The sequence below is a fragment of the Myodes glareolus genome, chromosome 4 (assembly GCF_982192425.1).
Source record: "Myodes glareolus chromosome 4, mMyoGla1.1, whole genome shotgun sequence".
Lineage (NCBI taxonomy): Eukaryota > Metazoa > Chordata > Mammalia > Rodentia > Cricetidae > Myodes > Myodes glareolus.
The window spans coordinates 69,220,724-69,509,081 of NC_142029.1; the positions used below are offsets into that span (position 1 = coordinate 69,220,724).

Here is a 288,358-nt window from a genome sequence, read left to right on the forward strand (position 1 = left end):
AGTGCAGTTTGTGAGTGATGGCTGCAGCATGTTTGTGAAGGCCACAGGATCTGTCCTCAGTTCTTGCCTTCTACCGTGAGGGTCCACAGGTTGGCAGCAAACCCCCTTGATCTATCTGCTGAGCCTTCTCGTTGGCCCAAGCATACAGTTTTTGAAGGAATGCTACATAGGCAGTATTGTGGTCTCCTGGATTGCACCAGTAGGAAAGTTATATGTAACTTGTTCTATTACCAGACTCGATATTGCCAATAACTGCACAACCTATTTCACAAGCATCTTTTTCTTTGTCTCAGTAATTGATCTGTGCTGGGATGCTTGGAGACTGTATGAACAGCTGTCCCCCTGAATTTAGTCTCCCCGTGACATAAACAATCACTGATGAACTTATCTCAAGTACATGTTGCTGTGATGGTTACAAATTACATTTGGAAATAAGACTATTTCACGGCTGTGGGTTGTTTTTACTCTTCTGGGGTTTTTTGAGGGGACCCACCACCCAGCTCCCAAATAAATCACACAACAGAGGCTTATTCTTAGTTATGAATGTCCAGCCTTATCTTGGCTTATTTCTAGCCAGTTTTTCTTAACTTAAATTATCACAACTACCTTTGGCTCCGGGCTTCTTACTTCTGTGAATCTTACTTTCATTCTTACTCCAGGACTGGCTGGAGGTGGGGGCTGACCCCTGTTGTCCTCCTCCCCTTGTTCTCTTGCTTCTTCTCTTCTTCTTTCTCCTTCTATTTATCCTCTCTGTCTACCAGCCCTGCCTATCCTTGTTCCTGCCTTGCTATTAGCTGTTCAACTCTTTATTAGACCATCAGGTGCTTTAGACAGGCAAAGAATCACAACTTCACAGAGCTAAACAAATGCAACGTAAACAAAAGTCACAGACCTTAAAATAATCTTTCCCAACATGTCATACTGTTGACAAACAATGACTGTAAAGCCTCTGTGATTAGAAATTCCATTTATTTTGGGCCACTGTAATGGTATTATGTGCACTGTGGAACAGCCTTGTTATTAGTACAACTCTGGCTTAGAAATACCTCAATAAACAGACGGGTTTTAAATTTAGATGGAAGAGTGGATAAAAGCATATGCTGTGCAAGCTTGAGGATTTGACTTCAAATCTCCAGTGTCCTTGCGAAAGACTCGACATGGCTGTGCTTTCCCATAGCCCCAGCATTGGGGGCAGACTGGAGGACCCCAAGAGCAGCTCACTAACTGGTTCAGTAGCCTAGTCAAAAGGGCGAGCTTCAGATTCAGTGGCAGATTCTATTACAAAGCAATAAAAGCAGTAAGGCGGAGAGCCACAGAAAGACAGCTGAGGTCGTGCTCTGTCCTGAGTATGCCCAGATGTACAATACACCCTTACACCCTTACATGTGCAACACACACACACACACACACACACACACACACACACAAACAAGTAGGCAGGCAGGGATAAGTTTAAGAGAATCTATTCTTATCAGAGGTTATTAAAAAGAAAAAGACAAGACTGCATTTGTCTTTAGGACATTTTTGGTATAATTTTCAGCACCCCTTTCCTCCTGATGCACCCACATCTTTCCCCTCTCAGACTGATTCTAAAACCTTCAGCAGCCAGCTCCTCCCTTTAGCAAAGCCCTCTGCTGCAATCATTTTAAGTACGGAGGAATTGACATTTAGACATAAATATCTACTAAGACTTAATGACTCCAAAGCCTTGTTTTATTTAGTAACCTGGGTGTGAGAAACAGAAGCTCATGTGTTTTCAGGTCCACCCAGAATTAGGCTCTAATAAAAATGGGCATAGTGAAAGAATTTCCTGTGTAGGCCTTGGGCGCTTACTGAGCTAGGGAAGAGGGCTAGCAGGTAAGATGGCCGCCACTTCCTGTGTCCTTTTCCAGACTCAGACACAGAGTGTAAGGAGGTGAAAAGACATGTAGTCTTGCTTGAGCCACACATTCACCAGTGGAAAAACCCCAATGCATAGCGGATGTTTGTTCGTTTGTTTGTTTGTTTTGTTTCATTTTCAAAACAGGGTTTCTCTGTGTAGCCCTGGCTGTCCTGGAACTCACTCTGTAGACCAGGCTGGCCTTGAACTCGCAGAGACCACCTGCTTCTGCCTCCCAAGGACTGGGACTAAGGGCGTGTGCCACCACCGCCCAGCTCTGACTTGTGCTTTTTATTCTGTGTTCACCACTTGACTCCCACCACAAAAAATGAGCATTTGCCTCCTGGCAAACCTGCCACCCCATGCATACACATTCCCACCTCGTTTCTCTTTGGTCAGTTGTTCAACAGAATGCAGACAGCAGCACAAGGCTCACACTGTAAAGACTCTAATCATTGTTCACATAGCTCCACGTCCATCCTTACCTTGTACAATGCTTTACCTGTTCTCGGGGATGCTCTTCTCTCTTCCTCTGTGTGCCTCCCGACTTCCTTTCACTAATTCATCCCCGAACCAGAGCAAATCAATGCCCCGCCCCCACCCCACGTGTATCTGTCTTTGTGTGTCTGTGAGTGTGTGTGTCTGTGTGAGTGTGTCTGTGTGAGTGTTTGAGTGTGTGTATGTGTGTCTGTCTGTGTGAGTGTGAGTGTGTCTGTGAGTCTGTGTGAGTGTCTGTGACTGTATGTGTCTGTCTGTTTGAGTGTCTGTGAGTGTGTCTGTGAGTCTCTGTGTGTCTGTCTGTGTGAGTGTCTGTGAGTCTGTGTGTGTCTGTCTGTGTGAGTGTCTGTGAGTGTGTGTGTGTCTGTGTGAGTGTCTGTGAGTCTGTGTGTGTCTGTCTGTGTGAGTGTCTGTGAGTGTGTCTGTGAGTCTGTGTGTATCTGTCTGTGTGAGTGTCTGTGAGTCTGTGTGTGTCTGTCTGTGTGAGTGTCTGTGAGTGTGTGTGTCTGTGTGAGTGTGTCTGTGAGTGTGTGAGTTTGTCTGTCTGTCTGTCTGTGTGTACTGTTGTACTTGTTCATGTGCTGCTATGGAGGCTAGAGGAGGCTGTTCAGTGTTTTTCTGTTGCTCTCCACCTTATTTCTTAAACAAGGTCACTCCCTGAACCTAAAGTTGCTCTTTTTGGTTAGACTGACTGGCCAGCAACCTCCAAAGACCCCCTTATCTTTACCTCCCAATGCTGGAGTTGGGACAATGACAGCCATGTTTGGATTTGATGTGGGTACTGAAGATTTGAACGCAGATCTCCTTGCTTTCAGAGCAAGCATTCTCACTGCACTGAGCCATCTACCAGCCCCTAAATCTCTCTTCATAATACATGCTGACAATAGAAACACCAACCTATGTAAACCAACCTACATTCCTGGAACGGCCATCTTTGCCCCTAAGCTTGCTGGGAATTTGCTTCACGTACTTTTGCTTTTGTACCGCAGTTTGTTGAGACCGTTTCCTATTTGTGGACACTTGGATTCTTTTCAGTCCTTTGTTACTAAAGGAACACTGCAATGAACAACCTGACAGTGAGCGCCTCTGTGAACACCGACTATCTTTGGAAGAACAGGTCCTACAGACTCCATTGCCGGATGCACACTCTAAGTCCCACGGTGCTCTGAAGCACACGGGGACAGCAGGGACCTGAGCTCCTGCACAGACCCAGTGCCCTGGGAACTGGTCCAACCCAGTCTTCTCTTAAGCCAATGCTTGGAACATCACGATGCTTTTCATTCACGATGCAGACAACATACCAGGTCATTAGAGCAGAGTGCTGGACTGGTTCCAAGAGTGTGATCCAAGCAATCAGAAGCAAAGCAGCTGATGAGCCAGGGTCTGCTCTGCAGGGCTTTCGTGTCCTTTGTGGTAGAAGCCTGGCACTGAGCAGAAGCCTCTCCTTTCCTTTGCTCCGAAGCTGGGTGTGAATAGAACAGTCGCATGTCAGCTGTGCGTCCTCTGCCCATCGCAAACACCAGTGAGCATTCCAAGAACTCTAACAAAACCATCATCGCCCACCTCTCAGGTAGGGTGACAGCACCCTGGGGACTGCAGGGGCCATGCAGGAAGGACTGACATTCTCGCTTCCTCCCTTGGCCAGTAGTCCAAACGTTTCATGGCAATTGATCAGAGTTCACAGTCGTCCCTGCCTGGACCCAAGCCCCGCAGTGTCCACATGACAACTATGTCTAATCCTCAACGCACCTGCCATTTGAGAAAGAAAGCACAAGAAGTTAAATTGTTTATATCTATGCTTCAAATAGTTGAGGCAGGAAAGAAACTTAAAACCAAAAAGGCATGGAGTCAAGGCTTTCTGGTCCCTTTTTTCTTTTCTTTGGGCATTGTATTTATTTCACCCTTAGAGCCCTCAGAAGGCAAGTAAACTGAAAACACAATCAAGCAGAAACAAAGCCACAAAGACCAAAGAGTGAGCCCTGTACCTAACACTTCCATCTCAATGCTTTGAATACTTCTGCTTGGCTCTACTTAATTCCATAAAGAGAGCTACAACCCTTGGGCATTTTTAAAAAAAAATCACTGAGGTAACTGTAATAGAAAACAGAGAACAGGGCCTGAAACGATGGCTTCATGGCTTTGAGAGGATTCTGGCTTAGATTCCCAACAACAACACGGTGGCTTAAAATCTTCTGTAATTCCAGTTCCAGGGGACCCTACACCCACTTCCTACCTCCACAGGCACTACCTGCATATGTGCACATACCTACATGCAGGCAAAACAATCAAACACATAAAAGCAAATAGATAGATATAAAAGTTTTATTTATATAACTATAAATAGATAAATATAAATACCAGGAACAGTGGGTGTCATTTGTCAAACGTTGCTGTGGATGCATTTGCTTTGTGTAAATTATTCTGTAAACGGAGGCTGCAGCTTCATTTCCAGGCCACCCAGAACCAAATAATCACACAGAAACGATATTGATTACAACACTATTTGACCAACGGCTTAAGCATACTCCTAGCTAATTCTTACATCTTAAATTAAGCAATTTCTACTAATCTGTGTATCGCCATGAGGCTGTGGCCTACTCGTAAGGTTTTGGCATCTTTCTCTTTTGGCCTCTGCCTGACTCCACCTTCTTTCCTTCCTTCTCTATCTCTACTTGGATTTCCCATCTTGCTATATTCTGCCCTGCCAAAGGCCAAAAGAGCTTCTTTGGTAATAAAATATATTCATAGCATACAGATGGGAACTATTCCATTAAGATATTCACAACTCTTTGTGGCAGGTGCTTTCTTTGAATGGAATTTTAAATGGCTCCCCTGTGTTGCCCCTATTTTATAGGTGAGAAGCAGAAGTTAAAAGAGGTTGAAAACAATATGTATGATCACAAGCTAGTACATTACAGGATTTGAGTACAGCATCCTGACCCCTGAGCCCAAGTGACTGGCCACAACATCTGCCTTCATTTGTTTATATCACCATCCACGTTTTACCGGACGCATGCGTGTACTCACAGTTATACTGAAGCATGCAAAGCATCTCTACGCTGCTCCTCCTACTCCCACTTACCCTATAAATACGTCTTCATGCTTCTCCCCAGGCACCTAGTGATCATTTTCATTTTAATAGCTCCCCTGAATCCTCATAGCATCATCTACAATTTCCTTCCATTGGCGTTTTGTGCCCTCACTATTTCCGGTTAGTATGAATAACACTAAAGTGAACTAAAAGCCTTCAGCTTTGCCTTTTAAAGCTACGCATTTCCTTGGGATAAATTCCTGGGAGTGGGATTTGCCAAATCTTTTATTGCTTTTCAGAATATTGTACTAATGTATATAGTACTACCAGAAGCTAATTTGTAGGCTAATTTCATTGATTACTCATTGGAATTTGCCTAGTGGAGCCCTTTCAAACAGAAATGCAGATTAAACCGAGCACCATTATGGTTATGATTACGGTGAAATGCGAGTCCTTGCCAGCATCACGTTGTCACAGAGCGCTACCCCCCCCTCCCTCCTTTGTCCCCTTGCCACCTGCTTCAGGGCCTCATCCGAAATCATGGGCTGATTCTGATTGCAGGACACATCATGTAGATACAAACTTGGAAAGGTTCATTCTTCAGATTACTAATACAAAAATTACCTTTTCTACTGCTGTTTCAATTTCTACATCCTCACTTCAATTAACAAATTCTCATGGAATTTTGGCTCCTACTCCCAACACTTCCACATCATTGGGCTCCACTTCAACAGTCCTCCTTCCAACATGATGCCCACTCCCACTTTCTTTCGTTCTCTTTCTTTCTTTCTTTTCTTTTTTTCTTTCTGTTTTTGATAGCATTCTTAATCAGGCTTTTAATCAAACAAGCTGTCCCTAATTATTTGACCCTTATGACATAAAACAGATTTTCATGATTTGTGTGACTGGTTCTCTCACCCCACCCCACCCAGACTTCTTTTTTGCTAGTTGGTTTCTTTTGAGTTACTGATTTCTTGGGAGCTGCAGATTTTCCTGCAAAAGACTTCTTCACGTTCTTCACACCCACAGTCTTCTTTCCTTGCTTATGTTCTTGGCCTGTGCCCCCTCCCTCCGCTCTAAACTGCATTCCCTGCCTTCTTTCTCTGCGTACCCTTCCGTACATCCCTTCACTTACCCCTCTGCACCACCATCTCTGCACCCCTTCTCGGCATTCCTCTCTGTACTACCTTTCTCTGCACCCCATTCTTTGCACCCCTTTGCATCCCCTTCTTTTTAGCCTCTTCTCTGCAGCCCCCATCTGATTTGGTTTTTGTTGCTGTCCCTACTTTCTTTACTCAGTCTTTGTTCTTTATGGCTCGGTGAAGACTGTGTTCTATTGCAGGGTCCTTGTGTGTGGGTTCGGCATTAACACGATTCTCAGGTTCTGAGTAGATTCTTACTCAGGAGTCTGATAAACCTTTGTGTGTGGTGCTTGTAGGGTGTTTTGGCTCTCTGGGGTTTTCAGGATTCTCCCAGGTGGTCTAGTGGTTAGGATTCAGTGCTCTCACTTTCTTTTTTTCTTTAATTGAAACTTTTTTCTTTCCATATATTTCAATTATGTTTTCCCCTCAGCCATCTCCTCCAAGATCCTTCCCACCTCCCTAACCACCCAACTTTATGTTCTGTTTCTCTGTCTTTCAAATATATATTTTAAAAAAACTTTAAGCCAAGAAAATAAAGAAACAAAAACAAAAATCAAAACAAGGACAAGGCAAAACAAAAAAGGCAAAAATAAAGCAAAATGAAACAAAAGTCCACCATGGTGGTGGTGGTGCTCGCCTTACTCCCAGCACCCGGGAGGCAGAGGCAGGCGGATCTCTGTGAGTTCAAGACCAGCCTGGTCTACAGAGTGAGTTCCAGGACAGGCTCCAAAGCTACACAGAAACCCTGTTTTGAAAATTAAAAAAAAATAGTCCATGAAAATATCATTGATTTTATTTTGTGTTGGCCAAGTTCTAAGCACAGGGCCTGCCCTGAGGTGTGGTTAATATACCCAGTGAGACTTCACTGGCGAAAGCTGATTTCCTCTTTGCCAGCAGGTATCAGTTACAGATTGTTTCTTTGTTAGAAATGAGCCCCTATGCCCATTTCCCATTCCGAGTGCTGCGACCCCGTCCGACTTGGAACCTGGTTCTGTGCATCCTGTCACCATCACTGTGAGCTCACATGTGCATCAGTCCCATCGCTGTCTGGAAGACCCCATTTCCTTGGAGTCATCCGCCACCACTGGCTCCCACAATCTTTTCCCCTCCTTTTCCACACAGGTTCCTGAGCTTTGAGCGATTGAGTCTGGGAAAGAAATCCCATTTAGGGCCAAGTGCACCAAAGTCTCTCACGCCCTGCTTGTTGTTAGGTTGCCCACACCCACTTTGAATGCCAGTACACTGGTTCTGACCCTTGTCATCGCTTGCCAATATGCTAGTTTTGCCAGAGGGCTCCTGTTGTGCCTTGAATATAAAATGTTCCCACAGGGTCATGTGTTTGAACTCTTGGTACTCAGACGGTGGCGCTGTTTCAGAAGGTCACAGAACCTTTAGGGGGTAGAGCTTCACTGGAGAAAGTGTGTCACTGTGGATGGGTCTTCTCATTTTACCTCTGCTCTGTGACCACCTGGCTCATGCTCCTGCCAGGATGCCTTCCCAGCCTTGATTCACTGTATCCCCTCCAACTGCAAGCCCTTCCTTTCTTATGATGCTCCTTGTTTGTCATAGCAACAAGGGAAGTCACTGACACAATTCCCTTCCTACGGTGCTGCCTCCTACACACAGCTCCCGGATTAGATGTCCTAACACACAGCCTCACATCATGTCATTCAGCGGCCTCCAAATGGACACCAGTTTTCAGTAACCTAAGGAATGGCACCCAGACACTGGGATGTGGCACACTCCAAACTGCAGGCCACCCCCACACCTTGCTACCCATTGGCCCTTCCTTCCTATCCTGGTCCCCTGGATACGTCATCTCTCCTTGCAATGTCTTCTCAGGTCAAACCCTGTATCTCTGCTGGATGGGTTCTTACAAGAAGCAGCTTGGGCACAAGCTTTGTTCATTTGTACCCGCTGCTTTGAATCACTGTTTGGCTCAGAAAACGGTGAAACATCTCTTACACATCTTCAGAACCACCAGCGAGTGTATGACACAGCCTTGTAGCCACTTTCCTGCCTCCGAGCTTGCCAACTCTCTCACACAACTGCTAGCGTGAGCTGTGTGTGCTGCAGATGCGTCTGATCCCAGGCAGCATCCCGTGGGCTCTGGAGGGTGTCATCCCAGGTGCTGTAGGCGCCCGTCTCTCTCTCCTCATGAAGTTCACCCCCTCAATGCTCTACCTCAGTGAACCCGCACATTCTGCCCTCTGCCCTGGCTCTATACACCCTCCTATAGGCTCCTAAATACAAATGTTCTCAGGCACACGTGCTGACGTGTCTGGGGTGTCACTCGATTGTTATCCATTCTCTCAAGCAGCCTCCTGAGACCTTCACAGATGGCACTGAGCACCAAGGATTGCAGGGTGAGAGGTTTTAGGCTTCGGCTCACAGTGTTAGACTCATGTGTCGCTACTAGAAACAGCCTGCTCTGGGGCAGGACCCTGCTGGGTCAGCTTGACTTGCCAAAGGCCTGGTTTCATCTTTGTCTTTGGTGGTTACTTCTGGATGGATGTAAACAAGAGCTTTTCCTGCCTCAACAGGACAGGCCAAACCTTCAGTCCCCAGTCTGACAGGAGAGAGGCAATCTAGACCAGGTGGTTCTAACCGGAAATGTTAGCCAACTCCTGCCCTTCCCACCCCGAGAGCCATTAAGAGAAAGGGCTGGAACATTCTTTGGGGACCTCTTGGATATGGGTAGAAAATCAAGAAGTCTGGAGCTTTTCTTCAGGTTACTGTTTCCAGATTGAGGAGAAAAACGAGAGCAAGAGGTGGGTGTATAGGAAGCTACCACCCCTTGCAGTTACTGGACCAGCAGAACAGCTCACCATAAAGACTCTTAACCACCAAGCCCAATGACCTGAGTTCAATTCTCAGGACCCACACAGTGCAAGGTAAGACCCCACTCCCGTAATTTATTGTCTGGCTTCTACATGTATCCTATGACACATGCACACACGTACACATACAGGCTCATGTAAGAAATAGATGTAATATTCTTAAAACTTGCTGTGATCAACTGCTTGCCTACCTTCAAAGGGCAAACCCTCCCTAATAGTTAACGCGTGGTATTACCTGGTCCTTCGCTTAAAAAAAAATCAGAAGCAAAAGAGAAAACAGGGCCCTGAGCAGTAAGAGGCTGGGGTTGGGGACTGCAGAGCCACGGTTTCCTAATACTCCAGTGTGTGCACACAGTAGGTGCATCCTTCAGCAAAGGCACCCGAAAGCTGGTGCAGGGAGTGTGGGAGACACTGGAATGGCCTGCTGCTGCTGCTGAGCGAAGATCGCTGTTGCAGCAACAGAGACGGGAATAACAAGCACCAGGAAGGGGACGATATGGAAGTCGGGGCACTCCTACTCGGACTTAGGGGTAAAGTTTGATTGACATGCTTTTCTCTAAGTCCTCAGATTTATAAGACTTCACTACTGATACTGATGCAACTTTTGAAATATCAGGAAAGGAATGTGTATAGCATTTCTCTTGCTTTATAGCAGGAGTAACTGCTCTTGGGTTATATAAACCCAAATTTATTTGTATTTCCTGCATATTAAAAAGTCTTCTATCGCCAGTTGATAAACTAAAATAAAACTACCCAGAGGGAAGTGATGTGCCTGCATATGATTAGATAGAGTCACCTAGAAGCCAAACCTCCGGGCATGTCTGTACGGGAGTTTCAGTACTGGGTTAATTGATGTAGGAAGAAGGCATTAAGTGTTGGCAGCACCCTCTGCATGTCAGGACTCCAGGCTTCAGAAAAAGGAGAGTGAACTGAGCCCCAGCGTTCAGCATGCTCTGCTTCCCGAACTTCAGATACAAAGGGCTCAGTTGCCTCAGGCTCCTAGCCCTGTGGCTTCCTCAACGTGATGGACTGCACCCTCCATCTGAGAGCCCAAAGAGACCCCCTCATCCTCAAATTGCTTTGTCAGGTGTTTTATGACCACAGTGAGCAAACATTAGTGTACTGCTCTAGTCTGCCGAGACAACACGTAGAGGTTCGAGCTTCAGTCTTGCAGACTCCAAACATAAGAGCCATCAGTTCCATCCCAGCGCCACCCTTCTCCTCCAAGGTCCAGGTCACACTGGAAGCTCTAATTCTAGGCTTCCGAGTTTTCTAGCCTCTCTCCATTTCTTCCCCTTGAAATAGCAGTTCTTCCCTCTGCACTTTCCCAGTCTCCAGGTCCCTGCAATCCATGGCCCTAGGCAATTATCTCTGCTGAAATCACTGCTATGTGGTTTGGGGAGGAGGCTCAGTGAGTAAGAGCACTTGTTCTGCAAGCATGAGGACCTACGTTCAAATGCCCAGCACCAACATAGAAGACTAGGCATGGCTACACATGCCTGTAGACTTAGCATTAGTGGGGCAGAGATAGATAGATCCTAGGAGCTGGCTGGCTAGGCAAAATAGTGAGCTTCTGACTTAGTGAAAGACGGTGACTCAAGTCAACAAGGCCAAGAGCTATGGAGGAAGACCCCTTGTGTCCTGCTCTAGCCCAAATGCACATGCATGGGCCTACATACTCAGACATTCATGTGCAGGCACCATTCATACATGCCACAACCACAAATACATATAAATGGGCGCCATGTCTAGTTTCCTGACTTGAACCAGCCTAGGTCTGACTACACTCTGAGTATGTCTTTCAGTAATCCTTATCATGGAGACTTGATCTCTGGGTAATGTTATTAAGGGGTGGTGGGTTTTTAAAAAGTGGGGATTGGTAGACTAGATCGGTGGACATAGCTCTCCAGGGATTAATGTATTCTTGCAGGACCCTGTGATTTCCCATGAACAATATTACAAAAGAGCAAGACTGAACCCTTTCTATTTTCATGCTCTGTCTCACCAAGGGACATCTATTTAAATGCCCCTTCCCTTCTAACTTTTTTGCCATGTTGTGACTGAGCCGGTGGTTGAGGGGCAAAGGGGAGGCTTTCCAGATGTGAGCGCCAGTGGGGTTGGGGGGTCCAGATGTGAGCGCCATGATATCTGTACACCAGCTGCCAGAATCCGGAGCCAACCAAACTTCTTTTACTTTTTTCATACATTACACAGCCTCAGGTTTTATAGCAACACAAAATGGAACCTGGGAGCTTCCACTAAGGTCTGACTCCATTCCTATTCACGAGTCATCTCTTGTCCTACTGCACTCTAATAATGATCACTTACTGAGTATCTGTGCATATCTCCCACCCCGTGACTAGCTTCGAATGCAGACTAAAAGTCTTATTCGACAAGCTGGCCACGGCCAGACCATGTGTGACCATTCAGAAGCCCTGCGGCACCAGCCCAGGTGATGCAGAGACCACATTGCAGTCTCTGCAGGAAGCTTCCCAGAATGCTCACTGGCCGGCGGTTTCCATAGCTTTCACCACAGTTTCCTATTCAGAACCAATCAGCAAAATCCAAACATATTCCCCAAATCAGACATATAAGATGCCTTGACCCTGGCCCTCCTCCGGCTCCCCAGGGCCAGCAACATCCAAAAAGAGTAGCTCCTAAAGGCTTCTCCCGTTTTCACTCCTGATCATTGGGAGACCAAATCGTTTTTCCTACTCTGCAAGAGACAGATCCAGGACTGAAATCCAGATCTATCGTGCCCTGGCTCCAGCCGTCCCTCCGTCACGGCCATCTCACTTGGTGTTTATTGTACCAGTATTCTGTCTCCCTACTTAGACATTTTTTTCTTTCTCTGAGTGAGTATGGATAACCCACTTAGTATTCTCGGCACTCAGGCAGACATGCTGCAGATGCTCGACATGGTTCGGGAACAGCGCCCGCGGAACTCTTTCTGAACAACATCCGCCAGGCATGTGGTCGAGAAACACCTGGAGAGAGAAAATATGATCCATTGACTGTTCTGGGGAACGAATGGCCTTTGTCATCCTTCTTCTAGGCTGTGAGGTCAGCTGAGGACAGCGTCCTGGGAAGTTACGGAACAAGGGTGGCTTGCGTGCATTCTGGGGTTTCCAGGGATCAGAGAAGCTGGAGATCAAAAAGAATCAGGAGGCACGGCATTTGGGGCTATACTAAAATGATCCAAGACCCCAAATTCACCATCTCTGGTACTTAAAATTTTGCAGTAATTTGAAGTCTCATTCTCATCCTCTTACACAAGTAATTTCAGTGTCTTTTAAAACGAAAAGAAAGAAAAAAGGGAGAGAGAAAGAAAGAAACAAACAAACAAACAAACAAACAAAGAGAAAACCACACCAGTTTGAAAAGCTGAGGAAGGTGGAATCCCAGAGCCCCGCCCCTTAGAAATATGAAGAAGTCGCAGGCACCTGAATGACCACTAGATGGCACTAGTACGGAGCTGATTCAGCGGTCAGATCGCCACATTCATCCTTCTAAAAATCCATCTCTTTTATCAACCGAGGCCAGCAATACTGAGGCACACTGGAAACTCGAGCTTGTATTCGGCTGCACTTATAATCCCATGGCGAGCCTTTTATGTGATTGCCGCGTTTATCATTAATAGCGCATTTGCTCTGCATCGGGGGCCTGAATTAGCAGAGGTTTAATAACGGAAAGCAGCCTAATGTTTACACTAAGCTAAGCAAGGTCACCCGGGTATTCAGAGAAATGACCTGACCAGTCTCCCAGCAGGATTAATGTAAATGAAGCTTTTCGTAGATTAGCTTTGTTCGGCTGCCCTGCGCTTTCAAAATCACAGGTTTCAGAGGGTCACAGTTTAATTACATAATCACACAAAATAATATTTAATAAAGCACAGAGCAAACAAACACACTGGCAACATTTTTGTGGCTATTACCAGCGACTGGAGGCAGCTTGGTTTAATTCTTCAATCTTTCAGAGCCCAGGTTAGAGAAGGATCCGGAGCACAGTCCACAGGATAGTTAAGGGTTAAATAGCACGTGGCATCCAAGTGCTGAACACAGTTCATAGGAAGTGTGCAATAAAAACAAACAAATAAATAAATAAATAAATAAATCCTTCCCTGCTCACCAGTAACATACTTTCGAATCAATAATTAAAATGGGCATCTACACTGCTCCCGCACTGACTGCATTCCCAGGTTTTATTCCTTTGAAATCATTTCCCATCCACCACTCCTTTTCACCTTGTGGGTGTTAGAAGAGAGGGAGAGAGAGAGAGAGAGAGAGAGAGAGAGAGAGAGAGAGAGAGAGAGAGAGAGATGCTGTTGTGTGGGGTGGGGGAGGGGATGTTTAAACAGCAGATTAAGGAGACAGGCAGGCCTCCACATCCTGAGCCGGCCTTGCTCACGTGACTCATTTTCAGGAGCCTCACATTCCTCAAGGCAAACTCTCTGCTAGGGTAGAGAAGGTCACCGTACTTCCTGCTGAGGCTTCATTACCTCCACCCTGGGGAAATACGATCCTGAATTAGGTCTGGTTTCAAGTGGGTAAAAATGGAAGGATGGGTGTGGTTTTGAAGTCCAGGAAACCTCTCTCTAGATATCTCAGAGGTCAGACTATCTCTTGAGTTCTTGCTTTAATCCATAAGAAGAAATCCAGGTGAGAACCGGTTTCTCTAGAATGGAGTTCAGCATAAGGAAAAGCACTTGCCTGGACTCTGCAGACTCAGAAGCTACGTGGCTGGGCTGTTGTTGTACAATGATTTACCTGGCCTTTGTTCCAGGTTTCTGGAAGGAAGTACGCAAAATCCTTGTAATTTCCCAAGTGCTAGGAGCCCTGACATCACCTGAGTTTATGGTAAAGAGCTGGTTCTGGATAGCAGGTAGTTCTCAGGTAAGCCTATCATGAGACTGAGTCCAGAGAGGACAGGGAGTCAGAGGCTATATTGCCAATTATACCTGCATAATGAAAGCTCAGTAAAAGGCCTGGATGCTGGAGTTCCTTGAGGTTATTGATTGGCAAACACATCCATGCAAAGAGGACTGAGCTTATTGGTTGGCAAACACATCCACGCAAAGAGGACTAAGCTTATTGGTTGGCAAACACATCCTTGCAAAGAGGACTGACAAATCATGAGAAAGCACCTTTCTGGATGCTTCTGGACTCTGCGCTTTGTCTCTTCCTTTGGTTGATCCTGATTTGTATCCTTTAGAATAAAATCCTAAGTACAGAACTTCCTTGAGTTCTGCGAGTTATTCTGACAATTTAATCAAAATTGAGAAGGATCTTGGAGATCCACTCCACTCAGATTTGTGGTCATTTTGTCAGAGAACGAGTAGATTCCATTTGCATCTACTAAGTGGAGTAACTTCAAGGAACAATATCTTTAAGTTTGAGTTCTGTCCTAACCCCAGGTAGTGAATGCCTGAATGGATTGCAATGGAATAGCTATATAGAACTTCCTGGCCTCTGGCAAGCCACTCACCTCCTGAGATTTATCCACGCATCTATACAATGAAGCTGACCATATGATTACTAAGGTCACTAACAATGAGCTAGAACCAGCGAAAGTGTTAGGAACACTCTCCGGTGCAATAGAGAATGCTCTCTGTGCTTTCCCATCTGTCTGGGGATCTTAGGGAGTCCAGCCTTCCCCAGCCTCAGTCTCCTTCCACTGACATGTGTCCTTTTGTCCTTATACCTCATAGGAGTTTAATGAGGACTAGCTGAGGCCATCAACGTGAAAATATTAGGAGAAACCTATCAGAGCTGGAGAGATGGCTCAAGGATTAAGAGTGCCTGTTGTTCTTCCAAAGGACCTGGCTTCAATTCCCAGCACTGACTAGGAAGCTCACAAGTGTCTATAACTCCAGTTCTAGGGGATCTAATGCCCTCCTCTGGCCTCCACAGACTAGGCACACACATGAGACACAGATATATATGCAGACAAAATACTTACACGCATAAAATGAGAATAAATCTTTTTTAAGATGAGAAGAGAAAAGAAAAAACATTATATTGTTTACCTTTTGTTTTAATTTTTAAATACAGCACATAAAGATAGCCAAATTTGCTTTTACTAAGCATAGAGAGAGTTTAGTATAGTCAGACCTGGGTTTGGAGAGATTACTCAATGGTTAAAAGTTCTGGTTGCTCTTCCAGAGGACCTAAATTTAAATCCCAGTACTCATACCCATATGGCAGCTTACACTCATACGTAATTCCAGTTCCAGGGTATCCCAGGCCCTCTTCTGACCTCCCCAGGCATCAGGCATGGACATTTATACATACACACGTGCAGGCAAAACACACAAATTAAAAATGCAAATATTTAAATATTCTAAGTAAAAAATATTCTAAGTTAAAAAAAAAAAGTTTAAAGTCAGACTTAAAAGATCACAGAGTTATCAAAGAAATTTTTCCAGCCAAAGCCAGCAGGCCTGAGTCTGTGGGTAACTTCCAGCTAGATACACATTTGTTCCAGGAGCTGGGGAGGGGAGGGAGTGGGTTGAAATGCTGGCTTGTGGTGAAGGACATTTTCAGTGACCTTAGACATTCAGGAAAGCAAATACTACCAATATTCCTGTCTCCTTGCCAAACATAGTTTCATAAAGCGCAAATCTTGCTGGGTTCTCACCAGACTCTCCCATTTTATAATAGTAAAAGGAGCCTGTTTCATTCAGAAGTCTAACATTTTGTCCTATGTCATGCTAGGATCCTCTGTGTATTGGTTATGTCTTAAAGGCTTGGTCTCCAACTTGGTGCTATTGGGAGGTAACGGGCCTTTAAGAGGTGAGGCCTACTTGTGGTGGCACAAGTCTTTAATCCCATCACTGTGAAGGCAGAGACAAGTGGTTCTCTGTGAGTTTGAGGCCAGCCTGCTCTACAATTGAGAGTTCCAGGACAGCCAAGGCTGTGTAATGAGATCTTGTCAGAATAAAAATAAAACAAACGCAAGAGAGGCGAGGCCTAGTGTCTTTGAGTGAATGAGGTATGCTTTGAAGGATATTGTGGGACCCCAGTTACTTCTCTCTCTCTCTCCTTTCCTGCAACTGTCTAACAAAGAGTTTCACTCCCGTGCACACACCCTCTGTGTTGAGCTGCCTCACCCTGTGCACACACCCTCTATGATGCACAGGTCTAAAGGCCATGTACTCAACTGACTGGGGACTGGAACTCCTAAATCTAGAGGCAAAAGAAACCTTTTGTCTTTATAGATCATGTCAGGTGTTTGTTTTGGTAGCAGAAGGGTTACTGGTGTATATCCTGCTGTCTCTAAATCCCTTGGGAAAAAGGTCTCAACTCCTAGGCCTTTGTCCTGAGACATCAAAGAACAGATGCGGATGAGCTGAGGGAAGGGTATGAGTGTTGGGCCTGGAAGATAGTGGGAGAGATGAGGACACTGCATCAACCTGCTTTTGTTGCCATGGTGACTGCTTGAGATTCATGCTCACCTGTTTGAAATTTCCCGACACTTGGTATGGGAAAGCAATTAATTTAATGGTTGATTCTTACATCTTTGCAATTGCAATGATCATCTGAGCAAGCAACTTGAAGGGAAGTCAAAATGGGATCTCTATGGTGCTTCAGTCTAAGGCGTAGCCTGTACATATGTATATTCTCAGTCATTAATCCAAGTGAGAGCCTGGCAGTAGATAGGATGAACCGTGAAAGAGAAAAGAACACAACCAATATCACAGACAAAGAGAAGCCGGCACAGGTCATTAGACCAAGTCTCTGCTTGACCCTGACCATGGGAACATGCTTTTGTGCCTTTAATTGTTCCACAAACCTGTCTTGAGAACTTCGTAGTTTTTTTTCCCCCTTAATGAGCCACTAGTTTCACAAAACCGAATGAAATAACATCTACTCTCAAAATATTGTTTGGAAAAGAACATAGGAAAAGTGAATGTGGACCTAGGGGAGAGGCAGGAGCTATCATCAGGGAAATGCTGCTGGGGAAACAGGAGGTGGCAGAGGGAGGATATTGGTCCCAGGCCAGCCTGGCTGACATAATAAGACTGTCTCTAAAGCCAAGAGCTGGGGATACAGCTCTGTGGTGGAATATTTCCTAGAATGCCCACGGTCCTGAGTCCAGGCCCCCAGCACTGGAAGGGGGGGGCAGCAGGAGTGAAGGGGCATTCCCATATTTGGGACCAGTACCATTTCTTTGTACTTTTCCTATCTGGTTATTAATTCCATTTTCATAACAACTAAGTAAAATAGTTATCACATCTCTCTTTTACAGGGAAAATTACAAGCAGATAGAGGATATTAAATGGTAGGATAAACCGAGGGCTGTTTCCAAACGGTCATGTTCCCTTCACCATATTCTGCCTTCAACATGTGGAAATGTCCCCGTTCAAGTTAATCCTGATCATGAAGAAAGCCGTGCTGACACCCCAGATTGCCTTCACACACACATACACACACACACAATGCAGATGTGTCGATCAGAAAAAGATCAAAACCATTCTCCAAGTAAGTGGAGTTTTGTTGTTTGTTTTCTTTGTCTCAGGGTGAAAATAGGGATATACCCGAGATATATGTGATTTTAAAAAAAAAGCAAGGTGGTTGAAGAATAAGCCAGCCTTGGTCTGATGGGTGAAGTCTCCATCCAGAAATTAAAACAATTTATCATTTGTCCTGTTGTTGAGGGAACTCTTTCCCAAGGAAGATATAAACAAACATCAAACCCTTTCTTAAAGAGAACTATCTTAGTTAGGGTTTCTACTGCTGTGAAGAGACACCATGACCATGGCAACTCTAATAAAGGAAAAATATTCAACTGGGGCCTGCTTACAGTTTGGAGGCTTGGTCCATTGTCTCTGGAGCAGGAAACAAGGCAGCAGGTAGACAGAGTGCTGGAGAAGGAGCTGAGAGTTCTTGCATCTTGACCAGAAGGCAACAGAAAGTGGTCCGAGTGTCACACTGAGTGAAGGCTGAACAAAGAAGACCTCAAAGCCCACCCCCACAGTGACACTCGTTTTTCAACAAGGCCATACCTACCCCAACAAAGCCACACTTCCTAGTAGCGTCCCTCCCTAGGAGCTTATTGGAGCCAATTACATTCAATCTACTGTAGGAACCAATGACAAACTGAAATATAACTCCACCCAAGTTAGGTAACCAATGAGCTTATTGCGTCTACTTATAGAACAAATGAGGGTGGGTGAGGAGTTACATACGGGTGTGGGGGGGTGACCCCCCCAAAGAAGCTGCACACTGAAAAGTCTCACCTCAGCTACATAGATGGCACCTGATAGACAGACAGACAGACAGACAGACAGATTAAAAAAAGGAAAGGACATGGTTGCTCCTTGGTATGGTGGAGCAGACAGTTTATTGTAGACATGTGGGAGACCAGAGTCAGAGACAGGGACATCTGGGAAAGACCAGCGTGGACATGGCCAGGCTGAGCTGGGTTCTGTGAGAGAGGGGAGAGAGAGGGAGAGAGGAGAGAGGGGAACCAGGTGCAGCAGCCAGGAGGTCAAAGGTACAAAAAGGGGTGTATAACCAAAATGTCTGGGTTATATATGGAAGAACTTTTCAGGGAAAAGCATCACGGCCCCTGGGCTGAAGACTTCAGAGTAGGGGTGGGGGTATGCCAACCATACCCTGTAACAGGTGGGGATTGAAAGATGCCGGGAGATCCTGGTAGCCAGATCTGCTTTGATATGCTAACTAGGCACATCAGCCATTTGTCTAGGTTTGAAACCTCACAGTACCTTGTTTCTGCTTATCATCCACAGTACTTTACATTCCATCACGTCCCAAGACCACGTGCAATCACAGCAGAATTACATGTGCGTGTCCAGGAGATGATGGAGGGAGCAGCAGGATCTCTCAATAACTCTCCCCGCCCTCTCCTTCTGTAAGGGAAAGCCAACAGTCCATTGGCTTGATCCCTGGGGCCTCTTACAAGTAGCCACAGCTGCTCTGATGAAGATGCTAGCTGTTATGTTCAGAGGATAGCTTCGTATAAACACCTACGTTTGTGAAATCCGAGCTCCTTGCGTTAACTTAAATACTATAGATGTCTCTTGGAAGTCCTTTAAGTCAGGAAAGAGATTGCAATAGGATGAGAAAAAGGGAGGAGGAAGAAGAAAGGGAGGGAGGAGAGACAGAGACAGATCGAGGAGAGGGGGAGGGGAAGGAAAAGGAAGGGAAGGGGGAGAGAGAGGGGAGAAAGTGGAAAGGGAGAAGAGAAAAGGGGAGAAGAGAGGAGGGAGAGAAAGGAAAGAAGAGGAGAGGGGAGGAGGGGAGGGGAGAGGAGAGGAGAGGAGAGGAGAGGAGAGGAGAGGAGAGGAGAGGAGAGGAGAGGAGAGGAGAGGAGAGGAGAGAGGAAGAGGAGATAGGAGGGGAGGGGAGGAGACAAGCCATTTGGGCTGATGTAACAAAACACCAGGTACTGGGCAGCATCGAAACAACAGGGAATTAGTGGTTCTGGCATCCTGCAAAGCTGAATCTTAGAGACCTGACTAAGGAATGAACAACAGACACACATACAGAAGAACTAGAACCCCGTGGGTTGTGCTCACTCTGATAGAGGGTACCTAATACCAACAACCCAGAAACTCAGCAGAAGAAGAAGGGGTCAGCTGGTCTTTGTGGGAGGTCTATGTACAGGGCAGCCACAAGATTCCAGCATCCTAGAGCAGGAAGCTGGGACTGTTTCTGCACACACTGTCAACATCAGAGCACGAACCAAAGGAAGTCTTTGCCAGTTCCCTGAGCCTGACCGGGGGAAGACTTGGTCAATCCTCATGGTTCTGGAACATTGGGTCCTTGACCTTGCCAGGCCCATGTCAACAATACATGTTTATTCATGATTTCATCCACTCCCCACCATTTGTGACTCCCCGCAAAGACTGGATCAAAGTGCTGAAGGTCAGATTCCTCAGCAAGATTCTTTCCTGGAGTACAGACAGCTGTCTTCCTGTGTCCTCACATGGTGGCCTCTCTCCTTCTTTGTATAGGGATACTCTGTCATGGAGCCCCCCCCCCCACGACTTCATTCAAGCTAAGCCACTGTTTCAAAGACTCCAAGGAATAGTCCCTTAGGGGTGTTTTCAACCTGTGAATTCTGAGTGGCGCAGTTATCCAATCCAAAACTAAAAGAGAGGGAAGGAAGGAGAGGAAGCAGAAGGAATTATATTAACCCCTACAGTAAGGAACGTCCCTTAAGCTGTGCCACCCACTTTTCTGTTGTGATTTGTGACACGCCACGTGTCAGGTCACTCTTCAGATTACGTGCTTGGGGTCGATGAGCCAACTCCCTCTCCCATGTCACAGAACAAACTATGTCTGCCTTGATTTTTGCTTCAGAAAAAGTACACGTGGGATTGGAGAGATGACTCGGTGGCAAAAGCACTTGCCACGCAAACATGAGGACCTGAGTGCAAATCCCCAGAACCCTATATAAAATTCTCACCTGTAGCCCGGCACTGTAGGGGCAGCCAGAGACAAGAGGGGGAGGTAGAGCCTGCTGGCTGCCAGTCCTGCTCCAGGGTCAGTAAGAAACTGTGCTGGAAGAGAAAGGTGAAGAGTGGAAGAGAATACATAATGTCCTCTTCTGGCTTCTACGCAGACATACACAAACACACATACACAGCACACACAAACATACACATACCATACACATACATACATATACATACAACACAGACATGCATACACACAGCAGGTACACACATAACAAACACACATACACACACAATACACATACACAAAAAACACATATGCATACACATGCATACATATACACATACATGTACACGCACACATGCAAACACACATACATGTACACGCACATGTAAACACATACATGCACACACACAACACATACACATAACACACACATACATACACACACGGATATGAGCATCTACATGCATGCGTGCATACATCACATGTCATACTCATATACACATGGACATACTCTGCCACACACCTACATACAAAATTTAATACAAAATGTAAAAGGAAGCAAGCATGTTATACAGCCCCACTCTGATTTCTTAAGTATTCTCTGAAATCCATGCTGCTCACACAACTGAGTTTTTATGGTACAGGGAGGATTACAGAAAAATTAGTCTTGTTCTCCCATTGGAGGAAAAAGCAAAAATGGGCCATCTGCCCACCCCTGTGAAGGTCCCCTATGCACAGACCAGAGCTCCAGGCTAAAGAACTGGCCAAGACTCTGCCCTCAGGGCCCTCCAAGGCCCACAAGAGAGTTAGACCCTCACAGTACAGTTTGCAAGCAAGTGAAAGAGGGGTCCTCCACTGAGACCTGAGACAGGATGCAGGGGAGGCAGCAGGCCTGGGGAGGCAGACATGCAGGTTGAGCATGGAGATGCTGCACTGTGGTGGTCTTCAGATGAAACAGAGACATCAACAGACCTGGGGCTCCACAGACAAGCTTGACTGAAGACGAGTGCTTTGCCTATGGAACAAGGACCAATATCAGGGCTGGAGAGATGGCTCAGTGATTAAGAGCACTGCCTGCTCTTCCAAAGGTCCTAGGTTCAATTCCCAGCAACCATATGGTGGCTTACAACCATCTGTAACAAGACCTGGTGCCTTCTTCTAGCCTGCATGCATGCTTACAGGCAGAACACTGTACACTTAATGAAAGAAAGAAAGAGAGAGGAAGGAAGGAAGGAAGGAAGGAAGGAAGGAAGGAAGGAAGGAAGGAAGGAAGGAAGGAAGGAAGGAAAAGTCAGCTGGGCCATGGCCTACCTTCGTGTGTGTGTGTGCATGTGCGTGTGCGTGTGTGTGCGTGCGTGCGTGCGTGCGTGCGTGTGCGCGTGCGTGTGTGTGTGGCTGGATGCATGACTATGGATCCTATGAGCTAAAACTACAAGGTTCCTGTTGTTCCTGTTGTGGAATATTATTTTAAGGTGTGTTACATTTGCTTATGCTGTGGAACATTTGTTTTAATGATGCAAAGATGTGTTGCATTCTTTTATGTTACATTTGTTTAGCTCTGTGAATCTGTGATACTTTGCCCATCTAAAACACCTGATTGGCCAACAGATAGGAAGAAGGAAGGATAGGCAGGGCTGGCAGGCAGTAAGAATAAAGAGGAGGAGAAATCTGGAAGGAAAGGAGGAGGAGCAAGAGAACAAAGAGAGGAGGATGCTAGGGGAGAACCACCCAGCCAGCCATGGAGTAAGAGTGAAAATAAGAAGAGAAGGGGAAAGCCCAGAGGCCAGAGGCAGATGGGATAATTTGAGGTATGGAAAGCTGGCTAGAAACAAGCCAAGCCAAGGCTGGGCATTTATAAGAAAGAATAAGCCTGCTTGTGTGATTTATTTGGGAGCTGGGAGGTGGGCCCCCAAAGAGTAAAGCAACAACAGCATTTTTGGTGTTTCAACGTGGGGCTACGTGAGTAAGAAAATTCAACAACAGGCTCCGAGATCCTAAGTGCCCATGCATCAGATCCCAGGCAGTCCTCCCAGGCTGGAAATTCCTGCTGAGGTCCTGTCAAGTTCACTTCTCAGGAGCGAATGCACTGATCCCCGGGGAAGATGACCCTACCAGAGTGGAAAGCGATCTTTCTCTGCCAGTTCAGATTCCCTAGTCCCACTGATGCAGCTTGAACTCGGGTTCACTTCCTGGTATCATATTGCCAACGGCTTACACTGGTTCTACTGCCCATGTCTATGGCCGTCATAACAAAGAATCACAAACTGGTTGTCATCATTCTTCATGGTTCTAGAAGCCAACAGTCCAAAAATCCTGGAAGGGGCACACTGGGTGACAGAAAATTCTGCCTTATGTCTCTCTCGCTCTGGGTGGTGGCCAGCAATGTTTGGCAGTCCATAGATAGTCCTGTCATCTCATAGTGCTCTCTCCATGTGTCTGTGTCCGAGTTATCTGTCTGCCAGTCATTGAATCAGCCTCCGTGGTGATAGGAACAGGTGATGAACCCTTTAGGAAATGGGACCTCGTGGGGAAAACCGTGACTCTGAAGGGGCTGTTGGGATGCCAGCGTTTTCCTGTCCGTCCCTCTCTGCTACCTCCTCTGCCACATGTTCCACCATGATATACTTGCTACATTACTGTCACCACAGAATAACAGGGCCACCGAAGTGACAGGGCCAGAGGCCATGGGCTGCCAATCAGTCTTTCCTTTTCCTAAAACACCTCGGCCTTCCCACCCCCACCCCACACCGCTGGAAAGCTGATGCAGTTTCCTTCCCCATGGTACCTACATTGCCACAAAATCTTTGCTGCATTCCTGCAAGCCCAGCACTTAAGGAGTTGAGATGGCAGGATCACTGAGTTCAAGGCCAGCCTGGACTACAGAGCGAGACTGTCTCAAACAAGAATAAATAAATAAAATCTTCATTCCTGACTGTACTGACCGCTCTGCTCCCTTGTAATCCATTTGACTGACAGCAGCCAGAGTGACCTTGGAGTTAAGTGAGATCTTGTCAGAAGAGAAGAGTCCCTCTACTCTCGGCTAGGACAAGAACTAAAGCTGGGGGTGTAGCTCAGGGACGGAATGCTTCCCTGCTTCAGTTCCCGACCCCATAAAAGAGGGGAAAGGAGAAAGGGAAGGGGAAGGAACTGGATTTACCGTGGTCCCGACCACTCTAAGCCTACCCTTCTGTTGTTCCTCTTGCGGTCTTGCTGTGACCTCTGCAGTCCCCATGCAGCTCCAGGACACGGGCACTCACTAACCCTGCTGCCCAGAGGCTCTCCCCTGGCCTGAGAAGCTGCTGGCTCCTTCTTATTATTTAGCTCCTACAGGAAAGACCAGCTATTCAGAACAGCCTTTCCCTGCAGCGTCAACGGACGCTACCAACCTCCCTGTCACCTTGCTGTCTTGTTTCAAAGCTCACAGGAAAATCTGAAACTAATTATGTGCTCTTTTTCCTTCCCTCTTCACTTAAGCCCCTTCCGTCTACGTATAGGCCTTGAACTCTGCAGAGCCGAGAACGGCAACTTCACGGACACACGCTAAGTGACGAATGATAGCTCCTCGGAAGAATGAAAGTGTGATAGGATGTTGAATGGATTAAAAACAATACTTTAAGTTCAGCGGCAGGTTCAGGGTTAATAATTCTAGTATGAACAAGCTTCACTGATCATCAAGTAAAATACGACCTTAAAATGCTGAGCCGTAGACTCCCAGCCAAGAGCCAAGAAAGCCTACTGAGCCCAGGCAATAACAGACACTGGGGTTTTTCTTTTTCTTGTTTTTTTCTCCCAGGGAAAATGAAGAAGCTTGTTAAACGCATAAAGGAAAGGGCATTAGAGCCTGCAGATGTGATGGAGAGGTAAAGAGGCAAAAAGAAAGTGGCGAGCAGGAGAGCAGTGGGTCGGGCATCTAAATGAGCTCTGAAGGAGAGAGGTCCTGTTACCAAGGACCAAGTTCAGGGACCGCGTCAGCAGTGTTCAGGTCTGACAGTTCCCCCCCCTCACCCCCTCCTCATTTCCTCCTCCTCCTCCTTTTGAGTCAGGGTCTCACTATGTAGCCCTGGCTGGGCTGGAACTCACTATATAGACCAGGTTGGCCTTGAACTCAGAGATCCGCCTGCCTCTGCCTCAGGAGTGCCAGGATTCAAGATGTGCACCATGCCGGGCGGTTATGGTGCACCCCTTTAATCACAGCACTCAGGAGACAGAGCAAGGCGGATCTCTGTGAGTTCGGGCCAGCCTGGTCTAGGAAGTGAATTCCAGGACAGCCTGGGCTACACAGAGAAACCCTGTCTCAAAAAAAAAAAAAAGTGTGCCATCACATCCTGTTCGGTCTGTGTTCTTGTCTTGAGACATGTTGTTGTGGGGTTTTTACCATAGAAGACTGCCTGGATATGGGTTTAACCCAAAAGGCTGAAGGGATGGCTCAGTGGTTAAGAGAATTGGCTACTCTTCCAGAGGTCCTGAGTTCAATTCCCAGCAACCACATGATGACTCACAGTCGTCTATTATTGGATCTAATGCCCTCTTCTGGCATGCAGGCATACATACAGACAGAAAACTCATAAGAAAGAAAGAAAGAAAGAAAGAGAGAGAGAGAGAGAGAGAGGGAGGGAGGGAGGGAGGGAGGGAGGGAGGGAGAGAGAGAGAAAGGAAGGAAGGAAGAAGAATAAATCTGAGAGAGAGAGTCTTTATTACCTTGCCAGTGACTACCCTGGGTGTTCAGAATCCCAGGATATCCCTGAGTCTTTCTCAGGATAAGCTTTTAAGTATAAACACCACGATCCAGGTTGACATACTTCAGTTAACAGCTAGCCAGAAGCAGGACTACAGAAGCCAAAAAGCAAGGTTAGTACATTTAGAGACTTCCCCAGAACTATGGACTTTGGAGGATTAGGTCTTTGTTCTATTTTTGGCAGGTAGTGCTGTCTACAAACTGAATTTTACAGCCATGGCATTTCCATCATGGAGTCAATTGTGCTAAAGTTTGGGGGCCTACTAAGGTCTGGGGCCCTGTTACAGTGTGAGCAGAATTAAAGGAAAAAAAAAAACAGGAAAGGAAAAAGCACCAAAATAGAAATGGTTTATAAACATGACATATAAATAGCAAATGATTTACTTGGTAAATGACAGGTTGCAGATGTCGTTTGTACGTTTTTCTAAAATTAACATATCACCTGCGTAATTCCAAACAGTTAAAAACAAAGCTCAGAGGTGGGACTTGCCCTGTGTCTCAGCAGCACCCTTCTGTAGGTCAAATACTCTCCACCCCTGGCGCACTCAGCTACAGTGAGTGATGAATGTAAAATGCTTGCGTCACACATATTAGCACGGGGTTGATGAAGAGAGTCTCTTGCTGAGAGAGGGCCAGGAAAGGAGGAAAACAGAGAAGCAAGCTGTAGCCACTTTGTCAACAACCCCAAGGACTCCTGTGCTCAGCCCTTGGTAGGCATCTTGGCTCCCATCCGGAGCCAGGGAGACCAGTTGTCCACAAGGGGGCGGTATCTAGCCAATCCCTGCCCCCGGAACTGAAGGAAATTGAGTGGCAGAGGTTGGGATTCAAGGTCAGCCTGGTCTACAGGAGACCCTGACGCTTTGCAAATAACCAGCCAAACAGAATTACACAGAGGGTGGTAAGATTTCTCTTAAGCAGAAAATCCTCAGACTCACAGGCCATCCTACCAGCTCAGCCCTTCCAGGTCACCCCTAAAGACAGAAAAGCCCTGCCTTCCAGGGAAGGACACTAAGCTGTTATTTCTGAGACTGAGAGTCAGGACGTCTTCAAATTCTCAGGAAGGTGTCCCTACCTACTCCTAAATCCCCGCTCCCAAATCATCAGTTTGACCAGAAAAAGGATGCAAATGGTATGGCCAGACCCCCCCGAGGCTTCTGAAATAAAAGACTGTCACTGCAGCGCAGTAAAACCTGCACACCTATGCACACCTTTTCCCTGGCTGTGGCCAACGCCTACACACATATGTGCACTGCACTGACGTGTGTAGAATTGGGGTTCTGACTCGAAAGCTTTGGAAATTACCAGCAGGGGGCGGGTGTGAGTTCAGATCTCTCATCCTTCCTCCAGAGTGTCTGCAGTGGTAGGGCTGGCAGCCAGCCTGAGACTTGGCACTCCAGTGTTCTGGGAGGGGCTGCTGCTGTTTGCGGAGTGTGGGCTATGCTGTGTCTATTCCCTACTTTATCCTTCGCTTTGGCATGTTCAGAAATAAGCCTCCCCTGAGGCTGAAGAAGAAACTCAAGTGAACAGAGTCCATCCTAAGGATAATTCCTGATAGCCACACTTAACCCTCAGAACTCCTGGGAAGTGGGCAGCCTAATTTCCATTTTCAAATAGGAAAGCAAAGATGGCATGAGACTCTCTGAGCTAGTGACTCTTGGAGCCTGGGTTTGATCTGGTCACAAAGTCCCTGCTGGACATTCTAGTTCCTGGGAAAAGAAGCTGATTGACTGAAATAAGGAGGGAGAATGTGCGAACGTCAGTGACTTTTCAAGGAAAGCAAAAAGGCCAGGCCAGCACTGTGGGAAAGCTCGGCAATGGAAATCGGGACCAGAGGCACCCAGGAGGCTGCCCTGGCGGAATGAAGAATGCATAGCTCCTGAAGAGACCTCCACGTCAAGCGGAGCCCGGCAGGCATTGGAGATGGAGTCGCTGCCAGACTCCTGACCTGCCTCACGGACCAGAGCACCCTGCATTCTTTAGACCAGACCGTCCTTTCTATTTTTGCATCCTGAAGAGTATTAATGGCAAAGGCTGTTGGGTTTGGTTTTTATTTGGTTTTGTTTTTAAACTTTTAACAGATTGGAATTCCCCCCAAGTTATCTCTCCTTTAAATGATGAATTCAAAGAGTGGAAAAACAGATGTTTAAGTGCTGAGAAACTGATTAACACACTTCACGGTACTTAGATTTCTGCTTCTAAATGGAAGGGTTACCTTTTTATTAGTCCAACAGTGGACATTTGGGTTCTGAGTTTGGTGTGTGTGTGTGTGCAGGAGAGGGTTCAGTAAATAGAAGGGCATTACCAGGAAATCTATCTTTTGTGTAAAACAATCTGGAATTCAAAATAGATGTGTATCGGTCACGTCTTGGGTAAAAAGCAGACTTTCCTTATTAGCAAGGGTCAACAAGAAAATAATCCAATTCTGATGTATTGCATTACACAGGAGTTAACTCATTCGACAGACCTTTCTCTGTACAACTCAGGCATTACCTTCAAGAGACATGGAATTTAAGATGGACCTGGTGGCACACCTGTGATCCCATCACTTGGGAGGTGGAGACATAAGGATGGTAAGTCAGAGGCTCACCTGGGCTACATAGCAAAACCCTGTTGAAGGAGAAAGGAAGGAAGGGACAAAGTTCTCCTGAAAAGCATGACAGATACACTAGTAACTGTAGCAGCAATGAGCCAGCTGAGGCTAGTTAGGTGCACTAAGAGCTACCTCCTGCTTCCTAGCCCATCTCGCAAGTCTCTCCCAATCTTTATCCTGTTTTGCGACCCCAGTCTGTCATTTAGCTCCTCCAATTCTGCTAGTAAATCTGTTGCTCACCAACGCCAACTTGTCCAACACACGGCTCCCAAGCTCACCTTCCTAACACAAAGGCACACTGGATATTCAAGTTCCAAGTCTTTCCATGGGTTTTAGTTACCCAAAAAGTTGGTGCTGTATCAATGTCCTCCACAATTCAGCTAGAAACCACTCCATCAATATGATTACCATGACTCCGCAGTCCAGCTTCCATCCAACTGACATATGATTGCTTCAAGCATCCTGCACACTTTCCTACATACACTCTGGTACCCTGACTCTGTCCCTCCAGCAGGGTTTGGGCTAGGATAACCCTGAGACAGTATAGAATTTATTTTGTCTACCCCACTGCGATCCCTTAAGACTAGAAACTGTGTGCTAGTTGCCTGCTTGTGGTCAGTGGTCAGCAGTAGTTGGGTACATAGCAAATCCTCAGTGAGTCCAGTTCACTCTGGCTGGGTTTTCATTCACCGTACCAAGCTTATTGACAACAATCCATAGTTAAGTCCATCCACGTCGACTCAAGTGTGCCGAAGCGAATTGGTGCCTTTAAGAGCGACTTAAAGTGTGTTTAAGAGTTGAGGGAATCCGTTAGTTCCCTGATAGAATATTTTCCTGGTCTTTCAAAAATGAATGTGCTACAGAAGAATATCCCAACAGGAGAAGCATCCTCACACTTTCTTTCTAATTATTTCTCAGGTTCAAAAGCCTTGCATTCTCCAAAGGACCTAGCTGGGAAACACAGCAGCTGCGTGGCAGTAGGATGATTTGAAACAGCTTTAACCTCCTGGTGTGCAAGCTTTCCTTCTGACAGTGCCGCTAATTAACAGTCCTAGACACAGACTTCAGGGTGTGTCTACTGTGAAGTTTATTCCTCTTCTTTTGCCTCTTGATCTGTCATGCCTCTTGAACATATGTATGTATACGTATATATGTGTTTGTTTATATGTGTGTGTGTTGATAAGTTGAAAGATAAAGTCTCACACACTCTGCTCTGATTTTATAAACATTTTTAATACTGTTTAGTATTGCTTATAGATGAAAATAGCAGAATATTTTTAATTTGTAAGATATATTTCTCATTCCCTCCTCTTACCAAACCAGCTTATTATCCTTTCCAATCTGTTCAGAAAAAAGAAATATTTAATTACTTTAATCACCAGTCCCTCTCACCAACCATCCTGTAACAGCTGTATATAAGAAAATATGTTATTGTGTCTTTTTAATCTTTTGCAAAGACAATGAAAATTATCATTCTCCTAGTATGTAATTAGGTGCGCTAATTAGCCGCACAAACGTGTCCATCAGCACATCCACCTGTGAATGGTTTCTAACTTTGGCATCCTAGGGTTCTGGACACAGAGCAGTTGAGAGGCTCGGGGTCAGCGAACTGCTAAGAACTGCTGGCCCTGAGCCGCATGGTGAAGGTAGTCCTCGTGGATCGTCCATCGGCTTTAGAGTTTAGATTCACTTCAGTGTTTTATCATTTCAGGGTTTCCTGGTTTTGGAAGTCTTACTTACACATACACACACACACACACACACACACACACACACACACGTAAATAAAACGTGAGTACTTCTCAAATCATTGGAGGCAAAGTCTCAGGGGGTATAATTAGTGGAGCCTGGACGTTGCGCAACCCTCCACCCTCTCCTGCCACTCCTCCCGGAGCCTCGGCCCGCGCTCTTAGAGACTCTGGAGGAAAGCTGCAGCCTCATTAGTGCTAAAGCTGCCTTCTGTGCTGAAGCTCAGAGCTGAAAATCCAGCCCCTCGGACCGACGAGCCTTCCATCGGGCAAATGAACAGGACTACCCCTCCCACCGCATCGCCGCTCCAAGTCCGGTCAGTCATCCTCGCTCCTGCCTGCATCTTCATTTTCATTGTTTTTGACAGTTCCCGTGAAGCAAACAATTAGTCATCATCTACTGGGTGCCAGGCTCCACGTCAGGCACCCGCTGTTCATGCGCGCTTCAGGGCAATGCCACAGGTCCACCTCCGATAAGGAAAGGAGGTCCAGAAACCCGAGAGATCCTTGCGTCAGATTCTCGGCGGCGACGCTAACCTTTTGTCATCCCGCTTCACCTCGTCCCCCTGCTCACCACATGTCTTCTCTGCTCACTCTGCTCCGGTTTACCTCTAGCTCAAGACCCAGGACAGCTCTCATTCTGCTTGAAAACCTTAGGAGACAGCTCCTTGCTCAGAATTTGTAGCACTTAGTGACATTTATGTCCCATACCTCGTGCCTTGAATTATTTAAACATCGTGTGTGTATATGTGCAGGATTTCTTCAATAGATGGAAGTCCCTTGGAGACAGAACCGCGAGCTGCCTCTGCTGTGACTCAGTTCGCCACGCAGAGCCAATGCTAATGATTACCTGTGAAGGGACACAGTTCTCCCAGGCATGTCTAATGGCATCCTTGCTGCAGTCTGTCTCCTGCGGCTGAACTAAATTCCGATAAACATCTCACTAGCTCAAAGACTGCCGACGGATGCTGCACTCTGAATGGCGTCTTTCGCGGCAGATAAAGGGCTGTGGTAATGAGCTGGGTGCTGCTAGGATTTCGGAGGAGACAAGAGAAATTTAAGATAGGATCATTGTCCTCAAGAAGCTAAATGTCTGTTCTGGAAGCGTGACTAATGCATACAGAAATTTGAATAGAATTGCAACAGCAGCGTAGTCAGTGCTAAATTACATTCTTCTGACCGTGTGACGCTGATGTAGTTAAGAGTGTTGAAAATTAGTATGGCTGCAGGAGCTTTGTAGTGGCGCCATTACAGACAATGCCATGAGATGACACGTGGAAATCCAGTCCACTCCTGTAAGCACCCTGGATTAAACCCACTGGGCTACCACAAAAGGAAGAGAGAGGAGAGGGGGAAAGGAGGAAGTGAGTTGAGAAGAGGTTCAGCACAAGAATGGTCAACTGGGACCTGTGGTGATTTGAATGAGAAATGTCCGCCACTGGCTCTGGTATTGGAATATTTGGCTCCTACTTTGCGACCCTGTTGGTGGAGATTTAGGAGGCAGGGCCTGGCTGGAGGAAGTCCATCACGGGGTGAGCTTTCAGAGTTTAAAAGTTTTTCCCTACTTCCAGCTCCTGATTGCTCTGAAACATGTGATCTCTCAGCTTTGTTTTCTCACCACCATGCCTCCCGCACCGTGATGGACTTTTATCCCTCTCGAACGGTAAGCCAGGACAGACCCATCTTTAAGTGTTCTGGATCATGGAGTCTTATCACGGCAACGGAAAAGTAACTGATGCAGGTGAAAAGGACCGAAATGCTCTGTACACACGTCCGGAAATGGCGGACTGAAACCCGTTACTGCATACTGTCTATACTGGTGAGGAGGTGCGAATCTGCCTTCAACATGGGCTGCCTTTGCCTGGGTTTCCTCTTGTGACACAGCATCCACCACACATGGAAAAATCTCTGGTGTTCCAGGCGGTTTGGGCTCTAACTTGAGAACTCCAAGGAGACCAATTTCTAGGCCAGGCAGGAGGCCTCTATGCTGGCGAGTTTTATGCCACCTTGACACAAGGCAGAGCCATTTAAGAGGGAATGTCAGTTGATAAAATGCTCCTACTACATTGGCCTATGGGCAAGCCTGTGGGGGTGTTTCTGTTTCTTACTGATGATAGATGTGGCATGGTCCGGCAATGTCACTCCTGAGCCGGTGGTCCTGGTTTCTATAAGAAAGCAGACTGAGCAAGCCACAAGGAGCAAGCCAGTAAGCAGCTCTCCTCCATGGCCTCTGCACCAGTTCCTGCCTCCAGGTTCCTGTCCCGAGTTCCTATCCTGACTTTCCTGGATGATGGACTAAAAGATGTAAAATTAGGCAGGTGTGGCGGCACACATCTCTAATCCCAGCCCTCGGGAGGCAAAGGCGGGCAGATCTCTGTGAGTTTGAGGCCAGCCTGGTCTACACAGCGAGTTCTAGGACAGCCAGGACCTGGACCCTGGCTCAACATCACCCCCCCACCCAAACAAAGCCCCGTCTTCGAATTGCTTTTGGTCAAGGTGGTGACCACAGCAATAGGAACCCCAGTGAAGACAGACTCTAACCTGGCAGCTTGGTGCGGGAAGAACCGGTGACGTCACCCTGTTGCCACACTACATCCGTGCTGAGGCCCACTGTGTGAAAGGCGCCCTGACAGTCTGCAGGATGTTCAAAGCAATAGACACAGTCACAGTGTGCGGGGAGTCAGAGCTGAGTCAGGGCGTTGTTCATGAGGCGGCTCCTAATGTTCTCCTGATTAGAAAACCCACAAGAAGCACCCCACCGCAGGAGCAGATGTTTCGTGCCACCATTTAAAAGTCGGTCTGAAGTCATACAAGCATCTTATTTTCACAGTTCCAAAAATGTTACATGACACCAAATTCGTCTCTTGAACTCGCTAAGAACTCCCTCCCACACAGCTCACTCACAATATTGCTGATGCACAAGCATTCAACAGCCCCGTCTCTCTGCTGAGTTACCACAAGGTCAAGGCTGCATGGGGGGGCAGGGTGGAGGGTGGGAGGGTTCTCAGTCCCGGAAATCTCTGAGACATCGCTTCACTTCAGGAACAGCCAAATCCAGCTCTTACAGCATGGCCAGTCCCATGCCTTAGCACTCCCCTGCTTAGCACCCCCCTGCTTCATCAGCCCAAGCCCGCTGGTTCCAGAAGGCTCAAGGCAGCAAAGGGAGAATCAGTATTTTGTGACTCCTGCCATCTGAGTACTAATCGGACCAGACCACACTTAGCTTTTGAGATTGGGGGAGATCGGCACATTCAGGGCAGTGGGCTGACGATCCACTTGGCGCCTTCTGAACTCACCCACAGACCCACACGGTTCATGGGCACATATTTGAAATGCGTATCCTTTGGGATCTTCGGGAAATCGTTTAAGTTCTCCAGGCTTTGGGCTTAAAATGAAAAGACCCTTGTTCTTTTCTGCTTTACAGGAGAACTGAGTAGGTTCAACCACCAATGATACAATCCACAGATTTATAAAAAATAAATAAATAGATAGATAAATAAAGTGAACATCGCTTAAAGGGGAAAAAAGAGGAAGGACAAATCAAGGCTGTAATTACTTTGAGTTGTAAATTCGAGCTCCGTTCTGATTCATCTGGTTTCCCAGGGGAACCGTGTCCGGCCATGCGGCTAAGGAGTGCTTCAGAGAGCAAAAGGTGAAGGCGTACATTCTCAGTCACTTTACCAGGCTGTCACCTAGACTCGGGTGTTATAGTTCCTGCAGGGGGTGTGCTAGTGTGGAAAACAGCGAGTCTTAAGAGTCCAGGCGAGCTTTTCAATTTGTTTGGCTTTGGTCATTCACATCACACACAGATGCTGGATATGTATGACAAATTCTTTATGAGTTTCCACAAACACAATTCTTTTCTCAGAACAAGAAATGCGAAGATATTTTTCACCAGCGGGCAGCAAATAATGTTCCAGAATACACTGATGGAGACACTAGCTGCAAGACTAGGGGACTCAATCGCAATGGAAGCCCTGACTCTGCAGTTCCACGTATGTCCACAAGGTGGTGGTCAAATTCGCTTGGCACCCTGCCAGGGCCCCTCTACAGGCAGAAGGCAAAGTTGAAGTCTTTATTCCCAGTATACTCAAAAACCTCCTTGGCTTTAGCAGATACATAAAGAGAAAAAACGAGTGACAATTTCTAGATATATCGTGCCTTGTAAAATTCACAATACCTTATCATAAATTACCGTGTTTGATCCGCAAAACCCTGTAATGTGCTTACAAAGGGATTATTAAACAAATGTGGTACTGTACACCTGCAATCTCAAAGTTAGAAGGCAGAAGAACCCATGCAGCTGGAAGCCAGCTTAGGCTACAACCTGGACTTTGTTTCCAAAAAAAAAAAGGGGGGGGAAGAGGGCATGATCAAAATTCAAAATTTTTCACTGAGGAAATTGAGGAAGTCCATCTCTTCCCCAAGACAAAAATGCTGAGGGATCTGAACTGGATCCATTTTTTTTTTCTAACTCCAGATTTGAAACAACCACGTACAACTGCTTCCCAGAGCACACCTGGAACATTCCAGAATGTCGCCTGAGGGTGATGTTTCCTTGTTCCCAGCTGCTTGTATTATGTGAGACACTCTTATTCCCAACCCTGCCTTCGGAAATAACAGAACGTGGCCCTCCCTGTCTTCCCAGAGGCCAGTTACAGCTGAGGTAGCAGGGCCCTTTTCTTTGGCAATAATATAAAGCCTTAATCCTTCTTAGTCTCCTTTGTGTCTTCAAGCCTAATAAGCATACGGTAAATAATATGTTTAATGTTACAAATCCAGCTAGAATCATCAGCAGGGCAGGATGACTGGGTGGGGAGTGAGCTGTGTGGAGCCCCCAGCCCTAGGTATGGGCAAGCTCACCTCTAGTCCTCAGCTTTGTTCACGCATCTTTAAAAAAAAAAAATGTCGATTAGTACTGGAACAGGTCTTTAATCCCAGGCAGAGGCAGGTACATCTCTGTGAGTTTGAGGCCTGCAGAGTGACCAGGATAACCAGGGGTACACAGAAAAACCTTGTCTCTAGACAGATAGATGATAGATAGATAGATAGATGATAGATAGATAGATAGATGATAGACAGACAGAGATAGGTGTAGATTTTATTTTATTTTATGGGTGTGGGTGTTTTGCCCGCATGTATGTATATGCACCATATGCCTGCCTAGTGCCCATGCCAGTCTGAACAGGGCATCAGATTCTCTGCAACTGGGCCTACAAATGCTTGTGAGTTGCTGTGTATGTGTTGGACACCAAGGCGGAGTCCTCTGGAAGAGCAGCAAAAGCTCTTAAGCACTGAGCCATCTCTCCAGTCTCCAGGGCCATCTTTTTATGTCACCACATGGGCCCAGAAGCAGATGGATGCACATGTACCAAAACCTGGAGGGTGGCTAACAGTCTCGTCATTTCCTCAGGAGACACTAACAGAATCCAAGGAGATTAAGTCATTGGTCCAAGGCCTCAGAACTAGTGAATGAAAAGCCCCCTTCACAGAATGCCAGGAAGGTAGCCAGCCTCTGAGGCTACCTTCGAAAGGCAGCCATGGGGGCACACCTCTCACCTGTAGAGATGCGTTAGGCAAAGGGCAAACATTGATGGGCCTCAGAAATTTAAGTTAAGACAACCCCAAGATAACCATCAGAAGCAAAAAGGGAAAAAAGAAAACAGGCTGGCAACCTGGCTCAGTTGGTAAAGTGCCCGCTACACGGGCATGAGGACCTGAACTCAGTTCCTAGAACTTAACTTACAAAGCTGGGCATAGTGGGTGACATGATCCTGTCTTCTCAGTGCTGGGGAGAAGTCACCCAGCACTGGTGCCAGTGGGAGCCCTGGCCTCTTTGTGAACGTGCACTCACACACACATACACACCACCACCACCACCACCAACACCACCACCACCACCAACAACAACAAAAGCCCTGACGTTAAAAGTAAAAACCCACTGAAATGCTCTCCGCTTGGAGGGCTGACCCAAGCCCTTGGGAGTCAGGCTTCTATAGATGACAGACATTCACACTTTGTCACCGTTTCCCATGAGAAACAGAGACACAAACCAATGCAGTTTTTAAAGTATAATAAGGAGATTTTACTAAAACCTTGAAAGGCGGTGAAAAAGCAGAACAAAGACAAGTCTTCCTGATCCTGGAAGAGTTGATCAGAAGCCCAACCCCCTCCCAGAACCAGTGGTCTCCCTCCCGCTTCCCCATAATTAAATCATCTTCCTCCTGTGCTGTTGTCAGAGCGGCAGCCCGGGTCACGTGACTGTCACTTTACAATCTGCTTATGGTGCTGTGTGTGCTTCTCACTCCAAGGCGTGGTGACAGCTCATTTAGAATCAATCAAACATTTATTAGTAGAGGGGGAGCCAGGGGCACAGTCTCAAGCGCTGTTCTCTAGTTCAGAGCCACAAGAAAGGGCAGCAGCAGTGGAAATACCTAGCGGAGGGGGTGGGGAGGCAGGTGGGGGAGGGGAAATCTCCGTTCTAACGAAGCCCTGTGGACCAGGGTCAGGGCCTGCCTGAACCTGTTTCCTACCTGCTGTGGATTTCAGGTCCGTCTGACAACCTCGATTCCGGGTGGGGGAAGGGGAGGGGCGGGGAGGGGGCTTAGAGACAATTAAAGTGAACGATTTTGTCCCAGGAAGAATTGGAGAGCTGAGCAGATGAAATGTAAAGACAAACCGTAGCCAGCCAGATAGACTTAGAGTGGGTGGCTTAAACGACAGGACTTTATTTCTCGGGGTAGGACGGGGTGTAGGAAGAAGCTCAGTGCCAACACATGGCAGGTCCAGGGTCTGGTGAGGTCACTCTCCTGAGCTGCAGAGGACGATCTTCGCTGGACATCTTCATCAGGCAGAGAAGGGGAGGCACACCCACAGTCTCACCAGCTGCTCACCTAAGGCCCCACCTCCAAGTGACAGTACCTTGGGAGTGAGAGTTTCAACACAGGGACTTGGACGGGACCCAAACACACAGACCACCAGATTTAGAATGAAATGCGTTTGAAAGTCACGGTGGAAGTCCAGCTACTGAAGAAATGTAACCTAAGTTATTGAACTTACTTCCAAGCAGAAGCGCTTTAAAGCCCAGAGGATATGAGCTACGTGTGTAAAATACAGAGAGGCAGAGAGCTGGAGGGAGGTTCTCCCGGGACCTTTTTTTTTAAAAAAAAATTAGATGTGGAACTGGAAAATGTTTCCCATAACATCTAGCCCTGGCACGCACGTTGGTACACGGTGTGGTATGTGGACCGGAACATGCGTGTCGGTGCATGTAAAAGCTAGAGGTTGACGCCGGATGTTTTCCTCAATTGTCCTCTGTCTTAGTTTTTGAGATAAGATCCCCCACTGAACCTCAAGATCACCAGTTCAGCTAGGCTGGGTGACCCAGCTTCAGGGATTCACCCAACGTAGATTTCATGTAGAAACTGGGGTGACAGCTAAGACTTTGAGGCTCGCAGAGAAGACATATAACTGGGTAAACTGTCCCCTCACCTCTCTGCTCTTCTGTCATGTGTGACCTCATCTTCATGGCATAGGAGGTCTCGCGACAAGTCCAACAACACCCTTATGATACCTGAAGTGAACCAAGCCCCGGGACACACTTGAGAATGAATGACAGGTAAATTGTTCCATAGACACAATACTATCATGAGAACACTTGGGTCAAAAGTAATACTCAATTTCTTCCTTCAATGCCCTAGTTTCTTTCACTGCAGTGTGGTAAATATTGTTCCTGGCAAAGACATCTGGAAAAAAAAAAAAAAAAGCTGGGCTGTCCAGATGGATCTGACATTGGTGACTCCTCAGAAGTGAAGACTCCAAGACTGGCGAACAGCTCTCTCACAGCCAAATGGAGCCAGTGGAATCTCAGCCAATGCCTTTCCCATCTGAATTCCTCACAGCTGAAATGACGAAGTCCACTAGTCTTGGGCCAGCATTCCAGGCCACCTGAAGTGGCTGAACTGGGCCAGGTCAGATGCCTTGGTGCTGCTTAGGGAACAAAGAGCAGAAGCATCATAATGAGGGCCTTGCTTCCCTTGCCTCCCAACAACTCCTCTTATCACTGCCTCTTTCTTTAGTCCCCTTCCTCCTCGTCTTCTGTGCCTTGTAATCAGTATTTGACATCAGTGTTATTTGATGCTAAAGAACTCGCTGTCTCTTTGTTAATATAAAGGTTGTCTTGAGTGGCCAGATAACTCAGTGGGTAGAGTCACTGCCTGGAGTCGGCTGTGAGCAAAGCCCTGGGTCCCAGCTCCAGCGCCACATATGCCAGGCATGTGGCACATGCTTTTAACCCCAGTCCTTAAAAGCCAGAGACAGGGGCATCAGAAGTTCAAGGTTATGCTGGAGCAATGGCTCAATGGTTAAGAATATTGGCTGTTTTTCCAGAGGACAAGTGTTCCATTCCCAGCTCCCACATGGTGGCTCACAACTGTCTGAGACTCTTAATTCAGGAATCTGATGTCCTCTTCTGGCATTTGTGAACACCAGGCATGCACATGGTGCACAGACATACACGTAGGCAAAACACCCAAAAGAAATTAAAACGTTAAAAAGGAATTCCAGGCTAGGGGGATGGCTCTGTGGCTAAGAGCACTTGTTGCTCTTACAGAAGATCCAGGTTCACTTCTGATCACCCACATGGTGGACAAGCATTGGTAATTCCAACTCCAGAGGATCCGATGCCTTCTTCTGATTTCTGTGAGCACAAACTACGCATGTGACGCACATACATACATGTAAGCAGAACAACCATACACATTCAGTAAAACAAATCTTCAAAATTTTAAATAAGAAGACATCTAAGGCTGTTTTAAGCTATCTAGCAAACTCGTGGCCAGCTGGAGCCACATGAGACTCTTTCTAAATATATCCTCGTTACTCCAGCTCCTCAAAGGCTACGGCTGTAGGTCCACACCTAGGATTCCATATGACTAATCCAGCTAAACGTCATTGCAGTGAGAACCTTGATCTCTCTCTCTCTCTCTCTCTCTCTCTCTCTCTCAAAAACAAACAAAAACAAGAAAATAAAAAACAACAAAAACAGCTAACACAGTTCTTGCCGTACCCCAGCTTTACCCAGTACGACTCCATTGCTATCTTGCAAGACCTTTTCCGTAGACTTGGTGTTTCTGAGCACTTCAGTTGCGTGTACCCAGGTTTCTGTTCAGAATGCTGTCAATAAAACCTGCCTCAAAATCCTCCTCTAGAGTGTGCACCCATCATTTTACTGAGTTGCAGTCATGTGACACACCCCCCCAATTTAAATCTGTCACTTCTGCTCAGAGCCTCCTATGGCCTCCCTGCTTCTACAGGATGAAGTTCAAGCTCCCTGCCTGCCATTGGAGACCGTATAAAACCTGTCCCAACTTACCCATCCAAGTGCATCTGCTTCAAATAAGCCACCCTCCTTCTGCCACTCCACCTCCCCCACCCCTTTCTCCTTCCGTGTTTCTCTTGCCCTTCCCCTCACTCCATCTGTACTTAACAAACCTGAGGCTCTTCCTCCTGTCCTGGACACCATCCTAAAACCACTGTGTCCTGAGCCCCGGCCTTTGGCTCAGAACTCCTCTAGCAAATCTTCTCAGTCTATCCTAACTCCTCGTAGTGATCCTATCTTATAGACAAATGCAGGCTGTCCCAGAACACCCAGCTGGGGAAAGATGAAGCTGGGAACACAGCAGGTGTGGGAGTTCCTAGTTTCTCTCCATCACACCAGGTGATCACTCCCAGCATCTGTGTGTACAGAGCAGGCCCTAGACGGGATGCTGGCAGTGTGGGAGACGAACAAGTCACCTGGGCTTAAGGAAGAACACCGAGAACAGGCGTGGGATGCCTTCTTGACAGTGCATTTTGTGTCCTTCTTTTCCTTGATGTGTCCAGACTGGGGCCTCTGAATTCTGGGTAAGCAGAAGCGTTGACTTACAATAAGCAAATTCGGATCCGGCACGTGTCAGTTACCACTGAGCTCTGGGTAGGACGCGTCCCTGTTCTCATCCATTTTTAATGTCACAGCCAATCTAGCAGAGAAGATCCCCTCCAGATAAAGTCATCGGAACAAGGGCTTTGTCATTTCAGCACTGTTCCACTGAGAAGAACACGCAGAGTCACCCTTGCTCGTCCCTCATCCTGAACTTCCTAGGGGGATGGGACTTGGAACAAAGGACCAAGGATTGCTTCCCTTCAACTTTACTTTCAACCCCAGGGTTGTCCCACCAAGTGGAATGTAAGAAGCCTTTGACGCTTTTCCTGGGGCCTGACCCCCAATAATCCCGAGGTCGCCAGTTCTACTGATGACCCCTTAGTTACATGACCTGAGCCGCTTGCCAATCTCCACACACTCCCAACACAGCAGTGAAGGGAGGTGATCACTCCGATCACAGCTTGATTCGTGAGGCCTGACGTACTGATGAAATCACTTTGGAAGTTCCTGGTCTGTTAAGCATAAAATGCCATGTTATCAGGCAGAGTCACAAATGCCCCATTTGTGTTTAGGAAGCAAAATGCAGGTTGCCAGGCTTTTGAAAGAGAGAAAATACCCAGCCTTTGCAGTGCTACAAGGTTGTCTGCTGGGGCAGACAGAAAAATCGACTGTCCTGGGCAAGGTTTAAAACACTTACAAAAACTGGGGAAATACTCCATTTTTTGAACCATTTTTTTTGACACACGGCCATGAAATACATATATATATACTTTATTCTGACTTCTATCATGGAATGGCTAGAGAAGTTCTAATCCCCAGGCCCCAGCATGGTTGTTACTAAATTCGAGGGTTACCAATTCTTTTTTCCTTTATTACCTAGCACATCAGGCCTGTGTGCCATGTCAGTCACAGAAATGATGAATTTTTCAGGAAAGAACATCCACAAAGCAACAAAATGTGAAGAACCGGGAGACTCAACACATAAGCTCCTACCTCTTCAAGGACGGGCGTTAGGATGGTTGTGAGATAAAGAAATAGTGTAGTCTGAGACAGGGAGAAAGAAGGGTGGAGATAAGGGACCGTGACTGGCAGTTCTGCACAGGGTAATGGGACTTTGTGGTTCTTTATAGTACATATTGTACGTGTCCATACTACTACATGTACTACGGTACAATGCCTGTAGTGTACCACCTGCACTATGGGAAGGTTCGGGAGCTGGACAAGGGGCTGGAGATTGAAACACATACACACACAGAGTCAGAGACATGGGTCATCCTTGAATTGCCCAAGAATGCCCACTTTATTGTGTTCCAGGGCAGCTTATATAGTGCCTTCCCTGACCAATGGCCACGCCCTAGCTCTTGGGATTTTTAGCTGCCAACCCACCGGAAACCACTCCCCTGTCTCCTGCTCAGAGCAGCTCCAAGCACAGGAAAACAAGTTGTTTTGCTTGGAGCAGCTGCAAACATAGAAGACAAGTTGTTTACAGGAAATTCAGGGTCTGGGGGTCCTCAGTCCCCAACAACATATATTCAAAAAAAAAATGGTAGAGAAGAGTTTTGGCTCTCTGAGGTCAAGGATCACTCACCAGAAACTTGCACAGAACCAAAAATGTCATCATTAGCATGACCCCAGGGTGGAGTTTGGGTTCTTTGAGGTCAAAGATACTTGCACAGAATCAAGAAAAAGATTGGGGCTTTCAGTCAGTCTGAGCTCCCTCCAAACTCCTGAAAAACAACTTAAGTAACGTTCGCAGCCCAGGGTGACCCTTTGTCAGCCGTGTTTCACGTAGCATGAGTGGCAAGTGTACCACTCAAGTCTGAGGCCTCTGCAGTTGTACTGAAACCCAAACAACTAAAAACGAGGGGAGCTGGGGGCTTCGTTCAGGTTGCCGTTCACTTGATTTCCTTTATGCAGAACTGTTATACGAGAACAAATGTTTTTGTGGGCAAAAAAAAAAAAAAAGCCAATAAGACATATTTCTCTCTGAAATAAATAAATCAGACAATGATAAAGAAAGGACATGGTTAGAGGCAGGTTAGAGGTCAGGAGGAGAAGGGGAGAAGATGCTCCACAGCGGTGCTTCTCTGTAAGGTCATCCATCCCAGGAACCAGGATGCCAGCAGCCCATAAATAGAGCCAGCCCTGTGCGCTTTCCAGGGGCACACAGCCTGATGAGAGAGGACAAGTAGAAATCAATAGGGACGCGCAGGTGCCATTAAAAATAAGCTAGTTACGGCTTATAAAGTTTATTAACACATATTGATCTCTGAGTGCCTTCCCAGAGAAAGTGCTTTTTGTATTTAAAGACGATGTGGCCGAAATTTGTCAGGAAATGAGGATGAACCACAGCATATCATTGAACACTTCCTGGACCAAAGACTGGGGCTCCTCTGGCGGACGGGCTGTTTACAGCGCATGCGCGCACAGGGTGGGGATGGGGGTCCTCACCACCGCCCCGGGGCCACCGCTAGTCAAGGAGGAGCCTTCTGCTGAGGCAGCACCTCGTGTCACATCATGTCACTGTGGGTGGAAGAATTTAGAGGCAATACGAGTGACCCAGCTGCCATCTATCAAGAGAGAGAGAGAGAGAATTTATTTGATGTAAAACTGTTAGTGAAAACTCCAGACATCCCTACTGGGTACAGGTGGTGTAGGCCACATGATGTTCCAAGCTAATTACTCAGAAAGGTCTCAGGCTGAAGAGATGATGCAGATATTAAAGGGCACCGGCTGTTCTTCCTGAGGACCCGGGTTCAATTCCCAACACCCACATAGCAGCTCACAACCTTCTATAATTCCAGTTCTAAGAAGAGGTCTGAGACCCAGTTCTGGTATCTGAAAGCGAGAGCACCAGGCATGCATGTGGTGCCCAGACATACACATAGACCAAACACCCATACACATAAAATAATAAACTTGTATATATGTGTGTGTGTGTATGCCTCTCTCACAAAGGTTCTCTAAGGAAATGGAAGCTTGGAAGATGCTGCTTTTCAGGGTCTGGCCAGCACAGCCGTCCTGAGGCTCCACCCCACTTTTCAAACAAACATCTCCTTTTACTTCCTTTCCTCAACTTCCTGGCAGCCTTTTTCTACTTCCTGCCATCTTCCTCTGTCTCTTCTCTGCATTCTTTAGAAATGCGTTTCTCTCCTTTCTCGGTCTTACCACCATTTCCATTCTTTTACCACACGATGGAATAAGAATCTCCTTTGCAGCAGGAGCCAGTGCTTGGATGAAAACTATACCCCTTCAGGAAACAGCGAGATTTAGTAATCTCTAGTTGCTTCTGGCCCATCTGTTTATGCCCAGATCTAATCATAAGGTCAGTATCAAAGCAACTGTGGGTGAGGACAGAAATTAAAGTGCTCTCTCTCTCTCTCTCTCTCTCTCTCTCTCTCTCTCTCTCTCTCTCTCCCTCTGCGTGTGTGTACATTCTCTCTGATTTTAAAGCCCACTGCTCACTTAGCCCACAGAGAGTGGCGCTATAACAAAAAGCCAGATATCGTCATTGCAACAGAAGGTCATCCAACTCCATAAGAAAAAATACGTAAGAAAAGAAATCACCCATTCTCCGATCGTCAGAGTCACAAGCTATGAATTCTCTCAGGGGGTTCGTTAGCCTCCAGACACAGAACCAACCTGTTAGGTTTGGAGCCTCCCACAGCTGAATAAAGATCCACATGCTTCTTGTCCACCCCATCTAATAATATGCTTGGAAATGTCTGTTGGTCTAGGCTCAGGATGCTCAGTATATCTATAGAGTATTATTTTATGTAAATGCCAACTGGGAACGTGTGACTAGCAACCTGCAAGATTACTTAACTCCGCTTTGATCCTCTGTAGGGAAAAGGGCATCTGTCGGCTCCTCCATCACAGTCAGCCAGGTAAAAGGGCAAACCAGCAGAACCATCCAGGAGGTTCTCTCCCTGTGTATAGATTGAAGTCAGTGTAGGTAGAATGGGACAGGTCCCACCCAGAGTCCTGGGGTTTTCTTCATTGCTCTTCCTAAGAATCCATTAGTCGGGTAATAACATTATCCCATTTTACAGAGTGGAAGACTGGGATTGTGTGGCATGTCCAAATTACACAAAACAAGTGGTATGTTGAGATTCCAGTACAAGCAGTCTGCCACCACCTGCCTCATCTGACCAGAACACAGAGTATCTCCTTTGGATCTTCCCACCCCATCTTTTCACCAACCCAGAAGCAAAGTTGTGTCTTCCTGAAACTCCCCTGCCAACCACATGGTATTCTAGGCTCCTCTCCTCCTCCCAGAACACCCCAAACTGACACTGTAGGACACACAAGATCCCCACTGACTACAGGCTCCTGTAACTCACTCCAACCTTCACAGTTCTGGTCTTTGGCTCAAGGTCCTTTCTCAGTAGTTGTTCACGGGCTGAGTAATGCTCTTTCAAATACAGTTACCACCAAGAGTCCTGGAGAGCTAAGGTGCATCCTGTGTGATACTCGCTTACATAGTCGCAATCAGCGTACCAACTCCAGTTCCCTTTGGGTCGCTGTCCGCTCAGGCTACTATAGCACAGAGCTAGAAACTGGGAAGCTTCTTACCAACAAAAAATCCTGCTCCTGCTCCGCAACTGAAGCCTGAGATCAGTGGGAAAGACTTAGGCCTCTGCAGGTCACAGGCTGTCACGCGAGTCCCCTGTGGTAGGAAGAGTCTGCCTAGGCCTGCTCTTAGACACACAGACACTAACTGAGATCACCTCTCTACCATCCCATTTCCTAATAGTCTTGAAGGCTAGGATTTTTTTTCTACATGCCCCAGGTCAAGGATGACCTTGAACTTCTGATATCTAGGCCTTTATCCCTCTAGGGTTGAGATTACAGAGAGGAACCACCACACCTGCTTTCAGCATCCTGAGGACTGAACCTGAGGGTTTGTTCTTGCTAGGCAAGTGCTCTTTCAACTGAACTGTATCTCCAGCTTGAAAAATTTCGTCAGGAATTTGGGTGCCACAAACACCCAACCAATACACTCCTCTCAAGCCCGATCACAATTACCCTTCCAAATTTCACTCATTCAGCTTATTTTTTTAGTGTGGGTTTAATTTCTTCTCCTTAGAGACAGTGCACTCGTTTCTTTGTTATTCATGTTTGTTTGTTAGAGACCAAAAAATTCTAAGAAAGGACTGAATCATAAACTTGGCAGAGGCCCTTGATCCTAATATATGTTTGACAAATGAGTAGATTGAGTGATCTTTTGACCTCACACTGCACACAATTCTGCTGTTTGTATAAGAGATGAGCATTCATTCATTCATTCATTCACCCAGTGACTAAATTGCTATTGGATCAGAAGTCATTTGTTACCAACTGGGAACATGAAAAGGAAACACATTGACTTAACCTTCAGAAAGCAAACGTCTAGGACTGGGGATTTTAGCGGTGGCAGAGTGCTCTCCTGGAATGCTTGATGCCTAAGTGTCATCCATGTACTCAGAAGCTTATGTCTGTAACACAAAGAAAGACACACGCAGCTGGGCGGCGGTGGCACAACCTTTAAACCCAGCACTAGGGAGGCAGAGGCAGGCGGATCTCTGTGAGTTCGAGGCCAGGCTGGTTTACAAGAGCTGGTTCCAGGACAGATTCCAAAGCTAGAGAAACCCTGTGTCAGGGGGGAAAAAAAAACCAAGAAGAAGAAAGACATACTCAGCTGAGAATGAGTGTCCTTTGACCGTTCCCATCTGGTCGGATAGGGAAGATTTCACAAAGAGAAGGACATTGAACAAGGCCATAAGGATCCGGAATCTTTAGAAACTTGGCAAAGCAGAAAACAGAAGGACATTCCAGATGGAGCAAAGAACCTAAGCAAAAGCGGAAAGTAGGAAAGCCTGGGGCGTGTACTTGGAACAGAACAGAGTTCATTTTGCTGGGACACAAAGTCGGGGTTGAAGAAGGTGGAGAGGGGAGGGATATCTCTGCAATCTGGAAGATGAAGCAATCCCAAAGTGGCCCAGGACAAAGACATCAAGCTGGTGAAAGAATTCCCCTTATTTACATACTCTGCAATTGTCCTCTGAGCCAACCAAAGATGATTCCCAGGTCTTTGGCCCTGGGCACGCACGATCTGCTGTGTATTTTCTACCTGTGGGTTACCTCCTAACAGATGCTTTTAAAGTAAAACTATAGAAAACATTTCACGACTGGTACTGTCACCTGTGTTATACTGAGAGATGGCTTTTGCATTCTTGCAGCCTGATGTATGCAAGGATTTCCTAATTAATGCCGTGTGAGGAGTTCCCGCAGCATCCTGAGAGAAGACTGTTCCCATACTCGCCTAACCACTGCTAAGTCTTTCTCAACACTGACTCTCATGACAAAGTAGGAACAAACCCCAGGTAAGCCAGCATCACACTGCAGAACCAGCGCCTCTAGGAACTCGGCCTCCTATATTGCAATTGTAGACAATATTCCAGATAAAAAAAGAGAAAGGAAGTATTTGAACAGGGCAGCCTTGCTATCACCACTGAAACCACCGTTCCTGTGCTGGTACTATGCTGGTCACTAGATGACAGAAGCAGCCTGTGTGGGCTTGGTTGAGTTTTCTTGCCTCTCTAAACCTCAGGGTTTTCTTCTGTAAATAGTCATGGTGTTAGTGGGTGTGTCTGGACCAGAGGACGATGCTGTCACTCACCTTTCAAGAATATTATAAGGTTCTATAAGACTTACGTATAAGTAGTTTATGTGGTTTTCAATGAATGATAACAACTTACGAAATTTTCATCGTGTGTATCTTAGGATATATCTTAGTATAAGTATATGTTTACACATGTGGACATCTATGCACAGCAATATAGATTAAAAGTGTGTGCAGTCTTGGTTTTGGTATTTTTTAAACCATGTCCTAAGGAACAATTCCTAAGGAGACCAGTGCCATAGGACAAACGAGGTATTCACCGAAGGCCGTATGCAAACTGACGGCTTGGATTAGAACAAGTCCTTTCTTTCCTTTATCCCTGACTCTTTCCAACATAGCACAATATTCAAGTTCTCTTTAGAACCATGTGTGCAGACTGAAACTGAAAATAGGATTCTATGGCAGAGAATGTAGAGAACAGAGTAATTAACTCTCCTTTGGGAAACTTTTTTGTTAACTAAGTCTGTCTAGGGCTTCTAGCCCTTCCTCAAGTAGCCCACTTCATCATCTACCAGGTGTATTTCGTTCCTCTTTTTGGGACATCTTTGAGTATTTAGTAAGTTCCTTCACAGAATGGGTTCCTCATTTGAGTCCACTCTTCTAAGGAAAGTGACTGAGGCTTCCTCAAGGCCAAGGTGCAGATATTTTAATCCTTTGTCTCCCCATCACCCAGGACCTTGTGGGCAACTGTGACATATTGACAGTGCGCGGTGGCAGGCTTCTAGGGGTCAAGGCCACTTGTCCAGTCACATTGGGATTGGCCGGGGTCAGAGCTGAGGAGGAGGGATGGAGGACAGGGGATGGGATGGGATGCTTAGTAGCCCAGGAGTAAATAGGTCATACCATATGCAGTCTCCAAGAACAGCCAGGGGCCTCTAAGAAGCTGAAACTGTGACTACAGGGTCCTTGTCCTTAGGCCAGCAACTCTGTTGAGCTGACAGCTGCTCCAGCTGGCTTTCTTCCTCCTTTCTTCCCATGCTAAGATTTGGGTCAAGATGAGTAAAAACAGGAAGGCATGACTCGGATATCTCAGAGCCCAGACACAAATGAATCCAGGGGACGAAAAAGAAAGGACAAAATGGGGAAACCAAGTCAGAAATTCTCAGAAGATTGGATCACGTTTTCCCCGTTGGTAAGAGTGGTCCACCCAGGCAAACACCTGCCCAGTGGTGAAAACAGGGGCCTACCTAGGATGATCTTTTCTGACAACACTGGTCTCAAGAAGCTGTAAGCAGCCAGGCTGAAGTGAAAATGCATTAGAGACTCACTCTAACTATCAGACTGGGGAAACAGTGGGCCCAAGGGAATAGGAGATCCCCAAGGAATCTAGTGGTGGGTGAAAGGAGAGGCACCAGCCATGGGGGATTTCCAGGAAATCTCTTGCCTCCTGGAAAGAGATTTCACACAGTTGTCACAACTAATCAGACCACCTCACAGAATGAGACTGAAGACCAGACAGCGATGGACCAGTGGTGGTCGTGACCACACCTTGACAGGGACCACTTAGATGTATCCTTCGCCTCTATTTAAACTGAGTTCCCGTCAGGACTCAGGCATTCACTGGGTCTTTTTGCTTCTCTTCCCTTCCCAGTGTGGTCACATTAAGTACATTGCCTGTCTCTCTCTGCTTTTCTCTTTTAATTTGAATTGTTAAAATTGTCTTATTGACGTTGGGTGGCTGCACCTGACTTGGGAACCCAGGCTGTGACTTCCAACTTTGATAACAAAACCATGAGGATGAATTAGAAATCTTTCGTCTAGAGTCTAACAAAATACTAGTCGAAGAAAATCAGGTCATAGACTTAAGAGATTTGTGCCTGAGCTTTTGAACTTGGCCTTAATTTTCTTTTCTCTTAGCTAGACTTTTAATAAAGACTTAAGGTCAGAGAAGATGACAGAGACCTTTCCACTCAACTTGACCCCTGATAACACCGCTTGAGCCCCATTTCTTAAGTAGCATTGTGTCAGGCTGGTTGGTAGTCAGCAAGGACACAGGCGGAGCAGAAGCACTAGAATCTCCCCCTAAATCCCCACCTTCCTGGTGAGAAAGAGGCTCAAATTAAAGTGTTATCTTGTCTGGAAAAAAAAAGTGTCAAGACTGCTGTACCCACTCCCAGCAATCCCAATGAGCCTATGTGTTCTCCTTCTGAGGTGTTAAACATCGCCAGAGAGAAGCCATTCTGCGGGCTCAGGTCAAATGCTTCTATGTCTTTTTAACACTTCTAAATTCCAGCCTAACAGGAGTGGTAGCTCAGTTGGTAGAGCGCTTAACTAACACATGCAAAGACCCGGGTTCGTTCTCCAGCACCCCATAGATGGAGACGGGAGGTCAGAGGCTTAGGGACTGTCTCAATTGCTAGCCAATTTGTGTCCAGCCCAGTTATATGAGTCTGTGAATGAATGAACGAACGAACGAATGAATGAATGATTCTCACCCAATACAGATGATGCAAAACTGAGGCCTTAATATTGACACAAGTCTTTCCTAGAACCTTAGAGTAATGGTGGAGAGGTGGGGTTCTGCCTAGCTAATAGGTTCCAAAAGGATTTTACCTAACAGTCACGGGGGTTGGTTCCTTATAACACAGAAGCAGGCAAGGAGTGGCTGGCATCCAAGGGGCTAAAGCTAACCCTAGATTAGCCTCTGGATCTGCAACATTCCAACCTCAGAGTCTCACTGCAGGTTTTTTTGTTTGTTTGTTTTGGTTTTTGTTTGCTTGGTTGGTTTTTGAGACAGGTTTCTCTGTGTCTCTGGCTGTCCAGGAACTCACTCTGTAGACCAGGTTGGCCTTGAACTAACAGAGATCCAACTGCCTCTGCCTCCTGAGTGCTGGTATTAAAGACCTGAGCCACAGCACCACACCACCCTCGCCCGGCTCTCACTACAGTTTTAATCAATCAGTCTTTGTAGACACAGTCCCTTCCAGCAATTTTAGTTCACAACAGGGACAAAAATAAACTGCCATCTATCTGTGTTCTCTCTCTGTCTCTCCCCCCTCTCTCCCTCTCTTCCCCCCCCCCGATGTAATCACCAATACATTTTAAATGTGTCTCGATTTGTGACGTTTTTCGTTCTGTAAACCCGGATCACAGTCACACAACATGGCTTCAGAATAGATTCTCTTATTCTCCTCAGGTGAGAACTGCGGTTTTCTGCATCGACACTGCAAACCATTCCTGCTAGTTAGACATGGTGGCTCAGGCCTGGAACCTCAGCCATGCAGGAGGCTGAAAGAAAAGGGTCACATATTAAAGTCCTGCCTGGGCTACAGTGAGTAAAAGATTAATCTGAGCAATTTAAATGTGTCTCTTCTTCAAAAGAGTAAAAACATTTCTTTCAAGAAAGAGGAAAGGAGGGTTCAGTGACAGCCTGCTTGCCTGCCATGCATGAGTCCCTAGGTGCAATTTCCAGCAACAGAAACAAAACAGAACAAAAATAAACAACAAGCAAAACCAACCACAAAAAGACACTTTACTGTCTAACTTTCAAGGAGCTTCACCATGCTGCTGAAGGCGTCTTCCTTCTTGCGCTGTTCAGTCTCTCCCCACATTTAGGCTGCAAACCTCATTAGTCAAGGATGACCTTCCTTGCTTGGTCACTCCTAAGAGAATTATTTTCAGATTTTGAAAGAAAGAAGAGATGACTCCCCTCTGCTTCCCTTCCAGAGTGGGTCTCAGTGGGTTGTTTGAAACCTTGGCATTAAAAGCAAACTTTTCAATAAGCCCCCATCTCCCTCAAATCAGTAATGATCTATTACACCAGGGAAAGATAAATAAAACCAGCTCCTCCGTGGTACCCAAGTTCCAACTGCCAGGGACCTGCAGACCTGTGTACGTCGCCTTCCTCATCTCTGTGCACACAATATCCAAGAGAGCATGAACAGGGGGATTCGCTTAGCCTCTGTTTCATAGGTGTGTTAGCTCGTCACGGTGGGGAGGGGATGGTGGCGTGGGAGTGGGACGGGAAGCAAGGGAAAGGGAACACTGAAGAACCACTCCAATTACGCCATTATATCATGACTCCATCAAGGGATCAGTCCGTTCATTAAGTCACAGTCCTGTGATTTCATCATCTCTGGAAACTGTCACAAAAACACCCAGAGCAGAGTTTGAATAATTCCCTTGATATCTCACAATAAGCCCCAAACCCCAAGAAGGCACAGGACGGCTACTTGTTAACCCCTAGCTATCTCACCCCAAGAAGGCACAGGATGGCCACTTGTTAGCCCCTAGCTATCTCAGGTGCGTATGTTAGAAACAGTGAATTATCTCAGTGTCCACACAGGAGCCCACGAAGTGGAAGTAGCTCAGCTAGGTAATTCTTCTTGCCAAAAGAGTATGCCAAGATTCAAACAGAGCTAGCAAGCACACCAGGGCCAACACCTTCTGTCTTTTCTCTCTGCTGAGGGAGGGGGACTGCATTGCATCCCATGGGTGGGTGCGTGACTTCACAAACTATTGTGATTGGCTAATCGTGCAAAGTGGGACGTTCAGAGAATACAAATTCTTGCCAAGCTAACTACTTAAGGCTCAGGTAGAATGTTAATAAGAGGGTTAAGAGTACTCAGCTACCGCATGCGTGGTTAGGAATGAAAATCTTCCCATGATGGAAGAACGTACTATAGAAACAGTGGCTTATTAAGAAATCTGTTCCTCAGTACATGTATACATCTAAAACCCTCCCAAGGAAATACCAACATTGACTTTTTGTTTGTTTTGTTTTCCAAGACAGGGTTTCTCTGTGTAGCTTTGGAGCCTGTCCTGGAACTCACTCTGTAGACCAGACTGGCCTCAAACTCACAGAGGTCCTTCTCCCAAATACTGGGATTAAAGGCATGTGCCACCACTGCACGGCCCTAACATTGAGTTTTTAACTCATCAAGCCGATTACAGAGTATGAATAGTCTAGAAACGTTTCAAAATAAATATAATGGCTGTTGAAATTCCTCAGCACATAAATACATTGACAAGTCAGCCATCTGCGCTTAGTTCCCAGAATCCACCCACAGTGGAAGGAGAGAACTCTCTCCCAAAAGTTGTCCTCTGACCTCCAAACATACACCATGGAATGCATGTGTCTGCCTTCGCGAGCACACACACACACACACACACACACACACACAGGACAAATTGAAAAGGAATACTTATAATGAGGGTACTCACTTTCTGAGATACTAAGTATATGTTTATATACGGAACATGGGACTATAATTTGCCATTGAAACTCAGAAGAATTCTTTTACAGTCCCATTTAGGGCCAGGTATGGTGGCATATATCTGTAATCCCAGTATTTGGGAATTGGAGGCAAGAGAATCAGAAGTTCAAGACCCCTTTTATTTTGGTTTTGGTTTACGTGTTTGTTTTGTTTTTGAAATAGAGACTCACTATGCAGACTCAGGTAGCTTGGAGTTTACTGAGATCCACCTGCCTTTGCCTCCCAGGTACTGGGATTAAAGAGCATGGGGTACCGCTAGGCCTGAGCTGTATACTTTCTTTGTTTGCTTTGACTTGGATTTTTGAGACTGTTTCTCACTGGTCTGGAACTTGCCAAGTAAGCTAGACTAGCTGGCCAGAAAGCTGGGGATCCTTTTGTCTGCCTCTCCAGCACTGAGATCACAGGCTCTCACAATACCTGATGTTTGGGGAGGGGGATCACATGCCAGGGCACAAATGTGGAGGTCAGAGGACAACCTGCAGGAATTGGTTCTCTCCTTCCACCATGTGGGTACTGAGATCAAACTCATGTTATCAGGCTTGGGGGCAGGTGCCCTTATCAGCTGAGCTCTATCACCGACTCTTTAGAAGAGTTTTAGAGAAGGGTTTGGGTATGACAGTGAGAGAACACTGCTCTTCCTCCGACTTCCTTTCCAAGTCTTGGAAAACTGTATTTTACAGATGGAAGAACCACTTCCTCTTTGTGTGTTAGAAGTTATTTAAACTCTATAAAGTTACATCACCTGGTTTGTAGATGAGAATTATAAACAACCCTTGCTCTACTTAGTTCATGAGGTTGTAATGATTACTTCATAAGAGGTGTGTCTGACAACTTTATACATTGTTCAGTCCTACACAAAACTGTGCAGCTATTTAGTATTGCAGTGTAGATTGATTTCTGAAAGTCAGACTAACTCTCTGTTCCTCTCTCCCTCCTTTCCTCTCTCTGTGTCTCTCGGCCTCTCTCTCTCTCTCTCACTCTCTCTCTCTCTCTCTCTCTCTCTCTCACAGAAGAAGTGGTTATGAGACAGGATCCTGCATAGCCCAGGCTAACCTTGAATTTGCTACACAGCCAAGGATGACCTTGAACCTCTGATCTACCTGCCTCTACTTCCCAAGTGAACCTCTCCCCCCATCACCCTCTGCGTCCACTTTCTCTGTGAGAATTGGTTTCCTTTCTCAGAGGAAACTTCCTGGGGAAATGACCTTGAGTTGCATCATGAGAAGAAGATGTCCAATGTGTTTGTCAGGAGGTAGGACATTGTCCTAGGCAGAAATGACAGTTTGGACAAAGGCCTGAAGAGAAGAAAAGGTGAGCTCATCTCAAGAGAGCAGAGAACTGCTGACTTCACAGGCTGTCGGATCTCAGAGCTGACAAGCCCTGTGAGAAGAGGCTTCAAAAGCATCAGCGTTTCACCTGCCCCATGGACCATCGCGATATCACCCGTCAGATCTCACCTGACACCCCAAACGGCTGTAGGAAGAAACTAAACCATTGCCTTTAGGACGGTTTTTAAAACTCTCGTGTTTATCTTTATAAATCCATAAAACATGCATCTTTATCACATCCAAAGTAATGATTCCTCTCTCAAATGAAAGAACAGATTCTTAGGTAAACGGAATTCCATCAGGACATTCCATATTTTTCCTGTGGTTCCCATAACCCACTGGCTTCATTAAATATACAAAAATCAAAAGCATTGCAAGTTTAGCACGTCGGTTGAATATTACTTCTGCCATCTTGATGATAAAGGCCACCACACAGAAGATCCGGCACTCCACAGATGCCCTCTTATGACTTCAAGAACACGGCTCTGGGGGACAGGGACCACAAGAGGACATTCCCTGCATAGAAATGTCATTCCTAGTCTTCCCTGCAGTTTTCTCATGTGCTTGCCCACCAAGTGCCTTCAGCCTGACCCCGGCTTGCCTCTCACAGGACTAACTGGCCTAGGGGGATTCATTTTTTTCCATAACAAATTCTTTTGCCAGTCTTGTGTTTCTGATCCATGATTGGGTGGGGAAGTGGAGCCGCTGGGGGGCGGGGCAGTGCACTGGAGGGTGGGTTCAAAACAAATAGATGGCTAGAAGGCAGGATTCAAGAGCAAAGAGCAGACTTGGGAACTTGTGACCTAAAGACTCTCCAGGCTCAGAGGTTCCAAGGCTGGGGAATAGCTCTCCCCTACTGTACTGCGCCTCTTGAGACACATGAGAGACTGTTGAAGGTAGGGTGTGCTCTACTGAGCCAGCATGACGTCCTTCCCTTCTCTACAGATCTAGGGACTGGCTCTCTGTGCACTGCCCTCGGTTAGAGTTTGTATGTGTACCTCAAAAACTTAGTGACCAAACTAGGGATGGTGGGGTGCCAGTAATCCCAGTTCTCAGGAAGCAGGTGCAGGGAGACCATATGTTCTGAACTGATTTAAACAGACTGATTTTACATAGCAATACCTGTGCACTCAGCAGCAGCTTGAAGAGCCCTGCCCTTTATGTTCAATATGGGAAGCGGGGGCGGGGTCTCCCTGGAGCCCGTCCCATCTCTGGAACTTGTCTTTTTACTGGCTAAGGGGCTACGAGAGTATGAAAAGATCATGGGGCAGGGATGGATTGATCATCTTTTGCTGTGAATGATGGGGACTGGTGAGGGGAAGCCAGGCAGATGAAGCAAACAAGAACCAGACGGATGCAGCTAATGAGTCAAAGTAGGATGGTGAGAACCTGGGGTCCTGGTACACCATACTGTCTATAGTTTGTGTACACATCCAAGATTCCAAACAGATTCTTGCCCTTTTGAGTTTATGGTTTCCATCAAAAGAGGCCTAGCTGGAGCGTAGCTCAGAAGCAGTTGGTGTAATGTAGAGACAGCGGGATTTGCTCTGGCCTAACCGGGGAAGGGTCTGTGGCCAGACTCTGTCTTCCCGTCTGAGCTAACTCGCTAGTCTGGGATCAGCTCTTTACATTGCTGTCTCTTTTCTGATTTCAGAAAAAAGAAAACTAGGATCTCATCTGCCTTATAGCAGCAACCGGAGCAATTCTAAGCAGGTGACAGTACTGTGCACCTCTGAACATCTGAGAACCTGAATGGGACAGAAAACAAAAATGCAACAGCAGAAATTCCCAGGCCCTACCTCAAATACAATGACTAGGGACCAGGGAAGGGAGAAAGTTACAAACCTGCCCTAGGGCCAGGTCAGGGAGCCCTGGGTGAGAATTCCTTTCAGGCTTAAACTCAGCAAGTTGAAAGATTACCATCTGACCTAGAAGAATGCTTTGTGTCTTTAATTCAACTTAATTTAATTTTGTTTGTTTATTTGTTTTGAGATAGTCTCTGCTGTATAACCCTTGTTGGCCTAGAGTTAGCCTCTGCCTCTGGGATGTTAGGATTCAAGGTGTGTATCACTACACCTGGCTAGAAGAATGCTTTGGCTCTAAAATTTGATGTAGCTGATTGTGGTGGTTTGAATAGGAATGGTCCCATAGACTCTTGTGTGTGAATGCTTGGCTCATAGGGATTGGCAATATTAGGAGGTGTGGCCTTGCTAGAGGAAGTGTGTCCTGGTGGAAGCCAGTTTTGAGATTTTATAAGCTCAAGTCTGGATGTAGTTTTTTCTTCTGCTACCTGTGGATCAAGATGTAGGACCCTCAGCTCCTTCTCCAGCACCATGTCTGCCTGCACACTGCCATGTCCAGGATAACGGACTAAACCTCTAAAACTGTAAGCCAGCCCCAATGAAATATTTTCCTTTATGATACTTGCTGTGGCCATGGTGTCTCTCCACAGCAACAGAGACCCTAACTAAGACACTGAGATTTCTTCCGGAATCCCACCCCCACTAGTATCTCTACCGATATCTGGTGATCCCAGGTATTAATTACTTTTCTGGTTGCTGTTAAAAAAAAAATCTGGCAAAAGGAAGGAAGACTGGAAAGGTTTCCTTTGGCTTCCCACTGCAGGGTACAGTCCTTCCATCCATCATTGCAGGGAAATCAGGGTGGCAAGAACACACATGGTCACACCACATCCGCAGTCAGGAAGCAGAGAGACAATAAATGATGTCGTTCAGTAGACTTTCTCCTTTGTATTCAGTCGAAGGCACCATCAACAAATCTCTTGAGTGAGCAATCATTAATAAATCTCTTTACATATCCTCAAAAGCATGTCCAAGCATCTCTTCCTCGCGGGCACAGTCTCTGGGCTGCGCTTTCTTAACTCTCACCCAGAACACCTGTTTCTCCCACCATCCTCTTTTCCGCTTCCACCCTCCACTTTGGCATTCTGAGAAAATCCCTGTCATTCTACACACTGAGGTGTAGCAAGCTTTCTTGTCAGACTATCTGGATCGCCAGCCCCCAAATAAAGGCACAGAGCCTCCTTATTAATCATGAAACTTTGGCCTTTGGCTTAGGCTTGTTCCACTAGCTCTTATAGCTTAAGTTTACCCCTTTCTATTAATCTACGTTCTTTTACATATTTTTTAACCTCTCGTTAATTCTGTGTATCTGACTTCCTCCATGTCTCATTGGCATCTCTCTTCTCCCCAGAGTTCTCTCCTTCCCCGGAAGTCCACCTATTTTCTGTTGCCTAGCTATTGGCTATTCAACTCTTTATTAAAAAAAATCAGAAGGCACCTTAGGTACACCTTACAGTGCACCATAAGATTATCCCACAGCACTGAGGTCCCCCCCCCAGGTCTAACAACTAACTTAGTTCCCTTTACCCACTGAGCAAAACTCACATATATTCCTCAAACTCACTCTATTGGGTTCCAATCCACCTGTTGTTTATGAGCTCCCAAACATTACCACTCAGTCTTTAAAAATCCCTTCCACTCCTATATCTCGTCAGCCTCTGTCCTTGCCATTTCTTGTCTCTGGATATCTACCACTTCTCATTCTTGTGCTAAAATTGGCCCCATCCTTTAGGGCCCCTTCTTAAGTGACCTTCTCCATGAAGAAGACTCTAGTCAGATGTGACATCACACTCCTGACCCGAGTACCTTCCTTTTTTTCTTCTTTCCTTTCTTTCTTTCTTTCCTCCCTCCCTCTCTTGATTCCTTTCAGTTCTGCTAGGTTTATTGCTGCTGTCGTTGTTGTTGAGTGCTGTGTATGTGAGTGTGCAAGTGTGTATGTGTGCTCTTCATGCAGGCAAGGCAAGCATTTCATCCTGTGAGCCACATTTACATCCTGAGTGTACTTTTCTTGGGATGTTTCTTATGTGCCCTTCCTGCTAAGGCTACTTATCGGTATCAGATTCTCTATTAGACCATGAGTGATTTGGGCTGTCTTTCTTACTCTACTTTAGATCTTCTAGCCCAACACTTTGGACCAAGAAGCTGCTTTCAAATTCAAGTGTTAGTGAACTAAATAAATGAAGCAATAGATTATATGAAGGAAAGGAAGGTGTGTATGCAGCTATTCCTTTGCTCCAATTATACTCATTATTAAATACAGAAATACCTCCACTCTCACTTTAAGTAAATTTAAGTTACCACTATCCTGGGCTCTTCGGTCCCCTCAAGCTCTGGGAGCCCCCAGCCCTCGTGTATGATCCTACCACTGCAGAAGCGATGCTGACATAGCCAAGGTCTCCAGAGTTTATTGACACCTCCACAGTAACTTTAAATATCATACATAGGTGAGAGCAGTCTCCAGCAAGGGCCAGCGCTCTGGGCCATCCTGCAGCTGGTGTGGCCATAGTATAGGCTGCAGATCCATGGACAGCACTGTGGGCCACAATGATAGATTGCCTCAAGGAGCAGAGTGACGAGCTGCAGACATTGAAGTCCCAACTCCTTCATAGGTCTATCAGAAAATCCACCTACCTTCAATGCCACCGTGGCTTCGGAGGCCAGAAAAAAAAAATAAAGGTTACTGTCTAGACTGTCTTCAAGCTTACATGCAGCGAGGAAGATCCAGATGAAGCTCCCCTTTGTGACATATTCTCCCAGGGAAGTCTGGAGGATAATGATGTCTCTGGCATTTTAAGGCTGATGAGCAGAGCAAGTTGAAGGAAATGTTGGCTTGGCGTTGATCTCTGCCCTAGTGACAGCTGTCCAGAGAAATTAGATGAAATGGCAGGGCAGATAAAAACTGAAAGACAGGAAGAAAAACAGAGAGGAAAACAAGAAGCAGAAGGAGCAGAAGAGAAATTATTCCATGCCAGTCTTGCTACAGTTGACAATTTCCTATGTAGAAGGACCTGTCTGATGTAGAACTTATGGAATTAAGAAGAGATGGGTGTGGGAGTACCCAGCCAGTATTTGATTGGATTCAAGACACACTCTATGAGTGGGACCCATATCCAGCACTCCTTGGGTAGCCAAGAACCTGAGACTAGATAGGCCAGGGATCTCTGGGAAAAGCAAATGGTTTGTCAAAGGAAGGTAGCAACAAATGACTCCTAACGACATTCTACTCTACTCATAGATCAGTGCCTTGCTCAGCCATCCTCAGAGCGTTCCATCCTGTAGCAGACGGATGTAGAGAGACCCACAGCCAGACATTGTGCAGAGAGTGAGAGACCTTGGATTACTCATCCCTAAATGTGATCAAATCCCTCCCCTCAGGGCTCAGAAACTGCAGAAAAAGGAGGTGGGAAGAGGAGATAAGGAGACCGGAGGATGTCAAGGAATCAAGGCCTTCTAGACACAACAGGGCCGACAGCACACACGTGCGAACACAGAGATGGAGGCACATACACACACGTGTGAACACAGAGACGGAGGCACATACACACAGAGACTGAGGCACATACACAGTGTCTACCCATGTCTGCACCAGATGAGGTCCTAGAGCTGAGAGGAGAAATGGGCACGCCCCCATCCCTAACACAAAGCTCTCTCCAGTGGATAACCACTTACAAGTGAAAAAAAAATTAGTTTTCTACACGGGAGTCTCACTGGGAAACAACCTACTCTTAAGGGTAGGCCCATGCCCAGCAGTCGATGTTCAAGGGAAAACGAGCTCACGGGCGTCTTCGGAGGTGCGCTGCTCACGATGTTGTGGCAGGGATTTTTTCTTTTTTAATCTCACAGGTCCCTTGTGCGTTATATTATGGCTTCCAGTTTTGTGTTTTTATGGGATTCCTGTGGGTGCAAACGTGTATGTCTCTGTGTCTACGTGTGTTTCTTAAGCCTGTTCTTGGGCTCTGTTTGTCATTTTGTCCTGTTCCGATTGGTTTTATTTTATTTTATTTTATTTCTTTCTATTATTATCCCTTAGATGTTTATTTGTTTTCTAAGAATAGACAGAAAGGGGATGGATCCAGATGGGAGGGGAGGTGGGGAGGAACTGTGAGAAGTTGGGGGAGGGGAAAGCCTTACTAAGAATATATTGTATGGAAAAAAATCTATTTTCAATAAAATAAAAATTAACATGTTTAGAGAAACATGCCAGACAATAAAAGGTGATTTTAAAAAGTACAATAAAAATTATCAAAAAAAAGAGAGAAAAGAAAATAAGAAAAGAAATGGGTAGCCGGGTGATGGTGGTGCACATCTTTAATCCCAGCACTCAGAAGCAAGTTCAAGGCCAGTCTTCAGAGAGAATTCCAGGACAGCCAGGGAGGGCTACACAGAAAGACCCTGTCTCAGAAAGAGAGAGAGAGAGAGAGAGAGAGAGAGAGAGAGAGAGAAGAAGAAGAAGGAGGAGGAGGAGGAGGAGGAGGAGGAAGAGGAAGAGGAGAAAAGAGAAGAAGAGAGAAGCAAGAAGCAGGAGGACAATGGAGGGGTGAAGTGGGAAGCAGTTGCTTCCAGCAGATTGTGACCTTGACACATCCAGGACACTGGAAACCTGCAGAGGTAGAAGAACCTTTGTTCCAGGAAATGGCTGACTGGGAGCTGGAAGGTGGGTGCATGGTTTGCCCCACTGCCCCCAACCCTGGTGGATGTGCAAGAAGGCTTTGACTTTCCTTTCTCTCTTTTTTATGTCCTAGGAAAATTTTTTCAAGAGAATATTCTTTAGGTCATTTTAATCTTAGACCTTAATAAACTATCCATAAATTCCAAGTATAAGTCAGTTGTAGGTGATACATACCTCTAAACCTAGTGCTTGGGAGGTGGAAGAATCAGGAGTTCAAGGCCAGCCTTAGCAACCTACAATGTTTGAGACGAGTTCTGGCTACGAGACCCTGTTACAAAAACAATTCACCACATAATAAATAATAATAATAAGTGAATACAACTCAAATATAGGAGGTCTGGGGAGACAGCTCAGTGGGCGAGACCTAGGCATAGCTGCATGTATCTGGAACAGCTCGGGAGGGTGAAGAAAGGTAGATTCTAGAAGTGTGGTGACTAACAAGGCTAGCCAAAACAGTGAACTTCAGGTTCGTAAGAGACCCTGTCTCAAGGGAATGAGTAAGAGAATGTTAACGGAAGACACCAAACAAGACATCATACCCACACCACACCACACACAAACACACATACACAGGCCATACCACAGCATTCACACAACACAACACACACGCACCACACCACATCACACACGCACATACCCCATATGTACACCGCACCACAACATTTACACAACACGCCACACACGTACCACACCATATACATACCACATCACACATGCACATACCGCACATATACACCACACCACACACATACATACTCATGTATAACACACTGCAAACTCTTCACATACACACACACACACACACACACACACACACACACCACATACGTTAAATATGAAGTTTAAAAAAGAGCTAGAATTATAGGCATTGCTCTGGCACACTTTCGGTAGAGAAACTGCAGTGACAGAGGACGTGGTGGCAAACGCTCTCACGTGAAGCCTCCTGGAGGGAGGAGAGACACTGTTAGCAGAAACAATCACGGCCAGCATTTGGTGCTATGCTTTTATTCTAATAGACTTTAATTTCATAAGAACTCTTGGAAACAAATGGTATGACCTCATTTTACAGTCCAGGGGCCAGACAGACAGCGAGGTGTCCAGGTTCCTACAACAAGAACACAGGCCACCTTAGTTCACACAGCTTCTCAATGACTTCATGCCGCCTTGGCGTCAAATAGCAATGCAGCCCTTGGTGGTAAGAGAAGGAGGAAAGGCAAGAAGTCAGGCATGGGAGGGGGTCCAGTGGACAGGAAGAGAGAGGAAGGTGAAAGGAAAAAAGAAGAAGGGATGGCAGAGGCTAAACAAGGGCCTAGAGACGGAAGGAAGGAGAAGAGGAAGGGGAGGAGTAACAAGGAAAGAGGGATGGATAAGAAGAGGAGGAAAGAACTGAGAAGGAGAAAGGAGACAGAACAAAGGGAGGGAGGAAACAAAAGAGAGAGGAAAGGAAGGAAGCCCTCCTATGCAGTGAGCAGGAAAAGTCCGAGGTCTACAGAAGCCACCCAAGGCTCCATTCTACATCACAGTTAATAGACTGAGATAGCCTCCCGCTGACTATGAGCTCATTACGCAGGAATCTAAGGCTGAAGAATGGTAAGTGACAGGCCAGCCTGAGCTAAGCAACAAGACTTGCCACAAACAAGCAATAAAACACGCCCTTTAAGTCGGGCGGTGGTGGCATACATCTTTAATCCCAGCTCTTGGGAGGCCGAGGGCCGAGGCGGGGGGGGGGGGGGGGGGGGGGGGCTCTCTGAGCTTGAGGTCAGCCTGGTCTACAGATCAAGTTCCAGACCAGCCAGGACTGTTACACAGAGAAACTCTGTCTCAAAAAAACAAAAACAAAACAAAAGAATAACAACAAAGAATGCCCCTTAACTGAAAAATATTGCAGCCTTTATTATTTTAATCTTGAATTTTTTTCCAAGAGTAATTTCTTGGCAATCATTGCACGGAATCAGGACTTCTGCAAAAAGGGAAAACTTATCTATCAACTGTTCCCCGATATACTTGTTAATTAACGGAACCCTCACTTCAATTTCACAGGAACGTCTTCATGGTGAAACTGATTAGGTCTTCTGCAAGTCTTGGTCGCTCACCCAAGGGGATAAACAGTACTGGTTGCCAGGGTTTCACTGGGTCAGCAGAGCCCAGCCGATGACTGCACGAGGAGACTTAGGTTACCATGGCAATGCTGTCAGCCACCCACTCCCCAAGCCATCTCCGCACATCTGCACAATGAAAGCAAGCACTTGTGCCCACCGGAGGAGCTAATGGCATCTCTCCGAGGCCCCTTTGGAGACTCCCTCCGGACGAGTGAGCTGACAAAGCCACTGAGAAACAGAGCAGCAGATGGGAGGGTGGGTGACACCAGGCACAGGAAACCAGCAGCCAGAAAAACTCCAGAGCCATAGCGTGATTCCCAGAGTACAACACAGCCAACCTGAGCAGACCCAAGGCCAGGCTGCAGTCAAAGGCTACACTGAACAGCCCTCCTTTGCTTTTGGGGTTGCTATGACAGTCAGGAATTTGCAAACCAAAGCAGACCTGGAAAAGAATTCCGTCCTTGGCCCCAAAAGTTTGTATTTCCAAACTGTTTGCTGAGGGTTCCTGCTGTCCCTTTTGATACCTACCAGATGGAGGGCTGGCTAAATCTCTGGAAACCTCCCAGCAGGAAGGTTACTTCAATCTGGAATAACTGAGACTTGGTAAGATGGGACTTAGGTGTGATAGGAGGGGCTGCTTGGCAAGAGTCTGTCGGAAACTATTACAGTAAGTCCCAGAGGGAACCTCATCATCTTCTCAAAGAATCTTCTGTACCCGTCTAGTGGACTCTGGTTTGCTAAGCACGTCCATATGAATTGTCTAATTGGATTTTTGCATCTACTGGGCGAAGCTATCTAAGCAGATATTATAATTCTCCGCCAATTGACAAGGAAAATTAAATCCAGTAGGAACAAGATTGAGCCGCTAATAAGCAGTAGAAATTAGGCTTGAATCTGGCTTTTCTGACTGGGTGTCTCTCTCTTTCAGTTCTGCCATAACATGGGATGGGGATGAGCTCAATCTGGAGAGTGCCTGCTACCACACATGAAGCCCTGGGATCCACCTCAGCATCAAACAAACTGGGCATGATGGTAGAGGGCTGTAACCTCAAGGCTGGGGAGGTAGGAGGCAAGAGCATATAGGGTTAGAAGATCAATGCCATCCTTGACCACATAGAAAGTTTGAGGCCAGCCTGACCTTAATGATGTCATATCTGATCTGGATGGGTTAGAATTAGGGCTCTGTTTTTTGTTTGTTATTTTTTTTTAAACGAATGCAATGTGGAGATATTTGAGGGGTGTGATTGTTACTGTCGCCATAATTCTAAAATTGAATCTGGTGTAACTCAAACTGGCTACAAAGTCACTGTGTAGTTAAGGATGACCTTTTGAGTACCAGGTACTCCCCCGTCCACCTCTCACATGCTGTGGTCATGGTTATGTCTTCCCATGCCAGGCTGAGATTCTGTCTTCTTATTGTGGTACAATACACAAAACTGTCAGCAGAGACTTTTCCTTTTTGTGGCACACAGACACGTCACCACTGTTACACCCCAACCTAAACAAGCTTGTAATTCAATGACAGTAAGCACATTCATATTGGCATGCAATGGTCACGATCACCCTTTGCCAGAACTTTCCTTTTTTTCAAACTGGAGCTCTGTACCTCCTAAACACTATATCCGTTACTTTCTCATTACTGTGAACAAAATCCCGACAAGAAGCAGATTAAGGGAGAAAGGGTTTATTTTGGTTCGTGGCTTAAGAAGGGAAACAGCCCATCGTGGTGAGAAAAGAACAGAGGCAGAGTTGGAAGGCAACAGGTCTCGCTGTCACAATCAGGAAGCAGAGACGGCAACCGGTACTCGGCTCCGTTGATCCATCGGGTGGTGCTGCCCACACTCACAGGGGGGTCTTTTCTTCTCAGCTGAACCTTTCTGCAAATGCCCTCACAGACACAGCCAGAGGTGTGCTTTAAATCCCACGAAGTTGACAATCAAGGGTACCCATCGAAGACAAGAACCCCCGAAGTCCTGCAGCTCAGCCTCCCAAAGTCACCATTCTGCTTTCCGCCTCTATGAATAATACAACTATGCCACGTACTTCTTAAATATGGAATCGTACAGCACTTGTACTTTGGGGAATGGCTTATGTCCTCTGGCATAATGACTTCAAGGTTCATCTATGTTGTCGCCTGCCTCAGACCTGTCTTCCTTTGTGATGCAGTATAACGTTCCTCTGTATGCACCTGAGGTGTTAGGAAGATGTTATGTGTGGGGCTCAGTGTTACTAGAGCGTTTCCCTTCACACAAGCTGCCTTGGGTTCAACCCCAACACTGCAGCGATAACTAGTAATAGAACATTTAAAATACACACAGTCCATTGTAGAGATAAACACATTATTAATCCATTCGTCAGCTGATAGACACTTGAATTACTTCTGCTTTGGGGCTATTGTAAGTAGTGCTGTTTTGAACATGGATATGGAAATATGTCTTTGAGATCCTGCTTTCAATTATTGGAGGAACAAATTCAGAAACTCATTTTCAATTTTTAAAGGAAATCCAGCATTTTCTTCCATAATGACCATACCATTTTGCATTCTCACCAATACTACACAAGGGTCTCAATTATGCCAATGCCTGTTATTCTCTCTCTCTCTCTCTCTCTCTCTCTCTCTCTCTCTCTGTGTGTGTGTGTGTGTGTGTGTGTGTGTGTGTGTGTGGTCTTTATAGGAATGCAGATAAATGAATTTTTAAATACATAGTTATTCAGGTTGGCTTATTCATAGGGTCTAGAAAAATGGATTTTTTGTTTTGTTTTGTCATTTTGAGACAGGGTTTCTCTGTGTAGCCCTGGCTGTCCTGAAACTCACTTTGTAGACCAGAATGGCCTCAAACTCTCAGAGACCCACCTGCCTTGGCCTCCCAAGTGCTGGGAATAAAGGCATGCACCACCACCGCCGGCTTAGAAAATGGTCTTAATGAAGCCTCTTGACCAGCAGGGCTGGGTTCATCCAGAAATCTCTCAAGGAACCTCTGGTTACCAGGGGAAGCAGCGCAGTAGCAGATAAGATGACATCTCTGCGTACCTTCTGGGAACCACACATGTGTGCACAGGTAGGCCATGAGTCTGTGTGGGTAAAGATGAACTTAGAGAGTCATGGGTGGGATGAGCTTCCCAGAGGAAGGGGAAGGTGCTCTTCCCAAACAATCGTAGAGCTGTAGAATGAACAAAGTATGTGGGGCGTCCTTCTTCCTTAGTTTCAGAGGGACAATCTAGATTAGATCTTTATTTGATTTGATTTGTTTGTTTGTTTGTTTGTTTGTTTGTTTTTTCGAGACAGGGTTTCTCTGTAGCTTTGGAGCCTGTCCTGGAACTAGCTCTTGTAGACCAGGCTGGCCTCCAACTCACAGAGATTCGCCTGCCTCTTCCTCCCGAGTGTTGGGATTAAAGGCGTGGGCCGCCACCACCCGGCCAGATTAGATCTTTAAAATACATCAGAAGAAAGGGCTTTAGGAGCCTAAGATGTAACTACATCTGATTATCTACAGAGCTGTAATTGCACTACCTGACCGGAACATTTAAACTCCCATAATGGGGGCTGGAGAGATTGTTTAGAAGACCATGGCTGCTCTTCCAGAGGCCCTGAGTTCAGTTCCCAGCAACCACATGGTGGCTCACAGTCATCCATAAAGAGATCTGGTGCCCTCCTCTGGCCAGGCAAACACGCAGCCAGGACACTGTATATATAATAAATACAAAAATCTTTTTTTTTTAATTTTTTTCAAGAGAAGGTTTCGCTGTAGCTTTAGAGCCTGTCCTGGAACTAGCTCTTGTAGACCAGGCTGGCCTCGAACTCACAGAGAGTCACCTGCTTCTGCCTCCTGAGTGTTGGGATTAAAGGTGTGTGCCACCACCATCCAGCTAAATAAATAAATCTTAAAATAAATAAATAAATTCCCGTAATGTGGTTTGGAATAGTGGGGAGGCTCTGGCTATTAAGATGAGACTGGGCTCTTTCTGTCTCCGTCCTCCACAGGAGAGGAGGCGCCACCGTGTCTGCGCATCTGCCATGGATGGTCGTTCGGAACTGCTCCAGTTTCCTGATCAAGAGGAATAAGCAGACGTACAGCACCAAACCCAATACTCTGAAGGCCCGCAACTCCTTCTGCTACAACGGGCTGATTCACTGCAAGACAGTGGGAGTGGAGCCCGCGGCCTACGGCAAAGGGGTCGTGGTGGTCATGAAATGCAGATCCCGTCAGCGCAAACTAGCTACTTCTTACATAAGAATGCACGGGCCATCCTGAGCAGCATCAGGCACATGATCCGAAAGAACAAGTACCGCCTGATGTGCATATGGCGGCCATCTGCAGGACCAGTGCCATCCTACGAAGCCAGAAGCCCATGGTGGTGAAGAGGAAACGGACCCGACCCACCAAGATCTCCTGAGCCCTACATCCCAGAAGCAATAAAGAGTCTACTGACTTTTTCAACCATCTCAAAAAAAAAAAAAATGACACTGGAAGCTCCCCCAATGTTGCCTAGTTCAAGTCCTGCCACAGCCAGTAAACAGTGTGTATCAATGTCTCTTTGTGCTTCCCCTGGGTAGGAAGAGAAAACGCAGGCTCAGTTTCCTCTCTTTATCTTCTGTGTCTAGCACAGGTCTACACCAAATGCTTCTTGGGAGCTGAGTGATTCTCTGCTGCAGCTGAGTAACACAGGAAAGAATGGTGGCCTCCAGTTAGGTTCTGCCAAACCCACAGTGTGGACGCCTGGTCGTATTCTTCTCACTTTCATGAAGAACCGCGGTTTACAAGGCAATAACTTCCTTGCTTTCTTCAGATAGGTAAGTGAGCCTCAGCGATTCATAGTTTGTTCAAGCTGGCTCAGTAAGGGTGATGTCTGGGAGGGCCCATTTTGGTTGGCTGACATCCACCCTCCGCCATTGGCTGTCTGTTGAACACTGTTGGTTTTGGCCACAGCTGTCATTTACCTTCCCCCACCTCCTAGGAATGGTATGGCTGGGGAAGATGCAAGGGCCTGGTTCTGAGTCACAAGTCTCTCTGCTTGCGGGGGTTGGGAAACGTTCCTCCCCATCTCCTGTCTCCTGGGCTTGGCCACTGCACACATCAGTCTTGTCGATGAGCAGCTGCAAGCAGCTGCTGACAGCTCAGAGCATCTCAGCCACAAACGGTAAGCTTCTCACAGACTGGACCCCAAGACTTGCCCGGGCTCTGTGTGTGCTGTGCCCTCCCCAGTCTCATGAGATGGTTTCAATTAAGCCTCATTCAATACCTGGAGAGAGAGAGAAAAAAAATCCCAGCTTTCCTGTCAGCCCTATCACACCTTTCTCAGCCAGCGGCCACCATCTAGTTTTCTATTCTCATTTCTGGTCCACTGAGCAGAGGAGAAGCCATTCTGTGAGCTATCTGTCCACACTCTAGGAAGAGAAAAGGACTCACAACTAGACAGCTTGGTGGCAGACTTGCCTGCGCCTCCAACTGGAGCCGAATCCTGAGCTAGAACTTCCCTTGGGTGACTCTCCAGCTACAAGATGAGCAAGCTGGATTGAAAGGCACTCCCAGGGCCATCCGGCTGAACAGCTGCATAGCCATGGAGCGACTGTGGACTCAGGCCGGAGCTCATTTTTCAGGCCCTCAGGCTGGCAGGAACCTAGCTGGGAAGATAAAGACCTTTCTGTCTTCCGGTTTGGTCATTTCTGTACTCTGCCAGGTGCCTACACAGCAGCCGAGGGAAATGATTTGTTGGATTCTTAGGGGAGAAAACTCAAATGGGTCACGGTTCGGTTACAGAATGAAGGTGGGCATGGATCTGCTCACCCTCCAGGTGGCCTTTGCCTTGGAAAAGCTGCCACTCAGAAACCACAGCAGCTCAGTTTGGGGGGGACAGTGGCAAGAGCATGCGATTAGGAGTCAGAGGAAGGTTCTTCGCAGATGTCCCCTCTGAGCTACAGCTGTCCTTCACTGTGAAATAAGTGCCTTAGGTCAGATCTCTCTGATGCTCCTGTCACCTTCGGAATCTGAGCCCTGGTGTTTGATCTTAGCGCTCCCGTGTATGTCCTGGGGGCAATTCTGAGCGTGATCAACTAGAATGAATCCTATGAACCCTCCTTTTCCTTTACTGTCGACTCCAAGATGGAGAACAATGAGAAGAAAGGAAACAATACAGGGATACTCTTTTAAAACACTTTTTATTTTATTTTATTTTATTTCTTATTTCCTATGCAATGGCGTTTTGCCTGTACGCATGTCTGTGTGAAGGCATTGGACCCTCTGGAACTGGAGTTACAGACAGTTGTGAGCTGCCATGTGGGTGCTGCGAATTGAACCTGGGTTCTCTGGAAGAGCAGCCAGTGAGTGCTCTTAACCTCTGAGTCAGCTCTCCAGGACTTAATTGCTTATTTTTAAGAGTGTGTGTCTCTCTGTAGCCAAGGTTAGCCTTGAATTCATGAGCCACCTGGGATTACATGTGCACCACCATGCCCTGTTCAGGAATATTTTTTTCTATCCCTTTTGCTGTGTATTTCTTAGGCGATCACCAGACTGTACTTGTTTGCAAAAGAAGGTGCCATCCTCTTTTCTGAGACCTGAAAGGACCCTCAGCTAGTAGGAGCTGCAGAGGGACACAGACTGTGGGTACTTCTTAAGAGGAAGAGAGAAGGGAGCTAACCAATCTGAGCACCAAAATGCTTCGCATTGGGACCCTTCCTTCTATACTCTAGCAATCTTCTCAACAGTCAAGTGAGAAAGGCAACTATGAAATCACACAGGCAGAAAGGGGTTAAGGATTGTGCTCAGGTTAGGGACAAAGTGGTTCTCAATCTTTCTAATGTGACAACCCTTTAGTATAGTTCCTCATGGTGTGGTGACCCCCTACCATAAAATTATTTTCATTGTTACTTCATAACTATAATTTTGCTACTGTTACGAGTTGTAATATAAATATCTGATATGCAGGATATCTGATATGCCACCCCAGTGAAAAGGTCATTTGACCCCAAGGGGCCGCAACCCACAGGTTGAGAACCACGGGATTAGATACCTTTCTCACCGCTGTGATGCAACACCTGCCAAAAACAGCGAAGGTTTGCTCTGGCAGAGAGATGGAGGGTAGATTCCATCATGGCGCTGAGGGGAAGCATGCTACATTGGAAGGAGCATGAGTCAGCTCATCAGAAGCAGAAAGAGAACACTGGTACTCAGCTGGCTTTCCCCTCTTTATTCAACCTGGGGCCCCAGTTTATTAGATGGTGACACCCGCGTTCAAGGTGAGTCTTCAGGTTAACCTTTTGGGAAAGACCCTCATAAACAGCCCCCTCCCCAGGCATTTCCATAGCGATTCCAACCCAGTTGTGCTGATGATGAAGACTAACAGATGCACTTTGGACTACGGGGTACATTTTCAGTTCCATGAGAGCTAAAAGGGGAAGGATGAGAACGCTGGAAAGCCCCAAGCACACTGCTCCCAGAGAAGGAGGAGGAACAAATTGCAAGGGCTCTGGCTGTGAATCAGCTCCTCGAGTCGCCCATGCCTCCCTCAAAGACCCAAGAGTAGAGGGGCAGACCTTGAATCCTCGGTGCTGCAGAGGCAGCAGTGTTAAGATCTTTTCTTCGTGAACAAACATCCTCCAAGAATGTTTCAGCCACCACTAAGTCCCTGCCTCTTCAGCTGACCCCACAGGTGGGAGGTGATGACAGAACAGGATCCAGAACACTCTTACCTCGTCCTAGGCCTGACCCTTCAGGAAGAAAACAGCCACTTTCTCTCCCAGGGTGAGGAGAACACTTCATTACTTAGCCTCAGGCACAGCCTCCATTAAAGTCACCCTGGCCAAACCTTGAAGGCCAACTGGGGCCTCTTACTGTCCAGCCATAAAAAGAAACACACTGAATAGCCAGGTTGAGAAGCATCTTTGTGAGAGAGGAAAGAATATATAAAGATAACCTTGTTTGAGTAGAAAAAGGAAATGAGACAGAAATTGGCTCTGTTTACTGCACAGAATGGAATTCTACGCACTCCACTTCAGCTTCGGTTAGAGCAAATATTTACCGAGTCCCGTATGTGTTAGACACTGCAGCAGGCGCCTTCTCCATGGCGCTGCTAGGCCGAGGCCAGGAAGGTGCAATGACTCAAGAGGCCCATCACAGCTGCCGAACCTGCGGCCTCCAACCCAGAACCCTTCCCGGCTGCCCACAGCTCCATCCCCACACTCATCCTCTGGAGTCGGAACCTCATCAGCGAGGATAAGACCCAGATGGATCTGCAGAGGCACTGAAAGATGATACATTGTTGCTGCAGCTATCACAGCTGCGGCACAAGAGTCCAGCATGTGCAACGCTCTGAGTGGCATCCTCAGTACCACGTGGTAGGGATGTGGTCCATAGTTCCCAGCGGTATGGGACGCTATCAGAGGTCTTTGTCTTTCCCCTGTGGCCCTCTGCCCCTCAGTTTGTAGACATTCCTTTTTTCAGTCAACCTAAACTGCTTGTGAGCTATGAATTTCACAAGCATCACTATGTTAGCAGTAACAGTGGAGCTTGGAAGTATTGTGCCTTCTCCAAGCTGCATGGCACGGTGAGAGTCACCAACAGTGTGTGCAACTCATGGCCTCTTTCCGGTTCTTGCAGCTTGTTGGTTTAAGCCCACACCTCTCTGTTTGTGCATGGGTTTGGTGACCCACTGGGTTTCGGGATTTCTTCCAACTGGCTTTATGGAATGGATTGACGAGGATAACCTCAAATATTTTGTATGAGGAATCTTTATCAACCCAGTAAAAATCCAGGACTCTCAAAACCCCATACAACTATTTCCTCCGCAACAAATTGAAGGAAGGCTTTGGGCAAACTTTAGCTGAGCGGTTAGCACTACGGTTGACAGGCTGACCATTAGTGGCACCCAAAGGAATAAGTTGTTTGCTGGCACCACAGTGCACAGGAGCCCTGTATATGGCACACACAGCCTTGCTCAGTCTTGTATTCCAGCCTGTACACTTTATCCTGTTGGGTGGGGTGTACAGTGCTGCTAGCAGGGGACCCACAAAAGAAAGCTGCTGGGGTCAGGCTGCCTCTTCCTGTGTGACCTTCCGGATGTGCATGTGTGCACTCAGCTCGGTTCATCTGGTGACTTCTGTGGATGGAGAGGAATTCACAGGCTTATCTCCCAGACTTTCTCCTTGACTCCACTCAGGGTCCTGCTCTGATTTCATGGACTGGTGTTTTATATCATCTCCCTTAATTCACACCACACTCTTCAGAGCAAGGACAACTGTTCTTCGGTCATCATTGAGTTTTAGTGCTTGGCCTATACTAGGTACCCAGTGGATTTGCTGAGAGTTTTTTATTTTGTTTTGTTTGTTTTGTTTTGTTTTTAGTAGGCATATGCTTTGCCATTTAGTTACACCCTCAACTCTGAATTATTAATTTAACAAAAAAAACAGGAATCTAGATGACAGATGGACTGATAATGATAATCTTCCTTCAACGTTACCATCTCTCAAAGTAATTGGGTCATTTAGTTTTAGCCTGACAAGGTGACTTGCTCAACTCCCCCGGTTTGTCAGGTCCAAACCAAAGGCAGCGAGGTCTAAGACGGTTTGGCTCTTCTGACTTTATAACTTGGCTTAATTGTTTACTACCCATGGCGTGCAGTACAATTGGTTTCCTTCCCCAACCCCGGCCTCCTCACTGTAATGTGATACCGTGGAGCACATAGATGGCTGCCATTTATCTTAGCACACAGAAAGCCAAGTGTGGTGACCGATGTCCACCATCCCAGCACATGGGAGGCAAAGAAAGGAAGATATTCATGAGTTTAAGGTCACCCCGCATTATATAACATATTATAACACATTTCAAAACAGCCAGGACTATGTAACAAGACCCTGTCTCGAAAGGAAACAAGCTCAGCATATAGAACACTGTTAGGTCTCCTTCCCTCACTTTTGGTGCCCCTTCTGCCTTCCCCACCTGCCCTCACACACAGTAACTGTTAGACACTTTGCCCTGTCTAATCTCTCTTCCCTGTGCCTTCTGTTTGTTTCCCTGTGTTTCTCTATCAAGTGTTAAAAGCAAAACATTCTAACTCACTCCTAGGTTACCTCCAAAGCATCATGCACCCACCACCCAGCCCCATGAAGGCCCCAGTACTTTTCTAGAGGAGATATAAGTGTTACTCTCTGGGACCACAGAGAACAGAATAAGAGTAAAAGATGTGTGTCTTTGTCTTGAGGTAAGGTCTCACCCTGTCGCCCAGTGTCAAACTCACAATGATTCCCGCATACAGAGATTGCAAACACCTGCCCCACAAACCGCTACAAGCGCTTTCTTCCTTCTTCATTTCCCTCACTCTTCTTTGTCTTCCTCCTTCTCCTTCTTTTTTCCTCCTCCTCCTCCTCCTTCTTGGAGGGCAGGATCTCATGTAACCCACACTGGCTTCCAACTTGTTCTGCAGTTGAGAATGACCTTGAACCTCTTGTCTCTTGCTCCTGGAGCTGGGATTGCAGGTGTATACCACCATGTTTGCTTAATGTGGAATGGTGGATTGGACCCTGGGTTTCTTGCATGAGATATATCTCCAGCTCATCAACCCTTGAGGCTGTATATTCATACTGCTATACAAAATCCAGAGACAAGCTGGACTTTGAGAGTGCGTACTTGTAATGTAAACACGCAGGAATTAGAGGTAAAGCTATCAGAAGTTTGAGGTCTTCCTAGTTATAGATCAAGGTTAAGGCCAGTCTGAACTACAGGAGACTTGGACTCAAAAGAAGCAAAACCAAGACCAACCAAATAACCAAACAGAAAACCAAAACACTGAGACACTAATGTTTACATGAAAGCCGAGAGCAGGAAGACGGTCAGTGAGAGAGATGCTAAGGTTCCCTGCTCACAGATCACCAATTTCGTGGTCATCAAGGTATTTCCTGTTAACATGGTTTTGATGAGAAGATGTTGAACAAATTCCAGTCCCTTTGCCTGACATCAGAAGCCATCACCATCTTACTTCAGTCCCATGTTCCAGGGTGTTTTGCTTCCACACTCAATTTTCATTTCACTTTTCAATCAATATCTCCTAAACATGTAGACTCCATGCCTTTGGCCCAGGGCCCTTGCAAGGTCCTCTCTCTATCTCAGTTCTGTTCATCCTTGAGACTGAGGCATTATTCTTCAACCCCGCTCCTCCACAGTGTGCTTTCCTTTCTTGGAATACCCAACATTTGCTTTTATTGTTAGAGTTAACTTGGAAACTGTACGGCATTACTTTCTTGTGTTGTTGTTGAACGACTTTACACGTTGAAGTCGTCTCTCCCACTGGACATGACGGTCCATGAAACAAACGTAAGAGTGTCACATATCTCTTTGGATTCTCCCAAAGGAACCAGGATGGGTAGCTAGTGGAAAACTCTTACAAACAGTCCCCAGAAGTTCTACTCTGGATTGAGGTCAGTCATCTCCTGAAGGGGAAGAGACCCACCCAAGGAAGATGCATCAGCTTCCTAGTGGTCATAAGATTTGGACCTGGGAAAAGTGGGTATTTAAGATCAGGCTCAGTAATATCTAACTATCTCAGCTGACTAACAACCAAAGGCCGGAAGAATCTCGATACCCTCAGCTCAGATGATGTGGATCTAAACACACATCTGCTTGCGCATGTCTGTCTTCAGGTGCACATCCCTCCATCCAGAGAAAGGTAGCAAAGGAATAAAAGTGGTGCTTTAGAAGCCTACAAAATGCACCTTTCCTAAAAAGCAATAAAGAGAAGGAACCGAGGAAAGGGCATCCAGGGACTTTACTGTTTTTACTACTTTTGGGTGTGTCTGAAATGATGTCAAGCACTTTTTAAAACTGTGAACCAGAAATAGCAGGAAAGTATCTTTCCAATAGTCTCCTTCCTGCCTCCCTCGACCTTTTTCAACATAGTCATATACAATTTATAACTGTGGCCTATACCCTATTAGTTAAGTGGTTAAAAATTTTGAAAAAAAAATGCCTGCTATGTTGCTACATAATTTTGATCCTAATACTCTGGAGGCAAATACTGGGGGTTGTCTATGAATTCGAGGCCAGCCTGGCCTACATTGTTAGTTCCAGGCCAACCAAGGCTATTATCCAGTAAGCCCCTGTCTCAGACACCTACTCCCCCCCAAAAAATTACTTCAGAATCAAAGATACCTTTTAAATATTTTATAATGTGCATGGCTCCAGTTACCATTGAAAACCGTATGAATGCCCAGGGTCTAGTCAGTCACCTGAGACTATGTTGGTGTCCAAGGGCCATGGGCCACTTGGACATATGCCTTATGTCACTGGGGCCATACTGATCTAAATGGCCTGTGCCACCACCGTGGACCATGGTATTGTCCAGGCCCTAAGCTACAATCAAGAGCAGTGTCTGAGTCCATGACCCTACAACAGCCAGTGTCTGTACCTGATGTCTGTGCTTCTGTGGATGTCGAAGCCATGTGGATATCCAGGTTCTGGGCTGCCACCCGGGGCTGTGTTAGTGTCCAAGAGCCACACAATGGGGCTATGCTGACCTGAGTGGACTGTGCGCCATCTGGGACCATGGTAACATCCAGGCCCAAACTGCTGCTCAGGGATATGTCTGGGTTCGTGGTCCTACAACAGACAGGATCTCAATTGTTGTCCATGGCTCCTGTTACCACCATGGACCATGTGAATACCTGGGATCTGGCCAACCACCTGAGACCATGTTGGTACCACCGGGGCCGTACTAATCTGGGTGGTGTGCACTGGGACCATGGTGACACCCGGGACCATCTGCTAAGGAAGGTCCGTGGTCCTCCTGCAGTGGAGGTCTGGGTTGATTTCCGTGACCCATGTTACCATGACCCATAGAAACTATGTGTGTTGAAATCTGAAGGCTGTGTTGAGCCAGCACCTTGCTTTGTTGGCCCTGGGAGAGCTGGCCGTGACCCTTACTGGTCACTGAAGCAGAAGAGTTGGCTCTGCCCCTCACAGGAGAGCTGGCCCCACAAAGGAGAGCTGGACACAAGAGAGACAGCCCCACCCCTCACCAGAGGCATGGGAGAGCTGGCCCTGATGGCATGGGAATAGAAGAGCTGGCTCCTCCCCTTGACCAAGGTAGGCAGTCCTCGCTGCCCCAGACTGATCAGATCAGCTACCACCTAGACCCAAATCCAGGGCTTTGAGTTGGCTCACTCCGATATCTACCTCTATGATTTGTCAGAATGTGTGAGGGATTGGTCCTGCCGAACCATAGTGGCAGAATCTCCGTGGCTGGGGCAACAGGTATTTGCGAGGCGTTTTGGTGAAAGTCCAGTATTGACAGTGTACCAGAAGCCAGAGCTCTTGAACAAACCAACAACTCATTGCAATGAACATTTGCTAGTAAAGCTGAATGAAGCAAATTGTCTACTGTGTGACCCACCTGCCGATCCCAAGAGAGGTGAAGAGGTGGGAAAGACGGGGGGGGGGGTGATGTTTTGTTTGGTTTGGTTTTAATTTTTAAAATTTTCTATTGTGGGTGACGCTATGGGGGGTGAAGGACTAGGAAATGAGTGGTAGTGGGGTGCATGATGTGAAATTCCGACGGAAGCAATAAAAAATTGTGTCAGAAAGGTAGTATATAGCCGGGCAGTGGTGGCATGCGCCTTTAGACCCAGAACTGGGGTGGCAGAGGCAGGCAGATCTCTGTGAGTGTGAGGCTAGCCTGGTCTACAGAGTAAGTTCCAGGATAGCCAGGGCTATTACACAGGGAAACTCTGTCTCAAAAAATAAAATAAAATAAAATAAAAAATAGAAAAAGTATATTTAAGCTATCAATTATTGGAATGGAAGAATTTTAAGATTTTCCATGTTAGAGAAAAATATTTTACTCTCCTAAAAGATGGTGTTTTACCCTCTAAAACAGAGTAAGAATGTCCACGGATGAAGCCTGAGTTGGATTGTCAGGACAGAATGTGGGGAAGGAAAGGAAATGGGTGGGTGCCAAGGAAGTGTTGGGGCTAATATTCCCGAACCCCAAGAACAACCCGGACTTTTGACAACATTTCTAAGTAGTATAAGAGTTGTGCAATCTCTCCTGGGTTCGACTTTCCTCATCTGTGAAATGGAATTGACTTTCAGTACCACTGCAAAGGGCTAAGCCAGTCCTAGGGGCTAAGGGAGCCAGAAAGGCGGGATCAGCTCCCAAGTTAACTGCTCAGCTGAATGCAGCTTTAGCTCTGGCCCCAGCTCCTGAACTAGGAGGCGGGACTAAAGGTGAGTGGCAGCACCCTCAGCCAGTTCTCCAGGGACATAAATGGGCTGGAGCTAGATAGACCTGGTCTAGGGTTTTCCACAGCACAAGGAAAAGTGTCAGGGAAGAGCTCTGAGACCTGAGCAGCAATACCTCCCCCTGCCACCCCTTTCTTCTCTGGTCGTTCCCACGGGAAATCAAGCAGCAGGGGTGACTGCAGGCTCTCCCCTGTGGGCCTGCCAGTCTCCTGCCCTCTGCCCACCTCCTAGGTAGTGTTCCTGAGACAGGAAAAGGAGATTTCTTCAAGACAGCAGTCACACTGGGAAGAGGAACAGAGACACGTTGCTCTGCCCAGTCCATCTTTCCTGTGTTCTGGAGCTGATGGTTAAGTAGAGCCCGAGGTGTTCTTAGTATGCAGTTTCCAGTAGAGGTGTGGGCCTGCCCATCACTGAGTTTCTGTCTCTGCAGTAAGGTGACACACTGCAAATTCCTTTCCATGAGAAAAGTTTTCTCCCTGGCTGTTCTAGGCACTAGGCTTTTTCTTCTCCCAACATGAGATGCCTGGGGGAATTCCAGCTTATTGGGATTCATTGTTTTAAAAGCCCGGGACAGTCAGATTGCAGGACACAGGTCTGTCATTTCTTTATCCCTGCAAGGCTGGTTACACCTAGCTTAGGCTGGCTGGGAAACTCACTAAATAGTCCAGGGTGGATGTGAACTCTTGGTTATCCTCCTGCCTCAGCCTCCCAAGTGCTGGGATATAGGTCTGCATCTTAATGCATCGCCATTTCCTTGAACCTCAGATTCCCACTTCTCTGGGACAGTAGCTGGCTCAGCCCTGTGCAGATTTAACAGCCAGTGACTGTAAATAGCAAAGACAAAGAGCAAAGGCAAAGGCAGCAAAGGGTCCACACAGGAAGGCCAGAAACCCACTATTTACATGGTGACCCCAGTAACTTCATACCTACCTAACCAGACCTAGAAGGGACCGGAGAGGAGAAATGAGAGGCTGGGGAAACCAGAAAGAAGAGGAAGGAGGAGGAGAAGCAAGAATGTGAACAAAATCCGGTGTGCTGGTGCGCTCAGAAGCAGATCTCTGTGAGATTTGTGAGTTCGAAGCCAGCCTGGTCTACATAGATAGCCATCCAAGCCAACAAAAAGCTACATAGTGAGACCCTGTTTCCCCCCTCCCCCTCCCGCAAAAAAAAAAGTGAATGTGTGTGTGTGTGTGTGTGTGTGAGAGAGAGAGAGAGAGAGAGAGAGAGAGAGAGAGAGAGAGAGAAAACATAGAGCATTGTGAGGGAGAAAAATATACAAAAGAGTAGAGGGATCAGGGAGAGAAAAGAATTGAGAAGGCCGCATTCACCGGCTTTTGGCTGAAGTACTGCAGATTCTCTCCTGTACCGCATCAATTGGCACCGAGCGCCCCCCTCGATCACCCCGGGCCGCGGCCCTCCCTCCCGGGTGGGAGGTAAAGCAGCCCCAGCAGCTAACCCCAAATGCAGAGAGGGAGGGCGGGAGCGTAAGGAAGGGAGGGCGAGGGGAGGGATGGAGGGAGGGGCTGCGGTAGGAGGCAGCCGTGTGGTTCCAGCTCAATTTTTTTTCCTCTTTCTCCAGTCGGTTTTCTTTCCAAACAGGGAAAAGTGTTCCACGAAGCGGTAGCGCCTTACCGCCTCGCCTTCTCCTTCCTGACCCAGGGCCCGGCCCCCGTCCCGGCGCAAGCTGGTGGAGCCTGGGCTAGAAGCCCTCGGTGCCCCGGGAGCGCAGCGCGCAAGGGACCCGGGCGCGGGGCCAGCGCCCGCACATGGCTGCAGCCCCCCGCGCGCACCCCGAGGCGCCGCGCCCTGCTAGCAGAAGGTCCGTCGGCTGCGCTCGGTCGCCCTGCAGCCAAGCAGCGCTGAGCCGGGAAGTGTCCGTGTCTGGGGATCGGGATGTCCCTCTTCTTCCTCTGGCTAGGTGAGTGTCTTGGGGAGGGCGGGAGTTTGGATGGCCCTGGGCAAACGCCACCCTGCGTTTGGGTGGAGACCCGCCTTCAGCACTGTGGTCCCTGCAGTCCCGGAGTGCTGCAACCACTCGGTCCCTGCCTCCGCGCCACCGAGGGGCGCATCTGGCTGCGGAGGACCGCCCAGTCGGCCATCGAAATGTCTCACACATCTGGGCCCTCCAGCCAGCTACGGGGTGGGGGCGTTTCCTGGTGGAGTTTAGCGGAGAACCGTTTGGTGTGGAGGGTACTTTTCAGCGAGCGGTTTGGCTTCAGGAGTACCAGGGGAAAGTGGAGAGCCGGGGAGGAAAGGTTCATCCAGGGTTTTCTGTGCCAGGTTTTGAGGGTGGGGGGAGCTTTTTGTTTCAAACAGGCGCCTCTGAGCGCTCAGATTAGAAACAGATGTGTTGAAGGGGAAGCGGGAGGGAGAGGGAGGAGAGAAGAAAGGAGCAAAGGGTAGAGAGGGAAACAGGGCAGGGTGCAAGAGGCACCAAGAAGCCAGGTGACCCCCCAGAAGGTACAAGCTGAATGCGACCCTGGGAAGGAGAGAAAGGAAAAGCCAGAAAAGCAGAGAAAACGGAGGACAGGAATGTGAAGAGCCTGGGCGAAGGGAATCTAGAGTCCTTGAAACCGATGCAGAAAGGAGGCGACGGAAGGAAAGACCAGACTCTGCCCCCTTCTGAACCTGACTCGGGGCAGAAAAAGCCCTTCTGGGTGGTCCTTACTTAGGCGGTGTCTACCAGGAGGGCCTCCAGAGGTGTGGGTGCCATAAGGCACAGGCTGGTATGCCTGGGCTGGACGCAGGCAGCTCTGTGGACCAGGGCACAGAAGGGATGTGTGCAAAGAGCTGGAGGGGGTCTCCGAACCTGTGAGGGACCAGGCCAGGAAGGCAGCGGGACAAGAGAACAAAGTCCAAGCATGTGTCAGGAAGCAGGGATCCTGTCCACCTGGAGTCCAAACCCAAAGTTAGCTGGAGTTCAGAAATCCAAAGAGTATGTCAGGTGTGGTGGAGGAGAGCTAACCAGTGGGTCTGAACTGACTAGCCAGGTGACCCTGGGCCAGCTTTGTTTCTTTAGTTTTCCTGTCCCCTCAAGAAAATGAGATGGTTTTCAGAGTGTCCCCAGGCTTGAGAGCCAGTATCTCTGGGAGATGGATGGAGACCAGAGTCCGGAAGAACCAGTAGAGGTGAGGGAGATCTAAAGAGCCACCTGGCATGGTGAGCAGAGCTTGCAGATAGTGTCTGAAAACTTACACACCGGTTGGCATGCCTGTGTACCGCCTGCAGGCTGGTAAGCACTACAGTATAGGAAGAGGAGAGCTAGAATCCAAGGAGGGAAGGGGAGGGGCTCTTTTCTAAGCTCTTTGAGATATTGGCCAATTGTTGCAGCACAGCTGGCATGGCGAGATGGCACCTTTGTCAGCCTTCCGGAGTCACACCTCTAAGCTACCAGAACTCAGATGTGCCACAGAATCAAACGCAGAGTTGCCTTAGTAGAGCCAACTGTCATTCGAGCTCCTTTTTATGCTGAGCACTTTAATGTGGATGATTTTGTTAATGACTCCGTTCTTCACACCAGCCCCACTGGAGACCTGTTAGGCCTACACTCATACTGCAGACGAAATCAAGGTGTCCAGAGGTCAGGGAACGCCATCAGAACCACAGGCTCATAATGAGCAGAAATGGGAGTTGAAGGTAGACTGTATGTGGTGTGCCATGCACCGTGGCGAGTGACTTGGTTCGAGTGGTTGGGGTCAGCTGGTAGGCCTGGATGTGGCCATCGATGGTGCTCATTTAATTTATGAGGAAGGGGGGGTCAGTGGAGGGCCCCGACTGAGACAGCGATCAGAGGCTATGACCTAGTCACGGTTTCTTTATTTATTTTTAAGTTTTACTTGAGATGTGCTTATTTTATGTGTATGAGTTTTTGCCTGCATGTGTATTCTGTGCACCATGTATGTGCCTGTTGCCCCATGGAAGTCAGAAGAGGGCATTGGATCCCCTGGAGCTGGAGTTATGCAGTTGTAAGCTGCCACATGGGTGCTGGGAACTGAGCCCAGTACTCTGCAAGTGCAGCCACTTCTCTCTCTCTCTCTCTCTCTCTCTCTCTCTCTCTCTCTCTCTCTCTGTTGGTGGTGTTGTTTGTTTTTCAAGACAGGGTTTCTTTGTCACTTTGGCGCCTGTTCTGTAACTCACTCTGTAGACCAGGCTGGCCTTGAACTCACAGAGATCTACCTGTCTCTGCCTCCGAAGTGGTGGCATAAAAGGCGTGTGTCACCACCGCCCAGCGTGTAGTCATTTCTTTAGAGGGAAAAACAGGATGCTGAGTTGATTCCCAGCTTGATTTCTTTCTGAGTCCATCTCACAGCCGGCTGTGATAAAGACAAAGGGTGGCTGACTTGAAGTTCTCATGAATCTTCATCTATACCCGATCTTTGCCTTATCTGGCCATTAGCAGATTAAGACTCGCCATGTCCTGAATCTAAGTTGCTTAAACTATTCAAATCAGAGACAGGCATCAAAAGGGAGGGATTTTTAAGGGAACCTCCTCTTCAAATGGCATCCGGCCTTGGGTCAGTAGCACACCAGGAAAGCAGGTGTGCTGGTTGGATCCACTCCTCTTTGTAAACCGATTTTGAGCCTTGGTATGTTGAGGACTTCTCACAAAAGCCAAAATTAAAATTCAGACTTGCCTGGTGGGGGGAGGACGACTCCCCTCTTATTCTACTGGTCCTTTAAAGGGGGAGTTTTTTATGCTGCTCCTCTCATGGGCGGTTGACTTAAAGCCTCTTTTTGTTGAAAATGCACAAACCAGCTGGAGAGCTGGGAGGTACGGGAGAGGTTAATACTCTGAGCAAGGGTAGATCAGTTGGCATCGTGCTTGTTTCGAACCTGCTAGTGAGTGTGGCCAAGTACCCCAACTCTTCAACGTGAATCTAGCCCCTCTGTAGCATCCTGAGCCATCTCTTGCTATTCAGATCTGGTTTATTTCCCCCTGCCCCCTGACTTTCTTGTAATAGTGGCCATGGTTGTGTCCCACATGATCCACACCTTCCATTCTAGACTCTGCTGTCTTGTTGGATAACCGATAGGAAGCCAAGAGCCTAGACTGGAAAGTGGTGAGCTCTCTGGGTTCTGGTTCCATTTCTCTTATGTGTAAAAAGGGGCAGGGGTGGAAGATCTTTAATTCAAAATTTTTTAAAATATTTATTTATTTGTTTATTTATTTATTTATTATGTATACAATATTCTGTCTGTGTGTATGTCTGCAGGCCAGAAGAGGGCACCAGACCCCATTACAGATGGTTGTGAACCACCATGTGGTTGCTGGGAATTGAACTCAGGACCTTTGGAAGAGCAGGCAATGCTCTTAACCTCTGAGCCATCTCTCCAGCCCCTAATTCAAAAATTTTTTCTATGATTCTGTGACCTTTTGTTCCCCCCAAGTCTGTAGTAGTTCTCACTTCTTTTTCTTTCTTTCTTTCCTTCTTTCTTTCTTTTCTTTTTTTTTTGCCATTTTAAAAACTTAACTTTTGGACTGGAGATATGGATGGCTCAACAGTTGAGAGCATTGACTGCTCTTCAGAGGAACTAGGTTCAATTCCCAGCACCAACATGGCAACTTATAACTGCATGTAACTCCAGTTTCAAGGACTCTGACACCTTCGCACAGTCATACATGCAGGCAAAACATGAATGGACATGAAATAAAAATAAATAATTAAAAAAAAGCCTTAACTTTCAGGTTAGCATGTAAAAGAGTCATTGAAGTTGTTGGTTGTTCTCTGTCTCTCTCTCTCTCTCTCTCTCTCTCTCTCTCTCTCACTGTGTGTGTGTCTCTGTGTGTGTGTGTGTCTGTGTGTGTCTGTGTGTGTTGCTGGGAATCAAACCTAGTGTATTCAAGGTGATCTCCCTTCCTATTGAGCCAAATCTCCAGCCCAGTGCCCATTGCTTTTAATACTGAGTATAAACACCTCGTTCAAAGAGGACAGGGGAGGAGCTTGGTTCCCAGCAATGAACCTGAGGAAGGTTTGCATGCATAGTTCATGGGTGGGTGGTGCAATGACCTAACTGAGTGGGACCACACGTCTTTCATCTTCCCACATTATTGATGATGGTCACAATAGCATTATGATCCCAAAAGACTCATGTCTCATCCTATGCACAGCTGTGTAACACATGCATCAAAGCACCTAATGATGGTGAACTATTGGACAGATGTCTTGAAACATACACACAGAGACTGTCACAGCTGGGGGAAAAAAACTAGGCTACTATCAGAATCCATATCTCCAAAAAATTTGAACTCAGATCTCTCAGAGAATCTAATGAAAATTACTTCTTAGAGCGGGAGTTCTCAAACTGTGAGTCGTGAGCCCTTTGGGGGGGGTCACATATCAGATATCCTCCACATCAGATGTTTACATTATGAGTCCTAAAAGTAGCAAAATTACAGTTATGAGTAGCAACAAAAATAATGTTATATTGGGGGTCAGCACGGCGTGAGGAGCTGTGTTAAAGGGTGGTGGTTTTAGGGAGGTTGAGACCCACTCACTGTCTGAGAGGAGGGCCCATGCACATACATCAGATTTCCCAGATCTCCAGGGGTTCCTTGGCTTCCAGGTAACCTTCCTTGGAACCCAAATTCATCCTTTATCTAAATCTGCCTTTTTTGTGATGAAGAGCATACCGAAGTTCAGAGAGAGTTGGCTAAGGTTACCAAACTAGCATAGTAAAAGAGTCAACACCGGCACCCAGATTCCATGATGAGTCCTGTCCCACATTCGTGAGGTGGAAGATGTCTTCCCTCCCCTTTCCTCTTGCGCAGTTGAGCTTCAAGATCCCAGTTGGCCTTCCGGAGTTCCGGCCAGATGAGCTAAATGCTGAGTGATTGGCATGGTTTTCCATGTTGAGAAACTGCTTGAAAAACTAGGGCAGATGTTGAAACATTTCAATTTAGCCATCATAACTGGAAATCTTGGAAATTTTCTGAAGTGTCATGTTTGATGTATTCAGAAAAGAAAGACTATTTCATAAGGCAAGTTCCAAACATGTGGTGTGCACACAAAGAACAGGAAGGGATGGCAGAGGCTCCTATTCCTTCATAACTTTGCCGTGTTGTTCCAGCCTTCTTACACGTCATCCCCCCCCCCCCGCCCTCCCGCCCCAGGTCTCCAATTTCTTCCTAACATTCCTCTAAAACAAGAATGCTAGACAAAGCTCCTCTCTGGGCTTTCTTACAGGGCTATCTCCTGCTATTCTCTGCTGGTTTTTAATTCTGGGAAGGATGTGGTTTTACCACCACACTTGCTTGTTTTTTTTGTTTTGTTTTCGGGTACTGCCCAAGTGTAGCAATTGGTGGCCATGATTATGCACCCCTAGCAGTCAATTAAGTACTAGGGACAAAGCAGTCTGTGACTTTCATCCCACAATTGCTCTGAAGCTCTGAGAGCTAGGGAATGTCTTTCAAGGTCAGAGTGATGGCCAGATGCTTGTGCCTGGGGACTTTATGGCCGAAATACTTACCAGAAGGACTTCATTCTAAGCAAAGTTACCTACAAGACAACTGAAAGGAGAAACACCGAGGAAAGACCAGTTTTGAGGGTTTATCGTACAAAACTGTTTATCAGCATTAAACCCTCTGCTTTAAAAAACAAAATAGCAAAACTATTTGGGGGGGGGGGGGGAGCCAGTGGCCAGCAACCCACAGGAGCTGATTCACTCCTTCTGTTATATGGGTTCCAGGGATTGAACTCAGGTCATCAGACTTGGCTCTGAGGCAAGTTCCTTTACCCCAAGCTATCTTGCTGACTCCCTCCCTGCTCCAGCTTTTTTCCTCTTTATCCATAGTTTACACATGATAAAGTGTAAAGTTCTGCCATTAAGGTTCCTTGCATAGATTAGAACTTGTGTTTGTGTTTGCAAATGTAATCCTGTATTTTAAGCCTATTTGTGCCACATTAGGAGAGGATTCTGTAAGTCATAATACTAGTAGGAATTCCAAATGTTTTTGGTGGTTGTTTCTTTGAGACAAGGTCTTACTCTGTAGCCTGGTCTGGCCTCAAACTTACAGCAACCTTGCTGGAGCCTCTCAGATGCTGGGTTACAGGTGTGAGCCACCACTTGGCTCCATTTTCAACATCTGGACAAGGCTTGGGAGCTGGTGACACATTGGAAAGAAGAGGCAAGTGTCAGCTGGTGGGTGGGTTCAGGGGAAGAACTGGCGTGAAATTACTCTGCAGGAATGAACTCAATAGAAGAGCAAATCGCCCAGCCACGAAAGCCGTAACTGGCCCCGAGGTGGGAAATGGATAGAAAGGAACCGTGCGCTGTGTCAGAGACAAGATGACTGATTTAAAGGTTAAAGAGACTTCCCTTTAAGAATCAGAGAGGAGGCGCTCTACTGGAGAAATAGCTAAAAGAGAAAGAGAGAAAGCTGTCAGTGGTGAGGGGAGGCCCAGAGGAGAGCTTTGGAGAAGTACCCCCATCAGCCGCTGGCAGGAAAGTTTCATACCACATGATTTAGTCTGGGGTACTGTACAGGACAAGGAGCATAGAGTTGCTGGGTCCAACCAGAACCATAAATTAAGGGTTTTTAAACCCTCCAGCCACACATGGTCTCTCCGTCCCAAAGAGAGAGCTGCAGGGGAATGTGGCCTGATTTCTTCAGGCTGTGGGATCTGGCCACTCGAAGTGACCAGTATCTTAAAGGGACAAGCACAAGGGCTCACACAAAGTCTGCTTGCATGCCTTCTGTCATTTCCACATTGTTCTTCGATAGCAAATGTCTTATTACTGTATTTTGCAATAAATAAAGCAAGGCTCTGAGAAATAAAAATGAACTTGCAAGAGTACCCTCGGTAACAGAGACAATAGCCCGGGGACTGGGGATTCCCAAGGCTATGAGACACACAGTTATTCTACAAGGCTCAGTGCAGCCAAACTAGAGGCTCAAGATGTTGGGCCATGTACCGTTCACCCCCTTTTCCTGCCTGACTCCAATGGTTTGTTTGGATTACCAGCTATTGTTTATGAGTGAGTTGCTATACACACCCTGTGTGTTTCCCCATTGTTGGCTCTTCCTAACTGGTTGCAGGCCCATCGCTGTCCTCAGGGTTCCTGGTGAGGTGGTGTGCCCCACTTTTGGGTCCGGCACAGGAGCCTCCCGTATTAACACAAGATCCTGTGGCTATACGTGTGAAGGCTTGGGGACTGTATGACCTGCTTGTGTATTGCACTTTCTAGTTAAATCCTGCTTTTAGCAGTTCTGACTTCCTTGATCCTAAAGAAAGAATGCAGACCCTTAATTCCCCTTCCAAAAAGAAAGGGGGAAAAAAGGTTTGGTTTTCTGAACTCCAACTGTCTGGATTCTGAAAACATAAAAGTTTATTTCCTTTGGCACCCTGCAGACTAAAAATGGGGAAGCACGATGAAATGAACCTTTATTTTGTGAGTGGCAGTCTGTGTAGCCCCAGCCAGCGTCTGGCTGTGATAAGGCTGAAAACTGCTTTGTCTCAGGAGAAGCCAGGGAAAAAGCCTGCCTTTAGCCCCCTCCTGGGCGGAGAGAACGGAACTGTTCTCCTCAGAAGAGTTCCTCAGTTAGTGGTGGCTTTTCTGAAGAAATGGCAAAGCGGGTCTGGAGAGGTCGGGCCATGAAAGTCAACTGAAGAAAAAAAGGAGGATGAGGATAGGGTGGGGGAGAAGGAGAAAGGGAAGAAGGGAAGAAGAGAGGGCGGAGGGGAGGAGGGAGCTTAGAACCAGCAGAGGGAAAAGCTGTCAGAAGAGGGCCTCTCTGAGCTCGATCTTCAAGGATGACCACAGCAACCCATCAGTTTCCTTTCAGCGTCTTCGATATTCAAGTTCATCACGGGTTCTTCTTTATTCATGGCCTCTCCCTCATAAACAATTGCAGGGGCACCATCCCTGAGCTGGGGTGATTCCTATCATATGGAAGGGCAGTTTCTCACACCTAAGCACTGAGCAGTGGGGGAAAACATTCAGAAACACAGAGAAGAGAGTGCGCATGGGGAATGTGAGGGGGGGCCCTAGGAATTCTCAGGAATCCTATCACTGTGTTTGTGGGGGAGACCCTACGATCTCCAGTCTCTCGCTACACTTCCACATTATCAAGGTTGGTGCTAAAAAAGTAGCTGGCAGGCTGGTAGGGTGACCCATCAACATCAGAAAAGGCTGGGTTAATCAATGTGTGTCCTTGGCATCCTGCCAGGTGCCTCCTGGAGGGATTGAATCTCCCAGCATCCTCTGTGTCCTTGCCGACCGAAACGTACGGTGTCACTCTTCGTCACAACCTGCCACCTCCACTGCAGCATCCCTCGCGGGACGCTAAAAAGAGGAAGAAAGGGATCAGTAGGCTGAGATGGGTTCGCTGGGATTTTTGATGGACTCCTCAGCTGGATTCATAGGTGGTTTTCCTCTACATGGGAAACAAGCAGGATTAAGCCAAGAAGGAATTTTCTGTTCTCAAAGAAATCCATTGTACAGAATAGAACGTCAGCCCCTGACACGTTCTGATATCTCTTCTGGGTGATGGAAGGGAGTAGGAAAAAGCAAATCCCTAAGAGGGAAATTGTTTTGTGACTTCATTGTTTAAATTTAGGCTTGGGTTTGAGGGGGATCATGCAGACGGGGAGCGGTGTGCCTTCTAACCCAAGCCCTGTCACTTCTCATTACTCCCAATGACAATTCCAATTATCTGCAATCACTCTTCAAGGGATGAGCAGAGGGAAGGCACAGAAAGCTTCCATGGAGACCAGCCATGGAACAACTGCTGTGAGAGCCGGGTCCTTGGGGTCCCAGATCCTGGCTTGATGCTGGCCTGGGGCACTTCATAATTGTGTGGCTTTGAAAAAATTACTTCACCTCCCTAACCTCAGTTTTCTCAGCAGCCATTGCATGACAATGTCATTGCATTTTCTGTGTGTGTGTGTGTGTGTGTGTGTGTGTGTGTGTGTGTGTGTGTGAAAACTAAATGTAGTAATGCATTTCGAGTTTTAGCTCCCTGCCTGCTACATAATCAGCAGTCAATAAACGTCTGTTGTCATTGTCATGACTGTCTTTGCTCAGGGAGTGTCAGCCCATGGGGTATTTGGTGGGTGGCCTGCTTGAAGTCAGTTGACACCAGGCCATTACAGTCAGCCTGCAGTGGCCACTGCTGTTCCCTTATCCCACTGGCAAGTCCCTTAGTGTCCCTTTGGGGGATATCGTCCTGCTCTAGGACCTCACAAGGCTCATAGGCCCATCTGTGCCCCATCTGTCTGCTGTTTCTCTGGGAGAATAATTTTATGTGTTATGTCGCTGTGGTCAAGATGGCCCTCCCTCGACGGCTCAGCTTCCCGCCTGCAGGTCCCTGAAGCCATAGAATGGCCTGTAGATCTTCTTTTCTCATAACCTCTCCTGCATGCTTCATGGTGCCTGTCTGTGTGGGATGGCCCAACGACTAGTTTCACCATCGAATGACGCTTTATTGGGGAACTCCTGTCTGTAGCCATCGCGTGAGAGATGCCTGCAGGTAATCTATTGTAGAACAGCCTCTAGGTGGTTATTCCTTTTTTCGGTTAGAAAGTGAGACTTGCAGGTGACACCAGATTGCTTAAGGATGTGTGGTGGTAGTGTGCTTTCTACACAGAAGGGCAAGCACAAAGAGGCAGGGCTGGAAAGGTGGCTTGTGGAGAGGGGAGTGAGGAGCTTCGGGTAGATTCCTAGCACCCATGCAAAAGCCTGTGGGGCAGTTTACATCTCTAACCCAGTGCTGGGAGGCAGAGGCGGGTAGAGCCTCGGGGATCACCAGTCAGCTCCCAAAAGTGAGCAAGAGGGTCACTGGCAGACCACGTCTCAAAAAGTAAGTGATAGAGAAAGACAGCTGAGGTGGATGCCTGGCCTTTAGACACGTGTGAATACACGCCTCCTGTCACACACAAAGACAGGAAGGAAGGAAGGAGAAAGGAAGGAAGGGAAAGAGAGAGGGGGAGAGGGAAGGAAGGAGAAAGGAAGGGAAAGAAAGAGAGAGGGAAGGAAAGAAAGAGAGAGAAGAACAAAAGAGAGAAAGAAAGAAAGAAAGAAAGAAAGAAAGAAAGAAAGAAAGAAAGAAAGAGAGAAAGAAAGAAGGAAAGAGAGAGAAAGGAAAGGAAAGAAAGACGCGGCAGCTTGGGTAACACGTGCTACATAATGATGGACGATTCTGTCTCCGGTTAAACCTCGGGTGTTACACTTATACAAATAAGACTAAATATACTATGACTAGCTATGCTCTTGGCACTGCCGTTGTATCACCCACCCTTGTCTGTATCCTTCCACAGTGTCTGCTGGTTGGTACACAGATAGGGGCCGGTCTGGGGTCTAGCCTCACACAAAGCCCCAGCTCCTTTGTTCTCAACTGGTCATGTCCTCACCAAAATTAGACTCCAAAGAGCCCAATACTCAGATTCAAGACATGTTGAATTATACTTCCCTTTTTAAGTTGGGAGTGGGGAAACGTCAACAGGAAAACCTCAAGGTGAGAAGAAAAACCTGCTTTTTGCCACTGACCCAAACAGCAAGTGTGATTTTTTTTTCTCTCCCTACAAAAGACAACCAAGCTGATGTCCCAGATTCCCACAGGCCTAGAATTCCCACTCAGAACGCATTCTGGAGCCAGGCTGGCGGAGTCTGGGTTGTTCTCTGAGGCCTGCTCCCCATCTGCTTTCCTCGGGGGGAGTTCTATCTTCCATCCTGCAGTCAACAGCCAGGAGCAGCAGGCTCTGCCCTACCTCCATCCCCTCTCCCCAGAGGAGAGGCCAGAAACCAGGCCACCTTCTCTGCCCCACTGCTTCTCACACCCTGTTCCCAGAGCTCTGAAATTCTCAAGACCCCAAGGAATCCAAGTAACTATCCCCTGAACACTGACATAGTCGCCTAATCATCTTCTTGTCCCCCACCCTCCAGGCTCCACGTGACCTTCTCTTAGGTGTGGGGGGGATGCGGCAGAGAGGGCAAGGTGAAGGGGGGGAGAGATCTGTGAAGGTCACCTACCCTGTACCTATAATAGTGAAGCAGCTCCATGAAGGTCCCACCCTTGAGGCCCCTAAGCTCATTGGGTGGCTTTGTGTTAGGTCCCACACATTACTTATAGAGACCTTTACCTTAATGAGCTTCTAACTCCTTCACCTCACACCAAGCTCCCTCCTGGCCAAGGCTTGTCTGACCCCCAGGCAGAGAGCTCTGTACCCTAGAAGCATCATGTTCATACCTTCCTAGTACCTTGCATCACATTATATGGGTCACTGGCTCATGTTAGATACTTGGAGATGAATGGAGCAGAAACAAAGAAACACATTAATGAATGGGGAAAGGAAGCTTAGAAAACTCCGATGTTTCCTCTCCCAAGGATCTCTTCACCATCACAAAGGCCACAGAGAGGGCATGATAATGAAGGTGCTGAGCAAAGCTGGCAGGGGCATCTGCAAGGAGAGGGGCCAGCCTCACAGTCAGGGCCCCGCAGAGCATCCTGGACCGCGCTGACTCCAGGAGGGAATTGCTGGAGCGGTGCAGCAGCGGGATGGAGGGGAGGAGAGGGCATCGGAGTCCTCCGGAGCCAAGACTGGTTCAGCTCTTCCAAGTGGTTTATTTCCACTTAATAACTTTCAGGGCATGTGGTTTCTCCTTCCAACAGTGTCGTTAGTGGACAAGACCAGCCCAGCAGTGTTGACTCGATCCTGTTTTGTTCATTTTGGGTCTGTAGGCCAAGTAGTGGAAGGGTACCCTAATATGTAGAGCTTAGGGCTGCCTTCCTCCCTCTTTCTCACTGTGTGTGTGTGTGTGTGTGTGTGTGTGTGTGTGTGTGTGTGTGTGTGTGTGCCTGTCTGTCTCTGTGTGTGTTTCTGTCTGTGTCTATGCCTTATGTCTGTGTGTGCATATGTGTGCTCCTATTCATGCAGATATGGAAGCCAGAAGTTGATGCTAGGATGCCTCCCCCTGTCACTATCCACCTTGTTTTTGTTGACAAGGTCTTTACTGAACCGGAAGCTGTTTGGGCCTAGACAGTCCTTCCCCCATTCTACCTGTCTCCACCCCTCCCCCCAGCAGTTGCCTGCGGCAACATCCAGTTTTCTGCTGAGTATGGGAATCCAAACACAGAGCTTCATGCTTGCCCAGCAAGTGCTGTGCTCACTTAGTCATCTCCCCGGCCCCTTCCTCTCCTGCCCTGATAGTCCTCACACGTCACTAACCCTACCAGGGCTCCACTGAGGCAGAGCAAGTAGAAGAAACCCAAGTCAGGCAGTAATTGCCAAAAGCTGGGGTGAGGCTGTAAGAAGTGTATGTTCCCTCGTTCACTACTGAGATCCTTGGGAGAACACCTTGAGGCAGATAGTGTCGGCACCCATTTCCCGGATAAGGATCAGTGAGGTCAGTTGTCCTCAGTTGTCCCGATGTGACACAGTGAGTAGTGGAATCAAGACAAGAAGCCAAAACTCCCAGCTCCTAGATCATTGCTTACCCTCTGCTTCACAGTTCTGTGGGCAGCTGCTCTCATCTTCCGTGTCTCCTCTCCACCCCAGCTCATCAAATGCCCTTCAGGGAGCTTCCTTTGCTCCTTCAGGGAGCAAACTTCAGGCTCCCCCACCGCTCCCTATGGGCCTCCTGTTTAATGAGTAGGGTCACCAGTTTCTCCAGTCTGCTCAGGGTTGTGGGATTTCTCAGGAGGTGGGGTGTAGGATCTTCAGGATTGAAACCTGGGTAGCCTTGAGAAAGCCACTCAGAATGGGGTCCTCAGACCGCAGTACTGGTTTCCCCAGCAAGCTTGAAAGATGTGAAGACCTACACACACCCTGCCCCTAATGAGAATCTTCACTGTACCAAGTTTCCCATGAAGTTTAAGAAAGAAAAGACATCTGAGACGCTCTAGAGAAAAACTCAGTGCTTATGATGGGCACTGAGGAATTGGAGGTTCACATCGAGATTATGTGAGCATTGTTGGGGCCACAAAAACAAGACCTTAGGTCCACAAACAGAGGAAGGAAGGCGTCCTCATCAGGCCCAGCTGGAAGGTAATGCTTGGGATCCCTAGTGTGGGGTCAAGTGAGCAATGGTTAAGAGTTTCTACCTCTTCTTGTGGGGTTGAGTATCTCCAATGACTCTTGCCGATGACAGACCGGTCTTCGGAGAGTATTGCAGTTCCTCGGTCCCCAAGCCTGTACCCTTGGATGTGGGCAGAGACTGACAGCGGATGAGCAGTGTGCACAGCAGGATAAGAGATGGGAAGAAAAGCATGGAGGGAAAGCCTCCATAGGAACCAGGCTTGGGAAGCAGTGGACCCCAGCCATCATCCATTGATGGAGTGATGAGGCCATGAAAGAACTATCCAAGCTTACACGTGCCCCTCTTTACTGCACGTCTGGCCCCATAATAACAAGAAACAAGCTATCAACGGTGACCCAGCCTGTTTTCCCCTAGGGTGATTGCCAGGCCTGGGTAAACAGAGGTGATAGGATTTGACTCTAGGTGAAGGGCTTCAATAATTTCTCTGGGTTCCGACCAACCATGCGTCAGAACAGTTGTTGTTCAATTCTCCACGGAGAGAGAGGAGACTTCTGTTCATCTTAAAAGAAACAAAACCATTTATGAGCTTGCTGTGTATATATGCTATGGAGCACACTAGAGAGACCAATGAGGCCAGATGACAACCTGTAGGAGTTGCTTCAGGCTTTCTACTATGTGGGTCCTGGGATCGAACACGAGTCTTTAGGCTTTGCCGCAAGTGCCCTTACCTACTGAGCCCTCTCACTGCTCCTGAAATCATTTTGTTCTGAAATCTCGTTCCACAATCCGATGTCGTTTGGTGCATAAAAGGCACCAAGCAAAGGTATAGAAGACATTTGTATTTTTTGTATTGCCAAGCTGACTTGAACCAAAACAAGCAATAACCCATATTTGTCAACTTTCTCTCTGGTTCCAAGTCACATGCCCAGTGGGCAGCTAAAAAGGAGGACAACTGGACAGCTCGGGGATAAGGGGGGGCGGGGTGGCTGGCAGGCTATGAGATAGATGTGTTCATCGCTCAGTCAAAGCCTTTTGAGACCAGGCTGATCTTTGCAGTGATATGAATCCTGCCCTGACACCAAGAACCCAAGCTGCGACTTCTCTCAGAGAAGGGAGAATGTCTCTGACCTCGGTTTGGTTTGCATAGCAACTTTTTCCGTGCATGTTTTTGTCTTTGGCCGGAGGTGGACCTTCTAAGAGGATATGTTCTTCAATCAGGTGGCGACTCTCTGCTGGATCCTGTGGGTAGATATGGAACCACACATGACTCAAGACTCTGCTCATATCAGTGGGGCCAGGGGACCAGGTTGACAGAGGAAAGTAAAAATGGCAAACAGTGTCAAACAGAGCCAAAATGTATGGAGCAGAAAAGGACGGGACTAGGGGTTTTGCAAAAAGACAGTTAGGAAGATGGAAGGTTCTTCAAGCAGTGTGAGGGGGGAGCGCAGTCACGTGAGGACTTTGCATTGGAGGTGGGTGCAGGGTGGAGTGTGGAGCATTGGAGAACCTGGAGCAGAGGGTTGAGGGGGGGAACATGTGGGAGGGGAGGCTGTTGTGACATTCTGCTCTCACTCTGGAAATAGTACACATTGGTAGCTCGCAGACTGGGTGGGGGAGAATCTCAGGTCATGTTGGGGTGCGTTGGTAGGCACTGTGACCTAGAAGTGGTTTCCTCCAAAGGTTCTGGTGGTAGGTGCTTGGTCCCTCGTGTGGCAGTGTTCAGAGATGATGGGACTTTTAATGGTTGCTGTCCTTGGAAGGGAGGAAGGTAGTTGTTGTGGGACTCTGGATGATTTCTGCTGTAGAGGCATGTTGTAAGAGTGAGCCTGCTTCCTATCTCACTAAATGCGCTCGCTCTCTCTCTGTCTCCCTCTGTCTCCCTCTGTCTCTCTGTCTCTGTCTCTGTCTCTCTCTCTCTCTCTCTCTCTCTCTGTCTCTCTCTCTTTCACTCCCGCAATGACACATCCTGCCATGAGCCCATAACCAGAGGAACTTCAACCTCAGACACACAGGATATTCACTTCTAAATAAACTTCCTTTGTTTACATATTAACCAACATTACTGTTTTGTTATAGCAATGGAAACTGACTAAGACACAAGGGCCTCTCATTCTGGGTTTTTGTGCCCATCCTAGGGGGAATGGCTAGGTCCCTTCCCACAGTGCAGCTTCAGAGCCCTAGCGTGCTCTTTTACAGGAGAGACCCAGGCCAATGGCTTCTTTGCGCTCTAGTGAGAGCCAGGGCTCTTATTGTTGAGGTTGGAGCCACAACCTATGGAGACAGGAGCGAAACCCCTTCTCCAACAGGAATTCATTCAGGCAGCAGCAGCCCCTGTCACCTGCACGCTAGTAGCAGCTGTGTCCCTGCCCTGCCTTTGCTCTCTGAGACTTCCCTCCACTATGAACAGAGCCTAACCATCTCCCAGGTACCCCAACCTGTGCAACTTAACCCTAAGACCTCTTCCCCTGATGGTGTCACAGTGGCTTCTGCCTCAGGGTCTCTCCGCCCCCACTTCCAGAATGTTCTTTCCCAGATGGTTACAAGCCTGGCTCTCTGCCTTTCAGGTTTGAGGGCACATATTGCCTCACTGAGACCTTCCCCGAACTCGCTCTGTAGTCTAACCAGGACGCCTGCTCCTTAGACGTCACTGTCACTTCGCCTTGTTCTATTTTTCCCCCAGACTTTTACCACAGCCTTGAGTATCTTTTAGCATGTCTCTTTAGGTATGTCTTAGCCCATTCAGGCTGCTGTAACAAACTGTTGGAGATTGGTAGCCCATAAAGAACAAAAATGTATTTCTCGGTGTTTTTACAGGCTGAGCAATCCAAGATAAAGTTCCTGGCAGATTTAGTGTCTGGAGAGAGCCGTCTTGCGGATTGCCAGTTGTTGTTTTCTTTTTGTGTCCTCCCTCATACCGTGGTAAAAAGGCATTGCACCCCTCAGGACCTAATTACCTTCCAAGGATCTTGTCCAAAATCATCACACACAGCGCTGAGATTTCGACGCGGGAGCTACTGTGGGGAGTGAGAACCTCGCAGCATCTGTCTATAGGAAGGCACTTTTGTCTAGTATCAGTTGCTTTTTTTTTTCTTTCTTTCTGGAGCTGAGGACTGAACCCAGGACGTTGCACTTCCTAGGCAAATGCTCTACCACTGAACTAAATTCCAAGCCCTTTAGTGTCGGTTTCTACCACAGCCTAGACTTTATTTCTGTCTTTTCCTCTATACCCCTGAGCCGAGAGCATTGTCTGGTAGAGATTCTCCACGTCCGCATGGTGGAAACACAGGTGCTCTTGTCCGCATGGCTCATAGCGATATGGTTCAGAATAGAAGAGTCATTAGATCGCCTGCAACGATCTCAATGTGTGATTTCTCTTGAGCTTTACAGCACATGTATGGAGTAGGTACCATCGAGATTCCCATCTGATAGACGAAGCTGCCCTAACACGGGGGTAGTCCGATGTTAGTCAGCTGGTTAGTTAGTTAGTCAGTCAGTCAGTTAGTTTGATGCTATAGAGCTAGCAAGTAAGCTGTCATGTCAGGAAAGGAACCCAGGCCATTTGTCTCACTGATGCATGTTCCAAGGAGACTTGCTGAGAACTCTGCAGACTACCCCACCCACCTTCTCCCCAACATAAATCCCCTTCAGGGACTTCTCTGCCCTCGGTTTGAAAGCACACACAAGCAAGAAAGATCTCAGGATCTGCAAACAACTCTTCTTAAGACAGCTCTCAGCATGAGGAATGACTTTCTTCTCAGAGTGGGAGTCTCCTTTCCCGGCAGCTGCCACCAACTGAGCACACAGAGATTTATCGTTTTGCACTTTAAGATGTATTTTAAACCTTTATCTGTGACAGGCCCCATGCCTGCCACGTCCATGTGCATGTCACCTCATGTAAAACAACTTCTCCCTGAAGTATGTAGTATCTATCCATGGACCTTTAACAAATATGGAAACTGAGGCACAGAGGTGATCCAGTGACTTGTCCAGTGACACAAGCTAGGAAACTTCAGAAGCCACGTCCTTTCTGCTTCATCATGGCCTCACATCCTTCTCCTAAACCCTTTAACCATTTTCTTATGAGACAGGGTCTCACTATGTAGCTCTGGCTGTCCTGAAACTCCCTGTGTAGACCATAATGGCCTCAAACTCACAGAGATCCACCTGCCTTTGCCTCCCAAGTCAGAAACCCCTTAAATACCTAAAGAAGATTTTTTCTTTTATGTTTGTCTTCTTCTCAATCTTCTCATTCTCCTTGACACTTCTCTCCCTGATTTTCGCCATCATAGAACCATCCATCATGAATTTGGGTCATGCTATGTACCAGAACTTGATATACAGTCCAAGTTAATGTCCATCGGGATTCTGAAGTAGCAGCATTTTGTAGAAGAGCCACTGGTGAAACTCAGAGAAGTCATGTTTCCAGGTATACTCAGGGACAGGAAGCTAGGCATGAACTTGGATCTCTCTGACTGAAATCAGAAAAACACTAGTGTGAAGGAATGGGAGGCAGTGGGAATCCTCCAGGGAGAAAATGCAAATGTGTATTCCAGTGTTTGAACATCTTTATTACAATGGCATGTTTGACCTCCTTCAAAGAGTGACTTAAAAATGAAGGCTTTTCTCTGCAGTCTAATGAGTAACAGAATCACTAAGAGCATCCTTCTGTAGAAGACATTTGATAATAGTCCAAAGTGGCTTTAGAAAACAACTTCATGGAAATATAATAGGCATATGAAATACTTTATGTATTTCAAGTATATAGTTGGATAAATTTGGATGCATGTATACATCCATGAAACCATCACCACAATGGAGATGTTGTAAATTGATAACTCCAAAAAGCATGGCATCCAAGGAATGAGCTTTCCAAGTTCTCGTCTTTTTTTGTTGGTTGATTGGTTGATTTGTTGGTTGGTTGGTTGGTTGGTTGGTTCATTGGTTGGTTTCTCGTCTTTTTAGTTTTGGGGTTTGGAGTCTTTTTGAGACAGAGTCTCACTATTAGTTCTGGCTGTCCTGGAACTCATCATGTAGAGCAGGCTGGTCTTGAACTCAGATCTACCATTCTCTGCCTCCCAAGTGCTGGGATCAAATATGTGCACCACCACATTCACTGAGGGTCTCATCTTCAGGTGAGGGAAGAGAGAAAGATTCAGGAAGGGGGTGAAAGCCTGTCTCTGATCCTATCTGAGTCATGGTGAAAGGTAAACTGAGGCTCAGCTATAGTCCTGGTTCTGTAGCACCTGACAACCTCCTTGGTGTTGCTGCTGTAGCTTAAATTATTATTGTTTTATGTATATGGGTGTTTGCATGAAGGTATTGCTGCATGTGTGTGCATAATATTCATGGAAACCCAAAGAGAGTGCCTGATCCCCAGGAACTGGAATTAAAGATGGTTGTGAGCTGCCATGTAGGTGCTGAGAATAGAACCTAGGTCTTTAGCAGGGGCAGCAAGAACTCTTAACTGCTGAGCCGTCCCTGCAGCCCTTCCTTTAGACTTGAGACTGCTTTCAGTTTTATTTTCATCTCGGGGCCACAGACCATATTTTCATTCTCGCTTGGCTTCCTTGGATCCCTCATGAACCTTTCATCTGAGTTCAGGAATAAATTTACCATCAAGTTCTTTGGACAAAGGTTAAGAAAAATGTAGCCCAAGGAGGCTAGTGCCCTAGCTTACATTCTCTTTCCAGAATCCGCACTCAGAGGAGGTGGAAGGCAACACCAGCAGACACCCAGGGCACAGGACACCACATCACTTGTCCTAGGGAGATGTGGACAAAAGTCTGTTCACCTGAGACATGGCACCAATGACACACCAAAGAAAAGATTCCACCCAAGTTTAGTTTAGTAAACCAATGAGATCACGGGGCTTACTTACAGGAGTGTGGGTGGAGGGTGACATACAGGAAAGTAGGTGATTCCCCAAACAGATGCATCACTGAACAGTCCCACCCCAGCATAGGGGAGAACCCCCTTAAAATGGCATGGATGGAGTCTTCACTTTCCGTTCACTTTCCACTTCCTGTGTTCTCTAGCGTTTTCCAGATCACGTGCAGCTGGGGGCAGAGTCGCAGACAGCTGGGTGGAGAAGTACTGGAAGGAGCCAGTGTGGCTGGGGGCTTGATGAGGTCTGATACTGCCCCTTCTGCCCTTCTGTGAAGGGGTGTTTGTGTGCACATCTCATGTGGGCCTCGTGAGGGTGATCACAGTTGCTCTGATGGAGATGCCCACGGACATGCTGTATGTGCTACAGACAGCTTTCATAACATACGGGATACTGGGTTGATGTCCACTTCCTACTCTCCCTCACTTCAAACCCCAGATGGATGCTACACCAAAAGAAGGAAAAACACCCTAAAACACTGAGGCTTTCAAGGGAAGGCTCTGAATCCAAACCCCAGGCTTGTTCTAAGACAGCCTAAATGACCTGAATACCATCTTTCCCCCAGGCTGCCTCCTCTCTCCCCACTGCCAAAGACCTCCAACTGAATTCCTAAGTTCTTTAGGCCCAGTTTTCAAATGTAGCTCTTCACAAACATGGCTTTGTCACCTGCTGGGCCGTGAGCTCTCCAAAGACAGGGATCCGTCTCTCTGTATCCTCAAAGTGCCCACACTTAAAGATCAATGAATGCGAAACAAGTGAATGACCTGCTCACTCCCTTGTCCTTAGCTTCTGGGAAGGGCTCGACCTTAGGGTCTCAAACACTTGCTGCAGACCAAGTATCCGCATGACACACAGCATGGTGATTCTCGCGCATGTGATTCAGAGCCCAGACAGCGCTTACAAGGTCTTCTCACACTGTTTATACCACTTGATGTGCCTGGCAGGGTGGAGCTGCCCTGGTGGACAGGCAGCTTCCATCTCTCCCCATCCCTGCAGGTGCTGAGGGGGCAAGAGAGAACAGACATTGTGAAGGAGAATAGGTAGTTCTCAGGGAAATGTGGGGGCGTGTCGGTGGCTGGGATCCCATTAGTTCTGTCTTGGCCTTGGACAGAACTTCACAGAACACCTAGTTTGCTGGCCATCGGTGTCTCTTTCGCCTCCCAGACACATCCATTCCTTGTGAATACCTGCGGACAAGCCCACATGGTCTTACATTACTCAAAAAGGAATCTAGTTACTGACTAAATAAAATTTTATTTGAAGTAGAGTCGTACCTGGGCTAGTGTCTCTTGGACTTATATTTCAGGGATCCACAGTGTTTTGAGGATAAATGTGGCACTAGGCTGTGTGTGGGGACACACATCTTTAATCCCAACACTCTGGAGGCAGGCAGGCAGATCTCTGCTGTCAAGGTCATCCTTGTCAATAAAGTGAGTTCCCCGGGCATCCAGGGCTACACAGAGAAACCCAGACTCAAAATAAATAAATAAATAAATAAAATTTAAAATGCGGGCACAAAACCAGAAACTCTCTGTTAAAATATTGCTAGCTATAGATGTAAACAAAACTTCAAATCAGCATTCTTTTATTAAATTTATTCCTCAAAAGACTGACATTTCAACCAGCATAGAAAGGCAGCAGGCTACACATGAGCAATGTGTGAGTGTGTGTGTGTGTGTGTGTGTGTGTGTGTGTGTGTGTGTGTGTATTCTTTCCTTTCCATGTGCACGCACGGCCGCCTAGTCTTTATACTTTCTTCCCTGGGAGACTGGGAGGCCCCGTACTGCTGCAGTGTGACGCTGCTTCACCCTGGACCAGCTGCACCAGTTTAGACCCTACTGTCAGGATCACGAAACGATCTTGCATAGGAAGCTCACTGCTGGAGGAGCCAAAATCTGTCTGCACCTTAAATTATCCACCTGAGGACAGGGACCAGGATGTGACCCTTCAGAGTGACTTACTCTGGATGCAGATGACAAACGTCTCCCTTTGAAGTTCTCTTTGATGTACGTGGCCCGCGGAGCTCCTCTCCCAGGAGACTCCACATGCGTGCAGTCTTTGTTGACAAAGGCAATGCCCCCAAGCAAATCGGAATGCAGCCAAAATGAAAATATTTCCAGCCACCTTTGTGAGGCAGGGAAACCGAAGGAAAAGCTGCCGAGGTAGAGAACTTTCTGCCCCCCTCTCCCGGCCTGCACTCTCAAAAGGGTAACATCCCGCTATCATCTTTCACAGTGAACACAAACCAGATGGCTCCAGCCAACAGGGGAAATGTGGGGTTGAGTAAGAAGGTATGAGTTAAATAACTCCCAGGAACCAGTTTTGAAAAACCCCGAACTTTTCCCTAGTTTCTAGATTAAAGGCGACTCTCAGAGGCCTTAAACAGAGACTCCAAAGGGTTTTGGGTGCTGCCCATAACCAGAGTGCATTGTTCAGAAGGTAGAAGAAGTCCAAGAATGAGGTTGTGCCCTGTGATGTCTCCCCAGAGCCCGGACACCTCTTCCGGAGGAGGCAGCAAGAAGGAGGTCGTGTTTATTTTTTCAGTGCTTACCAAAACAGCTCAAGGAGACCCAATGTCAGGGATGTGAAACATCTTATTTCAGGAGACAGTGCTGTTGCATACAGATGAAAAAGGAGCCATAGTCAAAGCGGAATGAATGTGGGTTGTCTCGACCATCTTGGCCAATGTCCTCCCTTCTAGTTGGACATCTTATTTCTGTTAATAGAAAAGATGAACACGATCACAGTTTCCTGTCGTGCACACTATGAGAAAAGCAAAGTCTAACTACTTCCTGTCCCTGGAGTGGGACAAGGGGAAGGTCATATGAGGTGGCATACGTGGTGGGGAGAACACTCAAATATGTGCAAGAAGGATGTGCAGAGGACGGGGCTTTGGCCTCTACTTCAGGTGAAAAGCTGAAGTCTATAGCTGTTTACACGGTAGGCTAGGGTGTAGGTCTGGGATAGAGAACTTGCCTAGCGTGTAGAAGGCCCTAGGTTCAACATTCAGTACAGCAAAAAAGACAAAATAAAGCAAAACACAAACAGGGGGTGTGGGGGAGGAAGGTTTGGAGTCTAAGCTTGGATTTTAATCTGCTGGGGAGGAGGGGGAGGGGGAGGATGGTGCCACTTGTGTCTTAGCTCCGTGATCTTAGGCAGATGCCGTGTCCCCGAGCCTCAGTTTTTCTATCTGTAAAACACGTGTGGGAGCTCTAGTGCTGCACTGGACACCGAGGTTTGCAGAGGGAACAAAGCTGGAGCAGCCTCAGACTATTGTGTATCTGGCTGCCAAATCCATGCTCTTTCCCTTTGCCACTCAATTCTCCAAGTGAGATCACACATTAAAATGTAGCCATCCAGGCACGCAATGGTTTCCTTGTGGTTATTATGCTCAACCTTCCCTCTGGCGTGTATGAAAGAAAGATTGCCCCACATCTACTTATGGGTGTGAACACATTGTATAAAACTACTAGCATCACCGTTTAGTCTGGCTCACGTAAAAAATAGGGTAAAGGGCTAAAGAGATGGCTCAAATGTGAAGAACATGTATTGCTCTTCCAGAGGACCTGAGTTCGATTCCCAGCACCCTCATCGAGTGGCACAGAACCACCCGTAAGAGGGGTCCCACACCTTTGGCCTCTTCAGATAAAATAATGTGCCCATGCCTGCCCTACCCTAACTAAAAATTTAAAATAAAATTAAAGAAAGAAGAAAGAAAGAAAGAAAGAAAGAAAGAAAGAAAGAAAGAAAGAAAGAAAGAAAAGCAGGCTTTAACTTGGGATTTCGGCAGAGAAACTGGGATGTTATGTGATGCCCCCCATCATGAAGCAATCTGCAACTGATTCTAACTTGCCCCCCATAGACACTAGGTGTCCTCCATAGAGAGCCGTGGGCTTATTCTTGAGTGGTCAAAGCCTATCACTTTGTCCCAGGAGGGAAAAGCGAATCATGCCTCCTTATTGATAGTTATCCTAGAGAAGTTTGGGGAAATACAGTGGACTTTGAAACTACTGGCCCAGATCCGGTGGGGAGGGGTCACTGATGGTGCTCCCTGAAGAACTGACATTCAGAATGGTGAGGAGACATGGCCCACCAGGACTGTCACTCTGGAAATATGGATGTATTTACTCATTCAGGGGAGAGATGTCAAACCGTACAAACCTTTTGGGATGTTTAAAAGTCTGATTTGGAAATTTAAAAAACATTTATAATTTTGGCCCATTGAGTTCATCGTCAGAAACTTCAGCTATGGACATGATCTAACATAATGACCAGTAGGCCGGAGGTGTAGTGGAGGAAGAAACTTACCTATCATGTATGAGGATCGAAAGCACAGTTAAAGAAACAGAAATGCTTACACGACCCAAAAGCGTATATACTAAAGGTAGCAATGAAACTATCAGCCTGGACTGGAAACCCCCCAAAGAGGAAAGCGGTTCAGAGACAGCTGGCCCTGGACCCAACGCCCGAGTAGAATATTTTCAGGAAAACAGATAAAAGAGAGATTCTACGGCCTGGCTAATTGCTCATGCACAATGCTGATTAGTAACGACCGCAGGGCTGGAGGGCCAGTATCTATCTTATCAATGCTGAAAAGGATGAAGGAAACCTGTTACTTCCTATGATGAATACAATTTTTAAAATATATTTAGACTGGAAGAATATGTGTAGTAAAAAGTTAAGAATGAATGTAGTTGATTATTATTTCATTTGTTGTTTTGTCCTTCTTTTTTTTTTTAAAGATTTATTTATTTATTTTGTTTACAATGTTCTGTCTACATATATGCCTGCAGGCCAGAAGAGAACACCAGATTTCATTACAGATGGTTGTGAGCCACCATGTGGTTGCTGGGAATTGAACTCAGGACCTCTGGAAGAGCAATTAGTGCTCTTAACCTCTGAGCCATCTCTCCAGTCCTGTCCTTCTTATCCAAGTTACCTAATAACTGCTGAGTGTCTCTGTGCTTCTCTCCTCAAATAGTTTTCTTTTGCTTGAATTGGTACAAGACTCCACAATCGTTCCTGTCCCCTGGGCCCACCCTTCCTAGTGCAGCTTGGCAAACACCGGAAAGTCCTTCTGGCTCAGTGACCAGGCTGCCCATAATCTCAGACCTTGGCCACCTGTTGCCTCCAGAGTAGGAGGTACAGTCCCAGCTTCCTCAGAACTTGGGTTTCACACACAGGCCAGACCCTTTCAAGTCTGGTCTTTAAGCACGTTCTTTCTATACTGAGAACACCCTTTAATCTTCCTGCCCACCCTTGTACATGTATGAATACATGTGTGCATGTATATGTGTGTGTGCGCGCCCACGTGTGCACACGCACAGGCACTTACGTACTGTTCAGAAGGTTGATGCTAATGTCTTCCTCGGTTGCTCAGTACCTTAAATTCTGACACATGTTCTCTCACTGAACCTGGAGCTCACCAGTTCAGCTGGAGGAGCTGCTCTGCCAGCTTCCAGATCCTGTCTCCCTGCTTCCCTGTGACTGGGATTAGAGGTGCCCACCATCATGCCCAGCTTTTTATGTGCTTGTTGGGGGTTGGTACTCAGGTTCTCATACCTGCACTGCAGACACTTTGCCAACTGAGCCATCTCCCAAGCCTCCTTCCACCTCTTTTTGTACCAGTTGATTCCTTGACCTTCAGGGCAAAGCTCAGGAGTTAGCCCTTCTGGGAAACCTTACTCATCCCTCCCAAGCAGGGTGGCTGCTGTTTGCTGTGCTTCCTAAAGAAGACTCTTGCTCATCGCTCAATTTCGGCAAACACAGTAACTAGTGAATGTCCCCACACCATATATTTGGGAGGAGGAAATCTGACTCATTCGTCCCACTATGCCCGGTGCCTGGCACAGAGTCTCTGTCTGATGATGAACCGACTGAAATTGACCACTGACCTGGAACCAGGGTGGTATCAGTCAGCACTAGAAAGATGGTCTATAAGGTGACAATGAACTGATTTTCAGGTCCCGTGTCAGAGAACAAGAAAAACAAGTCTTTGAGGTTAGCAAAGCAGGTCTGTTAGGGAGAAATTTCCACAGGGTTCAATCGTTGGGGGGATTCCCTAGCAATGGGGTCCAAACTCCCCATCTAATAGTTGTCAGGCACTGCCTCCTGGACCCTGGGAGATGGACACGCTGAAGACGCAGTGCATTTGGCTCTGCTTCCTGTTGGAGCCTCTCGGCTTCTGCTGTCGGCCTGGCAGGTGTCCATGTCAGCTGCACTTCCAAGCTCAGATCTGCAATTTGAACCTACAGGCCCCGCACACAAAGAAGCTGATGTTAAGAGCAGACCCGATTGCTCACAAATCACAGTGGGGCGCTTGGCTCCACAATGCTCATTAGCATCTTAAGTTCACATAAATATATATGAGGCCCGTGGACTCCCCTGGGAGTCCCGGAGTCCCTCACAGCCAAAGAGAATATACTTCACTTGTCCCTCCCCCTGGACCTCTGAAGTCCAGCTGTGTCCAGGGAGCCCCAGAGTTGTAAGGATATTCCGCAGCAGAGGCCCAGTAACTCATTTTCAGAGTGCAAAGATTAGACACATGATCTTTTGGGGAGCTGTAGTTCCATGCTGTCCATCCCTTTCTTCTGGTGCCCTACCTGGTAAAGGTGTCTGAAGACCAGGGAGTTCCCCATTATCATCTCATACCCCTGATCCTGGAGGCTACATGGAGGCAGTATAGCCCACATTAGATTCTGCAGTGAGGAGGGCAGGAGCAGGGCAGGAGCAGGGCAGGGGTGGGGGGGCTGGAGAGACGAGTAGACCTGGGACTTGGTGTTCTTAAAAGACTCCTGGGCTAATGGGACATACAAATCCGAGAGGAACATGATGTTAAAAGTGTGGCACAGCATCGACACCAGATGATTACAATGGGAGCACAATTAGCAGCTGGTGAACCTTTGAGATGTCAGGGAGACAGGGCGGGGCCAGAAGGAAGTGTCTCCGGATCTGAGCTCATCCCGGAGGGCTCCCTGGAAGAGGAGTACTTGGAGAGAGAGAGTGGATTTGAGAGGGTATGGACTCCTGACAGATGGCCAGCGATCTTACCTGCCTGGGCAGTGCAGGGCAGCTGAGTGGAGAGAAGAAAAACAGCCCCCAAGTTCCAGATTCCAGCAGCCCAGTGTCCAAGCCAAGTAACTCAACCAACTCCCCAATTTCCACTTCTGGAAAGAAGGGGTCTCAGAGAAAACTGCTAAACGAAGACATTCAAACCCACTGTAGAGGGAGAGGGTCCCTCTGGTGGCTGCCCCTTCTACTGAAACCGAGGTGCCCCATCCCCAGTGTCAATGTGAAGTTACAGCACTGTCTGAGGCATATTGTGGACCTCCCTCTACAGGATGCTTTCTAAGAAAGTGCACAACACACACAGTAGACATGGCATAGGGTGGGTGTGAAGTGGGCTGAGAAATGAGCCATGGGGTTCATCTTCAGCTGAACTGTTTTTCAGACCCCGGGCTGCTGGAGGAAAAGGTTTCCCCAACCCTGATTTCATTTTTGACCTCAGCAAGTTGGCAGCCTGCAATCAGTTTTACAAAAAACTTTCTAGGGCTAGAGAGATGGCTCAGCAGTTAAAATCACACACTGCGTTTGCAAAAGACCTGAGTTCAGATCCCAGCACCCATGCTGTGCACAACTGCCTTTAACCCTTGCTCCAGGGACTCTGATGCCCTCTTCCGGACCCTGCAGGCATGTGCATACATACGTACATACATAGACACACATATACACATAATTAAAAATAAATAAAATTATAGATACAAAGGGACCTTCTGCTTTCACAGCATGAGATTTTTATCAGCTGTCAAAAATAAAGGGATAAAAATATCCCTGTGAATTGATCTGTAAGGCTGTTGATGAGGGAACCAGGCATAGTGGGCACCTGCATTTAGGAGGCAGAATCAGGGAGATCTCTGAGTTTCAGACCACCTAGGGCTACATGGTTAGACCTTGTCTCAAAAAAAAAAAATAAACCCACATAATTGATTAAGTTAAAATTTAAAAGATTATTGACAAGGGTTGCAAGAAAGTTCCGTGGGTAAGGTTGCCACCAAACCTGGCAACATGACTTTGATCCCCAGGATCCACGTGGTGGAAGGAGAGAGCCGACTTCCGCAGGTTGTCCTATAATTTCCAGTGTACATGACCCACGAGAGCGCAAGCACACACATATATGCATAATGAAAAAATGTAATTTCAAAATTTTTAAAAAGATTTTTGTGGGACTGCAGAGATGGCTCAGCGGTTACAAGCACAGGCTGCTCCTCCATGGGACTCGCACAGCAGTTGATACCTGTAACTCCAGTTTCGGGGGACCGGACACCCTTTTCTTCCTCTTCAGGCATAGACTTAAACACAAATAAAACTCACATAAACATACATAAAAATAAACAAATTATGGGCTAGAGATCCAGCCCCTAATTCTGACTACTACAGGCACTAGGAACATCTACAGTGCCCACACTTGCAGGCAAAAGACTCATAGACATAAAATAAATAAATCTAAATTAAATAATTTTAAAAGGTTTTTAAAAATATTATTGATGACAGTCGCTATCACTTGCTGAGTACTTCCTGTGTCCCAAGTGCTGTGGTCAATGCTGTATGCTCCTTACCCCCAAAGTGCTTAGTACTAAGCCTGGCACACAGTAATAGGAGTTGTTACAATCGCTGCCCTTGGACCCAGAAGTCCATAGCAGCCAGGAACAGGTCTGACTTTAAACAGATAATGAAAACCCTACTGTTCTGTTTCTGAAAGTCAGACAGACCTAAAAGCAGCAAAGCAGCTCTCATTCAGGCCAGCCAGTCTTACTGACCTGCTCTCCCACACAGGGAAAAGGTCACTGGCCTCTGAGTGCAAACCCAGCCTGCTCTTGTCCTGTTTAAACAAGGGCAGGAGGCAGGCACGCAGCCTGTGGTTAAGGAGGAAGGAACGGAGGCTATTTGGGATTCCTCGCAGACTCTGGGCTATTGAAGCTGTCAGGCTGATACACAAGTTCTGTCAGGCTCATAGCTCTTGGCGTTCTGGCTGCCTCCCCTCGATGACCATTTATAGTCAACCCCACTGAAGAGAGCGGAACCCTGGCATTGGGCAAAGAGATGAAGTTAGAGAAGAGGCACCTGGTGCCTGGGGAGGCAGCAGTAACTACTAAAAACCTTCTTAGATCCAAAAACCTATTTCCCCAGAGTGTGGGCCCAGCTGCTCCCCCTTTGGGCCCTCAAGGCAAGAACAAGTCATTTGCAGACTTGATGTTTTGCACAAGGAGGCACATCTTGCCTGGCCTGCTGGTATTGCTGAACTCAGTGTCCAAAGCATGACAGGATGCTGGAAAGTGGAACGAATGGAAGGGTCATGCTTACAGACAATATAATAATGTATTAATTATATATAACAATGGATTTTATTGTGGCATCTTCTTACATGTACATAATGTATTTTCATCACATCCATCCCGCTTGTCCCCTTCCCGCTAATTACTTTCCTCTTCTCAATTAGCCCCTCTTCTACGTTTGTGTGCACACGTGTGTGCACTCGTGTGTGTGTGTGTGTGTGTGCTTGTGTGTGTATGTGTGTGTGTGTAGAGCATCTGTGGTGGTTTGAATAAGAATGGTTCCATTGAATGTTTGGTCCCCAGTTAGGGGAAGTGTTTGGGAAGGATTAGGAGACATGGCATTTGTGGAGTAGTGTGGCCTTGTTGGAGGAGGTGTGTCACTGGGAGTGGGCTTTGAACATTCAAAAGCCCAATTCAAGCTCAGTTACTCTCTCTTTTTGCCTGCAACTTGCAGATCAGATGTGAGCTTTCAGCTACTGCTCCTGCTGCACATCTGCCTGCCTCATAGCTCCCGACATGAGGACAATCACGGGCTAACCTCTGAAGCTATAAGAAGATCCAAACTAATGATGCCTTCTCTTACAAGTAGCCTTGTGCATGGAGTCTCTTCACAGCAAGAGAACAGCAACTAAGGCAGTTGCATAGACGAGCATAGGTGAGGGGTTCTTTACAGGAGCATGGGTGCCTTACCAGTGGCTACAGCACTGAAGACATCTCATTCCCCCTCATCCACCGTTAACTGTAACCTCAATAGGATTTATACACAGCAGGAGTAGATTTATGCACAGTAGTGGATTTATACACAGTAGGACCTCATGAGCTCTTCATTCTTCCAAAACAGCATGTTAGGGAACCCAGTCTTGTGCAGATCTTGTGCAAGAATCAGAGCCGCTGCAAGTTCAAGAGCGCAAGGGTCCTGTTGTGCCTGGAAGTCGTCATTTCGTTCCACACATCCCACCTCCTTTCAGGGCTTGCATTCTTCCTGTTCCTCCTTCCACAGTGTTCCCTAAGCCTCAGAAGGAGTAACATCGATGTCCCATTTGTGGTGAGTGTTCAATAGTTACTGATTCTTAGCATAATGACCAATTATGAGCCTCTACAGTGACCACTATGAAAAGCTACTCAAAGCAAAGCTGACAGCAGTGTTAGTCTGCAGGCATGGCTTTGGAGGACTGGTAAGCTGGCTCAGCAGTTAAGAGCACTGACTGCTCTTCCAGAGGTCCTGAGTTCAATTCCCAGGAAGCATATGGAGGCACACAACCATCTATAGTGGGGTCTGATACCCTCTTCTGGAAAAGGTGTACATGCAGATAGAGCACTCAGACATTAAAATAAATAAATAAATCCTTTTCTTTTTTTTTTTAAAAAAAAGGGCAGTTTTGCACTGGAGAGATGGCTCAGTGGTTAAGAGCACTTGCTGCTCTTCCAGAGGACCAGAGTTCAATTCCCAGCACCCACATAGCAGCTCACAATCACCTGTAACTCCTGTTCCAGAGGATCTGACACCCTCACACAGACATACATACAGACAAAACACCAATGTACATACAATAAAAATAAATAAATTATTAGAAGGTATTTTTGAGGGACCGGAAATATGGCTCTGGGGTTAAAACCAGCTGTCGCTCCTGCAGAGGACCCTCAGTTCGATTCCTAGCACCCAGGTGGCGGTTTGCAGCCGCCAGGAACTCCAGGTCCCCAGAATCTGATGCCATCGTCTCATCTTTGAGGGCACCAAGCAGTCACGTGGCACCCATACATACACAGGCAAAACACAGAAGATAAAATAGCTAAATCTAAAGAAGGAGAGTAAGGAGAATGTGCGAGTTGATGGGCACGTCATGCCAGTTTTAGTAAAACACCAGCAGCGGCCTCCCCACTGGCCTGTGGCTAGGTCAGAAGTTCTATCAGAATTTTGGCATATAGCAAATACACATACGGGTTTGTGGTAAAGATTTCAGACTCTACGTCTCTTAATTGTTTCTTCCATTTCTCCTTAAATGTTATTCAGGACCCTTTTATGCATATAGGAAGAGGCACCCTGTAACAGCCTGGAAAGGGGAAAGACAGGAGGCTGTGTGAAACAGCCCTGTGTGCTCACTGGCTGGGAGCATGCTCTGCTCTTTGCTCCACCTCCATTTTCATGGATTCTGGAGCACCGGGTCACGTGGACTCTAGGCTGACCCTGTGCTCTGGGGTTTCTAGGATGACAAAAGATGAAGGGGAGAATTGTGAGATCCCTGGAGACCTGGGGTTGAGTGGAATAAAGAAATGGAAACACGAAGTCAGGGAGAGGTCAGCCTGGGCTACACCGACTCATTTCACTGAGATCCCATTTCAGGAAATGGGGGACGGAGGTGATTCTGTGGTAGAATGCTCGCTGACCATCTGCAAAGCACTGGGTTTGATCCCCAGTACTAAAGACAAAACCCAAAAAAACCAAGAAACCACTGTTCGATTAAAGAAGCAAAACACCATCCACAACCGAGGATGTCTGGATTTCTAACAAGGTAGAAAATGTCCAATAATACCACTGAAGAGGAAGGCTTGCTGACTACAAATGCCACAGGGAGCCAGTACTTCAGGACTATCGCCATGGACACTACTGTGGCCCTCTGTGCACCTGCTGAAATACAGAATAACAGTCAGCTCTTTGTTTGTTATGAGCAGCACAGCTAGGGCTGGGATGAAGAACAGCCAAGGGCAAGAATGGGTAAGGTACCAGATCCTGGGTTTGTACACATCAAGGAGGCTTTATGCGCATCTTTTATAAGGCTGAGAAGTTAGGCTAGTTTTATTCTTTTATAAACTAAGGCCCCAGGAGAAAAGGGACCTACCTGCTCAAGGTATCAGCTTTGCCAGACACAGAGCTGGGCTGCAGACATCTTGTTCCAGTCTAGCTGTTTTTAGCAGTCTGCTTATACCAAGGTTAGATCCTTGCTGAGGTCGTGCCCTCCTTGGAGATGCCATATCCTCAAAAGTTTGGTGACAGACCAGAAGTTGCTCTGGAGGCTTTGTACGGTCCTCTCACCGACGAGTGAAAAAGAGAGACACTGTCTCTATTTTTGAAGAGGTGTTGGTTTCGTTAGTGCGCCCTGTCTCATGCACAGCATTGAGAGAGGCTGTCAACATCACATTTTTATAGTTGCTTTTTCTAGAACTTCGCAGCGATCATGACCCTTCTGCTCTAACATCCTTTCTTTCTCAGTCACATGATAATATATTCATGTTACAAAATTCCCTGCTTGGGGCTGGAGAGAGAGTTCAATGGTTGAGAGCACTGGCTGCTCTTCCAGAGGACCCGGGTTCAATTCTCAGTCCCCACATGACAGGTCACAATTATCTGTAACTCCAACTCCAGGAGATCCAATACTCTCATACAGACATACAAGCAGGAAGAACACCAATTCACATAAAATAAAAATAAACAAGCCATAAAAAAATTCCCTGGTTGGCTCCAAGTCCAAGGAGCCTGTGGTCACTTCTATTCAGTTTTAAAGAATTTATTATCATGTTTTAAAAGCCCCTTATTGCAAATATGGCTTCATTTAGTCATCCAGATTTATTGTGCAGTTATTATATTAAATAACTGATACTATATTTGATCCTGGGAATAGGAAAATAGACAAAGTCGTCTCTTCTCAAAAGAGGCGGATGTCTAAGCAACACAGAGTTTCAAGGGCAGCCCTGAGATGTACTCCTATCTACATCAGCTTTTCATTCATGAAAAACACAATCAGTGAGTTCCTTCTAATTTAATGTCCTAATGGAGATACTGAAACCTAGGGGAGTCTGTTGAGGACAGTGAACAAAGAAATGACTGAAATGGCCCAGAGAAAGGAAGGATCGATTGCGGTTAAGCACATGCCGAAGCACCGAATTCTGAGCTAGAATCTCAGGTATTCCTGTTGACCTGGACTTCAGCACTTAGCTCTGAGTGACCTTGAACTCTGACTCCTCCTGCCTCCAGCTCCTGAGAGCCCACTTCTGAGCTTGATTAAGCTACGGATCAAACCCAGGACTTCATGCGTGCTAGGGAAGTGCCATCCACGCCTACTGCCTGAATTCCGCCCCCAGCTCAAGCACAGTGCTTAACTGCACATTCGTATTTGCCTAGAATTATTTCAGAGCAAACACTGAAAACCTGGCTGAATGGGTACCACACCACTGTCGGTGTTAGCAAAGAAACAATGGAGAGGCCAATTTGGATGCTGTTGTTAGAAATGCAAGTTTTGGGCAATCTTGTCATTTCTCTGTTTGGCAGAATTCTCTATACCATACAGTGTGACTAAAGTGAACAGTGGTCTGCCGTAAACGTACAAAATTAAGTATAAATACCCTTATCTCTTTTAGCTACGGGTCTCAGAACTGACTCATCAGTCAGCCTTTAGTCTGGTCTTCCCAACTTTAATACAAACTGCTCTGATCCTCCACCAAGCCCTTACGCCTAGACTTGGAGACAGGTGATGCTTCTCCCCTCCTCCTCGCACACACAGGAGGCTCTTCCCTCCTCCTTGCACACACAGGAGGCTCTCCCCTCCTCCTTGCACACACAGGAGGCTCTCCCCTCCTCCTTGCACACACAGGAGGCTCTCCCCTCCTGCTTGCACACACAGGAGGCTGTCAGTCCCCAGTGGCCAGAGGGGACTGTTTTTTATTTTGCTATGCATCACCTCGGGCTTCAGTGAAAAAGCAGGTTTGAACTCAGCTGAGTCCCGGTGGTACGGGAAGTTCTTCAGTCTCACACACTCCCTGATGAGGCTGGGGCTACGGGCTGTAGGACCACGCTTGAAGTAGCACTGTACATGACAACGCAGGTGTCTGTCTCCACCGCCTTCTGGTCTCCTGTTCCTGCTGTATCCTGCTCAGGCCATGTGTCTTTCTCCCCTAGTGTCTGGACCAGACCCAACCTCCTGAGAGGTCTGTCTCCCTACACACCTTACTGTCCACCGCATCCTATGTGTGTCTGCTGAATGAATCTCCCTATATTATAATTTTCTGCATGTTTCCCTCCACCCCCACCAAAACAGCAGCCATAAACTTTGTTGACTAGTAAGCGTGACTGCAATTCCTACAGCTGAAGGGAAGACCCTCTCAGGGTGGGCTGTGGCTTTTTCCGTAGGAACTCGCCTTGTTACCGCTGACTTGATCTACCTTTCTTCTGGTTTGCTGCTCTGCCTTGGGAACTTTATGACCATTTTTCATTCTGCTGATACTCCTTCCTGCTTCCAACTGCAGCTCCAGCCTCTTCTTCCTTCTGAACTCAAACTTTCTCCCTCCTCAGCACTGGTACTGCTCTCCGTAGCTCAGAATGATCTTGCCTGTCTGGAAGGTTCCAACGCGCTTTGCCTAAATGTAGTTACTTATGTATACTTTCATCCTCCCCGTGGGCTCTTAAGCTACTTCCTCTCACTCAATAAAACCCACAGCACCTCTACAGTGCTGGCTCCCAGCAAGCTTTCAATTAATTCATCCCAGGTGCCTGAGAAACTATTCCCCAGAATCTCTTAATGGCTCTGCGTTCTATTTACATTACTGATCTTCCTGTTTGGGATGTGTTTTCAACCGCCCCAAATCCTCTATGGGAAGTCACGGAACAATAAATCATCAACGATCAGCTGTAAAAGTGGACACTTGGGAAATGTTTGTCGAATGAATACGCGAATGCCTTCAAGCCCACGTGAAGAGCAGGCTGTTGTCTGCTCTTCTTGCTCTTCTCTGCCTCTGGCCCTTTTTTATTTCATCTTTCCTTCCACGTGATTTTTCCTGAAACTCTTTGAAATCCGGCTCAACTCTAGTATAAGCCCTAGCTCCTCTGCAAACTTCCTCCTGGCTCTAGCTGTTCTGTGGCCTCTGGGTTAATATCATCCCTCTAAACTGCAAGCTTCTCCCTGTCAGGGGCCGTATTCTTTGTATCTCTCAATTTGACAGCACGAAGGCTCCCTGTCCTGGCTCTATATCCACATATTCTGCACAGCACTGTGGCTATGCAGATGCCAGAACCTCCTCCTCCCTCAGCAGTCCACTCAAACGTGAGCTTGCGGACATCCTAGCTCCTTCAGGGTCACAGGCTGCTGACACCCACACCCAGCAAGACTGCAGCCAAGAGTTCACGTGCAGAACGAGTTCCCAGATGATCTGGGCTCTGAACACTGCTCTTGGAAGACAGCTGTACAGAGGGATGAGATCCAGCCATTCGGTATAAGAAGGACAGATAGAAAATCAGTGTGTCTCACATGCAGGCTGAACGCGATGAGTCTGGCACACGGCAAAGGTTTGATAAATATTTAACGGGTTAAATTACTTGTTCCGCCTGCCTTAGTGCTACCTCCGCAGACAGATGGGAAGTCATTTGCAATTGGAGATTCAGAGTGCAGCTTTTGCAGATGCCAACGGGAGGATCCAGGTGGAGCCTCTCACCTAAACTCTGGGACTGCCTCCCCTGACCGAAGTTTTGCTCATGGAAGAAAGGAAACCTAACACCAACTGTTCCAGAAAGTAAGGGTGGGGGAGGAGAAGGGCTCAAATATGTGAAGTAGGACCAAGATGCTTTATCCACCTTAGGAAATCAGTAAGCCAGACTCAAGACCCACCTCTGACATGAATTGTGCAGAATCACCCCACATGATTCGGCCTCTGCTCCCAAGGATCTCGAGTTACACAGCTGCTGTGCACTCTGAATTTCTCTTGAAATACACAGTGGTCATGGGAGCTTGCCTCTGGGAAGTCACAAAACATGTAGCAAAGATACGGCCTCTCCTCATCAATAATTTGCCTTCTTAAAAAAAGACACTAAATTCATGGAATATAATTGAATTATTGCAAAAAAATTCTTAGCACCAAATTCTACCTCTTTGTTGTCCAAACATTTAGAAAGAATTCTTCACTATAACAATATACAAAAGTGTTCCCTTTGCAAAAATAAGTTCATCCCCACCAAGAAGGAGACCTTATCACAAATCTGGTAGACATAAGACTGAAAAATTCGTCCTTTCCCTTCTGAGCTGGATACCAAAGGACACATTTGAAAGCAGCCATTATCAACAGGCTGAGTGTCTGACAAAGGAAGACACCTCCTCAGCCTTGCCGGCTCGGGGCATCACAGTCATGCTCTGAAACTACCCTCCTGTGTGTTCCCTGCTCACCTGGGCATCTCACCAACGTCTCAGCACATACTTGTAATTGTCGGTCACTGGCCCCCTATTCTGTTAAGTGTGAGAAACTGATCTCCAGATTGAAGCTGTGAAGAAGAGCCAACATGACTTCAGACTGACTGGATGCATCTATTGACTTCATCCTGACGAGGGATTTGTTCTCATTCATGGGCGAAGCTTGGGTAGACACTTCCCACACCTGCCTGGAGGACATCACTCCTACGGCACAGTGATCCACAAGGAGGACTTTTACCCTTCTCAACCACTTCCTCTCTATCCCTAGCTCCCTCCTGGTGTCAGGTGCAAGCTTTCTTCTTGTTAGTTGGCGGCTCCTCCTTCATGGTGGCCTGTAGGCTCTCACGCCACGTTCTGGAAGATCCACAAGCCGATACCTTTGCGTGGAAAGTAAAGATAATTCTCAGGGAGAATGGGCTTTGGAAAGACTGTCCAGTTGTTTTGATCTTTTTTTTTTTAATATCACACATGCACATACAATTTTAAATACATTAATTTCTTCTTCTTCTTTTTCTTTTTCTTTTTTTTTTTTTTTTTTTCGAGATAGGGTTTCTCTGTAGCTTTGGAGCCTGCCCTGGAACTAGCTTTTGTAGACCAGGCTGACCTCGAACCCACAGAAATCCTCCTGCCTCTGCCTCCCGAGTGCTGGGATTAAAGGCATGTGCCACCACCGCCCGGCATAACACATTCATTTCTTTAACGTTTTGATGGATCTTGAGTCTTCCCCGCCTTTTCCAAATGTCTTAGAACTAAGCCTGCAAAGCAACTGCTCCACAGACTTCTCCAGACTGTCTGTCTGTATCTCAGCACCTCAGAGGAAATCTGGCTCCTAAGAGGAGGCTCCGTGAATTAGCCAGGGGCCCTCCAATAGTCACCACTCCCCAGTGCTGCACAGTGTGAGGCCCTTTGTGTGCAGTCTTCTCTAATGCTGATGCTATTTCTGTATAGCTGACACTATGTAGGAGCTGGCCCTGGGGTAGGAAGGACGAAGCCACTTGCTGGGTCCTAACACCTGGAAAAAAGGAAGAAAGCAGATTTCCAAACCACATCTGCCTCCTACCAAGTCCCCTGTGCTTCATTGAGCAAAATCTGAGGACAACAATTGAATTTAGGGGCTGTAAATATCTATGCTGGCTCTTGGCTCCATGATTTATTGGAAAATTAAAGCTGTTCACCCAACAGCAAGATGCCTGGGAGTGAGGGGTTCTTTAAAAGGAGACAGGGAGGCCTCAGCAAGAGATGGGTCCACCAGAGCTGCAAAGCCCTCAGACCAAGGCAGAATTGTCTGGGGCCAAGTATAGTTTCCAGAAGTGGAAAGCAGCAATCAGGTCTTCCATAGCCACCTTTAATTCAGATACGAGAAAAGCTCAGGCAGACGGAGTAGGGGACCCGATCTCAAAATAACTTCTTTAGGGGCTGAAGCAGATCCCGAGAAGTGCTCTCCGCTTTCTCTCATATGTCAACATATGAGGTGCAAGTTTTTAAAAGTAAAAAGCAAACCAGAAGCAGGTGAGAAGAGGTCTTAAAGGAAGGGAGATACAACGAAATAAAGAGCATTGGAGTCCAGGTGATATGGAAGAGGTGGGCAAGAGGATTGGGAGAGACAGTGAGGGAGAAGGATAGACTAATAACCAAGTACAAAGACGTATTTGGATGAAAATGCCAGGATGAAACCTACTGCTTTGTATGCTAACCAAAAAGACATTATTTTTTGAAAGCAATGTGTGTGATAGCGCTGAGCATGTAACTCAATGGCAGAGCATGTGCCTAGCATGCAGGAGACCCCCAAATTCAATCCCCACTAGCCAGCATACATGTAAACCTTCTGCATCTGCAGAGCCTAAATTCTCTACCACTGTTATTGCTTGGACGCCTTCTTCTAAGAGGGAAGCATTTTATCAAGATTGCAGCATTATATTATCTAGGCACCCTGAACGTTAGCTAGCTAACTCATTAAAAGGGATGGCTTTCTTTGATTGATGAGACAGCAGGCTATAATTGGAAGGGCACTTAGAGGCTGAGCGGCGATACGTGACTTGCCTACGATCGCACAGTGGCCCAGTGGCTGATGTGAGGGCCCGCTTTAACCCGGCAGTCTGGGGCACTTTCCGTCACACCTTCCTGTCCTGCCAAAAGCTGCTGGACATCAATACCTGAACCAAGCAGTGTGCTTTGAGTGCAGACCGAGTGATCCATGCAGGATCCTGAGAGACCAGACCTGGGAATTTTGTGCAAAAGAGACCAAGTAGGAAGAGGCAGAGACTAAGGAAGAGCGGTGGAGCAGTGCTGTAGGGTCTCCGGAGAAAATGCCCCTCGCCCTCCTCCACCACTAAGGATAGCAGAATACGCCAAACTCGAAATACGAAGACCAAACAACCAAACCCAATATGGTGGCACCTACCCGTAACACCAGCACTTTGAAAGGGTTTAAGCCAGGGCTACATAAAGTTCAAGGCCAATCTGTGCTACTCACAAAACCAAACAAGGAACAGGGAGAGAAATGGCTCAGTGGATAAAGTCATTTGCTGCCAGACTTGATGATCTGTATTTAAACATTGGTGTCCACAGGGTGAACGGAAAAAATTGACTCCTCTGCCATCCACACTCCAGCACGCACGCACACGCACACGTGTGCGCACACACACACACACACACACACACACACACACACGTGGGGGGAGTAAATGTAAAAACAGACTAAAGCCACCAGAGAACATAAATAATGAGAGTGCTAGGCTGGGCTTTCATTTTATTTTTTTTTTTTCATTTTTTTCTAGACAGGGTTTCTCTGTGTACCCCTGGATGTCCTAGAACTCACTCTGTAGACCAGGCTGGCCTCGAACTCACAGAGACCCGCCTGCCTCTACCTCCCGAGTGCTGGGATTAAAGGCATGGGCCACCACCACCTGACTGTGCTTCATTATTTTATGCTGTGAACTTGTGGGAGAATGTTGTAGCTTCTCAGCCTTCTCTCTCCCGTATTCACCATAGAAAGAGGTGGTCTAGGATGGGTTCTAGATTTGACATTCTGGGCTTCTCTTGGACTTGAATTATTTGAAGCGACAGTCCTGGCACTGTTCAGAACATTCCACTCTGTCGTGGCTACCCTGTAACAAGTTAGCTCCCCAGGTTCTTCTGAATTTTACTTTAGAAGCCAGGGCCAGTTAATGAATTGGTGCGGACCGCAGATCATCTGTAACGCCTCCATTCCCCAGTGAATGGGTGCATCCTTGAGGGCTCCTTCTCCTAAAGACGATCACTAACCTCGGCCATTTAATAGAAATCTCGACAACGTATTAGCAGGGTAACAAACTGAAGTCCCAGGAGGAAAGTATTCAAGGACACTTTCCCTTCGGTCCCATTCGCTGCTGTTGGGGATGCTTCACAAAAGTTTGGAGGAAATGCATATCATTTATTAGTTTTTTGTCAGTGACAGGGAGTATACCTGGGCATTTCTCTAACACACAGCCAGCAAGAAGCATTGCTTGTGAGCCTTTCTGTCTGTGGGACAGAGTGAGTCTGAGAAGCATTATCGGGGATGCCTTCAAGCTAGAAGCTGTACCTTTTGTGATATTCTACTTTATGGTAATGGCTCCCCCACCCCCGGCTCTTTCATCAGTTAAATATTGCCGCCTATAAAAACTGTACCTCTAACACAATGGTTTAAACCAGTCAACACCGCTCACTTCACAGTTTCTGTGGACCCAGAACTCAGAAGGGGCTTAGATGAGTGGGTCCTTGTTTAAGATCATCCTGAGGGTGTGGTCAAGGTCAGACGCCCTTCATCTAGAAGCTTGGTTAGGACTGAAGAGTCTGCCTCTGTATTATTCTGCTCAGGCTGTCATAGCAACGCACCCCGGGTTAGGTGGCTGAGAGAACAGACACATATTTTCTCAGAGTTCTATAGGCTCTACGTTGATATTAAGGTGCTAGCAAATTGGCTGTGTGGTGAGGGCACTCCCTCCAGCTTGTAGACCCCTGACTTCCCACTATGTTCTCAGAGGGACCCTCTTTCATGTGTAAATATGGAGAGCTCCCCCACCCTCTACTCTTCTAACAAAGATGATTATTTGACAGGGCCACGCCCCCCTCATTATGATTTCATTTACCTTCAGTTACTTCCTTTAGAGGCTCCATTTTCAAACACAGCTACAGCTGGGACGGCAACTTCAGCGCAGGAACTGGGGCAAGGAACACAAACTCTCCTCAGCCTACTCTTTCCTCCGGAAGGCTCATCTACGCAGGATTGCGTTGCGCTAGACTCTCCATGACTGTCCTGTTTTCTTTGTGCTGTGATTCCTGACTCCCCACAAAAGGAGCAGCCCAAAATAACGGTAGAAGCCACTGTGTGTTCCAAACCCAGTTTTGGAAGTGAAACACCATCATTTCTGAAGGATGAAATACTGTTGGCTAAAAAGGTCGGTCTTCCTCAGCGGAGGAAGCATCTACAGACAGTCGTGAATGCCAGGGAGCCATCTTGGAGGCCAGCTCCCACACCACTGTGAAAGATCAGGACTCACCTTCAAAACCAGCAGACCTGGAAATAGAACAATGCTCTTGTTCTGTCGCTTCTAAGCTGTGGAAAACTAAGCCTCATTGAGCCTATTTATCCGTTGTTAGGACAGTAAGACTTCCGTTTAAATGGCTGCTAAGTATGAAATGAGAAAATAGACTTGGCAGGACACAAATAACAGTCACTGGGTAAAACCTTTCCCTCCTTCAGACTTGTCTCACCATCACTAGCCCTGTCTGCAGCGTTTCTCGGCCTTCACGCCCCTTTCTTATCTAAGGACAGTATAGGACTTCTAGAGTATCACTTAGAAAGGCCTTAAATGTCAGTTAATCTAATACTCAACACATTTATAACCATCAAGTCTTTTTCTGTTATTTGTTTCCAAGAAGCCCCATATTGTTAAAATACTTTTGACCATCAAGCAAATTATGGTAATTACATACTCATCTCCCGTCCTCTGGTTAAAGCATCTATCACAGCCCATCAGAAATTCCTCCCAGTGATCTCTGGTGCCTCCACAACGAGCTGTGGCTCTTCTGGTGAAAAATAAAGTGACTGTTTCAGAGAACCAAGACAATGAAAAGATTTATGCATTCACACAGGTTAGTCTGTAGTAGAACTGGGGTTCTATCCTGGTCGCCCTGATTCCAGAGCCATAACCATTCCTTAATTATGAGTGGTCACCATGTTTATTTGCTATATGTCCATGAGCTGTTTTACATATTTGACATAAGAGACGTAAAGTCCTTTCTCATCTAACATTGGAGATCTCCCAGACAAATTGTCCACCTTCCCAGGCTCTATTTGCAAGGCCTCCACAGATGGATTTGGCCCTCAAACAAACAAATCTGATCCAGTAAATACCATAAAGTAGGCCTATTTGGCCTCCACATAAAGGTCTCCCGGCAGTCAATCTAGTTATTAGCCTGAATTTAGGATAGAGGGAGAAGTCTGTGTCTTCAGGTTGCCTGGATCACATTCCCATCACAAGGGAAAAAAATCAGCTTCTCACTGACTCATGGAAGTGCTGTAAGGATGTGGGGGAGCCCTGCTTTGTGGAGGAGAGCTGAGAGGGCTTATGTTTGCACCAATCTTGCTTTGTCATGGGGAGCAATGGCTGAGAATTCAAAGGCCTCTTGCTTGTCGTGGACTGGCCTTCAGCTTCAGGTTTGGGCGGGAAGGTCAGCATTGTGATAAACGTCTAATCCCATTGCTTCTCCAAAAAATGGTCAAAAAAGAATCAAATAAAGAAAAGCCCAAGAATTAAAGCAATATCTCTCCAGCCTGCAGATGTAAAACATTGGTGTTTAATAAGCAAGTTAAGTGGACTAGTTATTTAAAAGTCAATACTTCATAATTAGTTTTATGCTGGGTTTTATGTATGCATGAGGCCCCCAATCAGCTCACAGTAGAATTTCTCATATGTGCTCCAGCCTGCTCTAGCTTTATTACAGGGCACAAGAAACAAGAATTTTGTATTTTCCATTTGGGTAAATCGCTGGGGGTGGATACACTCCTGGTAACAGGGCTCAGAGGTTCTGGTAGGAAAGAAAAGGGAGTTGAGAGAAAAAGATCAGATAAAAGTTTCAGCTGGGCCCTATCCCACAGAGACACATCTGAAACTCTGATTTGCTCCAGCCCTGCAGGGTGTTTGTGCCCGGGGAGAGGAGAGTTCAGTGTTCCAGATGACTGGCAAGCATGAATGTCATTGCTAACTGCCATGCGAGCCCTGAAACCTTGGGAGCTCTGTGGAAGGCAGTCCAGAGTGATGCTTTAACGTCAATTACACTTAATGTCACTGCACTGTTTTCTCTCAGCCAGATATGTTTCAAGGCAAGAGATCATGAGTCCCAGAAAAAAAAAAAAAAGACAGAGAGAGAGAAGAACAGAAAAAAAACCTTTAGAAAAATTAATAGTGAGCTGCTTTTGGGGGCACTGCATATCAGCCCAGTGACTAAAACATTTTCCAACATGTCTCCCCATCAGACATTTCTTACACAACATCTGTGCTTAATATCTTTTACTGCAGAGTTTGGCTGGGGCATATGTTACATACAACATGAAAAATATACAGGGGGCAATATGGAGGCCAAGGAAAACAAGATCAGGTACTTGGCAAATATTTTCCTAATCTGAGCTTTAAAGCAAATCAGTATTAGATGACCTCGAGGGGGACATTTGTTTATCCGGGTTGTCATATCAAAGTGGCATCGACGGAGAGACTTAAAGCACAGAACTTTATATTCTCACAGTTGTGGAAGCTTTCAGTCTGGGATGGAAGTGCTAGGATGTCTTCTCCCATGATCTGTAGACTCCTTCTTTCATGTCTTTGTATGATCTTTTCTCTGCCCCCTCTGTAGATTTGTCTGTAGTGTTGGAGCATTCCCTTCGTGGAAGAGAACGGCTTGAGAAAAATGAGTCAAAGTTCTAAGGGCAGAGGGCTGAGCTGCAGACTGCTTTCTCTCCCAAGCTGGACAGTGGGACAAACAACAATAACACGCATATCCAGGCCCATGCCGTTATTAAGAGCTTCAAAAACATTACTTTGCTTTCATTACTAGAATTTCACCCTAATAACCTCATATTAAAGGAGTTTAAATTTGAAAGAAATCACTGGGGTTCATGCTTCTTATAACTGTAAACCCAGAACTCAGGCTGAAACATAGGATTGCAGTAAGTTCTAGGCTAACCTGGACTACAGTGTCTCAACATAGTAACCATAACCACAGACTTTATCTATACCGACAGCCACATGCCGAAGTCCTGGAGGTTAAGACTCCAATATAAGGGCTCTGAGAGCACACAGTGCAATCCCCACATGTGAAAAGCTATGCAAAGCTATCAATAAAACACCTCTGTGCCACGCCCTTCACCTGCTGTGCTATGGGAGCGGAACTGAGAAGGGAAAACTGTCAGTCACTGGTGCGGGTTGAAGAATGCATCACTGGCAAGTGGGAACCCAGTTAGCTAGAAAGGGGTGAAAAGTTTGCATGAGGAAAGGAAGTAGGAGCAGAGAGCATCCTAGGTGGAAGGATGGTGTAGGAAATGTTTGGATCTGGCTCTAAGAAGATGTGTTCAGAGGTTGGATAGAGTGACTTCGTAAGATTGGAGCATTCGCTTTGAATAAGAGAACAGCTTGGGAAAATGGTGAACCAAAGATAGAGAGCGGGGCTGCAGACAGACTTTCTCTTCAAAGCTGGGGTCACAGTAAAACAAAAACAATAATGTGTACATACAGCCTGTGCAATTATTAAGATTTTTCATAAACATTATCTCATTTTCATGGCTCTGATACTCAATGAAGTCATCAGGGCCTCATTCCAAGCATTATATGATGGTTATTATTTGAAATTAAACTGGAGGAGATTTAAATGGCTCAATCAGCAGACTTCTGAGGGCTACCATCAGGGTGGTGTTAGAGACAAAGCAATCTGATGGGCATCAATTATGAAGAACATTCTGGAAGGGGAGAGAGAGAGCTATTTATGATTAAATCAGAAGTGAGCTTAGAAAAGGGGCTAAGGGGATGGTACTAAAGTTAAAAAGCGTCCAGTAGATATAAAATATGCTATAGTTGGTATTAGTTAATAGATATGGTATAAAGGAAATTCCATGAAATGGGCAAAAGTGGCCCTGGGTAGGGTTACACATTTGGTTCCCAACTGACTTCTATATCTGGATATAACTTAATTGACAAGACTCTGCCCCCACTCTGTAGGTAGGACCAGAGGAAAAAATCAGCTTCGGGGTATTCAGTATGCCTCTCAGGCACTGGATTATTATACTGTAATTGTGGATCCATCTCTCTGTCCTATCGCAGTATGTGTTCCTCGGATGGGAAGATGGCAATACATTATTTTTCCTTGTTCACCTCGCAGCTAGCAAAATGCTTCAAAAGTTACACGTTCAATAAACACCTTCGGAATTCGTGAATCAATGAGTGAGAGTAAGTAACCAGGGGAACCAGCACAGGAGTTGGGTTGAAGCTGAAACCTGAAAGAAAAGAGGAATTTTATCTATCTATCTATCTGTCTGTCTGTCTGTCTGTCTGTCTATCTATTTATCTCTTTGTTCTGGTTTTTCAAGATAGTGTTTCTCTGTGTATCCTTGGTTGTCCTAGAACTCCCTCAGTAGACCAGGCTGGTCTCAAACTCACAGAGATTCGCCCACCTCTGCTTTCCAAGTGCTGGGATTGAAGGCGTACACCACTGCCCAGCTGAAAGGAGGCATTTTATAAGACATGAGTGAATTGGGTGAAAAATATAGAACCTAGTTTGACTAGAGGCCACTGGACAGATCTAAGTCTGCAATCAACAGGGCCATGGGGATGGAGAAAGGTCAGAGTCAGAGGTGTTCAGAATCTGCAGGGCCAGGGCCAGGATGGAAGCAAAGGAGGAAATGGATCAGGCCCTGGTCCCTAGTTCTGAGTGAGGTAACAAAGGGGGTGGTACTAGAGTTAGAAAAGACACCTCTCAGTCAGGCTCAGAATGCAGGCAACAGAGCACCAAGTGTGAGGTGCCTGAGATAGTCCAAGAGAGGGAAGAGGTCCGGATGGTGGTGTAGATTAGGAAGTTATCAGCATCCATGTGTGTGGAGACCTTGGAGGTGGCGAAACATCAGGATAAGTGTGAAGGAGAAAGGAACCTGGAGTCGGGTTTCATGGTTCACATCCACGAGAAAAAGGAACTAACAGAAAAGTGAGGAAGAATGGGTGTAAAGAGTGGGTGGGCCAACTCCTTGTGACCCGAGATCATATTTGCTTCTGCCCTGTGTCTGTTTTTCAAATCCTCAGACTCTTAATATAGAGGAATAAGGAAATACAAGAGCCAGCGTTTACCAAGTGCATGCATTGGTCAAGAACTAAACACTTTTCTTGAGTACTCTCATTTATTCTTCATAACCATACTATTAGCGCATGATCCGTGTGTGTGTGTGTGTGCGTGTGTGTGTGTGTGTGTGTGTGTGTGTGTGTTGGGGGTTGGGAGCATTCACGTAGCCCAGTCTGTCCTCACTCTCACTATATAACTGAAGACAAGCCTTGAATTCCTAATATACCTGTATCACCTCCTAAGTGCTAAGATTACAAATAGACCACACATAGCTTACTTAATTTTTTTGACAGAATATCATTCAGACATAAAAATATACAATATGCAGCATGAGTGAAACTGCAGACATGATGAAATAAGCCTGTCACTAAAAGGCAAAGTCAGTGAGTATGCTTATATTAGTTATATAAGGAGTCTAAAATAGTCAGACTCGTAGAATCAGGGAAGAGACTAGGGAGTGCCAGGAACTGAGGGACTAGGAAAATGAGAAGCTGCTAATCAACAGATGTATTAACTTCATCCTACATCTTCTAACTTTAAGTATTAAAGATATTTCAATTCATAATTAATATAAAAATATTAACAGGATCTTTTATGCTCCTTTCCTTATTGTGTCTATTTTATTTTCACAGTATCTCATCAGGGGCCAGATATCAAGTGTTTAATAGCCGTGAATGGCTCAGCTCTAGGAGCACTAGACAGTGGGAATCGTACTGCAGTCAGACTGTGATGGAGACAAACCCTGAACAATCAGAGTGATGAGGCAGAAAGCAGTCTATTGCTGCTTCTTAAGAAAGGCGGGCAGTGAGGCAGGGACAAAGACTGGCCGTATTTACTCACCTAACATGGAGAAAGCCAGGATTGAAGTCTGTGTGCTTTGAGTTCACAATCAATGCCCTCTCACCACGCAATGTCAGCAAGGTGTGGATCCTGGCCTTGGGAAGCTTGCTAAATTTGGGAGTGGGGGTTAAAAGCGAAAGCTGCTGAAACCCTGAAGAGTCCACCTTGGTGAGAGGTCTGGCTCTCAGACGGGACCGTGAAGAACATCCCCTGGCTTCGGAAGATTATTTCCATTGTGTGTGTATGTGGTTTCACCTGCAAGCATGGATGTGCACTCACCCACCGCCTGTGGCCTGGTGCCTATGGAAGAGGAGGAGGGTTTCAGATCCCCTGGAACTTGAGTTACGAGCAGCTATGAGCTCTTACACTTTTAACCACTTAGCGATCTCTCCAGCCCCCTCTGCTTGTGTCTTGACGCATCTCCCCTGCGCCTGTGCAGGGACACCAGTGAGGAAAGGGAATCACAGGCACATGCGCAATAGTAGATTGGCTGTGTCTTAGGATTTCTAGTGCTGTGATGAAACACCATGACCAAAAGCAAGTTGGGGAGGAAAGGGTTTATTCGGCTTAAATTTTCACATCGTAGTCCATCATTGGAGGAAGTCAGAGAAGGAAATCAAAGAGGTCAGGAACCTGGAGGCAGAAGCCGATGCAGAGACCATGGAGGGGTGCTGCTTATTGGCTTGCTTGGCTTGCTTTCTATAGAACCCAGAACCACCAGCCCAGGGAAGCGCGACCCACAATGGGCTGGGCCCTCCTGCATCAATCGCTGGTTAAGAAAATGTCCTGCAGGCTTGCCTACTGCCCAGTCTAACAGAGGCATTTCCTCAGTTGAGGTTTCCCCCTGACATGTGTCAAGTTCACATAAAACTAGCCAGCTCAGCTTGTTTAAAAAAATTGATCCATGAGAGTTCGGTGCTATCCTCAGCTATACAGTAAGCTTGAGGATAGCCTAGGCTACAATGGCATACACTTGAGGATAGCCTAGGCTACAATGGCATGCACTTTCAAAGAAGAGATGAGAAGAGAAACAAAGAAAAGAAAAAAAGAGAGAAAAGAAAATCCATCTGTTCAAGAACATCATCCCCCACCGTTCCTACCTCGTTGGCTTTCGGGATTCCGTGGCTCTGGAAGCTTTTCTGTAGATTGTGTCCACTCCCTCTGAACTACAGATGTGGAAACTGAGTCCTAAAAAGGGGAAACTGATCACAAGACCCTACAAGTTCCAAAGAGCAAAACCAACTGTAGAGCCTAGGCCCTCTAAGTTAATGTCAGCCCCATTCTTTTATCTTTGACATCTGATAGAATAGTCGCTTGCTTCCTAAACCCCTTCCCCAAGGTGGTTCCTTCTGAGTTAGGAGCTATCAGTTAGCTCCGAAGTTTACAAAGCTTTTCTGGAAAGAACCCACTGATAAGTATCTTCAGCTTTGAAGACTAAGTCGGTCCTGTTGCAAAGACACAGCTCTGCTGAATTGCATGAAAGCAGCCAGAGACCATAATGAATTTAAATTTCATTTAATTTCCAGAGTTCAAAGCAGGTCAAATGAATCCACAGTAATAAAAGTTGGAATGTTGATTTGGGAAATGACTAAGCCCCAACACAGGGAGGATTTTTGGTCCTGGGGATGTTCCATGTCTTGATATTTTTACGTGTTAGTTAGACCTGTGTAGAGAAACACGAATGAATTTCATGTCATTTCCATGAGCCAGTAAAGATTTTTTTTTTTCCCTCTGTTTCCCGAATGTGAAGGGGTGGGGACATTTGCTTAGGGTGTGCAAGGCCTTGGGTTGACTCAACACTGTAGCACATGCACACACACACACACACACTCATAAGCGCACGCACGCACACACACACACACACACACACATACGCGCACGTACACACACACACCGTTCTCAGCACCACATCATACAAAGTGTGCTGTGGGGCTGATGAAGAGAGGTGTTGGTGTTTTGGTTCCATAGAGACCCCATAGTTCATCCCTCTATCCCTGCTGCCTCTCCTTCTCATGATAATGAGAAACTCCACCACAGAGTTGAAAGTCTTTATTATAGTATGGAAAAGTGTTCAAAGTCTATCAAGAACTGGGGCCAGAGAGAAGTCTCCGTGGTTAGCAGCATTTGTTGTCCTTGCAGAGTGCTCATGCCCACAAGGTGCTCACGACCATCCCTAACTCCAGATGCAGGGTGTCTGAATCCCTCTTCTAACTCTCAAGAGCACTGGGCATGCACATGGTGCACATGGTACACATGCATGCGTGCACAGAGGCAAAAACGAAATTAATTGTACTATGAATTGGTGTGAACTGCAGGCAACACACACGCTAATGCCCATTTAGTTAAATGTCCAGGCTTACTTTCGTCTGAGTACACACATTGGTATTACTGGATTATTGGTGACTGGATGAAAAAAAAGAAATTAAAAGGAAAGGAATATGACTGACTGTCCCTGGTGTGGTGGAGGAGAAAGTTTATTACAGATATGTATAGATATGTGGGAGAGCCTAGCCAGAGGCAGGCACATCTGGGAGAGCCCAGGGTGGACATGACCCTGAGCCATGTGAGCAGAGGGGGAGGGGAGTGGAAGGGAGAGTATGATACCTGGCCAGGGTGTGCCAGCTCACAGACATACCAGGAGGCATAACAGGTAGGGACTGAGGGATGCAGGGAGGACCTGGGGGCCAGTGTGCCCTTTGATATGCTAAATAGGCACTTCAACCATTCATCCCAGGTTTGAAACCTCATAGAGACCACACAGGAAAAAGTGTAGGACGTTTTATTTTTTTAAGTTTTATTTTTATTACTCTTTTATAAAAGTAATAACAATTATGGGCTGAAGAGTTGGCTCAGTGGCTAACAGGACTTCTTGTTGCATAGGACCCGGGTTTGATTCCCAGAACCCATGTGGAGGCTTACCACCGCTTTGGGCACTGAGCACAAATGTGGTGCACAGATATACATGCAGGCGAAACACTCATGCACATAAAATCTAAAAAAAGAAAGGAAGGAAGGAAGGAAGGAAGAAAGAAGGAAGGAAGGAAGGAAGGGAAAGGGAAGGGAAGAAAAGAAAAGGAAAGAAAAGAAAAGAAAAGAAAAAGATTTGCCAAGTGGTAGTGACTCATACCTTGAATTTCAGTCTTTCCAGAAGCAGAGATGGGTAGATTTCTGAATTTGAGGCCAATCTGGCCTACAGAGTTCCAGGACGGTCAAGGCTACATTTATTTGAGAGGCATGAAGGGACTAGGTCAAGGAAGGCCTCAGAGTGGTTTAAAATTAAGAAAATGATAATAATAATAATAATAATAATGCATTTGCCCTATGAGTTAGAAACCTTCAAAAAGGCTTAACGTGTGTGTGTGTGTGTGTGTGTGTGTGTGTGTGTGTGTGGTGGCTAACCTCGTCGATTAATTTACCTCAGAACCACAAGTAAAACTCATCTCTTTTCTGTGTCCTCGGAGGGAAATTAGGGCCTCTTTTACAACTGAGAAATCAAGAAGATGTTGCCTGATGCTGCCCAGGCCACTTGGAATCAGAGATCCCGGACCTTGGAGGTTTCTAGTCATTTTGTTCTGGAGGAGGCGTTCCTGCCAGAATGCTTGTGGTCTAAGTGCTCTCAGCGGGTCAAAAGCTAGAAACCCAAGGGACAAAAGAAATGCAAGAGGCCACAGCAGCAGCCGCCGAGGGTCCCTGGTGTTTGCCCCCAGCTGTCGCAGACCTCCGGCACATGTGGTTTCAATCACCCAGCCTGGCGCCTTCCGCCCGCGCAGAAGCCCTGCAGCTCCGAGAGCTCTGCGACTTCTTTGTTTGGGAGGAGCTCAACCCAGCCGGGGTGGCCTCCCTCGGGGGTGGCTCTGGGCTCCGCCTTGTTGGTCTATAAAACTGCCGCGGTGGCAAGGCATCCCGGGCGGCCGACTGCAGGCAACGTGGGGTAGTAGAGCTGCTGAGCCCTGGGTCTCAGGGGAAAGCGAGCCTCGCGCCCTCTCTGCAGATACTGGCCAAAATAAGCATCCAGCAGATGACCCTAGCGGGACCGTGGAGAGACCGCTGGTTCTTAGCAGAAGACCATCTCCCCAGCGTCTGAGGATATCCTAGCCTGTCTCTCACCCGGGCTCTCTCTCTCTCTCCATTCCATCCTTTGAGTGGGTACAGTTTTGTGAACTGTAGAAAGCGAGCTTTCTAGTTTGGTTTTCTAAAGGAGGATTTGAAATAGAAACGCACATGGGGCTCAGGGAGGTGGACACTGCCGGTTGACTTACTCGGTTTGGGAGGTAGACAAAGATGACAACCAAATGTTGGCCGCGTGTCACATCGGGAGCCAAACACTGTTCATCAGCCTGTAAACCGGGCCCATTTACTATAAGTTACTAAAATAACCCTTTGGGCTTAGGTTGCACACATTATTTCTTGAAAGCAGTAACCTGGTCTGGAAGCAGATATTTACTGCAGGCGATAATCTTTCACAATCCCATACCTGGTCTGCGGTCCAGAAATATCTGTTGCCTGGGAAACAGAGGTCTCCCTCTGCATTCTTAGTCGCATTAATAAAAGAATTTTAAAACGGACTCAGAGGAAGCTTGAGGACAATTTTATTAAAGCTTGAGAGAGAAACAAGACAGGTAAGCCGAAAGGGAGGAGGGGAGATGGAGAAGGAACCTTCTAAGTTAGAAATGGAAGTCAGAGAAAGTGAGATAGCCCAGGGCGTTGGGGAAAGCATGTTTCAGATTTGTAGTATAGAGGGCTAGAAAAAGGGAAATATGTTTGACCAGGAGCCAGGGTCTGCTCTCTCTGTGGGTCTTCAGGTGTGATCATAGCACCACCTATAGTAAATAGGCTTTATGAAGCAGGGTTGGGATTTTACAGGGATAACAAAAAAATTTTTTTGAAGGTTCACTTAATTGTGTGTGTGTGTGTGCATTCATGTGCACAGGAGTACAGGTGCCCACAGAGACCAGGAGAGGCCACTGGAGCACTGGCTATGTTCCACAGGTGATTGATTGTGAGCCACCCATAGTGGGTGCTAGGAACTGCTGTCTGTCAGAGAAACAAGTGCTTTTACCCCGTGAGCCATGTCTCCAGGCATAACTTATGTTTTTAGAATATCTTTATGAACATTGTAAAGATGTTTGATTATCTTCCTAGGCATTTTATTATTGTTGAGATAATTAAGACACAAAGAAAAATTCTCAGGATCAAAACAGTTCATTGTTTATTGTTACCCTCGAAGATACTGCAGCTAGTCTCCATGACACCAGACCCTCCCTGAGGTCTGTGACAGTGCTAGCAGCTCACATGCCCGCTTTTCAGACTTGAACATAAAGCACTCTGCTTTAAGTCCCCACTGGCTCCCCTTGGCCTGTGTGTCAAGAATGACCTAATCCCCTCACTATGTTGTTGCAAAAGAAAAGGTTATTTGTAATACTTGTTGGAGGTGGAAAGGATGACTCTTTTCAAAGAAAGAATAGAAGGAGAAGAAGAAAAAAGCTTTCCTTCTACTCCTCCAGGTTTCCAGCCAGACCTCTGTAACAAAAGACAGATGATGAAGAGAAAAGCATATAAATTTAATGTCTTCTCTGACATCAGAACATTGGTAAGGAAATGAAGACTCAAAGAAATGATTCAACCTGAGTGTTTTTATAGTCCATTTAATGAGGGGTGGAAAGTCATGGAGACAAGGGGATGAACTGGAAGGCCGGGCTGAGTGAGGCTGTTCATTGTGACTGACTCTGCAGTATCCCTCAGCCCTTTTTCCTCTGGATAGGGAGGACATCTCTCCCGGGACCTGCCACAGGAGAAGACCACAGGGTTCTTGTGCTTTTTCCTAAGGTCCTTTCAACATAACATAGTCAATGTGCCAAAGTATCACCTTTTGAGGCAGTATGTCCTAAAGCCCTATTGGTGGTCACTACAATGGGGTTTTATAGGAGGGGAGAGAGATGCACATTGTTGGGGGAGCCTGTTCGTTTGTTCCCGGCTGCCCAGATTCGAAATAATCACATGAAAATCTATTAATTGTAATACTGTTTGACCAGTAACCTAAGCATACTTCTTGCTAACTCTTATATCTTAAAGTAACCCATTTCTATTAATCAGTGTATCGCCACATGGCTGTGGCTTACCCTCAAGGTTCCAGCACGTCTGTCTCCAGTCATGGCTACATGGCTTCTCACTGACTCCACCTTCTTTCTCCCAGCATTTAGTTTAGTTTTCCCTGCCTAGCTCTATTCTGCCCTGCACACACCCAAAGGAGTTTCTTTATTAACCAATGGTATTCACAGAATATAGAGGAGAATCCCACATTAGAACATCCACTACAAATATAAAAAGAAAAGAAAGGATTTACCATCATGAAGCAGGGAGGGGGAGATTAAATTTGGAAACATGAAGAATGGTGCAATTCTTTGCTAAAAGTGACTAACAAGGCATTTGCTAAGAGTAGACCAGAGTGGTCAGATGGGTAGTCAGATAGACAGTCAGATCAAGAGTGGGAAGTAACTCAGAAAGATGATTGTTAAAGTGAGCCAGCAAGGTACCCAAGGTTGTGAAGAAACAAAAGGAAGACTTGGAAAGTTATGACCACAGCTCTGTCAAGGAAAAAGTTTGACAGTTGGATTTCTAGTCATAACATCCTGTCCATCCTCCAACAACGTCACTGGGAACATCTCATCTTTCCAAAAATATATTTCCCAGGTTACCCTAAGAGTTCTGGGATTCCTTTGGTGAGTAGCTATGACCTAGGGAGTCAGAGAATTAGGAAACGTTGGGGAAATTGTTATTTAAGAGCTAGCTATATCTGTCAGTTCCCAAAGTGACCATTCATTTGTGAGTCCTTAAGAGAGCTCCTGTGCATCCCCAAAGTGGGCCTGGGTGAAGAATTGACCTGAGACTCGGAAATCATAACTAGCTATTTGTGCTAACAGAAACTCTGCCCAGTACTTGGGTTCAATCCTGCTTCTATTAAAAATATACCTGTCTGTAGAGGCTGGAGAGAGGGATCAGTGGTTAAGAATACTGGCTGCTCTTCCAGAGGACCTGGATTCGTATACCCAGCACCCACACGGCAGCTCACAACTGCCTGTAACTCCATTTCCAGGGGATCTAGCATCTTCACACAGACATACATGGAGGCAGAACACCGATAAATACAAAAAACTAAAATTAAAATGTATTTGTTTATATATTTATTGTGTGACTGTGTGCCATGGTCAGAGGACAATTCTGTGGAGCTGGTTGTCTCCTTACACCTTTCTGTAGGTTCTAGGGAGGAACTGAACTCACATCTCCAGTCCTATACTGGTTGAGATATCTCACCGACTCAATTTTGCACTTTTGTGTGTGTGTGTGTGTGTGTGTGTGTGTGTGTGTGTGTGTGTGTGTGCTGGGGGTGCAGGAACTTAATCTCAGGGCTTCATGCGTGCTGGGCAAGCATTCTACTGATGAGCTATATCCAAAAACTCTATTATTCTTTCTTTTCTCCCCGCCCCCACCAAACAGAGTCTCATATAGCTCACTCACATTAGCCTCAAACTCTTTACATAAGTGTTGACGTTGTAGGCATGTGCCACCATGTCCAGGCCTCCATTTTTTTCTCTCTCTACTCTTTCATAGAATAGCTAAGGTGTACACTTGGTCTATAACTTAACCATTGGATCAACTTAGGGTTTTTGACTAGACGGTGGTGCAGAAGCAACACACACTCAGCAGAAACCCTACTTTGCTCCTGTTCTTTTCTGGACTGCTAAAATGTTGGCCTGTCCTCTCCCATGACGCTGAGCTGCTCCAGGGAGCCCCAGTCCCAGTCACCCACACAACTGTAATGAGAAACCACTCCCCGTCTCTAGCCCACTGTGTGGCTGTGCTCTTGTGTTCTGTAGGTTAGATGTGAACGCACTAGAAATGTCGAATGTTTTCAATTGGTGTGGTAATTTGTCAGAATGTAGCCCTATTCTAAGTCAAGAAGCTGTTTTGTATGGATACAATGCTCTGTGCTTCGAACAGTGTTATTACAGTTAATCTTATGACAGCCATGCTTTTCTGTTCATTGGCAAACATTAAAATAGGCTTCAGTCATAAAGGATCTTAGTAAATGAGAGTTAAGATTTCAGTTTGACCCCAGCCAGTTCAGGTAACCATTGGTCACCCTGGGATTTCTAAATGTTTTGATGTTTTTGTTGTTGTTTTTGTTGATGTTGTTTATTTGTTTTTTTTCTTATTGCTTTATTTTCAAGGCAGCGTTCCTCTGTATAACCCTCGCTGTTCTGGAACTCTCTCTATAGACCAGGCTAGGCCCTAACTCACAGAGATTCACCTGCCTCTACCTCCCAAGTACTGGGATTAGAGGCGTGTTCCACCACTGTTCAGCTTGATTCTTTTTTTTTAATTGTGTGTGTGTGTGTGTGTGTGTGTGTGTGTAAGTGTGTTGAGACAGGCTCTCACGTAGCCCAGGCTAGCTTGAACTCACTGCCTAGGGAAAGCTGACCTTGACTTCCTGATCCTCTCAGCTGTATCTCCTGAATGTGACATGTACAACTATGCCCAGCAATTCCTAATCTTAAATGTATAACATTAAACTAAGAATGATTTAAAAATTAGCTGTAAGACTCAAAATATTCTTTCCCATATTTTTCCCCAACACCTGTGGCTTCTGGAAGTATTTCTCTTCGAACGCACAGGAAAGAGGACTCTCTATACTCTTTATCTTGGAGGGAGAAGAACAAGGGTCTAATAGGTGAAGCTATTCCAGGGAAAGAAAAGATCTCCTCAAATGACCTACTTTGGAGTGATGCATAATATTTTTGAAATTCTTCCAGGGAAGGAAAACAAAGATGTTCCCCCACTGTTTCCTCTGTGTGTGAATATGTACACATCCGGGTACCTGGCCCTGTTTAGAAACAGTTTCCGGCGAGGTTTTAGACTGGTACCACTTCCCATCCCTTTTCAACAGCTCGATCTTCATTCCAGAATGCTCGTTCTAAGCGACCATCCCTAGGCAGGAAGCAGAGTGGAGCACCTCGCTGTGGTGTCAGCAAGACACTATTCTCTCCGGCACTTTAGCCACATTAGCAGCATAACAAAAAAGGAGAAGAGACTTTTCTTCTCCCTCTGAACTTGTCTAGTCAATACCATTTTTCCTCTCTCTGTCCTTGTCTCTGTCCTGGCCCTCCGTGCTCATATGTGTACGGCGTGTGTGGAGGCCAGCCGTCCATCCGGCTGCTGTTCCTCTTTTACCTGTATAGTTTTTTGTTTGAGATAAGAGTCTCCTACTGGACTAGAACTCAGCAAGTAGGCTGGCTGGCCGATGAACACTAGGAATGCACTTGTTTCTACCAGCCCTTATCAGTTTACAAATAGGCACCACCACCCTGATGGAGGAGGGTTATCTGTCTATTGTGTTATTTTCATTGGTTAATAAAGAGACTGCCTTGGCCCCTTGATAGGACAGAAAATTAGGTAGGCGGAGTAAACAGAACAAAATGCTGGGAAGAGGGCTATGAGCCAGAAGCCATGGAGCCAGCCACCAGGTCAGACATGCTGAATCTTTTTCGGTAAGCTACCACCTCGTGGTGTTACAGATTACTAGAAATGGGTTAATATCAAGATGTGAGAGTTAGCCAGTAACTAACTCTCTAGAGATAATGGGCCAGGCAGTGTTTAAATGAATACAATTTATGTGTTGTTATTTCTGGGACTAAGCTAGCTGTGCGGGAGCTGGGCAGGATGAAAAGCAGGCCTGCCCGCAGCCCCTCACTACACCACCCTGCTATTTTGCACAGATTTTGGAGGTTCAGACTCAGGTCCTGGTGCTTAACAAGGCAAGCACTTTTCTAGCTAAGGGATCTTCTCCAGCCCCCAGGTTTCTTCTTAATCCACACAGCTTGGACGATAAAGAATTTTGCCAAACCCTGACCAGAGAGCAGGGCAGAAGAACTCAGGAGTCTTGGCTACCAGGGGTCCACTTCTCAGTAGTTAGAAGGGTCTCTGTCGGCTGTGCGTGGAGATGATGGAAATTGCTCTATAGTGGCATATTCTTTGTGTTTTAATAAATAGAGCTTGCCTGAAGGTCAGTGCAAAACAGCCACACTAGTCAGCCATACAGGCTAGGCAGCGGCTGCACACACCTTTAATCCCAGCAGCCACACTAGTTAGCCATAGAGGCTGGGTGGTGGTGGTGTATGCCTTTAATCCCAGCACTAGAGAGGAATATAAAACAGGAGGTCTCACACTCAGTCTCAATCTAAGAATTTATGGATGTAGGATCGCTCATTTTGGTCTGAGGTAGAGGTAAGAAAGAACCAGTGACTGGCTGCTTTGCTTTTCTGATCTTCAGGTTGAACCCCAATACCTATCTCTGGTTCTTATTCATGCTACACTGCTCCTAGCCCACAAGAAAGCAGATGCTGTCCCATCTGTAGATCAGTAGAGTAGATGAACTCTTCTGCTGCACAGACCCCAAAATCTCACGGTTCCAAGGAGGAGGAGCATGCTGTTAAAATCGTTCAGTCTTAGAGCCTGGCAATGGTGGAGCACGCCTTTAATCCCAGCAGAGGCGGAGGCAGGTGGATCTCTGTGAGTTCGAGGCCAGCCTGGTCTGCAAGAGATAGTTCCTGGACAGGCCCCAAAGCTACAGAGAAACCCTGTCTCTTAAAAAAAAAAAAAAAAAAAAAAAAAAAGATTATCCAGTCTCTCAGCCCAGGCCCCACTCTCATTTTCTCTTCCCTTTACACCTTCAACATTCCCAGGAAGGGAAAGTTACACCCATTCCTGCTTTAGGAGGTTCTTTTCTTGGAGTGGGTCAGCTTCCCTGTGGCTTGGTGGTTTCGAATGCAGGAGATGAAATCCAGTCCTTGACTCTACAAGTTATATTTATTTCTCTAGTATTTCAGGGCTGGAACTTCCAAGAATGAAAAACGAGTGTTTGGTTAAAAGGAAGGGGTAGGAGGATTAGATGGGAAAGTAACAGCTTCTAAAAGCAAAGATGGTGCCTGGGGAGGAAGACCTGGGTTCTTGTTCCAGCTTTACTATTAGCTTGTGTGGATGCTCCTTGCCACTCAGCTCTCCCGTTTAGAAGGCAATCTGGTTGGGTAGCAAATAACACTGAGAAGCTAGGGATCCAGACTCCAAATGGCACATCTTGTATTAAAATAAAGGCTGTAGCATCCAGCTATATGTGTTTAGCCAGTTTTTCTTCTCTAAACTGAGTGTTATTGTCTGTAAACTGGGAATGAAAGCTCACCTGTCTTACAGTGCTGTGAGAAGGCTTAAGTAATACTCCTGGAGGTTTGAGCAAGTGTTCCATGAAGTTAGTGATCAGCATAGACATTCCATGAGTCTCGCCATTTCTGTACACCCTAAGATTTGATGTTTTTAAAAGATAAAATTTTTATGATTCAACGTCACATCGATAATTCTTAAACTTAATTTTTTTCCCTTTTCCATCCATTTTATTGTTTGCTTTTAAGAAATTCCTTACCAGCTGGAGAGATGGCTCAGGGGTTAAGAGCACGGGCTGGTCTTCCATAAATTCTGAGTTAATTCCCAGGAACCACATGGTGCCTTTATAACCATCTATAGTGCGGTCTGATGCCCTCTTCTGGCACAAAGTCATACATGCAGATAGAGCACTCATACATGAACTAAATATATTTTAGAAAGAAAGAAAGAAGGAAGGAAGGAAGGAAGGAAGGAAGGAAGGAAGGAAGGAAGGAAGGAAGGAAAGAAGGAAAGAAGGAAGGAATTTCTTGTTTTTATAAAGATCTATTTGGTTGAATTATGTATTTGTTTGTATGTCTGTATGAACATGTGCACATGAGTGCAGGTGCCCTGGGAGCCCAGAAGAGGATGTTGGATCGCATGGAGTTTGAGTTACAGGTGGCTTTGGATCACTCAGTGTAGGTGCTGGGAACCAAATTCGGGTCCTCAGGGGGAACAGGCGGTCTATTAACCAGGGAGCTTTGACTCCAGCCCTCTGAAAAGGTTCTAAAGATAATGAACTTGCCTTGCATTTGTTAAATGCTTTATCTTTCTTTCATTCTAGTTTTGCCTGGAACTTGTTATATAGCCCATGCTGGTCCTAAACTCACAGAGATAAACCATCTTCTGCCTTCTGAGTACTGAGATTAAAGATGTGGGTCACTACCCCTGGCTATTAAATGCTTTTTCATCTTCTGAGAAACTGGTTTTTCTTGTTTAGTCCACAAATGTGGGAATTGCAATGATTGGGGTTTTTTGTTCTGTGTTTGGTTTGGGTTTGGGGGGATTGGTTAGAGCCAGTTCAGACTCTGAGGGCGAAACACATGTGATCCAGAGTGTCGTTCTCAGTATCGGCTGCTTGAGCAGATCCGATTAATTTCTAATTGTTTCCATGTTCGGAGGGTCACTGGTCTGAAACGTTCTCTTTTCTATGTCTGCTCTCTTTGGGTTTAGGCTTAGAGGTATAGTGATTGAAATGTGTTGAGAAAGGTTCCCACTCTCCAGTTTCTGAAAGAGTCCTCACAGAATTGGTTCCTCAGGCTGCAGAGATGGCTCAGCATGTAAGAGTGCTCACTGCTCTCCCTAGGGTCCAATGCCCAGCACCCACAGGCAGTTCACAACTGTCTGTAACTCCAGTTCCAACAGATCCAGCACCCTCTCCTGTCATTGTGGGCCTTCCTTGCACAGGGTACATAGACACACATGCCGACATAATACCTGTACACATAAAAGAATAAAATAAAAATAACTTAAAAAAGGGGGGGGGATTGGATTCTAGTTCCTGGAAGGTTGAACTCTTTATCTAAAGGCTGGAGAGAACACCTGACCATCAGTTCTCTCCCCCGGTATGTTGAGGCTTATCTTCACTCTGGAAGAGACGTGAGTATTCTGGAAGTGGAACAGGGTCAAGATATAGTACAGAGAGGTCTTGATGAGCTGGGACTGGGGCTCAGTATGACATTTGTCAGCATGTGTAAAGCCCTGGTTTTGATCCCAGCACAGGAAAAAATAACCTCGGTATTCAAAGACAGAATTCTTATATATCCACAACTCCCTATACTTTTCCCATACAGAATTCTTCACATTTATACAGCTAATCTATCCTATTCAATGTAATTAAATACTTGTAATTAAGTGTTTTTCTTTTATTCCTAGGTGTCTTCTTCAATTATAAGTTTTATAGGAGAGGAGGCGGCTAGATCTGTTTCTTCTGCTACTATCTTCATAACCTACCTCAGAAATAGAAAACTAATATTTAATTAATTCATGAAGAGATGAATGAATAAAATAATTAATGCTTTCAGATGAGCTTTCCAGGCAATTTGCATGTTCTTCTGAAAACTAATCAGGTCAGCTTATATTTACTGAATGCCTATTGATGACAAGCATTGTTATAAATGCAAAAATTCATGTGAGAAGTGACCTTACCTGGGGCGGGGGTGGGGTTAGAATATGACATAAACATGAATTTCCTTTCCTTCTTTTTTCTTATTTATTTATTTATTCATTCATTTTTTTTCTGTGTATGTATCTGTTTCTGCACATTTGCATGTGTGTACAGGTGCCCCTGGAGGTCAGAGGTATCAGGTCCCCTTGGAACTAGAGTTACAGGAGGTGATGAGTCACCTGAGCCACCACCCAGCATGGATGCTGAGAAATGAACGTAGGCCTTCTGCAAGAACACTAAAGTCTGTGAACCACTGAGCTATTTCTCCAGACACAAGGAAGCATTTCTTTAAAAATACTCATGAAGTGTGTGTGTGTGTGTGTGTGTGTGTGTGTGTGCCTAAGCACATGTATGCCTAAGTGTACGTGTAGCAAGCAGAGAATAACTTGTGGAGTTAGCTCTCTCCTACCCTGTGGGCTAAACTTATATCATCAGGCTTGGCATCAAATTCCTTCACCACTGAACCATTTTGCTGACCCATCTCTCTATTTTTTTAATTTTTTAAAACAAGAAATTAATATGGGTGTGGTTGGTACATGCCTCTAATCCCAGCAGAGGCAGAGGTAGGTGGATGTCTAAATTCAAGGTTAGCCTGGTCTACCAAGCAAAGTTTCAGGATAGCTAGGAATACACCCACACATACACACCCATATATAAAACACATACACATACACATACACACACACACACACACACACACACACACAAAACACACTGGCTAGAGAAGAAAAAAAAATTTTATTTACTTACTGACCATTCAAAAAATGACACTCCAGAACTCCAGGAGAATATTCATTACACAATGCCTTAGTCATTGAGGTCTTTTTGTTTGGTTGGTTTTGGTTTTTTGGTTTTTCTTTTTCTTTTCTTTCTTTCTCTTTTTTTTTTTTTTTTTTTTTGGAGGGGGTGGTTTTGTGGGGGTTTTTTTTGTTTTTTTTTGTTTTTTTGTTTTTTTGTTTCGTTTTTTAGGACAGGGTTCCTCTGTAGCTTTGTAGTCTGTCATGAAACTAGCTCTTGTAGTCCAGGTTGGTCTCGAACTCACAGAGATCCGCCTGCCTCTGCCTCTAAGTGCTGGGATTAAAGGTGCGCGTCACCACCACCTAGCCATCTTAACCACTGTTCTATTACTGTGAAGAGAAGCATGACCAAGGCCATTCTTATTAAAGAAAGAATCTAACTGTGGGCTGGCTTACAGTTTCAGAGGGCTAGCCCATTGTCATCTTGCACGGGGCATGGCAACACTAGAGCAGCCGCTGAGAGCTGCATCCTGATCTGCAGGCAGAGGGAGAGAGACTGGGCTGGTGGGCTTTTGAAACCTCCAATCCCATCCCCAGTAACACACCTACTCTAACAAGGCCACACCTCCTAATCCTTCTAATCCTTTCAAACGTAAACATTCAAATCATGGGAGTCATTCTTATTCCCGTTACACACAGACTACAGATTACATAATCACTGTAAATCCAAGTGGTCCTAGCCTACTACTCATTCCTTGCCTTTGTTTGTGGTTTCTTGGAACAGGGTATGTAGCCCAGGCTGGTCCAGAAGTCATGATTTTCTGCATCTGCCATTATTCTGGTTTTGAGCATAGCTTTGGAGAAGGACATACCAAAAAGAATATCCGCTTTGTTTATTGCTGGTACTTTTACACATTTTTAAACCTTTACTGGTACTTGACATTTACCCAATAAACATTATTGTTTAATAAGCAACAAACCCAATCAAGTGAATAAATGATGGACATAAAAGGACGTGACCAGATACCTAAAAAGTGATAGAGAGTACGTAGATGTGGTGATGCACACGCACCTATATCCCTAGGACTTGGGTTGTAGAAGCAGGGTGATTGTGAGTGCAAGGCCAGCTTGGACTATCTGATTAGTCCTTGTCTCAGAACACACATGCATGCACGCATGTGCTTGCACAAGTACACACACACACACACACACACACAGAGACAGAGAGAGAGATAACAAAACAAGGGTACAAGGGTGCAGCATCTTTAGCTTATTTAGAGCTACAACCCAGAGAAGTAGAGCTTTGACCCTTCTAGCATCAAAAGCCAGACAGGCCTCCCGTTGGGTGAAATCTACCCAGACCTCCTGTCATCTCAGTTTACTCACCTGGGACTATGCATCCCACCTGGAGCGATAAGAGGGGTCACAGTAGCAAGAGGGCAGAAGTAGATGTCAGCCTGTGTCTGCAGTCATCTCAAGGAATGGTAAACCTGTCAACTGGAAAACTGCCAATAAAAACAGAGGTTTCCTGCTAAGCTAAAAAGAACAGTGTGTGTCAGGGGTAGGGGGCTGTCCTCAAGGCCAGCTCCCTCCTTTCCCCCTAGTTCCCCTTCCCCTTGTAATTCAACCTTGACTGATCGGTTCACTCCCCACCAAACACCCAGCTCTCCTACCTCACCCCTACCTCTGTGAGTCACAGTCTCTCTTCTGTCACTGTCCTGCCTTCTGAAATGCCATGGTCCTTTGCAGGGAAGCTTTACTCCCTCCCCTGATTTTAGCATTCTTTCAATACCATCTCCTGCAGGCTCCTGTGGCCCTCAAAGAGGTGCCAGGTTTTCGCTGCTGAACAAGGTTTATGGCTTCTCTCATAAGCCTCAAAACTCTATTGGATGCTCCATGAGGGCAGGGAGAAGGGATCCCATGTCAATCAATCCTGTTTGTGTCATAACGGAAGCCCTGAACGATGCTGGGAACAGTATATGGTCCGGTTGCCTACTCACTGGCTGATACGGGAACTAAGGGCTGAGACCTTTGCCTATGTATCCCTGGGTCCTCTCACAGACCTTACCACCAACTTCTCAAGCACAGAAATATCAGATATCTCCTAGAATTTGGCAGAGTTCATGCCCTAGAAAGGGCACAGCTGGAGGCAAATTTGATATGCCCAGAAAAGCTGATTACAAAACTAAAAACCATAGTGGTTTTTTAAAGATCACAGAGAAAAAAAATGAAAGATTTAAGCAAATATTTTCCCTAAGCAGACCTCAGTCTTTAGAAGGGTTTCCAAGTGCAGACACAGCAAAAGAGATGAGGGCGGAGAAAGCGCTGTGCTGGGCAGAGGCTTTGCTTACACTGCAGTGATGGTTCATTCAGCTCACTCATCCAGAGGACTTCTGTACTTTCTTAGCGTCTGAAAACCTTCATTCACTTTCCCTAGTCTGAACCAAAAATACCTTAAGCTCAGAGAGTCTGTTAAATTGAAAGAAAAGAAGAAAAGAGGAAGTGAGAACAGCAGGGGAAAGAAGAAAGAGAAAAAAAGAAAATTTTTAAAAAAACCCACATGGATTTTTATTGGAAAGTACTGGGTGGCCAAGATCCTACCAGAAACTTATGTCTAATGATTTTTAACCTGAGATGATTAAAGCTATCCTTATTTCAAGGGAAAAAAATCTCAAATTAAATGTTAAAAATAGATTTTAAAAAAAACCCACACTGTTTTTCCTCCTGTGGTTTCTTAGGTAAAAACGATAGTACACTAGTGGGACCACAGAGTGGCGTGGGGTGAGGAGATAGCAAAGGTAGGCACAATAGTCCTGTGTGTCTGTGATTCTGACTGTTTGGGAGATTGCGGCAGAAAGATCATTGGAACCCAAGAGTTCAAGGCTAGCCTGAGCGTCATCGTGAGACCTTGTCTTATAATCAAATAAATGTAGAAGCGTGAGGCAGGAGGGTGAACAGTTTGAAGCCAGCATAAGTTATGTAGCAAGACCCTATCTTGAAGCAAACAAAATGGACAGACAGACAGACTGACTGACTGACTGACTGGGAGTGTAATCGGCAGTTTGCTCATTCTTGTGGAGATTTGCTTTCAATTCTTCCAGTACCTTCTGTGGAGAAGCAGAGCCTAATGGCAAACAGGAGCTCTTTCTCCTCTGGTCTCACGCTGGGCAGAGGGTGTTGCAACAGAAATGGTTCCCAGCCTGAGTGTGACCACCCGGGATCCCACAGGAGCTGCTGAGCACAAGGACCAGCTGTCCTTCTCTCCAAGGGCTGTCCTCTGCGGAGCAGAGTCGGGCAGCACTACCGCGAGCAGTCTGGCAGCCGAGGGACTGGAGTCAGCAAAGATGACTGTCGTACAGGAAATGGGAGGATGAAAAGTCACAGACAGATTCAAGTTTTAGATGTTCTCAACAACAAAGGAAAGGAGATGCCGACGTGCCCTCCCCTTCAAATACTGAATATAGGCAGCAGCAGATTGGACGTAGCACTTTCCTGTTTCTTCTCTCAACTCCCATTAAGATGAAAACAAAGGAACGAAATGGATGTGAGTTCACAGGGACAAGAGGATGGGGAAGGAAAGAAAAGTAGAGGAGAAGTGGAGTGTTACTGATGAGGGCATAGAGAGAGAAACAGCTGTGCTGGAGTCCAGTGGTGAAGATGCAGTACTTATGGGGAACAAGCCAGTCCATTGTCAGAAAACCAGGTACAACAGAGAGATGAGCTGAGGCCTGGGGCTCACAGCTGGGGGTGAGAGATATGCTTTTAAACTGGGTAGTTAAAGCCGGTCAGTGCATGCCTTTAATCCGAGCACTCAGGAGGCAGAGGCAGGCAGATCTCTGTGAGTTCGAGGCCAACCTGGTCTACAGAGCAAGTTCCAGGATCGGCACCGAAGTTACACAGAGAAACCTTGTCTCAAAAAAACAAACAAAATAAAACAAAACAGTCCCCCCAAAAAAGGGGTGGGTAGTTAAGCAAAGTGTGGTGGCACATTTCCATAATTCCAGGTTTAGGAGAGGAAGATGGGAGCATCAGGAGTTTAGAGCCAGCCTTGGGCCACACGAGACCTTGTCTCAGAAAGGGTATGGGATACTTAGGCTTTCTGTTCCTACACCTTCCACATAGACACCCCCAAATTCTCTGTTATCCCAGTAGGGACATTTAGGAAATCAGACACAGAAGCATGAGGCCCAATGCAAAGGCAGGGTCTGTAGGCCTTTCCCCTGAAGCTGCTCTGCGTCATTCACAGTCCTCACCAAAGAGTCCTCTTGTTGACAAACAGCTGAAAGCTAGAGAGATGGCTCAGGAGTTATGAGCACTGACTGCTTTCCAGAGGTCTTGAATTCAATTCCCAGCAAACACATGATGGCTCACAATCATCTATAATGAGATCTGGTGCCCTCTTCTGGTACACAGACATACATGCAGACAGAACATTGTATATATAATAAATAAATCTTTTTTTTAAAAAAGCCTCTCTGGATGCAGTGTCACATGCCTATTATCTAAGCACTTGAGGGGCAGAGGTCGGAGGGTTAGCAGTTCAAGGACATCCTCGGCCATCTAACAAAGACAAGTCTAACCTGTGTCTCACAAGACCCTGGAGGAACACAATCCCTCCCCGGGGAAAAAAACAGAAAGGACTTACAGACACCACCACTCGGACCAAGCATGGACCAAGCCCGTGTATTCACAGCACCATCAAACTGCTCTCTCTCTTCCCAAGACATCTGAGGAGAGAGAGAGAGAGAGAGAGAGAGAGATGCAAGGAACACTGTTTAATATCTGAGAGACATAAATAGGATGAGTGCTTAAAAATAGGATATTATTTAGGAGGAACAGGTAATAACAACAATAATAGCAATAATGGCAGTATTTACTGAATTTTTATTATGTAGCAGAAGTGTCTTTAAACTAACTGAATTCTCACAATCTACAGTTGGGTTTGTTTTTTTGCTTTTTGGTTTTTTTTTTCTTTTTTTGAGATAGCATCTCTCTATATCCCTGGCTAGCCTCGAACTCACAAAGATACACCCATTGAGATTAAAAGTGTATGCCACCATGCACAACTTTTATTTATATTTAATGCCCATAGATTCTGTACGCTTATTTTCCCCATCTTGTAGTTGAGCAAACTAAGATGTGAAGATGAAGAGGAAGACCCTGAAAATTATACAGCCAGAAAAAGAAAAGGTCTGCTATGTGAATGATCAGATCTAACAGCTTTCTTATAATGCTTCCCAAGAGAGTCCAAAGAAAGATCCTTGGAACAGCTCAGTGGAGCGACGGGAGAGAAAAGACATGAAAATGAGAGGACCCATCCAGGAGGCCTCACAGCTAAAAGGGAACTCCAGAAAGAAGTTGTGCGAATAAGATTTCCTGATACACGAAATAAGTCTTCATGCTAAATGACTTGACAACAAATGAATTAAAAGAGAAAGGAAGGAGGAAGGAAGGAAGGAAGGAAGGAGGGAGGGAGGGAGGGAGGGAGGGAGGGAGGGAGGGAGGGAGGGAGGGAGGGAGGGAGGGAGGGAAGGGAGGAAGGAAGGACGAAGGAAGGAAGGCTGGTCACACGGAGACTCATAGTAAATGTGACAACTCTAGAGATGGCCAAAAGAGCCTAAAACTTGCTCCTCCAGTGATTCTATGCCTGTGGTGAGACAGGACATCATGGCAGTAGAAGCTCGTGGCACAGGCTGCCCACCTCATGGGGGACAAGGTGCCAGGAGGTGGGGAGTCCTGATTCTAGCCTGAGGGCCAGCACCACTCTTATACCCACAGGAAGTTCCTCTCTAAAAATGTTCTCAAAGACATATCTAGAGTTGTGTTTTACTCATCTCCTGGGCATTTCTCCACCCAACCAAGCTGGCAATCAGGACCAAGTATCAACCACACTAATGGAACAATGCTATCTGATATTTGAGCAAAATCAATATTTAACCGAACAGCCTGTGTCCAGCCAAATGGCAAACCCAGTGTGGCACACAGAATGCACAGTAACTTGCAAGGAGTAGAAGGGAAGAGAGGGACAGGTATGAAAAGAAGCTTTACTTTCTACTGTGTTCCTTTCGTTCTGTTTGAATGTTTATTTATCTTATGCCTACATTAAAAAGCAAACCTTTTAAGGGATGCTACTAGTTAACTAGATGGGGATACTCATCCTGGATGGGAAGCACATGGCTGTTTTCCATGTGTGTGATTTCTCCTTCTTCGCTCTCTTTCCACCCCCAGCATGAAAGATGCTAGGTCTGCAGGGAGGGAGGTCTGCCCAAACTGTTTTTCAGCTCTGACGGAATTGCAAAGATGTCCCCCTGACAAGACAAACATGAGACTCACAGCTAGATTGTGTGAAGGGAAACCATGAGTGGAGGAGGAACAGAGGAGCATGAAGTCGCCCTGTGAGTCATCTGGGTGTGGGCTAGTGCCAGGACCCAGGAAAGGAAAGCTCGGGAACCACCTACCTGCCTTTACGAACTCTCCCCTGCCAAGGCATGCTGCCTTCCAAGTACACTGAGCATTGGGAAGCAAGGCTGGGGTTGTCCTACCACCTCGATGTGAGAAGCTGATGTCCAGTTTGGGCTGTTTGCCGGGACTCTGTCATTAAGTAGCACCACGCCAACCAGGACCCAGATTCTACTAGACATCATTATTCAGACTCTGGAAGAAAGATGTTCTTAGAAATTTCCTTGTGGGGAAGAAAGAAAGAAAGAAGGGAGGGAGGGAGGGAGGGAGGGAGGGAGGGAAGGAGGGGGGAGGGAGGGAGGGGGGAAAAGACAGTCGAATTTGACCATGGCTCTGCTTACATCAGTAGTTCTCAATCCGTGAGTCAAGACCGTCTTTCACAGGGGTCGCCTATTAGATATTTACATTACGATTCAAAACTGGCAAAATTACAGTTATGAAGTAGCAACAAAGATAATTTTATAGCTGGGGATCACCACAACATGAGGAACTGTATTTTTATTTATTTTTTTTTAAAAACTATTTTTTTCTCATTTTATATACCAAGAGGAACTGTATTAAAAGGTCACAACATTGAGAAAGTTGGAAACCGCTGGCTTACACACTTAATGTAAAAAGTATATTAAAGCTTGCTAAAGGGTGCGAGAGATTGCTCATGGTTTAAGAACACTTGCTGCTCGCGCACGGGGCAGAGTTTGGTTCCCAGCACCCATGTGAGATGGTTTACAGCTATTACAATTCCGGATCCCAGGGAGATCTAACTGCAATCTTCTGGCCTCCGCAGACACCACACGCACAAGACGTGCACACATGCACACACACACACACACGTGCGTGAGCACACACACAAAATTTATTGCAGTCTTTAAGAATTTATCTAATATGAAACTTAATGTTTTCCTTTTTATTATTTTTTGTGTGTATGGGTGTTTTTATAAGCATATATATCTGTACACCTTGTTCATGCTTGGTGTCAGAGGAGATCAGAAGAGGGTGTCAGATCTTCTGGAGCCAGAGTTAGAGACATTTGTGAGCATCCATGCAGTTGCTGGGAATTGAACAGAGTCCTCTCAAAAGAAGCAGCCAGGTCAGGGTGAGTGGGAGGAGAGGAAAGAGGGGGAACTGGGATTGGTATGTTAAAATAATCAAACAAATAAACAAATAAATAAAATTATTTATTTAAAGAAAAGCATCCAGTGTTCTTAACTGCTGAACTATCTTTAAAGAGATAGCCCCTATATGTCTTCTTTTGACGTAATTGAAAAGGTCTGTATTAGATAAGGTACTGGGGCATCTGGTAGCTCTCATAAACTCATTAATAAGAATACATTCTAACTGCTCCTCCCAAATACTCAGAGACTAGCAACTTTAGTCTTGTAGAGAATTACTAACAGATAGTGAAATTTTGCCTACAAATGTTGTACAGGAAGTGACTGCTACTTTCCATTTGCCATAATCTCTGAAGACAGTTTTGGGGATTTTGCATCCTGATCACAAAGGAGCACCCTGTAAAGTTTTCCTGATGCCATAGTCCAGAAAGATACACAACCAGAGTGATATGAACTGTCCTGTAGTTGATGTCACTTATAGAACACAGGTTTCATGTCACAATGCTAGAGTTGAAATCTTGGTTTTAACAGTTATTACCACTGAGATCTTTAAGCAAATTAGCCTTCCTGAGTCTTAGATTTTGCTCTGTAAAATGAGATAAATACTGCTTTATAGGGTTCTGATTGACGTGTGTGTGTGTATGTGTGTGTGTGTGTGTGTGTGTGTGTGTACCTTAGCTGTCTAGACTTTTACGCACAGACTAGTTCTTTCTTTTTGTTTTGTTTCTGAGACAATGTTGCTTTGTGTAACCCTGTCTGTTCTGGAACTTTGCAAACTAGGCTGACTTGAACTCAGAGAGCCACCTGCCTCTCTGGGATTAAAGGTGTGTGCCACCATGCCTGGGCCAGATTAGTTCTTTCTTATCTCTGTGCCTTATATTAACAGAGCCATGTACTAAGTATTTCTGTTGTGCCCACCTTCTTTTAATTGGCATGAAATTCATCTCATTATTTTGGAAAGTCTGCTAAAATGCCATCGTTTAATCACAATATTTAATCTGTTCCAAGCACTAGTGATGATGTATGAGTTCATTTATAGCACTGAAAGGGAGCCTGAGCAGAGAAAGGTTGAGAAAGAAACACCTCTGAATATAACCAAGAGCAGAAGAGAATACAGAAAAGGTTTTGGGGTTTCTCTTGTTTGTTTGTTTGTTTGAGACAGGGTTTCTCTGTGTAGCTTTTGGAACCTGTCCTGGTATACACTCTATAGCCTAGGCTGGCCTTGAACTCACAGAGATCTGCCTGCCTCTGCCTCCTGAGTACTGGGATTAAAGGCATGCGCCACCACGGCCCAGCCAGAAAAGTTTTGAGAAGACTCTAGAACAGTGTTTCTCAATCTGTGGGTGGTGAGCCTTTGAGGTTGTGTATCAGATGTTTACATTATGATTCATAATGGTAGGAAAATTATAGTTATAAAGTAACAACGAAATAATGCTATAATTGGGGATCACCACAACATGAGGAACTGTATTAAAGGGTTGCAGCATTAGGAAGGTTGAGGACCACTGCTCTAGAGCAATATAATTTTCATTAACCAGATATACTGGGGGGTGTGGGGGATGTTAATATGTTGCCAAGAATCTCTCTCTCTCTCTCTCTGAAAATGATGGATTAGAATTATGCTTCTATTCCTTATTGTGTGGTTGTAGCAAGCTAATCTTCCTATTCCATGTCTGCCTGTGTAAATGAGGGTTACTGAAAAGACGGAAAATGGAAACAAATGTTAATCAAGTAGCCGTTTCTGCATATACATGCCCCAAAACTCTTTAGCTGTCTAAGTGTGATGGTACAGATCTGTAATCCTGTCACTCACGAAACTACCGGAGAGAATGAACCATGAGTTTGAAGCCAACCTCAGTCAAAGGGAAAGCTCTGTAAGGATGGCAGGTTGGCTCAGCGGGTAAAGGCACCAGATGCTAAGCGTGGCTGTTTGAGTCGCACCCATTGTCCTGCGACCTCCGCGTGTACAGCGTGGCACTTTCTCACGTGGCTGCACACATACACACATAAAATCAGAAAAAGATTATCAGCTATTGTTAAGCAACATTTCTACCTGAGAGAGTTAAATGTATTCGACAGCATGTTTGTATTGTCATTTTTAATCATACTGGGTGGGATTTCCCCATGAGTAGAAAACACGGCTTGCTCTGCTGGTCCATTTGTTTATGTTCTCTGCCCCGGCTGTCCCTTCCTAGAAAGTGACTGAGGAAGGAGAAGAGGTAAAACTCAAACCAGTCCCCCTCTGTTTGTTACTAGCTGTGATAAGACAGAGACTGGATGGCGGCTTTCCTGCATCCATGGATTTGAGACACCAACATCCTCCCCATTCTTCATTGTCATGGGTCCCTAACGATGCACTGTCACCCTCTGAAGAAGTGCTTACTTCCAAGTCCCCTCTTCTGTTCAGATCTCCTCCATCAGTAATAAAAGATTTAGATTTAGAAAGTGCCTTAGCACTTGGAGTGAGACAGAGGCTGTAAATAGATATGCTGATGTAATAAGCCCGCGTAAGATCTAGACCTCCGAAGGTGTCATTCATAATCAAACACACACGCTCTCTCGCTGATCTGTGGATTGGCGCAGGCATGATTGCAGGGGACTCTGGACAGGGCTGTATATGTATGTGTTCTTGCATACATGAGCCAGAGTACACACACAGAGGATGAGGATGCTGCTGAAGGAGATCTCAAGGATTGCTATGTTTCTGAGCGATCTGATCTTTGTGAGCCACGTGATCTCCTTCCTTTGACCATGATTATTTGAAAAACAAGGGTAGAACCTCCTCAAACTGCGTGTGATGACACACACTAGAAATCCCAGCACTTGGAGGGCTAGGGCAGACAGAATACCTGAGTCTGAGGCCTAACAAAGAAAAACAAAAAAGTTAATTAATTCCTAGTCAGCCTCCAGTCTGCAGTGGAGAAGCTTGTATGTTACTGGCCCTCCCCCTTCCCACCGTCACATTCCACTAACTTGTCAGGATGAGGGGGCTAATATGCCTGTACTCGGGTCATTTCGGTGACTTAGGTATACCCAGCAGTCAGACTGCTACTCACGGCTTATGGCCTGCCGTCACCTGTCATTTGCAGATGTAGAACTCCAGCCAGTTCAAGGTCCAGATTTATTTATCTTTTATTTAATGTGCATTGGTGTGAAGGTGTCAGGTACCCTGGAACTGGATTTTCAGACAGTTGTGAGCTGCCATGTGGGTGCTGGGAATTGAACCCAGGTCCTCTGGAAGAGCAGTCAGTGCTCTTAACCGCAAAGCCATTTCTCCAGCCCCAAGATCCAGCCTTTTCTGTGTTCTTCCTCCTGTGGATTCCTAGAGCACTCCTGACCCTCACACAATACTCATCACATGCTGAACTGGATTTGGTACCTGCACATTTCTCTGTTGGACTGGGATCTGTTCAAAGACAAAAGATGATTCTCCACTTCCTGGCAGTACCTAACACAGTCACAAGAGTGCCACTGTATTTGTGAACAACGAAGTGCTCCTGGCCACTCCCCTTTGGATGCCAACTACATTGTCAGAGTCCTTGTCAGTTTGTGGCAGCCAGAGAAGCAGGGGATTAGGTGCTCGTTTACAGGAATGTGGGATCAGTATACCTGGGTATAGTGAGATACAGTACTAAGATGCTGGATGCTCAGCACTGTCATGACTTCAGGACATTTTCGCTGTGGTTCGTATTCTCAGAAATAGTCGTTGTCTATGAACGGTCTGACACATCTTTGATGCAGACTAGCTTGCTTCACTGGCTTAAAGCCTCGACGGTGACTTAGATGATCTTCCACATGCCTGCTCGAGTTTGAGGGTCTCGATCCCAAATAACCAGCATATTCCAGGTTTGTGTAGGTAGGATAGATCATTGGCCTAGAACAGAGTCTAAATTTCAAGGCAGAGAGAGCCTTGAACTACTGACATCTCTGCATCTCTAACCATCTGATTTTGGGAGGGAGGGGACTTTGTTCTTTAGTTTTTAATTTGTGTTATTTTATTTATGTATGTGTACATGTGTCTGTGTGAGTACACATATATGGTGTGTGTGTGTGTGTGTGTGTGTGTGTGTGTGTGTGTGTGTGTGTGTGTGTGCCTGGAGAGGCCAGAAGAGTTCCCTTGGCGCCAAAGTTACAGGCATTGGTGAGCACCTGATGTGGGTGCTGGGATCCAAATGCTGAGCGTCGTAATTGAGCAAGCAGCAAGTGCTCTTAACAGCTGAGCCGAGTCTCCAGCCAATTCTTTAGTCTTCTGTTTTTGTTTTGTTTTGAGGTAGGCTCTCACTCACTCTATAGCCAGGTTGGCCTTTATTTTTAGCAATCCTCCTGCTGGCATCTCCCAAATGTCAGTACTGTAGGCGTGTGGCTCTGGCACAGGTTGTGGGTGGTGGTGTTGTTGTTGTTGTTGTTGTTGCTTTTTGTTATTGTTGCTATTTGTTTTGACACAAGGTTTCTCTGTGTAGCTCTGGTTGCCCTGGAACTCATTCTGTAGGTTAGGCTGGCCTTGAACTCAGATCTGCCTCCCAAGTGCTGGGATTAAAGGCGTGTGCTGTTAATTAAAAGCGTGTGCCACTGCGCGGCTTGGTGGGACAAGTTTCCCTCCTCATCCGTTTTGTTTTCTGCCCTGTGACAGTGCTACACAGCATCTGAGTAATGGTTTTATTTTTTTTTTCTCATAGTGTTTTCTGCAGCTAAAATAAGTGTTTTTGGACTTGACAGACAAAGCACACATCTGTTTAAGTTGCAAGGGTAAAATGTTGACATTAAGGTGTTAAAATGTATTAAAAACCGGGGTTAGAGATATGGCTCAGTGTGGTAACACTGGCTGCTCTTACAGAGGACCTGGCTTCAAGCAACCCCATATTGCTTACAAATGGCTATAACTCTAATTTAAGGGGACCCAGCACTCTCTTCAAAGGCCTCTTTGGGCACCAGTCATGCATGTGATACGTCAACATGTTTATAGGCAAAACACTTAGAAATATAAGATAACCTTTTCAGTTCTGAAGTTATTAAAACACTGCTAGTTTCTACTTCTTGGATAAAATTCTCTGAAAAACCTGCTCTTTTCTGAGGGCCCATTTGTTGCATGGGCCCTTGAGCATTAAGTGCATGTAGTTTCAGCATATAACACCAAAGGTTGCACAGCGCTGAGCAAGCAAAAGTCCAGGAGAGTCTAACTCTCTGCCAGTTATGAGCTCTGTTAGGAGAAACCAAGGTGGGACATTTAATTCCCCCTGAGTGCCTTCTGCCCCCGTGTGGCTTAAAGCCTCTCCAGAGCAGAAAGGAATGCCACAGCGCTGGGGACCAGTTCTTCTGCATTCTTTCCAAGAGCGCGCTCAGGGAAGGAAGGAAATAAGAAAACAAAAGAGGCCCTTTGGGTAAACCGTAAGAGCTCGGCATGGTGAGGACCCACACTCGCACACAGTAGCACACATTGTGTGTTTCCTACTTGTATGGCATAAATACATCAAGTTGATAAATGCTTCACAATGAGAAATGGTTTTTATTTTATTTTATTTATTGTTTTTAATTGAGCTATACATTTTTCCTCACTCTCCTTCATTCTTCCCCCACAAGAAACGTTTTGCATATTCAGTTTAACATCCACGTATAAAGATCCCCCTTTGTAGCCCCTGCATAACTGTATGCAAATGAAAAATGTACTATTCTGCAGCCCATTCTGCTATCAGACAGTATGATCAACGGCAAGTCTCTCAACACATTAGCTCCAGGTCTGGGTGGAGCTCGGTGGCAGAGTGTTTGCTTGGCATGTGCCAGGTCCTGGGTTCCTTCTCCAGTCCTGCAAAACAAAAGGCCAGCAACCACAACATGTTAAGCTCAGATGCTGTTCCGTCTCTTGTAAGAGAATCACGTGATTGTGTAGGTAATGTGTGATTACAGAACTGAAGATCAATCTCCCAATCCATTGTTTTATTGTTGAATCAGTTATGCCATAAGGATATAATTCTGCCCCAAGGAACAATATGCAACAGGTTTATGATGCACTTGATTTTTTTTTAATCTAAAGAAGCCCTTTTTCTCACATGAAAAATTCATAAATATAAACGGCATGATAAACTTTTATTTTAAAAGATCATGTTGGGGCTGAAGAGACGGCTCGGTGGATAAAGTGCCTGCCACTCAAGCATGAGGATCTGAGCTCAATCCCTTGCATCCATGCAGAAAACGCGGGTGCAGTGGCTCACACTTGTAATTCCAGTGAAAACCGGCAGGTTTCTGGGGCTTTTTAACCAGTCAGTCTAGCCTGCTTGGTGAGTTCCAGAACATTGAGAGATGGGGTGTGTGTGTGTGTGTGTGTGTGTGTGTGTGTGATTTCTGACCTACACACACACTCAAACTTATGAACATAGAAAATCAGGTTGGATATGGTAAAAATGATACCCGTAGGTATTGGTTCATAAAGAAATCTGGCATCTGATAAAGTGCAATTGAACTTTCAGTGAAAACAGATCATGGACATTCATTAACTGCGGTGCCATGATAAGTTTAGAGGCTAAGACCTCAAAAGAGTCTCCTGTAACTCTGGCCGAGTCGGGCAGCACCCTAAGATGTGTACACTTGGCTGAGGTTGTAGTCTGTTAACCTCAGTCACTGGTCTCTCGATGATCTGGAACCAGGAGGGAGGTTGAGCTACAGACAGATTAGCAAGTCACACACTGAATGACATAAAAAACATGAGGAGCCCTCCTGACACGTCAGAAGCTGCTCCCCCCCCCCCCACACACACACAGGAAACCCTGTTACTTGTTCGGTAGACTCTTTCCTTATTGTTTTAGGGATTAGACCTAGGGCCTTATGCCTGCTAGGCAAGGGACCTACCCCTGAGCTCTAGTCTCCGCCCTCTTTTCACTATTTATTGTGATGTAGAATCTCACTAAACTGCCCCGGAATTTGCAGGCCTTTGGCTCACTCTACAGTCCAAGCAGACCTTGAACTTGTGAGCCTCCTGCTTCAGCTTCCCCGGTGGCTAGAATTACAGGTCTGGGCCTCCAAGCCTGGCTCTTTTGCAACCTATTAAATGTTGGAAGGTAGCTGCCCCACCGTCCTATAGTATTCTGTCCCACTGACCCTCACCTATAACTGTGCCAACTACTTTTTATGTGCGTTTCTCCAACTTTGCCATGTCCTAGCCATGTTCCTCGGAAGTCAATCTTTTGTTTTTGTTTTTGTTTTTGTATCAGTCTCTCCCAGCTTTTAGCACCTCGCCCTGCTCACAAAGGTGCCTCACTTGCTAGCATGGCTCATATAAGGTGGAATGGGACTGCCCCTCCTCTGTAACATTACAGCACGTGTTACACGAGTGCAGTCTGGGCTTAATCCACAGTCTTGTGTGCTTGTGTCTGGGTATAACTTTCAACTTGTCTCTATTAAATTTCCCCTTGTGTCTGGCCCAGAATCCCAGCTAAAAGACAGTTATGTACCTCCAGAGTACCCAGTCGGGTGAACTTGTCTGCCTAGCTTGGTGCGCATATATTTAATAGAAATTATTTTGTTTCCCACTGATTTTGCAAGGTAAAGGCAGTGATCTCAGGGACAGAGAGTGGTCAGAAGTGAGCTGTCTCCACTGTGCTTCCTCTATGTGCCCTCGGATTTCTCTTCTCTAAACACATCTGATAGCAATAACTTACTGTGTAGTCCTGGGCCTCCCTTGGGAGGCGTTTGAATGAGCTGAGTTAGCTGTTCAGTTAACTGAAGGAGTCACTAACCATCAGCTTTCCAAGGACTTTAGGGAACAGGAGATCCACACCTTTGTATCCCCAGCACCATCTGCACTTGGGAAGTGAAGAGAGGAAGTTTCTAGTGTGGGTGGACATGAAGTCACAGACTGAGACAGTCTGTCACCGGGGATAGTCGGTCCTCATCTTTTCTTTCTTTTTTCCCCTCTTTTGAGACGTAGTCTCACAATATGGCCTTGGCTGGCCTGGAATTCACTGTGTAGACCAGGCTGCCTTCAAACTCGGTGATCCACCAGTGTCTGCCTTCAAGTGCTGGGATAAACAGCGTGCACTGCCACACCTGGCTTGAGACTTCATCTTGAATCAGCCTTTGTTGCATCTAGAAAACTTAGGGCTGGGCATGTGGTTTGTGATAAAAACATGTGCCCAACACTTACTCAGCACTGCAGTAACGAAACAGAATAAAAGCTTACCCCGTTACTCTTAAATCAACACTGGGCTCTCCCTTCCCCCTCTTCTGTTCCCCTCTCTCTGCCCCCCTTTCCTCCTCTTTTTATCCCCTTTGCCATCTTTTCCCTTATCTCCACCTCCCTTCCCTCCTTTCTCCTTCCTATTGTTTCTTTAAAACCAGCCCTCGGGCTAAGACATGAAGAGGAGGAGGCCCTGTGTCTGGTCTCCTGACCACAGCCTATGGCTTGGTCTTTGTGCTCACCCCACTATCTTAGAAAGTCCTGCAATAAAAATCATCTGGGGAGTGGGGACTATCCTAACTAGACATCATCCCAGTTTCCAGATGTTTGAAATTCCACTGGCAAGCTTCAAGCCTCATTCCTTTAGCTTTAGGCTTTGTCTAAATACCAAATATGCTTACATTCGAGAAGTCATTGAAATGTTTCTGGCGGTTAGCAATTCATAGCTGATGCAGCCTTCTCCCCCCCCTCTCTCTCTCTGAATAATTTATTTACTTTTATTTTATGTGCACTAGTGTTTGCCTTCATGTATGTCTGTGTGAGTATGTCAGACCTTGGAGTTCAGACAGACAGTTGTTAGCTGCCGTGTGGGTCCTGGCAATTGAATCCGGGTCCTCTAGATTCAAAAAGTCAGTGCTCTTAACTGCTGAGCCATCTCTCCAGCTCCCCTTTTCCTCCTCTCTTCTGAAGCTCTTCATAAACAGATCCTGTGCTGGCCCAGGTGCTAGGCTAGGGAGGAATCATATGCTTCTCTTGGTAGAAGAGGAACCTCACAAGCTGGCAGTGAGGCTGCGAGTTGGGGAGACTGGCAGAAGAGGCCAGGAACCCCCCCCCGCCCGGGCTCCCTCCATCTGCAGCTAAGGCATGCCCATACCCTTCTCCCCAGACCTATCTCCTCCCAAAGCCCTCACAATTCTGCTGTGCTTCCCCAGTGCTGTCCTGTTTCTCCCTGTCGTTTACAGTGCAGTGTGACAGTCATTAGTTATAGCCACCCTTTGCTGAGTGGGTGCTCTGTGAGATCCTTGACACCGGCCATGTAAAATCCTCCCAGCACCCTTTGGATGTTGGTGTTGTTTATCTTCCTTTTTACAGAGCAGAGAGGCTGAGAGAGGCCAGGGGATTCTCTGAATCCAGGTGTGATCCCAAAGTTCACTCTTGCCGAGGCATCATGGTGCCTCAGGAAGTGCATACAGTGTTCCAGAAAAGTCTGGATGTCTCCCTCGTGTGAGTCCACACACACAGCCCTCGCTGTACAGAACCCTACAAGCTTGGCTTGAGTCTCTGAGTCTTAAGTCTTGGTCTATGCAATGAGAGGTTGATGAGAAGGTTCCCGAAGTCCCTTTTATTTTTATTGTCTTGTTTTTAGACAGGATAGACCACTGCAGCCCAGGCTGGCTAACTTTGAAGTCACAGTACCCAGGGTTTCTTTTGTCTCAGGTTTACAAGTGCTGGAACTGCCCTTCCTTTTTCTTCTCTAACTATTCGTGAGGGCTTCATTCTCCTGAGGCTTACTCACACATCCTGGGTAGAGAAAAAATATGGGCAAGCTCCTCTTGCTCAGGTTTAATGAGTGCTAAATGTCCCAGAACCACTGAGAAAAGAAGTATCAATTGAAGAAAGGGAGGCTACATTACTGTCACCACTAGAGGGCACTCCATTGAACGCTACACAGTATGCATGAACAGACTTCGATCTCTGCCATGGGATAAGTAACCTATTGTGGCGATCTAATTTTGTAAACTCTGACCTACACAGGCTGATAAATAACTCAGATCTAAACCCCTACACCAAGCTCTGTGGTTTTCCTAGAGCCTACTGTGACTATACATTCAGTAATCATTTCTGTAGCTCATTACCCAGAACCTGGGGACACGTGGGGAGTCTGTACGCACGGGGCACAGGAAAAGTGGGAAAGCCCTATTGAGAAAAAGGAGGCTGGAGTCACTGGCCAGTTCGTTATGTTTTATGTGGTATACTCAATAAACTATAAGAGAGAGAAAGAGAGAGAGAGAATATGGTTTTCGTAAAAGTTTTCTCTGGTCTTTTTGAAGGCGGTCTGGAATAATCAAGAGAATCTAATGAAACTCAAGGTTTTAAAAAGCAAAACTTAAAGCTCCTCTAAGAGGCAGCCCCTTCCTCGCTACAGAGGAGCAGTAGGGAGCTGTTTCCAGGGCAGCTCCTCTGCCTGTCCCAGGACTAGGGGCCTGCTGGTAACACTAGGGCAGAAAGGTTAATTCCCCTAGCACCGGTTAAGTGTGGGGACTGCCTGTAAAAAGCCCCACCGGGGAAAGCCCACGGCTCCGGGAAAACATTTTGCTTAAACACAGGAAGCTTTTCTTTCCAAAGTCCCCTTCCAACACCTCTTCCCACAGACAATGCTACGGCAAAATGTCGGAAACTCTCCCCTTCCCCGCACCCCTGCTTCTTACTAGCGTAGCTAGGCTGTAGTTTCTTCTTAAGCTTCGCCATCTGTAAGGATCCCCCGCCCCCAAAAACTCCATGTTCCCCAGGGACTCCTAGACTAGCCATAGGGTGGCTGGACTGCCCTTTCCCTCCCACCCACCAGATGGCAGGCACATGGCAAGCAACTCCCACAAATACTACCAAGGCCCCTGCCAGTCCAGACTGTAGAGTCAACATATGGCAATAATTATTATCCTGAGAAGACAAAAGGGTCACAAAACTCCGCAGAGATCCTGGTGGCATCTTGGAGTCGGAGGGGCTTGAGGTTCAAGGATCACAGCCGATTCGCAGGCTCCGATTGATGCTCCCTGCCTCGCTCAAGTCATTTGTATTCACAGAGACACCCTCCTGGTGCTGCTCTGTTTAATTCTGGGTGTGTTATAAATAGAAGCTAGACTTCTGTCAGAGCACACCACCCACACCGCATTCCGGTCCTCTGGGGACATCTGCCAAATCTGAGCCTCGGTTTCCCTCTAGTGGCCTCTTTCGGCAAGTCTCACAGCCAATCGTTTGTATTGGTTTACTCCGCGTATAGCAAGGGCCTACTGGGTACACTTGGGTGCTGTTCTCTAGCTTTGTGTGAGGCTGGGACCACTGCGCCGGTTTCAGAAGAGACAAAAGCTAGCGATTCCTCCTCCAAGCTCATCTCGGTACAATGCAGACAGGCCAGTTTCTCAGCTTTCCTGGGGGCAGCTGTATGGAAATTGGGGTACAATGGATTAGGTGACAGAGAACTTCTGCTCAAGTGAGTTGGTTATCTGGATCTCACAGCCGGATTCTTAGTCCCTAGGCCTTAGTCTGCTCCTCAGTAAAATAGGCCTGACTGACTATCTGCCATGTGTTCAAACCCACAATGCAAAACCAAAAGCAAAAAGACGTCAGTCTACAGAAAACCTTTCTCACGAAAGCAGTAAAAGGAAACCGAAAGTATTATTTCTAAGCTGATTGTGCCATATAAGCTGGGCAACACGTCAGTTTGTTCAGATACAAGTGTAACACGTGGGCTTCCTCTCACAGTCTTCCACTTGGCACCACACTTGTTCCAAGAGCACTTGATGTTTGGGGTACACATGGCAGAAAGTGGCAAGAAACAGATGTTGGGTTGTGAGCTGCCTGGCATGGGGCTTGGGAGCTGAGCTCAGGTCCTCTGGAAGAACAGCCAGTGCTTTTCACTGCTAGACCAGCTGTCTAGTCCCATCTTCTGAAAGGTTTTCTTTTCGCTTCATTTTTTTCTCTCTTTCTCTCTCCAGACAGAGTTTCTCTATAGCTCTGCAATTCGCTCTGTAGACCAGGTTGGGCTTGAACTCACAAAGATCCTCCTGTCTCTGTGTCCTGCATGCCGGGATTAAAGGCATGCACTACCACTACCCGGCTGTTCTTAAATTTTTTTAACCCAGGTGGCCCCAAACTTTTGATTCTTCTGCCTTAGCCTCCAAATGCTAGGATTTCAGGCACAGGACACTATCCTCAGTCCTCAGTTTTCTTTATTTTAAAGGCAGGGTCTCGCTGTCATGTCCAAGTTCCAGTGATCACCTACCCTTAGCCCCTGAGCAGCTGGATTCCAGATGTGTGGCAGCATGACCAGTGAGGCGCTTAGCAGTAGCAGCAGTAGCCTTTCATTCACGAAGTGCTCAACACTATAGTAGACAGATGCCTTACATACAGGGTTTCTCATATTTATAATGCCCTTACTATAATCGGTTGCCCATAGTTTCTCTTCTCTACTTTTGCATAATCCTTCTATTAGGAATAAGTTCCCTTTTTATTACAATGGCGTTTGTCATCTTTTTGTCCATGCCTCTGGAAAACTCTGGGGTTAGAGCAGTTCATGTGAAAAATAAGACGGTTCTCAATGAAAAATAAGAAGCTGGAAGGTTCTCTCCTACTTAAATGATTGTAACTTCAGGAACAAAAGTTGCCTGTAGCTCAACACAGGGCTCCCATGAGCGCCATCCTTCCAGAAGCCTCTGCTAGGAGAAGACAGATGGAGACATAGACTTACAGCGTTCGGTTTTGTTTTATGTTGTTTGCCAAGGTACTGGGGACTGAACCTGGGTCCTCTCATGTGACAAGCAAACACCTACAACTGAGCTATATCCACAAGCCTCTCTTCACCTTTTTTATATTTGATATTTTCAAGACAGGGTCTCACTGTGTAGCCTTAGCTGTCCAGGAACTTCCTCTGTAGACCAGGCTGGCCTTGAACCCACAGAGGTCTGCCAGCCTCTGCTTCCCAAGTTCTGGGACTAAAAGTGTGAGCCACCATGCCTGACTCAGTCTTCACTGTTTATTCAGAGACAGGTTCTCACTAAATTGCCCAGGTTGGCCTTCGACTCCCTCTGTGACCTAAATTGGGCTTGAACCTTTAATCCTTCTGCCTTACCCACCCAAATTTTCTCAGATTATAAGCCTATACCACCAGGCCCAACAATGATCTTATAACTGATTTTAAAAAGCAAACAACAGCAAAACTAGGAAGGGGAACTTACTGTGATGGTTAGTGAGGCAGGAGGGTTGCCACGAGTTTGAGGTTAACCTGGGCTGGATAGTACACTCACAGTCAGCCTGAGCTATGGTATGAAACTCTGTCATGAGAGAAAGAAAGAAAGAAAGAAAGAAAGAAAGAAAGAAAGAAAGAAAGAAAGAAAGAAAGGAAGGAAGGAAGGAAGGAAGGAAGGAAGGAAGGAAGGAAGGAGAAAAAGAGGAAGGGAGGGAGAAAGGGAGGGAAGGAGGGAGGGAGAGAGAAAAAGAGAGAGAGAGAGAGAAGAAAAAAAAACTCCAGAGGCTAAAGAGATGGCTCAGCTCAGCAGTTAAGAGAACTGGGTTCTCTTCTACAGGACCAGGTTCAACTCCCAGCAACCACATGGTAGATCACAATGTCTGTAACTCCAGTTTCAGGGGATCCAACACCTTCACACAGACATACATGCAGGCAAAACATGAATGCACATGAAATAAAGACAAATTATTAAAAACCAATAAACTACAACCAACTAACACCAAAACAAGGAAAGACAATAGGCACCAATAGGGTGAAGTCCAGGGACTCTGAAGCCGCTTTGGTTCTGCTCTTGGTAGGAGCCAGGGGCAGCAAAAGACTTCTAATACTTCCAGCCTAGGCTCTCCAACGCCTTGGCTTGCCCCTTTCTTGCCCATGGGAGCTCACGTGGCTTATTGTTGTGATCTCTGACCCGTCCGTGCTATCATCCAGCGTCTGTGTTGCTCATTAGAGGTTTTTCCTCTTTCCAGTATCCTATTATGTTGGAACGTTGGGAACTCACACTGAGATCAAGAGAGTGGCAGAGGAAAAGGTTACCTTGCCCTGTCACCATCAGCTGGGGCTTCCAGAGAAAGACACCCTGGACATTGAATGGCTGCTCACGGATAATGAAGGGAACCAAAAAGTGGTAAGTACCCTCCTCGCTAGAGCTGCTCTCCTCCCCGCCCTCACATTTGCTTTCTTCAAACCTTTCCCATCTAACGGTAGCCTGAACGATTTCACATGCAAGGCTACAGAAGAGGACCAGGGTGGCACACACCTATAATCAGAGCACTCAGGAGGTGTAGGCAAGAAGAACGCCAGCTTGAAGCTAGCCTGGGTTACATAGTAAAACCGTGTCTGCAAAAGGAGACAGGAAAATAGGAGGGTATTTGGGTTGTGAGGGTGTGAGAGTCTTTGGGTTGGGCAGAACTAGCCCACAGCCACCTGGCACTGGGGAAGGGCATCTGCGCTCTTAGCATCTTTAACTCAGAAGGGGTCCATGACAGAGCAGCCTGTTCCCCAACCTAGTGGGTAGAACTACAAGTCCAGAACTCTTTTCCTCCTGCTTCTCTGAAACCATCATCACCTGCCCAGGTTTTGGCTGTACATAGTCATGACTTCCAGGTTCTAAAGATCATAGACTATGGCAAAGAACACGTGACACAGAGGGACAAGTGCTGTTCACAGATGTGACTAGTCCACGAGACAATTGCTGGCTCTGAGTCAAAACATAAAGACACAGGCTTGGGACTTCTACACTCAATGTAGACAGAGCCATGATGGGCTTTGGTGTCCCATGTTTCCGGCAGTGTGGACAAATGCAGCAGTGCTCAGCCTCCTGAAGATGCCTTGCGCTGCCTGACTGTGACTGAATTACCTACAGTGACCATCCTTTCTGCCTCGGCGGCCTGCAGCCAGGGTCTCCCTCATTCAGGTGCTCCACAGTGTGCTGTTTTCACCCACACAGCAACTCATGGTCGTTTTTATTCCAAGACTCATCTTTTCCTCAGACTCTGACTGAGGAAGGTTGGGAATAATGAATGGATAAGAAACCTAATTCCTTAGAAACACCAGTCAGACACAGTAGTTGGCGGTGTGTTGCTGAATGTTAACATCTAGAATGTGTTCTGTTCTATTAGTACCAGCTCTTACAGACACATTTATGGGGCATCTATGTTTTTGTCGTGGTCTACCCTAGTGGCCGAAAAACCATGTTAAGAGGTATTGGTATGTCTGAGTTGTGTGGCATGTCCCTTCATAAGGTCTGGCCTTGCTGTGTGTCTGAGGTCAACTCCACTCTTCTGAACCTCTCTCTATCTTTAGAACTTAGTATGCAAATGAGGAAGTATGTCCTACATCCCATTGGGCAAATTTTTCCATAGGCAAAAATGCTATTCAACGGTGCTGGAGAGATGGCTCAGTGGTTAAGAGCACTGGTTGGTCTTCCTAAGGTCATGAGTTCAATTCTCAGCAAACACATGATGACTCACAACCATCTGTAATGAAATCTGGTGCCCTCTTCTGGTGTGCAGCAGAACACTGTATAGATTATAAATAAATAAATATTTAAAAAGAAAAAGAAAAAGAAATGCTAATCAACTTAGGATAAGGTTATATTTCCATAAACCAATAGGAAATGTCACAAACTCAGCATGCATTTAATATACCTAGCTATTGAATATCAAAATGGGACCTATCTTACCTTAAATATATTCCTATCCTTTTTGCCTAGGGTTGGGCAAAATGGTCTAGCATAATGCCTTTTTATGATTACTAGAGTGCCTTGCATCTTGTGTGAAATAAGATTTTTGTGATTTGTTTTACATGAGTCTTGTGTGTCTATGCATGTGTCTATGTGAAGGTGTCATATCCACTGGAATTTGAGTTACAGACAGTTGTGAGCTGCCATGCGGATGCTGGGAATTGAACCCGGGTCCTTTTGAAGAGCAGCCAGTGCTCTTATCCACTGAGCCATCTCTCCAGTCCCATGACTTTTTTAAAAAAAATCTATGACTTGGGGAGTCTTTTAAACTTGCCTTCTTTTTTTATGTAGCTTTGCTTCTTTCTCTGATTTAAAAAAAAGACAAGAAAAAGAAAGTTTGTCCTTTCCTCTGAATGTCCCTATTACTAATTTCATAGGAGGGTTTATGCTGGGAGAAGCTAAGGTTCCCACTAAAATACCTCTCAGGATCACACAGAGTCTAACCTGCTTACCCAGCTGCCTGCATCACCTTGTTGTGTGATCCTGCTTGTCATCTTGTCCTCACAGCGCGTCCTCCAAAGACGACCTTTTCTCTGCAGAGCAAGGTCACCTTAACCTGACTGTGTTTACTCTGAGAATGTCTTGGTCAGCCCTAGACATGCTATTCTCAGCTCTGAACGGAGTAAATGGGAGTTCCTGGAATAAAAGCCAAAGAATAACAACCCTGAGAAAGGCTCTGCTCTGACCAGACTTGAGTCCGACTCCCAAGTCCTAAGTGATCTAGGGCTGCCTTTTCTGTCCTGGAAGCTGTTTTGTGTGAGGGTCCTGCCAAGTCAGTTTGATGAACCTCACACTAGGTATCTGCCCATTTGCGATATTGAATCAACTGGCCAGCTTTCACCAAAAATCCTCTCGAGTCAGCAGAGACAGAAACTCTTCCCTCTGATGTTTCTTAGTAATCCAAGGCCTCACTTAACCTTTGAGCTCGAGCTGAGCCGATCTCTCTCCCCAGCTCACGACCTGGCCACAGTCAACCCTACAGCCGTCATTACTACCCCAGTGGAGAAGATGCTGCCGCCATCCTAAAGAGGGTATTGATGAATAGTTTCTCTCTTGTGGGTGCTTGTGGTTTATCGTCACTCACACAGAACACCTCTTTAACAACCACACGTCTGACTGTTGCCCGAATGTTTTCATTTGCAGTAAAGGGGGAAAAACCAGCTGCTGACTTATTTGGCCAAACAACCATAAGGGTGAGGCAGTTAGCGTAGGTTTAAAACCACGGCTCCCCTGGCTTTATGCAGTCATAGTTTCCTAACTTACTTTCAGCCGGCGATCTAAGAATGGCCATTTGTTCTGTCATTCAGACCCACAGATTTATTTAGCATGCACTCTATGCCATTCTAGGTGCCAGGATGTAGCTGTGAGGAGGCCATCATATCACTGCCTCCTGGGGGCTTCTGGGAAAAGACATTCAGTAATTTGAAAGGAAAGGAGGGGAATGGAGCTGGGGAGGTAACGCACTTGATGAAGCCCTTACCCAGAATGCACAAAGTCCCGGGTTCAATCCACACCATCAATAAACTGGAAGTGGGAGTGCACACATGTAATTCTAGCACTCGTGAGGTGGGAATGGGAAGATCAGAAGTTCAAGGTAATCGTTAGCTATATAAACAGTAGAAGCACTACAGTCTTTGCTACATGACACCCTGTCTCAGTGAACAAGCAAAGACTTCCCAGGAACTATAGCTATTTCAGCATGGTGTTTTGTTTATTTTGCCTTATGGAGGCAAGACTTTTCACCAAAGGAAGGCTTTATGTCTTCTCTTCAACGTACCCAAATTTTTAAGAACTACAATACCCGAACAGCTATCTAAGAACAGCCTGCTGCTAGGTGACTGAGGAGAGAGTCACCTAGACAGCATGGACAGGCTGGATAAAGGAACAGTTACGGCTCAGGCAGGCTGGGGCAGGACTGCAAAAACTTTCTCACAGTCCTCAGAATCCTGCGCACAATTTAAGCTGTACACACTGTTTATTCCTGGAATTTATTTGTTTGTTTTTTCGAGACAGGGTTTCTCTGTGTAACCCTGGCTGTCCTGGGTAGACCAGTCTGGCCTCCAACTCACAGATCCGCCTGCCTCTACCTCCCAAGTGCTAGCTATTTCTGGAACTTTCATTCAATGCTTTTGGGCAGTGATTGTCTGCAGGTAATGAAACTCCAGAAAGTGAAACTACAGAATTAAGTGAAACTAAGAGGATTGCTATACAAAGCAATTGCTATACAAAGCCAGAACCTCCCCGCCATTCCCCAAGACTTGATGGAGGAAGAAGAGCTTCCAGAAGAAGAAGGAGGAGGAGGAGGAGGAGGAAGAGGAAGAGGAGGAGGAGGAAGAAGAGGAGAAGGAGGAGGAGGAGGAAGAGGAGGAGAAGGAGGAGGAAAGGAGGGGAAAGGAGGGAGAGAGAGAGAGAGAGAGAGAGAGAGAGAGAGAGAGAGAGAGAGAGAGAAGAAAAAAGCTGATAGAAAACTTTCGTTTGCGTCTTTGCGCCAGAGTCTTGCTATCCAGCCCAGGTGTCCTCACACTCATGGCAATTATCCTGCTCGGCTCTGCTTCTAAGATGCTGAGATCAGGGCTGGAGAGATGGCTCAGAGCACTGGCTGCTTTTCCAGAGGTCCTGAGTTCAATTCCCAGCAATTCCCAGGGCACATCTGATGCCCTCTTCTGGCTTGCAGGCATACATGCAGGTGAAACACTAGATAACATAATTTTTAAAAAAGAAAAGAAAAAAGAATGTGGGGATCACAGGTATTCACTACCACACCATCCAGTGTTTTTATTTTTGAGATAGCGTCTCCATCACTCAAACTGGCCTTAGATTTGAATTCCTCTTTCCTTAGCCCCCCGAGTGCTAGAAATACAGGCACAGATCACAACATGCAGCTCTGGTCTAGGTCTTCAAACATTCCTGAAGAAAGCCCAGCAGCACAGGCTCCAAGGCTGGGAACTCCCAAGAGTGGCGGAGTTAAAGATGTGAGCCTGGAGGGGCTGCATGGACGATCCCCCTGCTGTACTAGGGACTTTAAAACTGTTCCTATAATAACATCATGGCATTTTAGAAAGATTTTAAGAATTCTGGGGACATGTTTCATTTTAAAGCATCCACGCTGACACAGGTACACTAATTTAAGAGAACCTCAACTATAAACAAGCATAGTTTCATACTATCCAATGAAGGCTTCCCTTCCCCCACCTCCTCCTCACACTTCTCCTCCTCCCCTTGAATCGTGCTTTAGCAAGTGCACGAACACACGCACACACAGATACACACACACACATGCACAGACACAAGCACACACACGCAAAGAAAATTTTAAAAACATTTTTATTTTAAATCTCACTTGTCTATCCCAGACTGGCCTTAAATTCCCATTCCTACCCCCTCACGCTCCTGCAGGCAGAGACTGCCGGCATTCACGACCACACCCGGTTTACAATCATTTAAACCACAGTCACGTGTACTTAGGGATCTCAAGATAGAGCTAAGAAAGAAATAGTGGGTACAGCTGCCAGGACTTTAAGCTTCCAGGGCGTTGAGAAGAGAGCGGGGCTGAGGGAGGCTGGGAGGAGACGGCAAGGCTGAAATAGACTGCTGTGCGAAGTGGGCTAAGCCGTGACGCAAATCACAACTTTAGCTTTGCATTTCAACTTGAGAAATGTTTTTGTCTCTTTTGTCTAGGACGCTCAGAACAGGCAGGGAACATCTGGGAGTGAGTAGGTAGTCCCGGGAACTCGTGAATCGCAGTCTTGGTAGTATAGCCAAAGAATTCAAGCACTTTTTTCCTTCATCCTAAGGTTGGATAAACTTCAAAAGGGAGATTGACCATTCGCTTCCAAAAGTTAGTCGGCAGAATACAGCAGAATTTTTCTCTATGTTCTCCTCAGATTAAGAAATCAAAATGGGGGATGGAGAGATGGCTCGGGGGTTAAAAGCACTGACTGTTCTTCTAGATGACCCGGGTTTGAGTCCCAGCACCCACATGGCAGCTCACAACTGTCTGTAACTCCAGTTGTAGGGGACCTGACATCCGTGGCAAAAACACCAATGCATATTTAAAAAAGAAAAAGAAGAAGAAGGAAAAAAAGAAAACAGAAGTTGTCCAGTTCCTATGCTAACCACTTACACATCACCGTTTCCTCTTCCCTTTGACTTTGAGCAAGGAAATCCCAGATGGAAAACAACAGAAACCAGGTGCCAAAATGGCTGAGAGGGTAAAGGTACTCATGGCCAGGGTTGGCGACCTGAGTTCAGTCACGTGGTGAAAGGAGCGACCTCATTTCCACAAGCTGTCTTCTGGCCTCCACTCATGTGCCTTAGCGTTCACAAACACAGAGATAAATAAATACAAATGAAACAGACAAGCAATTTTGCAATTGCTTCACAGGCCGCGCAGCAGAGGAGCGGCCAGACTGTGTGGCGGATTCATCCGGTCCACACAAGTTGTAACGAGTTGACCCAGATCCTCCGGGACCTCCATAAACACAGCGTGCGACAGCTGTAATTCATTCATTTACTTCTTTTGTTTATTTGCGGAAGGGTTGGATCGACTTCCATTGCTCTGTCAGATGACAATATACAGTTTACTCTCATCACTTCCTTTTTCTACAATTAAGATAATCAGGCTGGCCAGATGACTCAGTGGGGAAAGGCAATGGCTGCCAAGCCTGCTGACCGGAGTCTGATCCCAGGGACCAACTTGGTGGAAACAGAGAATCTGCTCCTACGGATTGTTCTCTGACCTCTATACATACCCGTTTGTGTGCCTACAAGTCACGTGTGCATGTGCATGCATACCTATACACAGCACACAGAACACACACACACACAATAAATCCAAGTAGCCAGGTGTGGTAGTGCTCACTTTTCAACCCAGCACTCAGGAGCTGAAGCAGGTGAATCTGATCCAGGACAGACAGGAATTAATAGTGAAACCTTGTCTTAAAAAAAAAAAAAAAGAAAGCCGGGCGGTGGTGGCGCACGCCTTTAATCCCAGCACTCGGGAAGCAGAGGCAGGCGGATCTCTGTGAGTTCGAGGCCAGCCTGGTCTACAAGAGCTAGTTCCAGGACAGGCACCAAAAACTACAGAAAATCCCTGTCTCAAAAAAATGAAAAAGAAAAAAAAAAAAACCTGTTTCAGGGTCCTATACTAACCAGGGACAGGAAAGGCTGTACACAAAAGGCAGCCTATGTGAATGTTTCTTGAGCAAAAATAAGAAGAGAGGCACTTCTGAAGGAGAAGAGTCCATGATCATTGCCAAGGACACCAGAATCAAGCAACATCGGAGCTAGGTATTGGCAGCACCCAGGACTTATGAGTCTGAGGCAGGAGAGTCATGAGTTGGAGGGCGACAGTAACTTTTCTTTTCTTTTCTTTCTTTTCTTTTTGTTTTGTTTTGTTTTTTATTTTTCAAGACAGGGTTTCTCTGTGTTACAGTCCTAGCTGTCCTGGAACTAGCTCTTATAGACCAGACTGGCCTCGAACTCACAGAGATCCGCCTGCCTTTGTCTCCCAAGTGCTGGGATTAAAGGCGTGCGCCACCGCCGCCCAGCTCCTACGATAACATTTCTTAGCTACAGCAATGAAAGCCACTGTTGTTCACAGAGAAACCAATCAGTTTTCATAGCCTGGAACTTGCTTGGTAGCCCAGGCTAGCTACAAACTAGTGATCGTTCCGCCTTGGCATCCTGAGCTCTGAGATTATAAGCATTTGTTACCACGTCTGTTTCTCTCCTTATTGGTTTTCAGTCACTTCGTGAGCAGCATAAAAATCCCTGACACCGTACCATTTTTCCTGTCACAGGTCACAGTCTTACCTCTTTTTCAGAAGTTATCCTTTAATTTCTTCACACTTATTTCTTTTGTGTTGTCTAATTCCCAGCATCGTACCAAGCAGAGGCTGTGTGGATTTGTCTTGTTTTAAGACCAGGTAATGCTGTAGTCCAGGCTATCCTCAAACTCATGTACCTCAGCTTCCCAAGTGCTGGGTTTGTGGGTATGAACCACTTTACCTGACTCAGGGTATGATTTTAGTGTAGAACTATTGAATGCAGAACTGGTAAGTCCCCAGCTAAAGCTCACAGCTGGACATAAAATCAGACAGCCGTACAGGGTTCCCCTGAATGTGCCCAACATTATACAAAGTACATCCAGCGACCTGTCCACCCGTTTCTGAAGTCTTTCACAGTTGTTCCTCAAAGGAAAATAGTTAAGACTGAAGTGTAGCTTGGTGGCAGCTTGTGCTCAACATGCACAAGGCCCCAGGATCAGTCCCCAAAATGAATTTTAAAAAAAATGGTACAAAGAAATCCCATGGGTGAGAGCAGAGTGTAGGAACACTTCCCAGCCTGTCACCGTAGGAAAGGTTTCACGAGAAGTTAACATTGACTCCAAACTGCAAAGAATGAACAGGCTTCTTTATGAGGAGAGAGAGAGAAAGGAGAATTACCTTGGTAGGGCATTGCAGTCAGCCAAGGCCAGGGTGGGCCACACAAGAAGCACAACCCATATTGATGACAGGGGAGCCAAGCAAGCTGCTGGTTGGTCCTCAGGCCTGTGAAATGGACCAACTGGGAAGGACATTAGGAGAGTAGTGTGGTGGTGATTTTGAAACCCCTAGGCTGAGCCTGGTCATCTTTCAAAGGCATAAGGAGCCATTAGAGTTTTGAACCAAAGGAGCGAACGTGCGCTTCACATTCGTAAGGCTGACTTGACAGCATTTTGTAGCGTTGATGAGATAGGTCAGAAACACACCATAGCCAGAAAGAAGCCAGACCTAGGCAATGAGCTCACTCCACGTATAGTGGTGTGCACCTATACATAGTCCCAATTATTTGGATGCTGAGGCAGCAGGATTGCTAGATTTTGCCTCAGTCTCTCATATGCTGGGATTACAGGTCTATGCCCACACCTGCCCCCACAGTACTGGTATGTGAAGGTAAGAGGACAGTACTGGATAAACACAAATATAATAAGATACAGTGTTTAGTAGCCTCTCCTTCTTTGCTGTCTCTTCCCCAAGACCGTGGGCTAGCTCTTCAGAGTAGGAGCTGTGCCTTGCCTCTCTCTGGTTTCTCTGTGCTAGGCGATGTCTGACATAGAAGCTCTGAGAAAGTTATCTTCTCTCTCTCTCTCTCTCTCTTTCTCTCTCTCTCCCTGCATTTTATTCACTCATTACATTTATTTGTTTGTTTATTACATGCCAATCCCAATTCTCCCTCCCTCCTCTCCTCCTGCTCACCCACCTTCCCCTCACCCCAACCCCTTCATCCACCCCTGGGAAGTCAACTACGTCCATCCCATCTCCTCATTGAGACCGGACCAAAACACTCCCTCCCGCCCCACCCCCACCCCATGCCTAGCCTTAGCAAGGTGGGCTCCACAAAGTCAGTTCATGCATTAGAATTAGATCCTGGCCCCACTGCCGGTGGCCTCATATACTGCCCAAACCACACTCTGCAGTTTTTTAAACATTTATTTATTTATTATGGATACAGTGTTCTGCCTGCATGTATGTCAGCAGGTCAGAAGAGGGCGCCAGATGTCACTATAGATGGCTGTGAGTCACCATGTGGTTGCTGGGAATTGAACTCAGGACCTCTGGAAGAGCAATTGGTGCTCTTAACCTCTGAACCATCTTTCCAGCACACCCCCTGCATATTTTTTTTTTTAACTCAGCAAATTTTTACTAAGCTTCTATGTCTTGACGACAGCGCTGAGGAGTTTGGACAGAGTGGAGAGATGGATGGATGTCTTACTGGTAGCTTTAACTCTTTCCAGGAAAGCCTCTGACGGGTGGCATTGCAGTCACAGAGGGCTGGGGCTGGGTGAAGGCGCTTGGGCGACACAACTAGGAACAGCTGTGTCCAGAGATGTGCCCGGGAGATCCCCATATGCTTCCGGGCTTACCCCAGGGCCGTCGGTTCTGTGGGTCTGGACCGCTCTCCTCTTCTGCCTCTCGCCCCTTATTTAGCCTGCTTATCTTTCAGATTCAAAGACCACTGACATTTCTGGCACATCCTTCCTGCTGTGTTCTGAGTAAACCCAAGGAAATGTATTCTGTATTTATGTTCCTCTCCTCGTTAATCTCACTCAATTGTGATGGAAATAAAGACAAGGGTTTTGCGCATCTGAGTGGCTTTTCCATGTCTGGTGGGAAACGGTCATTCCGTTTTTTGCTGGTGTCGGAACCAAACAGGATGGCAGAACTGCAGTTAGAGGACTGAGGTTTTGGCGGCTCCTTCAGCCTGGCACAGAAATGGCAAGGACGATCCAGGGAAAGAGCAAAACCCTGCAGGCTGGCAGGCAGGCAGACTGCACTGACTAGTAGGGGATTGTTTTCTTTTCTTAGGGAAATCTAAGATGTGTTTCCCGTAACTGGGAAAACAAAAATGCCCAGTTCACGTGTTTTGTGGGAGAAATATGATTTCTCTAAGTAACTTTTAAATTTTTAAAACATATATTTTTATTTGTTTTATACACATTGGTGCTTTCTCTGCGTGTGTGTCTGTCTGAGGGCACCAGATCCCCTGGAACGGCAGTTACAAATGGTTAAGAGCTGCCATGTGAGTGCCAGGAATTGAACCCACATCCTTTGGAAGCGTTGGGGTCGTCAGTGTCATGCCCTGAAGCACAGGACTTGAGCTGAAACCACTTTGCCCACTGAACCATCTTCCTGGCCTTGCGTTCTCAAGTTCTACGAGAACAGAACAGGTTACTGAGACTGACCGGCGAGATAGCTCAACCTGGAGAGGTAATAAACCCAGTCGGGGGAGCCATGCAGCCTAGTCTCCGATCAGCATATGACCACCTGTCTAACCTATTTCCTTGGGGTAAGGCACCTGTGGAAACGGAGTCTCATATAACAGGGACCAGCAGTCCACAGGACAAAGTAAGATTTGCAAAATTTGTGCAGCTTGCAGGCTATTTTCCCTCTCGTTATATTGTTGATTCTTTGGGCGGTTTTTAGTTTTCCTTTGTCAGTCACACATGCAGGAGCTGTGATTTCCCCTGGAAAGTCTGCTCTTTCTCAGATATTTTCCCCTAAGATTCAACAGGGGGCTAATGTTTCTCAAATCTCTTCTCTGGAGTTACCAACTACAGCGCCTGATTCTGGGAACTTTTCTGACTCAGTAGAGATAGTTATGTGCATACGAGAAGGCAACACTTGGAACATTAACCACGCCTCACAGTTCTGGAGAGGATAGCGAGGCATGCAGACACAGACAGAACTGGGGAAAAGCCTCAGCAATGCACATAGTGCCAACTGTTGGAGTAAGCTGCCTGTGTACCAAGCATATAGAATCAATGATAGGGCCCAGTATATTCTGATGGGAATAGTGCAATGTAAAATATGGGATGGATAGATCCCTCTTTACCATACATGGGAGTTTATATTGGTGGGAGAAGTATGGCATAGTAAGATGGGAAAAAGAGTCCTTAGTCAAGGTCTGCTTTCACAGAGAGATTGAGACATGGGACCCTCTTGAAAAAGCTGTAATAAAAGCATATCTTCTAGATCCGAAAGTATTATCTGGGTTTGGATATTGTTGTCCTCAAAGCATTGTGCCCATATCTATTATTTCTTATATATATATATATATATATATATATATATATATATATATATATATTATGTACACAATATTCTGTCTGTGTGTATGTCTGCAGGTCAGAAGAGGGCACCAGACCTCATTACAGATGGTTGTGAGCCACCAAGTTGTTTGCCGGGAATTGAACTCAGGACCTTTGGAAGAGCAGGCAATGCTCTTAACCACTGAGCCATCTCTCCAGTTCCCATATCTATTATTTCTTGACTTTGTAACCGCAAGTAGCTGCCAGCTGGCATAAGCGCTGTGAGAGCAGGATGCGTCTGGCTCGATATTTAGTTAAGCCTGCAAAAATGCTGAACTCTGTGTGTAGAATAAGGTCATGCAGGGTGTGGGAAGGTGTACTGGGGAAGTATAAAGGGGAACAATGGGGGCTTTCATAATGATCACGATGTATCCTTAACTTGTGATGTATTTCTTAATGTCAAAAATAGAAGCCAGTTAAAAAGCTGTTCATGTAACCCTGGTAAGAAAATCTCTGGGTATAAATAAAGATGGCCTGAGCCGTTGAGTGCAGGGCTGGTGATGCCTCCAGAAGTTCTTTTATTGTACAGGATTTGACTATCCTGTTTTTTTATATGAAGTCATGTATTTTTTTTTTTGAGGTTTATGATGAGTGCACTTTTTGAAGAGATCACATTCAAGTGTTAGGAAAATGCAGACGACAGAAAAGGTTACAGTTGGGAAGGGTGCGCTTTGGCCTGATCCTCACCCTTTCTTCTCAGTTCTTTTCAGAGGCAACCATGGGTGCCACCTACCCTGAACCCCTACAGAAACACTAAGCTCAGGGTGTGTATAGCTGACCACACTCAAGCAACTCAAAATGGAGTAGTTCCGAGTACTTAAGGAAGCAATTAGGGCTTTATAACGAAGCAGTTAGGACTTTATAAACAAAAGCTGCACAGGCCAGGTGTAGTGGTGCACACCCTTGGCCCCAGCACTCTTGAGGCAGAGGCAGATGGATCTCTATGCGTCTGAAACTAGACTGGTCTACATAGTGAGTTCCAGACTAGCCAGGTCTACCACAGGGAAACTCTGCCTAAAATAATTAATTAATTACTAGTACACAGGTAAATATAAAATATTATTATTAGAAGGAACAGCAAAGCCTAAGCAAATATATTATAGTTTCTAATAATCTCTAGAGTCTTTAGAATCAGCCCAAACTTGCCTGCTTTGTGTCAATGGGAATAGTCCCTTTCTTCCTCGCCTCCTCCTTCTCTTCTTCTCTTTCTCCCTCTCCCCCTCCCTCCCTCCCTCTCTCTCTGGACAGGATTTTGTTTTGTAGCCCAGGCTGGCCTGTTCCGGAACCTGTGATCCTGTTTCCTCAGGCTCCCCAATGCTGGGTTTCTAGCTATGCGCTACCACACCTGGCCCTTTTCCTCATCTTGACAGCGGAAGGAGAAGGTGAAGAGTCCCGCCCCTTGATTCTGTCTCTGTCTCCCCAGGTTATCACTTACTCCAGTCGCCATGTCTACAATAACTTGACTGAGGAACAGAAGGGCCGAGTGGCCTTTGCTTCCAACTTCCTGGCAGGAGATGCCTCCCTGCAGATTGAGCCTCTGAAGCCCAGTGATGAAGGCCGATACACCTGCAAGGTGAAGAACTCAGGACGCTACGTTTGGAGCCACGTCATCCTAAAAGTCCTAGGTAAGGTCAGACTCCAAGATAAATGCCTGCATCTTATGAGGTATCAACGAGGAGGGCATAGCCAGCTGCAGATGGTAATAAAATCACCTCTTTAATTCTTGTAGTGCACACTTAGACATCAGTAGGTCCAGTTCCTACAAAGAAACATTTATGTTGGAGATTTTAGCCATAATGAGAGAAGAAAACATAATTATAACTTTCTGTGTGTGTGTGTGTGTGTGTGTGTGTGTGTGTATACATGTGTGTGCTATAGCTTTCGTGCGAAGGTCAGAGGGAAACTTTCAGGACTCACTTCCCTCTTTCCACTGTTGGTGCTGGGGACTGAACTCAGGACTCAAGGCTCACACAGCAAGGGCTTTTACCTACTGAGCCGCCTTGTTGACCCATAATTATGATTTCCCCCAGGTAGCTCATTATAAAATGTAAACACCCTCTAATATTTGAATAATTTCCTTTGACTATTTGAATAATTACTTCCAAACTACTGATCTTCTATTCTTGTTCCAATATCAGTTAGAATTATATTTAACTTTCCTAAAATTCCAGATAAATAACAGCGTTTGTTTTTTTGAAACATGGCATGGGGCTTTCTGAGGCATGGCGGGTTCCGCTGCTGGTAGCAGCTAAGGGATGCCCGGGAGAGAGGCCAAGGGAGAGGACAACTGGGCTTGAGGAGGTGAAGTCGAACAAAAGTGGGCAAAATGGGTGGCTAAATAAACGGCCTCGTGGGGTGTAGTTCTTCCTCTGACTCTGGCATTAGGAGAACCTCTGAAAGGTCACATTTTCAAAATATTTTTTTCGCCAGTGAAACCATCCAAGCCCAAGTGTGAGCTGGAAGGAGAACTGACAGAGGGTAGCGACCTGACGCTGCAGTGTGAGTCGGCCTCGGGCACGAAGCCCATTGTGTATTATTGGCAGCGGATCCGGGAGAAGGAGGGGGAGGATGAACACCTGCCGCCCAGATCCAGAATTGGTAAGTCATCTTCATGTCCATCCTCGGGGCCAAAAATATAATACAGTGGCCACGACTTCCAAATCTGCCGGTCTGCCGGGCCAGCAGCATGCCAGATGCCCTTGACCAGGCTGAGGAATCTCCTTTCTGTGTGGTTGTCAATGACTTGCTTTGCTCTGGTTTGGATTGATCTGGGGTTTTTGGTTTTGTTTTGTTTTTTGTTTTTGTTTTTTTTTCGAGGCAGGGTCTCATATAGCATCCTGTCCTAGATTGCTTTCCTGCTCTTGTGATAAAGCACCATGACCAAAAGCAGCGAGGAGAGGGAAGGGTTTGTGTTGTCTTATGCTCCCAGGTTACATCCATCTTTGAGATGTCAGGCAGGAAGTGAAGACAAGGACCTGCGGGCAACCAGGCAGTGGTGGCGCACACCTTTAATCCCAGCACTCCAGAAGCAGAGGCAGGCAGATCTCTGTGAGTTCAAGGCCAGCCTGGTCTATAAGAGCTAGTTCGAGGACAGGCTCCAAAGCTACTGAGAAACCCTGTCTCGAAAAACAAACAACCAACCGACAAGCAGGAACCATTCCCCGGTTAGGGTCAGGTTAGGGTTAGGAACACTGCTTACCATCTTGCTCTCTCTCTCTCTCTCTCTCTCTCTCTCTCTCTAAATATGCTCAACTAGCTTTCTTACACAGTCTGGGCCCGCCCACTTAGGGATGGTGCCACCTGCAGTTACCTGAGCCTTCCTCCACATCAACCATCACTATTGATCAAGTCTTTCACAGACACACCCAGAGGCCAATGTAATTTCTTCCCAGGGATGTCAAAGTGACGATCAGAAACCAACCAGCAGAGGTCTACTCTCAATCTTTGGCCAAGATCAGATGTAGGATCTTCTGTAGGCCAGGCTGGCCGTGAACAACTGATCCTTTAGCCTCTACCTCGTAGGAACTGTGATTACAAGCATAGGCTACCACCATGTTCAGTGTGAACCTTTCTTGCTACTATTGTTTGTTTTTTGAGACAGGTTGTCATAAAGCCCAGGTCGACAGAGAACATACTACATAGCCAAGGGTGGTCTTGTATTCTGGACTATGCTGTCTCTGTCTCCCATATGCTGGGTTATAGGGACTTACCAACATGACTGGATACTGTTAAATCTCTTGAATTTCATTTTCTCACCTGTAAACTGGATCAACAAAACCCTACTTCTTTCTTCAAATGTCATAAAAATGAAAGTTGGGGAAATAGACCACATAAACTACTGTATCTAAAGTAGTGAGTGAGGATTCACTGACTGTTCACCATCTTTTTTTTTTTTCCTTCTGACTCTGCACCAGAGATTGGACCTAGGACCTTGTACATGCTCCCCACCCGCCTCTGATAGAATCTCAGGCAATTGCCCAGAATAGCCTTGAACTCCCTCTGCAGCCTGTTAGGCCATAATGGATGATTCCCCTGCTCCACCCTCTCAAATAACCACCAAGCCCTTTGATCCCAATCTTTTATAACTCTTGATATTAAATTAAAGTAATTTTGTTAGATATTAAAATAGTATCTACCCATTTCCCATGTTTTAAAACAGGATCTTTTCTGTCGCTCCATCCCATTTGGCATTATCAGTGATGCGCGACAGTAAACAATATAGACCCTGTCGTGGAGGAGACTTACCATCCTGCTTTCTGCTTGTATAGATTACAACAACCCCGGCCGAGTGCTGCTGCAGAATCTCACCATGGCCTCCTCTGGGCTCTACCAGTGCACAGCAGGCAACGAGGCTGGCAAGGAGAGCTGTGTGGTACGAGTGACTGTGCAGTGTGAGTATCTCAGGGTTGAAGATAAACCCAGCACCGCGGGCGTGAGAGCCAGCCTTCTACCACGGAGCTAACTCCCCAACTTTCCAAAGGGATTTTGTTTGTTGTTTGTTTCATTGAAAATTCTTATTCTTACATCGCAGTTTAGTATAAAATGTTTTACTTATGATAAAAGTAAGGTCAAGGTCAAAGTATTTCCAGAAGAACATGATTTTGACTGGTTGTATGGCTACCAATGTGAATTTAGCCAGTTCTCTGAGCTATGGAGCTGGGAATTTGGCTCACTGGGCTAGCACTTGCTAGCCAGCACCATGCTCCTATACACACACACACACACACACACACACACACACAGAGAGAGAGAGAGAGACTTGGGTAAGGTTAGAGATACACACACATATAATCCCCGAGTTTAAAATGTAAAGGCAGAATAATCTGGAGTTCAAAGTCATTCTCCACTACACACATGAAGTTTAGAGTCAATCAGAGCTATATAAGACCCTGTCTCAAAAAACCAACACCAAAACAAAACAGTAGGGTCAAGTGTTTTGATGCATCCTGTAACCCTAGCACCAGGGACGCTGTGACAGGAGGATAGTGAATGTGATGCCACCTTGGACCACTTGATAATAACATTTTTTTTTAAAAGGAAAGAACCAGGTGTGGTGGTACACTCCTTTAATGCCAGCACTCCGGAGGCAGAGGCAGGTGGATCTCTGAATCTGAGGCCAGCCTGGTCTACAGAGTGAGTTCCAGGACAGCCAGGGATATATAGTGAGACCCTCTATCAAAACAAAAATAAAGAAATAAATATGACGAGAGAAAATCAACCAACAGTCGTTTTTTAAAAAGATTTATTTATGCTGGGCAATGGTGGCACACAACTTTAATCCCAGCACTCAGGAGGCAGAGACAGGCAGATCTCTGGGAGTTCGAGGCCAGCTTGGTCTACAAGGATAGGCTTCAAAAGCTACAGAGAAACTCCCCCCACCAAAAAAAAATTATATATATAGGAGGCTCTATCCACATGTATACCTTTATGCCAGAATAGGGCATCAAATCTGCTATAGATGATTGTGACCCACCCTGTGGTTGCTGGGAATTGAATTTAGGACCTCTGGAAGAGCAACCAGTGTTCTTAACTGCCGAGCCAGCTCTCCAGGCCCAATCAACGGTCTTAACCAGCTCTAAAGCTTATAGTCCAGAAAAATGGCAGCCTGCCAAAATATCTTCCATGGTGCAGCAGGAGCACTTTCATCTGGGGGATGACCAACCACTGTGGCGGGGACACACCCACCCACAAACATGCACACCCCCACACACACCCCCACTCATGCACACACACACTGTGGCCGGAACACATGCACACACCACACATACATGCACACACCACACATACATGCACACACACACTGTGGCAGGGACACACACACACCACACACACACACACACACACACACACACACCGGATGACAAAGGCATCATAAGCCAAGTTACAAAGTAGAATCAACCTGAATACTTATATTTATTTCTGTGTAACAAATTGCCCTAAATTTAGTGACTTAAAATTTTTTGACTCTTGTGGGACCCAGGGCAGCTTGGTACACACCTGCCAAGACAAGCTCTATAGAGACCAACTGGAAAGTAGGCCTGGTCTCAGTAGTTTACCCTAAGGCAGGAACTGGTTCCAAGAAAGACCACAAACTGAGACCACCCAGCAACAGACCATCCAAAGGAAATTCTTAACGTTCCAACTATTGTAGATAGGATCACTTGATGACCCTTGGCCCAGCACACCTATCCCCGCCCCCTTCACTAAGGCACCCCTAGACAAATGTCAGCCAATCAGGGGTCCTGAACCTTAGAAATCCCTCACCCCAACTTCTGCTTTTATTTAAAAAAAAAACAAAAAAACAAAAAAAATAAAAAACACTCCAACTAAGTCCGGGGCTCTCTGATCCATGCCAAAGTGTTGGACACGCAGAGTCCTGAGTTTGAATTTGAATAAGAATAAAGGCTCTTTGCTTTTACATACGGGACTCAAACTCTTTGTTGCTTTTGGGGGGACTCTGAGGTCTGGGCATAACACTCAGTTTCTGTAAATCTGAAATTCAAGAGTGGCCTAGTTAGGAAGTCACTCCTCACTCTCTCCTCAGGAGAGGTTACACAGTTACACATCTGCGCTGCCCCCATCACCAGACCTGGATACCGGATGCTAGCCCTCTGACACAGCTCCCTGTGACTGCCGACTGGCCTGAAGCAGTCATTTGAGCTCTGGAGACTTGAGAGCTAAGAAGGGCAGTGATTTTGTAGAAGCAAAGCCTGAGCTGTGTATTTTATTTACTAGCAGTGAGTCATGGGCTAGTCATCAGGCTAGCCCAATAGCCTGAGCTCTGCGCCCAGGACTGACTGGTGGGAAGAACCCACTCCCTCTAGTTGTCCTGTGACCTCCACAGAAGGGTGCAGTGAGGCATTCATATCCAGCCCCGCCCCACCCCTCCACACCACACAAGCTACTAGTTAATGAAGGAGCTGTTAAGATGCTAAAACTGGTCCAAAGAGCACTTGAAACCTTAGATTAGGGACAGAGACACTTTAACTTGGAGATTGTGAAGATCGCTGGGGTAGGCAGCAAAACAGTTAATGTTCTAAAAACCACAGACTGTGGTCTCTGCGGTCACTGAGTCTGTCAGTTGTCCTGGGGTTACAAAGGGTCAGGAACTGGACTTCTGTCCTTTCGTGTATCAGTTGTCTTACAAATTTAACAAGATCTTCACAGAGAAATTATGAGCTGCCTATCATGTCCATTGAAAGTCCACTCTTTTTACTTTGAAGCTATCATGTCAGTGAAAGGGGAAAAAAATAGTACCAACTAGGTATGAAAACTCATACCTATCCTTAATCTCAACAGTCAGGAGGATCATGAACTCAGAGTCAGTCTGGGCTATAAACCAAGGCCATGTATCAAACACACACACACACACACACACACACACACCACACAAACACACACACACAGACACGTGCACACGAATAATACCAATTCTTAGAAAGGTTATGTGTTGAAACAACAATAAAATGGTTCCTTAGCTAGCCCTGGTAGTACAAACCTAAAATCTCAATACTTGGGAAGAGAAGGCAGAAAGATTGGGAGTTCAGTATCATTCTCTTACATAAAGAATTTGAGGCTAAGGCTGAAGAGATGGCTCAGAGGTTAAGAGCACTGGCTGCTCTTCCAGAAGTCCCGAGTTCAATTCCCAGCAACCACATGGTGGCTCACAGCCATCTGTAATGAGATCTGGTGCCTTTTTCTGGCTTGCAGGGATACATGCAGGCAGAACACTGTATACATAATAAATAAGTAAATCTTTGAAAAAAAATACTTTGAGGCCAGTCTAGGCTACATGAAACCATGCTCAAAAGTCATTTTTTAACAGGGCAGTGGTGGCACATGCCTTTAATCCCAGCATTTGGGAGGCAGAGGAAGGCAGATCTCCGTGAGTTTGAGGCCAACCCGGTCTACACAGTGAGTTCCAGGACAGCCAAGGTTATAAAGAGAAACCCTGTTTCAAAGCAAAAAGCAAAAAACAAACAAAAAAAATTGTTTAAATAAAGTAATAAATGGAGATGGGGGAACCCAAGTACTTTTATATTCTTGGCAAGAGTATAAATTCCAGAACCTTTTGTCATAATCTTAGTTTTGGAAAGAGAAAATATAGTGTAGTGAAATTTCAGAGAATCCTACGCAAACCCTGAGTGCACACTGTGACAGAGTGCCAATGTGTCCCTGCAAATGGCATCAGGGACGCAGATCAATCATTGCTTCCTGCTGCCTCTAAGCCCAGAGTCTAGCATGGATTAGTTTCCTGTTTCAGATCCCCAGTACAGGAAATCAGTCCATTGTGCTGACTTCTTCTATGTCACACTTTGTGCCTTAAATTCTTCACTGTTTCATTGTTACTCGGAGCTGTAACATGTTGATTGGAGTTGAGCTTCTCTGGGTTTAGGGGGAAAGGAAGGTGTGGGAGGATGGAACCCAGACCCTGGCACACTCTTTTTATTTATTTATTTATTTTTAGTTTTCCTTTCTCTTTCTTTTCTTTTCTTTTCTTTTTCTTTTCTTTGTTTGTTTTTGTTTTGGGGAGATAGGGTTTCTCTGTGTAGCCTTGGCTGTCCAAGAATTCACTCTGTAGACCAGGCTGGCCTTGAACTCACTAAAATCCACCTGTCTCTGCCTCCCGGGTGGAGTGCTGGGATTAAAGGTGTGCGCCACCATTGCCCAGCAGCCTGGTACATTCTAAGCAGGCAGTCTGCCACTGAGTTCCATCCTCAGCCCTTGGTTTTTATCTTTCTGAGAAAGAGCCTTGCTGTGTAGCTTGTTTTGGCCTTGAACTTGCTAGAAAGCCATACTGGCTTCAAATTCGGACATTCTTCATTGCTCGACTTCCCAAAAGCTGAAATTAATAGTGTTTCCCACCAACTGGGCATTCTCATTGTTCTGTAGTGTTTTGTTGTACAAGGATACCACGGTTACTAATCCATTCTATTAATGCATTTTATTAATAGATATTATTTATTATTGAGACAGGGCTCACTGTGCAGCCCAGGGTATCAGGAGGCTTTCTATATAGCCACGAACAGCTTCAAGTCCACAGAGGTTCTCCTACCTTTGCCTCCCAAATTTTAGGATTATAGACATGTACCACTCTGCCTGTTATTTATTCCATTTAAATTTAGACCCAAAAAAATGCATTCAATTGTATCCAGCAACATTTCTGTGAATTTATCCTCTAGAGATATTTCAAAGTATGCAAGCACACATGGAAATTAATGAAATATTATTTTAATTGTGAAAAAGTAAGAAGCAACTTCAGTTTCTGTTAGTAGATAATCCATTCAGCTGGGTATTGGTGGTGGGGCCAGAAGGAAAAGAGCATTACTGAACTGAATTTGTTCACATAAAGTAAACCCAAAGCCAGTGAGATGAGTAGGTGCTCACTGCCTAGTTTGATGAGCTTGATTTGATTGCAGGAATCCACAGGCTCGGAGGAAAGAACAGATTCGTGCAAGTTGTCCTATGAACTCTGCTCACACTCACAAAGGCACCCATGCGTAAATCCACTTTACTTTTTTTCTAATTTTTTAAAGATTTATTTATTTTTCTGTATTTTATGTATATGCATACTCTATCTGCATGTATGCCTGCACACCAGAAGAGGGCATCAGATCTCAGTACAGATGGCTGTGAGTCACCATGTGGCTGCTGGGAATTGAACTCAGGACCTCTGGAAGAGCAGACAGTATGCTTAACCTCTCTCCAGCCCCCTAAAGTCCAATTTCTTTAAAAAAAAAAAATCTTTTGCCAGGCTTGGTGGTGTGCACTGTTAATGCCAGCTCTTGTGGGGCAGAGGTAGGAGGATTTCTGTTATGTGTGAGGATAGCTTGATCTACATAGTGAATTCCAGGACACCTAAGACCCTGTCTCAGGGAGAAATTGGATAAAAGGTCAGTGTTTATAGTGAGAGGCTGTGTAGTTTATAAAGATAAGCAGCACAAGAGGAGACAGCACTTTCTGTTGACAACACTTTCAAAATAGAAGCGGTACCCCTTGTACCTGCTCTTAAAGCCTTGAGTTCGGCCTAGCTCGCTCACCATCCTCTCCAGCCTGTACAGTCAGTCTGAAGCATCCTAACTCTACCCTTGCTTCCTTCCCTTTCCTTGGAGCCCTTCATTCTCCCTAGAACTGCTGTAGCGTGCTTTCTTAAACGGAACTTGAACCATGTAACTCTTCTATTGCCTCTATACTAAAACGATTGTGTGGCCCATTAGGCCTCATGGGAGCTGGTACCTTCCTGTCTCTGTGACTTTGCCACCCTGCACTTCTCTCTCACTAGCTGTCCTCCTGCAGCCCGGCTCACATCCATCACACCCACTATGTTGAGTTCACCACAAGACAGCCCTGGCGTTTGTATTTCAACTCAAACACTCCTCCACCGGAGTCCTCCTTGCCCAAACTGAAACCGCGTTCCTCTGTTCTCCCTCGGAATTGCCAGTCATCCCCTTTGGTTCTCACAGACACTGGCCAGCATTCTTTGTATCTATTTCTTTATTGATTTGCTTTTTTCCCTTTTGTTGCGTGCAGACTCACAAACAGAAAAGCTCTTATCATACCTAGAACTGCCTGACTTAACGTGGGCACTTACTAATAAATATTCAACACATTTCATATTCAAATGAGAGTATATATGATACTAATCTGCAAATCAAATTCACCTTGAGTTGTGAGTTTGGAAGCCACTAGTCAACCACACACTGAATTGTATGCTATAGGTTACACAGGACATAACCAAGTTTATTTTACCAGTAGAAAAGGGAAGTTAGAGAAAGGGGTGTGGGTAGAGCTAGAAGATGGCCCAAAGGTATCTTAATAGGATTAAAATGTTTTTAACATGACACAATAACTTTCCCAACCCATTTTATCATATAAGTCAAGCCAGACTGTGTCACTAAAATCTGAGCCAATTGAATATAAAGTTTGTAACTATCGCTTGCAAGAATATGGAAAGGTTCAATCACGCAACCTGTGAGGGTCATGGAATGTGGCATTAGAAGCCGTCCTGTCCAGGGCTTCTGTCTTGAGTGTCATGTGTCTCCTCGCTCATGTTTGACTTTATTTCTGTCTGTGCTTCTGAGAAAACAGACGTGCAAAGCATCGGCATGGTAGCAGGAGCAGTGACGGGCATCGTGGCCGGGGCCTTCCTCATTTTCCTCTTGATATGGCTGCTAATCCGAAGAAAAAGCAAAGAGAGATATGAGGAAGAGGAGAGACCTAATGAGATTCGGTAAGCGTCCTGGCTTCTGCGGACTCCCTTTCCAGGCCTGGTCCATAGTAACTCCTCAGTATCAACGGCCCTCTTCCCCTCTGCACTGTGGATCTCTATAAAGGATCTTTCCAGAAGGAGGGAAATTACAGTGTAGGAATAGAAGGTGTGACTCACTTTATTGTGAAACCGTCCTTGCTCTGGCTTGTTTTCTGTTGCTGTGATAAACATCATGACCAACCGCAGCAGTGTGGGGGAGAGAAGGGTTCATTCCCCTTATAGCTACAGTACAAAGAGAAGTCAGGGCAGGAACTCAAGGCAAAAGCCTGAGGAGTGACCGATGAAGCCGAGGCCGTGATGGAGGGACTTGCTCCTCTTAGCCCACTCAGCTGCTTTCTTATAGAACCAGAATCATCCACCGAGGGGGCCCCACCCACAGTGAGCTGTGCTCTCTGACATCACTCATTAATCCAGAAAATGCCCTACAGACTTGCCAGAAGACCCGTGTGACGGTGATGTTTCCTTAGTTAGGGCTCCCTCTTTCTAGATGACTCTACCTTGAGTCAAGCTGACAATCAACCAGCATAATTTTCAACTTTACTTCTGATTCATTACCACTTAAAAAGGGCATATAATAAAGGATGATATAACCTACAGGACATGAAAGGATCTAAGTATACAGACCCCAAAATCAAGGCAATTCTATCCAGACCATTTCAAGTTGAGCCACATATATCCTGGTGCAACCAGTGGGGCCTCTGGCCAGCACCGTAACAAACATTTCCCTAAACTTAGCTTTACGTCTTACAAAACAAGGAAGTGCTTTGTTCCTTAACAGCGGCCTTTCTTCTGAGGCTTTTGGCTTGAGGAATTTGTTGGAAAAAAAAAATCTCAGGAGGAAGTAACTTTCGTGAGAGTCACCACACCCCTGGCAGTCCTGAAGTTTATCCTTGCTGTCTTCTGTTCATTTTTCCCCTGCAGAGAAGACGCGGAAGCCCCCAGAGCCCGCCTTGTGAAGCCTAGCTCCTCTTCCTCGGGCTCCAGGAGCTCACACTCTGGCTCTTCCTCCACCCGCTCCACAGGGAATAGCGCCTCCAGAAGCCAGAGGACACTGTCCAGTGAAGCAGCACCCCAGCCGGGGCTAGCCACCCAGGCGTACAGCCTCATAGGACCAGAAGCAAGAGGTTCTGAACCAAAGAAAGTGCACCACACGACCCTGACCAAAGCAGAAACCACACTCAGCACAATCCCCAGCCAGAGCAAAGCCTTCCAAACTGTCTGAATCACAGTGGACTTGACTTGCGCTTTTCCGGAAGTCAGGATCTTAGCCTAGCCACTGGAGCTCGTTCACCAGCCACACAAGCCCCTCAGCCAGATAAGAACTCACTTAAGTAGCTGCCAACATGGCATGGACCAGTTCTGATAAGCACCCTCCTTATAGGACACCAAACAATGGACGTAGGCAGGTCATCTCTATAAAGGCGCCTCATCGTGCCTTCGGAGCAGAGGTGGAGGGAAGGAGGGGCCCAAACCTATTTTGCTCACCAGGACTTGTGGTGAAAATAAGGGAGAGGTGAGGTGGCGTACACCTGGAACATCTTACATAGAAGTGTTGCAGGTCACCACAGTCAAGAAGAAATGGGAATCTCATAGGTCAATTTTCTAATCATTTCTGCAAATGTATCGGATTAGCGTGATTATCCAGATAGTCAAAACAGAAACCCACAGCCTTATATTACACCTCTCTGCAACATGTATGGGGACAACTGCTTCAAAGAAACTCACATTAAAAAAAAAAAAAGAAACACTTTTTTTCTACCTTGACTTGACTTTATGTATCATAGATTTGAACATTAATTTGGGGAGGATTTGAAATAGTGGGAAACAGAAAAGTGATTTTCTCTTTCCTTATCTACCACCAACCTTCAGATTTCCATGGGACCCCAAAATAATAACTAAGAAAAGAGTCCAACCAAGATGGGACATGATGCTGTGAAGAATTCCATTTTGATGTTCGGAGGATTGCTAATAGATAACGAAACATGTATCCGGGGCAGTTGCGGGTCATTACTCAAATCTGACACCCCTAAAGACTTCTCTATTGGAAGTTTCTAGAAGAAACAAATATTCGCGTCACTTAATGAATGTCCTTAGGGAAAGAATACTCTAGAGAAAGTCTCTTAGGGAAGTTGAAAGATCCTCTTGCATTCTGCCTCCTGCTCCTCTCTCTGAGAACACGTGAAACCAGACTGTCAAGACTGACTGGAATAGAGAGGGACGTTAGACCTTTCCCTTGGTAGGTCAAAGGACACTTAATACTGGCCCAAGCTTGGAGATTCTTCGGTTTCTTTCATTTTAGAAGGATGTGAATGTGGGACCTTTGAAGACTCTAGGCCTTAAATTTTCAGGGATCATTTCCTAAAGGCATTGGAAATACATGGCCCATCACTTCCCACTGACAGGCTGAACCCGAGGGAACCACAGTGTCTCTCTTCTCCGCCTTAGCCTCCAAGAAAAGTATAACTGTGGGCTGGAAGGAACGCAGACTACCATTAGGGAGCAGGTGGTGAGACAAACAAGTGGGCGAAGGGAGAGCGTTCAGCTAACGGCTGGTAATGCTTTCTTCGTTGTTGGCATTTGGGCAAGAATTAGCAGAAAGGATTCACCAGCAAAACTATCAAAACAACTCATATATGGGGGGAAAAAAAGGTGTCCAAGAAATTAAAAAACAAAAAACCAGCCAGTCTCCGATAAGTAACTTGCCTTTTGAACGGTTTTGACAAATAGGTTACCTATGGCATAGTTGCTTAACCTGAATTAGCTCTTCAAGGAACAAGGCAAAGTCAGCTGGTCCTGGTGGGTGGAGCAGAGCATTTCCTTTGGTCAATCAGGGCAAAGGCTAGAGGAAAGAGGAAGCCGCTGCGGGCGGCCACCGTGATGAAGCAGTTTCTGAAGTGGCACTCAGATGCTGACAGGGAGAGGTGGATGCGCAGTATCGCCCCATTTCTCTGGCTTTTTACCCCGTGTTTTAATTCGCATAAGAGCATCCTCACAGAGTATACATACATTTCCTTCTCAAGTGCCTGGGAAATGATGCTTGCATTGAGTTGTCTGGGTTTGTTTGGGTGAGCTTCCCGCATGCTAAAGTGACAGTCCTAACCCGAGTTTTGTCTTCCTTTGAAAGAGGTAGAAATAAGAGACATTGGGGTTATAACACAAATGCCTGTTCATTTGCCAGAACAGGCATATTTGAAATGCTTCTTATACTAACTCTTATCTCGTTGTAAGACTTTTTTTTTTTTTAAAGCCCTTTCCTCTAACTACATTTTTATTCGTCCTGGAGGATGGTATCCAGGCAACATGCCTCTTCTGCTATGTAATTCTGAGAATTCTTTTTCCTGGAGTCCCTGAGCCAAACGAGCTTCCTACGAAGGCTGCAGCTGGGTTGTCACTAGCCATCTTCTCAGTGCTTCCTGCCTTTGAGCAGCAGGGGTTTCCTGTCTGTGTGCTCGGAGCAGGAACCAGTCCCCTTTGTTTGAGAAGGAAATCCCGATTATTTAAAAGCGTTGTTGGAAACTACCCAAAAACTACCTTGGAAATCCATTCCCAATGGAAAACTACAATAAGGACACAAAAGAGATTGTACTAGGCTGAGCAATTCTGAGAGAGAAGGCGCTGAAGTCATAGCAATGACAGAGCCCCTTCTTTTCTGAATCAGGCATTCAGGCTTCAGCAAGACAAAGGGCCGGCTGCAGATGAGGTGAGAGCGGCCGCTGGCTCCAAACCTTAGTCCACTGACTTTGCAGACCAAGCTGACCGAGTCCTTAATGTGAAGCAAATAGAAAATGAAAAAAAAAAATGATGAACAGAAGCCAAATAAATAAATAAAATAAAAGTTTGTAAGAGAAAAATGCAGATGGAAGGATGTGGACATTTAAAGAGAAACCATTTCAATAAAATACATAAGCCAAACTTAAATCTGTAAAATAGTTAAATGGATGTTTTTGTTGTTATGTTGTATGCAAAGCACTTCAGAATTCTGTTTCAAAAGGTTTTTATTGTTTGCCTTATTTCTGGTGTTTCTCTGTTTCTGTGTCAATCGGCCTTGTTGCCTTGTAAACGGAACTGTACGCGTCACAAAAGCAGTTACGGACTGTAACTCCATGTGTATCGGCAATGAAAAAATAAATAAGGGAAGACAGTACCGGAGGAGAAGCTGGGGTCCGTGGAACCTGCACTGGAAATACATTTATTTTTACCTTGCTGCCAAAAGACAGAGCTCAGGCCAAAAGATCTATTAGTGACTGACTTCAGTCACAAGTTTATTGTTAGTCTCAGAGATTCGAAGAGAAAGACGGCCGACCCAAATCATCATGGCCAAATTAGTTAAAGCAAGCAGTTAGTTAAAGCAGGTGGGTGCATCAGTATACGAAGTACTTTTCCTCTCAGGACAAGATGGTAAGTGTAAACGGCACAAAGGCAGCTGCCCTTAAGGACTTTGTCAAAATCAACAGACAGCAATTGTGAAGCGAGTATTTTGTGCCCAGGCTAAATACCAACTAAGGGATCTGAAGAGAAGTCACCCCGAGAGTTACAGAAATCTGAATACAGCTTTACAGACGTCCACACAAATCTCATGGCAGAAAGTAGCAGCCTGGTGGCAGGTCCCTGGGAGGACTCTGCTGTAGGAAGGGCTGCAGTTCACCCAGCCCGGCATACGTGGAACAGGTCTCAGCAGGAGAGAGAACAATAATGGTAGCTATCGTTTATGGGACATCAGGGGACAGGCACTGTTTCTTTGGAGACAGGATCTCATGTAGCCCAGGCTGGCTAGATACCTATAGCTAAGGATTACCCTGAGGTCCTGACCCTTCTCATCTCTACCTCCTAGAGTGCTGACATTATGAACAAATTTCACTATAGTTAGCTTTTTCTCCCCTGACTCCCAAACTCTAAATATAGTATACATTTTATCCCAACTCCATACTCATATTAATTCTATAGAAAGATGCTTGCATTCTCATTTTATTTATCTATTTGTTTGTTTGTTTGTTTTGTCTTGTCTTGTTTTTTGCAACAGGGTTTCTCTGTGTAACCATGCTGGCTCTCCTGGAACTCCCTCTGAGAGACCGGGCTGGCCTTGAACTCACAGAGATCTGTCTGCCTCTGTCTCCTGAATGCTGGGATTAAAGTCGTGCACCACCACCATCTGATTCATTCTCATTTTAGAAATAAGAAAACTATCTGGGCGATGGTGGTGCACACCTTTAATCCCAGCACTCGGGAGGCAGAGGCAGGCGGATCTCTGTGAGTTCAAGGCCAGCCTGGTCTACAAGAGCTAGTTCCAGGATAGGCTCTAAAGCTACGGAGAAACTTTTTCTTGAAAAACCAAAATAGAAAAGAAAACTAGATGTTGGAAAGACAGCTCAGTTCCCAGTACTCACACGATGGATCAAAATTGTCTGTAACTCCAGTTCTAAGGGACCCAATGCCCTTTTCTGACCTACTCAGGCTTCTTCATATACATTACATATATACTCATACAAGTACATACATATACACATAAAAGTAAATAAAATTAAAAAACAAATAAGAAGGCTGGGAGATGGTGACACATGCTTTTAATTCCAGTACTCTGGTGACAGAGGCAGACAGATCTCCGTGAGTTTAAGGCCAGCCTGGTTTACAGCATGAGTTCCAGGACAGCCAGGGCTACACAGAGAAACCTTGTCTGGAAAAGCAAAATCAAAACAAACAAAAAACAAACCAGAAAACTAAAACACAGAGAGTTTAAGTCCGTAGCAGAGCTCAAATTTAAACACAGTCATGTCAGTGTGGCAACAAGACATAGAATCCCAGCACTTGGGAGGCAGAGACAAGGCGATCTCTGTGAGTTGGAGGCCAGACATAGAATCCCAGCACTTGGGAGGCAGAGGCAGGCGGATCTCTGTGAGTTTGAGGCCAGCCTGGTTGGTCCACAAAACTAGTTCCAGGACAGCTGGGGCTGTTATACAAAGAAACCCTGTCTTGAAAAACCAAGAAAAAAAAACAACATAGCAAGACCTCATCTCAAAGATAATAATACATGTACCCAGTCATATACCATTGTGTTCCATCAGAACTGATAGGGCTTGATGAAATGCTTAGCCCTAAAATCCTTACAGCTTTACCCAAAACCAGGGACTTCGCTTTCCTTCAGCTTGCTTTCTCATCCCTACCCTTTTCAATCTACACAGTGAAGATCATTCATATGGTACAAATTATTTTATAAACATATATACATATATATATCAAAATAATCATGGGTGTAGATGAAATAATGTACACAATTTTCAGAGACTGTTTTTTAAAGATTTATTTATTTATTATACATACAGTGTTCTGCCTGCACACCAGAAGAGGGTACCAGATCTTATAGATGGTTGTGAACTACCATGTGGTTGCTGGGAATTGGAAGAGCAGCCAGTGCTCTTAACTTCTGAGCCATCTCTCCAGCCCCATTCAGAGACTGTTAAGCATAGAATATCTTGAACACACTGAGATTAAGTTGATAATAACGATTAAGATATTCTAGTTTTATTAAAAATTGAGCTCGAACATTTGAGGGACCTCAAATGTAGAAGTCATTAGGGTCACAACTGGGTGGGTGCCACACGCCTATAATCTCATCACTCGGAAAGTTGATGCAAGAGGACCACTGAGGGTTTGAGACCAGCCTGGGCTACAAAGTAAGTTTTGGTCCTGGAGAGATGGTTCAGCAGTGATGAACAATAGTTGCTCTTCCAGAGGACCGAGCTTTGATTCCTGGCGCCCAGGTGGTGGCACACAACAGTCTGTAGCTCCAGCTCCAGGAGATCCAACACCCTCTTCCAGCCTCATCAGGCTCCGTGTTCTTGTGCTGCCCAGAGAAACGTTCAGGCAAAACACACATACAAATAAAATAAAAACTGAGCTGGGCATGGTAGCATCTATCTTTAATCTTAGTACTTGGAAAGCTGAGGCAGGCAGGTCCCTATGAGTTCAAAGTCAACCTGGTCCGTACAGCAAGCACCACGCCAACAAAAGCTACATAGTAAAGCTACATGTAGCTACAAAGTTGCATAAACCTTGTCTCAGAAATAAACAAACAAGTAAATCTAAAAAAGAAAAACAAATTGAGTTCAGCCAGCATGGACTACACAGTGAGATCCAGAGATGGCTCAGAGGTTAAGAGCATTGCCTGCTCTTCCAAAGGTCCTGAGTTCAATTCCCAGCAACCACATGGTGGCTCACAATCATCTGTAATGGGGTCTGGTGCCCTCTTCTGGCCTGCAGGCATACACACAGACAGAATATTGTATACATAATAAATAAAATAAATATTAAAAAAAAACTTAATGAAGCAAACCCCCATTTAAGAATTGTGTTTAATGGGGCGGTGGTGGTGCATGCCTTTAATCACTGCACTTGAGAGGCAGAGGCAGGTGGATCTCTGTGAGTTCGAGGCCAGCCTGGTCTACAGAGTGAGTTCCAGGACAGTCAAGGTCGTTACACAGAGAAACCCTGTTTCAAAAAACCCTAACAAACAAACAATTAGCACTTGGGAGGCTATGGAAACCAGGTCAATTTAAATGCAAGTCCTGTCTGTTGTACATAGTAAATTCCAGACTAGCCAGGGCTTCATGGGAAGATCTCTAAAGCTCAATAATATGTAATAATAACAACAATTAATAGAGATGGTTCATGCAACAGCATCTCTTTTCCACATTACAAGATTAAACAAGATGTTTTACATGGGATGTGCAGCCACGTGTGCTAGCACCCACCTTTAATTCCAACACGTGGAGTTCAAGGTCATCCTCTTACGTTGTCATGCTGGGCAACACAAGACTCTGTCTCAACAGTACTTTAAAAATGAGATATTAGCCGGGTTCTGGTGGCGCACGTCTTTAATCCCAGCACTCGGGAGGCAGAGGCAGGCGGATCTCTGTGAGTTCGAGGCCATCCTGGTCTACAAGAGCTAGTTCCAGGTCAGGCAACAAAGCTACAGAGAAACCCTGTCTTGAAAAAGAAAAAAGAAAAAAAAAGAGAGAGAGAGAGAGATACAGATAAACTTGGGTAGACAAGATGGCTCATTGAGTAAAGGTGCTTGCCTTGTAAGCTTAACAACCAGAATTCAGTACCTGGTGATCATGGGCACACACCTTTAATCCCAGCACTCGAGAGGCAGAAGCAGGGCCACCTTTGTGAGTTCCAGGCTACACGGAGAAACCTAGTCTTGAAAAAACAAAAAATAAGCCAACCTGAGTTCAATCTTTGGAACTCACATAAAGATAGAGAGAAGTTAGCCTGTTCTAATGAGTTTCAGGCCAGCCAAGGATACATAGTGAGATAATCTTTTTTAAGAAAAGTGTGTGTGTGTGTATGTGTCTCTCTCTGTGTGTGTATGTGTGTGTGTGTATGTGTCTCTGTGTGTGTGTGTATGTGTGTGTGTATGTGTCTCTCTCTGTGTGTGTATGTGTGTATGTGTCTCTCTGTGTGTATGTGTGTATGTGTGTGTGTATGGATCCTACTCCATCCACAAAATCTACAAAGCTGTCCTGATGCCTATTTACATGCTATGCATTCTCCAAACAATAAATTATTTTGAAAATCCATTTACTGCAGGTAATCTTGGCTAAGATTTAAAGCATAAACTGTGGAATAAAGCTAATCTGATTTTGAAACTAGGTTAAAGTAGAACAAGTTATTTATTCTCTCAGGAGCCTCTATGTCTGTGGCTGAAGACTGGATAAGGTCTGCCAGAGACAAGCTGAGGGCCAGGGTACCCTGCGGCTTTAATCCCAGCACTCTGGAGGAAGAGGCAACAGATCTCTGTGAGCTGAGATGAGCCTGGTCTACAGAGGGAGTTCCAGGTCAGCCAAAGCTACCTAGTGAGATCCTGTTTCAAAGCAAAAATAAAATAAAGCCACAAAGATCTGTGCAAAATAGCTGACATTCGAGTCACATAAGGAGACACAAGTGTGTACTCGTCCTTGCTGCACACACAGAGCCTGTAATAAGAGTCACAACCAGTTGTAAGGCAGGAGGGTTTTCATGTTCACGGCAGGATGCTTGTTTCCCTTCATTTCTTCTGTGTGGTATGATGAGAGAAAGTGATGTTAGGATGGCTTACATGTATGTTTTCATGTTTAAGGGAAGCAATTTATACTTTGCTACAATTGGAAAGGAAGATGCTACTATCAGTTTGGATCATTCTGGTTTCAGTTTTCCTAAGAATGTGGTAAGCACATTCAAGTCTTGAGCAATCAGGCTACACACTGCAGGTTTTAGTCATGTCTGCTTCCAACGGCTGTTTTCTGTGGCCTTTCCGTGTAAGTTCACCATTCTTTGACCCTGAATAATTTTCTTTCTTTCTTTTCTCTTCCATTCTTCCCTTCTTCCTCTCTCTCTCTCTCTCTGTCTGTCTGTCTGTCTCTGTCTCTTTCTCCCTCTTTCCTTTTTTTCCCTTTTTCTTTTTCCCTTGAGGTAGAATTGAGAGCCTCATTTCTAAGCTGGCCTCAGGCTAATAGCAAACTTCTTGCCTCTGCCTCCCAAGTTTTGGGATTGCACACAGGAGCCATCAAACTCAGCTAAACAATCTTTAAAATTTCATATTTGGGGGTGTTTGTTGGCTCATTTGTTTTAAAACAGATCTCAATGTAGCCTTGGCTAGCCTAGAACTTCCTTTGTAGACCAGGCTGGCCTCACAGACATTCAACTGTCTCTTTCTCCCAAGTGCTGGTATATTGAAGGCGTGTGCCACCAGTCCCAGCCCTAAAAAGTACACACTTTAAACTCCACCCCAAGACACTGGACCAGTGCCTTTCCCTGCTGAGTTTCATTGTGTGTTTGCTTGTTTATTGTTGTCGTAGTTGTAATGTTGTGCTAGAAACTGAGCCCAGGGTCTCACAAATGCCAGACAAATGCTGACGGTAGCACTGCCCAGTGACTATCCTAAGAATGATGGACTTGCCGCTTTTTTTTTTTTTTTTGATGGTGGGGGTTTGGATATGTGGGTTCCAGGCTGATCTCAAACTCAGTGATCCAGGCACGTGCCACCATGGCCTTCCCTTAATTCTTAAGTTAGCTGGAGTGGCACAGGGCTATATTCCCAGCACTCGCAATGATGAGGCAGAAAGATCACAAGGGTGAGGCCGGTCTTGGCTACAGAATGAGACCCTGTCTCAAAAATAAATACAAGCAGGCTGGAGAGGTGTGGCTCAAAGGTTAAGAATGCTTGCTGCTCTTTCAGAGGACCAGGGTTTGGTTCCCAGCATTCACATGGAGGCTCATAACTCTCCGTAATTCTAGTTTCAGGGCATCTGAATTCTTCTGACTTCCAGAGGCATATACATGATACATAAAACTACATGAATATGAAACACTATAAACATAAAAACCTTAAACCTTTTAGAAAGGAAAAAAACAAAGGGCTGTCCACCCCCTGGGCTGGTTAACTTGGTATTTTCATATTATCTAATAAGTTATGGTAATTTGAGTAATTTCTTCGGAATTGTCTTCAGCTGGTGGTACTACACTACTCTTATGAAATGATTACTTCTGATGACATAGCAAACCGATTTTACCGATTAGTCTCTGGACAACCTGCATGTGCTGGCCTGGTGATGCAGGCTATGGTCCATGTTACTCACAGGGCTGAGACAGGACTGAAAGTTGAAGACCAGCCTCAGCAACAGAGGGAGTAGAGGGAGCGCAAGGCCAGCCTAGGCAGCTGGATAAAAGATGTCTCAAAAATCTAAAAGATTATACATGCATATAAGTTACTGCTACCAGAGAATACATGTACCTAGAATCCCATCTGTACTCTACACAGAATATAAATTTGGGCACCCTGACCTCTCCATACAACCTGTACCTGCCTTGTTAGACCCTCGTTAAACAGCAAGGGTGTGACAGATTCAGATTTTATGGAACTTGGGTCTCTGAGATAAAAATGATAAATGTTCTGACACTTTCAGACTTAAGAATCCTAAGTGGGGGAGGGCAAGGAAATGAGATGGTAGATAAAGGACAAAAAAATAAAGTCCTACACATTTTATTTAACCTCTAAAGCTCTGAAGTCTTTGCACCATAGGAAGAGAACCGAAAGGTCCCAGTGTTATACACACTTGTAATCACAGAACTCAGGAGCTAAGACAGGAGGATGGTTATGAGTTTGAGAACACCACAGCCTACATACTAAGTACCAAGCCAACATGGTATGACCCTGAACAGAGAGAGAGGGGAGCTGAAGTCATCTCTATGTCACCACACAAGAAAATGTCTGGAATTTAAATTCCGATGTGACTCCAAAGTCCAGGCTCCTCTCACTCCCCGACACCAAAGCAAGACAGTGTGCTCTATACTTATAAGGCGTTCCAGAGACTAACACCTTACAGACTTCAGGATTCTGAGATGTAGGAAAGCCACACAGTCCAATTCATTTGAATGTGCTTTAGTCCCCATTCCTACCAATGCTGGGATTTTAGGGAGTGGAAAACAAAATGTTTTAAGAAGACAGATACTCCAGCCAGACTGAGTTTAAATTCCTGACTCCAGGAAAGCATGCTTCTCATAAAAGACTTGGTCATTGCTCTCCAGAAGAGAAGAGGAAACACAAGAAACAGGGCCTGCTGCTGAGCCCATTCCTGCTGGAAGGACGTGAACTACGTGGAATGCCAGCGAATGTCCATGGTCTTCAGGCACACGAAAGCACAAATAGGAGTCTTGTGAGCTGGCTGCTCTGCTGGCCTCAGCAGACTCCAGGAGGAAAGATAAAGCTTACAGAAGGTCGTTCCCTCTGGAGGAAGCAGAGCTACAGGATCCAAGTCAAGATGACAGGGAAGTCATCCTAGTAAACACATTTTAGATTAAAGGGGAAAAAAACTGATTCAACAATCTGATCATGTGGTTTGTCAGGTTAATCATTTAACCTTTCCTCATCTACAAAAAGAAAATCACGATAATTCTTACTTTTATTTATTTATATATATTTTTTTTTGGTGTTGTTTGTTTTTTGGAGACTGGGTTTCTCTGTAGCTTTGGAGCCTGTCCCGGAAGTAGCTCTTGTAGACCAGGCTAGCCTTGAACTCACAGAGATCCACCTGCCTCTGCCTCCCATGTGCTGAGGTTAAAGGCATGCACCACCACCACCCAGTCATATAATTCTTACTTCTTGAAATTTGAGGCCGGAAAAAAAAAAAAAAGAAGATTTGGGGCCGGGCGATGGTGGTACATGCCTTTAATCCTAGCACTTGGGAAGGCTGAAGCAGGCAAAGCCAGCCTGGTCTACGATACGACACTAGTTCCAGGACAGCTAGGGCTGTTAAACAGAGAAAGCTGTCTTAAAAACAAACAAACAAACAACAAAGATTTGAATCAATTTTTTTGTTGTTCTGAAGACAGGGTGTTACTACTAGCTCAGACTCAAACTCATGATTCTGTGGCCTCTACATTTGGAGTGCAAACGTGCACTTAGGACCTCATAAAGAAAATTAAATGAGTAGTGTGTGCCACTTAAAATAGTGCTTAGCAGCTGGGCGGTGGTGGGAATGTCGACTGAGAAATTACTTCCATCAGATCAGCCAGTAGGCAAATATATGGGACATTTTCTTTTTTTTTTTTTCTTTCTTTCTTTCTTTTTTTTTTTTTTCCCAGACAGGGTTTCTCTGTGTGGCCTTGGCTGGCCTGGAACCCACTCTGTAGGACCAGGCTGGCTTGGAATTCACAAAGATCCACCTGCCTCTGCCTCCCTAGTACTGGGATTAAAGGCGTGCGCCACCACTACCAGTGGACATTTCCTTGATTATTAATTGATGTGAGAGGCCCCAGACCACTGTGAGTGATACCACCCCAGGTAGGTGGGTGATCCTGGGTTCTATAAAAAACAAACCGAGCAAGCCACAGAGAACAAGCCAGTAAGCAGTGTTCCTCTGGTCTCTGCTTCAGTACTGCCTCCAGATTTCTACCTTGAGTTTCCGCCCTGAGTTCCGTTTTGATGGACTATAAGCTGTATGAGAACATAAACCTTTACCTCCCATGCTGGTCCTGGTGTTTATCACAGCAATACAAAGCGAACTAGGACAGAGGGTCTTACCATGTGGATTTGGCTGGCCTCAGATTTAACATGACCCTTAGGCCTCTGCCTTCTGAGTGCTGGGATTACAGGTGTGTACAAGCACTCTGGTCTTTTTTCTTTCCTTCCTTCCTTCCTTCCTTCCTTCCTTCCTTCCTTCCTTCCTTCCTTCCTTCCTTCCTTTTTCTCTTTCCTTTTAGGAGTCCCAACATGTAGGCCAAGGCCCAGTTGGTCTAGAACTAACGGCTTTCCTGTCCCCACCTCCTTCCTGAGTGCCGGGGTTGTAGGTCTGTATCACTGTGCTTGGTTAATTTCAGATCTTGAATAAGTAAATTTGCTGTTTGAAATCCTGAGCAGCAAAGAAATAACATTCACTTTATTTTCTGTTTGTATTCAGTCTTAACTTTATTTTTTAGAGGGGAGAGGGCACGCATGTCATGGCATGTGGAAGTCACAGTGCCACTTTGTACGATCAGCCTGTCCTCTCTTTCTTTACATGGCTCCCGAGAATCAAACTCACGCCTTCACCTTTGCATGGCAAGTACTTTATTAGCCACTGAGCCATCTTGCTGGCCCTTTATGCTTTCGATAGATAGTGAGAACACGGTTCAAATTCTAGAAGATATTGTGAGCAACCAGAAGCAGAGGCTAATTGTTCTGCCGTCTAAAAACTGTGCATGTGTGTGCGTATAGTGCTACACATGTGTATGTGTTAGTATATGTGCAGTCATGTGTGCCTGCATGCTTGCAGAACTCAGAGGAGGGATCGGAAGCAAAACCTTATCTCCTTGAGAGTGGAATTTAGCAGTAATTAGGCCAGAAGTCCCAGATATATATTATGTATTCTGGTCACACTGGTCCCCTATACCCCCCACCCTTTTTTGAATATTGAGTAAAGTTTACTAAGTAAACTTTAGTAAAAAGTTTCATATAAAAACATGATCCAATTCTATACAACAGTCAAGCAGGTCCTTTGGGGAGGGGTATGGACTGCTGTGCTCAACGCCATTGTTAGACTCTTTCCAAGGCTTCATGCACGATGCTGTTGCTTTCTCGAATGACCACCATGCTGATGTTATTCCGTTGCCCACGGGTTGCCACCCCCCCACACTCATCAATCACAAGACTCATAAAGGGATCAAATGCTGTAGTAGTCCCTCTACATGTCTGCCACCACTTAACTTCAATGATAACTTCAGTTTGGGAGGGTGGGCCATACTCATGACAACTCCTCAGCAGGCTTAGCAGGACACAATGGCGAAAGAAGAAGCAGTCCCCTCACCCACCCACTCTTATCCCCTTGCCCACCCCGCATTGATCTCTCATTCTACAAATCCCCATTCTGGGCTGGCTAGATGGTTCGGTGGTTAAGTGTGTTTGCTGGTCTTCTGAAAGTCTGGATCTTAGTTCCCAACACATGTCTCAGATCTGACACTCTCTTACACCTTCCTTGGGTACCCACACACAGGTGACATATAGTCACACATAGGCACAGTTATAAACATACATGTTTTTTAAAAGGTCCCCATCCCACTGTCATGTCCTTTGTTTTTACTTTGGGGTCCACTGGGTTTAATCAAGGCTGCCTTTGTGGGCCTCATACGGAGTTATCCTGGGGCCTGGTTTATTCACCAGTGGTTAGCCACTAAAGACTTCCTCTGCTCCAGCCATCATCAAACCATTTGCCCCTTGAGTGAGGCAGGACCCCTTGAGCCCCTCCCCAATCTGTGACTGAATATTTAGAGGAGTGAGCTTGTATGGACCCTATGAAGGCCATGCCAGCCACTGAAATCATGACTGCCACTGCGTGTCGTGCCCAGAAGCATTTCATGATCTGTCCTATCATCTGACTCTACTTCTTTCCACCCCGTCTTCCCTGAGGTTTCCTGAGTCTTGGAGGTGTTATGATGTCCCTTTAAGGTTGAGCACTCAGCATCTGCTTGTTCTTAGCGGTGTGACCAGCCCTGAGTCTCTGCATCAATCACCCTTGGCTTCAGAGGGAAGCTTCCTGATCAAGTCCGGGGCAGCACTATCTCTAACTCCCTGACTGCAGGTCCTGAACGTCCCCCACGCCCTCCTTTTCTCTCTCTTGAGATTATGGGTTGATAAGTGAGATTATAGGTTGGCTCCAGAGATGCCTTGGCTGGAACTGTCCTCTGATAAGATGAAGTCTGGAGCCACTGGGATTGCACCAGGGGTTAGTAAAAGTTTTTCCCTTGTGAATGGGGTTTCTAGTGAGATTCCTGGAAAGGGAGGGCATTAAGCAGATGTTAATTTGGCTGGAATTTCTGTTTTTCCACAGGCAAGCGGCTTCAACTGGATTCCTAGGTGAGGAGGGGCTTCTCTCCTCTTCACCATTTCCTGTCTTCCTATCCGGCCTGGCTTTTACTTATTTTGAAACTGGTCTCACTAAGATGCTCAGGCTAGCCTTTGACTCAGGGTTTCACTAAGATGCTCAGGTTAGCCTTTGACTCAGGGTTTCACTAAGATGCTCAGGCTAGCCTTTGACTCAGGGTTTCACTAAGATGCTCAGGCTAGCCTTTGACTCACTCTCTAGTTCAGGCAGGCTTTCAGCTTTCTTCCTGTTTCAGCCTCTATAATAAGTAGCTCGGTTAGAAGGCCCTCCCCACCCGACCTCCCAGAAAGAACGCTTGTCAAACAGACCCAGGCTCTTCGTTTTTAAAATTTTATGTACCGGTTGACAGTCTCATATATTCCAACCTGGGTCTAGCAGAGCTTTTAGTCCTCTACCTCCTGCACGCTGGCTGAAAGTGTGAGCCACCACACCCAGTTACACTGAAGCTTAAAAAAGGCAGATGGAGACGAGTCTAAGATGAAGGAACTGTGAGGTATTTGTCTCACGTTTCTAATAGGGGGGTAATAACACCTTAGAAATGCCGTAAGAAATAAGAACGTGACATGTGTACATATATTTACATTGACATGAAAACGGTCTTATCGGACAGTAACAAAAAGGACACCTCTCCCCCCCACACACACACTCCGGAACTCCAAGCCATCATTCCTCCCAATATACAAATACGGGAGAGAAAAAAAAAATGCCTTTATGACTTTGCTTCAGTAATTACTGGCTTTGCAGAGGACAAAGGCACCCCAGTCTTCTGACAGCCTTCCTCACGTGGTCTGGAGAGCACCCAACTCAAACGCCGGAACTAAAAGCTGCAGCGGCATTCTTTTAAAGAACAACCTATCTGTAACTAATAAATGGACGTCCTGCCCATCGGAAAGGCCACGTGGGAGGTGCGGGAGCGACGAAGTTGGGGTGACAAGGCCCCGAACGCCCTACCTCCATACCGTGCAGTTTCAAAGCCCAAGCGCCCGCTCCGGCATTGTCACGTTTTCAAGGACTCTGCGCGGCCGGGCGTTTAGTTTTTGGTAAAAGTCAAGTCAGGGGAGACATTACCTCATGCTGCTGAAAATAAAAGGTCGAGATCACACAATCAAGGACACAGGGCTGCCGGAAACGAGGGCTGCCAATGTCCAGCTCACCCTCAGGGTAGAAAATGCCCTTTTGCACATTCTTTTTCACAGAGAGGTCTGGGGGGGACAGGGAGGGACACAGGCCACGCCGTACAAGCCCGTAGGTGGGGAGGGGCGCTCGGCTCTGGGGTCAGCCACGGGGACCGGGCCATGTCTTTCACTGAAGGTCACGAACGAAGCCCCTGGGGAGCTGGAACAAGGCAGGCACGTCTAGCCTCCGCACCGGGGGCTGCGGATCGGCGCGTCCCATTTCGCAGGGAGACCGCGCGGCGGCCAAGCCACCTCCTGAACCCGGAACCCCGAGTCAGCTACCCTAGCGGTGTCAATCAGCCTCAGGCGCAGACACCGGGGGTGCGCGAAGCCTGAAGACCGCAGCCCGCCAGGCTAAGGGAGACGCACCGAGCACGGGTGGGGGAGGGGCGCGACAACCTTCGCAGCCATTTTGTCCTCGCCCCACTTCCGTCTTCTTTTCCCGGACTAATACCCCACCCCCACCCCGGGTCGTCTCTCAGGCAGCCCGGGGTCCCGAGAGAGCCCAGATCCCGGAGAACACGGCTCTCATTGGTCCGCTGCGAATGGACCCGCCTTGCTCCCTCGGCTTCCTTCCGCCCCCACCAGCTCGCGCCGACCGGGCGCGCAGGCGCACACTCTGCCGACCCCCTCCGGCCCTGAGTGACAGCGGACTCCCGCGCGCGGGCTCTCTCCGCCCCGCCCTCCCCTTTCCCCCCCGGGCCGTTCCGAGAGCGGGGGCGAGCATGAAAGTTCCAGAACGCCGCGGTCGTGCGTCATCGCGAGGTGGGGCGGGGCGAGGGCGGGCCTTAGGAGAACGTCTTGGATCTTCATTGGTGCGGTCCGAAGATTCCCGTCGCCTATTGGCTGAGTAGCCATGATAGGCAGCGAGACGGGGCGGGATCCTTCTGGAAGGTTCTAAGACAGGGTATAAGAGACAGTGAGGCGGGCGGAAACCGGTCTCATTGAACGCGGCGCCAGCTTTCGGGGAATTGGTGCGGTCTCCTCGCCAGCACAGCCGGGCCTACACGCGAGGTAAGGCCTAGGGCGCTGGTGGCGGCGGATGGAGGGTGTGTTGCAGCGCGCGATGGGCGCCATGGCGGGAGCGCGGCCGTCCCCGGAGACCCAGGCTACAGCTGAAGCGGAGGACCGGCTTAGTCAGGGCGGTGCCGCCATGGCCTTGAGGTTCCGCGTGGCGGGGGAGGGGCGGCGCGGGCCGCTCCCATTATTCTGCCCCCGGATATAGCGCCGCAGCCTTTACCTTGGCTGCGGTTTAAGCTAAAGCGTGTCTTATTTACTTGGTAGACTACAAGTAGAAGCTGCTTGGAATAATTGAGCAAGGCGAGTCTGGCGCCCGCAGTGCGCGGCCCTGGCGGCGGGGTGGGGGGGTTGGGGCCACGTGCTCCACCATTGTCGCAGAGCTTCAGGACAGATGGTTCCTTGAGCCAGGAGCGGGTTCTGCCAGGCCTGGCACGGCTACCGCGACTGCGGCAGCGCTGCCCCCAGCCTTCTGCCCGGCTGCGGGTGGTGGGTACAGGCTAGTGAAAGTACCGATTGCGGCCTAGAAGCCGGGAGATACACCGCTTAGCCGTTCTCGTGTTCCGTTTTCTTCCAGCAATCATGTCTAAGGGACCTGCAGTCGGTATTGATCTTGGCACCACCTACTCCTGTGTGGGCGTCTTCCAGCACGGGAAGGTGGAGATAATTGCCAATGACCAGGGAAACCGAACCACACCAAGCTATGTGGCTTTTACTGACACGGAACGATTGATTGGGGATGCTGCGAAGAATCAGGTTGCGATGAACCCCACCAACACAGTTTTTGGTAAGTAGCCAGCTTTTAATGCGGGCTGGGAAGCTTTCTAGATGACTGCAACCTGAGAGGTTAGCATTGCGGCTGATGTAATATTTGTCATTAAATATGGGCCATTGCTTTCCTGCCCCGGAGCTTAGACAGACTCGCTAACCTGGATGTCAGGCGCCCCCCCACACGTGATAGATACCACTCCCTTTAGTGTAATACCGTCCCTCGATCTGTGACTTAATGGTGGATTATAATGAAGTCCTTTATCTTGCAGATGCCAAACGTCTGATCGGACGTAGGTTTGATGATGCCGTTGTACAGTCTGACATGAAGCACTGGCCCTTCATGGTGGTGAATGATGCAGGCAGGCCCAAGGTCCAAGTAGAGTACAAAGGAGAGACAAAAAGCTTCTACCCAGAGGAGGTGTCCTCTATGGTTCTGACTAAGATGAAGGAGATTGCAGAAGCTTATTTGGGGAAGGTGGGTTTTTAACAGGTGTCACCTGGGATGGCTCTTTTAACTCTGAAAACTAGCACTGTTCATTGCTGGAATTTGCCAAACTAACAGTTATGCAATTCATCGTAATTTCTAGACGGTTACCAATGCTGTGGTCACAGTGCCAGCCTACTTCAATGATTCTCAGCGGCAGGCAACAAAGGATGCCGGAACTATTGCTGGTCTTAATGTGCTTCGAATTATCAACGAGCCGACTGCTGCTGCTATTGCCTATGGGCTAGACAAGAAGGTATGTGTGCAAGCACAGATTGCTTAGGGTTGGTTTGCACAACAGATAAGTGTCGAGCTAAGAATTTTATTCAATTTCAGGTTGGAGCTGAAAGGAATGTGCTGATCTTTGACTTGGGAGGTGGTACTTTCGATGTGTCCATCCTCACTATTGAGGATGGAATTTTCGAAGTCAAATCAACTGCTGGAGACACCCACTTGGGTGGAGAAGACTTTGACAACAGGATGGTCAACCATTTCATCGCTGAGTTTAAACGAAAGCACAAGAAGGACATCAGTGAGAACAAGAGAGCTGTCAGGCGACTGCGTACTGCCTGTGAACGGGCGAAGCGCACCCTCTCCTCCAGCACCCAGGCCAGTATTGAGATTGATTCTCTCTATGAGGGAATCGACTTCTATACCTCCATTACCCGTGCTCGATTTGAAGAATTAAATGCTGACCTCTTCCGGGGCACTCTGGACCCTGTGGAAAAGGCCCTTCGAGATGCCAAACTAGACAAGTCTCAGATCCATGATATTGTCCTGGTGGGTGGTTCTACCAGAATCCCCAAGATTCAGAAGCTTCTGCAGGACTTCTTCAATGGAAAAGAGTTGAACAAGAGCATCAACCCTGATGAAGCTGTTGCTTATGGTGCAGGTAAATACAGCCTACATACCTTAGTAGTCTCTTTAAAGAGGTTCCTAACTGAATAATTCGCTGTGATGATGGATTCCAAAACCATTCGTAGTTTCCACCAGAAATCCTGTGTTGGCTAGTTCCTTCCTTGGATGTCTGAGCGAATGAAATGTGGTGAAGGGGTTGAAGTTAGTTAAGGTGGACATTTCTAACATTATTTTTCCTTTCTTAGCTGTCCAGGCAGCCATTCTATCCGGAGACAAGTCTGAGAATGTTCAGGATTTGCTGCTCTTGGATGTCACTCCTCTTTCTCTTGGTATTGAAACTGCTGGTGGAGTCATGACTGTCCTCATCAAGCGCAATACCACCATCCCTACCAAGCAGACCCAGACTTTCACCACCTACTCTGATAACCAGCCGGGTGTGCTCATTCAGGTATGTAGGTTATGGAATTTTGCTTTTTGCATAGAGAACCCAGGAAAGTCTCTCGCTGTGATGATGGATTCCAAAACCATTCGTAGTTTCCACCAGAAATCCTGTGTTGGCTAGTTCCTTCCTTGGATGTCTGAGCGACCAGTTTCCCCTAATTAAGCTTAATCTACAGTACTATTTTAAGTCCAATGTCTTAATTGTATCTTTAATTTTCCTCAAGGTGTATGAAGGTGAACGAGCCATGACCAAGGATAACAACCTGCTTGGAAAGTTTGAACTAACAGGCATCCCTCCAGCACCCCGTGGTGTTCCCCAGATTGAAGTGACTTTTGACATTGATGCCAATGGCATCCTCAATGTTTCTGCTGTAGATAAGAGCACAGGCAAGGAGAACAAGATCACCATCACCAATGACAAGGGTAAGTATGGACATGACACCTACTTTCCAGAGGATTTAACTTAGGCTTAACTAGGTTTTTAAGACATGTTCATGATTTTGACATCTTAACAGGCCGTTTGAGCAAGGAGGATATTGAGCGCATGGTCCAGGAAGCTGAGAAATACAAAGCTGAAGATGAAAAGCAGAGAGATAAGGTTTCCTCCAAGAATTCCCTGGAGTCTTATGCTTTCAACATGAAAGCAACAGTTGAAGATGAAAAACTTCAAGGAAAGATCAATGATGAGGACAAACAGAAGATCCTAGACAAGTGCAACGAGATCATCAGTTGGCTGGATAAGAACCAGGTAGGTATTCTGCCAGTAAGTGGGGGGAGTAGATCAACGTTCAGTAGGATTGGGCTGAGTTCGGGGGTCACTATGATGAATGGTCCAAAACATTCGCGGTTTCCACCAGAATGTCAAGCAATGTTGGCAGTTACCTTCCTTGGATGTCTGAGTGACTCAAAGCTAAGGGATAGGTTCCTGTTACAACATAGGAAGATTAACAGTAGACCTTTTATTAAGTTGCTAATTTTTTCTACAGACTGCAGAGAAGGAAGAATTTGAACACCAGCAGAAAGAACTGGAGAAGGTCTGCAACCCTATCATTACCAAGCTGTACCAGACTGCTGGTGGGATGCCTGGAGGAATGCCTGGTGGCTTCCCTGGTGGAGGAGCTCCTCCCTCTGGTGGTGCTTCTTCAGGGCCCACCATTGAAGAGGTGGATTAAAGTCAATCCAAGTAGAAGTGTAGCATTTGTTCCACAGGGAAACATTTGAAGGACCCAAATTTAGCAAGTTTCATGGCAGTTTCAAATTCAAACTGCTACAATAAATTAACTGGGCATTCTCAATACTTGAACATGTTGGAACATGTGCACAGGGAGTGAAACAAGCATTGCACTTTATAAGCACTGTATCCTAAGTGGAAAATGCAATGTCTAATAAAACAGGTGGAAAATGGAATGTCTAATAAAAATATTTAAATTGGCACCATACAGTTGTCATGACTGCTTTAACTTCTAGTTAGGTGAATTTTTTTTGAGGCACGACCCAGCTGATCTTAAATGCTGGTATGAGGCCTGGACCATCATACCTGACACTGTTCTGGGGTAGAGATTGGGTTTTATCAGTTTACCCCCTACTTAGACTGGAAATTTAACCTTGGGAGAATAAGGTTGTGTGAGACCCCCATCTTGGCTTAAACTTGGAGCTTCCCATGGTTTTAAACGGATTAGTTTCTACTTTGGGGACAGAGCAGAAGGAACACACAAGGGTCTTGGCTGGGCTGCGGTTGGGGTGGGTGATGTAATCTCAAGTTGGGCAGTTAGTATGCATAAGGTGATCTGAATCCCAAGAAATGGTGAGTGATTTAAGTCACCACCTAGTGGTAAGCCTTGTTCCCCGAGTGGCAGTGTACAGTAAGTTGCTATATTGCATACAGCAACCTAATCAAATGTTGCTGTAGTGCTTACAGAGCTGCTCTTGTAGGTTAGTGACACATTGTGTGGAAATCGGGTTTTTTTCAGCCCATTAGTGTTAAGCCTTACAGGGCTGGGGTTACATTATGTCACATTTACACTTGTATTGAACCAGCTTTCCTATATGCTAAGAAAAGGTATACGCAGCCTACCGTGCTACGTATTTAATTTTTCTTGGGTTACTTGGGATTGTTGGTCTCCGGTCTGGTTTTCCCTGGTTCTTTGACGGAAACATACTGCCATGTGTAGTGAAATGCTTTTGAGACCATAGTTAGGGTCTAGGGTAAAGGGAGAAAATCTAGCAAAAAGTGATGGGGAGCCTTTTCTCTGCCTCTAATAGGGAGTCAGTACTTCCAGTAAATTACATGCAATGTTGCTCCCAATCTTCCAATGTTAACCTAAACCCACGGTGATTACTGTTCTGGCTAGGAATTAATATTTGCAGTTTTTTTCTGTTTAGGAGCACACACCTGAAGGTCAAAAGACAGATTGGGAATCTTAGCTGTGGGTTCCAAAGGCTGGCTATTCAGGCTTATCAGCACACAACTCCCTGCTTCTGTAAAAAGTAAAAAATTAGCTAGGTGGTGGCAGTACATGCATGGCAGGTGGGTGACCCAGCCTGGTCTACAGAACTAGTTCCAGGGCACAGAAACCCTGTCTCAAAAAGTGGAAGAATAGCCTTGTAGTTTATCTGGGAAAACGTTTTAAGGCACTAAGCAAAACTACAGGACAAGGGTTTTCAGGGACAGCATTATTCCTGCTGCCATTAACTTTGATATCAGAGTTTAGCGTCTTCCGTTAGTCCTAGCTGTTTAAGCTTGCCTGCAAGTACTGAGGTCACTGGCATTACTAACAACCCAGGCTTTAGCTTAATTTTATATTTCTCAAGGTTTCCTCAGGTAACATAGATTTTTCTTGTGACTTTTTGAGACAGAGTTCCTCTGTGTAGTTTTGGAGTTTGCCCTGGCACTCTAGATCAGGCTGACCTTGAACTCGGACCCACGTGCCTCCCAAGTGCTAGGACTAAAGGTGTGCACATACTGATACTGAGTTCAAGGCTCTAGACCTGGTGGAAAAGCAGTGTCTCAGTTCGGATGGAATGGAGCAGTGGTTGGGACTGTAAGTGGTAAGACCTGTTTCATATCCTGTCCGTACTGCTTTTAAGACAGCTTTGTCCAGCAGATGGCAGTAACTATAAAGCAACTGCCAGGAAATAATTTTTCTCTTGGTTTTTTTCAAGGCGGGATTTCTTTTCCTAGCCCTGTCTGTTCTGGATGGAACTATAGATTTAAGAGCCCTCATTCAGATCTCCCTACCTCGGCATCCTGAGTGTTGGGATTAAAGGCATGAGCCACCATGCCCAGCTGGAACAATTTTGTTGGGGGTGCTTTCTGCTTGTTTTCACATGTTGCATGTTTCACATTGGCAACATGACGAAAAACAGGCTAATGTAAGGCCGAGGTAGGCCCTAACATCCACATTCATGTCCAGTCCAAGCATGTAAACAAGTGCCTTGCTAGGGATGGGGTGGGGCATGGCTTGTGTAAATGGGGGTAGACTAGAGAATCAAGTGGGGTAGGAGAAGCAAAGGCTCGGTGGCTATGAATAAGTTCCGGTCTTAATTTAGCTTTTGAATTTAAACTCATTTCTGAGCTGACCTTTGGAAAGACAATGTGCTGGAAACTGAGGCTCAGGTGGTAATGCTTGTCCAGCAGGATTCATTCCTGGTGCCAAATAAAACTTGGTTGGTGTGACTGTAGTGTAGCAGTAAGGAACAGAAGTTCAGCATCATATGTAGTTGTGAGTTCAAAGTCAGCTTTGGCTGTGACTATCACATCTCTAATAAAAGACAACAGTTAGCTGGACAGTGGCACATGGAGGCAGAGGCAGGAGGATCTCTGAGTTCAAGGCCAGCCTGGTGGAGCTGGTTTCAGGGCAGGTTCCAAAGCTACAGAGAAACCGTGTCTCAAAACAACAACAAAACCAGTTCATATACCATCTTTTTTACTTGTCTCATCAATTTTGTGTATATTCACAGAACGACACAAAACAATTTAGTTAACAAAACCCTATACCATTGCTGTTTATTAGTCCAGAACTCCCTTAGCTAACTATTTGAACATTTTACAGACATGGAAGCATAGCACATGATCTTTTGTGACTACTTTAACATACTTAATACTGAGTGGCTGTAGGAGGAAAGAGCTGAGAGAGATACAAGTGGGAGAGAACTGTTAGAGTATTGGGATGGTGGAGAAGGAATAGAAATGAAAGTGTTTTTCCTTTTCACAAGTAGCTAAGGCTGGGGGAGGTGCCTCATGCCTGGAATCCAGCACTGAGGAGGGAAATGCAGGAGGAAGGCAAGTTTGAGGTCATGGTAGTATGCCTTATGTTTTAATCTGTATTTGCAGTGGGGCTCAATTCAAGCCACATAGTTTCCACTCTGAAGTGGGAAATACTGGACAGACTTGAAAAGAAGGCCAACTACAAGCAAGAAACCAGTTGAACCTTGGGAAGTTCAACAGAAGCTTTTTTTGTTGGTTCAGTATTTCTCCTGTGCCTGTTGTACCCTCTAAAGGTGTGCAATGCTGAGCAAATTACTTTTCTGAAACTACCTGAGGAGTGGAGGTTAGAATACTCGGCCTTAGGATCATAAGGAGAATGAAGTGAGCCAATATGTGCAGCTGACTTTGGAGAAGGCTCAGTAAATGGGGCTATCGTTAGCTTTGAGTAAACACTATTTCCTAAGGGTGCCATAAAAAGCAGCAAACACACAGACAGCTTAACAATGGACTCCTTGTCTCCAGGGTAGAGACTGGAAATCTGATGTCAACGTTTGGGCAAGAGTCACACCTGCCAAGGAGGGGACTCTCCTGGCTGTCATATTGTACTTGTCAGTGTGTAAATTTAGTATTTTAGAACCATGACCCTAAATGTTCACTTCTCTGTAAAGACCTGACTTTCATGTTCGGAAAGTTACTTTCTAAGTTTCTGAGATTAGAATTCAAGGACAGTTCAAACCACAGCCATCAGTCGCATCCCTGGTTGTCACAGGGAAAGAATCTTTTCCAGTTCTTGTGTGAAAATAGAAAATAAACCCTCAGACAAAATCTAAATACCAAGGGGAAGGCCTTTCGACTGGAGTCTTCTCTGGCGCTGCCCCCGCAGCAGACCACCGGCTGGGGAGCTCTCTCGTCTTCCTCCTTCATCATCCCTGCGTTGTCCCGCTGGATTTCCAAACAATGCCTAATTCTGTTATTTCCAGTGATTTCCCCATGGATGGCGGTTTATTTCTGTCATCAAGTCTCTGATGAAATCTATAGCCATGAAATGTTTAGTCCAATCCCAACAAATCGCGTATAGTGTTAACATGTCACAAGCTGCCTGTGGCCTGCATTATGTGGTAATTTGGAAGCGAGAGAAGTGATAATATAAGGCCAGTCTTCCTTTGTGAGCTCGCATTAATGCTGTAGCTGGTGATGTCAATTGACAGCCCATCGATTTGGGCTAATAGTGCACGGAGGGGGCAGAATTGGGGCAAGGCAGGGAATAAAGGCTATCGACATCCAGTCACCAGGATCCCGGCAGCTTTTAATCTATTATTGCCATCTTTTAATGCAGCCCTGCCCGCTGAGCTGAACTGTGAAGTCAGTGGGGTGCCACCCCCAGAGTGGCTCAAAGTTCCCCAGTATTGATTTCCTGATGCTCTGGGGTGTGAATTATAATTATTTCATTAAGCCCTTTAATGGGTATCAACCATGAACCTTCCCCAGTCCAGGCTGAGGAGGCCAGGGCGAGGTCCACATCATTAATCTATGTTCATCTCGTTGCCACCAATTGTCCAACTCTCGACCCTTATTTATTTTTTTTTCTCCTATTATCGCGTCTAAGGTTTTAGCTAGAAGCGGGTCGATCTACTCTCAGAGAGGAACTGGGAAGAGGAACTGGCTGATTTGGGGAGACTTGAGGGGAGGCTACAGCTGAGCAGACTGCAGAGCTGACTATTCCCTTCGTGTGAATAGCTCTAGTTGGCTTGGGCAGGGAGGTGACACAGGAGATCTTGGGACAAAGCAGGAGGGCTGGTATAGCCCCTTGTATCTGAGTCCTGTGTGGCTTAGGAATACTCCACCCCCTCACTTGAGTCACTCATCACTTGCTAGGGGTCTGTAGGCTCAAAGGAATGCCTTGTGCCTGCAAGCAGCTTAGGTTCCGGAAGTGGGAGAGGATGAGGCTAAGGGCACAGCTAAGTGTTGAGGAACCCAACAGAAGGAACACTGGCCCCACGCTTGGATGAAGGAGGCAAGGCCTTCCTGGAGGAGCAGTGCCTAAGACAGCCCTAAAGAGTGAGTGGGGGACGTCGGAAGAGAGAGGAAGGGCCTGATGACCAGTGCCAACAGCTGCTGAATATGACGCTGTGCAGGCACCTGAGATTTGGGGACCTTGAGTGACCTTGGCTCTCCCATCCGCCCCACCCCATTTTTAGCAGCACTGGGTTGAACCTAGGGCATCATACACAGAAAAACAAGTGTCCTACTACTGAGCCCCAGCCCTCCACCCAACTTCATCTTCTAACCCACCTCTCCACTGCTGTTAGCAGAAGCCTCAGGAAAGCTTAATACTCTTCGGGTGGTGTTTCTAGCCTTTCTTCAGATGGTGTTTTATTCTTGCCATACTTTCTCCTAGGTGAATTTCATTCCAGATCCCTGCCCCTCTTTGTTTTTGGGTCCTAGTTTTTAAAGATTTATTTATTTTGTGTACAGTGTTCTGCCTGCATGTATGAACCTGCACACCAGAAGACAAGGGCATCAGATCTCATTGTAGATGATTGTGAGCCACCTCGGGTTTGCTGGGAATTGAACTCAGGACCTCTGGAAGAGCAGCCAGTGCTCTTAACCTCTGAGCCATCTAATTCTCTCCTTCTCTCCCTTGGAATATGGACTGACCATGGGGACTGGCTTTAAAGAGAATGTTGACAAAGTGACTCTGGGGACCCTCCAAATCTAGATTACTAAAGCCATGTGGCCAAGCGGTGGTGGCACATGTATTTAATCCCAGCACTCGGGAGGCAGAGGCAGGTGGATCTCTGTGAGTTCGAGGCCAGCCTGGTCTACAAGAGCTGGTTCTAGGACAGGCTCCAAACCAAAGCAACACGGAAAAACTCTGTCTCAAAAAACCAACCCCCCCCCAAAAAAGCCATGTGGCTCCCACCTGGTTCTCTGGTATTCCTTGTAGGAGTCTAAAACTGCCATGTGGAAGTCTGCTTTCTATGAGCCCTTATTTGGAGAGACTACCCTGGCAGAGAGATATACAAGCAGCCCCTGGGTACCAGACACAGGAGTGAGGACTAGGAAAAAGGACACTGCCCCAGCTACCAGCTGTCTCTCATGAGAGGCCCTGCAGATGAGCACAGCCACCCCAGGTCCAGAAGCAAACTAAATGCTGCTGGAGATATAGGTTTTCAAGTTTTAAAAACAGGACTTCAATCTCCTTTTTCATGTAAATATTATAAATTAACTTTTAAGGCTGGGCATTAGTGGCGCACACCTTTAATTCCAGCACTTAGAAGGCAGAGGCAGGTGGATCTCTATGCGTTCCAGGACAGCTATGGCTGTTACATAGAGAAACCATGAGAGGGACTGGAGAGATGGCTCAGCAGTTGAGAACACTGACTGTTCTTCCAGAGGTCCTGAGTTGAACTCCCAGAAACCACATGGTGGCTCACAACCATCTGCAATGAGATCTGGTGCCCTCTTCTGGCATGCATGCATACATGCAGGTGGAACACAGTATACATAATAAATAAAGGAATCTTTGAAAAAAGAAAAAAATAGCATTTAAAAATTATTATGATCAGCCGGAGAGATGGCTCAGAGGTTAAGAGTGCCGACCGCTCTGCCAGAGGTCCCGAGTTCAATTTCTGGCCGTTGCAAGTAGTTCCGTACTGTCTGTCAGCGCCCTCTGCTGACCTTGCAGAACGACACACGGTTTTCCATTATCCGTGTAGATTAGTAGAAAAAAAATTGTCATGTTTCTTTTAAGATTTATTTTGATTTAATGTGTATTGGTGTTTTGCCTGTAGATGTGTCTGTGTACCATGAACACACTATGCCAGTGGAGGCCAGAAGAGGTGCCATTAGCCCCATGTGAGTGTTGAGAATTGAAATCAGACCCTCTGGAAGAGTACAGAGAGTTCCTAACCACTGAGCCATGTCTTCAGTCTCTCATTATGTTTCTTTATTGGTGTTAGTTTAGTTTTGTTGTTGCTTGACAGAGGACCTCATGGAACCCAGGATGGCCTTGAATTTACTACGTGATTGAAGCTGGCCTTGAACTCCTGATTCCTCTGCCTGTGCGGCTGTGCCCAGCAGTCAGCTCCATTTCTGGTAAAATGGCAGGCTGACTTATGAAGAGGATGTTATTGACTCTGTAGACCAAACTGAGTAAAACTGGCAGTTTAATAATAAGGTCAGCAGAGGATGGTATATCTCTCCATGACTTAGGGCTTCAATAATCTGTCACAAGGTAGTTGAAAATGAGAAACTTTTACGTTTCATTTTTTAAAATTCATTTTTAACTATACTGATTGCTTTGTTTTTGATAAATAACTCAAAGGTTGAGCTTGAACTTGTATCCTCCGCTCTCAGCCCCCTGAGAGGCAGGATTACAGGTATGAGCCACTACATCTGGCTCATCATATTGTTTGGTGCTATGGAAAAGGAATGGCTTTCCAATTTCATTTTCTAGTTATTTATTCCTTTCATACAGGAATAGCATCAAATTTAAATATTGACTACATATTGTATGAACTTGCTAAATTCAGTTATCAATCCTAATAGTTTCTTAAGGGACTTTTCTATCTGCTATACACTGTGACCTTGGGCTTTCCATAGGTGCTTTCCAATGGATGGAGAGTTGGCATATCCTCGATTTAAAGTAGATTTGTTGTGCATGGCAACCTGCCAAGAGCAAACTGCAGTGGAGACAATGATGAAAGAAAGGGACACAGATTTGAGTGAATGTAAGCGAGCCCCCTTAAAGGAGATGCCTGGTGCTGGAGAGACGGCTCAGCAGGCGAGAGCACTGGCTGCTTTTCCAGAGGACCCAGATTCATTCTCCAGTACCCACGTGGTGGCTCATAACCAGCTGTGGCTCCACCTCCAGGAGGAACAAATCCCCTCTTCCGGTCTCTGAGGGCACCGGCTATGCATGTGGTACACGCAAAACACCAATATACTAAATAGAATAGATACATTTAAAGAAAAGTTTAAAGTATATTTTAAAAACAAGTATATATAAAGAAAATTCCTGAAATGGAAATACTGAGAAATAAATTTTACAGGTGAAACTAATTTTTGTCAGCCGAGCGGTGGTGGCACACGCATTTAATCCCAGCATTCAGGAGGCAGAGACAGGTGAATCTCTGTGAGTTTGCGGCCAACCTGGTCTATCAAGTGAGTTCTAGGACAGGATCCAAAGCTACAGAGAAACCTAGTCTTGAAAAAACCAAACCAAACAAACAAACAAACAGAGAGAGAGAGAGAAAGAGAGAGAGAGAGAGAGAGAGAGAGAGAGAGAGAGAGAAAGAGAGAGGGGGAGAAGGGAAGGAAGAAAGGAAGGAAGGAAGGATGGGAGGAAGGACGGAAGGAAGGAAGGAAGGAAGGAAGGAAGGAAGGAAGGAAGGAAGGAAGGAAGGAAGGGAACTGTTTTTGTCAAATATCTGGAAGAGTCAGAAGTCACTTCCAAGTTCTGCTTCCTAAAGTTCCTACCCCCTGACAGGGCCTTTGGGGTACATTTCAGGTCCAAACAATATTGAATGGGTTTGTGCCCTTGTGTGGCAAAACTTTTCCTGGGGCAACAACACACACACATCTACTCAGCCCAGATAGGGAGCCCAGGACAGATCAAGCTATGAACACCACCAAAGCCCAACTTGGTGAACCAATGAGTTTTACTGGGGTTACTTACAAGAATGTGGATGAAGGGTTGCTTATAGCAGCAGAAATGACTCACCAAGGCCCACCTCAGCGTGGGTGACAGCTCACTCACAAAGCTGGGAACCTGGAGCACACTACACACCCTACAGGCAGCTTGGCATCTGGTAATGGCTTATCTTCTGGGTCAAAAGAGTCCCAGCAAAACCCTCCCATGCTCCCCTCTCAACCAGGTCCCTTGAGTATGGGACCAGAAACTGTCAGCACAGGACTGCCTATCTTGTTAGCAAAGAAACCGAGGCTTGGAATGGGTGAGGCACTTGGTTCAGGTTCAGGCAGCTGAATTCGATAGGGCACTGGCTGGCTTTGAAAAACAGCAGTGTTGGGGTCAATACAAAGGCTACCGTTTGAGGCCACTGGAACATTCACATTCAGTGTGACGAAGCACCTGGCATTACAAAAAGCATCTTGGTATTGTGCTGGCTCCAGGACACAGGAATAAGACCCATAAGACTCCTTGTCCCTAGGAGCCTGCAGCAGGGAAATCAATAAAAGGTTTTGAAAGGCTGGAAAAAGGAGAGGGGGCCAGAGCCTGAGGAGTTATTTTCAAACAGGGGAACAGTGTGAATGTATTCAGTCCGACTCTAGTTAAAATTGACATCCACAGTAGGGCAAGGGGAAGGGGCAGCAAGACGCTCCTTTGGGGCTATTAAGTTACTCTTTCTCTGTCTGTCTGTCTCTACCTCTCCTTTTTCAATTTTCGAAGGTTTCTCTGTATAACAGGCTCAGGTGTCCTGAAACTTGATTTATAGCTCAGGCTGGCTTCAAACTCAGAGAGATCCACCTGCTTCTGGGCAGGGATTAAAGGTTAACATACTTGTTCACCGTCTCTAACCTGGCATCTTCAAGACTCTGACGTGTGTGTGTTGGGGGAAAGGGTGTGTGTGTGCACGTGCGTGTGATGGTGCATGCTTTTAATCCCAACACTTGGGAACAGAGGCAGGCTGATTTCATTGACTTCGAGGCTAGCCTGGTCTACAGAGCAAGTTTTAGGACAGCCAGGGCTACACAGAGAAACCCTGTCTCAAAAACCCAAAATTAAACAAACAACAGCAAAACTCTGAGATCTATATTCCCCTCGATGACTGAGCTCTGCCCAGATCCTGTTAGGGACACCCTCAGAAGGATGGAAGCAGAAAGAACAGGAGGCCACACCTGCCCCTTTGCTGCCCTGGAGAGCATCCTGAAGACAGTGCTGGGATTTAGTCTCAAGCTTTCGTTTTTCAAACACAGGGTTTTTCTGTGTAAGCCCTAGCTGTCCTGAAACTCACTTGGTAGACCAGGCTGGCCTCGAACTCACAGAAATCCTCCTGCCTGCCTCCCTGAGTGTTGGGATTAAAGGTGTGCACCATTATGTCCAGTTAAAACATTTTTTCAAGGCGAAGTGTGTGGGGGGAGGCTGGAGAAATGTCTCAGCACTAAGCAAATGGGCGGCTCTTCCAGAGGACCTGGGTTCAATTCCCAGCATCCATATGGCAGCTCACAACTGTTTATAACTCCAGTTCCAGGGGATCTTCCATCCTCACATAGATACATGTAGGCAAAACACCAGTGTACATAAAGTAAAAAAAAAAAAAAAATCCGCATCTCAAGCTACCACTACCCCAGTGACCTCTTCGAGAATTTTCATTTCTTCAGCACCTTCTTAGCCATGAAATTCTCCACACTAAAATCTGTTGTGGCTTCCCGGTTGTTTGTTTTAGTGACAGAACTCTGACCTGGACCTCTTATGTGGAACACAGGTTGGTATCATACTTTCAATCCTCCTGCTTCTGCTTCCTGTTATACCCAGATCCCCGAAGTCTCCCAAAAACCAACAAGGAAACCGTCCTGTTTGTAAAAAGCAAAGAACTTTTATTCGATACAAGTTTGAAAACTCGGTCTCTCTGGATGTCCAATGTATTGGAATAATTGGAGAGCCCTGAGCTCAGTTACAGTTGGGTTTTTATAGTAATAAAGGTGGGGATGAGGGATTTCTAAGGCTCAGGACCTCTGATTGACTGATATTTGTCTAGGGGTATCCTGGTGGATGTGTGCTGGCAGGTGATCCTACGTACAACGGGTGGAACCTTAAGAATTTCTTTTGGATGGTCTGGTGCCTGGGTAACCAGTCTGTGGTCCTTCCAGCAACCAGATAGCAGGGTAAACTACTGAGCCTCAGGCCGCTATTAAGCTTAGCCTGGCTGGGTCCGACACTGGCAGGTGGTAATGGTTGGAAGTTAACTTCCTTTGGGTGGTCTGCTCCTATTAAGCTTATCATGGTTGGGTCCTACACTTTGCAAGCGCTGAGTTTATAAGTTTGTACCACCAATTCCCAGCTCTTTGTTTCTGGTTTTTGTTTGTTTAAATTTTATACGTCTGGACATTTTACCTGCATGTGTACCACATGCTGGTGTCCATGGAGGGTGACAGAAATCTTGGAACTGGAGCTGTGAGCCGTCATGTGAATGTTGGAATGAACCTGGGTTCCCTGGAAGAGCAGCCAACACTCTTAACCCCTGAGCCATCTCTCTAGCCCGTTTGTGTTTGGAGATAGCGACTTACTATGTAACCTTTCTGGCCTGGAACTTGCTATATTGCCTCCAACTCACAGAAACCTGTCTGCCTTTACCAGCTGAGTGCTGCACTTAAATGTGTGCATCCCTACTGCTTATACTGGCTTTTTGGAACCCATGATCTTTGGTGGAATACCTAGCTCGGCCTAGATATAGTGGGGAGGGCCTTGGTCCTGCCTCAAAGCAATATGCTAGACTTTGTTGATTCCCCATGTGAAGCCTAAGGCTCTTTGAGGAGTGGATGGGGATGAGGGGGAGAAAGATGGGGGAAGCAGAAGGAGGGGACAGAGTGGGAACTGGGATTGGTATGTAAAATGAAAAAAGATAATTTTTTAAATTAACTAATTAATTAAAAAAATGTATGCACCTCCATGCCTGGTAGTTTCTGGTTTCTGTTGTTGCTGTTTTGTTTTTAAACTAGACTCTGACATACTTACTATTATAGAAGCTTTTATTGCTGCTAATTTATACTGGCTAATTATTTTTTTTTCTAAAAATTTAACACGCCTTAGAAGGTTACAAAGTCTTCATCTATGTAAGATGGAATCTGAATTTTCAGGTCTGAAAAGTGTAAAGATTTTATGACCTGATAAGCCTCTCCACCAATGCAATAATCCCAATCAGACCCAATCAACCTGAATTAGAAAAAGCCCAGGTTTAATGGGTGCCAGCACTCCTGGGTGGCTCTCTGGGAAAACACAGAAAGGGGGAAGGTAAACTGGAAAGACCACGTGCTCAGTTTGGGGGGGAGCAGTTTAAATAGCCTGTGGGAGTGGTCTTGACCCTCTCTGGGGAGGGGCCACCGTTTGGCGGGTTTTCTCAAAAGAGGAGTCTGGACTGCGGCAACTCCCAGGGGAGGGGCCTTGGAATGGAACTTTCCATCAAACATTCCAGACTCCTTGGATATAAGGATGCCAGGAGCTGGGGTGAGGCTTCTAACCAAACAAAAGAGATCTTTACAAATCTTTTATTGTTCTCCCATTATTTTGCTAGAGTTCAGAAAACTAATTGGCTTCTTGAAAGGTATTCTCTTTCATTTAACACTATTTCCCGCCTCCCCTCCCTTCTCTCTCTTCTCTCTCTCTTCTCTCTCTCTCTCTCTCTCTCTCTCTCTCTCTCTCTCTCTCTCTTTAGCTGCTCATGTAACCAAGGATGACTTTGAACTACTAATCCTCTCCTTTTAACTCCTGAGTGCTGGGGTTATAGGCATGCGCTACCACATCCACCCTTAAAATATTTAATTGCGGTAAAATACAAACAAATTTCCATTTTAATATTATTCTTTTGAGACAGTCTCACTATGTTGTTCAGACTGACCTCTGTGTGTGTGTGTGTGTTCATATTTGCGTATGTACATGTGCATGTGTGTGTAAATGAGCATGTAGAGGCCAGGAAACACCCTCAAGTGTTGTTCCTCAGGCAGCATCCACAGGGTCTCTATTGGTCTGGAACTTGCCAGCAGGCTAGGATGGCTGTCCAGTGAGCCCAGGGCTCTGCCTTTTTCTACCTCCCCAGCATGCTGGGGCTACAAAGGCATGCTCCCACACCTGGCTTTCTTCACATGGATTTTATGGATTGAAATTAGATCCTTATGCTTGCAAGGCGAGTACCAACTGAGTTATTGCCTCTGCCCTGGTCTTGAACTCTTGATCCTCTTAAATCAGCCTCGCAGGTGTGGGGACTGCAGGTGTGAGCTAGCATATCCAGCTTCCATCTTAATAATTCTCAAGTGCCTGTCGTTCGGGTCAAGTTCATTCCCACTTGTACAGCAGCCCATCTCTAGACTGTTTCCAGTTGCTGAAACTGAAATGCTGCCCTTAAACGCACCTCCCTTTCCCTTCCCCAGTCTTTGGCAGTTACTAGTCCCCAGCCATTTCTATAAGTTTCACTACTCCAGATATCTCATATAGTATATAAACTATGCTTTTACAACAAACTCAAACTTCAGATGCTTTTGTGATACTAGAGTAAGCAGATACAGCTGAACTATGGCCCCCAGCCTTTTCGAGACAGGGTTTCTCTGTAATTTTTGAAGCCTATTCTGAATCTAGTTCTTGTAGACCAGGCTGGCCTCAAACTCACAGAGATCCACCTGCCTCTGCCTCCCGAGTGCTAGGATTAAAGGCGGGTCCCACCACCACCTGGTGTTTGCTTGCTTTACCTTCCTTTCTTTCTTTGTATTGTGTGTATATATAGTGTGTGTGTATGTGTAAGAGAGTTATGATACACTCATGGAAGTCAAGGGATGTCTTTATGGTGGAGCTGATTCTCTCTTTCCACCTTTACATGGGTTCCAGGGACCAAACTCAGGTCATCAGGTCTGTGCCGCAAGGGTTCTACCCATTGAGCCATCTTGCTGTCTTACATTTGATTTTGGGACAGGCTGACTCTTACAAGTAAGATGCCCTGGCTGGCTTTAAGCTGTCATCCTTGGGCCTCAGTCTCCTGAGTAGATGGGATTACAGGCTGCCACCACTAGGTCCAGCTTAATTTTACATTTTTAAAAATTTTATTTATTTATTTTGTATGTAGTGCTTTTTAAAATTTATTATTATGTATACAGTGTTCTCCCTGCATGTATCCCTACAGACCAGAAGAGGGCACCAGACCTTATTACAAATGGTTATGAGCCACCTTGTGGTTGTTGGGAATTGAACTCTGGCTCTCAGGAAGAGCAGTCAGTGCTCTTAACCTCTGAGCCATCTCTCTGGCCTTTAATTTTACATTCTTAATCTTATTTGAATGCAGTAATAATTTTTAATATTTGAAAGAAGGGCAGAGCATCTAAGGAAGAGGCCTGGATTCTTTATTTTCATTTTAGATTCTTGAAATACTAAGCAATGCCAAATAAGGATTACAATAATTGTAGCTTTAAAAACATGTACACTTAGTGAATGCATGCTTTTAAAAATGCAAGATGGGCTGGATGGTGGTGGCACATGCCTTTAATCCCAGCACTTGGGAGCCAGAGGCAGTTGGATCTCTGTGAGTTCGAGGTTGGCCTGGTCTACAGAACTAGTTCCAGGATAGTTAGGGCTGTTACACAGAGAAACCTTGTCTTGACTCCCCCCCCCCCCCCCCGCTTCCCAAAATGCAAGTTGAGTGTGGTGGCTCACATTCAGGAGGCTGATGCAAGAAGATTTTTAAGAATTTGTGGGCAGCCTGGTTTACACAGTGGATTCCAGACCAGTACAAACTATAGCATCAGATCCTGACCCAAACAAACAAACCATAAAAAATTTAGATTTAGGTTTTAACTATAAGCCTAAATAATGACTGTACTAATCACCATTGAGCAGGGGTGTTATACAGAATATTCATCTAACCCTATCCCTACCCTTACCTCATGTTAGCTTTCAGTACTTCTCACACCACCCCTGTGTCATTATCGTTACAAAGGAAGTTGCCCCTGTATCTCCAAAGCGTGCTGAGCAAGGCAGGCCGTCTCAGAGGAGATGGTGTGTGTGGGACACCAAAGTAATATAACTGTCAGCCCTGAGAGTGAGTTTTCAAGAAAAGATTTGACAACAGGATGCAGAATCGCTGCCCAGGAGAACGGGTGCAGAATGAGAAGAGAGTTGCACACTATTATTTCCATTTGTTCCCCAGTCCCATCCATCCCCACGCTCCTCCATCCTCCTCCCCCTCCCGGCACAGGGCCAAGCCCACAGGCGCCTCTCGGATCTCTGGGGGAAGCAGCATGGGCTATGCGTTCATTTCCCACCTTTCATTTGCAGCAGGCTGCCTCCGGTTGTTGGGCATCCGCCGCCTAATTTACCCAATCGAGCTCTGCGTTCCCGTGAAAAACAGCCCAGGCTTTGCGGCCATCCATCAGTATTCTCTTCAGTCCCCCGACAGCTGCTCACTCTGGGCTGGCTCAACCTGCGCTGACCTCATCTTCTCACACAGAGCCGAGGAGGAGCTGGGAAAAATTAGTTATATTAGCGACTCCCCGAAACACTCCGTTTACTTGTGATATGACAAATATTTCAGCCATTAGGATCTCTCTGTCTCTTATCATCTTAAATGCACTCACTTACATTCCAAATCACTACTTAATTTAAAAGCCTATCTGTTGAGATTGTGACAGGCCTAGAGAAAGGGAGAGACAGACACTCACTCGGCTCTGGCTGGAATAGAATGAGGCTAGGACGTTTGATTGAATCTTTCTCGCTGAGACTTATGCTCAGTCAGGTACAATGTAAACACTTAGGAGGCAAGAGACTTAAAGGGCACCCTACACAGCAAAGATTGACACTCTCTGCTTTGAAGTGGTCAAGCGTCCTGGTGACCTCGGCAATGGCTTTATTGCTGGTGTTCTCCCGTTCCCTGACCCCGCCCCCCGCCCCATGCAGTGACTCATTCAAGGACTGTTCATTGAATCCTTGACAGATGCTAGACAGCATGATAGATTCTGAGGGTGCAGGATTGAGGGAGCCATGTGGCCATTCTTTTTGTTTATTTATTTTAAAAACCGTCTTTTCTCATTTTACACACCAATCCCAGTTCCCACTTCCTCTCCTCCTCCTGTTCCCTTCACCTTCCGGCCCCATCCCACCCTCATCCACTCCTTAGAGAGGGTAAGACTTTCCATGGGGAGTCAACAAAGTCTAGCACATTGCTTTGAGGCAGGACCAAGGTCCTCCCTCCTATATCTAGGCTGAGCAAGGTATGCCTCCAAAGAGAATGGGTTCCAAAGAGCCAGTACAAGCAGTAAGGATAAATCCTGGTTCCACTGCCAGTAGCCCCACAGTCTGCCCCAGTCACACAACTATCACCTAGCCATGTTGTCATTTTTTAAAAAGGATTTATTTATTCATTATGCATACAGTGTCCTGCCCAGAAGAGTGCGCCAGATCTCATTACAGATGGTGTGAGCCACCATGTGGTTGCTGGGAATTGAACTCAGGACCTCTGAAAGAGCAGCCAGTGAGGAGAGTAGTCTCTTCTTCTCTTCCCCTACTCCCCTGCCCCATTTTACCATATAGCCCAGGCTGCTTTAGCCTTGTAATCCTCCTGCCTCAACCTCCTTAATGCTGGGATTGTACCTACATGCCAATATACCTGACTTTCTTGATTCTAGTTCATAGTATTACACACTCCATGGTACTGTTGGTCCTGGAACTTGCAAGTAAGAAATTCCTAAGACAGACCACATCCTGTAGACATGTGTGTTGTGTGGACGAGCCATGAATGAACTGTTATCAACGATAGAACTCCCTCGGGGATGAGAGTGAAAGATGGGCAGAACTCAAGACGCTTTTTCTCGCTGCTATCCAGCTACCACAGAGACGGCGATCTCGTTAATTAAAGCATTTTTACTCATCCCATTTATTATTTAGGTTTGGTCCCCCCCACCCCCCGAGACAGAGTTTCTCTGTGGCTTTGAAGCCTGTCCTGGAACTAGCTCTTGTGCCGCGCCCGCCCGGGCTGGAACCACAAGTCTAGGCGGAGGGTGTCCAGGTTGAATGAATCCACAGAGCATGAGGTTGAGGTGGAACAGCTTCTTCACTGTTCTGCTGGGGCTAGCTTTTATACCACGACACCAAATGAGGAGGGGGCTGCGAAGGAACTGTCACCTGACCCCAGTAGGGACTGTCACCTGACCCAAGCAGGGACTGTTTCTTGACCCCAGCAGGGATCAAGGAATGATCACGTGCACTCAAACTTCCTTACCCAACTCCAGGAGCAGAGGGAAGTTATGTTTTCTTTGCAGATAAGCACCTCAAATGGGGGCAGGGAAATGTAACTCGGGGCTGCAGTTCCTACACTCTTGTAGACCAGGCTGGCCTCAAACTCACAGAGATCCGCCTGCCTCTGCCTCCCTGAGTTCTGGGATTAAAGGTGTGTGCGCCACCACCACCCAACTGCTTATTCCTTCTTAACTTTACTATCTGTTTTTGCTCAATTGTATCTCTTTATCTCTCTTTTTGTCCGTGTGTGTGTGTGTGTGTGTGTGTGTGTGGTGTGTGCATGTAGGGGGTGTCTGTTCCACAGCATGTGTCTGGGGGTCACGGGACCACTTTGTGGAGTTAGTTCTCTGCTACCTCTTGTGTGGGATCTGGCCATTGAACTCAGATTGTCTGATTTGTGTGGCAGGCATCTGTATCTGCAGAGCATCCCTCTGACCCTGGTGGTTTTGTGAGTGTGTGTTTGCAGATGCACACACGTGCAAGTGCCAGTGGAGGTTTATATTAGTGAGGGTTCTCAGAGTAACACCTTACAAGTGAGTCTCTCTCTCTCTCTCTCTCCATATATAGATATATATGTATATATCTACACACATAGATATATAGATATGTACATCTATATATCTATATATCTATATATGTATATACGTATATACATATATACACATAGATATAGATATATGGATCACAGCCTGTAAATTTTCCAGTTAGTCCAACAGTGGCTGCCTATGAACAGAAAGTCCAAGAATTCAGTAGTTATTCAGTCCATCAGGTTGGACGCCTCAGCTAGTCTTCAGTATACGCTGGAGTCTGAGGAAGTAGGCTCTAATGCCAGTGAAGGAATGGACTTGCTAATGAAAATTCAGGCAAGCAGGCAAAGATCAAAAGCTTCCTTCTTCCATGTCCTTATGTAGGCTGCCAGCAGAAGGTGTGGCCCAGATTAGAGGCGTGCCTTCCCACCTCAAAGATCCAGATTAGACATACATCTTCCCATTTCAAACGATTTAATTAAGCAAAGATCCCTTACAGGTATGCCCAGCCATTTTTGGGTTTTAGTTAATTTCAGATATAGTCAAGCTGACAACCAAAATAGCTATCACAAATTGATATTAATATCTTTTCCAATTGCTGTTCATCTTACATGGAGGCAGGGTCTCTTGTTGAATCTGGAGCTCAACTTTCTCTGGAAGATTCGGATGGCGCTGCCGTCCTCTGGGGTCACTGCTGGGCTGAATGCTGGTTCTGAGGATCTGAACTCTGAACCTCACAGCCTTTCCCTACGTTTGCTTTAACCAGGACTCTCCCCTTTGGAGAATCTGGACAACTCTTGTCCCCTAGGCTTTGGCATTTTTCAGTTGCATTAAAGGGAAGCAAGGAAGGAGAAATAATTTTCTGTTTGTTTTTAAACATGGCTTCATTAATTAGCTAATTTGTGATAAATTGTAGTGACACATAATTAAGACATACACAATAGCACATCTTTCAGAGAAAGGGTGAAGCTAAATTAATATATTTATTACCTTAAACGCTTCTGATTTATTCTTCCTGTTTACCAATACTTTGCTGACTTTTGCCTGGTATCCCTTCCCTCTGCTCTGTTTACTCTCAAACTTTTCTTTTTTTAAATATTTATTTACTATGTATACAATATTCTGTCTACATGTGTGCCTACACGCCAGAAGAGGGCACCAGACCTCATTTCTGATGGGTTGTGAGCCACCATGTGGTTGCTGGGAATTGAACTCAGGACCTTTGGAAGAGCAGGCAATGCTCTTAACCACTGAGCCATCTCTCCAGTCCCTACTCTCAAACTTTTCATTCCTTTTCCTTTTGCAGTACCGAGGACTGCACATGCCATGCAAGTGTTTTACCACTGAGCTATCTTCCTCAGCTCCTTTTCTACGTTTTATTCTGAGATGCAGCCTCACTAAGATGCCAGAATTGGCAACGGGCTCCTTATGTATCCCAGACTGCTTTGGAACTTGTCATCCTCCTGCCTCAGCCTCCTGAGGAACTGAGATTAAAGAATTGAGTCTTTAGGCAGGCCTCGTCTTAAATTTTTAGGAGATGGGGTCTTGCGGTTACCTGTAGCTAGTACGTAGGATTTAAAAGGGCTCCAAATACTTCAGAGAAGCTCAAGATACTGAGGACCCTACAGCCCAGGTCCTCCCATGGTCCAGCTCCTCCCATGGTTAAGATCTTCCCACATCCCAGCTCCTCCCACGCCCAGCCCCTCCCATGTCCCAGTTCCTTTTGCAACCCAGCCCTTTCCTCAGCTCAGGCTGTCTTTCCAAAAAGAAAATGGAAATTAGGGGTAACGTCTCAAGAGCTGAACTTTGATTTTTTTTTCTTATACTGGGGTTCAGTTGGGGTAACGTCTCAAGAACTGAACTTTGATTTTTTTTTTATACTGAGGTTTACTGGAGAGCCCACATGGAATGAATATCCCACCTTCCCTTCTCAGTTTTCTGACTGTTGGGATTCATTTTTTTTAAAGGATTGTTTACTATTTTTTTTGCTTTACATAGAAAACACTAGTTTCTGACACCAGCATGACTACATAGTAGAATTACTCTAAAAAAACATGAAATCCCTTTAAATATCATACAATAATTTGACTATTTGTCTCCCTAATGAGACTTAAACTTGGTTTTTGCCGCTTTGTCTTTAGCATGTCCTGCTCTAGCTAGATGCGGTGGTGCCACTTTTACATCCTGCACCCTGAAACCAGAGAATCTTCAGCTGGCGGTCAGGCCAAACCCTGTGTGAAAAGACACAGGGAGAAGCCTGCGTTCTACTCCTGCAGTCGGAAGTCACTTGAAATCATTGTTTTCTCAGCAGAACACACATCAAATTGATACTTTGTCTTTTTTTTAATTTGTAATAATGTTATACATAGTGTGGCCAATCCGGTAGACAGAAAGGAGCGCCTCAGTACAGTCTGATTTTGATCTCTTATTTTCCGCGTTGTCGCAGTCTTGGGATTTTGAACAAAGGCTCCCGGGCACCTGAGCAAGTGCTTGACCAACGATTACATCATATTGCGTTTAAATGTGATTAAATGTGATTTTGAAACAGGGGGAGGAAGTGCTCTCTGCCCCTGAGTAGCTGGGATTACAGCGTGCGTCACCACACTGTGCTTCGTGTTGCTCCTGTTATTAGTGACACACGCAGTGTATCTTTTCATGTCCTTCTGGTCTGCGCATGAACCTTTAAATCCATTGTTTCATAACAATACCTAATTTCACACTAACCCACGAAGTAGGGGATTGGTATCACAACACCCCATCAAAGATGAGAATACAGTGTGAGGCCCTGACTTTGCAAACTCCATTTTAAAGAAAGGGCTTTATCTTAAGCCATATAATGAATCGGGGTGGGGCGGGGGTGTCGATCTCAGTTCCAGAAATGTGCTGCCATAGCAGAAATTTGAACAGATACCCTAAAAATGGCCAACTAAGAAAACAGGGAGCAGGGCCATAAAGTTTAATGAGGTTCAGATGTTTCTGTTCTTGAAGATACCTCGTCAGTTGTTAAAGGCTATTTGTTAGTTTCTTGCTCCCCAAAACTAACTAATGGTTTCAGAAACTACCTTATCCTACATACTCCTTACCCAATTCTAAGACGACAGGACTCAACTCCCCCGATTAAGGCGTTTCCCCTTTAAATGTTTGCCCTTCCATGGGTTGGGGGGGGCACACTTCCCTCACCCGCTGTGTTGGCATGGTGGAGGTGTGGGTCCAAACTCGACATTTAATAATGTTTAAACATTATTAAAAAACCTTATCTAATTTGCACTGGAAATCTGGCTCCGTGAATTCGTTTGGAGACCAGAAACTTGGGCATAACAATAGCAGATTGGAGAGGTGAAGTAATTTGTCCAACATTGCACAACTAGTAACTAATAACGTGTATGGCTAAAGCAAGCTACCTGATGTTGGGCTGTGTGAATTCTCCAGGGCTCTATTGTCAGGAATGCAACTTGAACCTTCTGTGTTTTGAATTTAGGGAATGGCTGGTGCACAGGTTCACATCTCTAAGTTCAGATTGTTTCAGAAGGCACAGCCATGATTGGGGCTAGACTAACGGCAAGGCTGTATGTGCAAAGAACAGTATAGGACCGACTATGTCACCTAGCAGCACCCAGCCCACGGGGACATTTTGAATCTTAGTGTCAGGACGTTGGTGGGTGAGAGAGCTGCAACCTATTTAATTCTGTTAGAGAATCAGTGAGGTGCTTGATGAAGCCATTAACTGGGGTTCGTGTCTCCATTCTATTTATGAGACGCCAGGAGGGCGGATGCTGATGGAAATGTATTGATTTCTTTTCCTGCCTTTCCCGAATGGGTCAAAAACATGGTGTAACGCTGCTGGATCCAATTAAAATCACCTGTTAGCTTACAAAGGTTGGCCCTCTCCTCCCGCCTCTTCCTCCCCCATTTAAAAAGGGTTTAAAAGATTTTCATTTAATTGATTTGCTGTAAAATGCCCTTTACAATTACCCAGATAAACTAGGCGTCACCTGTGGAGTAAGAGCCAATTTGAGCTGTTTATCAAGACTTCGCCTCTGGCCACTTCTCACCCTGGGATCTTGAGTCTCTGTATTGATAGCCTGCATCTGTCAACATTGGGTGTTTTTAGAGGGCTGCAGAAAGCTTTTAGGGAGATGGGGACGGTGGGGCTGCATCTTGGAGCAGGTGAAGGAAGCATGATGGCTTCCCCCCTTCCCTTTTTGGTGGTTGTTGTTTGAATTAAGAACACTTTATTGTTCGGAGAATAAGCTAAGGAAATCGGTCCTTGACCCATATGCCTGAAAGTAATCAGAGTTGGTGCATTTAACAACCAGAGAGTGGCCGTCAGGAAATGGTGATTTGGGTGAATGGATAAATCCGAGTAAACAATGTATACAGTTTTCTCTTGGTGTTGCTTTCACGGGCAGCTGTTTGTTCATGTGCAAAGTTATGGGAGTCTCCGGAGGGCTGTCCCAGAAGTGACATTGCTATTCTTTTTGTTGATGGGGGAACTGGAAGACACTGGGAGACAGAAGGATACAGAGGTGTTTATTCCAGTCATGCATATTTCTGACACTGATGTGTAAATCAGCTTCTAGTCCTGGTTAGAGCCACACTCTTGCTGTAGGAGGAAGCAGTGTGAGACTTGCCTGAAGAATTAGTAACAAATTTGGTGTCAGAACACAAAATTCAGGCAAGTATGGGAGAGTAATTCTGTAAAGTATATACCTGTAATGTTGAAGCTGGCAATGAAAAGCTCTCAAATTATGAAATCTTTGTAAGCCCTTGAGACACCTGGAGTTGACTAAGAACAAGGTGTAATTTGCTTTTTGACTGTTACGGCTTGATAAGAAGTATTTCTGGTAAACAAAAACAAACAAAAAACCATCCTTCTAGTGCTGAGGACTTGGTCCCCAGTTTGTGGAACTATTCTGGGAGACTCTGGGAACTTTAGAATATGGGACCTAAGTAGAGGAAATAAATACATAGGGGTGGGCTTCTACTGGCATCTTGGCATCTTTAACTCCTCTCTCAATCCTTCCTGCCCCTCCACCACACGTTTCCACCAAGATGCGTCCAGGCACATGGGTCAGGTGACTTTGTATTGAACACTGTGAAACGCTGGGCTAAAATGCAACATTGTTGCCCCTTTGAGTCATTTCCATCAGGCATTCTGTCACAGCCGTGCAGAAGAAACAATTTCTGTGAACCTAGGATGGTGAAGAGAAAGTATGTTTCAAGATGGCATGGTGTACTTACCTGTAATCCCAGAACTTGGGAGGTGAAGGCCGGAGGCTCAGGAGCTGGAGTCCAGCTTCACTTAGAAAGCCCGAGTTCAGCCTACAAGACAAGAGACCTTGTTTCAAACAAACAAAGGAAAAAAAGATGACTTTTGAAAATGATACAGCTGACAGTGGATTTATATCAAGTATATGAATAAATCTAACAACTCAGTAATAGAAGACAGTTTGAATAGATTTGTTTCCAAAGAAGTTATAAAAATGGCTGATTGGCATATAAAAAGATGTCTAGTATTTTTAGACTTGAGAGAATTGCAACTTGAAAGCCCAATGAGATAGCAGTTCACAGCAATTAAGATGGCCACAATATTAAACAACACATAACAAGTAGTAGCAAAGCTGTTAAATAAATTGGCACTTTTATCCATTGTGTGGTAGAAGTATAAGATATTGTGGTTACGTTGAAAAGTGGTCTTGTGGTGTTTCCAAAATTTTAAAAGGTTCAGCAGTTAAGAGCACTTGTTCTCGCAGAGGACCCAGGTTCAGTGCCCAGGACCCACACGATGGCTCATGACCATCAGTAGGAATGAGCAATATTCACACATATACATGCAGGCAAAACACTCATAAAGTAAAATAAAAATCTTTAAGAAACTAGGCACGATCTTCCTGGGCTGGTGAGATGACTCAGTATAGGTAAAGGAACTTGCCACCCAAGTACCTGAGTTTGATCCCCGGATCACCCCATGGAAAAATGAGAAATCTGGCTCCCGAAAGCTGTCCTCTGACCTCCACATTCATGCTGTGGCAAGGGTGTATCTCTTTCATCCCTGACATGTTTGTACACACACACACACACACACACACACACACACACACGTGTGTGCATGCACACAGGCATCCATGTACATGAAATAAAAAGATGAAAAAAATCCTACATGACCTAGAAGTTGCACACAGGCATATTCTCAAGAAAATTGAGAACAGCTATCCACACAAAGTATTAGTCATAACACCCAACCACATACACATCACTCAGTAAATGAAGGAATTAACACTGTGATACATCCCACAATGAAACATTAGTCAACTATAAAAAAAAATGAATGAAGTACGGGAGTTCATACTGACATGCTGCATCGTAGATGACCCTAGGAAACATTATGCTAACTGAAAGAAGCCATTCGAATTACACAGTCTGATTCCTTTTATATGTAATGTCTATAGTAGGCATCTCCATCCTTACTGACAGAGGACTGGTGGTTCTTTAGGTCTGGGATGATTGCAAGGACTATGGCATTTTATTTGGGGGTGACGAAATGTTTTAAAAGTGTGTGGGGGGGAATACAGATATGTGTATTCTGAAGGGGGCTGAGCCGAGCAGTTGCATGGTATATGTGTGTGTGTGAAAGGAGTCTAGAATATTTCTCCTCTCACAGGTAGCTCAACGAAAAGCAAGAAGATCGAATTTCTGAACTTCTTTCAAATCTCTCCGTGCCTCTTTGTGTCACCGGCCACGGTCTCCTGTTCTGGTCACCACAAGAGCCTCAAGCTGGTGATCCTGGCTCCCACGGATCCTGGCTCCCCTGTCAGTCTCTACTCGCTGACTTGGAATCTCTCCCCACCCCTTTCCTCATTCCCTTCCTTCTTATTCTTTAGCTGTTATTTTTGAATTTTTAAAATGTGTGTGAATGCTTTGCCTGCTCACATGTCTGTGTACCATGCAGATACCATGAGCCGTAGAGACCAGAAGAGCACATCAAATGCCCTCGAATTGGAGTTATGGATGGTTGTGAACCGACATGTGTGTGGGTGTTGGGAGTGGAGCCCTGGTCCTCTTCAAGAGAAGCCTGTGCTCTTAACCACTGAGTCATCTCGTCCTTCCCTCCCTGCATCATCTTTCTGCATGCTAGATTACAGGTGAGTACCTCTCTGCACAGCTTTGTTTCTCTCATTATATAATTTTAAAAAATTGTTTATTTTATTTTATGTATATGAATATTTTACCTGAGTATATTTATGTGCACTTTGTGTGTGACTGCTACCTGTTGGGAGCCACCTGGAGGCACAGGTGGTCCTGCAGTTTGGAGGTAGCCACGTGGGGCTGAGCACCCCTGCCTGCACCCTTGCCTGCACATGCTCAGACCAGCAGAATGGCATTAACCAATCAGGACAGCGTTCAAGCTGCTCCACCGTTTAAAAGCAACTGCCTCGGGGCCCAACGCTCTCTCTCTAAGCTTTCTCTCGTCCCTGCTCTATCTTCCCTTCCCCCAATTTTCCTCAAGGAAATGCTCCAAATAAAGATGTGACCAGAGAAGGAATTCTCGTTTTTGGTGGCGTTCATTCCTGCGGGACAGGATGGCCCCCCGCCACTGGTGCTCGAAACTCCGGGACGCTGAGGGACCCTGACAACTACGCCGGGGGACCCTGAGAAAGCCCGGGAGAAAAAGCCAAGATCAGACACCAGCACAGAGAGCCTTGAATTTCAGAACTCTGAGAACATGGAGCGGTGAGTGACGTCTGTGAATCCCCAGAAAGGGGAGGAAAAGAAATGTAAAAAGGAATTTCAAAGGATAGGCCTAAATAGAAAAGAAAATACAAAAAAAAATCAAAGTTAAGGTATCTGAAAGAAGGTACAGAAAGCAACGGGGAAGAAAAATCCCTTAAGTTCAGTGCAGGAGGAATGTAAACAGCAGCAAAAAGGGCGAGGTTTACGGTTGGGAGATCCGCGGCTTCCTCCGTGCGTACTCGCTGATAAGAGACTCGGGGCAACAGTCTCGTAGGGAGGCGAGTTTGATCGTGTTCTAAGACTGCCTTCCCTGTTCTTAAAGAGCCACAGAGTTTCTGAGGTGATTTTCGCCTAATTTTGTTAAGAGAGCTCAGTCTCTGGCTCTCACGTACAAAAAACTTTAATTTTTTGACTGAGAAAGACAAGCTGCTTGATCGTGCTGAGAGTGCTGGCGGCAGCCGGCCCGCCTTTGAGCGGTAATGCCTGATTAGAAACACGGAAGTGGGCCAGGCACGGTGGTGCACACCTGTGATCCCAGCTACTCAGGAGGGAGACGCAACCGGTTGCTGGCGGGGAGTTTGCTGGGGGCCTACGGAAAGCCAGATCGCCATGGCGACGGGCAGGCTAAAGTCCGTGTGACATCAGAGGCTATATGTCCCGGCCTTCTGGCGGGGCTATGGTTTTTGGAGGACTTTTTCAGCACCTGAGCGGACTCGCCTGACTGAGGCGGAAGCTGCGTGGTGAGCAGCGGCGCCATAGAAGGCAAAGAGGAGCTGAATCGGCTCTGCGGAAAAACTGTGTTTCCATAGCAACATGGGCGAGCGGGGAGGTGAGTTCCCAGAGAACGGGGCTCTGCGCGCAGGCGGACCGGGCAGGAGAAGCCCCCCCACGGGTGGGCGGATGCCCCCCCTCGCCGGAGCTTGGCGGTGCGAATTCAATGCCTGAGGTGAGGCTGAGGTACAGTTCGCAGTTACGGGATAACCGGCGAGCCCGCGCACGGCCCGGGGCGGAGCCATGCCTTTGGGCCATGCGGAGCGCGCCACGGTGGGCCGCGCCTCAGAGGCGGAGCCGCCGCTGTCCGCTGCTGCCGCCGCCCTCAGCCAAGGTCGCCAAAAATTCAGTCAGATAAAAACATTTGTCGCCAAAAATTTAGTCAGATAAAAACATTTATCCCCTAAACAACGTCCCTTCGTCAGCAGGAAGTAGCCAGATCGATGCTACGCCCATTCTCCCTTAAAGAACTGGTCGTGATTATCATAATAAAGGCATGTTTACCTGGTTACCGTATCCTAGGTAACAAAGAAAGGCGGACCTTTTGCCTGAGGCACCTGGTGAGATAAACAATGCTACCTAGAGGTTTTTCCATCTGAATAGAGGAGCTGGAGAGATGGCTCAGAGGTTAAGAGCACTGATTGCTCTTCCAAAGGTCATGAGTTCAATTCCCAGTGACAACTGCTTTGGTTTTTAAACAATAGAGGGGGAATACACTACCAGTGACAGCTTCCCCCAGAGAAAGGATTTCTCTTGCATTCTATACACTTAATTTTTAATTCAAAATTTTGCTGGTACAGGCAAACAAGATTTGCTTTTTGAAACAGAGACCTGCAGATCTCTAAGTTCAAAACCAGCCTACTTCCAGTACTGATTGTGCTGAATTTTTACACTGAGAGTTTTTAATACTCTTAAATGTTAATTTGGGAGGAGAGTTTTGTTTATGTTTTTCTAGGAATGCTGACATACATCTGGATGCCAGCAAGACTGACGAGAGAAGTAAAGAAGAAAGATGACCCAGTGGATGCTGAGTGTCCTGCTGTGAAAGATTCGTGCGGAGACAGCAGAGATGACCTTCTGGGCGGTGTCAAGAGCAGCTGTTTCACACCATCGACTTGAGCAACACCCTGTGCAACCTCTTATCTCTTAACAATTTTCTGACTGACTCTATTCTGCCTTTCTCCCTCCTTGGAGATGGGTGGGAGCAGAGATATCCTTGGCATGCTGCGTCTAGGTGGGGACCAGATTGGAAAATAGTTTTGCCTTATTGCTCTTAAAGACAATAATTAGGGGGAGATGTTGGGAGCCACCTGGAGGCACAGGTGGTCCTGCAGTTTGGAGGTAGCCACGTGGGGCTGAGCACCCCTGCCTGCACCCTTGCCTGCACATGCTCAGACCAGCAGAATGGCATTAACCAATCAGGACAGCGTTCAAGCTGCTCCACCGTTTAAAAGCAACTGCCTCGGGGCCCAACGCTCTCTCTCTAAGCTTTCTCTCGTCCCTGCTCTATCTTCCCTTCCCCCAATTTTCCTCAAGGAAATGCTCCAAATAAAGATGTGACCAGAGAAGGAATTCTCGTTTTTGGTGGCGTTCATTCCTGCGGGACAGGATGGCCCCCCGCAGCTACCCTCCAAAGCCAAAAGAGAGCATCAGAGCCCTTGGAAATGAAGTTACAGATAGTCCTGCAACACCATATGGGTGCTGGGAAAGAGCAGCTAGTGCTCTTCTTAACTGATATGTTAAGTCCCTTTTTTTGTTGTTATTGTTTTACAATCCAGGCTGGTCTCGAGCTCACCAAATTGCTAACAATTTATTTTTAAATTGTTACCAACAACCTTTAATTTTTTATTTTAAAAAGAAAAAAACTATCTTTTATCATTTTACATACCAATCCCAGTTTCCACTCCCTCCCCTCCTCCCATCCCCTCCACTATTTCCCCCTCCCCCCTCCCATCAACTCCTCAGAGCCATAAGGCACATTGCTTTGGGGATTTTCTTTTGTTCACCACCAACCTTTGACAGGGTCCATGCTGTAGCCCTGACTGGTCTGGATCTCACTACATAGATCAAGCTAGCCTCCCATTCACAGAGATCCAATTTCCTCTGAGTCGCATGTGCTGGGATTAAAGGCATGAACCATCTTTCCTAGTGACTTTATCTCTTCATCCTCCTACTTTCAATCCCTGAGCTCTGGAATTATAGAGATGGGCCACTGGTGGGTCTTTGCTTTTGTGTGCTTGCCTTGGAACTGGGATGGTCAGCTTTAACTGTCAGCCTGATGATGCAGAATTGCCCAGGAAGAGAGTCTCAGTGATAGATTATTTACACTGGGTTGGTCTGCAGGCGTGCCTATGAGAACCGTCGTAATTAAATTAACTGATGTCAAAAGACCCAGCCCACGGTGGGTGACATCAGTCCCTAGGCAGGAGGGTTTGAACTGATCTCAGACACACAGGTCAGAAACACTCAGCCCCTCAGCTCTTGACCTGCACACGTGATATGACCAACTTTCATACTTCAACAGCTACGACCTCCTCCAAAGAGATGAACTATAAACTAGGGTTGGGAAAGAAAATAAGCCTTTCCTTCCCTAAGTTGCTTTCTGTCCAGTTTTTGTTTGTTTTTGTTTTAATCACAGCAACTGAAATGAAACTAGATATGGAACATTTTGTTAAGTACCTCCCTTGTCCATGTCTGATAGCCATTATGCACTTACAGATATTGTAATTGATTCTTTTTTTTTTTCTTTTGTTTTTTCGAGACAGGGTTTCTCTGAACCTTTGGAACCTGTCCTGGAACTTGCTCTTGTAGATCAGGCTGGCCTCAAACTCACAGAGATTTACCTGCCTCTGCCTCTGAGTGCTGGGATTAAAGGCGTGCGCCATTACACCCAACTGTAATTGATTCTTTAGTTATCTCTACCAGACTTTCAGTTTGTTAAAGGTAAGGATTACATCTAGCTTATTCATTGCTGTGTTCTCAGTATGAAGTCTAGTTCATAGTCCTATAATTTAAAACATCCATTCATGAACCAATTAACTCAGGTGCAGAGATGTGTAATGAGAATTGTTATGCGGATTCCTGATGATATGGTAAGAGTTCTCAACAAACATGCAAAGACTATGTAACTCTTGATATTTTGGGAGGAAGGTAATATTGAACAGGGTCTTACGTAACCCAGGATGGCCTCCAGCTGGCTATATAGCCAAGGAGGGTTTGGCTTTCTATTCTTTTTTAAGACCGAAATTTTTAATATTTTAAATTAATTAATTAATTGATTTTTGAGACAGGGTTTCTTTTTTTTAAGATTTATTTATTATGTATACAATATTCTGTCTGTGTATATGCCTGCAGGCCAGAAGAGGGCACCAGACCTCATTACAGATGGTTGTGAGCCACCACGTGGTTGCTAGGAGTTGAACTCAGGACCTTTGGAAGAGCAGGCAATGCTCTTAAATCCTGAGCCATCTCTCCAGCCCCCGAGACATGGTTTCTCTGTAGCTTTGGAGCCTGTCCTGGAACTTGCTCTTGTAGACCAGGCTGGCCTTGAACTCACAGATATCTGCCTGCCTCTGCCTCCTGAGTGCTGGAAATAAATATGTGCGCCACCACCACCACCCAGTTAAACACTGAAATTTTTAAATCTTGACTTTATTATGTGTATTGGTGTGAAGGTGTCAAATCTCCTGGAACTGGATTTACAGACAGTTGTGGGTTGTGGGAATTGAACCTGGTTCCTCTGGAAGAGCAGCTGGTGCTCTTAACTGCTGAGCATCTCTCCAGCCCCCCAGCTTTCTAATATTCTGTCTTCCCTTATTAACTGGAGTGCTATAGTAAGAAAGAGTTAGTTAGCATTCTTTATTTACTTTTTATTTGTTTAAAAATTTTTCCAGATGGGCAGTAATGGCTTATACCTTTAATCCCCGTGCTGGTGATTCATGCCCATAATGCTATCACTCAGGTGGCAGAGACAGGCAGATGTCTGTGAGTTTGAGGTCAGCCTGGTCTATAGAGCTAGTTCCAGGACAGCCAGGACTGTTACAAAGCCTAGAAACCCTGTCCCTTCTCAGCCTGGCATGATGGCTCACGCTTTAATCCCAGCAGGGGTGTTTCATTCAGGCCCATAATTCCAGCACTTGGGAGGCTGAGGCAGGAGAGCTTCTGGAAGCTTGAGTTCAGCCTGGGCTACAATAAAGGGGGTGGGGGAGAGCAAGAAGGATCTGGATACTAGGTGCTTGATGTTAAGAGGTCTTAGTGTTTCTTTATTCCTTGGGCAGCTTCAGGAGTTATCCGTATGTGTACAAACAGGTTTCTGCTTGTGTCTGTATCCATTGAATCTATCATCTGTCTAATGAAAACCATGACTTTATACTGATGGCTTCAATTCACCCCAATGTGAATGGTTCACTCTCATCCCCTTAAACAACAAAAAACAAAAAAACAAAAACCAAAATCCTCCTAATTTCTTTTCCCAGCAGTAAAAGCCTTGCTGACTCTTATTCATAATGTCCTGACTTTTTGTTCAACCTTACGCAGTGTAGTCTCACAGTTTCTAATTGACATTCTGTAACAACCAGATTTTCCAAATAGATATACTGTTGTGTGTGCTTTACCCTTAGAGTACACTGTTGAATACCTGTTCTGGTACTTACATTCATTCTCCTTTCCCCCAACTTCTTTTATTGTAGTTTTGTTCTTAGTTTACAACCAAATCAATACATGCTTTAAAGGTCTTTCTGTGTGTATAAGTGTGTGATGTGTGTGCATGTGTTCTCATATGTGTGTGAACATGTGTGTGTGTGTGTGTGTGTGTGTGTGTGTGTGTGTGCAAGTGTGTGGATGTGTCTGTGGAGGCCAGATGTTGACCTTGGGTGTCTTTCTTGATTGTCCTCCACCTTATTATATATTGAGGCAGGACCTCTCACTTGAACCGAGAGTTCATCAGTTTGACTGATCAGGGGATTCTGTATCTGCTTCACATGGGTTGAGATTACTTGGCAAGTGTGTGAATGTTGGGGATTTGAACTCTGGTCCTTATGCTACCGTGGCAAGTGCTTTGCCAGCTAAGCATCTCTATAGCCCCCATGAATAATATTTCTTTAGGTAGGTGGGTGTATCAGAAGACAACTTGCAGGAGTTGGCTCTCTTATTCTCTCAGGTGAGTTCCGGGATCAAACTCGGATTGTCAGACTTGGCAGCAAGCCCTTTTATCCACTGAGCCATCTTGTAAGTCCTGGAAACAGACGTTAAAAAAAAGGTGTGTTGAAGGTGGGCATGGCGGTTCACACCTGTAATCTGAGTGCTTTGGAGGCAGAGGCAAGAGGATCACTATGAGTCTACCTAGTGAGTTCTCTGAGGCAGGGAAGGGCACATAGGGAGACCCTGACCCAAAACACAAATTAAAAATGTTCATGGAAAACCATTAAGCAGAAGAGGCTCACTAAGCTGCATCCTTAGGTCAGGAGCTATTTATAGAAGGTGACTGGAGGGGGGGTCAGTTTTCTTCAGGGAAGTGGCTCTTATTGGGTTATCCAAGCTCCAGTGGATAGCCCTACACCTGTGCTATACAGGCAGCATAGTTGGACTGGAGAATGGCTCAGTGGTTAAGAGCACTGGTCCTTCCAGAGAACTGGGTTCAATTCCCAGCACCTGCATGACCACTCACAACTGTCTGTAACTCTAGTTCCAGGGGATCTGACACCATTACACATACACGCAGGCAAAACACCAATGCATATAAAAATAAATCTTAAGAGAAAAAGGAATGAAGGCAGGAGGGAGGTGTGGCTGTTGGGGCAGTCTGGAAGAGTTGGAGAGGGGAAGAGGGGCAGATATGATCAAAATCCATTGTGTATGCATATGAAATTCTAAAGTAACCAATAAAAACTAAAGAAGAGGGTACTGGAGAGATGGTTCAGCAGTTAAGAGCACTGACTGTTCTTCTGGAGGTCCTGAGTTCAATTCCCAGCAACCACATGGTGGCTCACAACCATCTGTAATAAGACCTGGCGCCCTCTTCTGACCTGCAGGCACACATGCAGGCAGAACACTATATATAATAAATAAATAAATCTTAAAAAATAGAAGAAGAAAGAAAACCCCATGCACATTTAACTGTTTTTATTTGTCCAACACTCAGCTCTGGTGAAATGACCCCAGACCAAGGCCCCGGAGCCTTTAAGGAGGGTGAAACCCTCATCTCTCCCTGCACTTCCCCCTTAATGCATATCCTGTTTCTCCATCACCAATTTCTTCAATGATCTGTAAAGAAATTTGCACACATTCTTGAAAGTCCTGAACTTCAGTCTAGCCCACCTGCACTGAAGGTTCCTCTGCTTTGACCCCAGGCCAGATGAGATCTTTTGCCTCCTTGGGGACTGGGGTAGGGTGGTAAAGAGGTGGGAGTCTCTACCCTACTTTGAACTGCACCTCTATCAAAACACGTTGATCTCTTTTCATGTCCACTTTCTGGAGGAGTCCACCAGGTGGCGCTCCAGAGTTTACTGGAGCCACATCTGAGAACTCAGCGGCTTTGAATTAGATTTAAGAAGCTATAGTGTAAAAAAAATAAATAAATAAATAAAGTAAAAAAAAGAAGCTATAGTATCCCGAGAAGACAGGAGAGTGTTCTAGCTTCCTTTTTAGCTTCAGTAAGTGTTTCTTACGGTTTAGGCCATAAAGTATAAAAATCACAAAGGAAGCGTTTAGCCTCTGACTTCTGTCTAGAAATCTTAGGGCGCTTCTGTTGTCCATTCTGTAAATCGTCCTCACAGAAAAAAAAGACACCAGGCCTTTCTCTCTGTGTACACAGACTTCTTGTTCTATTCGCTCAACTGCAAAGGAAGCTTCCACAAGACAACAAGAGGCTGGGGCTAGGCAGAAACTGCAGCCCTTCCTTGGGGTACTGTGAGCTAGAACAAAATCCTTCTCTCATGAATTGCTTTTAGGGTATTTTATGATGGCAAGAGAAGAAGTAGCTAACACAAGTGTCACAGGTCGCTTTCCGTTTCCACGATAAACACTATGACCCAAAGCAACTCCGGGAGAGAAGGGTTTCCTCTCCTCACAGCTTACAGTCCACCCAGAAGTCTAGTCAGGTCAGGAACTCAATCAAGACATGAAACTTGAGGCAATGATAGAAGCAGAAGCCGTGGAAGACTGGAAGGCGGCTTGCGAAGACACGAATGCTGCTTTGCTGGCTTGCTCTCCACAACTCATTCAGGTCGCTTTCTTATACAAACCAGGACCACTTGCCTAAGGATGGCACTGCCCACGGTGGGCTGAGTCCTCCCTCATCCATCATTAACCAAGAAAATGCCCTCACAGACTTGTCTACAGGTCAATCTGATGGAGGCATTTTCCCAATGACCTTCTCTCTTCCCAGAAGACTCTAGCTTGTGTTAGGTTTACAAACAGCCTAATGAGCAAGATGACCCTGAAATCCTGATCCTTCTGCTTCCATCTCCCAAATGCTGGGAGGCTGTACATGAGCCCTAGTGGATGCCTGAGTCTGGATAGTTCTGTATTTCATGTATACTGTGCTCTCCCCAAATATCCATGCCTGTAGCACAGCTTCACGTATAAATTGGGCACAGTAAGAGGCTAAAAACTGTAACTAAGGTAAAAATATAACAATTACAATAATATACTGTAATAAAACCCCCAGTGTGGACTATTATTAAGTAAAATAAGGGACACTTGACCACAAACACTATGGGGCTGCTCTGATGACCAATGTGGTTGTCAGGTAACTAGTGGACAGACAACAGGATGACTACACCAGATACAGGAAGGTCACACCCGAGTGGGGATGCAACAACCGGGCATGACATTTCGTCATCTGACAATTGGAAACTTACAAACAGTTTTTCTTCTAAAAATTTCAATTCCACGTTTTTTGGATCCAGGAAAACTACAGGTGACTGAATCCATGGGTAAGGATGGCCTGCTGTGCTCTTGAATGTACGTACAGTCAAATGATTTCCTTACACCCATGGAACATACATATAGAGGCATGGTGCTTTAATTGCGCTTGCGGGGTCCCTAGGCTGGACCCCAAAAGTGTGTGGTGCCACATGTAGTGTTTACCCATATGAATGTGTATGCATCTGTGTGCCCTCTTGCCCTGTGACCCCCTTCCCCTCGCCTTTGCCTGCTTCCCACGTGTGCACCTGCAGGCAGTCCTATGTGTGAGTGTGTATGTATGGATACATGTATATTGACATACGTTAGTGCCTTTGACCTTCCCTTCCCCTCCACGCTCGGCAGTGCCAGCTCCCTGTGTGTGTGCACCTGGGCAGACGCCCCTAATGACGAGAAGAGGCGGAAATGGGTTAAAAGTATCCTATTCAAAAGCACTAAATAGGCCTAATTATAGGTGACTGTAAAACTCTAATCAGCCAAGAACTCATTAGCTATTAAAAAGAAGAGGAGACTGTAGACCTGAAATTAAAGGACCCCAGTGACAAATGCACTCAGACACTTGAGAGAAAGGAACTTAGGGGCTGAGGAAATGGCTTAGGGAATAAAATGCTCGCTGTGCGGTGTGAGGGCCCCATGTGAAAGCCTGTCTGGATTCCCGGTACTCGGGAAGCAGAGACAGGAAGGCAATGGCAGGGACAAATTAGCCTGTGCTGCCAGTCAAGCTCCAGGTTCTGTAGAGACCCTGCCCTAGTAAATAAAGTCGGGAGTGATTGAGGGAAACGCCCGAAGTTACCTTCTGGCCTCCACCAGTGTGCAAACACAAATGCGTAGACACACTACCACAGAAGGGGATCCTGTGGACAAGACCTCCCTGGCTGGGCCTAGTGGCAAAGTCTGTACTCCCAGCAGCTCTGAGGCCGGAGAGGATAGCCACAAGTTCAAGGCCCGTGGGAACAACTCAGTGGACTCCTGTCTCGTAATCAATAGAGGGCTGGGAATGTAGCTTTGTGCTCTCCTGGCGTGTGCTAAAGGCCCTGGGTCCAACCCTCAGGATCACAGACAAGCAAGCAAGACTCCTCTGTGGGGACCTTCCACTTCCAGGCTCTCTCGGGGCTGTATGTAAGGAAGCAGGGTGCAGTAGGAGGGACTTGTTTCTGTTCCTCTGCACCTCTCTGTCTCTGCTGAGGTGCTTTCTACTTCTAATCAAAACATTTTCTTTGGGTACCATCAGCCTCACCCCAGGAAGAGGATACCTCTCCTTTTCCTGACTCAGTTGTCCACTAGCAAGCAAGAAGACCTCTGGGAATGCCTTGTGCTAGGAAATCTCTGTCTCCCAGAGCTGCGAACACATGAACACACAGGACGTCCAATGGGAAAGGACTCTGTCATCAGCATGCTCCTATGACCAGCATGCTCCTACGATGTTTGACTTCTGTGAAGCATGCCACGTGTCCCTGAACACCAGACTCCGCTCTAGTCCTCGAGCTTTTAGATTGCTGCCACTCTTTAGTTATACGGTGGGACTGAAGAGTTATTCTCATCATGGGGCAGACAGATTCTGTCTACACTGGCTGACAAATGGGATGGAGCTATGGTGCTCAAGCCAGCAACTTTAACAGTTACTGCCCATCTACCATCTAGCAGGTAGAGAATAAACATAGATTGTGCTCGTGTATGTGGTCCTTACAATACCCACAGTATGGAGTATATTATCTGTATCAAGTCTCAGGTTAAGAACTAACTCAACAGCCCACTGGAAGCAGGCTGATAGTACCGGAGCTACAGCATTTAAAAAAAAAATTTATTTATTTATGGTTGTGTGTGCATTTACATTCAAAAAGCATGCCTCTTATGAGTGTGTGAGTGGAGGCAGCTAGGCTGGCAGAGAGGAAGGCCCAGCAATCTTCCTGTCTCTGAGCTTCCTAGTGTTGGGGTTGAGGGTGAATGTGTCCACACCTAGATTTTTTGATATGTGCTGGGGATTCAAACTCAGGCCCTCATGCTTGTGCAGCAAGCTTCACTGAGCTCTTTAGGACATCTTAGGCTTTATATGACATTTTACTTATTTATTTGTTTTTTATATGATATTTTTACACATATCATCCTTGGTCTTTCCATGATGCTGCGGTATTGGTACTGTTGTTCTATTTCCCCACGTTACAGATGAGGAAATTGGGGTCCAGAGAGGTAAAACAAATTAACCAAACCACAGTACGAGATAAATACAACCATATGTACATATAGCAAAACATCACAGGGTACCCTATATGAACATGTAATTTTGATTTTTTTAAATTAAAAATTAATAAAAATAATCAAAGAATGGCTGGGTATGACAGTACATACCTGCCATCCCAGTACTTGGGAGGTGGATGTAAAATCAGCCTCAGGTACACAGCAAGTTCAAAAACAGGCAGAACTTCATGACCCTGTGCCTGGGCATCCTGTATGATTCTTCTTTTGCAAGAGCCCCACATTTAAAATTGTTTGCCTATCAAAGCTGAACCAGCCAAAACAACAAACAAAAACCCAAGATACATAATACATATGAATATGCAAATATATGGAAAAATGCACACACATGCGCACACACACAGTATATATAGACAGAGAAAGCAGTGATCTTTCATGTAATGCTAACTATCAGGCCTGAAATTTGTGCACATTCAAAGTTGCCGTGGAGCTATGCCTTATTGATCCACCAAGTACGTATTTAGTGACTATTATGGAATTTTAGTTTAAGGTGTGTTACAATCGTTTATGCTGGTGATATTTATTTAATGATGCAAATATGTGTTACATTTGTTTGAGTAAATAAGATTAACCTGGGGTCAGGAGGCTGAGTCAGCAACTAGCTGACAGGGAGGGATAGGGAGGAACCCTGTGTAGCTAGGGTTCTTAGGTGGGGGTTGGGAAGAAGGATGCCTTGTTATTGGGGAAGTGCAAACTAGGGGAGAAGGTGAGCTACTTACTATTCAGCCTCTCTGAGTGAGAATTTCACCTCAACCTTTGAATCCTGAGTTCTAGAAAGAGATAGAGATCTAGGTAAAGTTTCCTTTAGAGACTGTGGTGGAGCAGGTGCCTGGCTATGGCCAAAGGTAGTTGCAGAGTTGGAATTGCCGATTAAGACGGAAGCTGCTTAAGGGGCAGCTACTGAGTTTAAGGAAAAACAACATGCTGTGAGAATGGTGTCACATTGAGAGCCTGAGAGTACACATCAGCCAACAAGATGGGCCCCTCTCCAAACAGAAGAAAACCAAACAGCAACAAAACCCAAAACCAACCAAACAAAAAGACACTGCCCCTCCTTGAAGGAACTTCCTCAATTTTCACTTGAACCTGAAGACATTCAACATCTCTGCTTAATGTGACCTTGGGTAGAAAACGGAATAACACCTGTTACGAGGCATTTGGAGGTGTTTAAAGGGAAAAGCAATTAGCATTCATCGAGGCAACTGCGTGGCAAATACGAACAGGAACAGGAGTGTTGTGGGCTATGCCCACGTAGTCAGGAAACGTATTGCTGTGACTGGTGTATTAAAAAGCTGAACACCCAATAGCTAGGCAGGAGGTATAGGCGGGACTTCTGGGCAGTGAGATCTCTGTAAAAAAAGAAAGATGGAGTCACCAGCCAGACCGAGATGAAACAGGAGGTGCAAGATAGAAGAGAGGTAACGCCAAGTGGGAGGACGTAGATTGATATAAAGGGGTTAACTCAAGTTGTAAGAGCTAGTTGAGAGAGGTCTAAGCTAAAGTTTCGTAATTAATAAGAAGTCTCTGTGCCACTGTTTGGGAGCTGTCTGGCGGGACAGAAGGACACGCGTGGCACAGGTGCTTCACAAATACTCACGCCACTTCCATCTTCGCTAGACGGCAGCTCCATGGTTTCTTCACTGCACTGCCAATGATGCTGACCACTTAGAAGATGCTCAACAATAGTGTTGAGTCCATCGAACTTCTTGACAATTCTGCAAGGTTGTTGTTATTTTTATTTGACATGAAATCAAAGAATCAGAGAGATTAAATAACTTGACCAAGTGCTTGCTCCTCTAAGTGAGAGGGCAGAGGGTCAAACCCCAGACTTGTCTGACTTTAAAAACTGTGACTCTGAGCCAGGCATGGTAGCTCATGACTTTAATTCCAGCACGCTGAAGGTAGAGTCAGGTGGATCTCTGTGCGTCTGAGTCCAGCCTGGTCTACACAGCAAGTTTCAGGACAACCAGGGCTACATAATAGAGTATAATAGTGACTCCTATGTGCTACAGTACTGACCTGGCAGTGAGATGTGGCCATTGGTGCAATAGTGATAAGACTGAGGAGTTTGGGGGTGGGGGAGGGTTACCAGCCACTTTCTGCTAGAATCCGAGGTCCACCCTATGGGAGGGAAGGCATGTCCAGTTCTGTAAACCTGATCAAAAGCTTATGGCTAAGGAGGCCGCGTGCCCTGGGAGGGAACTTGGTATTGTTGGTATGACTTATAGCTAAAGTGCTTTCTAAATACTTACGTTTGTACTCATGGTCTAGTGCTGCTATCAGCCTGAGTCTGAGGGAGACAACGAATTCAGAGTCTCATGACTGGTAAAGCTCAGCCCTAGAATGACTGTTACATGCTCAGCCCTAGCTAGAACGTCTAAGTTACTTCTTTAGGGCTTAGGGAGCATCAAGGAAGAGGGGGCGGAAAGAAGTCAGAGGGGTGCGATGAAGCTTGAATGTGACTCAGCCTTGGAGATCATGAACACGCAGCAGTTGTGGCTACCTGCACAAGACCTAAATGTCAAACGAAAAGACGTGAAAATCAGAGGAAGACTATATGGGAAGAAGTGAGTCCGGGAGGGGATAAGATGGGGTCGAGGGAGTGAATGTGATTATAGTACATTTATATATGTACGAAATAATCAAAAATTAAAAATTTAATAATTAGGGTGACTCCAAAAAATAATTCAAATATCAGAGCACACTGAGAAACTAAAGCACGACACCTTAAGACCCTTAAGAGCAAGGTACAGCGAACGCCAGGCCCCATAAAACCTCTGAGAACAAGCAGGAGAGTGCTAAGGTCCTCTAAAGAGGACACTGTGGAAATGTCGGTGAATACCAGAGACCCTGCAGAATCACAAAACAAAAGCAACACTTTCCTGTCCTCCAAGAGGAAGTCTGCAAGAGATGGAGGGTTCCAAGAACCAGGGGGTTGTGCTCTGTGACTCCAAAGCAGGAAGTAACAGATAAGAAGCCTACACCTAAGAAACAGAGGGCTGCTCCCAGCAATGGGTACATGTTACCTGGACCCATGTAGATGAAACACCTGAGAATCATGTCAATCAAAACCGAACCAGTGGAAGAGCAGATTAGCAACGTCATGAAAGCAGAACAGGAAACCCAAGTAGAAAACCCCACCCCTCCAGATCAGAAACTGCCTCTGCCCTCCAGACACTGAGAGAAAACCAGTGAAAAGCATCCAAGACCCAAGGCTGGTGCAACTGCAGAGAAGGATGGGAGGAAGACAAACGAGAAGACCGTGAGAAGCTCCCAGGAATCAGAGCTGCAAAACACAGATGATGGAGACAGGAAGTCTACACCTAGGGGCAAAGTCAGTGGAAAAAGAACGTGCTTAGGGTCTGGAGGACAGAGTGAGATCCCCCAGCCTCGTGCAGCAGAGGAGAAAACAAGTGAGACTGGTGTAGAAACCTTGAAGACTCAGAAAGAGAAAGGAGTCTCTGGAGATTCAGATGCCAGGTCTTTGAGATCCTGAAAAACTGGAGCCACCTTGGACAGTGAACCTAGCCCCAAAGTAACTCGGGGTGCCAAGAAAGATACAAAAGTTCCAAAAAAGGATGAAGACATTGTATACACCACAAAATGAAGGACAAGAAGTCACAAGAATAGTTAAAAGTATGTAGCAAAGACATTTAAGAAGGAAAAATAAGTTTAGCTTAATGGTAAATTTCAGTGTGGTTTTCATCTTCAATGTAAAGACAAACTGTAATATAATATACTGCCTGTGTTTAAGGAAGGAAGCTTTGAGCTTTCTTGATTATACTCTCTTCAAATTCCAGTGGAGATCATGAAGGGTGTCACCAGGGTCTCAGAGCAATAGCAATTTAAAAGTTTGGAGGTGGGCAGGCAGAAGTGTGGTCCTCTGTCTTGCACAATAAAGCTTTGAACTTGAAAAAAATTAATAATTAAAAACAGAGAGTTTTCTGTTATTCTCTTCTACTACAGATGCCCAGAGCCTGACTTGGTAACAAACTCAGAGACAAAATATAAATATGTAAAATTGTGTCTGAAATGGAGCAGTGGGTTTGGGAGGATGGGAAAGCTTCGAAGGACTCAGGAAGGCACCTGGAGTGCCAGGCTTTGCTCAATTGAAATTGTTTCCTGGAAATATTAACCTAGCAAAAACAGAGGAGTCTGACATTCAGAGGGATGACACCAGCAGGATTCATTCCTAAGTTGAGAAAAAGGCAAGTGTGTGTTAAAGGAGATGGTGGTAATAGAGAGATAGCTCAGAGGTTAAGAGCACTGACTATTCTTCCAGAGGTCCTGGGTTCAATTCCCAGCACCCACACAGAGCCTCACAGCCATCTATAATGGAAATCTAAATAGCCTCTTCAGTCTGATCCTCCTCCTGTCACGCCGGCATACATGCAAATAGAGCACTCATGCACATAGGTAAATGAAGTTTTCTTTTTAAAGAAGGAGGTGTGGGACCAGGGGAAAGGGTCCAGTGAGTTTGCCACACAAGCATGAGAACCCAAGTTTGGCTCCTTAGTACCCACACCCACATAAACGCCAGATGCAGTGGCTTGCACCTGGATTCTCAGAGGTCGGGAGTAGAGACAGGCAGAGCTCAGTGACCACCCTGCCCAGTCAAAACTGTGAATAGTGAAGCAACTAATAAAGTCATTAGCCTTTAGCTTCCACAGGTACCTGGGTCAGTGTACCTGTGCACACCTGTGTACACATTCATATACCACGCACGTCCACTCAAAGCCGTAAGAAGGAAAAGAAAGGAAAGGTGGTAATCAGCCTTGGACTAGAGGAGGCGATAGAAAGTCTCAAGAATGGAAAGGAGGGAGCTGAGGATGTAGCGCAGTGTAGCACAGCTTTCCTGCATGCACAAGGCCTGCATTCCTATGACACAGGATACATCCTAGAACTGATGTGCATGGCCGAGCAGCTGAGGTAGCTCCCCATCGGTTCCCTCCCTCTTTCCGCCATTACCTCCAGGTGGGCGACTGCTGCTGTGACAGAACCACAGCTTCACTGTTTATTTTATTTACCCTGTGTGTGTGTATGTGTGTGCATCCCGGCCACAGTGCACCTGTGGAGGTCAGAAGTCAAACTGACGGAATCAGTTCTCTCCTTCTACCATGTGGTTCCTGGGGATCGAACTCAGGGCGTCAGGTTTGGCCGCAGGAGCCTTGACCCGCCGAGCCATCTGGCTAGCCTCAGGTCATCTTCTTGGCAGTCAGTTCTTCAGCTAATATTTATAGAGCCCTTGGCATTAAGCTCACGGCATCAGTACCCCCACTGTCCGTGCTCTTAATTCAGTACAGCACAGTAAGCTCAGATAGTGCTAAGGTTTGGAGGCACAAGAAGAACCGAGGTGAGGGACTCTGTCAGACTTTTGAGTTCAATCTACACGTGACCTCTGCCTTTCAGTTGCTTTGTAGCTCAGGGATAGTTTGTGTATCTATCTTGTAGGGTTTCTGTGAGGATTTAATGTGTTAATGGGAAAACACAAAGGGCATGCAGTAAGTGTCCCATGTTACACTCAAGACAAAATTCTTCTTAAAGACAGTGATGTCACCAAATTGATACAGTCCACTCGACATTGTAACAAGAGGCAAAGATGCAGGAGACAGAGTTTGAGGGTGAAGTAATTCTTACAGGACCTCTTCTGTTGTTGGGTCTGATTCTTCCCATCGCCAGTTTCTAAGACTAGGGCTTCATCCTTGCCCCTCTCCCCAAACTCCCTATTGAGAAAATGTCAAACCCACCTGGATTTCCCAGGCCTTTGGCTCAGGGTGTGCAAGAGGCAGTACTCCCTTGCAGTTCTGAGGGTAACCTTTATCCACTTCCAGCTCTGAGGATCTGCAGGAATTAAGTCTTTGCCTGGGATAAATGAGACTATGTTTCTTACGGAGAGAAAAACAAAGCCAGTTTTCTCCTCTCTCTGGACCCATGTATTAGCCCATGAAACACATGAGCCTCAGTGATATCCTCTTTCTTGTTCATTTAAGGGTAAAAAATTGTGAGCAAGAAATCAATTAGCATCTTTACAAGCAGGTCCCAAGCCCCTGGAACCAATTCTTTCATCCCATCCTCTGCATACAAGCAACATCTGGTCCAGGGATCTTGTTCTAATTGGGTCCAACCTGTTATCATTTGCCCACCAGAGTCCCGTGAGAGTCCTTCCTTTGTGTCCATCCAGAGCAAGGTTATAGGGATGACTGGCCAAAGGAATGGGGGATGGGTCAGATGTAGAAACCACATTTATACCTCCGAGACACTGGATCTGCATGCAACAAAAATAGTTTTTACATGATTGAGTATGGTGTATCATACCCTACTGTAAATGGTTTGTGTGGGCTAACCTAATCACCACAGTGGTCCAAGCTAAGGGCTGTATTACTTCCAATTAGTTCTTTTTGAAAATAAGGAACAGTAGCACTAAAAGGCTAAGGACTTGCCCAAGGTAACACACAGAAGGGAAGCCAAGACTTAGGCCCTGACCTTCCTGTTTCAGCCTCTGGACTCATAACTATTGTGCTGAACAGGCAGGCCCTGTGTCTGCAGATTCAACCCAGTCTAGTAAACAGAAAATATTTAATTTTTCTCAGCAGTGCTTAGGATGGAACCTAAGGTCTTGTTTCTTCTTCTTTTTCTTCTTCTTTTTTAAAATTTATTATGTATACAGTATTCTGCCTGCATATATGCTGGCAGGCCAGAGGAGTGCATCAGATCTCACTGTAGATGGTTGTGAGCCATCATCTAGTTGCTGGGAATTGAACTCAGGACCTCTGGTAGAGCAGCCAGTGCTCTTAACCACTGAGCCATTTCTCTAGCCCCAAGGTCTTGTTTTTTCTCCCGTGTGTGTGTGTGTGTGTGTGTGTGTGTGTGTGTGTGTGTGAGAGAGAGAGAGAGAGAGAGAGAGAAGGAGAGAGAGAGAGAGAAAGAGAGAGAGAGAACAACTTTTAGGAGTTGATTGTCTTCTTCCATTATGGGATTCAGGGATTGAACTTGGGTCATCGGTCTCACACAGTAAGTGCCATTTTTTTCAGCCTAGAACGACATGATCTGATACATTCTAGCATGCATGCTACCACTGAGCTATACCCAAAATGGTCATATTGAAAAATACTTGAAAAAAATTGCACTTGTACTAAATACTGAATGTGTTTGAATTTTTTGTTTTTTTCCCAGACCACTATTTAATTTTTTCATTCTCCCTCCCTCCCTCCAGGCCCCACCCCCATGTTTGTGTATGTACCTGGGTCTACTACTCCATTGTGGCAGAGTATATGCCATGGCATACAGGTGGAGGTCTGAGGACAGCTTGTGGGAGTTGATTCTGCCCTTGTAAGTCTCAGGGATCAAACTCGGGTGGTCAGGCTTGGTGGCAAGTATGTTTCCTTGTTGACTCACCTTTCCAACCCTGGCTTATTTAAAACTTAAAAAAACAATTCTAGCTGGGCTGTGGTGGCCCACACCTTTATTCCCAGCACTCAGGAGGCAGAGGCAGGCAGATCTCTGTGAGATCCAAACCAGTCTGGTCTACAAAAGGAGTTCCAGGATAGCCAGGGCTGTTACACAGAGAAACTTTGTCTCGAGAAAAAAAAAATTCTAATTAGCATACAAGATGTTAGGGATCATTATGGCATTTTTAGACGTGATTTTGTTTTCTTGATTCTCACCCTCCTCTCCCCCCCATCCCCCTTGAACCCTTCCACTCCCGATGGCCTCTTTCTTCTTTCATTTTACATGTCCTGTTTCTTCCCTCCTTCCTCAACGCCATTCCCCAACCTCACGGTCCCCTTTCTGGTTTCAGATCTTGTCTTCAAGCTTTCAGCAATACAGCGTACTCACTTGCTTAGCGTTGGCACTGTACAGGCAATGAAGCCATCTAGAGACAATTTCATGGTGGCCCATGCCTGCTGCTATCCCAGCACCTGGGAGACTAAAGCAGAAGGCTTACAAGTTAGAGGCCAGCCTAGGCTGTGTAGTGAGTTTCAGGCCAGCTTTGTCTATGGTATGAGAGCCTGTTTCAAAACAAGCAAGCAAATGACACATATGTAAACTGCACATCTTCCTATGAGCTGGACCTGAGCATCGTTGGATGTTGTGTGTGCAAGGTATCCAGAAACTTATTTCTCATGGATACCAAGCATCAACTGACTGCATCTCGCTCCTGCTGCCCCTTGGCTGTACTTAGAGAGCTAAGTCAACTGCCTCCTTCTATCCAGCTGCTGATGCTGTGGAAAACCTCCTTACAATAATCCCCCAAGCCTTCTTCTCTGTGGTCTGGCAGCTAACTGCTGGGAGCTTAGATGTGTCCTGGAGAGGGAGAATTCTGATAATGCAGTCTGGAACCGAGCTGCAGTGGAGAGGTGCCTAGTGACAAGAGCCTGCCTTTGGGGAGCTCTGTTTCAAAGACTCTGGGGACTGGAGGATCAGAGGTTAAGAGCACTGGTTGCTCTTCCAGAGGTCCTGAGTTCAATCCCAGCAACCACATGGTTGCTCACATGAGGTTTGGTGCCTGCTTCTGGCCTGCAGGCATACATGCAGGCAGAACACTGTATATATAATAAATAAATAAGTATTTAAAGAAAAAAGACTCTGGATGGGTAAATGGCTGAAGGCAGAAAAAAGGCCTGAGCCTCAAACCCAGAGTCCCAAGTAAAGCACACTGAATTTCTCACTTCAGAGCCTTGCAGGCCTCCCTAGCTTCAAGACTCTTGCCCTGAATGAGGGCTGAGAGGACATTCTTCTCAGATTGCAGCCGCCAACTCATTTGAGCCCAACTATTAGAGCACCACACTTTCCCAAATGGGGCAACCTGCTAAGGTTGAAGTTCAAAGACCAGATTGAAATTCTTCTCTCTCTCTCTTTCTTTCTTTCTTTCTTTCTTTCTTTCTTTCTTTCTTTCTTTCTTTCTTTCTTTCTGCCTGTCTTTCCTTTCTTTTTTTTTTGCTTTATGGAAAATTTATTTCACTATTCCAACAGCACGTCATTTTTTCTTTTCAACATCTTGCTCTGTAGCTTCCTTTTCCCTCTTTGCTTGGATGCCAAAGAGCCGGCCATTGGCCTGGGGCCATGCAAAGACTGGCAGAAACCTTGAAATTCTTCTCTTCTGTGATGACTTTGGCTTTCTATAAACATTCCAGATAGGCATCACAGGTCCTGTTAGCTAGGTGGCCAATTTAAGTTCTTCAGCAGAACTATCTCCCCTTTTTGGAGCAGAAGGCTCCCTGGGGAAAGTACGAGCTTGGAACGGTACTCCTTCAGGCGCTGCACGTTGGCCAGTAGGGACTCTGTAGATTTGTTTGGCCTCCTTGGGTCCACAGAGGTGCCGATGGTGCGAGCCACTTTCTTATGGATACCAGCCACCCGGAGTTCCTCCAGGCTGAAGCCCCTGCCAGCTCGGACCTTGGTGTGGTATCTCCCTGTGGGGCAACTCACGATGGGCCTGATGGGCCCGGACACGGGGTGCTGGGTATGCTTCCGCCTGCCTGGCCTTGCGTCTGCAGATCTTGTGTGCTGGCTTGTTGAACCAAGTGTATACTTGCTGCTGCGGAGTCCTTGTGGAAGTTGGACTTCAAGATCATGACATTTGGGCTGGGCGACATGGCTGTGTTCAGTGCAGGAGAATGGCCGAGCGGAAAGGACCGAGTGCTCTATTCTTCCATTTCTTACAGTCCATGATTGCTCATTCCAGTGTCCACAGGCGCCGGGCAAGTGGACTAGCAAACAAGAAAGGTTTCCAAGTGAGCAGTGCAGGCTGACACAGCTCATGGTACACCTTCTGCCTGCAGGCTCAGAACAAAAGCTGTCTGACAACACTGCATTGATCTTTCAAACCCTCTCTGGCCTACCATTTGAAGGCTCCAAGGAAGGCGTGGGAGCGAAACCCTTCGCAGTAAGGAAGGAGCCAGGTGTGGTTCAGTAACCCTGGAGAGACACAGGTAGAGTCTGACAACAGACTCGGTGGTTTTGATTCTACAGTTCTACAGTCTGATGATACTTGAGCTTCAGAGAAGGTGTGCCTCAGTTTCTTCTCTTTCTCGTGCGAGTGCAAGGGCCTGCACCTGCGCTGATGGAAGCCAGAGATCGACTTCTGGTATCTTGCTCCATTGCTCCCCACCTTATTTTTTGGGGACAAGGTCTCTCAGTGAATCTGGAGTAACCAGGTTGACTGAATTGGCAGGCCAGCAAACCCCAGGGATCTGCCTGACTCCACCTCCCCAGAGATTCCAGACATTCATTGTGGCTCCTGGCTTTTGCTTGTGTCCTGGGACTCCGAACTCGGCTCCTTCTGCTTGCACAGCAAGTACCTTCTCCACTGAGCCCTCTACCTAGGTCTGTTTCTTCAGCAGCAAGATGTGGGTAGAACCAACTTCATTAGAGCTGTTACAGGGATTATATTAGTTCTATAGAGTTCTTTAGGCAGTGCCTCCACAGATGTAGTGCCCTCTAAGAGTTAGCGATTGCTGTTCCTATAGGCCACACCTTACAGTTAGACACATATCATAACATAACATATCAGTTCACCGCTCTGTGTGTAGGCTGTTAAGAAGGCAGTTGAGGATTATGTTTGGGGCGATATTCATACATTAGTGGGTCTCCCGGAGTTCGTAGTGAAGCCCCATTACTTATTTGATAATGAATAATAATGACTAATTAATGATGTAAAAGAATAGCATCATTCCTGTTATAATATCAACAATAACAAGTTATGAAGCAATAACGGTATTAACCAGTAGAACACAGAGCTCTCTGAGAGTCAGGCAAGGGTTTATTTATGTCACCTCAGTCTTTTTGTTTGTTGGCTTGTTTTTGTTTTGGCTTTTAAGACAAGGTTTTTCTGTAGCTTTGGAGCCTGTCCTGGAACTAGCTCTTGTAGACCAGGATGCCTCGAACTCACAGAGATCCGCCTGCCTCTGCCTCCTGAGTGCTGGGATTAAAGGCGTGTGCCACCACAGCACGGCTTGTCATCTCAGTCTTTACACTCACACCTGCTTTATAAATGGTCTAAGGAAATGAAATAATCTGTTCAACTTTTAAAAAAGTAGAAGAAAAGGTATGTCTAGATTTGATATAATTCTATCAGTCCTAAAGACAAGATATTTTGGCCCAGTGTTTCTTTCTTTTCTTTTTTTTTTTAAAAAGATTTGTTAGTTTGTTTGTTTATTTATTTATTTATTTATTTATTTATTTATTTATTTATACAGTATCCTGCCTGTAGGCCAGAAGAGGGCACCAGATCTCATTAAAGATGGTTATGAGCCACCATGTGGTTGCTGGGAATTGAACTCAGGACCTCTGGAAGAGTAGTCAGTGCTCTTAACTGCTGAGCCATCTCTCCAGCCCAGCCCAGTGTTTCTTTAGAAATTTTTTAAACATCATTTTTAAAATTGATTCTTTGGGAATTTCACACCATGCCCCCCAGTCTCACTCATTTCCCCGTCTCTCCATATTCATCCTTCATCTTTTCAGTACCCTACCCCAATAGAAAGTTTTAAAAAATTAATTAAAACAATACAAAGTGAAGCACTTCTCTCCTTCATCTTTCCTGCCTCTCCATCATCTCTTCATTTGTCTTAGCGGCATTGGGAGCTGCAGTGTGTCATGCAGTAGACCCTTTGGTCCAAACAGCTTTACTTGCAAGTGTTCATTGCATTGAGTTGGTGATCTGGTTCAAGGCCCCTGTCTTCTGGTTAATATTGGATCCTCACCCAAACCCTTCTTGGATAGCCTGCTGTTGCCTCAAGTCATGGAGATCCTGCAGCTAGGGTTCCTATGAACCAGTCCCTTCATGCTCTCCAACAGGTTGTAGATTGGGTAGATGTTGGGGTGGGCCGACTCAAATCCCTGGATGTGGGCCTGGGCGGTAGCTGAGTTGCTCAGTTCAGGCCTCTGTTGGAACCGCCCCCTCAGGCAAGGAACAGAGCCAGCTCTCCTGTGCACACAACTTGTTGAGGGTTGGAGCCTGTTTCCTCAGGGCTGTGGTCAACAAGGCCAGCTCTCTGAAGGGTGAACTCTCCCAGGTAGGACAGGACCAGATCTCCCAGGGCCAGCAAAGGGTGTGACAGGATCTGGTATCCTTCCCCAACCCCCAACTCTGGCCATGGACACCAACAAGGCCATCTGTGTGGCGTTTGATGGCAGTATGGTCACAGACATCAACACCAACCCCTGCTGTAGGATCACAGACCTAGACATGGTCGTAAGTAGCAGGTGAGGCCCAGATGTCACCATCTCACTGGATGGCATCACTGGACACTCTGATCTGCATGACATGGTGGCACCATGACTCTCGGACACCAACATGGCCTCAGGTGGAGCCCAGACCCCGGGCATCAGCCTTCAGTGGTAACAGGAGCCATGGACACTCACAAAGACCCTGGCTGTGGTAGGGCCATGGACCTAGACATGGCCCTGGACAGCATCCCAGGCCTGGAAGTCATCAGCTTGTTTCTCGCCACCTTTAGGTCTTCAGTTCTGCCTCTCTCCATAGCACATGGACTGCTCCTCTTCGCTTTCTTCCCCACTTCTCCACTCATCATAACAGCGCATGCCTACCTGCCTGCCATGCCTGGTGCCTCTGGGCACTGTTTTACACCCACCTGGGCTGAACTAGCTGCACCTGGCAGGTCTGTAGGGTATCTTCAGCAAGCCCACTGGGCCTTGTGTTTGTTTATCGGTGACAGCTTCTTTGGCTAGAAGGAGACTGCTTGGAGCAGAGAAACTTGGGGCTGAGCATTTGCATTTTAAAGGCTCACATAGCACTTGGTATTTTCTGCAGGGCGGTCTGGTTGCTCCAGATCCTTTTGAAACAAGGTGGTCTGTAACTAAACAGTGATTTCAATTTTTTTTTTGTCTTAAATAATGCTCTACAGCCAAACTGTTAGGCAGGTATTACAAATTCCCAGATTGTAAATGAGAAAGTGGAGACTCCCAGGGGCCAGGTGACTCGCCCACCATCACACAGTGAAGTGTAAGTTCAGAACTTAAACCCGTGCCTTCATCATATCCTGCCCAGCAGCTGTATCTTCACTGTGGTACCGAAAGTTCTGGCCTACAACAGTGGGGATCTGCAAGCCACACTTACACTCCCATGTTAAATGACCTGGGGGAGGGATTGGGGTGATGACTCCCCAGGTACTGGCTGTGTAGGCCTGAGGGCCTGAGTTCAGATTCCCCAAAGCAAAACAAGACAGAGCATTGCACACCTGTAGCCCCAACACTCTTACCACCAGTGAGCCGGAAAGTGGATGTAGTGAGATGGGAGGAGGCAAGTCGCTCCTCAGGAACTTGTGGGCCAGTTGACCTGGTGTGTTCAGTGTCAGATGGCAAAGAACCCTGTCTCAGACCAAGACAGCTGAGGTTGTCCTTTGACCTACACACATATGCTGTAACACACACACACACACACACACACACACACACACACACACACACACACACTATGCACACTCTGCCATGGGAAGTACCGAGAATATCCTGACTACATTGTTTATATTCAAAATGGAGAGACAAGACAGGCTAGCGAGTTCCCAAAGGAAGGAATGTGGTCAGCTGGTTCAGTTAGGAGTGGGATTTTGTGTGTGCAAGATATGGAGCCCTCCAGCAAGATGGAGGAAGCAAAGAGAAGTCGCATCTGCCCTGCTCAGCCCGATCCCCATTCATCTGTCACCTGGACTCTCAGTCTTGGGTGCCACCGATGCCACAAAAAGGTCCCTCTTATTCTTTTACTCAACATGTATGCATGTGTGTGTGAGAAAGAGAGAGAGAGAGAGAAAGAGTGTTTTGCTGAGGGCTGGGGGAACTGATGCCCAGACTCTCCCCAGCATTCTAGCCATTATAATTTGTTGAGTTTCTAATTACCTAAGTACTGGTCAGGAGGCTGAGGAGGGATGCTGGGGCCTGTGCATCACCTCCTCCTCCTTCCCCAGCACTGCTCATCCCCATTTCAATTCAAGGGGCCCAGCAGCCTGCATCAGACTGTGGCAGCTCCATTTCCCTCCAAGATTAATAATTATGACATTAGAAGGGTGATCTGTTGCAGTTCAGCCTTTCTATTTGCAGGCTGGTGGCTGCATATCAATGGCATGATTAGGCAAATGAAATCAGATTGGCACTGTTAGAAAATATTTACATGGCCAGAATGCATATGCTTCAATCTCATTGTTCCCATTATTAAGCCATTTTATAATCTCATAACATTTAGACTCACACTTTGCATTTCTAATTAACTTGAGGAGCGACTTCGCTGGGAATTAATTGCAACTTGTGCATTCTTCTACACACGAACTTGCTGCGGAACAAACTCTGGCTGGCAGTCATGTAACTCACCCCCAACATGGACTCTGAGCTGACTTCTGCTGTACGCCAGCCTCATTGCCAGTTGGGAAAAGTGGCTGGGGACGTTGGTTTTCATTAAAATAGGGCAGCAAACCGCATGCAAGAGCAGTCTGAGTGCAAGGGTCCCTGTGGAGGGACTTGCCTCTTCCTCACAGCCGCTCATAAACAAGCTGTCTGGTGTGGGGCAGTGGATTTCCACCTTGGGGATTTAATGAATCAGTAACACCACTAAAATAATAGCAGCAGCACCAACATCTGGAATGCCTAACCTGCCGTCCTTCAAGCTGTTGGGTTGCCTTTCTTTTTCTTTCTTTCATTTTGATCTATTTATTGACATCGAGGCAAGGTCTCATGGAGCTCGGGTTAGCCCCAAACTGACTGAAGATGTCTTTGCTCTCCTACCCAACGATCCTCCTGCATTTCCCTCCCACGTGCTGCGATTTGAGCTGTGTGCTGCCACACCCAAGCATTTCTTTCTAAAGCAGGGTCCAACTCTTCAGCCTAAGCTGCCTTGGAACATGCTGTGTGGTTCAGACTGATTGCAAACAGGCCAACCTCCTGCTCAACCTGCTCAGCCTCATGAGTTCTGAGACGAAAACACCTACTTTGTGTTGTCGCTATTGAAAATCGCCTCTGTGTGAAGAGGGCGCCACACATCGCACGCCTCAGGGTTGGTCAGTTAACATTCGACTGTCTAGACTCAAAAGTGCATTACCCTTGAAGTGGTTGATGTCTGCCCTCCAGTGCTCTTTATTTTCTTTTATCACTGGGTTTTTGTTAATATTCACAATTGATGTCAGATTTTTTTTTTCCTGGCAGTAGAATGGTGTTCATGGCATATTGAGTCGACGTATTGACAAGACACTGTAATGAATGAACAGGAAGCACGCTTTGAGCATGCCCAGCAGCCTAAAACTTCTTCATCAGTGCCCATAGTCTAAAAAATTTTCCTGGTCCTGTTTCAAGAGGCTTACAGATATGTGGCTGTCTGGTTCTGATGAGATGTTATTTGAACCCAGTGGGGAGCGAACCTGGTTTGCAAAGTGCTCCTAGGAGTGAGAAGTTCTTAACTGCAGAGAACTGTGCACACCCTCATTGCCCTTCCAGAGGCTCTGTCTGCAGGCGGGAGGGTGCTATTGGCATCTAGTGGGTAGAAGCCACAGATGTGGCCCAAACTTCTTACAATACTGAAGGCAGCCTCCACAATAAAGAATGGTCCAGGACCTGGAGAGATGGCTTAGTGGTTAAGAGTACTGGCTGCTCTTCCAGAGGACCAGAGTTTGATTCCCAGCACCCACACGACAGCTCACAAACATCTATAACCCCAGTTCTCTGATGCCCTTTTCTGGTCTTTGAGGGCACCAGGCACAGAAAGGAAGAGGTGCACTGATAGACTTGCAGGCAAAACACTCATATCCAAAATATGGGGGAAACACAAAAAGAATACCTCGCCTGAAATGTCAGCAGTCCTGAAAATCTCTACACAGAAGCTTCGACTTCATAAGCCACAAAACTGGCTATATAAGGGTTTTACACAGAATTGCTAAGGTTTGTGTGTGGCTGAGCTGGTTTCAGTCTCTTTCCTAGTAGTGCATACACTGGTGATGACACTGTAGCCGCAGAGACAAGGGGCCTTTCCTACCTCAGCTGGAGATTGGGCGGTACAACTGTCTGTCAAGGGAGTCTGGTAACTGAAGTGGTGAGATGCTCTGTGAGTGAAGGTGTGAGCCAACAAGGGTCTGGAGTTCACAAGTCTCCTGCCTCAGCCTCTCGATGGCTGTGATATCAGGCTGTGCCGTCATACTCGGCTAGTTTCCACAGTCTCAATCCAGGTCATGCAAACCTCGGAGGGAGACACCTGTCACGATTTGTCTGAAGATCTTTGAAGCATTTTTATTCAGTGTCAGAGGGGTTACAAGACTGAGTGACCATCAACAAATTCTCTAGTCTAGAGGTTTCCAATTGCAGGCATTACAGATCAACAAATCTTCAAAAATAATTATTTACTTAGATGTTTTCTAAGAAAAATATTCTCAAAAATATTATTATCATTAATATCAGTTTATTGAAGCAAGTATATTTCGATAGCAGAAAACAGAAAGGGTGTAGTTGATTTCCTTATTCATTTCACATATATTTATGAATTGCCTATCGTGTACATGTATCTTCTGGGGGTTGGTGATAAAACATAGAAAAAGAATGTCCAAGTCTTGTCTTCTTGTGGTCCACAGTGTCCTAACACTAGAACAAAAAGCTAGTTTGATATGGGGGTACATGGTTTTAATATCAACACTCAAGAGATGGAGGCAGTCTGATATCCATGAGCTCAAGGTGGATGTGACCTACACACTGAGTTCCAGGCCAGTCAGGGATACATAATGTGACCTTGTTTCGTACATAAGTCAAAGTTTGAAGGAATGTTTCTTGCTGTGGGATGTCTTTCTCTCTGCTGTGAATATGTGTTGCTCTCATTGGTTGGTAAATAAAGCTGCTTTGGCCTATGGCAAGGCAGGATAGAGCCAGGTGGGGAATCTAAGCCAGAGATACAGGAGAAGAAGGATGGAATCTGGGAGATGCCATCCAGCTGCCCAAGGAACAACATGCCAGCAGACCAGTAATGACACAGCCATGTGGTAATACTTAAATTAATAGAAATGGGTTAATTTAATTGTTAGAACTAGCTAGTAATAAGTCTGAGCCATTGGTCAGACATTTATATCTAATATTAAGCCTCTGAGTGCTTATTTTAAAAGCGGCTGTGGGACTGGGCAGGAAAAAAGCCTCTTCTTGTGTTTTCCATTGGCCAAGTTGTATTCATTTAGTTATTCCAAATCCACCATGTGTCAGCCCTGGTACAGAACGCAGCTGTCTGGGGTAAAACAGTGAAATTGTGGCAGATGGACAGAAGCTACAGCAAAATGTGAGCAGATGCTGGAGTCTCCTCAGAGCAGGGTTCATGGTTCAGGTTAGAAATGATTTAGGATTCACTGTGTACCGTGGGCAGCCTGAGCAGACTTTGGTGGGAACAGCTCCCCATCTTTTGGTACCACATTACTTTGCATTGACTACTTTTCCTATACCTTACTGGTAAGTTTAAAGAGTAGCAAAGAGGTCACCTAGAAGGGCAGAAACAGATGGAGAACCAAATCCCAGCTCCTCTGCTTTTCATGCATGGATGTATTCATTGACCAAGCTCAAGTAGCTGCCGTTCAGAACACAAGAGGCCAGACACACATTCTCCGAAGACCCTGCAGGAACCACCTTATTCACCTTTCCCCTAGCTATTGGGGGCTTCAAAGTTGTCCTTCCCTGAATCCTTAGCACAAATCATGCACTTCTGCAAGCTTAGCATAACAGGTTTGCAGGGCAGATATCTTGTATGTTCAGAATTGCCCACCGACTTGGGAAAGAAAGAGAATGCCTCAAACATAGATTCTATTGCAAGAGGAAAGCGGGGGTGGGGTGGGGGGGTGGGGGGTAGAGTGTGTGCGGCAGGAGCAGGAGGGGAGGAGCCAGGTTAGTGAAGCAGGAGCTCTAGCGGAGTCCCACAATCTAAAGCTTTTGCCTTGACACATGCGCAGACTCACCTTGCGCATCCGTGTTGACGGCCACTCTTTGCTGGATACGAAGGAAACAGAGTCAGCCTAGATATCCATCAACAGATGAACTGATAACGCAAATGTGGTGCATAGACACAGTGGGCTTGTATTCACCCATAAAGTAGAGTGGAATTGTGACGTTTGCAGGACAATGGATAGAGCTAGGCAAGGTAACACAGACTCAGAAAGACAAACAGCTAAGACAGTCTTAGCTTCTGATTGTAAGTATATGGATCTTGGTGGGAGTAAACAAGGTCAAAGGTCAGAAACGTAGGAAGGGGTACAGGAGGCTACAAAAGGCTTTAAGGGAGGTGGTGCGGAGGATGAGAGAGCAAAGCGGAAGGGGGAATTGCAGAGGCAAATGTGATAGGGTTAGAGGGAGGACAGGAGAGGAGGGCAGGGCTGAGCAGTGAGTGTGGGCGTCCAGAGCTGCCTAAAATGTGTGTAAAAACTGCATGTGGAAGACTGCTATTTTGTAAACTGTAACATGAGGGCCGGCTTGTTGGGGTATCTGTCCCACCCAGTACCCCACAACCAGCATGCCCCAAAGAGAAAATCACTCACAAGACTCCATAAGATTATAAACTGATTGGCCCATTAGGTCAGGCTACTTATTAGCTCTTATAACTTATGTTACCCCCTTATCCTTATCTATGTTAGCCACATGGGCTCAGTACCTTTCTCAGCTGGGCAAGTTACATGCTGCCTCTTGGGTGGTCTGCGCTGGAGTCACAGAGGAACCTCCCTGCTTCCCAGAATTCTCCTGTTCTCATTGCTCCACCCCTATTTCCTGTCTGGCTTTCCCGCCTATACTGCCTGCCTGGCCAATCAGCGTTTTATTAAAATATGATTGACAGATACAGACAATTCTCCTGCATTAGTAAGCCAATTAAAAATATTTAAATAAATATAAAGAGAGAAAGAAAGTTTGAGCATGGAATATTCCTCTCTTAGGTCACTAAGGCCATCCCAGACGAAAAGACCAGCATCATTGTCCTAGGCAAGGTAGGGAATAAATGCCCTGTTCTACTCTGTGTGAATGGAGTCAGTTAGTTTTGTCTTAGAGCAATGATTCTCAACTTATGGGTCTTGACTCCTTTTGGGATCGAACAACCTTGCCACAGGGGTTGCATATCAGACATTTACATTACAGTTCATAACAGTAGCAAAATTACAGTTATGAAGTAGCAAGGAAAATAATTTTATGGTTGGGGGTCACCACAGCATGAGGAGCTGTATTAAAAGGTCGCAGCGCTAGGAAGGTTGAGAACCAGTGCCTTAAGGGAAGGGAATTCTGGCTGATTAAGATTTTCATAAGTGGCTTTCCCTTTGGCCCCTGGGTAGGTCTGTGTCCACAGAACACCTGATGGCTCCCAGTACACAGAACTCCTCTTCTTTCTCCCAGGGCTGTGCCCACCTGTGCCCTCCACCTGAACAGCTGGCATGCACATGTATTTCCCACATCACCCCCCATGCTCAAGTCCGGCCTCAATGACTCATGTAGTTTTCGCTGCCTGTGGAATGCATTCCCAGTCAGCTAATGTCGCTATCCAGCCTAGGTGACAGAGCAAAGCAAAGGCTCCTATCTAGGTCCTCTGTCTAGCATTTACAACTGTCAAGCAACTTGTTTTGCTTTCAGATGAGGTCTACCCATGTAGCCCAGGTAGACTTTACAATGTCCATCCTCCTGCCTCCACCTCCTGAGTTCTGTAACTTCAGGTGTTTGCTACCGTACCTTGAGCTGTGAAATATTTCCTTATTTTTATTCTTTTCCCCCTCCCCCCTTATTTTTTATTCTTATTACTAATTATTGTGTATGTTGATAGCATATGCAAGCATTTATGTGTGTGCGGTACATGAACATGCTATGGCACGCATGTGGAGGTCAGAGGACAGCTGCGTAGAGTCAACTCTTTCCTTTCACCCTTATCTGAGTCTCAGGGACCAAACTGGGGCCATCGGGCTTTCTCTGTAAGTGCGTTTAGTTGCTGAGCCATCTCGCTGGACCTCCTTTTCTTCTTTAGGTTGGAGTTAAAAATGAACTGGCATCCCCCAAATCCCACCCATAGTGATCGAATATGAAAGAGGAACTCTGGAAAGCATGGCTGGGAGGGGAACAGCTTCCTTGGCATTCATGCTTGTCACAGGTCCTCTTCAACATGCATAGCTGAGAGCTAATCTTTTGCATAGCATTATCAAGCTCTATGTATGGTATATATGTTTGGCAGAGTTTCTAGCCTATAGATGCTGGAGTCATTAATCAGTGAGAAAATACAATATGCATTTCTATCCAACATGGTTCAGAGCATACTTGGAATATTGTGCTCAATCCAAGGGAAGCATGATTTTAAATTAAATAGATTCACAAGGGACTGGAAAATGTATGTTAGGAGTAACAATGCAAGACATGAGGATATTCCTTTGGAGAAAAAGAACACTTGTAGAAAGGTGAAAGAAATGTTTTTGTTACCTGTCTTTGCTTTTGTTTTTATCTCTCAGACAAGGTCTTGCCATGTAATCAGGCTGGTTTCAGAGTCACTGTCCTGTCCCGGCTTCCAACAGTGCTGAGGATTGCAGGTGTGTAGTACCACATCTGGCCTTGAGTGGCTGGCGTTGGTTTTAATATTGGCAAAGTTTCTCTGTGATGAGTGTGGCATTCTAGATGCCAACAGTGTCAAAATGAGGGTCACCAGTTGAGGTAGTGTGGGAGTTAACTGAGGCCTCCTATGGGCGACATTCAAATGAGTTAGTTGTTTCAGGTGGGTGGACATTGGACTAGATAGCCTTCAAGGCTCTGTTCTACAATTGCATTTTTTATGTGAGATTTGAGTCTTTCTCTCTGCTTCTCTTCTTCCCTCTCTGTACTTTTTTTTTTTTTAAAGTGGGAAGAATGTGGAAGAGACCATTTTCTGTGGGCACACTATCTGAGGGACCGATCACCAAAGATGTGTGTGTACACAGTGGGGTTGTGATTTCCGCTCAACAATTTGCTCATAGCACATGCCACACCAACTGTTTCTGTACATTGTCTCATTTAAAGCTCTCAGCCATCTTTTGGAGAAGGAGAAACCATTTATTCATGTCTCCACTTCACAGAAAAGACTGAAGTTTTGAGGGGAGAACATACCCTGAACCACACAGCTAGGGAGAGCAGGGGCATCCATCCTAGTGTGTTGGATGGCCAGCTTAGTAAATTAGGATGTGCCACTTATGTTTATATAAGACACTTGTTCTTAGATTGCATAGGTACCACAGAACCCGCTCCAAAAGGGAGAGTCACATAAATACCTGTTGTTATTGCATTAAAAAAAATGTTCTTCTGGGCTGTGGAGATGGCTCAACGGGGGGGGGGGGGGAAGGTCCTAAGACCCTGAGTTTGAACCCCCAGAACTTGCATAAAAGCCAGATGCATAGAGCAAAGAGGCAGAAACAGGAGAACTCTAAGAAACTCAAAGGTAAAAAAAAACTAGTCTGGTATATGGAGCAAAGAAAACAACAAACAGATCATGTGCCAAACAAAGTAGAAAAGGAGGACCAATATCTAAAGCTGTCCTCTGACCTGCACACACTTGTCACCATTTACACACACACACACACACACACACACACACACACACACACACACTGCAGATGCTGAGGCTGGAGAAGTGGAAGCTTAGCTCCTCCTCTGAGCCAGGTCCCCTCCCTCACTCTTAAGGATCAGCTTGCCTCAACTCCAACCGGCTCACAGCATTTGGTAGCGTTGGGCCAGAGGTTCATCCGGAGGCTCCTGGCCCAAGATTCATCAAACAATACAACCTTCGATTGCTAGTTGCTTCGGTACACGAAGCTTTCTCCCGCTCACTTGCAAGGTGTGGGTTTTGTGTCTGCACATGCGCCCGTGGGGGGGGGGGGTGTTCTGTTTTGTTTTCCTAATGGCTGGTATTGGCAGTGCAGTAGCTGGACCCCTTCCAGCAGGTAGAAGCTTCCAGATGAATGGGGGTGGCTAAATGAGAGGCCCTGCTTTTCTTAATTTGTCTCAAACAATCACTTAATGGGCACGGGAGATTCCCGTGAAATGGGTGAATAGCTTCCGTCCATTTTTTCAAGGCCTCACGGAACTAAAACTCACTGGCTTTTAAGATATAAACAGCACATAAATAAGTAAATAAATAAATAAATAAAGGGGGGGTGTCTTTATCCTCACACACCAAATCTGTGCGGCAGTAAAGTGCAGGTTCTGACAGGAATTTCAATTATTTAATCAAAAAGAAAATGAAAGAGGTCTTAAGTGTTGCGATTCGGAGACAGCCTTTTCATAGACCAATCTAGCGAGCGCGCACATTGAATATGAAGCAAAATGGAAGGAAATTAAGGCAGCTCCGGCTTAAATCATGTGATTGCAAATAGTAAATTAGTTTCTCGATGTTTTCATTTAAGTGTTTAAGTGGAAGGTTTTATTCCTAATGTAGTATAGTGACACAGAAGAGAACCCTCGGCCGACTGCAGCTTCCCCATCCTGGCAACAAGGATGCATTTGCCCTGGGGACGGAGAGGGAGGAAGAGGGGCGAAGATGGAGAGGGCTGGGGACGCAGAGCGGCAGTCGCGTTAGGGCGCTTTTGTTTCGAATTGCTACCGAAGTAGCTTTCACAGCAAACTCATTAATCCAGCAGATGAGCAACGTCTGTTGAAAATGTACTAAGCGAAACGCATTTAATTTGGAAGGGAAATCAGGGACCGCATTAGTCAGAGCATATAAATGGCCACATCAACCATTCGGCTGCTTTAAAAATTTTTTTTTTTTTTTTTTTTTTTTTTTTACTTATTTTGATGTTGACTCGCTGAATTTGTGCTTAAGGTTAGGGGACGCCGGTCATCACCAAGCTTGAGATCAAACCAGGTCCTCTGCTGTCAAAGGCTCCTGGGTGGTTTAGCCCTGCTGGAAGCTGAGTCGCTCTGGGGGCTTAGAGGAGGTCACAATAACCTCCGGGGAAAGTACTAATTGGGTTGGACTCAGTTGACCTCCGGCTGGTGCAACAAGTAACCAGGGTCATTTCTTTGTAAATGAGCATCGCTTTGTGTTTGTAATTAGCTTTGATTATTCGTCTAGGCGCTTACAACCCGAACAGCAAGGAGGTCAGGCGCTCAGCAGCAACAGCAAGTGGACTTCCAAAGACGAATTAGGCGATGAGGCCCAGGGTCTCTGAGGGTTAGACTCGCCAGGGCCCCTTTGATGGCGCTCACGGGTGGGGTAGGGGAAAGGGGGAGGCCTTTGCTTTTAAACTGACAACTCCCTCAGTGACCCACAGGCTTGGCTCCTGCACATCCGTCCCCCAAGAAGCACTCCTTGACTATGTTCTGTCAAGAAATCTTTTTCAGTTGCTGTTGTTGTTTTGGTTTTTAAAAACCTCAAGCCCCCTAGAAAGGTTTTTGGTCTGTGATGTTTTCTGAGCACTACGCGCTGAATATGTATATATACATACACATACATACACACACACACTGTCTATCCTTGTTTAACTTTATTTATTTATTTATTATGTATACAATATTCTGTCTGTATGTCTGCAGACCAGAGGAGGGCACAAGATGTCATTACAGATGGTTGTGAGCCACCATGTGGTTGCCGGGAATTGAACTCAGGACCTTTGGAAGAGCAGGTAATGCTCTTAACCACTGAGCCATCTCTCCAGCCCCCCCTCCCCTGCTTAACTTTTGTAATTGAATATTATTTTCAAATCAGAATGTAATGGTTCAATCTTCTGTTCTGAGGTTTATTTAAATTAAGACACAGTGAAGTGTCGCCATGTTTAAGAATCTCCCTGGTTCTCCATCTCTGCGAGTATGTGTGTCTGTTTGTCTGCCTGCCTCTCCTTTCTTTTTTTCCCTCCTTTCTTCCCACACTGCTGTGGCTTCAGTCCAGGGTCTCATTCGAACGAGGCACAATCTGTCCTACATCCATTGCTGTACGACTGTGCTAGGCCCTGCCCTCTCTGGATTTTTTCCTTTGTTGTAGCGTTGGCTGGCCTGGAACTCTATGCAGACCAAACTGGCCTCCAGCTCACAGAGATTTGCCTCCTGTGACTCCTGAGGGCAGGGATTAAAGTCTTGAAATACAGGTTCAAATTTTCTCCTCTGCCCACCATGGGCCTTGAACTCATGACCCTGAAATTAAGAGTCTTAAACTTAGCTGGGTGGTGGCACACACCTTTAATCCCAGCACTCAGCAGAGGAAGGAGGATCTCTGAGTTTGAGACCAGTGGGGTCGTTCCAGGAGTGAGTTCCGGGACAACCAGGGCTACACAGTGAAACCCTGTCTCAGGAAACACAACACAACACAAAACAAACAATAATTTCCCATTCTTAAAAGCATCCTTTGTTGTTGGTTCAAAGCAGAATCCAACTTAAGGACCACAGGTGTGTCTGACTTCTCTTTTTTTTAATGAATTTTTATCTTATTTATTGTGTGTGTGTGTGTGTGTGTGTGTGTGTGTGTGTGTGTGTGAGACCAGTTTACAGGAATTGGTTCTCCCCCTCCCTAAGATCAAACACAGGTCTTCCTCCTTGGTGGGCAAGCACCTTTACCCATTGAGCCCTCTCTCCACCCTGGATTTCAGTCGGCTTTTAAGTCGCTAGTCCTCACTGTATTTCTGTTTCCTTCATCCCTGACCCTAACTGAAGGATGGCAGGAATTCCCCAGGGTTGTATTGGGCCTCCTGAATCTGGCTGGCTGCTACCATACAGATTAGTTTATTTGTCCTTTGTGAGTCCTAAAGTGACTTGGGTTTAGGTCTAATTCTAGGGTTTTTTTTTTTTGGTTGTTTTTATTGAGCTATATATTTTTCTCTGCTCCCCTCCCTTCTTCCCCTCTTCCCTTCTACCTTCTCCCATGGTCCCCATGCTCCCAATTTACTCAGAAGATTTTGTCTTTTTCTCCTTCCCATGTAGATTAGATCCATGTATGTCTCTCTTAGGGTCCTCATTGCTGTCTAGGTTCTCTGGGATTGTGAATTTTAGGCTGGTTTTTCTTTGCTTTATGTCTAAAAGCTATTTATGAGTGAGTACATATAATATTTGTCTTTCTGGGTCTGGGTTACCTCACTCAAAATGATGTTTTCTAGATCCACCCATTTGCCCGCAAACTTCCAGAAGTCATTATTTTATTCCCCTAATGTGTAGTACTCCATTGTGTGAATGTACCACGTTTTCCTTATTCATTCTTCGGTCGATGGGCATTTAGGCTGTTCCAGGTTCTAGCTATGACAAATAGTGCTGCTATGAACATAGCTGAGCACATGTCCTTGTGGTACAATTGGGCATTTTTTTTGGCTATATACCCAAAAGTGGTATTGCTGGGCCTTGAGATAGGTTGTTTCCTAATTTTCTGAGAAATTGCCATACTGATTTCCAAATCAGCTGTACAAGTTTGCATTTCCATCAGCAATGGAGGAGTGTTCCCTTTACCCCACATCCTCTCCAGCAAAAGTTGTCATCAGTGTTTTTGATCTGGGCCATTCTTACAGGTATAAGATGGAATCTCAGAGTTGTTTTGATTTGCATTTCTCTGATGCAAATGATGTTGAACATTTCCTTAAGTGTCTTTCAGCCATTTTAGATTCATCAGTTGAGAGTTTTCTGTTTAGGTCTATACCCCATTTTTTTAAAAATTGGGTTAGTTGTTCTTTTGATGACCAATTTCTTGAGTTCTTTGTATATTTTGGAGATCAGCTCTCTGTCTGATGTGAAGATCTTTTCCCATTCTGTAGGCTGTCATTTTGTCTTGTTGACTGTGTCCTTTGTTTTATAGAAGCTTCTCAGTTTCAGGAGGTACCATTTACTAATTGTTTCTCTCAGTGTCTGTGCTGCTGGGGTTATATTTAGGAAGTGATCTCCTGTACCAATATGTTCAAGTTTACTTCTCCCTTTCTCTTCTATGAGGTTCAGTGTGGCTGGCTTTATGTTGAGGTCTTTGCTTCATTTGGACTTGAGTTTTGTGCATGGTGATAGATATGGATCTATTTTCATTCTTCCACATGTTGATACCCAGTTATGCCAGCACTATTTGATGAATATATTTTCTTTTTTTTTTCGTTTTATATTTTTTGTTTCTTTGTCAAAAATCAGGTGTTTGTAGGTGAGTGGATTGATATCTGGATCTTGATTTGGTTCCACTGGTCCTCCTGTCTGTTTTTATGCCAGTGCCAGGCTGTTTTCAGTACTGTAGCTCTGTAGTAGAGTTTCAAGTCGGGGATTGTTCCGCCAGAAGTTCCTTTATTGTACAGGATTGTTTTGGCTATCCTGGGTTTTTTGTTCCTCCATATGAAGTTGAGTACCGTTCTTTTGAAGTGTGTGAAAAATCTTGCTGGGATTTTAATTGGCATTGCATTGAATTTGTAGATTGTTTTTTGATAAAATTACCATTTTTACTATGTTAATTCTACCTACCCAAGAGTGTGGGCGATCTTTCCATTTTCTGGTGTCTTCTTCAGTTTCTTTCTTCCAAGACTTAAAGTTCTTGCCACACAGATCTTCAACTTGTTTTGTTAGAGTTACTCAAAGATATTTTATGCTATTTGTAGCTATTGTGAAGGATGATGTTTCTCTGATTTCTTTCTTGGTTCATTTATCATCTGTGTACAGGAAGGCTACTGATTTTTTTTTTAGTTAATCTTATATCCTGCTACATTACTGAAGGTGTTTATGAGTTGTAGAAGTTCCTTGGTAGAATTTTTGGGGTTGCTTATGTAAACTGTCATATCCAAGGCAATTAGGGAGAGTTTGGCTTCTTCTTTTTAAATTTGTATCTCCTTGATCTCCTTTTGTTGTCTTACTGCTCTACCTAAAACCTTAAGAACTATATTGAATAGATATGGTGAGAGTGAACAACCATTTCTTGTTCCTGATTTCAGTGAGATCACTTTGAGTTTTTCTCCATTTAGTTAGATGTTGACTGTTGACTTGTTGTATATTGCCTTTATTATGTTTAGGAATGTTCCTTGTATCCCTGTTCTCTCCAAGACCCTTATCACGAAGGGATGTTGTATTTTGTTGAAGGCTTTTTCAGCATCTAATGAGATGACCTTTTTTTTTCAGTTTGATCATGGTGATTTTTCTGATGTGTTCTTGGATTCAGTTTGCCAGTATTTTATTGAGTATTTTTGTATCAATGTTAATGAGTGAGATTGATCTGTAATTCTCTTTTGTAGTAATATCTTTGTGTGGTTTGGGTATCAGGGTAATTGTAGCTTCATAAAAAGAGTTTGGCAATGTTCTTCTGTTTCTATTGTGTTGAACGATTTGAGGAGTATTGGTATTAGTTCTTCTTTGAAAATCTTGTAGAATTCTGCACTGAAACCATCTGGTCCTGGGATTTTTTTGGTTAAGAGACTTTTGATGACTGTTTCTATTTCTTTGACAGTTATAGGTCTATTTAATTTGCTTATCTGATAACCCTAATTTAATTAAAATTAAGCATGTCAACCGAGATACTTTTTAATTTTGTTTTTGACATGGAGGTCTTCTGGTTTTTTCTCTTTTTAGATTTGTTTACTTATTTTATTTATTATATATACAGTGTTCTGCCTACATGTATGCTTGTATGCCAGATCTCATTATTGATGGTTACGAGCCATCATGTGGTTGCTGGGAATTGAACTCAGTACCTCTGGAAGAAGAGCCAGTGCTTTTAATCTTTGAGTCATCTCTTCAGTCCCTGTCTTCTGGTTTCTGAGGAGTATGTAGTCCAGGCTGTCCTTGAACTCACTTTCTTCTTCAGTATCTGGAGTGTTGGGATGACAGATGGGAAGTACCACACCTGGTTTCAATGCAAATACTTTATAGGCACATTAGTTAACACCTAACTGAGTATACAGAGCCTGACTCTCTCAGGGTTGGCCATGCCAAGCTGGATCTTTGGCTTGAACGGCTAGCAGAAGGTTACACTCTCTATTTAAAAACGAGTGATCTACTGAGCAAAACTTTAGCAGGAAGCACACTCCAGCTTCCCCATCTTACAGTCCCAATTAGAAAATGCCCCAGGATCTTGGGTTGGAGTTTTCTGTAGTACCTGGTGGTGCAAGGTACATAGTAATACTCGGTAAATACTGGGTGAAAGGTGAAGGATTAAGTGAATGCATGGGGTTTAAGTGGCTGGATTTTCACAATCAACATGACGAGAAATGCTGCAATTTTGGCTGTAACTGATGTGTCTCTGACAGGGTCCCCTACATCTCAGAGTCACGGAAAGCTAACTCTTCACTGGATACAGAGACTCTGGTTTTCTAGGCTCTGCTTTCTTACTATTTTTCAGTGTTTGACTTTAGACAGATGAATCTCCTCCTCTAGAACCTATCTGTACTGCAAAGACTACCAAAAGAGACACCCGAGGCTCTCAGGTTTTCCTAATCTTGGCATTCTAAGATCCACACACACATACACACACACCCACACCAAATAGTTGGAACCTGCAGATATACTGGTTTTTTTTTTTTTTAACAATTTTCCTTATTATTTATTTGTCTTTATGTGTGTATGTATATATGTGAGTGCAACTGCCCAAGGGGCGAGAAGAGGGCACTGAATCCCCTGGAATTAGAGTTAAAGATGAGAGTGAGCAACCATGTGGTGCTCGGAATCAAACCGAGGTCCTCCGGAGAAGTGGCCAGTGCTATTATTTCTGAGCCATCTCTCTAGCTCCAAGCATGTAGATTTTTTTTTGTTTTGTTTTGTTTTTGTTTTGGCTTTTTTGTTCGTTTTTCAAGACAGGGTTTTTCTGTAACTTTCGAGCCTGTCCTGAAACTTGCTCTTGTAGACCAGGCTGGTCTCGAACTCAGATATCCGCCTGCCTCTGCCTCCCGAGTGCTGGGATTAAAGGTGTGCTCCATCACCACCCAGCTGCATGTAGATCCTAAATCCACTTGAATCTGGGTTTTCCCTGAGCACTACAGATCAATGATATTTAATAAGCTTAAAGGTTGTTATAGGAACCACCCTCTCATCTCTTGTTACCTCTACGATGAAATGATGTTTGGAGGGGGAATTGATGTGCTAGCTGAGACCTGTATAGATGGAGTGAGATATGGCTAGAAAAATAAATGTTCCTGACAGAGGTGTGGTGTATGTTAACACTTAAGGAGAGAGAAAGGGGCTGGAGAAATGAAACACTCATCTTTGCGGAGTGTTTGCTGCTTTTCCAGGGGCCGCGGGTTCAGTTCCCAGCATTCACAACAGGCAGTCCACGACTACCCATAACTCCAGTTCCAGGGGAGCGAATACCCTCTGGTTTTTGTGAGTACTTTCATGCACGTGATGCATTAACTCACGAAGGCATAGATACACACATGAATAAAAATAAATCTTAAAAAATTAAAGGCGAGAGATAATGAGGGCTCTTAGAGTTTAAGTATTGGAAAATGACCAAATGTTATTTTGTTGACAAATGTATACAACATACTAAAGAATTTTCAGCATGAACTGATATAATTAGATTTATCATTCGAATCAAATGTTAGGCCAGTGAAGAAGGGATTGGAGAGACAGACAAAAACAGATTCAAGAACAGAGGGCATGTTATATTTGAATTTATTTCTAAGCTACTACTATCATAGCTGGCATCCATACAAAATAACATGGACTTTTTTTTGTACAAAAGAGTGATTGGTTGGCTATTAACTGAAGGGGCTTACATCTGGGAACACCAAAATTTAAATGTGTGGATTTACCAATTTGTTTCTTCTAATTCCTTCTGTACATAGAAATGAGATACAATTAAACTTTTTAAAATATTATTTTATTTGTCTCTCTCTCTCTCTCTCTCTCTCTCTCTCTCTCTCTCTCTCTCTCTGTGTGTGTGTCTCTCCCTCCGTCTCTGTCTCTGTCTCTGTCTCTCTCTCTCTCTCTCTCTCTCTCTCTCTCTGTGCACATGCTCACAGTAGCCAGAAGTGGGGCTACAGGCCTTGGTGAGTTGCTTAGTGTGTGTGTGCTAGGATCCGAACCCCCTTTCTCTGATAGTGCAGTAGCTCTCTTAACTGTTGAACCACCTCTTTAGCTTGAGATACAGTTTCTTAGAGAATCACGATTTGTGGGTGCAGATTGCTCAAATAACCTTCTTTGTCCCCAGTGTGTCCCCTTTTCCTTGCAATTAGATCTGCTTCTCATGATCTCCAAATACACAGCCATACTTCCAATACTTTCAGAAACATTTGCTGTGGTTTTGCTAATCTCAGTATCCTACAAGCAAACCATGCTCCACCCCCCTGTGAGTACCTGTTTATATCGTTCATGTGAGCTGGAACCAGTCCCACTCGACCATTCCAGACCACTCAGCCTTTCAGGCTCAACTCCATTCTCTGCACTCATTGTGCCTGATATACAGCTTAAAGCAAATTTCAAAACAAAGCATGAAGCAAGACAATAATTTATTTCTTAATACGAACAAAAACATGATTCAATGGAAAGAGCCTGGTCTCTGAACCTGTATAAGCTTGTGTTTGAATCCTCTTCTGCCACTGACTAGCTGGAGACCTTTTAAGGCCTGTCCTGAAATGCGAAACTAAATTCTGAAATGTGAAACTAAATTAATTGTGTTCCCTTGCAGCCTGGATTAGTGAGGAGATACGAAAGCACCAGATGCCTGGAGGAAGCTGTTTTCCTTGGTATTCACTAGGTTTCATGTTTCCAGACAGTTTTTAAAGCTTTACATATTCACACTACAAAATATTTCCTATAATAGGTTGTCATGGAGCGGTTTCCTCTGAGACATTCCACCAATTGGGACAGCTCTTTAAGCCCAGGAAGGAAAGGAAAGGAGGTCCTTGACACTGACCAGACACACTAAGCTCCACCCTGAGCAAGTGCACAGAAGCAGTAAGGAGTGCTGAAAGACACTGTCAGGCTAGCTGGCCTGCCTAGAAGTGGCTCAGGGTGTCTACGCCTCCTTGAAGAAGCTGAGAGCAGCAGAGGTTCAGAGCACCTGGGTTCCCATCCCAACGAACTGCCTGCAGGCTATGGAATGGGCTCCAGGAATGGAACGAGCATTAAATTCTTCTTTTCTTTGGTAACTGTCAAATAACCCAACAGCCAGTCAGGACAGCGTTTGTGCTGATTTTGGAAAGGCCCAATACTGTGCATTGGGAAATGCTAAAGTTACAGTTTATAAGATTATAACCCTGATCTGTTATTGGCGACAGGATATGTACTTGTAAGAAAAGGCACCTCCACCCTTCTCCCGGTATATTCTCGGTCAACATTCGCAGACAGTCACTGCAGAGAAAACAGGGCTTTCCAGTTCACTGTCTCCCAATATTATTTTCAATCTGAATCACAGAATCAACTGAATTTGCATATCCTTATGGTGCACAGAGAAGCCCTTGGTGTTTTTCATTGTTATGATTGCGTATTTGGGGGGCATGTGTGTGATTCTGAAGTAGACATAAGCCTTCAATTGTCTCTATATTTCTTTGTTCCCTATGTTTCTCCACCTTGCGTCTCTAAACTGTTTCATACGGCGCGTGGCGCGTGGCGCGTGGTAGTCATTCAGTAAATGTTCTTTGCTTTATTGCTTCCCCCTCCCTCCAGAAGAAACAGACTTGGTGTTGACCTAATAGTCCTCCCTCCCTCATTTCTTTTTTTATTGAGATAGACTGTCATTATGTAGCCTAGGTTGGCCTTGAAATCACTATTCTCCCAGCTCAGACCCTTAGTGTTCCGATTATATGCAAGTACGGACACGTCTCTCGGGGCTTACTTTTACTAGCTACAAAAATCATCATCACCAGAATTGCCACCATGACCCTGCCACCCCCGTCCCCAGAAACAACAACAGCAGTACACCTGCTGCATACTGGCTACATGCTGAGCATCGAGCAAAATGCCTTGTATACATGACCTTGGTTGCTCCTCAGACTATCCTTGGAAGTAGGTAATAGGAACGTCTCAATTCCACAGATGAAGATAATAGGGCTTAGAGAGGGTAAACAAAATCCCCAGGGCCATAGTGACAATGCACAATGGTGAAAGATGGAGCCAATCTCTAACGAGGTCTGATTCCAAATCTTTGTTTTTGAACACTGATAATAGTGTCCTTATCTTATTGAAGGTAAATAAAATGCACATGCACGCACGCACACACACACACACACATACACACACACACACCCCATACATTTTCAAGTCCACAACCTGCTCCATTAGATTAGACTCTGGCTACTACAGATTATGTGATGAATACTTAAAACTAAAGAGGAGCAGAAATTGGGACCAGCCTTTTAAATCTAGGTCTAAGGTTTCAGGTTCTAACTGGGATGGGAAACAGGCAGATGACTCTATTGTTGTTTTGTTATGGTTTTGGTTTTTCGAGACAGGGTTTCTTTGTAGAGCCCTGGGCACTTGCTCTGTAGACCAGGCTGGCTTCAAACTTATAGTGATTCATCTGCCTCTGCCTCCCAAGCACTTAGTGCTCCCAACACAACCCAGCTTTAGGTGTCTAACATTTTAAATGGACATTGGTGTTCTGTATGCATGTATAGATACATAAGGATGCCACATTTCGTTTTTAAAAGTATTTTTATATTTTATTTAACTTTATTTTATGTACATTGGTGTAAAGGTGTCAGATCTCCTGGAACTGGAGTTACAGACAGTTGTTAGCTGTCATGTGAGTGCTGGGAATTGAACCTGGGTCCTCTGGAAGAGCAGTCAGTGCTCTTAACCACGGAGCCATCTCTCCAGCTCAGGATGCCACATTTCTTAGAACTGGAGTTACAGACAGTTGTGAGCTGCCATGTGGGTGCTGGGAATTGAACCTGGGTCCTTTGAAAGAGTGGCTAGTGCTCTTAACCTCTGAGTCATCGCTCCAGCCCCTAAGTGTCTATTTTGAAAAGATAGTATAATAGTAGAGTCAGAGTCTCTGAGGCCAAACTGAGTTCAGATTCTGGCCAACAAGCAGTGTGATCTTGGCTAGAGATATGGTTCAGCAGGTAAAAGCGCTTGCCAGAACACTGACCTGTGTTCTGCCCCTGGAGCTCAGGAACCCACGGAGAATTGGAAGGAGAAAACCAACTTGGTTAAATTGTTCTATGACCTCAACATGCTCCCTCTGGCCTGGGAGCCCCACCCCACACACGTATGCATGCTTGTGTGTGCTCACACACAGCGATAATAAAAATACATTTTAAAATAACCAAGCCAGCTGGACAGTGGTGGCACACACCTTTAATCCTAGCACTCAGGAGGCAGGCGTAGGTGGATCTCTGTGAGTTAGGGGACAGCTTGATTCACAGAGCTAGTTCTAGGATATCCAAGGCAACACAAAGAAACCCTGTCTCAAAAAAAAAAAATAACCAACCAAACAACAAATAAATAAAACAAACAAGCTATGTAGATCTTGAGTTTACTACTGTTCCTAAAAGATTCCCACGTTTCATCATCTGTAAAATTAATAATAATAATGCAGAACATATGTGTGTTGTAAAATGTAAATGCAAGAAACTCATCCTATTACCCAAAGAGCTATTACTGGGATAGTAATTTTTTGTTTTGTTTTGCTTTTTTTTTTTAGACAGTGTTTTATGTAGCCCAGGCTGGCCTGGAACTCACCATGCAGCTGAAGATGACTTTGGACTTTGGATCCTCTTACTACTACCTCTCAAGGGCTGGGATTTTACCACGACGCCTATTGTAAAAGTTAGGTGGTACTCTCTGTATTTATATGTGTCTGGGGGCAGGAGGGTGTTAGCTCTGTGAAATCACAGACGATGCCTATGAAAGCAAGAGTCTCATGGGCCTCACTGATGAGCATGTTTAGTTAAGCGTAATTATGTCCTAATTTGGGACCAGTAATTTACATAGATGACATGAAAATCATAACATAAAATGTAGTACATTTTGATTTGAGTTTTTGCATTTAAGTAAAGTCACCCTTTTTCTGTGTTTTTCACTTTTTGTAAATTTAGTGCTTTTTTTATGCTTTATTCTTGAAAGGTCCAAAAGGTGTAGATGGGAAACACTTAATCCTCACTGAGTCCCAGCACCTAGCCTGGTCCCTAGCGGCCATTCATGTGAGTGATACAAACAGAGGGAATCACGTTTGTTTTCTCTTCCTCCCCTCTTCGAAAACAGAAATTAATATTTGTTACTTGACCTTTTCACTTAGCCATGTAGATTTATGCTCCTTTCATTCAAGTTTCTGTAATTTAGTCATGGTTTGCAGCCCATGGGGAGGGGGGAATAAATATCTGTGGGAATTGATAATTTTGATATTATCAAGTTGTTTTTCATTGAAATCCTTGCACGAATACAAGAGAATAAGCACTTCCCACAGATTCATCAACAGAATTCTTGAGTTGGTTTTTGATTTTGAAGATTTGTTAGATGGGGACCAGCATGGCAGCTCAGTGCTTTAAGGCACATGCCCTCACACCTGACTATCAAAGTTCCATCCCTGGAATCCATATGGCGAAAGGAAGAAACAGGCCCTTGAAAGATGCCAATTACTGCCACAAGAGAGCCCTGTTGCTTGCCTCCTCCCCACAAAAGAAACTTATGCTTTAAAAATAAAAGTAGCTAGAAGACTTTTTTCTTAATGTTTTTAATTTCACTTTAATTTTTTTCTTTCTTTTTTTGAGGTAGAGTCTTACTAAGCAGCTCAGGTTAGCCTCAAATTCATAATCTACCTGTTTCAGCCTCTTGAATGTTGGTATTACAAGAGTGTGCCGGCATGATGGGCTAATATTATTTCTGTTTGCATCTTTTCAAATGTTTGGAGTGTGTGTGTGTGTATGTGTGTTTGTGTATGTGTGTGTGTACTGTTTCTTTTTAACCCTTTTCCATTTTAAAATTCTACTCTTTGACTGCAGAGATAGCTCAGAGGTTAAGAGTACATACTGCTCTTTTAGAGAACCTGAGTTCAGTCCCCGTGTCTGGAGGGTTACAGTCACTGTAACTCCTGGAAATCTGATGCCATATTCTAGTCTTTTAAATATCTTTACTCACATGTACATGCATATACATACATATATAATTAAAGATAAAAAATTATACTCGAGCTAGGTGTGGTGGTACATTCTAGTAATCTCGGCATGGGGACTGAGAGTTTGAGGCCAATCCTGGCCTCAGAATAAGTTCAAAGCCTGCCTGGGATACACAGAGGGACCCCTGTTTCCAAAGCAACAACAACAAAACACACACACACACACACACACACACACACACACACACACACACATGTATCTTCCTAATGACTCAGGAATTTATATATAGTAAAACCCTCTGATGAATCATAAGCACTTTCTTCCTGTTTGTGGTTTACTTTTTTAATGCTGCTTAAGGTTTTTGCTATGTAGAACTTTAGAAAAGCAACACAGCTTGTCTTACTGGCTTTTTAACGACCTCTAAATTTTTATGTCACACACACAATGTCCTGCCTTGTTTTAGTTGTATTAATTATCTACTGATCGATTGACTTTAAGACAGCATCTCTCTAAGTAGCCCTGGCTGTCTTGGAATTCACTATGTAGACCAGGCTGGCCTCAGACTCATAGAGACCCACTTGTTTCTCTCTCTGAAGTCCTGAGATTAAAGGCATGCATGTTTCTACCTTTGGAGTCCTTGGATTAAAGCCACCACTCCTGGTTTGTTTTAATTTTATTGAACATTACTTCTTCAATATTTTCTCTTTTGTTTCCTATTTTAGGATTATATATCTTTGTGGTAATTGGAAAACAAATTCAATATTATCTATCCCCTTAGAATGATGAGATCTGTATTTCCTTTCTTTATCTAGTATCAACAGGAGTTAAAGGAATAAAAATGAACTTGGTTTTACAGTGATGTCATCTCTTAATCATCAACTTACAAATAATTAAGCAATTTTAATAAAAAATGTACCAAATATCTATCCCTAGGCACAAATCTGTTTTGGGAAATATTCACAAGTTCATCTCTGTTCCTAATGAAAGAATTTGAAAGGGTCTTATATACCAGAGACTTACTAACCATGAAAATAAACACACATATGTAGTGATATTTCATTTGTATTTTAATAAATAAAGCTAACCTGAGGGTCAGAAAAGCAAAATAACCAGCCTCTACCTCAGTCTGAAATGGTGATCCTGCCTCCAGGAATCTTAGAATGAGACTGTGTCTGTGAGCTGTCTCCCCCTGTCTTATATTCCTCTCAAGGGCTGGAATTTAAGGCATGCACCGCCCTGTTTCTATGGCAAACTAGTGTGGCTACTGGGATTAAAGACTGCCTGGTCTGTGAGGCTGACCAGTGGATTTGATCTTCAGACAAGCTTTATTTATTAAAATACAAATGAAATATCACTGCACACATATGGCTATGTATCATACAAACCCAAATAAGTGCGAAGCATCTTTGGGCTAGAGAGATGGCTCAGCGTTCAGAGCACAAACTATTCTTGCATAGAGTCAGTTTTGTTCCCAGCACCCACATAGCTTGATTCACAACGCCTGTTACTCTAGCCCAGAAGGATTTGATACCTCTGCCAGCCATGGGTTCTCTTAGACAATACCCACACGCTGGCATATGCACAATTAAAAATAGCTAACTCTTTTTAAAAACGAGACCTATATAAGTTAGTAATATGGCTAGCAGTTTGTCTTGTGAACGCTGTTTGCAGAACTCAGTTGTATTTTTGAGACAGCGTCTCATTAAACCCAGGCTGGTCTCAAGTTCCCTAACTATCTGAGTCTGGCCTGAAAGTTTCCAGCCCTCCCGTCACCACCTCCTAAATGCTGAATTACAAGCCTGCAACATCACGCCTAGTGTAATAGGGAATATAAATATATAAAAGGTTTTTAGTTTGTTTGTTTGGTTTGTTTTTTAAGACAGGGTTTCTTTGTGTAGTCCTGGCTGTCCTGGTACTTGCTCTGAAGACCAGGCTGACTTCGAACTCACAGAGATCTGCCTGCCTCTGCATCCTGAGTGCTGAGAATAAAGGTAGGTGCCACCACGGCCTGACTTTTTTTTAACTTATCACCACAACCACCCACATAGTAATATATTTGGGTACTCTTTCGAGTCTGATGGAGGAACGTGGAGCTAGTAAGAGATAGATTAAAGGCCATTCTCGTTCTGTTGTGTACCTTTCAGAGAGTTAAAAAATGACATCAAGCTTTCTCACGTTTGAAATTGAATTTTCTCTTCCAAGTTCCCCTTTCTAATAAATGGCGAAACATGTTTTAGTTTGAGATAGCCAAAGACAGCACTGAGAACTTCAGGAGAGAAACGGAAGCTCTTAGCCTTGCAGATCACCCCACCTCCGAATGAGCAACCAGGGTGGATTTAGTCCATGCCACATTAGAAATGCCGGGTTCTCAACATCACATCTTTGAATGTGTGTCTCATGAGGGTACACATCCTAATTTCCTGTAGCAAAGCATTTGTTTTGAAGATGCATTTGCTAGAAGCAGCCAGCGACTCCTGTTCTTTTTGTAAAAGTGTCATCCACTTTGGTAGTGCTTAAAATAAAGTACCCAGATAGAAGGTGGACTGAAACAGACAACAAGCAATACAATACAAACTGTTACGAGTAAAGTGTGTTACTCAGATCCTGCTCAAATACATGTCTCCTTTATTTTGAAGGCAACTTGGCTAATGGAACCAGTCCTTCCTTTGATCATCAATAGGGCCATCTTTTGGGGAAACTAAGTCCCACCTCAGCTGGCAGTTTTAGATGAGGCAGACATAAAAGAGAGGGCCTGGCTAATTATCTAGTCCCTGAAAAGCATGTCTTTTCTCTCTTTAAATTAACGATTCTCCGGCTAAAACCCAAGCAAGAATGTCATTGACTCCTAGATGGGGAGAGAGACGATCATTTGATCTTTAGTATTTACTGCTGTTGCTGTATTCTTTTATTCTGGGCAGCACACAGGATCTGGATTTGTGTCAGCCTTATGGTTACAGTTTTCTTGTCCTGAGTGACTGATTTTTTTTGACCAAGTGAATGAGAATAAAATAAAATGAAATATGGATGCATTTATGAAACTTCCAAGGCTTGGAGAAAGGAGCCTTTGAATAGCAGACGGTCAGTGGATTCTCACAGAAATATTAAACATAGCGGTGAATGGAGAAGGGAAAGCCTTGAGCGTGTGTTAGGCTGGTTGCAGCAACTGCTTTTTATTTTTCCCATGTATCTGTCTACATTTGGAAGAGGTAAAAGAGGGGCTGGTGGTGAACTACAGGGGTGCTGCACAAAACAGGAGCCTCAACCCAGCGTGGCTACAGAGCCCTTGAAAGAGCTAGTGTCAGCTGAGCTGTGCAGGAAATGCCAAATACACACTCGGTTTAGGGGGAAGCCTGCCATGGTGCCTGTAACCCTGGAACTAGTGAGGATCAAGAGTTCAAGGTCATTCTTGGCTGCATATTGAGTTCAAAACCAATCTAGACGACAGGAGACCCTGCCTAAAGAACAAACAAAAATTTAGTATGAAAAAGTATGCAAATAGTATTTATATTGATTGTGTATTGAATATTAATATTTGGGGTATCTTGGGACTAAATACAGTACACAAATATTTTCCTGTTTTAATTTTTTTTTTAAATTGGAATTTCTCTGTATATCTGTGGTTGTCCTGGAACCTGCTGTGCAGACCAGGTTGGTCTCAAGAGCACTGAAACTGCCTGCATTTGTTTCCCTGGCTCTCGGATTAAGGTCTTGAAGGCGGGGTACTACCAGGCCTGGTTTTAAAATTTTACGAGTAGAATTTAAAATGGTCTGTGTGGGTCACACTCTATTATTGACGAGCACTGTTCTAGGCTTCAGGGTTAGACTAGACCAATGACACATCTGTTGGTTTTTTTTGGGGGGGGGGTTGTTGCTGTTGTTTTAAAGAGAAATTGTTTTTCTGTGGGCTTGTAATCTTTACCCCCTATCAAAAATCTAATGCTGACTTGGTTGCCCAGGCTGTCCTGGGCCCGAGAGGGATGAAGTTGGAAGGTAGGGAGTGACGTGTGTGTAATTGAGCTGCCAATTACAATAAGCACTCCCTTACTTTAGAACAAGCCAGGACTGAGACCTGGAGGGGTTGGATGCGGTACCCTGCATTCACCCCAGAGCTGTTGTAGGACTGGACCGGAGCTGGTTTTGGTCCCTCTAGCGTTTTCGCGGGGTCCTGCTCAAGGAATCCGGTCAATGGGAGAAACTTTCAGGCATTCCTTGTCTCAGGATTTCCTCTAGGATTTGGGACATAGCTCGCCCTAGAACCTGAGGCCAGGACCAGATCAGAAACCTATGAGGACCAACCATCCTCACGCAGTCCGCACCCGCGCTTCCCTCCCTTTGTCGCACTGGGCTGAGGCCCCACAGGTCCTGGCTGCTATGTGTCTGGAACCGGAGGAGAAAGGATCTCTGTCATGGATAAGGGTGGTGGCGGCGCCGAGGATGCCTAGAGTCCTCAGCGTCTCTTTCGTCCTGGCGTCTAGGGCGGTACTCATCCAGCTTCTTAGCCTTGTTCGCTAGCGCTAGCGGCGCTAATCGGGTATGCTTATCGGGTAGCTAAAGACACCAGCGCCCCAGGTCTTACACCTTTCCCAGCGACCGGGTTTCCTCTCTCGGCTCTAACTTCTTAGGTTCCTATAGCGACCTAAAGAGGCAGAGCCCGGACTGCCGGATTTCCGAGGAAAACGTCTTTCAGCCTCTCTCCATGGGCAGCTCTGCTCTCGGCTAGCCTGGGCATGAGCCTCCGCTGCTGCCGCCACCCTTTTCCCTATCGCAGTTTGTGTCCCGGCGAGAGCCTTAGCCTGAGCGGAGTCTGTGTCAGGCTATAAAGGTTGTCTGACACCAAAGAACCAAAAGGCCGAGAAGGCAGTCTACCACTCTGCTTTTCTCCTGCGATTCCTCGAGCATTCGGAGAGCTGTGTAAGGAAGAGTTAGTTCTCTGTGTCACCGCTCAAAGACTGGCACTCAAGGACGTTTCTAAAATCTTGTCCCCCAAGTGATATTCAGTTTGCAAGGTACAAGTTAGTCTCTGACTCAAGGAAGCTGAAAGCCTGCCCCCCGGAGGCCGGGCTAGGATCTGTACAGTGGCTGGAAACCCAGGTCAAGGATTGAAACCGACACCCACTGAAGTCCGGTTGTAAAGCTCCCGCCCCACAATAGCCTGCCAGCCTTGTATTTGGAGACAGAGTAGACGAATGACTGATATCCATTTGATACATTCACCCCAGAGTAGAGATGGATGGACTTCCATTGTGTGGACCATCACCTCAGCTCCCTTTCAAGATTTTTCTGCCTCTCCCTCAGTACCATAAACGATGACTCGGCCAGGACGAATGGTCAGGGAACTTCTGTAAAGTCTACCATCTCCCTTTCAGTGGTCATTTCCTCTCCCACCGTCTCTTCCTACTATTACAAACTTTGAAACACAAGTCGCCTCTCAGATAGAGACAGTTCCGACTTCATTTACATGCCTGCTTACCAAGATCTTATTTCACTGTCTCCCTGCCATGCTCTCTTCTGCTTCCTCTCCTATCTGGTTACCATTGTGTCCGTGTGGAATAGGACACTTCCACTTCCCGGAGCCCTGAAGTTTGGGTCCTAATTGATTCTGGTAATTAATTTGTTCTACCTGCTAGATCAGATGGAAATCCTACTGCAGCGCCCAAGGATTAACACTTGACTTCGCAGCACCCCCTCTAATTATCTAATAGCATGGGTTGTGAGGACTCAGTCTCTGTTAAGACACTTTTGCTATTAGCAGTAGTGATTGGAATTGTGATGACGACTAGATATCAACAAATTAGAGCTTAAAAATTGGGAGATGGAAGAGAAGTGGCTTCTTTTAATTTCCCCGAGTTTAACATCAATAATTAGAGCAATTTTCAGAGATGCGAGCCCAAATTACCCCTGCTGTGCTGTAGATGATCACCTTAATTTTAGCAAATTGACTCCAGGGAAATAAATGCGACAGATTAGAAAAAGACAAACAGGAGGGAAAAGATTGGAAAGAAGAGTAAGGAAAGAGGCAGGGGAGAGAGACAGGGGATAAAATCTAATGCAGTGATGGGGGAGGACTGTGGCTGGAATGGGTGGTGTAGCAGAAATAGCAAAACAAAAACAACAGCAACATATGATTGACGTGAAGAGCAGCATGGAGGGTGACAGCGAAGGTGACTGTGGGCAGATTTTAAATGACCAAGTCATTTGGGTGATAGACGTAGACCCCCCATCCATTCCCTAAATTTCAGGTTAAGACTCTTCACCATCATCTTTATTTCCCCAACAATTCAGTCATCCCTCCTGTCAATGTAACCCAACTCTAGCAGCTCCGTGTGTCAGCAGACAGTCTGCATGGTTGTTTCTTCACTTTCTCCTCCTTTGTTACCCATTTCTGAAACTCTTTAAAAACCAAACAGGCCCGAATGCTTGAGTAAGTGCTTTATTCCAACGCTATTGGGACCCTTTTGGTATTCTTGTTTGTTAAACAACGGCGAAAAAATTCATTTTCATGTCTTTTAAAAAGACGGATCACAGCAGTTCTTGCAGGGGAGGGGCAGAAATTGGGGTCGAGAATCCTGCTAGGAACCGAACCCATTGAGCTCAGCGCTCCCTGCTTGGCCAGGCTCATTCAGCACCGCGGACAGATCCCCGCCCCGCCCCGAGCCCACCCCACCCTCCCCTCTGCCTCCGCAGCCTCGCTATTGGTTCTCTCGGCTCCCCTCTCCAAGCTGCCAATTCTCTAACACACAGAACCAACCTACCCAGGCGCTGGAGAGGCAAGAAGACAAGCACCGGGGATAGCCCAGGTCGGTAGAGCAGCCGCGATCTGAGCCTAGGCGGTCAGGAGCAGGTGCGGGCTTTCGACTAGGCCAGCTGCGAAGCTGTCTGCCTTCTACACTTTGTCCTGGCCCTCACCCTGTGACAGACGCTCCAGCAAGATGAATCTCAACTTCACCTCCCCTCTCCATCCGGCATCTTCTCAGAGGCCCACGTCGTTTTTCATAGAGGACATTCTCCTACACAAGCCCAAGCCGCTGAGAGAGGTGGCCCCTGACCACTTTACGAGCTCTCTGGCCTCTAGGGTGCCTTTGCTAGACTATGGCTACCCCCTTATGCCCACACCCACCCTCCTCACCCCTCATGCCCATCACCCTCTGCATAAGGGGGACCACCATCATCCTTATTTCCTGACCACCTCGGGTAAGTATCAGAAGCCCCCAGGAGTGGGGAGAGACAGGGCCAGCTGGGTTTTGTTTGTTTATTTTGTTTTATTTTAGCACAGCCCCCAGAGACCAGATCTGGTCGGGTGGCCTCCCTCCTTCTGCAACAGTAGAAGGTTGGGGGCCTGTCTGAGAGAAGAAGAGCTCCCCTGAGGCATGCCAACTGAGGGGAACAGGATTCGTGGTTACTTAAACAGTTTTTATAAACGGGACGGGATGGGATGGGGATTGTGTCTGGCTAGAGGCAGCTGGAGTGATGAATGCGATCATATTCCTGGTGGGCAGTACTCAGTCTTACTCCACTCTTCCAGGCCAACTTGTTCATTTCTACCCCCCCCCCCAACTTCTTCCATCTCAGAAGGAGGTCCTCGGTCATCTTGTCCCAGGGAATCCCCCAGAACTTTGTAGTGCAGAGACCAAAAAGGCTTCACTTGGCCAGTTCTCTTCAGCTAGGTTGGGTCAGAAACATTGGCTGATTCTGCAGAGGACATGGAAGTGAGGGAGGGCTTGGGGTAGTCTGAAGAAAGAAGATTCAGACTGGCAGGAAGAGAGCTGTAGCTCTTGAACCATTGCTTCCAAGGCTCAGCACATTTAATTCATGGTCAGTCTGCTTGGCTTTCCTTCTTCTGGCCCAGTTGCTAGAGTAGCTGAGATCCGTTGTTATGGTATTTCAGGTTTAGTGTTTGGCAAGGAGTGGGGACTGGGAAAGTAAGAGTGGGCCTGAAGATGCCGGTGAACATGTAGGTTCGTTTGTTCGTGTCTCTTAGGCTACATGCACACTTTCTTCCCTAACATTTTTGGTCCAGCTAGACTAGAAAAAAATTCTTCTACTCCCGATGCTGAGCACAATAGTGAATTCGCTCCAGTGGGAGCTGAGGGAAGGGAGCAGGCAATGTGTGAAATGTGGGCACTAGGATTCAAAAAAAAAAAAAAGATGAAAAATGTATAAACCCACTCTCAAGCGCAAGCTTAGGGAGGAGATTTTGAGATACCCGTCGAGGTCTGCATTGCTCCCTAGCTTTGACACACGGCGGAGAACGAACTCTTCTTTCAGGGATGGTATTGCCCAAAATCCGTGGGGCTAAAACAGCTTGGTAGATACTGGAGTCTGAGGCCTGTATTCTTGGAGCGTCTAAAACATTGAGGAAAACTGAGAGGGTCGCGAAATGGAAGCGTCCTCTTCTGATTACCAGAAAAAAGAGCCTTAGCTCTCCTGATTCGGGGGGCTTGAAGTTGGAGGGCAAAGCTTAGGATCAGACTACAGAGCAGGGTCTCCAGGGCGACCCTGCCACTAACAAGGAAATGTCGGGGGCGAGTGCCAGCCACACTTTCTCTGGATAAGCGGGTTTTGTTTTTTTTTTTTTTTTACGCTGTTTTGTTTTGTTGATGTAAGGGTAAGGGCGACCCGGGAAAGATGCTTTTCAGGGCTGAGAAGGCCAGGTCCTATCTAGCCGGTGTTGTAGAGATCTGGGTGGAAGCGAGTGGACAGCTCCGGTACCATCGGACTCCGCGACAAAACTTTGCAAGGCCCAGCAGATAACTGGATGCGCACTGTGGGGAAGTCTCCCCAGGAAGATTTTTTTTTAAGCTCTCTGGATCTTTGCTCTATTTTTCTTTTCTTTTTTACTTGTTTATTGTTTGTATTTTGGGATGGTCTTCTAGGAAGAGATCTCCAAGCGCTATTTTAGGATCCTCTCCCCACTGTCCTAGAGTTATAGAGAGATGGGCTCCCGGAGCTTTGAGGCAAGTGGGAGATAGGTGTTCGGGGAATGCTGGGCACCGGAGTGGAGTGAAATTGGGAGGCTGAAGTTACTTCCTGGGTCTGTGGGTTCTGTCCAACGAACTGCTCTTGTCTCTGTAGGGGTGCCGGTCCCGGCACTGTTCCCGCACCCGCAGCATGCGGAGCTGCCGGGAAAGCATTGCCGCCGCCGCAAAGCTCGCACCGTATTTTCTGACTCGCAGCTCTCCGGCCTGGAGAAAAGGTTTGAAATCCAGCGCTACCTGTCGACACCAGAGCGTGTGGAGCTGGCCACAGCCCTCAGTCTCTCCGAGACTCAGGTGGGCAGGAGCGGGGAGGAAGCCCCGTATTCTGCGTCCTGCTCTTCTCCCCTCATCTCTGAACAGTTCCAGAACCATGGAATAAAAATGTACCTCTCCCCTATCCTTTCAGGTTATCCCCGAGACCCGACAGAATTTATACCCAATTTTCACATTAGATTTATCTACCCGGCTCTATTGGGAGGAAAAAAATCACTTCGAGTGATTCTGCTGTCACCTCCAAGTTAATGGTTATTTCTATTTCTCTTCCAACTAAGCGGGTGACTAGCTGAGTTAGAGGGTTCTTGTTTCTGGAGAAGCTTAAACAGTTTTTTTGTTGTTTTGGAAAGGGTTTCCTCGTGTAGTCCAGGGTGGCGCAAAGCCCCATCTTTCTGCCTCAACCTCCGTGTGTGGATTACCAGCTTTCACCACCACTATAAGCGTCTTTACCCCTCTTCACTGCCCTTCCCCCATGTACTTATTTCAGTCCGCCATTCCCAGCTGCAAGTCTTCCTAGGTCCCCCAGGGCTTTGGCACACCGCAGTTAAAGTGTCTGCTTTTAGTTTTTCTCCTTTGTCCTATTCATCCCCCCCACCCCCCAGCCTCTTCCTTTATTCCTTCTCATGATCTTGCTGTGAAATCATTAGTCATTCAGAGCGGAGACTAATACTCTCTCCAAGAAAAACCGGTCCCTTCCCTCCATTCTTGTCTTTCGGTCCACAAGGTCTGTTGGGCCCAGGATTCGGTTGTCTCCATCACAGGTTCCTAAATTGAGTGTAAAGGAGAGCCTTTTTCATCCAGCACTTACCCTTATTAATTACCATCCACATTGCTGACCCTCATCACTATTCTGGGGCAATCTCTCTTGGAAGCCTTAGGTTCTCATTCAGCCTAAAGCGATAATGTGTGATTTTGCCCAAAGCGCAAGGGGACCCTAACGTTAGGACCGTATTAAATTCAGTAGACAGAGGGCCTTTTCACGTAAACGCCACCATTCGCCCAGGTCTTAGCTCTGTCACCATTTGCCTGAGGAATGACACGATTTTGTTTGTATCTCCTAAACTAGGTGAAAACGTGGTTCCAGAACCGGCGGATGAAGCATAAAAAGCAGTTGAGGAAAACTCAAGACGAACCAAAAGCCGCAGACGGGCCTGAGAGCCCCGAGGGCAGCCCCCGTGCCCCAGAGGCCGCCGTCACCGACGCTCGGCTGAGTCTGCCTGCCGGCGCCTTCGTGCTTACTGAGCCGGAGGACGAGGTGGACATTGGGGACGAAGGCGAGCTCAGCTCAGGGCCGCACGTGCTCTGAATGGCCATGCTGGGGATACCCGGGAGAAAAGGTCGCGGGGACCTTGCCGGGCGGAAAGACTCGCCGAAACTCCAGACTCTATTCCAGCCGCCCGGGCTGGAAGGACAGACGCAGCCCATTCATCAACCTACAGCCGCCCGCGACCCACCCCCAAGCTTCCTCCTGAACCTCATCCTGTCCCGGCCGGGAATCACCAGTGTGATCGCTGGTTCCAGCGCCCGGCGTCTTCAGAGCCCAGGACCTGCCCAGTGTCGTAGCCCAAACTGGCAGCTGGACTCGCGGTTCTACAATTCGACAGAGCTTTCCTCCCGCTGCCGATACAGAACCTCTCCATTCTCATCTCTCAGCCAGTTGTCCCCTAGTTCTGTCATCCTGTACCCGCGCGCGGTCTCTGCACCTGGACAGTAGCTCTCCCTTAAGCAGTACAGATGATTGCAGATAAAGGGACCAGGTGGCTGCGGTCATGCGGGGATCCAGGCAGAGCCACGCCGGATCCTTTAAACCTTCAGTGTCCTGACAGAGTTGTTGGCGACTTTTCACTATTTCTGCTCACACCCCTACCTGGACCCCACAACTCTAACTCAAATCCTTAGGCGATCCCCTTCTACGGATTGCGCTTCCATCCTCTTCCTTCCCGGTGGCCATCGGCGCGCTCGGTGTTCCGGGCGCTTGCGGCGCTGGTGGACCCCACAATTTCCCTCCCCCACAGAATCGTGGACAGAGAAAATCCACAGCTCAATTTCTGCTTCCTGAACTTGTTGCACTTGTCCCGCAACCCTTCCATGTCCCAAAGGCTACTGAGATTTTAAAAGTGTTGTCTTCGGGTTGTTCATGGACGTGCTCACTTAGTGCAGTGTTTTTAGTGGGCTGGCAAGGAGCACACTCTACAGCTTTCCGAATCAAGGCAAAAGGGGTTGTGGGCGCGCTCCTGTGTGTGTGTGGGGGGAGGGCATTGAAGCTGTCACTCGCCCCTCCACTCCTCTTCTTTGCCCCTGGAGGGTCTTCTAGTCTCTTACTAGATCTGCAGTCTTTTTAGATAATAAAGGACTTGCGGGGCAAAAATGGGAAGGAACATGGGTTTCCGGGAATCGTTCGTTGTCCAATTCAGCTAGCACATCACCTCCCTTGTCTCAGACAGTTTCTTATATCCCCCGGTAGCATTGACCTTTACTTAGCAGATTCCATCTCCCCGACCCCGACTTTCCTGTTTTCAATCATTTGACTAATGGAGATTAATGAATCTCATCCAGGTGAAAAAGGTCACCACAAACAGTATCTTGTCTCTGTAAACCGCGGACAGGACCGCCGCCTTTGGGTATTTTGTAACGAGAAACTATGCTAATGAAGTATGTGAAGACACTTCTCCGACTAGCAGCCGGGCGGGGAGGAGGACTTCGATTTTTCTGCCTTGGCTTCCGGTAGTTTTTAGATGAGTGAGTTGGGGAAGACTGGAAGGCGGGAATTTAGCCTTCCTCACCCTCGGGCGGGCGCAGAGATAAACAATGACCAAGATTGCAGTGGTTTCAGTTTGGGTTGCATTTAATCGTTTTTTCCCCCAACGCGGGGATGCATTTCCAAATCCCTCTAGGTGAAAGTTCTGAGTTTACGAATGTAACAAATGGAGAGATACTTTCAAAACAGAAACAAAACAAAACTAAGAGCCTTACCCAGTCTGCATCGTTAGGAGGCAAAGCTACCTCTTAAATCTCAGCGTTGTGAAGCCTGCTAGTCAGACAACAGAATTGTGAAGCACAGGTCAGGAAACGGAGGCTTGTGAAAGTTAAGAATGTATCCATGATATTTGGGCTAGCTGACAGCTGAAGGTGGACACAGATCTTTGACTCTGTTTGAGTCTGTTCCCTTCTTTTCCTACGCTCTTCCCTTTTTGCTATTTCTGGTAACAATGCCTGCCTTACAGTTTGCCCCTGAGACTTTATAAGAACATCGTCCTCATTTCTTTAGTCTGTGAAATTGTGGCTGATGATGATTCAAATCCAGGCTCACGGGTCTCATCTTCTGTTAAGATAAGGACCATATTTTTTCAAATGCACATACTTTTCAGGCAAGACCCCTACTTCCAAACTGCACCACAACCTTACAGAACCATTTAAAGGATGTAGTTTACAGAAAATGTGCTACAGTAATTGCACACGCATGCACGTGCACACGCGTGCACACACACAAACACACCCCAAAACAAAAACCAACCAACCAACCAACCCAACCAACCCTTGGGTGAGAGAAATGTGATTTGATAATAAGAGAAAGATAACTTTACAATAGCATGGAGCCAAGAGCCTTGGAGATAAAAACTCAAATTATTCTAGTCCTGAGCACAACAACTGCTAAGAATCTTTAAAAGTAATGGTAAAAAAAAATACCATGTGGAGCCAGCTAGCTAGCTAGATAGATAGAGGGAGAGTTTAAATTAGCCGGTGAACACAGACTCAAAAGCATTAGGCATTTGTCTTTTCTGCCTTCAGAAAATCCTTGGGGATCAGAGTGAGGGCATTTCATGAGCTTATCTTGAAGAAGCAGGTAAACAGGAAAGCTTCCAGTTTAAGAATAGCTCTTCCTGACTGGGGCACAGTCTGGAGTCCCAGGAACTGGGGTCTGATTCAGGATCATCCTTTGCTTAGGAAGATATCACTTCCAGCTATGCTGGCCTTCATTGCCTGAATGGCTGGGAGGGGAAGAGCTTTGAATGCAACCAGATGTAGGAGCAAGGCTGTTTTCTCACCGACCCCACCCCAATTCTGGAATTGTAGTAAATAAAGTAATAGCAAAACTCTCTCCTCTCCTCTCCTCTCCTCTCCTCTCCTCTCCTCTCCTCTCCTCTCCTCTCCTCTCCTCTCCTCTCTTCTTCTCCCCTCTTCTCTCCTAACCCCAGTCCTTCCTTTCTTTCAGATCAGTGATATTAAAAGACAGGCACAATTTAGTCTCAATTGAATGTAACATGGCAGCAATTTTTGCTTTTGACCTTCAAAACTGATCAAAGCCTCAATAGGCTGGAAAAGTATTTTGTCTGAATGGCCCGGGCTTTTGTCTCAACTCAGTTCCTCTTGTTAGTAAAGATCCTGCAAAGCTACATGTGTTGTATTGCAGAAAGACACATAGACCTGATTTTGAAGAGACAGAAGCATCTTTGAGTAGTTGAGGAAGGCAAATAACTTCTCATCTAATCTCAAATGATAACGCCCCCCCCCCCCATATTTGTTCCCAAGACTCTGCTCCCGAAGGACTTGTTTTCCGAGTTTCTGAGAGAGACTTTTAGTAATATTTCTCAGCTTAGTGTTAAGCTGACTGTCACGCTAAGAAATACTTAACTTGAATGTATGGCAGGGCTTAGCGAGGATTGGCTGTCTAAGAGGTAGCAATGGAGGGGCACAGCGAACGGGCTCCTGGAGCTGAGAGGATCATCCTATAAATACACCCGGGTGACGCAGTGATTCCCTGGATCTTCCCAAATTTGACTCAATCTACAAAATAATGAATTACTTGAGAAATACTTAAATTGCTATCTTTATTTTCCATATTTTGGCCATCACACTTCAAAGAGAATATTGACAAGCTAAAATTTACTGAGTGTGCAGGAACCTAGATAGTCATTGGTGTGTAAGACACAAATAAAGGACCGGCAGCCAGCCTTTGGGCTGGTCAGAGGAAAGCTTTGAGGAGGTGTGGAGGGGGAGCTAGCTGTGGCAGCTGTGGTTGGAGGTGGAGCTAC

At 45.9% G+C, this 288,358-nt stretch overlaps 3 protein-coding genes, 1 long non-coding RNA gene, 3 other non-coding genes and 3 pseudogenes across 7 annotated transcripts; 7 read left to right on the plus strand and 3 right to left on the minus strand.

Moving 5' to 3' along the window:
- The first annotated feature begins 58,637 nt into the window (after positions 1–58,637).
- Positions 58,638–66,156, plus strand: LOC125388739 (large ribosomal subunit protein eL28 pseudogene; annotated as a pseudogene).
- Positions 66,157–77,422: 11,266 nt separating this feature from the next.
- Clmp (CXADR like cell adhesion molecule) lies at positions 77,423–185,851 on the plus strand. Its single transcript, XM_048417070.3, has 7 exons — positions 77,423–77,795; positions 159,022–159,179; positions 171,851–172,052; positions 172,858–173,025; positions 174,696–174,818; positions 181,516–181,657; positions 182,618–185,851. The coding sequence occupies exons 1-7, from the start codon at positions 77,771–77,773 to the stop codon at positions 182,916–182,918; spliced, it is 1,119 nt and encodes a 372-aa protein (XP_048273027.1). The 5' UTR covers positions 77,423–77,770; the 3' UTR covers positions 182,919–185,851.
- Positions 181,133–198,884, minus strand: LOC148122327 (uncharacterized). Its single transcript, XR_015737713.1, has 2 exons — positions 198,157–198,884; positions 181,133–181,598 (listed from the first exon to the last, which is right to left on the minus strand). It is a non-coding gene; the product is annotated as an uncharacterized LOC148122327 (long non-coding RNA).
- On the minus strand, positions 194,893–198,150 carry LOC125388896 (small nuclear ribonucleoprotein G pseudogene; annotated as a pseudogene).
- A 235-nt stretch (positions 198,885–199,119) lies between the features above and the next one.
- On the plus strand, positions 199,120–203,271 carry Hspa8 (heat shock protein family A (Hsp70) member 8). The gene is made up of 9 exons (XM_087905537.1): positions 199,120–199,277; positions 199,858–200,067; positions 200,321–200,526; positions 200,639–200,791; positions 200,872–201,427; positions 201,639–201,841; positions 202,059–202,257; positions 202,350–202,582; positions 202,821–203,271. Exons 2-9 carry the CDS (start codon positions 199,863–199,865, stop codon positions 203,004–203,006), a joined length of 1,941 nt encoding a protein of 646 aa, XP_087761663.1. The 5' UTR covers positions 199,120–199,277; positions 199,858–199,862; the 3' UTR covers positions 203,007–203,271.
- Positions 201,485–201,570, plus strand: LOC125389168 (small nucleolar RNA SNORD14). The gene has a single exon (XR_007228406.1). It is a non-coding gene; the product is annotated as a small nucleolar RNA SNORD14 (small nucleolar RNA).
- On the plus strand, positions 201,894–201,979 carry LOC148122328 (small nucleolar RNA SNORD14). Its single transcript, XR_015737784.1, has one exon. It is a non-coding gene; the product is annotated as a small nucleolar RNA SNORD14 (small nucleolar RNA).
- On the plus strand, positions 202,650–202,737 carry LOC146894457 (small nucleolar RNA SNORD14). The gene has a single exon (XR_015001969.1). It is a non-coding gene; the product is annotated as a small nucleolar RNA SNORD14 (small nucleolar RNA).
- A 44,906-nt stretch (positions 203,272–248,177) lies between the features above and the next one.
- LOC125389140 (large ribosomal subunit protein eL13 pseudogene) lies at positions 248,178–248,796 on the minus strand (annotated as a pseudogene).
- A 32,210-nt stretch (positions 248,797–281,006) lies between these two features.
- Positions 281,007–284,631, plus strand: Bsx (brain specific homeobox). Its single transcript, XM_087905066.1, has 3 exons — positions 281,007–281,268; positions 283,150–283,346; positions 284,392–284,631. The coding sequence occupies exons 1-3, from the start codon at positions 281,007–281,009 to the stop codon at positions 284,629–284,631; spliced, it is 699 nt and encodes a 232-aa protein (XP_087761192.1).
- Positions 284,632–288,358: the final 3,727 nt, after the last annotated feature.

What these genes read in the sequence shown, in the direction of transcription:
- Clmp (XM_048417070.3), top strand. Translation starts at nt 77,771, where the DNA reads ATGTCCCTCTTCTTCCTCTGGCTAG. An exon ending in CCTCTTCTTCCTCTGGCTAG is followed by an intron (nt 77,796 to 159,021) that starts GTGAGTGTCTTG and finishes TCCTCTTTCCAG; the next exon opens with TATCCTATTATGTTGGAACG. An exon ending in GGTACGAGTGACTGTGCAGT is followed by an intron (nt 174,819 to 181,515) that starts GTGAGTATCTCA and finishes CTGAGAAAACAG; the next exon opens with ACGTGCAAAGCATCGGCATG.
- Hspa8 (XM_087905537.1), top strand. Translation starts at nt 199,863, where the DNA reads ATGTCTAAGGGACCTGCAGTCGGTATTGATCTTGGCACCACCTACTCC. An exon ending in CAGAAGCTTATTTGGGGAAG is followed by an intron (nt 200,527 to 200,638) that starts GTGGGTTTTTAA and finishes CGTAATTTCTAG; the next exon opens with ACGGTTACCAATGCTGTGGT. An exon ending in CCTATGGGCTAGACAAGAAG is followed by an intron (nt 200,792 to 200,871) that starts GTATGTGTGCAA and finishes ATTCAATTTCAG; the next exon opens with GTTGGAGCTGAAAGGAATGT.
- Bsx (XM_087905066.1), top strand. Translation starts at nt 281,007, where the DNA reads ATGAATCTCAACTTCACCTCCCCTCTCCATCCGGCATCTTCTCAGAGG. An exon ending in TTATTTCCTGACCACCTCGG is followed by an intron (nt 281,269 to 283,149) that starts GTAAGTATCAGA and finishes TTGTCTCTGTAG; the next exon opens with GGGTGCCGGTCCCGGCACTG. An exon ending in TCAGTCTCTCCGAGACTCAG is followed by an intron (nt 283,347 to 284,391) that starts GTGGGCAGGAGC and finishes CTCCTAAACTAG; the next exon opens with GTGAAAACGTGGTTCCAGAA.